Raw genomic sequence first — 255,002 nt, forward strand, 5'->3', positions numbered from 1 at the left:
GTGTTCCTCTTCGGGTCAGTTCCTGCCCAGGAGGTCCTGGGTGCTGTTTGCCAGCAGGACCAGCGGGTCGCTTCAGCGTCGGGGTCTATGCGGAATTTAGAGGATCGCTCTGAAGCGAGGTCAGAGCCGTTTGAAAGTCCGGTCTGTGAAGGCTCATCGGATGAAGGTGGGAGATCTGGGAGACTTTGTTTTTCTTCTTTATTCCCCAAGACCGTTCTCCCGGCTTGGAAGGCAGGCGGGGCTGGTGGGGTGGGAGGCGAGGGCCTGGGCCCGGGTCGCGGACTGGGCCTGGGGTCAGGGCCGTGGCTGGCGGTTCCCTGGGCTCAGTCCGCAGGGAGCCAGGGAAGTGGGGCTCCGTGCTCGCTGCGCCCCCCACCCCGGTGCCTGGGCCACGCTGAGCCGGAGCCCCGCCAGGCTTCCGAGGCCTCCCGACGCCCCTGCCTGCTTAAGAGACAGGCCCGGGGGAGCGACCGGTGCCACAGAGCAGGACGGGGACTTGGTTTTCGTTTTTTTTTTCTTTAATTTTATTTATTTATTCATGAGAGACACACAGAGAGAGGCAGAGACACAGGCAGAGGGAGAAGCAGGCTACCTGGGGGGAGCCCCATGCAGGACTGGATCCCATGACCCTGGGGTCACGACCTGGGCGGAAGGCAGGTGCTCAGCCCCTGAGCCCCCCAGGCGCCCCCAGGGCATGGATTTGGATCGTTTCTTCCCAGACCTGACCACCTCACCCTGCCCACCACAGGGCACGGGGCCTTGCACCTTGCTGGAGCCCTGGAGAGCAGCCCCTCTACTCTTGGCTTGTTGGGGTTCAGCTAAACCTTGGGAAAACCCACCCCTAATTATTGGCAGAAATCTAGAAGGGGTCCTTATGTCTCAAGTGTGAAGAACTAGCAAATTTTTCTCAAGAGCAGAAGCAGATGTATATTTACGTCTGCACTGGAATACAGGCAGGTCAGGTGATACAGGAATCGTTTTCAATAAAAAGGTCTCGTGATTAAGATTTGGCGCCCTGGGATCCCTGGGTGGCGCAGCGGTTTGGCGCCTGCCTTTGGCCCAGGGCGCGATCCTGGAGACCCGGGATCGAATCCCACATCAGGCTCCCGGTGCATGGAGCCTGCTTCTCCCTCTGCCTGTGTCTCTGCCTCTCTCTCTCTCTCTCTGTGACTATCATAAATAAATAAAAATTAAAAAAAAAAAAAAAAAAGATTTGGCGCCCGTGGATCTCAAAGGGCATTCTGTGTTACTTCGGTCCCTCGGCCTTATTTCCAATACTTAGCTCTTATGCCCGGCACTCGTCGGTGAGGCCGACTGGCTTCTCGAAAGGACCTTGAGAGACAGAGGGACGAAACGCTGGAATTCCCGGGGCGTCCTTAATTTATAAGGAAAACACTGTGACCCCAAATCCAACTGAGCTAGGAATGAAACAGGTGCTCTCAAGCTTTAAAGGCAAGATTTCTTTAGATACTGAGCTTCTCTATGCACAGCACACGTCCCGAAGTGTATTAGAAGGAAATAGTAAAAAATAGTAAGTTTGAATGGCAGGTTAGGTTGAGTCTTAGCCCAGTCATTTATTCTTTTTGAGATTTATTTATTATTTTATTTATTTATTTATTTATTTATTTATCCTCTCAAAGTTTCTGCAGAGAAACTTAAGCCAACCTCACACAGAGCACAGAGCCTGATGTGGGGCTTGATCTCATGACCCTGAGGTCACGACCTGAGCTGAAACTGAGAGTCGGCCCCTTAACCAACTGAGCCCCCCCATGCCCCCCTCAGTCACTTATTAACATGATAATATACACGATAATATCCAGGCAATCTTCGTGTCTTTAAGACACCAAAGGCAGTCGGGACAAATCAGAGATTCTTCAGCTCTGTTCACACTGATCACCCAGGGACATTCGGTTTGGTCAGTTTCCACATGTTTCCTGAAACTTAGTTTTGTCTTTTTTTGGCGGGGGGGAGGTCATTTCTATTCTTCATCTGAATGGATCAATCTTCGTTTCTCTAACTCAAACTTGAGGAAGGTCTTTCTGTTTTTGCCCAGAGACCCAACCCCTGGCACCCACTCAGACGGCTCTCCCTCTAGAGAGGCCAATCTAGTCTCCTTGTAAGGGAAGGTGGTCACTGGCCTTGAACAAGCCAGGTAACACTTTGGAAGCCATTGCTTCACCTCCAAAATGAAAGAAATTCTTCTACCTCCCTCAGTATTTTCTTCTAAGGATCCATAAACTTAGTAGATTAAACCTGTAATCGGAAGTTTGCTTAAGGAACCAGGAGTAAGCATTGGTACGACAGCGTCACCTCCTCCTTAGCAGAGAAGCATTGGCTGCAATTTTTAGTTGAGATGCTTCTAGGTCAGAATCCTCCATGCAATGAAAGCTGGTGTCTCAGCACTTTGCACCAGGAATAAATGCAGCAACTAGGCCTGACTCAACTCACAGAGGAATGTGAACTACCCATAACACTATTGACTTTCAAAGATATCAGCTAAGTTGCAGACTTCTTATATTAAATTTTCAATCTCTCCTCCCTGAAGTATCAATAATAATCTTTCCTTTGTTATGGCCAATGTGGAGTGGTGGGGCAGCGGGCGGGGGGGGGTGCGGGAAGGGGAAACACCAAAAAACAAAAAAACAAAAACAAAAAACCACCCAGTTGTTAACACGGTCAGTGCTGTTTCTTATGTATTCTTTTGACCTGATTCCTGTATATTCTTTACTTCTCTGCCTGAGTTTATGCTGGCATCACATTAATGAGACCTGGGTGGCACTGCCTTTTATTAGGGCAGTTAATCATACATTCAGAGGATTCTCAGTTATTTACATACAATTACTCAAAGCTCAATCTCTGTTAATAGAAGTTACTGTGTTCTCCAATTATACCCCAAAATAATCTTTAATTAGGTCTGCATACTCTGGAAATGTTGTCTTTGCAGTTCTCTCCACCCCTGAGATCTAAGTGTTTGCGATCTTTCTAGACGTCTTTGACATTTGTCTCAGAGTTTGCAGCGCTGCTGCTCTTAGTTGCTCATCTATTGAGGAGAAGAGTAATTTCCAGATTAAGCCTAAGTTGAAAATCATCTCTCTCTCTCTCTCTCTTTTTTAATTTAAAAGTGTAGCTCTTGCTACCGTGGTGCATTTTGTGTCGTTTCCTTTTGTGCCATATGATTCCCCTGGGACCTCAAGCTTTACTGATAATTATTTCACAGCTATTTTGGGGCAGCTTGGGAAACATACTCTGTAAATTGTAAAGGTCCATGCCAGTATAATTTATTTTCTGGACGTTTATCAGAAGACCGCATATATATATATGAGTACAAAGGGAAAGGAGTCCTGGACAAGGCAATTGTGAAACCTAGTAAAGGAAGACACTGTTTCTTTTCTCTACATTCATCACTTCTGACACCAAATGTGTAGGTTTTCCACACCAGGTAATTCCCCAGTTTTCTGCAGACTCCATCTGGGTGTCCTACGATTTAATTCAATCCTGACACTGATATCCAGCATTAGCACAGACCCTACAGAGTAAGGGCTCAGTCCCACAAAAAAGACATCAGTCAAAATCTGGGCCTCCCATACTTTGGACTGACTGGCTAAAAATCAGGGGTCCCCATGACCCTGTCCTTGGGTTCAATAATTAGCTAGGGTGGTTTGCAAAACTCAGGGAAACGCTGTATTTAGAAGTTTATCAGAAAGGAAAAAAAAAAAGAAGTTTATCATAAAGGATATGACTCAGGTATAGCCAGATGGAAAAGATGCACAGGGCAAGGTATGGGGGCCAGGAGACCTGCCGAGCTTCCACGTCCTCTCTGGGCACACGACCCTCAGTGTACACAGCCCAGCAGCTCTCCACAGCCTATCATTTGAAGTTTTTATGAGGTCCCCTTATACAGGCACATTGATTAGATCATTGGTCCTTGGTGACTGAACCTAACTTCTAGCCACCCTTCTCTCTCCTTGGAGTTTGGACCATGGGGCTGGAAGTTCCATTCCTCTAATCACATGGTTGGTTCCCCTGACAATCAGCCCCCATTTTCAGGGGCTTTCCAAAAGTCACCTTTACCCCTCCTGAGCTATTTCAAGCTGGAAACAAGATCCAAATATTATAACCAAGATGCTCCTTTCACTTTTATCACTTAGGAAATTCCAAGATTTTTGGACCTCTGGCCGGGAGCTGGGGGTAAAGACCAAAATATGTGTTTTGTGTTATATCATAGTACTACAGCTGGAAAAGAGTATTATCCAACATTTCTGGAAAGAAAAGTTAAACATTTATATTCTGCACATACCTAAGCCAGCATATGATAAAAGACATATGGATGATTGATTGATACACACGTAGCCAATTGTAGATTTTGATGTATAGACCCATAAATGTTGACATTTATTCACGATTCATATTTTTCTCCTTGCATTTGCATCATCTCACTTTTTTAAATAGTTATCAACTGAACTGAATGCCTTTCACTTGCCCTCTGTCTAGGCGATTTCCTGATTCCTACTGCAGGCTCTGAAAGTACAGGGTTCCCCAGCTATATATATATAACTTAAACCAGTAACGTTTTGGAAACAGAAATAACTTTAGTGACATTGGACCTTTTCGTTTTAATAACAACGAAACTGTAAAAATATAAGGAGGGTTTCATTATTAGACTTCATGTCTCCCAAATTGCTGTTAAGTCTCTAAAACTTGATTTTTAGAAAGCCTGCCTGTGGTGCCTGGGTGGCTCAGTGGTTGAGTGTCCGCCTTGGGCTCAGGTCATGATCCCGGGGTCCTGGGATTGAGCCCCACATTGGGCTCCCTGATCAGCGGAGAGTCTGCTGCTCCCCTCTCCCTCTGCTGCTGCTCCCCCTGCTTGTGTTCTCTTTCTTTCTCTACTCTCCTTTTCCTTTCAAATAAGTAACAACAACAACAAAGTCTGCCTGGGGCACCTGGGTGGGGTGGCTCAGTCAGTTAAGCATCTGACTCTTGGTTTCCACTCAGGTCATGGTCTCAGGGTCATGATCTCCAGGTTGTGAGACGGGGCCCCACGTTGGGCTCTATGAAGCTCTGAGTCTGCTTGAGATTCTCTCTCCCTCTCCCTCTGTCCCTCCTGCTTACGCGCGCTCTCTCTCTCTCTCTAAGATAAATAAGTAAACATTTTTTTAAAAAAAATTAAAAGCCTGCCTATTCTTATATGAAGCATGAAAAGAGTAAGAAATATCTTTATGCACAAAGTTCACAAAGAAAATGTTTACATTATTGTGATTGTGTTGAGTTAGTGTTACCATCCTTTAGACAATAATAAAAGATGGGTCTGAAATGGACTTTTTTCACTCTTATCCACAGTTCTAATGAAGTTCTTGTGAACAACATGTGGCTTGAAAACCAAAATACTTTTTTTCTAGTTTCTGTAAACAGAGGAAATTTACTTTACAGGGTCAGTATACCATGCAACTGCTATAAACAAAGCTGATCTTCAATGTACGCCGAAAATAGAATATCTGATCTGTCTGCTGGTCTTCCAACGCACAGACATGAGATAGAGCTAAAATTAGTTTTTATGCTATTGTGCATTATATTTCACTAATCCAAATTAGAAATAATTCTAAGGTTTCTGTAGGATCTTAAACAATTCAGGAAACGTTGGTACATCAAATTATTTTTCTTTCTATGTCTCACTACTGTCCTTACACTGTGGTATAGCCCCTTCACACTGTTTACATTCCTCCTATTTACTGATGATATTTTAGTCTCTGATGTTCTCTTATCTTTTATCTGGTCTGCAAAGAATAATCTCTATGTTCTTTCAGAGTGGTCTGGTTTTAAAAGAAGAAAAGAAAGGAAAGGAAGTTAGCTTAAACTCGATTTTTTGTTTCCTTTAGTCCCCCCAAAAAGCATTTAGCTACTTTCAACACCTCGCTATTACGTTATCAAATCCGAGCTGTATTATGTGTATTTTGTATTTAAATGTATTTTGTTCTGTTGCTTTGACGTTGTTTTCTGGTTTCAGGTTTGTGTGTGTTGTCTAATCAGGTTGCCAGCTATTCAAGAATACGAAGGTCTCTTTGATTTCTTTTGTGTCTACAAAGCGCTTGGATCATGTGTACGTAAATATTGTGTGATAAAACTTTACCCATGATTAAACAATTTCACACTGTTTATGCACCACATCTCTTTCCAAAAATGCCTAGGAATGCTGTTTTTCCAGATGAGGTCATCATATGAGAGGCTCTGGATGAGACACTGGTGTACAGCACTTTTGCATCAACTCGACCCTCTGAGAATATAGGCAAGTGACACCGTGAACTATCTGTTTGTCATGTGAACCTGTGAGATCCCTGCGTGGACCAGTTGTTAAATCATTCCAGTGCCCAAACCCAATCTCCCGGGTCAGATTACTTACGAGATAAAATGTTGTCACGTAATAACTATGTGCTCTGGGGGGGAAATGGCTTTATACGGGGTCCTCTATACATGGAAAAGAGGAGCAATTGTTTCGTTTTCTGAACTGAAGCATGAAATAGACTTGGTTTAAGAAGTTAGAAAGTAACAGTAGTTTCAGGAGTTTTGGAAGACTGTAAAAATAACATTTCTCAAAATTGCCCTTCTACTCCGGAAAATTGCCCCAAACACCCCAGCAAGAAGAAGAAGAAAAAACAAAAACAAAAACAAAAAACACTGTCTGTTGAATTTCTCTGTTATGTTCCATTGTGTATGGCATTTGGTACCTGCTGAAATAGTTATTTATAGTCTTAAAGAGTTATTTATTTGTCTGTTGATTTCCCAAACTAAAGGAAACATTTCCAGAGGGAAGGAGAAATAGGCTACGTTTGGGGTAGGTAAAAAAAAGAAAATTAGCTTGAGGCCAGGCATGGAAGGTATTCAACCCAGGTAAGAAACCCTAATTTAATTGGGTTAAGTTGGGGGAGAAGCATTAGGAGTCCCTGAGTGGGGAAATGACATATTCATAGTTGTGTTGTAGAAAAAAAAAAATCATGTGTTTACGTATGTCAATGCATTGAGCCACAAGACTAAAAATAGGGAATGATTATTATTTATTGCCTGACTGCCTATTGGGATGCACATCTAAGAAGGATAAGGACCCCAAATCTGTATACCATGTTACGCATAGCCTCTCTCAGCTATACATAATAGGTGCTCAATAAATATTTGTTGAATGAGTGAATAAAGAAATGTAAACAATTAGAGACCCCCCAAAAATGCCTGCTATTAACTTAGACAACCTTCCACATATAAGCCCTGTGCTCAGATTTCTATACATTGTTTATTTCTATAGATACGTTATTTCTACATAAATTATATTATTAATGATGATGATGGTAAGAAAAGAAGAATGAAGGAGTCAGGGTTACTATTTATCCTGTACTGATTATGTGCTAAGTAGTGTATTAAGGGCTTTACCCACACTCACTCATCTTCCCCATCCAAACAGAGGAAACTTAAGAGATTATAAGTCAGGTTGGAACAACATCAACAAACCACCCCAGGTTTGTTTTTGTTTGCTTGTTTTTTGTTTTTTCCCACCCAAGGTTTTGACGGACAGTTGTAACAGACACCTTGGACGACCTACCTTTCGGGGTGACCTGAGCTCCCTTGCTGCTGCGTGGAGTCTTGTGTCCTCCTCTGCCTGAGGACTCCTAGCATGCCTGGGAGTGTGCCTGCGTGCAAACTGTGGGGAGGTTCACCTCCTACCAGTAGAGCCTGAGTCCTTGGATAGATGCTCCAGCCTCTCAGTTTCCTATGAGGAATTCGAGAGCGTGTTCCACACAGCTTTGCAGCAGTTTTCGGAACCCTTAAGATTCAGAAGATGCCTTGTTTCATGATTCTTTAAAAGCAAATTTGTCAACTGGTATTTACATTCAAGTATCAGGAAATCTGAGCAAATAGTTTCTTTCAAGATAAAAGAATTTTGAACTTCCAGTTTGTTCTTGGGAACTTTTTTACTGTAAAAATAAAACAAAACAACAACAACAACAAAACCCTTGTATTGTCTTAGTTTGAATGCCCCAAGAGCAGATCTTGGGACAAGCACTTGAGTGTAGTCAAGTTATTGAGGAAAGGGGAGGAAGTGCCTCAGGAGGGTGGTTAAAGGTTAAAGGGGGAGAGATTATAAGCATTTGCTTTATGGATCACTAGTAGTCTTACTTATTGCATGCTTTAGTACTTTTTTAAAAATAAGAAATAGAAGCAAAAAAGAAAAAAACCAACAAACAGTACTCGCTAGACAGGTCTATGATTATTTACTCTCTCAGACTCATCTCTAAAACTCACTCAGCATTGTCCAAACCCACTCTCCCTTTCCTCTCCATTCCCACTCTTTCCCCCTGGTTGCCTTGAGTGTTGCTTTTCATGGTATCACCACTGTCTCACTCGCCTACCCTGAAAATACCCGTCATACCCTACTTCTCCGTGAATTGACAATTCATGTCAATTTTCTCCCCAATGTATTATACCAATTCTTTCATTTCCCCCGCCTTACACTCTACCTAAATTTAGGCCTCGAGACTGCCCTTCATGCCAACACCATTTGTTAGCAAACAACTGTCTCTTCTCCCCACCGGTGTATATGACATTCACATTCGACTATATTGTCTGCTTCTCTAAAGCGTATCATCTGCCTCCTTGAAAATTATAAGCTGCTTGAGAGTAGGACCTATCTTTATATTATGTCTTTGCATCTACAAAGGGACCTAACACATTGCTTTGCATGTAATAATGCATGAAAATAAACTCATAAACATTTAGATTTCTCTCCATGTATGACTTTAATAATGTAAAAGGTTCAAATCATGTAAGGGCCATTCAAAAAATACTTAGAGAGCACCTGCTCTGTGCCAGCCAGACTATCAGGTGCTGGAGATTTAGTGGTGAACAACTGCAACAAATCTATGCAAGTGTTCTGTGCTCAAATTGTAGAGAGAAAGAGAAAATGAAAAAGTAAATACATATATCATTATGAGTTAAAGAGCTCTGAAGAGGAAAAACATAGCTGTGAAAGAACAACGTGGTGACCTATTTTAAATGGGCGGGCAAGGAAATCCTCTGGGAGGAGACTTTTAAGTTAAGACTGAAGAAAGATATGAATCATGTGAAAAAGTCAGAGGTTGTGTATCCAGGCGAAGGGAGCATTATGGACAAAAGCCCCAAGGGTGAAGAGACTTCGATGCGCTCAAAGAAATTAAGGGAGGCCTATATGGCTAAAGCAACATGACCTGGGCCAAGTGGCCAACGGTAAATGTGCAAAGTAGTCAGATGCCAGGCAACACTGGGCCTTTGGAGGCCACATTAAATTTGTGCTAGAAGAACAATGGGAAATTATTTAAAGGATTTACACAAGGGAGTAGCAGGCATGATTTGATGTAGAATTTTAAAAGTTCACTTTAGCTTCTTTGTAGAAAATTGACACTGTGGGGAAGGATGAGTAGGGAAACCAGGTAGTGGATGATTGAAAAGCCCAGATGAGATTTCTGCACTTGGAAGAGGGTACCAGCAGGACAGAAGACGATCAACAGACAATCTTGAGGAAGGGTTTGAAGGCTGAATTAATTGAAATTGATAGACCTTGATGATTGGTGGATTAGATGTGGGGAATGGAGAGAAGAAGAAATCAAGGATTGCTTTCCAAATTTCTGGTCTGAGCAACTGGGTAGATGGAGTGCTATTTATGAGAAAGGAAGAGATTGGGTGGAGGAATAGTTTAGACTCGAGGCGGGAACAGAACTCAGTGTTAGATATGTTGTGGTCACAGTGCCCACTAGGTATTCAGATAGAGAGGTCAGGTAGGCAGTAAAACATATGCATCTGGAGCTCTCAAGAGACACAGGGAGACATGAACTGGGGACTCCTGGTGGCATCTAACAGTATTATATAGCTGGTATTTAAAGACACAGGAAATGGGTTACATCTCCTAACCAGGGAGGAGAGAGAAGGAAGGAGGGCTCAGAATGGAGCTCTGGGGCTCTCTAGCACTTGTGGAGAAAAAGGAGGCAGTGAAGAAGACTCACAGTGGCCAGATAGAAAGGGGGAAAAAGCTCAAAAAGGTAGTATTCCAAGAAGAGAGGCTTTCAAGAAAGAGAAATGCTCACTCTGAGAAGCTGGGCGAGCCTGTATTAGAGTCCTCTCTACTGGGGAGGACTTCTTACCAAGGACAGAGATCACTTGTATTTCATCTCTTACTCCTATTCGGGTCCTTTTATTTTTTTATTTTTTATTTTTTATTTTTATTTTTTTTTAATTTATTTTTATTATTCAGGTCCTTGATGCAGCTCCCGGCACACACTGGGCACCTGGAACGCTATTGGTCAAATGACACATACTAATTGGATGGCTGCATATTCAAGTTCAGTTGACGGTGAGGAATAGGCATAAGTCACGTTGAGAAGTCCTTCTCTTCTCCCCAAAGTCCTATCCTCCTCCCCCTGCACGCACTTGCTTACAAAAGCACAGATTAGGCAGATAGCAGTATCTCCAGCAACATTAAGCGCCCTTTATTCCCACCGACTTAAGAAAAGTGCACTGTTCTCTACGCCTCGGAGGAAAGAAACTCATGGCTAATGTAGGGTGTGAAGTGGTGATGGGTCACTGCTTCTAGAAAGGTGGTGAAATTATAACCACAATCACTTGCCGCCTCAAGATGCCCTACTGACCGCTCCTCCTCTTGATTATGCTATGGAAACAGTTATGTCGAGTGGATGCCATCGCATAAAGGCCTGGTGAAGGGAGGGGAAGGAAGAGGGAGGTGCTCAGGTCAGCGGCTGGGCCGGAGTCTGGAGGGTGTGGGAGTGCCTTTGACATATCTGCTTCCCCAGCCTCAACTGAAAATGCTGTGGCTGCAAGCGAGGGGACTGCTGAGCTCAGGGGCTGGTTGTAGAACTGGGCTGAAGTCAGTGCACAGATCTACTCAGAAAGAAATACACCCTGAGTGGAAAAACTGAGCAGGACCTTCCACCCTGGGCCCTGATAGCTACTTTTCTGGAAGCCACTTCATTTCATTTTTATGATAGATTGCTTACACACTGTTACTTGCCTCTTTGTCGCAGATAATGAGAGAGTTACTATTCCTCTTGTGTTGTCTGTTGGCAAAAGAGTAAAAATGATTGGGTTGGGTGTGGCTATAATATGTTAACATTCCACAAACATCTCACACTCCACCAGTCCTCTGGTGCATTTTTTTTTCTCTCTGAATTAGCACCATGTACCCAGATCCCGAACTCACACACTGACTCCGCCTCGCCTCCGCTCTACGTTCACTTTTACCACTACTAACACCAGATTTTATGGGTTCTATCTTGCAGAGATTTCCCGAATCTATTTTTTTCCCTTTACCTCTCCTTTCTAGTTCAGGTCACTACCATCTTGACATGTTTTGCTGCGGGGGCCTCCAAAATTAGATTTTCTGTGTTCGGTCTTTTTTTGTTACACATCTGAAGCCCAAGACAAATCTTTCAACTTGCATCCTGTCCACCTGAGCACAGAGTTGAAAATTCCTAACCTGGTTTAGGACGTTCATGATGTGTGCTGCTTCCCTAGTGAGCCTCCAGGAGTACCTGCCTGGGTGTGCGCAGCTAAGTGCTCCAGCCAAGACCTGCCTCACCCGGTTCCCCTGCCTGGCCCTGCCCGGGTCATCCCTCATGCCTCCCTTCAAGCTGCTCAGCCTAGGTCCCCCCTCTGGGTCCTTCAAACCTCTTTTGAAGGGTCTCTAAATCACTCAGAACTTGCTCCGGTTAGCAAAAGTGTGTCTATGGACCCCTTGGCTGAAAATTTTCCTGAAGGCTTGCGGGGCCTTGCTCACCGAGGTGTCCGGTGGGCTTAGCATCAGGATTGCTCAATAAGGATGCGGAAGAGATGAAAAACTCTGTTCACTGTGTGTCTGGTGTGTGTGCCATTACAACCTGAGATGTGCTATTTCAGTCTGGCTTTAATGAACCCTTTCCTTCCTTCCTTCCTTTTTTTTTTTTTTTAATTCACGTAGTAGTGATCAGTAACTGGACCTGCATCTCCTGCAGGCCTCAGCTACCCACCGACGGCCGTGTCTCTAGTCGCTCCAGAACCGGAGGCCCACCAGGACGGCATCAGGGTAGATAGACATCAGCCCCCAGGTCAGGTGCGCTGGGCCGTGGGGCTCCAGGGCATTCTCAGGGGCTCCGATGGTGTCTGCCTCTTGACCTCGGCCTGGGTCTACCCCACCCCCACCCCCCTTGGCAGGTGTATCCGGTGGCGGAGGCCTGGGAAGGAGGAGCATCACCGGGAAGCGGGGAGCGGGGGCCGGCGGGAGGGTGCGGAGCCCCCGCAGGAAGCAGCCCTAAGGTCCTCGTCGCCAAAAGCGGGGCCCGGGGGCTCTCAAGTTGGTTTTTAACTGAAGGCCCTTCGGTGGACGCGTCGCGTGGTTGCCCGCGCGCCCCCGTCGGCCACCTTCAGAGCGGACCCCACGCGCCCCCGAGGACGCAGACGGCTCCCCGCCGCGCCCCGGGGCCCGGGTGGGTGCAGCCGCGGAGGCCTGGGCTCGGGTGCGCGCGGGCCAGGCGCAGGGGTGCAGGCCCAGCTCTGCGCCCCAGGGTCACCCCGCGCTCCGCCGGCCCGGACGCGCGCCCCGCGCAGCCGAGGTCCCCCAGCGCCCCCTGCAGCCGCGCGCGGCGACACGCGCAGGGCCCCGCGCCTCCGCACCACGCCCGGGACCCCACCCAGGGCCGGGGCCGCCGAGCGCCCGCGGTCCCCGCCGCACAGCCCGGCCCCGCGGAGCCCACGCCGACCCCGCCCCGCCCGCGCCTCCGCGCGTCCCTCCCTCCCTCCCTCCCTCCCTCGGTCCCGCCCGCCGGCGCCCGACACGCCGCGCCGCTCTCGGGGCGCTCCCCGCCCCCCCCCCCGCCCGGGCCGACCGTCTCGTCCCGCGCAACTTGGCGACGGTGGCCGCTCGCCGTTGGATGTTCCCCTCCGGGAGCGCATGGCTGGGGAAGCGAGGCGCGGGCCCGGGCCCCGGGGGGGCGCCGTCCGCGAGCTGCTGCTGCTGCTGCTGTGCCTGCGGGTGCCGAGCGGGCGCCCCTACAACGTGGACACCGAGAGCGCGCTGCTCTACCGGGGCCCCCCCAACACCCTGTTCGGCTACTCGCTGGTGCTGCACGGCCACGGCGCCAACCGATGGTGAGCGGCCGGGACCGCGCCGGGGGCGTCGGCGAGGGCGGGGGCGCCCCGGGTGCCGAGCCCCGGCCAACTCCCCGCCCTCGGGAGGCGCCGGCGGGGAGCGCTGCGACGGCCAGCGGCTGGCCCGGCTCGGGGTGGGGCGCCTGGGGCGGGGGGGCGTCCTGGCGCGGGGCTCTGGAGCTGGGAGCTCGGGGGACCTGGCTCATGTCTGCGCGCACTTGCACGGTTGTCCCCTAGGCTCGTGGAGGGGGCGCCTGGGGTTGGGGGGGCGCCCAGGCGCGGGGCTCTGGAGCTGGGAGCTGGGAGCTGGGAGCTGGGAGCTGGAGGGGACCTGGCTCACGTCTGCGCGCACTTGCACGGTTGTCCCCTAGGCTCGTGGAGGGGGCGCCTGGGGTTGGGGGGGCGCCCAGGCGCGGGGCTCTGGAGCTGGGAGCTGGGAGCTGGGAGCTGGAGGGGACCTGGCTCACGTCTGAGAGCACTTGCACGGTTGTCCCCTAGGCTCGTGGAGGGGGCGCCTGGGGTTGGGGGGGGCGCCCAGGCGCGGGGCTCTGGAGCTGGGAGCTGGGAGCTGGGAGCTGGGAGCTGGAGGGGACCTGGCTCACGTCTGAGAGCACTTGCACGGTTGTCCCCTAGGCTCGTGGAGGGGGCGCCTGTGGTGGGGGGGCGCCCAGGCCCGGGGCTCTGGAGTTGGGAGCTGGGGGGGACCTGGCTCACGTCTGCGCGCACTTGCACGGTTGTCCCCTAGGCTCGTGGAGGGGGCGCCTGTGGTGGGGGGGGCGCCCAGGCCCGGGGCTCTGGAGTTGGGAGCTGGGGGGGACCTGGCTCACGTCTGAGAGCACTTGCACGGTTGTCCCCTAGGCTCGTGGAGGGGACGCCTGTGGTGGGGGGGGCGCCCAGGCCCGGGGCTCTGGAGCTGGGAGCTGGGAGCTGGGGGTACCCGGCTCACGTCTGCGCGCACTTGCACGGTTGTCCCCTGGGGTTGTGGTGGGGGCACCTGGAGGGGGGGCGTCCTGGCCCGGGGCTCTGGAGCTGGGAGCTGGGGGGGACCCGGCTCACGTCTGCGCGCACTTGCCTGGTTGTCACCCAGGCTCGTGGAGGGGGCGCCTGGGGCCGGGGGCGGGGGTGGGAGGTCATCCAGGCACCGGGCTCTGGAGCTGGGAGCTGGGGGCGGGGGACCTGGCTCCGGGGACCCGGCTCACGTCTTGCGCACTTGCACGGTTGTCCCCTAGGCTCGTGGTGGGGGCGCCCACGGCCCGCTGGCTGGCCAACGCCTCGGTGGTCAACCCCGGCGCGATTTACCGCTGCAGGATCGGCGGGAACCCAGGCCTGACCTGCGAACAGCTCCAGCTCGGTGAGTTGCGTCCGGGACCTGGGGGGTCGGGGGGCTGGGGGGGCCAGCAAGGGACCCTCGTGCAGCACGAGTCCTGGAACAGCGCGCTGGCCCTCGGCTAGTTTAAGAGGAATGGTTTTCGCTCTTGACTGCAAGCCACCAAACCTGGGTAATGCGAAGGTGACCCCGTCTGTCCGTCCCTCCGTGCACGCTTTCCCGCCCTTTGCCTCTGCCCATGACCAGGAAACCACGGAGCAGGAGAGGCCCCAGGGGTCCTCTTCGCCTCTCCGCTCCCCCTGCGCACCACCCATGTTCAGGCCCCCGCGCACAAGGACACAGGCCCCAGCCAAGCCATCACTGAAGCATTTGTGTCCAACTCTGACCTCTCAGGCTTGTCCAAGAACAGGCGAAGGGGCCCGAGGATCAGGAATAGCAGTTGGAATTGATCCCACACCCTGCCATCTAGCCTCAGGGCTGGCTGGGAAAAAAAAAAGAAAAAGAAAATGTTATGGTTTTATTTAGAATATGAAATGCAAAAGAAGAGCACCAGCAAAAACTGGCATCCCCCTTATTGATACAATTAACGGCGGCGACTAAGGGGTCGAGGTTAATTTTTCCCTCCCGCTACCTCTATTTGAAGTAATTTCTGTCTCTTCTTAGGCAGGTGGGGAGTTGAAAAAAAAATGTATTTTGATGGGGGAGGGGAGAAAGTTCATATTTCAAGGCCAAAAGCAAAGTTGTTTTGTACAGACACGTGGCGGGGAGGAAAGGGGAACTCATATTAATTTAGACCTATCTGGTTCCAAACAAGGCTAGACGCTGCTAAACACGGTGCTTTATCTCCCCCATCAAAGCTCCACTGGGTCATGGTTGGCGTTGTTCCTACTTTACACGAGGACTGTGTGACTCAGAGGGTTTGCAAGTACTTTTTCTAAAGTTACTCAGCTAATGAGGCAAAGATGGGGCAAGTCAGTCCAATCAGCTTGGTTCCAAAGTCCAAGCCCTTTCCTTTGTGCATCTTCAGCACAAATAAAAATTAAATGAAGAGTCCCATGTGTTGTCTGCTGAGCTGATACATCATCTGTAAGTGGTGAATAAAAGGTTACAATTGGCCCTTTTTTCATATTTATCTCAGCTATAAATAGGCCTTTGGGATAAGCCACTGCATCTTTAACCCCTTTTTCTTTTTATAGTTAGTTGTCTTTGCTTTATCTCCAACTGGGAAGCTGGTTTCCCTCATTTAGAATGAATTCAAATAGGGTATGCACATGACTCAGAGAGCATCCATAAAAGTCTGGCTGGTGTCTGTAGCATGTAGAATAAGCACTAGCCTCTCACTAAGTATCTTCCATCCCAAAAGGCCGACTTGGAAAACATAACTTCCGTAGACCGATCCATTTGGAATAATTCTGCAAAGCATAATTTTCATTGTATGACAGAGTTGTGGGATGAAGAATGAATGAATGGAGGAGACAAACTTGCTCTGCCAGAGGATCTTGACCAAATCTCATCAGGGAAAAGTTTTGTTTCTGTTGCCCTGTCACGGTTTCCTGATCCATGGCATTAGAGCTAGTGGTATTTAGCTCCTACTTCCTGTCTGGAAGGGCACTGAATCTATTTCTAGACGTCTGTGTTTAACTGGAAAGATCATGTCCTGATATTACATGCAATTTGAGATAACAATTCCTGTCAAAATTGAGGGAAAACCTAAATTTGGCGGGGGGGGGGGTGTACGTGGAGTTTAGGGATTGGCTATAGAAACATCCTTAGAGAAATATGCACATGGTTGATGTGCCACAAACAGGAATTAAGTGAAGATTTGTGGGATGGGTAACTGAATAAAGGCAAAGTGAAAGTTCGATTGTCATCAACCTGGTTGATGAACAAGAGAATTAATTAGAAATGATAAGCCAAATGACATTTTTAAGTTTCAAAGTTTTGGTCAATAAAAAAAGGTGTTGACTGAGATAAAAGGCAAAAAGGAAGACAAGTTTTCTGGTCCATCAGTTGGTTGAAACACATTAGCTGTGGTAATGGCTTGGAGTATTTGCAGAAGAATTGACTGAAGTTGTTTCTCATATGTCATTTTAAGACATCATATCTTCTCTTCCTTCAATAAGGAAATTGTGTGCTGCCATTCAGAACAAACTCAGAAGTAGCCTGATGCTTCTGGTTAATAGAGACTGGGGATGCAGTCTAGAAAGGAAACACTAAAAACAATAAATTGGTAATGAAAGACATTTAAGGACTATCATCAGGTTTGTGGACTATGGAATATTTTCTATGAAAAAGCTTCGAGAAAAAAGTATGTGACTAAGGACATTTACAATATTCCTATTCTGTGCAGTATGGGGATGGCTTCAGTTATCCTGTCTCACATGGGGGTCACTATCTCATGCACAGAAAATGCTTAGCTTGATACTTGATGTATAACAGACGTTTAAAAAGTGTTAGTTTATTTCTTTTTTATCTCTGTTTTCTACTTAAAACTATATCTGTATGTTACCTTTTATGGTCAGGTTGAGGTTAGGAAATAGGGACGATTAATAGACCAAACAAAAAGGTAAATGTATAAAGTATGAGGTAACCGTTGAGATGAAACACGATGAAATATAGTTGCTTGTTGACCCAACTGGAAAAATCTGATAGTAACTAAATATTGAGCTGTGACTGCCAGGTCAGTCGGGTGTTTTCTTTCCTTTGGAATGACTTAACTTGCTTTCAGGGAGATGACGTTGGAAGAGCTCTTACAAATGGTACCCATCTCCTAGTAACTTAAATACTGTCCCCGTGGACTGGTCTCTAGGTCCCAGTTAGAATTTCAGATCAAAGTTGGACTCAGATGGACTCCTCCCTTCAAAAGAGGACATGAGTCCCCTCCCATAGCATGCCACCATCGCTGGATAGCGTTGTCATACACTGTGGCAGATTCACTCTAGCCATAATCAGAAGTGAGCAGCAGATGCCCATTTATCTAGAGCTTTCAGGGTGTCAGGTGTTGAGAGTAAGATACCCCTTTTTTTTGTGAGAAGAATTGACTGGAGTAGAGGTGCTTTATATCCTGCATGCAAACAGGCTGCCTCCACCTCCCTCCTTGCCTGAGAAGTGTCTCTCCTCTCACTCCTTTGGTACCCCTCCCCCCCCTATGAATCAAAGGAAGGTGGTTTCCCCATCAGGAAGGTCTGAGCCCAGACATGTTCACCAACACGTTGGGTCTGAGGGGGACGTGGTGATTTCACATGTCCAGTTGCTTTTCCACTCAGGCCTTCTGTGTCCCTGCTGAGGCTCTTTTTTTTTTTTTTTTTTTTTTAAGGAAACGTGGATCACAGATGGTTGCTAAATTAAGGCATTACAAATAATGACTCCATTACTATATGTAATCATAGACCATCTATGGATTACCAATATTCCAAGAATTAGAACATACTAAAATACACAGGTGATCATACAATTATACTAAAAAGATTGTCTTTACTTGGCTATTCAAAAGACATTGCAGATCTTTCTTTACTTTGGAGTCACCACTAATAGCATTTTACACATGCTACATACACACACACACACACACACACACACACACACACACCTTCATACTTATCAGGGTAATGAAGTCTAAAGTTCCATTGCCCAGCATGGTAGCCAGTAGCCATATGTGGCTCTTGAGCACATGAAATATAGCTAGTTTGCATTGAGAGCTGCTGTAATGTAAATTAAATGCTGGATTTCAAAGACTTCGTGCAAAATGTATATATATATATATATATATATATATATATATATATATATCACTAATTGTTTAGATATTAATATGTGTCAAAATAAATGTTTTAAAATTAATGCTGATTACATATTTAGATGATAAATATCTGGGATGTGTTAGATTACATAAAGTATATTTTACATAAAGTATATTTTTAAAGCTGGTTTTCTTTCTTTTACTTTTTTTTTAATGTGACTACTATCAAATTAACCATTTCCCATGTGGCTTGTATTATAATTTCTATTGGACAGCACTGCTCTAGAGAAATCTAATTTCCCTGCATGAAAAAACACTAACTTGTTAACAGGTGCTTTCCCAGTGTTTGTGCATAAGCAAGTAGGTCTTTCACTTTTCTTTTCCAGGCCAGGTGCTGCATAGTTATTAGAACCTTTAAGGCTCTTGCCTGTGATTCTCTTTTCTTTACTGGAAAGAATAATGATTCATCACCAGTCGGTCATCATTATTCCCCTCCAGATTTCTTTCTAGAATTTTATCAGCCTAGCCAGCCTCTTGGGTTATATTACATAACCTATTTGGAAGAGGTTAATTAGCACTGCATCATTAAACTAATGATTACCTCATTCTCGCCTCTGCCCGACTTGCAGGAATTATTAGCTTAACATTAAAAGGCAAACCTCACACGGTCAAAACTTCCAATATGTTCTTGATAACTTTCCTTGTTCATTTGCAGTACTCTTTAAGTTGTTCCTTATGAAGCTGAGACTGATACAGATTGGTCATTTTGAAAAATTGCACCCCCCGCCCGAACATGGGTTCTAATTATGCAGAAAATCAAGACAGAGCGCTTCATTAAGAAACTATCATGTTAAGAGAATTAAGTTTCCTGATCTCCAGCAATTGCCCAAACTCTATCTCTAAAAGAATGGTTCCCACCTAATGTGAGAGCTGAGGTTCTTTAAATGCATTTCATTTTTGCCTTGAGTTTACTTGATCACTAATATTCCTAATGACTGAAATTATCTCCCCTTGGCAACAGTTCTAGAGCTAGATGTGGCAATCCACCCTACGTGTGGGTCATCTATTCATTCATTCATTTCCCAAGGGGTGCCAGAGGGCCAGAACTTGGATATAGCAAAGAAACATGGTCCCTGCGCCGAGGGGGGTTACAGTCTATAGGTTTAGGGTATGATAGGAAAGTGTGGTGAGAAGATCTAATCTAATTAGGAAAGTAAGAGGATGGCTACCTGAGGAATTGATGTTCAAGTGAAGACCTGAATAAACTTCAGAAGTTAGCTAAAGGAGGAGGTTTACGGGAAAGGGTGCCACGTAGGCAATAATGTGTGAAGACCCTGAGGTCCTTGCGAGCATGGCATCTTTGAGGTGAAAGAAAAATGCATAAAATTGGACTGTGGAGAGTGAAGGGGATGGTAGATTGGAGAGCTGGGCGGGGATTACTTTTGTCCAGCTGTGTGAGCTCTTGTTAAGGAGTATGAATTTCCCATAGGTAATTAAAGCTGGGGATGATGATCAGATTTCTGTTTTAGACGGATACTTGTGGCTGCGGGCTAGTGAATGCTCCGGAGTAAATGAGTCAAGGCTGAAGGTAGTGAGACAACGTAGTAAGATTTTGTTATAACTCAGCCTATATGTGATGATGAGTGCTTGTACTAAGACAGCGGCAGCAAGAACGGAGCAAGACGGATGCTCCACAGTTACTTGGAAGACAGACTCCCCAGGACTTGGTCATTATTAAATGAGAGAGAGAAAAGGGAAGGAAGGTTCCAGAGGTGTCACCCAAGGTGCTGACTGGGGCTGATGGATGGCTGGTGGTGCTGTCCACAGAAGACCTGGAAATAAGTTTCTGGTAATCAGTTGGGTGTATGGGTCTGGTGGGCCCGAGAGGTCCTCGGTGGCAATTTGTGGAGTTGACCGCAGTTGACAGAGATGGTAATCGGAGCCGTGGGAGTTCATGAGTTTAGCCTGGAAACTCTCTAGGCTGACCAGAGGGTCCAGGAGAGATCCCAGAGGATTCCGACAATTTGAGAAGTGGCTAGAAGAGTGTTGCTCAACTCTGGCCGCAACATAGATTCTCCTGTAGGGCTTTCAGAATCCTGGTGCTCGGGGCTGCTGGATGGTTCAGTTGGGTCAGCATCTGCCTTGGATCCAGGTCATGAACCCAGAGTCCTGGGATCAAGCCTGCATTGAACTTCCTGCTCAGAGGGGGAATATTTCTCCCTCCCTCTCTGTCCCCCCACCCACCATGCTCTCTCTCAAATAAATAACATCTTTAAAAAAAAAAAAAAAGAATAGCTGTGCTCATCCTAAATAAATCTCTCCAAGTGGATCTAGGCGGGTGTGACATTGTGATTTATAGTAAGAAATATAGTTTGGTCTTCTTCCCTATTTCTGGCACAGAGCTCCCAAAACTCTTGGCATTTTCTAAGTGAAGAGGGCTACAAAGATGTCTTTTGTTAGTGAGGTGGCTATTGGACCCCACGTAAGGATGAGGGGTGCTGGTTGCCAGTGGAGGCAAACATGGGATTAGAGGGTTGGGACTTTCCCTCCCACCCCCTAACCTCCAGGATGGAGAGAGGGGCTGGACGTGGAATTAATCACCAATCAATGATTTAATCAGTCATGTCTCTGTAAAGAAACCTGTATAAAAAGGACAGGGTTGTTGGGAGAGCTTCTGCATTGATGAACACATAGAGATTTGGGGAAGAGTGAAGTGCTCAGAGAAAGTGAGAGCTCCATACCCCATCTCCAGGCCTTGCCGTGTGCATCTCTCCCATCCGGTTGCTCCTGAGTTATATTCTTTTATAATAAATTAGTAATCTAGTAAGGAAAATGCCTCTCTGAATTCTGTGAGGTGCTCTAGCAAATTAATCAAACCCAGGGATGGGGTAGTTGGAATTTCTGAGAGCCAGTTGGTTACAAGCAGAGGTGACAACCTGGACTTTTGATTGGCATCTGAAGCATGTTTGTGTATGTGTGTGTGTATTGGGGATGGGTCAGTCTTGTAGGACTAAGTCGTTAACCTGTGAGATGTTACGCTTTTGCCAGATAGTGTCAGAGCTGAGTTGAATTGTAGGGCACCCAGTTAGGGTCAGAGAATTGCTTGGTGGTGGTGTGGAAACCACTGCACCCAACCAACACACACACAAGGGAATGAGGACAGAACCCTTAGTAGGGCGTTAGAGTTTCCAAAGGTCCCCAGATGATACCAATATTCATCCATGGTTGAGAACAACTGGAGAAGAAAAGGGGAGGCTGAAAAAAATTACTCAAGAGAAGCTAAAGAGGTAGCAAGGAAATCCAGTCAATGCGGCGTTGTGCAAGTCATAGGATGAGAGATCCGGGGAAGAGCTGAGTGGTTGGCAGTATCAAAAGTTGCCAAGAGGTCAAGCAAGGTTTTAACTTAAGTTTTTACTTAGGAGGTTTCAGTGGATGTAGAGAGAAATAGTTCATGAGTAACCCCAGCAAGACCAGTTTTAGTGGCAAAGCCAGACTGCAGAGGCTTGAGGAGAAGTGAGGAGTATGAAAATATTGGTAGCAAGTGTCAACAACTCTTTTATGTGGGTTCTTCCTTCATGAATTAAACACATTTTTATTGGTTGCTTGTGCTAGGTAGTCAGAAGAGAAAGTTGAGGGAGACCTGGCTAACGCCCTCAAATCACTCCCTCTAGGTGACAAAAGAGGTAAACGTTGGATCATTAATCATGAGAATATGTACTAAACATGACAATAGAGACCTGGTGGGGAGAAGAACTTGTTAAATGATGAGTGAGGTTTTCTGGAAAAGCAGACACCTGAGTAGTTGAGCCAGTTGTGGCGAGTTTTGATGAGCATATGGGGAAAGTTCAAGAAATGTGAAATGGATGGATGCATTCCTCAGATTCGGGGTGACTCCTCTGCTATACACCTCAGCATCACTTTGGGAGCCTGGATTCCCAACGATTTTGCCTGCTTTCATCAGGCAACCTAAACAATAATACCTACTCCTGAGATACGGAGCTTGGAACTGACCATCTTTAAGAGCAGGGATTTTTTTTTTTTTTAATTTTACAGCAGCTGGAAACATCACATTAGAACAGGGAAGCGGACTTACAAGTGTTCAATAGCGCAGTGTGCTTGTTCTGATGCCCCCGAGAAGCTTCAGACAAGGAATCTTTCTCGTAGAAATTATTTGGAATCCTGTGAAAATGTGTTCAGAAATAGTAAGCACGTAAGCTTAGTTGTCAGATCGCTTTTGTAGGAAAGATTTGTGTGAAATGGAACAGGCACGTCCTTTCAAAACTACTCCCTGCGTGGAAGAGTCCTTCAGTGTAGACCGTATGTTTGGGAAGTCTGCCTAGGTCTACCTCACCCCGTACCATTCTTGTTGTCTTGTGAAAGGGTGTTAGTATTCTTTGGAATATTATTATTTTGTCCACAAATCATCATCTGGCATCGCCTCCCTTCCTTTACACTTTGGACAGAGGCATGTCCTCTGGCACCGGTGGCTCCACCTCTCCCTGCAGTGGCCAATGCCATGCAGCTCCTGACTTCTGTTTCTCTCACATACTTCACACCTCAAATCCTCCTGACCTCCTCCATCCAGCCCTATAGATTCCCAAACCAACCACAGTTGCTTCAACACTGACCACCTACCGTTGCGTGAGAGGTTTCCCTAGACTTTTTGGGGTTTTTTTTTTTTCAGTTTACATTTTTTGTATTGTCCTTGTTTCAAAGACATGCAAAATGGTACCCATCTATAAGCGATGGTCTTTCAAATGAATCTAGAAGTCCGAGAGATTAACTGAAAACCGCAGAAGTAGTGAATTTTCTTTCCATATTTTCTAATGTTGGAAATCAGTGTTGTGAGAGTAGGTCGTTCTAGAAATAGAGTTTGCATAGGTTTATTAGTAATGCCAATATTCGGCTTCTCTCCCTGCTTCCCTGGGAAAAGTCATCATAGCGATCACTGTAAGGTAGCACAGGGCGGTGGCCGACAGTGTCTACCTGAATCCTTCCTTCCCCACTTATTAGAGCTGTAACTTGGGGCAAGATGCTTACCCTCCCTTGTTTCAGCTTCTCCATCTGTAAAATTTGGATTATGATAATAATATCTGCCCAGAGGGATGTCATGAAAATTAAATGAGTGAATTTTTATGCTTACATGGTATTAAAAGTGTGCTTGGGTACACAGGAAGCCTGTAACAAATATTAGCTACTGTTGTTAAGACAACAGCCCCTCTTTAAATTATGCTCACCCAGGGTATCAGTTGTGCTGCCCTTTTCCACTGCAGTTAGTAAAAAGACTTGTTTAGGTTTTCTGTAGGAATTTGAAGAAGTTTGGGCTTAAGGTCCCTGGAGGAGAACCTGAACCTAGAATTAAGCTCACAAGTGACCTGGTTTTCTAGAATTTTGAGGTCTAGTGATGACTCAGGATCAACCCAAATTTATAAAATTGCAGCCCTAAAACTTGGCTCTGCTGCTGGGGGGTATCTATGTCTGTGTTGAACTCTCCCCGAGTACAATAAAGTAAAATAGAGAAAATACCATTTTAAAGTAAAAAAGGGGGGTGTTAAATAAAATGAAACAGAGGACTGAAATAGCTGATTTTCTTCAGGCCTATGGTTCTACGGGCTCTTTCTCACCCAAATTGGGCTTGATTGTTAGCCATTATCAGAACTGGACTAGGAAGCCTGAGAATGTGACGTGTAACTGCATGTTTATACAGAAAGAAAATACTTTGAGACCGGTTTCTAATTTTGATGTTTATTTTGACATTTGACTCTTTTTTTTTTTTTTTTTTTTTTTTTTTGCTTATTTTGATATCTTGACTCCAGACAAGCTGGAGGAAATAGTCTCGGAAGTTCAGGACTCCCACATCCCGTGTCATCTCTAAATGGGACGTTTTGCTTGTCAGGACCTAAAATTCTTGCCATTGCTCTAGAAATCCCAGGCAGCACTGTTCTCTTTTAGAAGCATCGCCACCGTGTTTCATTAGGTATGTGGGGAAGTACATAGTTGACTACAGTGAATGCAGAGGATCCGATGGGCATTAGGGGCTGGCAGGAAAAGCTGCCAGAAGGGGCCACCTGTCCGCCGGAGCCCGAGGAGCCCGCAGTGGCCTGAGCCCCTGTGCTGGCGCGGCACCCCCGGCTGGGGCAGGGATGCTGGGGGAGCAGCGCCCTCCCCGTTTAATGAGCACCTACTAGGTGCCAGGCAGTCCTGGATGCGCAAGGGCAGGTTTCCTACGATCCTCACAACCCTGCAGTGGTGGATCCAGTAGTCTTCCTATCTGAGTCCAAGGTTCCCATTTGATCCCATAGGACTGATTTTCTGACGTTCTCACGTCGGGCTGAGGAAGGAATTGGCATGATTATTTTTGCTCACCGTTGTCGCTTCTACAAATAGAGATATCCCGCATAAATGGCTCTTTGTAGGACACAGGCTCGGACAGGGTTCATCCCGCTCTCAAGATTATTTAGGAAAAATTGAAATATATAGGACTCATCTTTCGATGGAAAAGAACTTCAGCTTATTAAAAGAAAGGTAACTGGTGGAGGAAGGGCTCTCTCACTGGTTTTCGGAAACTTAAAATTTTGTCATGTCTTTGAAAGATCAGGTGAGTGAATGTGTTGTTCCTGTTACTAGAAAGTTAGGCTCAGGGCCCCAGCCGGGTGTCTGACCTGACAGGGAAGCTGCAGCCCTGGGACGTGGGCGGAGAGACCAAACAGGTCATTGCGCCCCGAAGTCCCAGGCTCCCCTGTCCACAAAGGGTCTCATTCAAACTGTCAGCAAGTTTTGTGTCTGGTCTTTCCCCCTGGGCCTTCCTCAGTGGACATGCGAAAATAGGGGGCCCCCGAGGGGCTCAGGGGCTGAGCAGCTGCCTTAAGCTCAGGTCATGACCCCGGAGTCCAGGGATCGAGTCCCACGTCGGGCTCCTGCATGGGGCCTGCTTCTCCCTCTGCCTGCGGCTCTGCCTCTCTCTCTCTCTCTCTCTCTCTCTCTCTCGAATAAATAAATACAATCTTTAAAAAAAGAAAGAAGTGCCAAAATACTGAGAACCGATCTAAGTTGAGGAACCGGGCAGGGCAAGGTAAGAACAAAGCAAAGGGCATTTCTCTCCAGCTCCAGAACAGTCTGCGGGCGGATTGGTGACGATTGACACATTTTAAGGTGAAACAAAAGATTTAGAAAGTGAAATCGGCGTCAGTGAACAACTCGTGCCCCTGAAGTCGTCGTAGAGTTGTGTTGTACATGCGAGACAGCAGCGGGAAGGAACAGAGATCTTCGATTCTGACAAGCTTCTGATTTGCTCACTTTTTTTTTTTTCTTTTTTCCCCACGGATCAGCCCCCTGGATTCAAGGAAGACACTTTGCTTCCTTAAGATTCAATTTTCTCCTCTGTAAAATGGGATTGATAACAGGCCCCTGCTGTGGCTGCTGCAAAAATGAAAAGAGTTAAACATGAATGATGAGGCCTGGCAGGGACGCGCCGCAGATACTTTACGGAGGAGGATATGTGACGTGCCATATGTGCAGCTTAATCGTGCTTAGCTTAATCCTTAAAATAATAATAATGTCACCCTCGACGAAACGTTTGCCTGCTTCCTCTGCTAGGCCCTGCCCCCGTGGATCACATCCAGCCCTCCGCGTCCTCCAGGACCCCCCCCCCCCACCAGGCACCTCCAGGGGGCCCAGCCCATCCTCTGTCTTACATCCTCCCACTCCGATGAGATCTTCCAACCTGCAAATGTTGTTTCCCTTCAGACCATCTGTTACCCTCTAGAAACTGAAGGGAGTAATATTTTGGAGGAGTAGAGACAGACAATGGTGAAGGAGGGAGACCTCTCCAGAAGCTTTCATCCCTGAGAGTTTGGTGAGGGTTTCCTTGGCGAGGCGTGTCCTCCCTAGGGATGGTGGTAGTAAGTGTGTCTCAGAATCCCTCCCTCCACACGCAGGTGTTTCGTCTCTGCCTGCTGCATGTAAGGTCCGGCCAGTGCTGTGGGACAGCTGCGGCCCAACGGGATGGTCCAGCTGCCCTCGCGGCCGGAACATTCCAGAGCAGACATCTAGTCTTCCGTAGTCCCTGTCGTATTTTGGCCTTCGGAGTGATGACACTAAAACTGGTGATGTAACAGCAAAATGAGGGATGGAGAAGACTGAACCTAATGACCTTTGTGCCGACGGCCTTTCTATTCATCTGACAAAGCTAACCCCTCATGCCCGTTTACACATGTGTACTCACTGACACAAGGTCCATAGATGGAAATTTTTTTAAAAAAGCAAAGCACAATAAAAAGCATACATCTTGTACATTCCTTCCCAAATGGGGGAAAAAAAGGAAAATGAAAAATGGGCCTTACTTTTTTTTTTTTTTTTTTTAATGGGCCTTACTTTGAAAGAATATGGTCTTATGTGGCTCCGTATTTTTACTGTCTTCTATCAACTGTGCTCCGAGTAGTCGTTCTGGTTGTACAAACAGCTCGGGAAAGGATCACACGTTAATTTCTGCTGCCCTCTTTTATGTTAAACCACGTAAAGTACTTTTTCAATTATGACGCTGATTTGATTTGCTGAGAGTTTAGATTGGAAATGTATGAGCCGAATTAAAAACCAGATTGTAAATCATTCCAGCATGACACTGGGGTAAAATATAAAGATAATCCGAGTTTATTTATGATGTCCTGTCAGGGAAATTCATGAGAATTAACTTTCTCCTGACAGCTCTAATAATAGTCATTTCTGACCACGTTAGAAATACTCTATTTCCACACGAAGAAAGTCTGCTTAACATCTGTTATCCTATTCCAGTATCTAGCGGGAACCAAGGGGGACAAAAAGGTATCACGGTATTTTGAAGGTGGAGTATTTGCAAATACGGTGCAACACGGGAGAAGGCCCTTTACCCTGTAGAGCGACAAGCTCAGTGGCACATGACACCTGCCTGGGGGAAGCTTTTCAGAAAAGTCTCATCTTTGGGTCTGACTCCAGGCAGGTCAAATCTGGGCCGCCTGAAGTGGGGACCAGGTGTCGGGGCTGGTTTCAGACTCCCCCCCCCCCCAGGTGATCCCAATGTCCGGTCCCGGCTGAGAACCACGTTCTAGAAGCGTGACCTTGGGCAAAAGCAAGGTGAAGGGAAAGCTCTGCAGACAGCCCTGAGTACAGGCGGCTGCTGCTGAGGCCAAGGCTGACCTCTGACCTCTCCGCACAAATTCTGCAAGGGCCTCAGGAGGCAGAGAGCAAAACATTTCTCGAAATTAAGACCCAGAACAGGGATCCCTGGGTGGCGCAGCGGTTTGGCGCCTGCCTTTGGCCCAGGGCGCGATCCTGGAGACCCAGGATCGAATCCCACGTCGGGCTCCCGGTGCATGGAGCCTGCTTCTCCCTCTGCCTGTGTCTCTGCCTCTCTCTCTCTCTCTCTGTGACTATCATAAATAAATAAAATTAAAAAAAAAAAAAAAAAAAGACCCAGAACAGCAGTGCTGACTTCCAGGCTCTTCTGGGACCTTCTCCCGTGTTGAATTCACCGCTGAAAGTACCAAATACCCAGGTCTTTCTGTCGCCGTCGGGTGTTGCCTCTATGGCAAGAGCAGCGGCAGGAAGTGGGAAGGAGAAACCCGTGTAAAGGTGTGTGTGTGTGTGTGTGTGTGTGTGTTCACTTCTTAGAATTAGTGTTTGGTTCTCGTGTGGAAGAGTGATTGCCTCACGACCTTGTTTTGGTGAATTTTCGTGTTGCCTGTGCTTCTTGAGACGCAAAACACGAATAGAAGAGACTTTAGTCCAACCACGATGGACGTTTTGAACTGTTTTTTGTTTTTTGTTGTTTTTTTTTTTTGTTTTTTTTTTTTAACTGGCTGACCTCCCCTTTCAACACACTTGTCTGGGCTGTGTGCTGAGGGTGGGATAACGATGAGCAAGAAGGGACTACTGGCCGGGGACAGTTAGGTTCTTAGCGACTGGCCCTTGGAATGAGGATGGTTGGGAATGAATGAAGGTAGTTGTGTTAGGCTCCCCCCAGGGAAACAGAACCAGTAGGGTGGGTGGGTGAGTGCTGGGTAGATGGAGAGACAGAAAAGGAGATTTACTATAGGAATCGGTTCCTTCCCTTGGAAGGCGGAGTCCCATGATCTGCAAGCTGAAGAGCCAGGGAAGCGGCCATTCAGGTCCAAGGCCTGAGCAGCAGCTGGGAATGGGGGGGCGGGGAGGGTGATTGGTTTAAGTCCTTGAGGTCTGAGGGACTTGCAGACACAGACACGGAAAGGAAAATATTTGAGGGAAGTGACCTTGAGGAAGCAGGAACGGGAGTTGTGTGGCTCTGGTGGATGAGGCTGTGAGCGCTGAAGGCTCTGGGATGTCACCAGGGGAGCTGAGGTAGCGCAAAATCCCCAGTGGCCCCAGAAAACCACCTAACACCCCAGTTGCCCTGGTTTTCATTTTAAAATGTACAAACGAAAGAGCTCAGTTAAGAAACAGGCCATAAGAATCCCCATAAAAACTCTGTGGCCATTTTCCTCAAACAGCTTAGGTGGTATTTTGCGGCTCTGTGTTTATTTGATCTTGGGGCTGGCATCTCTGGAACAGTGGATTTGTTTCTAAATATTGGGTATAATCGATCACGTAATAGTGATGAAAGCATCCATTAAATATGCCACATTTGAATCACAAGGTGTTGTGACCCCCTTTCTCTCTCCTCCTTAATCATCTTCTTGCTCAGTTGCCTTAGTTAACTGAGTGACGACAGTTCTAGAGAGGCTTTGGTATCTTCCAAGAAGATATGTTGCTAGAGTGTCTATTGTGGTAAATAATGGGAATCTCACCTTCGGGTGGGCAGTCTACCATTTATCCATCTTGACAGCAGTAAAAATAAAAAAAAATAACTGGCAGTTTTGGTGAAAAGTCCAATGAAAATCGCATCAAGGTGAAAGTTAAAATTTTGAGTTCGTCACTCTTTCACTTTCCTTCAGTTATGTTGGCATCCTGTAACCACAGTGGTGGTTCTGTGTCAGACCTCACCGCCCCCCCCCCCCAGCACCCCCAGGCGTCCTCCTCCCTCTGCTCTCCTTCTCCCTTTCCTTTTTTCCTTTTCTTCGTTAATTTTGACAAAGAAGCCTCAGGTTTCTACCTGGACCATCTTATCAAGGTTTGGGCTGCAGCAAAGTCCCTTTTCATCCTAGGTTGACATTGCTCATCAACCCCAGGGTTCTTTTTTTTTTTTTTCAGGCCTCTACTAACTTGTTTTTAATTCAGGGCTCTGGGCAGCCACTACCCATGGGTTGAAGTTGTCCTTATTCTGTAAATCTGGCCAGAAGAACTTTATCCAGTTTCTGTTGTAACCGTGTCCCCAGCCATGAGAATAGCCTGGTGTGGTCTGGGCCTCACCGGCACCTACTGAGTCAGAATCTCCATAGAGGCCACTAGAAGCTTCATTCAGTTCCACTGTGTTGAAGGGTTTTGCTGTTTGTCCTTAACAACACCTTGGACAACAGATGTACTCACAAACATCTTTCTGTCCTCCTTAAAACAAAATTTCTCCTGCCCAGGGACATTTACTGCAAATAAATTTACTTTCGAAATGTTAGCCTTATTTAGGGAGGCATAAATTAGGAGTTTGCCCAAGAAGCTTTCTCTCGAGGTCAGGGTTCTGGGAGACAGGGTACCTCATGATTTAGGGAACGGTCACTACAAACGTGTGATAATGTGGTACCAGCGACTGGTGTTCAAAATTAAGAAACCCAAGTCCCACAGCCTTATCCAGGCTGATGCAAATCTAATCACTTTTGGAATTAAGCTCAGGTGGGATAGAACTGTCGCAGGGCAACTGAAGACAGTGGGCATAAGGTCAGCAAAAGGATTCTTAAGGTACTACACCTCCCTCTCCCCTGAATCACGTTAGTGGGACCCCAGCTAGAAAGCAAAGAAGTCACGCTAACAAAAGAAAAAAAATATTGTCATTGGGAGGATTACTTTTTCTCTAACAGTTTAGAGGTGCTCTATTGCCCAGCAGTAGTGCTCAGGTTTGGCTTTCTTGGCTCTTCATGCGTTTGCCAAAGTGCCTTTGGATGTGTTTTACTTACTACTGAAATAATAGGGTTTTTTGGTCTTTCTTATTTGTGGAAAACAGTCGGCGCAGACTAAATGTAAGTTTGTCTGAAGCGCTGGGTGTTATTCCTGTGCTACGTAGACACGGTGACCTTCTTGTGCTCAACCATCACCTTCCAGCTTCTATAAACTGTGACTTAACCCTGAGGACTATGTTTCTGTCACCCCCACCCCCAAAGTCTCCATGCAAGAAAAGTCTTAAGTGCTCTGGTGACCTTGCCTGTAATGCTAGGCAGATTAGCAGAGCAAAGGTGCAAAGTCTTTGCCACAAATGACAGCCTGTGGTGGCATCTGCACAGCCCATGTTGGTCTAAACGGGTCTCCTGCCAACCCCCCACCCCCAACCCCGCAACCCAGTCATGTGGTTTCCCATCGCCCATGATGTTACCAGCTGGAGGTCATTTCTACAAACACAAACCACCTGGTGGGAGAATGATGCTGTTGCACAGAGCAATTCACCGTTACCCCCACCCTGTGCACCAAGGATAAGGTGGGGACAGGGGGAAGCATGGGGGTCAAGGGCATTTTGTACATGGCCAAAGGAGGGGTTAAGCAGATTTATTTTCTCTGCTGTCCTAGCATAACATGGTTTCAAAATAACTGATGATAAAATTATTTTCCAATGCTATAGGTAGCCCCAATGGAGAACCCTGTGGAAAGACTTGCCTGGAAGAAAGAGACAACCAGTGGTTGGGAGTCACACTTTCCAGACAGCCAGGAGAAAACGGATCCATCGTGGTAGGTTGTTGGCATGAGTCCACTGATAACATCGTGGAATCAGATATTCTGGGTGTGATGTTCACATTATTTGATCTACTTCTATGTTTTATTTAGACTTGTGGGCATAGATGGAAAAATATATTTTATATAAAGAATGAAAATAAGCTCCCCATGGGGGTTTGCTATGGAATGCCCTCTGATTTACGAACAGAACTGAGTAAAAGAATAGCTCCGTGTTATCAAGGTAAGGAATCATTTTGATATTAATTGGATCAAGAGAGACAAGTGAATGCCTTTAATTTATTTTTTGATTTTCAATTTTGCATGTACAGAGGGAGGCGGGGAGATCTTTAAAATAGCTGTATTCTTTTGAACTGCTCAAAGTATTTCCTTTTTTTACTCAATTGCAGTAGTATTTGCAAAAAAAATGTGCTTTGTGTTTTTGGGAATAGAAATTTGTACAGTTACATCTGAATAATTCTAGAATATAATTGATAATTATCCACTTTTTTAAATTATCCACTTTTGCAATATATTTTAATTCTATATAAATGAATCTAATGCCCAGCATATACTGTACACTTAAAATCATGAAATTATGATTGAGTATTTGAAATTGAAAAGTCTGACAAGAAAGACGAAAACCATTTAGATCTTCTGCTTTATCTTTAGCTTTGAAGAATATTCAGAAAGAGCCAAATATAAATGTAAGCAAATCTTTCCCACTTCATCTTTTTTTTTTTTTAATTCACTACATTCCTTGACAACGCTGGTATCTTAAGTTTGAAAAGCTTTCCCATGAAAATTCTAGGCTATTAGGTAGCAGTAGTATCTGCAGAGCTAGTACATGAACAACTTAAGTGAACAAAATTAGGGGTGATTGTCAACAGAGCATTAAAAAATCCATAGCAGAACTACAATTCTAAAAATGTGTCTTTGGAAGACTCGGAATTAAATATACATGTATTCTGTTTTCCACTTTTTCCTAACCAAAATGATTACTACAATGTCCAAAGAACATTTCTATTACTTGACAAAATTTTTACCATGTATGCAAATTCAGTTATTCGATTAATATTGGGATTCTCTGTGTTATGTGATGTCTTGGAACATGAATGAAGAAGATAAAAGGTAATTTTAAATTCTTAATTGAGATACAATGCAGTGTAGTATCCTGTATGTTTATCATTCTCTTTTTCTTAATGCTTTATAGTTTACACTTTAAAACATTTTCACAGAAGTTATTTTGTCGGTGGTCAGATATACTCAGCCACATTCTCCAAAAAAATTCAAAATGGCAACTTATATCACCTAACACTATGGGGAAATTTATTAAAAAAAAAAAAAAAAAGAAAGAAGATATGTAGATAGGTCATGGCCAGGACTAGTAATTACAAATGTCTTAATTTATTTAACTTTTTTCTGGTTAGCAAAGCCAAAACAAAGATGGGGGTCCTGATTCTCATTTTTTATAGAGGTTTCCTTAGGTCAGTCCTTCAGGTGAAGCAAAGCTTCATCGTCCTAATAAGTTCCAAAGGCCTCCCATTCAGGGGGCTTTGTAGTAGGAGACCCTCCATCTCCATGCAGATCTTGACTCCCTGTTACTTTCCCAGGCACAACTTAGGACACCAATTTTAAATGCAAACTGAGACTGGAAGCCGTAAGCCCTGCATCTGCCTTAGATATCCACTTTACAGTTATTTTGGGTGTATGCTGCATGCTCCTCCCATGAAAAAGAGGCAGAGGACAATATTTGTATTATTTTGGAGGAATATTTTTGAGGATTAATATGAAAGAGATTGGTGATACTACATTTTATCAAAGTGACTATTTTAAGGTCTACATTTTATACTATCTCATTTTTAAAAGCTATGTTTGTAAGGATTTAAAAGACTAACAAAATAATGCAAATTCTGCCTATTTTTCAATGAAATCTGGAATTGTTTTTCTACTTCATGTTTAGATTACGTGAGAAAATTTGGAGAAAATTTTGCATCCTGTCAAGCCGGAATATCTAGTTTTTACACCGAGGTAATAGTCCAAAACATAGCTGCTTTAAATGTTTACACATAGGAATTTAGTTAAGATTTAGACTGTGGTATTATGCTTTTCAGTAAAAAATTGTATAATCTCTGAGTAATGTCTCTTAAATTTGAGCGTATTATGACTTAATTTTTACTACTCAATATTCCGCATATATTTTGATAAAAGGTTAATGTTTAAGAGGGCTGTGCCATGTAAGACCAACTAAAATTCTACACCAAAGCTTATCACTTGCATCAAGAATTTAATGGGAATTAGGGATCCCTGGGTGGCGCAGCGGTTTGGCGCCTGCCTTTGGCTCAGGGCGCGATCCTGGAGACCCGGGATCGAATCCCACGTCGGGCTCCCGGTGCATGGAGCCTGCTTCTCCCTCTGCCTGTGTCTCTGCCTCTCTCTCTCTCTCTCTCTCTCTCTCTCTCTCTCTCTCCTCTCTCTCTCTCTGTGTGACTATCATAAATAAATTTAAAAAATTTAAAAAAAAAAGAATTTAATGGGAATCAAAAGTAGCTGTTATTTGCTGTAACTTAGACATTTACAATATCTATCCAAATATGTTACTTTTAATTACTAGTTGAGGGAGAAAAGAAGCCTATAAATCCACATCTTTAAATGATGAGAATTGAGAGATTTAAAAATTTAATATCCTCTTAAATTAGACATCTCCCCAAAACTGTTTTTCTCTGACTCTCAAGGATATACAGTCTAAGGTTATAGGTGTACCTCCTAGTTTCCCTCCAAAACCCATTAGGAATTTATTAATGTTTTCTGAATCTATGCAGTTGGGCTTTATCCAGCCTTGGGTTGACAATTTCCATAAATATTACCTGCTGCGTTAAAAAAAAAAAAACACCTTTTATATTTCAATTGACCTTTTTTAAGAGTTTAGGAAATTTAGAAATATGTTCTAGGTTTGGTTGCTAAAAGTTTTCATATTCCCTAGACAGATATCTCTGTTCATTCTAACTTTACCTTTGTTTCCCTTTCCTGAATATTTGTCACCAAATATGCCCCAAATACCACTGTATTTATTTTTTTACTAAGCTAACATTGTTAAGAAAACTAGTGAGTTTATCTCTTTTGCAAACAGGAATAAATTAAGTCCACTTTTTATTCTTTGGCAACCTGTGATTATCCCCTTAATAAGCCCTAATAAATTACCCAGATACAACTTACTTTAACAGAAACCACAGTGCCTATCTCCTAGCAGCCTCGCCTCGTATTCTGTGATCCTTGCTTCAATTTTAAAGTCCACTGCTAGGTGTGAATGGAGAGTTTCTTTTCTGAAATTGTGCATACGGGTAAAAATTCATAAGCTAGCTTCTTTGGCTTTTTTCTCCTGATAGGTTTTTAAATTCATATAATGTTCAGATTTTAGAAATGTATTATAAAAAATGTATTCTCATCACTATTAAAATGTATGTCTGGAGGAGGTTTTGGGTGGATTAAGCTTTGAAAGGATGATAAATTCTTTTTTTCCTTACAGGATTTAATTGTGATGGGAGCCCCTGGATCTTCTTATTGGACTGGATCTCTTTTTGTCTACAATATAACTACGAATAAATACAAGGCTTTTTTAGACAGACAAAATCAAGTCAAATTTGGGAGTTATTTGGGTACGGTATACCTTGAGAAACTCCAGTCCTCTCCATCTTAGATACAGTTTCCCTTATTTATGTTTACTAGTCTCTCCAAAAGATCCAAACGGCCAGTAGCTATTGAAGGGTTCAGAAACTCACTTTATTTTATTATTATTTTTTTTAGAAACTCACTTTAAAAATATGATCTATGAAGCTTTAACTGAGCATTTTACGTGTGTAATCACAACCGTCAATATGTAGTTGTCAGAATAGAGCTCCTGCTTTAGCTTACTCCTAGAAGCTTGTATCTTTATGTAGTTAACCTGTTGTTGTGAAGGTTGCATCTGTTATGTGCTTACCACATCCAAGGAACATTTGAAAGCCCTCTACTGGGGTTCATGTCATCGTGTCTGAGTGAGTGGGTGTAGTTTCTTAAAAGGCCAAATGAAAGCCAGTGGGGCTGTCGATGGCATTCCAGACAATGGGCAACATTATGAAGCCTAGGGATCTAAAAACAGCCCGTTGACCTTTGCCTCCTAAGTTCTTAGAATATTTCCCAGAGTTTATTCTTATCTTTCTCCTTCCCCTTCTCTTCCTCCTCCCTCTCCATTTCCCCCTCCTCCTGTGCAATAGGACCCTTTATAGTCTGTATCTTTACAAAAACGCAAGATTTTCTTGGCATTAATTCCCCTGCTATAGTTAAAGGGATGCTTTTCCTATAGTTTCTTAGAAAAACACAGCTTTGTTTAAACCGTGTGCTTCAAATGTCAGCAGCCTATAACCCAGAAATAATTATAATAAGAAAAAGTATTATTTTTCCCCATTCATACTGTAAGAATTCATTTTTAAACAGAGGGAGTTCATTTATAATTCAGCATTTACTTATTTATGGTTGGAGAATAACTTGAAGTGTTACAGGAGATGTAACTTAGGGGGTACCTGGGTGGCTCAAATTGGTTAAGCATCCAACTCTTGGTTTTGGCTCAGGTCATGATCTCAAGGGTCCTGGGATCAAGGCCCACACTGTGCTCCGTGCTCAGCAGGGAGTCTGCAAGAGCATTGCTCTCCGTCTCCGCCCCCTGTCTCCTGTGCATGTTCTCTCTCTCAAATCTTAAAAATGTAACTTAGTATTATGCCTTTTGTCATGTAATAAAATATTTTACCTTTTGTGTCATCATAGAGTTCTATCACAATAGGAAGATTTCATGGTGAAAAAGCTGAAGTTTAGGAATTTCTTTTACTTGAAAATGTTGTATTTTAGATACCTAAAATGTTTTGGTTGTAATCCTAGAAGCTAGCATGTCCTGGTAGTTCCTAGAGACTAACCAAATGTAAAAGTGCTATCTTTAGTTTCTAGGATTTAGAAATGTCAGCCATGTGCCTAGTTTCATAACACGTACTCGTAATTAAAGCGTATAATAAGTGACCAGTTTTGAATATTGCCATGCTAAATATTCTTAAAACTGTTTAGTGTCATCCTTTGGAATTCAGTCTCATTTAATTCTAGGACTGGACTTATGGTGATATATTTTACCCATTGCAAATGATGATTCTCCTACTTTGTTTGAAGGGTACTCAGTTGGAGCTGGTCATTTTCGGAGTCCACATACTACTGAAATAGTTGGAGGAGCCCCTCAACATGAACAGATTGGTAAAGTAAGAAATACATTTTTACATTTTATTTCTTCACCAAGTTTCAAAAAGATTGCATGAGAGAATGAGATACTAAAGGAGGAATTGCAAAAAATTGTAAGAAATGATGGCTAGAAATGATGAGCGGTGGTGCACTGCATTTTGTGGTGAAAGTTACATGGCTTTTAGATAAAATTTATTAGAAAAGCTTTAAGGAAAAATTCTGTAAGTCAAATGAGGCTTTTCTTTCTTTGAGTAAGTTGTTTTTGAAATAAAATTGTCTCAAGATGTCCAGGGAATGTATTTACTGGTTAACAAGTTTACAGATGATGCGCTGTTGAGACAGCTGAATGTTTTGGGGTAAAACCAGAAAGAATAAGATGTTTCTGGTTTTTGTTACATTGCTGTGTGGACATTACTAAACTTTCCTGAGTCTGTCTTTGAAAAGTGAGACAAATGACGCTTTCTGTGCCTTACGGGATCCATACCAGCGTTTCTGAGGAGACAGTTTGGCAAGGAAGTCATGTTATTGTGAATGTGGTTCCCCTAAACCTTTTGAGTTACTCTGGGCAGGATTTTCAAAAATCCGTTTGAGCAGTTACAAGTCACAAAAATTGATGTTTTGATCCCCTGAAGATTTTTTCATGTGATAGCAGCCTGAGTTTGTCTACTTCCTTCCCTAATTGCAGGCATACATATTCAGCATCGAGGCAAAAGAACTAAGTATCTTACATGAAATGAAAGGAAAGAAGGTAACGTCTCCACCTGTGGTCTCACTGAGGGCTTTCGTGAATAGCCCTGCTTTTTTTCCTTGATGACTGGTTCTGGTTTTGTTTTGGGGCAGCTTGGCTCTTACTTTGGAGCTTCTGTTTGTGCTGTGGACCTCAATGCAGATGGCTTCTCAGACCTACTTGTGGGAGCTCCCATGCAGAGCACCATCAGGGAGGAAGGCAGAGTGTTCGTGTACATCAACTCTGGCTGGGTAAGTCTAATCACTGACCACCTGGAGGCTGTTTATGGGACTGTGATAGAAACTGAAGCTGTTCTTATTCCAGAGTTCTGAGACCATCGATTCTTTGGCCTATTATACTGATGAAAGTAAAAAACTCTGGTATTGAACTACTGCTCTAAAAATGGAACATGCTGATGGATGGGAAGCGGTCCCATATTGATATTCCAGAAGTAGGAGATCGATTGTTCTGGTTTCTTCTCTGCTCCCATCTTGTTCTTCAGGCAGTTGAAATTGTTGTTAGGATGCAAATCTAATTTGAAAAAATGATTTTTCTATACCCCTCAAAATGTGGTTTTATTATTGGTTCTGTTGTGAATGTCTTTAATTACAAATATTACCAGAGGTAGAAGATAAAGCATGAAATGTTTTTTAATGTATTGATTTGAAAACAGGAAACAAGATGTGTTTTGACAAAATGTTTATTGGCACAATTTTTGTAGATGGTGTTCCCGATAAGTGTATAAAATGCGCATAGTTTATTCCAAAGTGGACATAGTAGTTGTAGAAATAGGTAATTATTGGTCTGGTTGAGTTTCACATTATGGGGGATATTGTAGAGTAGAGACTGACTGACCACTTCACAATTCAGTTTAAAGAGTTCTGCTGGCCTTATCTTGCCAGTCTATCTTCTTGGCATTAAATCAAAACAATTGATAGGGCCTTAATGGGGTCTTCCTGGTCTGTTCCTTTGATTTAAGAGCAAGAAGAGATTTGTGAGAAAATTGGGTCATCTCTTAAGGTACAGCATTTTTAGTCAGGATTCAGCAATGTATAATCTGTTTCAAGAAGATATTTGTAATCTTAATGGTATTAAAGCATTTAATAAGTTCCTATATTAAGCATTGGCCTCAACACTGTATGATTCAAAAGAGAAAATACTATCTTATGAAGCTAAGGGATTTTTGAAGTTCCAAATATAGAGCAACAAAGTCACTTATAAACTGGGATTTCCAAAAAAAATAAAAAATAAAAAATAAAAAATAAATAAATAAACTGGGATTTCCATAGACTGTGTTTAAACTTTAATAATAAAGGCGTATCCTCTACAAAGTGATCATTCATATCTCCTTAATAGCAATATCAGGCATTACTTTTTTTCATAGGTATTTCACATTTCCCTATCCATAAATGGCCTTCTTGTACTAGTTACATCCTCATTCTGCCTACTTTTTCTTCTCTTTACAACTAAACTTTATGGAAACACTTTAAAAAGTATCATATACACCTAAAGTAGGGCAATATGTAATCCTTTTTTCCCTCATTGATATCCTAAGCAATCCTAATAGGAAAGATGGATAAAAGAATATTCCTTTCACTGAAGGGGCAAGGAAGGAGTCCTACCCATTGGGCTACCATATCGTGCTTCCCTCATGTCTCCCCTGAAGCACCACTGCTGACCATGGGATAATTTCATATTTGATTTCAGCTTTTAACACCTCTGACATAGGAAGTTAGAAGGGAACAAAGAATCACCTGTTTAACTCTCTAAAATGGCACTACTATGTCGCATTATATTTATAAATTGATTCAGTTCAGTATTGTCTCTTCTACTGGAGTATAGATACCGTGTAGAGAGGAATCCTCAGTCTCGTTTACTGCTGTCTCTTTAAGGTTTGAAAACGTACTGGAGAAATAGGTGCTTGGTAATTGTTTTTGAATGAACTCAAGAAAGGATGGTACTTGAATGGATCTTGTACTAAAACAACTCTCAGAAGTCCCCAAAGAACTCTTGGTCACCATTTTCTGACTGGAGAATACTTGAAGAGTGATCACCTCTTCTTGAAACTCTCTTCTTGGAACTCCAGTGCCATTCCATTGCTTTAGGTCTGCACCTTCTCATCTTTCCTGGAGCCCTTTCTCCTTATGTTAGGCATTTCCTTTGGAGCCAGGTTCTTTTATCCCTTATTTCTTGATGAAAATCATTTAATGGTTATGGTGCCAATGATTCTGTCTGTAGAAATTACTCATTTTAGGGATACCTGGGTGGCGCAGCGGTTTGGCGCCTGCCTTTGGCCCAGGGCGCGATCCTGGAGACCCGGGATCGAATCCCACATCAGGCTCCCGGCGCATGGAGCCTGCTTCTCCCTCTGCCTATGTCTCTGCCTCTCTCTCTCTCTCTCTGTATGACTATCATAAATAAATAAAATTAAAAAAAAAATTACTCATTTTAAAAAATAGACATTTAGTGAATATCTGAAATGGAATAAGAACTATGAAAATAGGCAAGAATCCTCTTAGACCTGACCCCTAGGACCTCAGGTCTAGAAAAGATACAACTATGAGAGTAAAGAATCGAATAAAACATGATAAATAGCACACTAGTAATATGTACAAAGCAAAAGAAACCGTTCACTTTGGTCAAGGATTCACAGAGGAAGTAGTATTTGAACAAGACAAGTTTAGGAGTTTTTTAGTTGGAAAATAACAGGTGAAGGGTGTTTCACAATCGCAAGGAAAAGAACTCGTGTGTGGTTACGGGAATGATGAATAGACTTGTTTAAGAAGAGTAAAGTCTCTATGATGAATAATGCATAGATTTTTTTTTTCTTACTACAAAGGAGTGACATGATCAGAGTTTGGAAAGAGGTCTACTAGTTCTTATAAGGACTCATTATTAGAACATTATTGAATGTCTTGTTGTTATAACTCCTCTTCCAACTTGAGAGATAGCAGTTGACAAATTCATGTTTCACTATTGCAGTTCCATTGCTAAGGTTCTGAAGGCCAGCTTCAGTTGTGCCAACTGCTCAACTCAGAAACCTTCAGTGACTTTCCATTCCCTAGATTGAGAGTAAATTTCCCTCCGTATTCAAAATCCCACACCATAACACCTCAGTCTGACTTTTCTTTGGTCTCCTTCATTATCTGTGCCATTTGTAGTAGTCAAATTCTTTGGAATTTGTTTTGCTGATAATACAGTTTATCAAAATCATGTCCACCATGCAATAGCCACTTTGAATATAATCTCTTATGAAATCTCCCCCTGCTTTCACAATTAGATGTGCTGTCCTTGCTTCTTGACAATACAAAGCAGTTTGTACTTCCGAGTGATTCACATGTATGTGCTAACCCTTCCCTGTAACTGGGCTTCTTCAGGTAGGGGAGCATGTCTTAGACACACACTGCCTTGTCCTCTTTTGCCTGTTCACTCTGCATAGTGCATTGCCTGGAGTAGGAACTCAATAAATATTTGCTAAATTGAATTATCAAAATGATTTATTGGATTTTCAAAGCTAGGGATCATGAGTTTGACAACTTTTATGTCCTCTGAGCTCTAATCATACTATTATATGTGTTGACATACTTGATAAATATTTATTGAATTGAACTGAGATGTGTGTACTAAAGCTCAGCCTGTAGTTTGTCCAACTTGTTGGAAGCATTAGAAAAAAATCCATATCCAATTACAACGGTAAATCATGCGTGACGGTGTCAGGGAGTGTTATGACGATGCCTTTTCTCCCCCTTTTTTTGTCTAGGGAGCAGTAATGAATGAAATGGAAACCGAGCTCGTTGGAAGTGACAAATACGCTGCAAGATTTGGGGAATCTATAGTTAATCTTGGTGACATTGATAATGATGGCTTTGAAGGTAATTAAAAATATCTAATTCAGTACTTAATTTCTGTTTTGAAAAAGATACACTGAAGAGAGCATGATTAGAGTTTTAGGTCATTTGCCTTTTTATAGCAAACGGAGCCAGAATGTTACACTAAGTTTATTTTCTTTTTATCATGTTACATCTGACTTCTCTCCGTTGTCCTTTATTGATTCTTAATTGATCAGACTCCTTCGACTGTATATTATTTGACTACATGTATAGTAAAGACACGGACGAGACCCAGCAGAGGCTGGCTGCAGGGCTGGAGAGGGTTCTGTAAGAAGCCCGTTGTGCGAGGCATTCATTGTTCAGCTGCTACGTTGTGGGGTGATTTTTGGGAATTGTGGGAGAGAGCCTACATAGTACCTGAGGGGGCAACTGGCAGACCCAACAATGGTGGCTACTTAACAATTGATAGGATAGCCTCTCCGTGACGGAATAGACAGCAGTGTCATTACTGTGCCTGTCGCGCAACGGCCCTACTGTTGAAATACCTGTGTGCACCAGCCTTCCCTCTTAAAATTTATTGTTTTTTAAATCTAATGCCGAGGGGTAACTACCTCTGGTAAAATTGTGCATAGAATGATGAATGGGTTTGAGAGGAGTGTGTGTAATTTCTAGAGTTCAGCAAGTAGGTATTTGATTCTTTCAGGGCTCAGAATTGTCTTTCCTCTTGGCATGATCCTTGGCAATTGGTATATGATAATATTGGGTCAAAACTTAAACTTGGATACTAGAAATAAGTGAAGGAGTAGTAGAAGTTTTCACTTGTTTGATTTCTTATGCCTAAAGGCGTCATTCTACTTTAAATGCATAAAAGGTCTTAGTCTCTGAGAAGGAAGTTAGTAGGTTATTAAATATATATTTTGAATATTTATAGAATATATATCACATTGAATTACAAACTCTCAAATGTAGGAGTGTAGTTTGGTGTACAGATATTACTGTTTCTAGAGTTTTCTATTTTGAAAATGAAAGAAGTGTATATATTTTTTATGGTTATTATGACACAACGTTTTACATTAAAACGTCAATATGGTTTTATTATGATGTTATACTTCCCAAGAGTCAGCAATTCTGTTATTCACTGGGCACTTACTTTGTGTCAGGTGTACCAGGCCAGGTACAGGGTATATGCCATAATACATGCAAACAAAGGAAATGATGGTACCGTGTTCTATAATTTTACAGTGAAATGGAATATAAAACTAAGACATGCAAGAGGAAAACCTCAAGTGGTGAATTTAAGGATCCTACCTCATATATGTGGATAAAGCCATGTTTATGCACCTTGACATTTCATGTATATTATGAGATGATGCAATTCTTTATTTTAGAAAGAAAATCATTTAGGGGCAACTGGGTGGTTCAGTTGGTGAGACTCTTGCTTTTGGATCAGGTCATGATCTCAGAGTCCTAAGATCGAGCCCTGGGTCAGGCTCCATTACTCAGCATGGAATCTGCTTGTCCCCCCACCCTCCTTCTCAAATAATCATTTAGTAAAATACTTTGTTAGGATTGCTTATATATCTTGTTTTAATTGACACATTTGAGGAAGATCAGTGTTTTGAATGTACTAAAATAATGCTTATATACATGCACATGAGAAGTGATTGTGTGTCAAGGGGGGGCGGCGTCAAAATGTCAATGACAACTCTGAATTAATTCTTAAAATCAGAGTGGTAAAAATGTCAGTTTTTCTGATCAGTCACTCCAGTAGCTGGGAGAGGCCCAGGCAGTTTCCCAGTGGTGTGTGAGAGAGTGTTTTGGGAGACTTGGGAGGAACGATGGGGGAGCCCCTAAGGGCACCAGGCAGGCTTTGTGGGCTGCAGTGAAGACCTAGGCTTCGGGCAGCATTTGCATCCTGGAGTCTTCAGCTCTCTACTCCTAAAGGTAGTGCCTTTGTGTCCGGAAGATGGTCATTCAACCCATTGTTTCTAATAATTCAGCATCTTCAACGTAATTAGCGTATTTTGTGCTGTTTATAATTTCATTTATAATTCACTACGTTTTTACATTTAGTGGCTACATGAATACTGGTTTACTTCAGTACATGCTTGCGTATCTTTTTCTAGGTCTCAGTTCTTTTTTTTTTCCACAAAAATACACATTTGCACATTTTTATGGTGCAAAATTATTTACCTCTGGGAGTCTAGTTAATATGTTCCCTCACATTGTTATAATTTTTTTTCTTGTGATAACTTAGGATGTACTCTTGACAGTTTTGACCTAAACAAGGCGATGTCTGTAACTGTAAATGTACAGTCCTCATGCTGTACATGGCTTCTCCAGAAGGTTGTCTTGGAACTGGAAATTTGTACCCTTTGAGCTTTTCACCGAATCCTCCTATCCTTTGCCTCTGGTAGCCAACCGATCTGAACTGTTTCTCTGAATTTAGATTTTTAAAATTTCTTTTTAAGATTTCATTTATTTATTTCTCTAACAGGGAGAGAAAGCACAAGCAGGGTGTGCACCAGAGGGAGAGGGAGAAGCAGGCTCCCCACTGAGCAGAGACCCCAACATGGGGCTCGATCCCAGGACCCTGGGATCATGACCTGAGCCGAAAACAGATGTGTAACCAACTGAGCCACCCAGCTGTCCCTAGAGTTTTTTTAGATTCCACCTATAACATACAGTGTTGGTCTTTTTCTGACTTCACAGAGTAAAATGCCCTCCAAGAAAATACATGTTGCCACAAATGGCAGGATATTTTCTTTTTTATGGCTGAATAGCATTTTTATTTGGCCAGTAGTAAAGATTTTGTACACTTAGATATTAACCAGGACCCTGCTGATTTGGGAGCAGGCTCAGTACTCCACTCAAGCCCTTCCTACCATGTCTGCCTGGGTGAGAAAGCCAGGCACCTGGGTTTAATTTTTCTTTGTGTTTCCCTAGTCCTTTATCCAACTTCCATATTTAATTTTCCTGGGGGGGGGGGGGGATGGATGAAGTTACTTTGTGTCCATGGAAGTCCTGTGTGGGATTGTATAGAAAAAGGATGAAAGGGGCACCTGGTTGACTCAGTGGTTGAGCATCTGCCTTTGGCTTGGGTCCTGATCCCGGATTCCTGGGATCAAGTCCCACATCGGGCTCCTTGCTCACCAGGGAACCTGCTTCTCCCTCTGCCTGTGTCTCTGTCTCTCTGTGTGTGTGTCTCATGAATAAATAAATAAAATCTTTGAAAAAAAATAAAATCTCACCTGTTCTTTTTCCTTCCACCTCCTGTCATAGATGCAAGTCAGATGGAATGTCCTCTTAACCATGCACACTTTTGTGGTGCTTTCCATAGCAGACTTAAGTTATTTTTGCATTCATCATATCCTGTCCTTTTTTTTTTTTTTAATTCAAAAAAAAAAATGAGTTGTTTCCTGTGTACTTAGAAAAGCAAAGCAAAGGCCTTTCCTAAGGAGATGACCAATTTGGTAAGAGTCTAGCATGAAAATCTCATCCAGAATATGAGGAAGTTAGAGAACGGGTGCATGAATAGACCTACATGGCTGGCGGGCAGCATTCTAGATTTCATCCATAAAATAGATTTGACAAAACCACTGACTTGGGGGTTAGGATTTTTCACCTCGAGCCATTTTTTTTTTTTTAAGATTTTATTTGAGAGAGCATGTGCTCTAGAGAGCCTGAGCTGGGGAGGGGCAGAGGGAGACGTGGACCCCTCATTGAGCAGGGAGTCTGACGCGGGGCTTGATCCCAGGACCAGGATCATGACCTGAGCAGAAGGCAGACGCCCAACCGACTGAGCCACCCAGGCGCCCTTTCTCCTTGACATTTTTACATGACTTTAAGACTGGATGTTTGAATTTTCTTTTTTTTTTTTTTTTTTTTGAGCAGAGCCATGACAAAGTGCTATAATTGTAAAATAGAAGCTGTATTATTATTTTATGTGCTCCTAAAATATATGTGGATATATTCTCAACTTGTTAATTGAGCAGTTCTTTGACACAGAGCAGGAAAAGTTTCCAGGAGAGGAAAACACTGGATATAGCCCGTAGTGTTAGCAGTTCTGTAAAGCCTGGTGATGGGTGAGCACAGCTTCTGCAGCCAGACTGCAGGCAGGGTTTATAGCTCAGCTTCTTCACATCCTAGCTGTGACCGTGAGCAGGTGACACTGTGTGCCTCAGTTTCCTCATTGAAGATAGGATCAACAAGTACTTATTTGAAGGAGTAAAGAGTTATGTGAGTTAGTATGTGTAAAGCCCCTCGCATGGTGGATGCGTTGTAACAAACGTCATGTGCTAGCTGATGTTAAAATATTGTGATTATACCAACGATGGCTGTGATTTACAATGAAATAAAATGTTCAGATGGAAAGTAGAAAAAAAATTGTCAAGTACGTCAGTGTGTGTTCAGTATGTTGTACCCCAAATTGACCTGCACAGGCATTAAAAAAAAACAACCAATAAGTATTTTCCTTATAATTATGATTGCTAAAATTTTAGGATATCATATGAGAGATCCAAATGGAATCCTAGCAAGTCGGAGTTGAGATCTGTATATAAGATAGGAGGAGACTATCACCTCCTCGTCTTCTGCTTGGAATGACATCTGGGCCTTTCTCTATTTCATTTGAAAAGGCCCCTTTGTATTATTTCAAAGAGATTTGCCCGGCATCACTACTGCTAGTACATGTTATCTCGAGAATTTCCACATATCAGCAACTTCCTAGCCCGGACATGTTTCCTTTACATCCTGTCAAGGATCAAGACACAGAATTTTAGTTACCAAGGGTGCAGCCTCAGTGGTTGAAGTATAAAGCAGCCCTGACAAATGGCATCCATGACTGGCCTTGTCTTCTGTGGACACAGGGTACTTCTCCCCCCACTCCTGCCCTTACCTCCCTCGTCCTCTTCCCTGCTCTCTCTCTCCCTTCCCACTCCTTCCTCTGATGTTCCTGTGAGTGTTTAGTTCTGCCCATATATGGCTCCAGGTGTTTCAAGCCAACTGCCACTGTTTACATGGGCCATGTTGCCCCTCTGTCCCCTGCCATTACGCAGGCTGTCCCCTCTGTCTACACTGCCTGCACCATCCTCTTCTGGCCGTGGCCTGTATATATTGAATCTCAGCCTGGGCTTCCCCTTCTAGGTGAAGTCTTCCCTAATTTCCACCACCGGCTCATATGTGGTGTTTTTATTCTGGTTTACCTCTCTTCTTCCTACTAGAGTTCCTCTTCATGGTACCACCCTGTATGACCAGCTCCTGGAAAATGCCCCAGAATACAGTAGATGTTCAGTAGTTGTCCACAGAATCAGTGAGTGGGTATGATTGTGTGAGAATTTTAAATAATTTGCACAAGTCAAAAGAGAGCAGCCTCACTATGTCTAAACAATGAACATAAGGTGTGCCTATCATTTACCTTTTGAGGACATTAGAAATTGTACAGAATTTAGAGGATTTGGCTCAGTTAGTAGGGCAGGTGACTCTTGATCTCAGGGTTGTGAGATTGAGCCCCAAATGGGACATGGAGCCTACTTTAAAAAAAAAAAAATTTCCAATTGCACGGCATTTGGCATAGAATTATATATCAAAGAGGTTTTTATTCTCCTTGAAATTGCAGTCAGAAATTAACCACTGTGGTTGTTTAAAAAGTTTTAGATCTGATAAACCACTGAATATTGACTATCATGAAAGCAAACTGTGTATTTAAGTTTCTACTGAAGTAATAAGAAAACATTACATGTAAATAAACCTATGAATGTGCCCAAAATATAGGAGTATACCCCAGATGCTCAAGTAACCCCTTGTGACCCTAACAAAAGGCTCTTGCAACCGTAGAATATTCTTTTTCGCCCGTGAGTTATATATTTATGGCCCTTGAGCCACCGTGTCTTTCATAGTTTGTTTTCTCTTGCTTACGGCAGTTGATCAACTCTTTATTTTTTTTCCTCCTGGCACCATAACTTGATGTGAATCCCAAGTCCTAAAAGTGACGCAGTCCTCACTTTTACAGACCAAAATCCCTTTCCGAAGCCCCGGGGGCGGGTGGGGCCGCGTGCGTGCCGGGCTCTCCTGGGCAGAGGCCGTCACTTTCCCTGGAGCAGGAATTTAGAACCCATTTTTGCAAATCAAGTTAAAACCCGGAGCTCAGCATGAGGTTTCTTATGCTCCTGACGTCCAGGGACGATGAGTTATGTGCTGGGGGGTGCTCGGGACCCTTGACCCAGCTGTGCCCTGGGCCGCGGCTGGGTTTGGCTCAGGATCGCACGGTGTAGACGGGGCCCGGGGAGGTTAAGAGATGAGTCAGGCCTCAGGCTGGGGCTAGGGCTGGGGCCCGAGCTGCCCCCAGGCCTGACCCTCTGCACCGTTCTGTACGCTGTTACGGTGATGAGTGCATTTTGTGAGACGGATAGATAGATAGATATCACCTATATATCACATATATATTCTACATTATATATTATCACATATATATTATACATTACATATATCACATATATTATACATTATACATTATCACATAATACACAATATGTGATATGTAATATATATGATACATAATATATATCACATATTATGTGTTGTATATCACATATATTATATATCACGTATATATTATATATCACACATATATTTTATACATTATATATCACATATACATTATATATCACATATATATTATATATCATATATATTATATATCACATATGACATATATATTATATATCACATATGTTATATATTACACATCACATATATATTATATATATATATATAATTTTTTTCCTGTGTAGTGAGTGAAGCATTTGTTTCTTGGTAAGGAGCTTTTTCTTCTGTGAAGTGAACAAAGTGGCATGAAACTTAGTTTTCAGAGTTGCCTTCCTTCTACAAAGCACTGATTTTCTGCCCTTGAAATCCTGGCGTAGATGTGGCGGTTGGAGCTCCACAAGAAGACGACTTGCGCGGTGCCGTTTATATTTACAACGGCCGAGCAGACGGGATCTCCACGGCATTCTCACAGGTAGAAGCTGTTCTGTCTGCAAAGGCAGCATATTGGTAATAAATGGTCCCCGAAACGTCCAGTTTGACGTCGACTTGTTTTTCTTAATTGGCTCCTTCAAGTACCTAATATATTCTTTTTCACCCTTTTCTTATAATAACAGTAGGTGGTCTTGTTTTAAAGATCATTAAGAATCTGAAATCCTTTTTTTTCTTTTTCTTTTTTTTTTTTTTTCTTTTGGCCCTGTAACTGAGTTTTCGTTGACGTCCATTCTCATTTGCTCATAACCTACTAAAGATTTTCTTTGCTTTCCACAAACTTATGTTCTGAGATGGTATCTGTACTTGCTGCAAATAAGCCCATGTGGCTTTGATTAACTGTGTCTTGCCTTGTGCCTTGAGCCCCGTGTTTTGGGGGGTTCGCCCGGGCCGGGGGGAGAGCAAGCCCACCATTCTCTGCTCCTTTCAGGGCAGGGCTGCAAGAAGGGAGCTTTTAATAAAGTTCCCTGATCTGACTCTGACTTGACTTGGGCCTTTTGACAAATCAGGGCCTTTCAGTGCCTGGAAAATACTCTACACACCTGCAGAGAAGAAAAGTCTTTCCAAAGATGACTTTTATGGAAATATTTGCTAATACTGTTATTTTTGATTGAGCAAAATAGGCGAATGGCTCTCCATATTTAACGGGAAAAATCTATACTTGTGTAGGAAAAACTTCTTTTCTTAGCATGGATGGCAGCCTGACGCATGTAAATCAGCATCTGGATGTGAAATCAGACCTGGGCAATAGGAAACACATGTCTGACTTCAGTTGTCACATGCTAGGAAGCAACGTGGCTCAAGAGGGTGCCTTTCTTCCTGAGCCTGAGTAGTAGGCTCCACTAAGTGACGACATGTGGCTCGTTTTCCAAATTCCTTGTCTGGTTATTCGTGTTCACCCAGGAAATAAATCCAGAGCCTGGGGAGAGGGGAGTCAGGACAGCTTAATATCTGTGCTATATAGTTTTGTCTTTGTGATTTTTTTTTTTCTAGTTACAAACTGAGGATTGTTTTTTTTTCTTTTTCTAGTCACTTGCCCAACTCAAGCTGGAAACTTTGGTTTCTCTTAGATGCAAGTATCTGGCTTAAGTGCTTTTTGTTGGGAAATGTGCCAGGCTGTTGTGAGGCTCATTATTTAACTAAACCATTGTTTCTCTGAGATATTCAGTGCTCAAAAACTGCTTCCCATTCAATGTACCTATTTTTCAGAGAATTGAAGGACTTCAAATCAGCAAATCACTAAGTATGTTTGGACAGTCTATATCTGGACAAATTGATGCAGATAATAATGGATATGTAGGTGAGTATAAAGTCCTATTTCATAAATTGAAGTGAATTCTATTGTGGATGTTACCTCATTGCAAAGTACATAAAACTGGTATGGAAAAGTTCTAATTTACTGATAACTTATTTCCTTCATTTTGAAGCTCTTTTGAATTCAAGGATGGGGTCAGAAGCGATCAAATAATTCCTCAGCTTTACAGTGTTAGTTACTTGACTTTTTATCCTTTGTTCTTGAAAAAATGAAAAGCACACATGAAAATAAATCCAACGTAAGATGCCGAAAAGAAAGACTTTTTTGAGAGGAGATTCCTGGGTGAATGTTTGTGGTTTAAAATTTTTTTCCTTAAGCTTATCTTTATGTCCTATTTTTATCATAAAGTTTGTTTATATTGTGAAAGGATGAATGTTATTCTAGATGAATAGACTCAGACAAATGTGGAATGACTCCTACGATGTAAGTATATCTTTTCCAATTAATTTTCTGTAAATAGTGTTTTGATATAGTCAAAAGGTGATACCTAGTTAAGTATTTATGGCTGAAAAGTAATTCGCTCTGACTAATGATGTTCATTAATCTGTTGTTTTTCATCCTCCAGATGTGGCAGTTGGCGCTTTTCGTTCCGATTCTGCTGTGTTGCTAAGGTGAGGTTGGTGCGTTTCACTGAGCGATGACAATCGGGCTTGGTTGTAAATGATAGGAGGTAATTTTTAAAATCCACAATGGTGGTGACCTCATAGTGTGCTTTTGTTGTTTGGTATTCTAAAATGTTATTGAACTTTAGGATACTCATTCCACCCTACATGGCTATTACAATTAAATCATCAGGCAAAGTCAGTATTTTTAGGGATTTAAATAAAAACGTCTCTTGATTCATGCACAGAAATGTAATTGAGAATGCACGTAGCGTCAGTCAAGCAAGTTCATGAAGTTACTTGGACAAGGGCAACTGACCAAACAAATGCAATTTTTTTTTTCTTAAGGTACAATAATCCTGCAACTAATACTGCTGATTTTGTTTCTTTCTCAGGACAAGACCTGTAGTGATTGTTGAAGCGTCTTTAAACCATCCTGAGTCAGTAAATAGAACAAATTTTGACTGTGTTGAAAATGGATTGCCTTCTGTGTGTATGGATCTAACGCTGTGTTTCTCATATAAGGGCAAAGAGGTCCCAGGCTATATTGGTAAGGGGCCCTTGCAGAATTGACCCTGATCGGCGTACCCCACTTGTTCTTCTCCCTCTGCTCGTTCTGGGCCCTCACTGTGTTTCACCTTAGAGGCAGATACACCCCACTGCCTCATCTCTCGGGTTCTCCTGCTATTCTAACCAGTGAGCGTGCCACCGTAAGAGGCCACAGGTATCTAGAACTTACTACATGAAGGAAAGCAAGAGTATCCCTTGCTGTGTTAGGGGGAGCTAAGCTGGGCTTACTATGTAAGAGAGAACATTACCCCACAGCTTCTCCTCTGTTGGACTGGACTCCTCGTGTAGCTGGATCTGGCTTACGTTGGAGGGCCTGAGAAAGGAAGAGTCTTTCCTTTCTATTCTGTCCTCTGAGTAATGGAAGATGCTTGTCTCAAATCAAGACCCTGATTCCAATTTCCACAAATAGCACACACCTCTTAAGGATTTTCTGTGACTGTCAGCTCCTGAGCGCCAGGTCCTTCTCCCTTTACGTAGGTAGCTCTCCGTTGTCTGCTCTGGAGGAAAGTAGCATTGAAATGGCTCATGCAAAACTGGGGTTCATCTCAAATCACATATATGTGACTCTGTGAATATTCCATTTTTTTTTGAGCAGGTTATGTTCCTAATTATGTTACACTTAAGCTAATATTAGGATAACTACTAAGGAAACTAGCCAGCGGTAGGAGAGAAGCATACCTGGGCTTTTTACTTGGACGTTAATAATCTATCAAGTTCATGAGCCACGCAAGACCCTACCAAGAGTTGATCGTATTCAGGACTCTGCAACCTCTCATCCGTCCTCTAAAGGTCGTGAAGGGTAGCAAATACACTGAACCAGGCCATGGATACTTAACAGAGGTCTCAGTCTGAATTGGCCTGTAATGAGAGGTACAGAGTGAGCCTGGTGTACCTACTTTAGATCAGACTCGTTTTTTATTTTATTTTTTTCAGACTCGTTTTTTAATAGTGCACTGCAGAAGTGCTGGCTAGAGCTGCAGTAGTAGGACAGGCGGGGGGGCGGGGGCAAACTGTAAGGTTGCAGATCGGAGAAGTGGGACTTCCTGAACACGACCCCAGTAACACAGAAATGCACTCACCCCGGTGGATGATCTGAAAAACACACGTTAAACAGATAAAAACTATTTCCCTTTACATAAAATCAGTGCTTGTTTTACTACCGATTCCATTGTGACCAGGTATTTTAAAAAATGGTGGAAAACCAGTATATGAAACCCATAAATAATCACAACAGTGTTACAAAAACGAGCTCTACGGTCGCATAAAATGAGTCCTTGGGAGAAATAATTCACATGGTAAGCATGTTTATAAAACCAAGATGTTTTGCCACTTACTGCGAGTGGATTTTTATTCACCCTTTTTTTTTTAATTTACTTTTTTGTGTGAACTCACAGTGATGAATGGTAGATAGCTATTTCAATTGCAGCTCCACCTCTGAGGCACTGAATCTCAGTGATTATAATTTTGAAGCCAACTGATTTGGACTTTGTAATTTATTTCCTAAATAAAAGAAAGGTTAAAAGATTTATTTGAAATTTGTAGAGGTAATATACATTTTATACTTAGGTTTCCTTGAAATAGGTAGATAAAATCCTTCCAGGAGAGACAGTCACTCCTAAAATATGAACGAACACTTCAGGAATTACATAAATTCTTTAAAATATCACTTATGAATTGTTGCTCCTATATAATGAGTGATATCTCCACAGACTATTAGAGATAGCTTGTTTTGCAAAGAAGCAATATATTTATTATTTTTTAAACATTTTATTTATTCATGAGAGACCCAGAGAGACAGGCAGAGACACAGGCAGAGGGAGAAGTAGGTTCCCCGCAAGGAGCCTGATGTGGGACTTGATCTCAGGACCCCGGGGTCACGACCTGAGCCAAAGGCAGACACTCAACCCCTGAGCCACCCAGGCGCCCCACAAAGAACCCTTTTAGATTTATATATTTTTAAAAAAGGCTCTCATTTTCTTAGTAATAATACCTGGCTTGGAATTTTTTTGATTACTTGTTAATTTTCCTTATATTTTTGCTTATTGAGGCTATTCTTCAGCAGATGATTTATGATTTGAAGTAAATCTTACCAGATGGCCAGAATATTGAGAGAATGTCTATATTTTCTGCAAAGTGACACTGGAAGGTCAAACTGGAAGCCAATAAAAAACAGGGGAGACTAATCATGGTCTAGTGCTAGAAAAGGAGACCTCTTTGCGTAAACTATTCACAAAGCTTTAACTTCTGAGTCCCTTGTTCACACCACATTTTTAAGAATAATAAACAGCAACCTCTCAAGTCAGAAACAAACAGAAAGACATGAACCTAACCGTATACAAAATTATTTACGTAACCACACAAGATAGAATTATCGCAAGTAACATGTGAGTGCCGTGTTCTAAGGACTCCAAAGGAATCTGGAACTTAAGATTTTTCATTAGTAGTAATAGTTTTTAGTATTGTAGTTTTGAAACCTTTATTTGCAGGAAGATTAAATAACTAAAGATGTTAATAGTTACGAGTAGAAACCTAGAGAAACACCTATGTTTTTTGTAACAATTTTTGCAATTTTAATTTTTAAACTGTTTCCTCTCCCACATTTTAGGTTAGTTTTTAAAAGCCATCTTCAAAAAGAGAATTTAAGATATTTCCAGTATTGGATATAATTTTGACTCTTTTGACTCAAGAAGTAGTAAAATAAATGAATAAATAAATAAATACATGCTTTTGAGTAATTATTTATATTAATTGCAATTCTCTCTACATTTTGCAGTTTTGCTTTATAACATGAGTCTGGACGTGAACCGGAAGATAGACTCGCCATCGAGATTTTACTTTTCTTCTAATGGGACATCTGATGTGATTACGGGCAGCATGAAAGTGTCGAGCAAAGTGCCTAACTGCAGAACCCATCAGGCGTTTATGCGGGTAATGTAAACTGGTTTTTATTAATGAGTATGTAAACTTCAGCGTTGCCACTATGGTCAAGTTCCTATTGCGTTCGTATCTTTTTGTAAAATGTGGTTAAAACCAAGTGTAATCCCCGCTTGAACTCGCTGACCTGTTGATTGTTCCAGAGCTAAAAGGTTCCACAGTCCTGTGAACCTGGACAAATCAGACTCCACTTTTTTCTGCATCTTCTTTATTTCACATTTATCACGTTTTACTGGGTCACTTTTTTTTTTTTTTTTTTAAGATTTGCCTTTTCCTTTCTACAACTGCTATTTTCTTATTCCTGTTTCTCCACTTCCCTGGAGATGTACATATCGAGTAGCTCCGCTGAGCCTCTGATTCCCCTGGTGTAGGGTTTTTGTAGGGTGGGAGAGCAAGCAGGGGAGCTGGATTGGTTTCTGATGCGACTCTAACGAAGCGGAGTCCAACAGGACCGCGTTTGGATTGGGCCTTTGTCCCCACGCCAGCATTGTCAGTGATGTCAGTGGGAACGCGCACAGTTGCAGCGTGGTGGGGATCATCTGTGGGCTGGGACAATGGCTCTCAGGATGTTCTGGGGTATGTCCTGCCAAAGCACAGCCGATATCCTGTTCCTTTTATTAAAACACGCGTTCCCAAACTGATCATCACGTTCCTCGCCTTGGTCACATTTTATCATGTGAAGCAGTGCCAGGTCTTTTTTCATTAGGGAATGGTGTACTTCATCAGAAAATCTATTGTCACAAAAAAAGCCAAACTATTCCCAGGAGCCCTTTCTGGGATTTCAAATGGTAGCCTCAGCTTAGAACTTAATTTTCCCTGAGATACTTATTCCAAGCGAATGCAAACAAGCATCAAGACTCGAACGCTATTAAATGCTAAGAGCAATAATCCCCTATGCTGTTTTCTCATTTCCCTTAACAGTTTTTATGGTTGTACTAGAATAAATCTATTAGATGGGCGAGAGCCAAAAGTATAGAATGATATTAATGTAGCCATCATTTATGTGGAAGGGATTAAAGAGAGTTTTTTTTTTTTTTAAATCCTATATAGTTGTGATTTTACTTTAGGTTAATCAATTTTGGAGACTGACATTGAGACCGTTTCAGGGGAGTAAACAGGCCAACACTAGACCTTCAACAAGAAGCATATTGTGTTGAATTTCTATAAATGACAGGAAATCCCCCGATGTGTGTAGTTGTAGGCTTCCTGGCATTGCCCTAACAGGCACGGGTGCATCAGAATTGTACATTCTCATCAGAATAAGTTGCAGTGGGAACGACAATCTAGCAGAGGCTCGTGTGTTGCCGACACACCCTGGTAGCGATCGTTACTGGTATCTCTGGGTGGCAGCAGGTGACAGCCGCCAGCTTTCGACCGTACTGTCAACGTCCCGCAAAAGCACTTACCCCCCGGGATTGGCACACGGTAGGGATATTTTTAAAAGTGATGGGAACCGTTATTAAAACTCGAAGCCGCTGTCGTCGTGATTTAGGAAGATGTGGGAAGGTGAGGGCACCCCCCACCCCCCCGGGTGGTAGCCGGAGGCCTTCGGGCACCTTAGGCCCGCTGTGCTTCTGCGGCCCAGGGGAAGGGGACAGGGACCGAAAGGCCTCTGCTTCTAGATGACTGTGGAAAAGACGAGCAGGGGGCTTGCCCTGTCCCTCTGTCATTCCTGAAACCTGCACATTTAACATCATGCTCCCCAGGCCCACCAGGGCGTTAACGGGCCTGCTCAGGGCTCCTGACAGCGGCCGGCGGTGCCTGTGAATTAGGGAGCCCGGCCACCGCCCCCGCCCCCACCCCGGGCCTGCTCGCGAGGGCACCGGCCTGTGCCCGTCCCGCAGAGGCTCCACGTCACCCTCTGCCCCGGTGAGTCGGTAGGTGCTGGGGCTCCGGGTGGTGCCAGGGCCGCGGGAGACGCCTGGGGCGCGCTGGACTGGTATGATTGTAAAGTTCATACTATTCGGGACGGTCGGGGGACTGCACAGGGCAGGAAGGCGGGGTACAGGGCACTGTGGCACCAGGGAAGGGATGAAGGGCACCTTCGATTCTTTCCATTGGGGAAGCGTAACTAACGGACGGTGTCAGGTTAGGTCTGGATGTCCAACATGATGCTGCAGCAGCCCTGGGCGGCAGCGCCCGTCCCAGCCCGTGTACCCTTTTTTTAAAATTCAGCTCCCGAGTAGTTAAGCTCCAGTGTCCTATTAGCTTCGGGGATACGAGATAGTGACTCATCAGCTCCATGAATTACTTGCTGGTCCTAAGTGCACTCTTAATCCCTTTGGCTGTTGCACGCGTGCCCCCGACTTCCCTCCCCCTGGTCTCTGTTTTTAAGAGCCTGGGTTTTTTTTTTCTTTTGTTATTTGTGTTTCTTAAATTCCATAAATGAGTGAAATTGTACTTGTCTTTCTCTGACTTATGGTATTTAACATTATACTTTCTGGGCCCATCCATGTTGCTGCAGAAGGCAAGATCTCATTCTTCTTTATGACCAAGTAATATTCGTGTGTGTGTGTGTGTGTGTGTGTGTGTGTGTGTGTACACACCACATCTTGATATATTTGCCTAAAAGTGGACAAAAGCTGCAATAAACATAGTGGTGCATATTTTTTTGAATTAGTGTTTTCATTTTCTTTGGGTAGAAATCCCAGTAATGGAATTCCTGGGTCACAGGGTAGCTCTATTTTTAATTTTTGGAGGAAGCTCCATACGGTTTGCTAGAGGGGCTGCACCACTTTGCATTCCCAGCCTACGGTCCACAAGGGTTCCTTTTTCCCCTACATCCTCACCGATACATGTTATTTATCTTTTTGATTCTAGCCATTCTCACAAGTGTACGATTCCGATTCTAGCCATATCTGTCGCTTGTGGGTTTTTTGTCTTTTTGGTTTTTTGGGGGTTTTTTTGGTTTTTTTGTTTGTTTGTTTTTTGTTTTTTTGGTTTTTAGATTTTGTTGATTTATTCGACAGAGAGCAAAAGAGAGAGAAAGAGGGAGTGACCACAAGCAGGGGGAGCAGCAGAGCAAGAGGGAGAAGCAGGCTCCCTGTTCAGCAGGGGAGCCCAACTCGGGGTTCAATCCAGGACCCCAGCATGGTGGCCTGAGCCTAAGGCAGACGCTTAACCAACCGAGTCACCCGGGCGCCCAGATCTTGTGGTTTTGATTTGCATTTCCCTGGTGATGCGTGCTGCTCAGCACCTTTTCCTGTGTCTGTTGGCCATCTGTATGTGGTCTCTGGAGAGGTGTCTGTTCAGGTCCTCTGCCCATTTTTGAATAGGATTTTTTTTTTTTTTTTGGTGGTAAGTTCTTTATATATTTTGGATAGTCACCCTTTTGGGGTATATCCTTTGCAAACATCTTCTCTCAGTAGGGTGTCTTTTTGTTTTGTCAGTGGTTCCCTTTGCCATGCAGAAGCTTCTTATTTTGGTGTAGTCCCCGTGCTTCAATTTTTGCTTTTGTTTCTGCTGCCACAGGAGACCTGTCTAGAAAAATGTTGCTACAGCTAGTATCAATCAAATTACTGCCTATGTTTTCTTCTAGTGTTATGGTTTCAGGTCTCACATGTAGGTGGTTAATCCATTTTGGGTTTATTTTTGTGCAATGTGCAAAAAAGTCCAGTTTCATTTTTTGGCATGTTGCTGTCCAGTTTTCCCAGTACCATCTGGTGAAGAGACTGTCATTTCCCTATTGGGTATTCTTTCCTGCTTTTTCGAAGATTAATTGACCATATAACTGTGGGTTTACTTCCAGGCTCTCTGTTTTTTGACCTATGTGTCTATTTTTGTGCCGATACCACACTGTTTTCATTACTGTAGCTTGATAATATACCTTGAAATCTGGGATTATGATACCCCCAGCTTTCTTTTTTCTCAAGATTACTTTGGCTCTTTGGTGTCTATTGTGGTTTCATACAAATTTTAGGATTATTTGTTTTAGTTCTGTGAAAAATGCTTTTGGGTATTTTGATAGGGATTGCATTGAATCTAGATTGCTTTGGGAAGTATGAACATTGTGACTGTATTGTTTCCTCCAATCCGTGAGCATGGAGTATCTTTCCATTTATTTGTGTCATCTTCAATTTCTTTCATCAGTGTTTTATAGTTTTCAGAGGACAGGTCATTCACTTCCTTGGCTCAGTTTATTCGTAGGTATTTTATTCCTTTTGTGCAACTGTAAATGGAACTGTTTTCTTAATTGCCCTTACTGCCACGTCACTATTAGTGTATAGAAATGCAACTGATTTCTGAATATTAATTTTGCATCCTGTGACCTCACTGAAAACATTTATCAGTTCTAGTAGTTTTTTGATAGAATCCTTAGAGCTTTCTATACACAGAATCACTTCATCTGCAAATAGTGAAAGTTTTACTTTTTCCTTACCAATGTGGATGCCTTTCATTTTTTTGTCTGACCGTTGTCTTGTTCCTGATCTCAGAGGAAAAGCTTTTATTTTCCACCATTGGGTCTAATGTTAGCTCTAGGTTTTTTTTTTTTTTTTTTTAAGATTTTATTTATTTATTTATTTATGATAGACATAGAGAGAGGCAGAGACACAGGCAGAGGGAGAAGCAGGCTCCATGCCAGGAGCCCTATGCAGGACTCGATCCTGGGACTCCAGGATCGCGCCCTGAGCCAAAGGCAGACGCTGAACCACCCAGGGATACCCCCTGGGTTTTTTAACATATGGCCTTTATAATGTTGAGGTATATTCCCTATAAATCTACATTGTTGGGAGTTTTTATCATGAATGAATGTTGTATTTTGTCAGATGGCTTTTCTCCATCTGTTGAGATGATCATACAGTTTTTAGCCTTTAGCTTATTGTTAGAGGTTTCACATTGATTAACTTGTGAATATTGAACCACCCTTATTATATCCATGGAATAAATCCCGTTAGATTGTGGTAAATGATTTTTTTAATGTATTATTGAAGTTGGTTTGCTAATATTTTGTTGAATATTTTTGCATCTATGTTGATCAGGGGAAATTGGCCTGTAATTTTCTTTTTTTGTGGTGCCTTTATTTGGTCTTGGTATCAGGTTAATGCTGGCCTCATAGAAGGAATTTGGAAGTTTTCCTTGCTCTTCTAGTTTTTTGGAATATTTTGAGAAGGATAGGTATTAATTTTTCTTTAAATGTTGGGTAGATTTTACCGTGAAGTCATCTTGTCCTGGACTTTTGTTTGTTGGCAGTACTTTGATTACTGATTCAGTTTCATTGCTAGTAATTGATCTGTTCAAATTTTCTATTTCTTTCTGATTCATTGTTGGAAAGTTACACGTTTCTAGGAATTTATCCATTTCTTCTAGATGGTCCAATTTCTTGGTATATAGTTTTTTCATAATATACTCTTAGAATCCTTTGTATTTTTGTGGTGTCAGTTGTTTCCCCTTTTTTCATTTCTGATACTGTTTATTTTGGTCTTCTCTCTTAGTTTTTTCTTGATGAGCCTGGCCTAAAGATTTATCAAATTTGTTGACCTTTTCAAAGAATCAGCTCTTGGTTTCCTTGGTCTTTTCTATTATTTTCTTTTTAGTCTCTATTGCATTTGTTTGTGCTCTGATCTTCACTATTTCCTTCCTCCTACCGGTTTCTGGTTTTGTTTGTTCTTGTTTTTCTAGTTCCTGTAGGTGTAAGGTTGAGTTGTTTGCTTGAGTTTTTTCTTGTTTCTTGAGATATGTCTGTATTGCTATAAAACTTGCCCCTTAGACCTATTTTAGCTGCATCCTGAAGGTTTTGGACAGTGGTGTTTTCATTTTCATTTGTTTCCATGTATCTTATTTTTCCTCTTTGACTTCTTGATTTGCCATTCATTATTTAGTACCATATTGTTTAGCCTCCATGTGTTCATGGTTTTTTTCCAGTTTTCTTATAACTGATTTCAAATTTTGTATCCTGTGGTCAGAAAAGATGCATGATATGATTTCAGTCTTATTAAATTTACTGAGACTTGTTTAGTGGCCTAACATGTGATCTCTCCTGGAGAATGTTCCATGTGCACTTGGAAAGAATTTGCGTTCTGCTGTTTTTGGATGGAATGTTCTGTATATATCTGTTAGGTCCATCTGGTCTAATGTGCCATTGAAAGCCATTGTTTCCTCGTTGATTTTCTGTTTGGATGATCTGTCCAGTGATATAAATGGGAATGTTAAAGTCCCCTATTATTATTGTATTCCCCTCAGTTTCTCCCTTTATATATGTTAATAACTGCTTTATGTATTTTGGTACTTCCATGTTGGGTACATAGATAAAATTATTACATGTTCTTACTGGCTTTTCCACTTTATTTAGTGTCCTCCTTTGTCTCTTGCTACAGTCTTTGTTTTAAAGTCTATTTTTCTGCTAGAAGTATTGCGGCTGTAGCTTCCCCTCTCCCCCACTTTTATGCATGTATATGTTTTTTATCCCTTCATCTTCAGTCTGTATGTATCTTTAGGTCTGAAGTGAGTCTCATAGACAGCATGTAGTTAGGTCACATTTTTAAAAAATCCATTAAGTCACCGTATGTCTTTTGATTGAAGCATTTAGCTCATTTACATTTAAAGTAATTATTGGTAGGTATGTATTTATTGCCATTTTATTGCTTGTTTTATAGTTGTCTTTATAGCTCTTCTCCGCTCCTTTCTTCTCTTGGTCTCTCCCCCTGTGGTTTGATGGCCTTCTTTAGTGTTATACTTGGATTTCATTCTCTTTATTTTTGTGTATCTATTATAGGTTTTTGATTTGCAGTTACTATAAGGATCATATATATACATCCTAAGTATATAGCAATCTGTATTAAGTTGAGGGTCACTTAAGTTTGATCCCATTCTAAAAAACACTACATTTTTACTCCCTCCTCCACATTGTATGTATATAATGTTATATTTCACATCCTTCTATTTTGTGAATTCCTGACCGATTTATGTAAATAAAATCGATTTTACACTTTTTGTGTTTTACACCTTTGTATGAAACCTCCATATTGGTTTAATTTGTGATTAATCTACTACCTTTATTGTGCGATTGCATCTACCTGTGAAATTATTCCTTCTCATAATTTTCTTCTAGTGGAAATGTTTAATTTTTTTATATCTTACAGTGTTTTATCTATTGAAATGCTCTTCTATTAGACATCACTTTTCCCTATGGATGTGTTCTCCTCCATATGTTTATATGACAGTGAATCTCTGTCTTTGCTGTATTTATATTTACAACTTTATTAGATCTTTGTGATTTCTAGTACAAGTTCTTAGAACAAGGGATATTTTTGAGGCTACTTTGATTTCGGGAAACTCAATTAACAATTGGCAGCAGTTTTTAGGAATGTTGGAGCAGCTACGGTGGAGTGAGACTTCCCTTAAGGCTTTTATAGATGATATTTCTTAGGTGATCTTGATGGAATGTCTGCATCAAAATATTCACTGATGTCTGAAAAGAGAAGGGTGGTAAAGTGGGATAACAAGTGGAGTAACACGATTCTCACCCTTCTAGCAACGTTTCCAATAAAAGCCAGAAATATGTCGCTTAATCATCAGACTGGGAATGCCTGTCCCCATCGATAGCTGGAGACCCAGTGATTTCAGTGGCCTTAGCATGTTGTATGATTATGAACTCAACCTGCCTGCATATATAGTAGATTAGTTTGCCCTCTCCCTTGATTTCTCAAATTTCTGTAATAAAGGAATTTTATTTATGTAAGTCTTTAGGTGACCTCCGTCTTTTTCAGTAACATCAAGGAAATGAATGTATGGTTTGATTAATAAATATATTTTATGTGTGTTTTATATATTTATACTAAGGTATACAAGGACATAGCTCAGTGAAGTGCCATTTGCTCCAAAGCAATTATATTTTAACCACAGCAGGCTATTGACTGATCCATACATGAATACATTTCTATTGAAAATCTAAGTACAAGCAAACTACACAACTATCCTGATGTTATGGTAGTCAAGAAGTGGATTGATGATTCCAGCATATGTTAATTCTTTGTTAGAGTGCAAAGTCTTTGACAGGATATTACCTTTTGCATGTTTTTATTCTTAGAGGTACTGCAACTCATTACATATGGCAGCAATCAATATTTTTAAAATTTATGGACAATGTGTTCTCAGTGCTATTCAAAGAATTCTATAAGGGAAAATCTGAGATTGTTCTATTGGTGTTGTGATTAGAGCACCTGTTTTGGGGGGTGCTGTCCTTTCCCAGGATGTTAGTAGTGCCAGGTACTGGCAATTCTCTACTTTCTGAACCAAGCTTACCAGCTAGAGTGGTAATCATTACTGTTGGTGGTGCTGGCTTCATTTGCAGTCTGTGCCTCTGTCTTACCTTCTCCGTCCTCAACCTATTTCCCACACTGGTAGCAGAGGGGTATTTCAAAAACATAAATCTGATCATATTCCTTGCTTAAAATTCTTCTGTGTAAGGCTTTCTCATCCTTTTTGGAGTGTAGATTAGGTGACCCTTCTCCTTCTATATTTGCGTATACATCCATTGGAATGCTCATCCCCCACACTGTGTGTGGATTTATGGGTCATGGACTGTGACATTGGTATTGACTTCCAGTTTTGTCTCCCCAGCATCATCTTCTACATAGCAGACCCATGAATGGATACATTGAAATGTCTATACCTCAGTATCCTTTTTCATCAAGTAAACTGTATAAATATTTCTGGCTCCACTATTTGTTTTTTTTTTTTTTTCTTCTTACACACAGTAGGAGGACGTGGGCCTACAGCTCAGTTTTCAAGTGGCCATAAATACAAATTTCTGTAAAAGTCGAAAGAAGGTGGACTTTGTGTAATTTCAGACACATGCTAATTTGCACGCTTGTGGGGTGCCTTATTTTACGTAATTGTCTATAAAAATGGGGTGTGGAATCTTCATTATTTCTAATACAGGTAGCACATGCCCATCCAAGTGAAAAATTTTAAGCAAATCTACTTTTTCTCTCCCAAATACTTAATTAGTCACTTCAAGACATTTTTGATATTCTAGCCTTTGTCTTTAGGTGGAGCTGTTAAAGTTAAATAAGTGTGAATATCTGTCAAATACAGTTCTTGCAAGAGTGCACGTACATTTTATATATTGTGAGAAAAGCATAATTAATAGCTAATTAGGATAATGAAAGTAATATACACCAGATGTAGAGAAGACCTTGTGGAAAATTAGTATGAATTAGATAATATGTGATTTGGTCAAAGCAAGCTTGTTGAGAAGAATTAAAACAGTGGACATGTGGAGGGACAATCAGTGGCTGTCTAGCTCCTACACCTAGGGAATAATTTAATCAAGTTTGCTATTGTAATACTCAGGGCTTCAAGCTGTTCCGTTTTCACAAGTTGATAACTTGGGATTTGGGCCTTGATTTGCAGCATTCCTATATGGTCAAAGTTTCATGTTGAGATGATCACTTATCAAGTAATTTAATAAAATCATCTCCATGTATAAGAATGGAAAAGTAATAAGAGATCTTGAGTACTCTGATTCATGCTCCAAATCTTCCAGGTACCACGTGATTAATACAAATTTAATACTTGGTGTCTAACTCATTTTCTACTTAATGTTCATTGACTGGCAATGTTCTGATTCCCTTTCTTTTTTCTTTTCCTTCCAATTGTTCACCTGAATTTATTATGAAAGACTGAAATTCACTGATTTCTTGACTGTTTTATATAGCTATATTTTGAAGCAACATATATGTAATAGGTCAATATCTAACATCTATTGAGATCTTAAGTTCCAGGCATTGTGCTAAGTATTTTGCAAACCTCATGCCACTGAATTCTCATAACAATTACTATAGGTATCACAAGAATTGCCATTATTTCCATTTGCAGATGAGGTAACTGAGCCATAGACATATGAAATAATTTGCCCAAGGTTATACAGATAGTATCGCAGCCGTCCATAGGTAAAAAAAAAAACCTGGTCCACTAACGGTACTTACTAGAAGCTCTATTAATGATACAGTCATAGATCTACTCAGGAACTGAATGAATATAAACCTCAATTATGGCTTAAGGTAATATGTCTAGCCCTGGTACAAACACTTGACTCTCTCTAATGGTCAAAAGGGATTTAGTTGAATTTACTTTTTTAAAATGAGAAGACCCAGGGCTCCTGGCTGGCTCAGTTGGTAAAGCATGCAAATCTTGATTTCAGGGTTATGAGTTCAAGCTCCATGGTGGGTATAGAGATTACTTAAAAATACAATCTTAAATAAATAAATAAAGTGAAAAAAACCTGTGGATTGGGTATTTGGAAGGTAGAATCAAACTGTGATGTAAAAGCTCACACATCAAAGTATAGCAACAATTCTGGTATCAAGAAAAGAAAAAAAGGAAAGCAAAAGCTGCATAATTCCATGTAGATAGACTATATCTACTGATTGTTAACTGCCTTCTCCAATCCCGAGATCATTTCTACATTTAATTTTTGTGGTGCTTTAGATAACTTGTTTTATAAATTTTCCATCAACATGTCTTATTTCTTGCACTTTGTCTTCTGAATTCTGATCTAAATCCTCATAGATTACATTATCAGTAAAATCTTCCTTGCCCACCTACTTACATAAGGAGAAAAAGAAGTCTGTTTTGTTCACTACGCTTTGAAAATCTCATTTCTGTCTAGAGAGGGCTGGGTTAAGTTCGAAGAGGTACCATGTTTTATGCATTACCTGACTTCCATTTTTTTTTTTTGTTTTGTTTTCATAGTCTTGAGATTTGAGAACAACTGCTTTCAAAGTTACCCTCCTGTCAGCTATTTTACTGTTTGTGCATTTATGTATGGTAAAAAATAATTTGGGTAGTATGCGGTACAGTCTTAACAAGGAGGCAAGTGAATAACCGAATGAAAAAATAATAATTTTTAAGTACATGAGAAAATATTTTTAAAAGAGAAAAATCATGCCTGCACGTAAAAATTCAGATTAAAATATGTGAATTGATATTCAGTGTAATGAACTCCAAAGCTGTTTTTCTGGAGACCGAATACAATGAATTTTAAAAGTCATTCAGAAAGGCTTTTTGGCCACGTGTAAATAAGATTAGGAATGAGAAATGCTGTGTAAAAATTAGTAAGCAATTAACTTTAAAAGAATATCATACAGAATGGATCTCAAATGGTACAATTCCTGTGGAGTTGATAAACAATCCAAGAACTTTCTTTGTGAAGTGTAAAACCACAATAAACTTAGGGGGGAAAAAAGTAACAACTAATAAAATTCAGTAAAATAACTCAGATAAAAGATTAAATATATAAAACAAATAACTTTCCCACATACGATTTATGACCTACTTAAAATATGATTGGAAAGCCTCCATGAAGAATGGAAAAAAGGATATTTTTCATGATAAAGATGAACTCAAATGAATCAAATTGAATTAAAATGTTACTGAGACATATAAAAAGAAAAAATAAATGGAGATTTCCTATTTATACAAGTTTACCACAGGGAAACATTAAATAGAATGAAATGTTGATTAGTACTTTGAAGCGATTTATAGCAAATTTATAATGGAAAACGCTTATGTTAGGTCAAGTGATAAAAAGTCTGCATAGAAAATACCATGAAAGAAAATATGTCCAATTATTAAACTATATAACTAATACAGGATGGATTCTTAAAAATATTTTCATATTCTTTGTGTTTTTTCTAATAAACATACTCGCTTTTATAATTTGAAAAAATAGACACAGTGTATTTTAACAATTGAGATGAAAAGGTAAATACTTGGTTTACCTTTTCCATGTTGTTTGACTTTAATGCAGAAAAGGAGGAACTTCCTACGTAGGTCTTTTTTTATTTACAGGCTTGTTTCTATTTCTAACTTACGGTTTTAAATTCCCTTAGAAAGATGTGCGGGACATCCTCACCCCAATTCAGATTGAAGCTGCCTACCGCCTGGGGCAGCACGTCATCAGTAAACGAAGTACAGAGGAATTCCCACCACTTCAGCCAATTCTCCAGCAGAAGAAAGAAAGAGACATAATTGAAAAAACAGTAAGAATATTTTCCCTTATTCAAAACATTGTGTGCCTGTAACTGAAGTAAATTTTTTAAAAACATTGCATAATGCTGGGGAAATGAACTATCTTGCTGAATTCTTTAAACATTTTTTATGAATTTTTTTTAATATAAAAAGATTTATGGTAGGTCTTGTTTTCCATTTTTCTTTATTTTTTATATTCCCTTTAGGATATTGAACTGAGTACTTTTTAAAATATGCATTTAGTCCCAGCAGTGGCTTCCCATATACATGAGATGTTAATTTTCTCTCCTTGATACCTTGCCCATAAGGAAAAAATCTATCGCTAGGGGAGTGCTTATAATGACAGTGAGTCACATTCATGAGGTTTATCTTCCTCTTTTTCATTTTTTGTCTCCTTCTCTCTCATTTGGTCTCCCTCTCATTCACTCTACCCAGATTCACTCGTGTCTTGGTAGGCACGTTCCCTTGCTGGCTTTTACTCATTTATAAACATAAGAATTCCTGTTACACAACAATTTCTCTTTCCAATTCAACTGTAGGCTTTTCAGCCATGTCCCAGGACCCATTGCATTTTGAAAAAGGGATCGTGCATTCTAACCAGTAGACAGCCTTTTCTAGTGTTTCCCCAGATATCTCCCGTTCCACTAGCAGTGTGCTCATTCCCACAAGTCCAGTTGTTTGCACCTTTACTGTCCAGCAGCACAGAGGTCCAGTCAACAGGATGTTTGGGGGCATGGTAAAAAAACGTTCATTAAGGCATTTGCTAATGCCACGCAGACTGTAAAAGGCAGAAGGCAGAGGACACTCAAAGGGCTGGTTCGTCCTACCTGGTCTAGACCGATTGCTCCTAAGTCACTTGAAGGCATTTGAGCTTAGGATCCGTACTCTCTAGGCTAGAATGCTGGGTCAGAGGAACATAATAACTTAAGGCAAGTTTTCTCGATACCCTTATGAATATATGTATGGAAATCAGTGTTTTTGCTCTTCTTTTGAACTTTAGTTGTCAATATCAACTCTTCTTAAATATGTTTAGGTATGAAAAACACAATATTTGTAAATTCATAAGCCAAAACCTTAGCAATTTGTAGTTATATTAAAATTCTACCTTTCGGTTTTTAGAGCAACATGCTCTATGAGTAAGAGGGATAGAAAAAAATCATAGTAACCTAATCGTTTAGGGAAAGATTTACCCCCCGCCTCCTGCTTCACCAGGTCGAGGCAGTCTGTGGTCTGACCCGCTATTTGACAACATGCTAGTCGCCGTCCATAAATGAGCCTACCTCCTCCTCTGACTTTCTAGATTTAGCATCTCTCCCTTTTCACCTATTCCTCTCAGCTTCCTTTTTATCTCCATTCTTTTGTCTATCTATGTCAGGTTTTCCCGTGTCCCTTTTAGTATCTCTGGGTCCTATTACAATGCTCCAAGTTAAATAAATTCTGGAACCCTTAGGGTCAACTATCACTTAATTTTGTTCAACGTGTCCTCAAAGTAAAATGTCTAAATTTCTACTTTTTGTTATTTTTTAAATTTTTATTTATTTTGAAAGAGAGGGTGAGCAAGCAAGCATGAGCCGAGGGGTGGGGCAGAGGGAGACGCAAACTCTCTATTGAGTAGGGAGCTCGATATGGGGCTTGATCTCAAGACCCTGAGATCATGAGCTGAGCCAGAGGCAGTTGCTTAACTCTCTGAGCCACCCGGGTGACCCCATTTTGTTGTTTCCAATTAATATAAGCTTATTGTCCTACCATCTGTGAAGAGTTAAGTGCCATGTTTATTTGTAGTGAGTGGGATCAAATTGTAGCACCAGAAAAAAACGAGAGGAATTCAGCAGAGAACATCCCGGAAGCACGGGTTTTAAATATTTATCCAGAGTTTGATTAAACTCATTTTTTTCATAACAATTTTAAAAGAAACAATACTTTTTTTCCCCATTTAAATATTTAGACTTTAAATTTATCCACTGGAAGAATTAGTTCCTTTAGCCTTCCAGTTATCCTCTGAACCTGTGACTCATCCTCAAACTGAACTCTTCCAAAAGGACAGGATAAGGCATGATCAATTTTATTTCATTTTTCTTATGTATCATAGATGTCTTATTCTTAAAAAAAAAAAAAAAAAGGAATACACCTACTTGTCGAACTAATGTAAAAAATTCTGTCCTATTTTATTTTTAGATAAACTTTGCAAGATTTTGTGCCCATGAAAATTGTTCTGCTGATTTACAGGTTTCTGCAAGAATTGGATTTTTGAAGTAAGTGTCGTTTAGGGTTACTTGCCAAGGTGGGCAATGGGTGTGTGCTTGGGAGTTTCAAAGAAAGAAAAAGTAAGAACTACCCCTGGGGGGATTAGCAGCGTTCAAAGAATTGAACAAGAACACGTCCTACTGAGAGAGGGGTAGGGATCTACGCATCCCTCACAGAACGTATATACTCAGAGGTGAGCACTTTTTGAAGAATGAGAATATGTGAGCACCAGGGTTTTGTAAAGTGTGTTTTCATCTTTTACTGACCACTCAGAAGGTATTTTGGGATTTGACTGCGCGTTGGGTTATCATTTTTGTAGTTATGTTTTAGACATTTGTAAATGCCTATTCATAGAGTTGTGGTGGCAAAATGAGCTCACGTTCACTAACATAATGCTTAGTGGTTGGTGTGGTTCTGTCATCCAAAAACTGATTACGTAAGTCAGACTGCTGTACGAAACAAAAGGAATCCCTAAACGTATAGGACACATTTGAAAGGGAATAGGGCACCTTGCTTGTCCTAGTTCATGGAGGGGAAGTCATAAGAGGAGACACGCGTATCAGGCCTACCCGGGCCACAGTGAGAATCAGACAAACGTTAGTTGTTGTTACTACTTTGTCACGGGAGATAAACCACTGCAATTTCGTGGACCCGAGAGCGAGAATCCGTCCTGAGGTTGAGGGCTGCTGTGTTCAGGAGGTCGAGGAAGTGCAAGAGGTCGAGGAGGCATCAGTGACAGGATGGTGCGAACTGATTTTGGGGAGGCGGGGACATAAAGGAGACAAGTTCAAACTGGGGCACGTTGAATTTGGTGGGATTTCTGTACTCAGCTTTCCACTTGGAAATCTTGTGACTTCAAGTGTGTAAACTACACTTACACAGTTTAAGTGTAAACTGTTTACGCTTTAGCGATTTGTGAGCATGGGGGGAAGGGGCTGGGAGTGGGGAACACATGGAAATGCGAACTTCAGGGAGAGGAGAGCTAAGGATCAAGTTAGGGAGGGGACAGTTTTATTTAAGGATTCTAACAAGGGATGCCTGGTGGGGGGAGGGCTCAGCGGTTGACCACCTGCCTTCAGCTCAGGTCGTGACCCCGGGGTCCCAGGATCAAGTCCCGCATCGGGCTCCCTGCGAGGAGCCTGCTTCTCCCTCTCTCTGTGTCTCTGCCTCTCTCTCTGTGTCTCTCATGAATAAATAAATAAAATCTTTAAAAAAAAAATAAAGATTCTAACAAGAATCTGGAGTCTCTGGGGGAAACTGAAAAAGGTATCCTCAGAGAAGTAAAGAAACCAGATCCATAGGGAAAGAGCTAGTGGAGAGGACAGAGAGGGGGACTGAACATTGTAAACTGTTGTAGAGAGAGACCAGACAGCGCAGTGCCTTGAGGAAAGGTCATGGGGATTGACGTTTAAACTGTGACTGCTGGGTGAGAAAAGGATGTCCCTGGCGAATTTTTAAGGTGGAGATTTCACTGCAGATGCAGCCAAGTAACAGTCAGTGTTTAAATGGAAGAAGAATATATGAGTTGGTTCAAACTTAAGAATTTTTATGTTTATTTTATGATGAAAGTTGTTATTTATTTAATCATAAGACATGAACAAGTGTGAGGGTCAAAGTCAGAGGGGGTAAAAAAAAAAAAAAAACCTAAATTGATGAGCAAAATGTCCTTGAGTCCAGGGGTCACGTTTCAGACTCTACCTGGACTCTCCTCCGAGGCACCTGCAGGCTACTCCCTTCACCTTTTGCTTTGAAGCTCCACGTTGCATCAGACTCTCTTCCCCTCCTACTTCCCTAGCTCTTCCTCAGTTGTCTTTTGAGGATCTTGATTTTTGGCTCCCTTGGCTTCCTAAACCCTTTCTCTCTCCCACTTTCTCACATGGTTCCCCACCCCCCACCCCCACCATTTTCCCTGGACAAGCCTCCCCACAGCTGTGACCTCACCTGGCCTGTCTACACTGCTGATGCTCAGTCAAGTGTCTCAGAGCTCCACACCCACACACCCGGCTGTCCATTAGACATGTCCTCCTGGGTGCCCAGCCACTGTCCACCAGGGACACAGCCCGTAGTCGCCGAAGCCAACAAGCTAGGGCTCAACCTGCATTCTTCTCTTCCTTACCCCGCACATACAGTAAACCCCCTACGGTCTGTGCTACTACCCCTGCAGGTGTACCTCATATCCATCATACTCCTCTCTCTGCCACAACAGCTCCCAACCAGGTGCTCAGTATCCTACCTGGATCACCAAGCCTGCCCACTTTCTCGGCTTCTGGCCTCTGATTTTGCGTTTATTCTAATCCCCCTACTGTGGTATTTTTCGAGGGTGAGCTTCCTAACGCTGATAACGTGCTCCATTGGCTCCTTAGAACTTACAACCTCAACCTAATGCTCTTTCTCGACCGTGCCCGGGGATTTTTTTTTTTTTCCATCAATGACAATACTTCTAGTCGTTTGGCCGTGCACACTTTCCTGAGCCTCTGTATCTTTTTGTTTCTCCTAATTACCTACCTGATTAACTCACATTTTTCTTATAAATCTCAGCTGTCTTTCTTTGTCTCCAGCTACACAAACCCAAGTCCTGCGACCCCGGTCCTACTGCACTTAGGCTCCCCATCCTTATTGTCTGTCTCCACGCTATGCCGTGAGCTGCAGCAAGACCGGTTTCTGTCTTTTCATCTGGGTGTTGACAGTGCCTGGAATGCTGTAGGTGACTAACGGTTGTTTGCTGGGAAGGGAACAAGGTCCTAAGGAAACGGCATACAATGGGGTCAGACCCAGCTGGAGGAGTCGCCTTAGAGAAGTTAAGTTCTCCTTACCTTGAGCTGAGAAACTATGAAAAGGTGCTTGGCATGGATTAAGAAAGCTCAATGTGGAAGGAGGGGAAAAACAGAGTTCGGGGATGGCCGGGATAAAAAGCAAGTGACTATATGGAAAGTGAGGGCTCTGAGGATGGATTTGGGAACTTGAAGGGAATGGGAAAAGGTTCAAAATAGCTGTTACAATAAACGGAATAGGAATGAGTAAAAAGGTTGACAAACAGTGTTGAGTACCCTGCTGGGGTGGGATCACATATGGCAGAGAATAAATTAATTCTTTTCACTTAGGCAATGCCAGTATAGCCTTGAGCATCCACAGTTGAGGGCCAAGAAGCCCTAACCTATTTGATTTATAATTGGACTTTATACTGAAATTATCCAGATTGGCTGCTCAGAGAGTCCAAAAACAATGACTACTAACTACTTTGTACCCCAGCATGTAATGCGGTGCCTTTGTTGAGTTATGAGATGAATAATTTACAACCTTCCCATTCATGTATTTATTTTCTTCCTCGAGTGCTTCATTTTCTTGGTGTTTTTGCTGTCGCGGGCCTTTGATAAGCTCTCACCCACATGGCTCCTCTTCTTATCTGAGCTACAAATAAGTAGTGTTTTCATGTCCTTAAATCAGGCACTCCCACTGTCCCTTTTGTCATCTTTCTCTGCAACTGCTCCGGCCTATGAAAAAAAAAAATGGGACATTGAAGTTTTATATGAAAATCTTACTAAGAATGTTTCTTTCCTGAAGAATGAAAATACATCCTTAAATTAAGATATGAAATCATGTAATGATTACTTTATCTTCAGTGCGTATTTTCTCACAATAAAATTACCTACATTACTTTTTTTTTTTTTTTTTTTTTTTTACTTTGAAGTGATGATATTTCTTGAAGTCTGTGAAATCCATTATGGTTTTAAATGGCAGGTTAGGTGGTGTCTCTGAAAGTGTCATCTTTGAGTCACCTTCATGAGAATCACCTGAAATGCTTAATTAGAAATGCAGTTTTCTAGGCCGCAAACCCCACCCCCCTCCCAAGTCAGAACCTATGGGCACCAGGCCAAAAAAGCTCAGTACTGATAGGGCTACGAGTTGTTTTTATCGAACTAAAATCTGGGAAGCAACGTGGTGGTGAAGAGTTTCAGAGCTGGAGTCAGGCTTTTGAGAGTAGCCTTTTGAACTCCACGAACCTCTTTCATTGATAAGAAGGTAAAATAGTACCTACTCTATGAGGTGGTTTTATTTATTTATTTATTTATTTATTTATTTATTTATTTATTTATTTTTAAAGATTTTATTTATTTATTCATGAGAGACCCAGAGAGAGAGAGAGGCAGAGACACAGGCAGAGGGAGAAGCAGGCTCCCTGCAGGGAGCCCGACACGGGACTCGATCCCAGTACCTTGAGCCAAGGGCAGATGCTCAACCACTGAGCCACCCAGGCGCCCTATGAGGTGGTTTTAAAGAAGAAGAAGAAAAAAAAAAAAAACCAGTCGTGCAAACTGGGTGCATAGCACAAAGCCTAAAATACATGAAGGTTTGTAAAAGTTATTTTTGAGAACATTGTTATTGGGATATGTGTAAACCATGATTTAAAAAAAATAAGTTTTACTTGGGCCTCGAGATGAAATACTGCCACTGAATCCTCTACATTTTCTGCATGTGAGCTGGTTATTTTTCTGGAGTTTATTGTCTCTTTATGTCCCAAGAAAGCCGCCGACGGCCTGAGCCATGGTTTGCCACTTTGTGAGGTTGGACGTGGCTCAAACGTCGGCATTAGGTGTAAGTCCCATGTCTTTGGCGTCACCTAGGAGAGCCATCGGCTGTCTCTGTTAGGTAAAAGACACCTTGTTTGAGGAATTTCCAAGTGAAAACTCTTCTAATTAACCTTCAGGCCTGCAGTGAGACGACAGTCGGCCTGGCCCACCCCTCGGGCACAGTAAGCGCCTGCGACCCTTTGCTTGGCGCGCTCCTGCCTGTAACCCCCTGGCACTAACGCATCTGTGGCCTCAGAGCTACAAACCTGTGTAGGCAAGAGCGTTGCTGGGACCTGCTGTGAGCGGCCGCCCAGGGCCCCCTGAGCCGCACGTGCGCACGCGGCCTCACGTTCTCCTGAGGTTGAGGCCTCTTCCCGCACGTCTGCAGCTCAGCACAACGAACCCTGGGCACGCGGGCTCGCGCTGCAAGACGAAGATGAGCAAAGACAAGCAGTTGATCGAGATTGCAAATACAATAGCAAGGGTTAGCCATCACGCAGGCGTGTCCAAAACCAAGCCTTCCCCATAGACGGCTGGGCTACATGCCTCTACTTCCCTTCCGGACCCCGGGCGTGTGTCTTGGGGTCAGTGGGGGAGGCTTTTCCTGAGCAAGCGCCTTCCTGTCAGTGCTTTTCCACCACCACCTGGTGAATCTGACTTAGACGACAAAGATAGGTGATTATTTTTGCGTAAAAAGCAGGAGGCGGCCGCAGGGTTCATGGGCAGCTTCCCAAACTGGACACGCGTGGTCACCTTTCCGGTTCTCTTGGCTTTTTCCCCCCTCGGGCTCCCCAAGGCTTGAGCAGCATCGAGGCTCCCAACAAAAGAGGGGCGAAGGCCAAAACCCGTGCCGCTGCGTGGCCGTCCAGCAAGGGGGGTGGACCTCCACTCTGCGGAACAGGGCCTGGTCACACGCTCACCCCGGCCCGTCACGGCTGCAGGGCAGTGGGGTCCTCATGACTGTCGCAGCTCGCTCAGAACTCGGGGGGCTTCTCTTCTGCTACATCGAGGGAGTCCTGCCTTCTGCCTAAACAATCTGGGGTTCTTCTAGCAGATTCGGGAGGTGCCCTTCAGGTAGACAGCGAGCAGTGCCCAGACGCTTCCACTCTCCTCTTTGGCTCCCCGCCGCCCCCCAAGAGCACGTCTATCAAAATTATGCATTTTTAAGACGGAGATGGTAGGACTCTAAGCCTCACGGACGTCAGAGTCTCGAAAGATGAATTAGACGCTTGACACAGTAAAGCCTGCGAATTGCTAAGTGTACGTCCCGGTCTCGGATCTTCGGCTCTCGTCCTCGGGACCCCAGGGAGTCCGCCTTTATTCAAGTGCCATCTCCCCAAATGTCCGTCCCCTGACATGTTCTCGTCGATGAGAATTTTCTAGTGTTTTCTTTCTCCCTGAAGTCAGTAGCACAAAGAGGACGCAGGCTCAGGGGCCTGGAGGCCGCTTGCCGCCGGCTCGTTTTCTGCCGGAGAGATGAAGCCTGCACCTTGACCTGCGTCATCAGGGACCCCTGGGGTTCTGTCGTTTGGCTTCAGTGCCCTGGTCACAGACCAGTAGCTGCGACGCACCGATGCGCCCCGACCGGGCGGGCCACTTCTCTGGCAGGACCCAGCAGTGCTGTGCGCCGGGGCCTGGGCCCGGTGCTGAGGCCCGTGGTTGGCGGGTCGCCCCCTCTTCTGCTTACTGAGCTGCCATCCCTGCGAACACCGCCCCCCCCCCCCGAGGTGTGGGAGTTGTGGGGACCCTAGGCCACTTGGCAGACTGCGAGCGAGCGCCCCGCACGTGTTCGAGAGACGCCAATCGGCCCCGGGGAGCCCCCGGCCTGTGGCCGCCGCCCGGGCCTTGGCCGCACCCTGTCCGGAGCTGGGGGCGCCCCTCCGACGGCCGCGGGCGGTGGGGTCCTGTAGGCCGAAAGGGCGGGCTCGGTGCTGGTCCCGCGGCGCTGTGGCTCCACGATGGAAACCAGGCGGGGAGTCTGGCGGCTCGAAGGTGACCCTGGTGTGTCTCCAGTGCCTGCTGCCGGGGCCCTAGCACCCCCGGGGCCCCCCGCTGACGGATGCTTGGTTCGGGGCGTCTCCTGGTGTCCGTTCTGGGCGGCTCTTCTGCGCTCTCGGTTACACCTTCCTGTCAGCCCGAGTTTAGTTTTCGGACCTCTTAGGTGCCTTTGGTTGAACGTGATTGTGCGGGGGGGGGCAGGGGGGGTCGCTGTGCTTAGGGCACGGGGTGGGGGGACGTGGGGCTGCTGTGTTTAGGGCACAAGGGGGGAATGTGGGGTCACTGTGTTTGGGGCACAAGGGGGGATACATGGGGCCACTGTGTTTGGGGCACAAGGGGGGGATGTGGGGCCACTGTGTTTGGGGCACAACGGGGGGGATGTGGGGCCACTGTGTTTAAGGCACAAGGGGGGGATGTGGGGTCACTGTGTTTGGGACACAAAGGGGGGGACGTGGGGCCACTGTGTTTGGGGCACAAGGGGGGATGTGGGGTCACTGTGTTTAGGCCACATGGAGGGGAGGACATGGGCCTGCTGTGTTTAGGGCACAAGGGGGGAATGTGGGGTCACTGTGTTTGGGGCACAAGGGGGGATACGTGGGGCCACTGTGTTTGGGGCACAAGGGGGGGATGTGGGGCCACTGTGTTTGGGGCACAACGGGGGGGATGTGGGGCCACTGTGTTTAAGGCACAAGGGAGGATGTGGGGTCGCTGTGTTTAAGGCACAAGGGGGGGATGTGGGGTCACTGTGTTTGGGACACAAAGGGGGGGACGTGGGGCCACTGTGTTTGGGGCACAAGGGGGGATGTGGGGTCACTGTGTTTAGGCCACATGGAGGGGAGGACATGGGCCTGCTGTGTTTAGGGCACAGGGGGGGACGTGGGGCTGCTGTGCTTAGGCCACAACGGGGGATACATGGGGCCGCGGTGTTTAGGGCACAAAGAAGGGGCAGACATGGGGCCGCGGTGTTTAGCCACAAGCAGGGGGGGACGTGGGGCCGCTGTGTTTGGGGCATGAGCAAGAGTGAGCCCAGGCGGGTTCCGCGCACGGTGGGGGGGAGCTGGGCACCACGGAGCCAACTCCTCCACCCTGAGGCCGTGGCCCCGCTTGAGGATCACGGTTCTGTCAGCCCTGACCCTCCTTCCAGAAAAGAGCCACCTTCCCACCGCAGGGCTCGGGGGCTGGAGCCGCCGTGTGCCCGCGTGTGCCCGTGTGTGCCCGCATGTGCCCTGCTCTTCCCTGCTCGGCGTCTCCAGAACCAGCCCAGGAATTCTGAGATTGGGGGAGGGGTGAATTTTCTCCGATGCCGCATCGGGGGCCCCCAGGACAAGGCCTCTGTCGTCGTCAGAGTCCTACAGGGGGTGAGCGTGGCAACAGGACGTGTGCTGGCCTTGGAGACCGAGTGTGCTCTCGGGCGGCTGCTCCGTGGCAGAGCCAGCTAACTTTTTCCTGGGGGTGGGGGGCAATGAATATTCTAGGCTCCGTGGGGCAGAGGTGCGGCCCGGGGAGCACGGGGTGGGCTCCAGCCAAGCTCCGTGAGCCCCGGGCAGGCCCGGTTGGCCTGGGGACGGCAGTTTGCGGGCCCTGTGCTTGCTTTTTACATGACTGCTCTGTACTACGTCTTGATTGGGGGTGGGGGGGCATACTTGGTTCCTCATAGTCCATTTTGTTACCTAAATATAATTTGTCGCTATGATGTAAGCTGGTTGCCAAAATAAGCCAGACTTAGAGATGTTCAGGAGTTGATCCTGGTTCACAAACTGTCAGGGGCTGGCTCCCAGACAGACGGACAGACCGACCCAACAGAAGTACGGCTGTGTGTTCACCAAAAGACTGTAACAGCTCCAAACTGGAAATGCCCAAGTTCCCAATGGTCAGTGCAGGGATAGAGAAAACGTGGTCCGCTCACACGCTGAAACGTACACGCCAGCGATAGTAGACAGTTTAGCACTCCATCGCAGAGAGGAGCATGTGGTTTGGGGTTTTTTTAAGATTTTATTTACTCATGAGACACCCAGGCCGAGGGAGAAGCAGGCTCCAGGCAGGGAGCCTGATGCAGGTCTCTATCCCAGGACCCCGGGGTCACACCCTGAGCCGAAGGCAGACGTTCAACCGTGGAGCCACTGTGCACCCCATTTTTTTCAAAGGAGATTAATGTTCTAAGCAAAATTTCAAGTAAAGCCTGATACTTATTCAGTGATTCCACTTGCTGGGAACATAAAACCAGGCAAAGCCAGTCTCCACTGAAACCAGGGAGATGACAGGGGGCAGGGGTTGGGGGGACAGTAACTGAAGGCAGGCGGCACAGGGCGTTTTTCTCATGCAGGTACCACGTTGTCTTGATCTGGGCGCTGCTTTCATTTAGTGTATTCAGTTTGTAAAAATTCACGGAGCTGTGAATCTGAGGACATGTGTGTTTTTCTGTATGTGCTATCTCGATAAGTATAAAATGGGGGAAAAAATCAGAAGAAGGGAAGAATTCTTAGGTATAAGTGAACTGTGCGGCTTCTTAGAGCTGTGCCATTAGAAGTAGAAGGATGGGGAGAGAAGGGTCTGTAACGTGTTTGCACATTCTGCAGTTCATATAGTTCTCAAAAACCGCTTCCAGGGGCGCCTGGGTGGCTCAGTCGGTTAAGCATCTGACTTCAGGTCAGGTGACGGTCTCAGGGTTCTGGGATCAAGCCCCGAGGGGAGCCTCCGTGCTCAGCGGGGAGCCTGCTTCTCTCTCTTTCTCTGTGTCTCTCTTGCTCCCTCCCCCCACACATGCACGTTTGCTCTCAAATCTTTTTTTTTTTTTTTAAAGAATTTATTTATTCATGAGAGACACACAGAGAGAGGCAGAGATAAGGCCGAGGGAGAAGCAGGCTTCCTGCAGGGAGCCCGATGCGGGACCCAATCTGGGGCCCCAGGATCATGCCCTGAACCAAAGGCAGACGCTCAGCCACTGAGCACCCCCGGTGCCCCTCTAATAAATATATTTTAAAAAACAAACCATAGTCTTCCCAGTGTTGATGTTGCCATTGATTTATTGGTCAATCCATTAGCTCAATTGCCTCGAAAGTGTTAGGTTGTGCGATGGGGTACAGATCACGCGAAGGTAGTAGCAGTGGACGTTTACTTGACGAGACATTTGGAATCCATATACCTTCATGGAACAGAAAAACCTAGTTATGATTTGGTAGAATTTATACTGATGTTGAAGAGGGGGAGCAGCTGGTGTCATCGGGGAGAGCAGTGCCGAGTGCTAGGGCTTGGCTATGAGTATCAACTGGAACTTCAGAGAACTTTTAGCACCTAACTGAGCCTTGTGCAAGCACAGATCAACCAGAAACCTGCGGAGGAGAGATGTCAAGGTCAGAGAGAGCGAGAGCTTGAGGAAGATACAGAACCAGGTGTTTGGACACCTGTTAGCAGGTGCGTGGCTGCAGCGAAGGACTGAGTTGTGCAGAGGAGGGTGAGGCCTCCCGTGCTGCGCTCGCACGTCAGCCCCCAGCCCCGATGGCACTGAAGGGGACATTCAGAGGGCACGTGACAGGGTCGAGTTTGCTTCCTGGAGAGAGAGCCTCTCTGGCAGCGTGAGAAGGGGACTGGAGAAGGGCGACTTGGGGAACCCATTAAGGGTGTAATCCACCTTAAGTCGTGTTCCGTCATGCGGTGTTCCTATCTTCATGTTTACAAATAATAATCCTAAAATTATTAATAATAATAATGTTTACAAATAATAATAATCCGAAATAATGAGCATGGTAGGAAAGCAAGAAGCAACATGCCTTTGCTACCTTCAGGCAAAGGTGGTTCCCCTGCCTTGGTGTCCCAGAGCCCCTCACTCACAGCTCTTTCCCCTGGGTTTATAATATTTGTTTACACATCTGTCCTGTACTCCAGGGTGCGGACCTTTTAAACTATTAAACTATTTCTGTATCCGGGAGTAACGAATGTGATGATTATAGAGGAGCTTTCAGTCCCAGGCGGTCGGTCGTTCATATGTCTTCAAGCAATGGTCCCAAGCATGCATTTTTTTTAAAAAAAAGATTTTATTTATTTATTCATGAGAATACAGAGATGAGAGAAAGAGGCAGAGACACAGGCAGAGGGAGAAGCAGGCTCCGTGCAGGGAGCCCAACGTGGGACTTGATCCTGGGTCTCTAGGATCAGGCCCCGGGCTGCAGACGGCGCTCAAACCGCTGAGCCACCAGGGCTGCCCCACCAAACATGCATTTTAAGACCTGTTCTTAAACTCTGTTCTCAAACACCCTTTGTTTCCAGTCAATTCACAAATGACTATTAAATGCTGACTCCGCGTTTAGCATTTCCATAAATAGCTTGTTCAGACACTAATCTTTGGTACAGATGTTGGTTAGAATGGTACAGTGTAGACTGGAGGAAACCCTCTCAAGTGCCAGGTGAGTATTTGCCTTTCTTCCTGCCAGGATTAGCCTCACCATGCTTTTTTGTCTTGGGTCACATCCATCAGCTGTTGAACCAATGTTTCTAAATTTTAAATTGCTCGCTATCTAAGAATGTCTGTCTTGAGGGAAAGCTTATATAGAATCGCTGTGTGAGTTTTCTTTGGGCTTTTCTCATCCTCTCACTGTAAGGAGGACGGGCGGTGCAGGCGGTTAGTTACCTGGAGGCCTTAGAACATTCCAGCTGTCGTGTTTCATACAGAAATGAATTGTGCAGAGGCATGTGCATGAGCCACGTCTTCAACGTAGTAATTCTTGCTCTCCTGGGTGGTGGCTGAGGCTTCAAAATGCTGAAGCACCTCCTCCCACCTTGCAGACCTGGGGCCAGAGGCAGAACTGAGCGCTCCCTCCTCTGCCGGCTCTGCAGCAGCCTTCTCTTCCCGGTTCATGGGGTGGGGAAGCGCGGCCGCAGTTCCATTTTTGAATTTGGTCTGGTTACTGCCCAGGTGCCCAGGCGGCCTTGGGCAGTGAGCTGCAGTGCAGCAGGTTGTGGTGGCCCCACTGCTGGGCATTGCAGTCCTTTCCCCGGGCTGCGCTCATTCCACCAGAACATGCTCACTTTTGGTGGGAAGTCGTCTCTCTCGTCGCCTTTTCCCAGTTCTCCCCATTTCCCCCTTTGGTTCAGGCAGCAGCTGGTTTAAGGTTTTTTTCAAGGGTAAAGAAAGAAAAACAAAGAATTCATGTGAAACAATGAGGAAAATAGGCTAAAATTATAGAAATGAAACAGGATTAACTTAATTATAACTAATTAAAAATAACAAGTTTCCTGGATCATAGCTGACTGAATTTATCTGAAACGTGAGAAATGGAGTTGTTTCTAAGATGAATTTGTATCCACTTGCATGGAGTCCTCGCCCCCTGGTATTTTTTCCAAATTGGTATTTTTTCCAAATTGGTATTTTATGTTGAGGATAAATGGGGAGATGAGATTTTTATTTCCCCAACAAGAACTAACTATTGCTTAATTTTTAGGCCACATGAAAATAAGACCTATGTTGCTGTTGGAAGCATGAAGACAGTGATGTTGAATGTGTCTTTGTTTAATGCTGGAGATGATGCATATGAAACGGCTCTGCACATCAGACTCCCCTCCGGCCTTTACTTCATTAAGATTTTAGATCTGGTAAGTATGGAAAACCAGAGTACTGTGATACTATATTTCTTTCTTTCTTTTCTTTTTTTTTTTTTTTTAATTGTAAATGGTATAGGGGCACCTGGTGGCTCAGTCTGTTAAACTTCTGCCTTTGGCTCAGGTCATGATCCCAGGATCCTGACGTTGAGCCCAGCAATGGGTTCCCTGCCTCTCTGCCCCTCCCCGCCCCCACACACTGGTGCCCACACATGCATGCACACACACTATCTCAATAAAAAAAAATCTGTAAAAAAAAAAATGTAAATGGTATAATCCATTTCATTGATGTGAGGCCTAAATATTTGAGGTACATGCGGACTTACCACTCGAGTTTCCATTGATTTTTTGAGACTTCCTTCATGCTCCTCATCAAAATGACAAGTTGCTTGGTCCCTGAGTTCCAAAGAGTCCGCGTCCTGCTTCTGAACGTTCCAGTGGGAGAGACCCAGTAGTCCCAGGCAAGGTGCTTGGGTGCTGCTGCTTTCCTCACTGATAACCTCGTCTGGTGCCACCGTGCTGCTCAGTCTTGGCTGCGGTCCCTGAGCAAGCAATACCGGTCCTCCCAGCGGGGCTCCCAGAGTTACCGTTCTGCATTTTAGGTTCACATGCCCAGTCTCGTTCCCAAAGAACTTCCAGCCGAGACCTCACGCACGTCAGTCTCCACAGATTCAGAAATCTTGGTGCCAACCGGGTCACAGGCAATTTGTCTTTCCCTACAAGAGTTTGAAGCACCTAGAGACCTTTTCTTACCACCTGGCCTCCGCCCTGAGCACTTGAATCTATCCGCAAGGCAGCTTAATAAGGTCGATTTCAAAGAGAAGAGCCTCAGTCACTTTCTCCTTTGATGCCTGTCTTCTCCCTTAGCAGTGTTCTCCTCTCTCATCCAGAGACTCGCCCTTCAAGCCAAGGGGCATTTAGAGATGCTCTGACCTCTCCGGGGTATGTAACCCTTTCCTCTAGAGCACTGGGAGCCTATTTGCAATAGTTTGAAGGACTGAGGCACCTGTGCATTTAATATATATTATCTAGATCGATCGTGTACGTGGTACATCTATGGTGTATGTGTTTGCCTCTGTAGCATTTGTATGTACACGGTATTTCTATCTATACACCTACAGTCTACAGATACAGCGTGACGTGTATTTCCCTGAATATTTGAGAATATATATATATATACACACACATCCCATATAGGTATATACATCCTATTGTGATGCCAGTTACTATAATTATATACCCTTATCACATTCTCACATCCCAGACAAAATGAAATCGGGACTTTGTGAGTTCCTGGCTTCATGATTTTTCCAGGACCTGGACCTTGAATTCAATAGGGAATACAAACGTGGATGAAAGCTTCAAGCCCAGGAATTATCCTGTGGAGGATTTGCAGGAGCGTTAAAAGCACTCTTAAGCCTTCGTTACAGACTTCTCCTTCCCTTCTTACCTAAAGCAGCTGTTCTCGTTTTTTCCTTTTAGGAGGAGAAACAAATAAACTGCGAAGTAACAGACAGCTCTGGCTCAGTCAAACTTGACTGCAGCATTGGTTATATATACATGGATCGTCTCTCAAGGGTAAGTAAGCATTTAGCCTGAACAGTTTTTGCTTACTAACGTGGGCATAAAATATTTTCTGGGCTTTTTTTCCCCCCGTTTATGCCACATGCAAATATATAATTTATTATGTATTTGCTTAGGGTAAGTAGCTAGGCGATGAATTAAAACTCCGACTGGGCTTGGGATCTTTGAGATTGTGTTTATATTCTTGGCAGTGTTCACTGTAAAAAAAAAAAAAGTGGGGGCACATGTTTGTGTCAAGATGGGCATGTGAACGTGTCGATCAGAATCCTACTCCCCTGTCTCACCCTCCCCAACACTCCCCCTACCCCTCTCCACCCCAGGTGGTCCTATCTGCCAGGCATGTTACCTCTGCTATACAAAAAGGTGTGACTGGCAAGAGTCCTCACTCAAGTTGTTAAAGCATCTCTAATTTTGTCAGTCTGGACCTGCCTGTCTTTACATCGAGAGGCGCCTTTGTCTCTGAGTGTCACTCACGGCAAAGGCTGGTGCTTTAAAATTGCCACAAACCCGACAGCTGCCCCCTTAGCTCGCTGCCTGAGTGAGGAGTAGTCTGTGCTTCTAGAACATAGTCTCAATATCTGCATTCCACAGAACACAAACAGTAAGGAAAACTTAAATTCAGGTGATTAAAAAAAAATTTTTTTAGATTTTTTTTTAAAGGGGCGTTTCCCTCTCTGTGCTTTACAGATGGATATCAGCTTTCTCCTGGATGTGAGCTCACTCAGCCGAGCCGAAGAGGATCTCAGCCTTACAGTGCATGCTACCTGGTAGATCTGATCGTGAAAAAAATAATGGGGCTAGAGGAGGTAGACCCCTGACTTTAGGGTGGGACGACTTAGGGGAACCATGGAGCTGTGTTTCCATTGTCTGCAGGAGAAAACCTCTCTTGTGTGAGCAAAGAAACAACAACAACAAAAACCTCCAACCATTTTTGGGGCAAATAACACAGTCCGTCACGGGAGCACGTTTCTACCAACCCTGTCATAAACATTTCTTCCTACCACATCCGCTTTGCCCCCACTCCCCAAGCCTTCAGTATACGGAACATGTGATTCGCTCTCTCTGAAGATGATTTTAAGATTTTATTTATTCATGAGACACACAGAGAGAGGCAGAGACACAGGCAGAGGGAGAAGCAGGTTCCCTGCAGGGAGCCCGATGCGGGACTCGATCCCGGGTCTCCAGGATCACCCCTGAGCCGAAGGCAGGTGCTCAACCGCTGAGCCACCCGGGCGTCCCTCTGAAGATGATTTTTGTGTTTGGGGGATTCTCACGGGGTGTGTGTTCTGTTTGCTTCTCTAGTGCAAATGAACGGGAAATGGACAACCTGAACAAAGTGACGTTAGCCATCCCTCTCAAGTATGAAGTCATGCTGACTGTTCACGGGTAAGCAAATACTGAGGCCTCCTGTAAAGCTGAGAACCGATGTCAAATTCTGTTGCTTATGTTAAATTGATCAAAAATATATTTAAAGAGTTGTAAGGAGCCCCCGGGCTGTTTCTGGCCCTTACCACAGACCTCGGTGTTGCATTCCCTTGCTTAGCTGTTCGTTATTTTAATGCCCTCTCTGGTCATTACTGAGACCTCCTCAAGCTAGTACCCAGGTGGGATTTCTCACTGGAAAAGCTCCATAAGCCTCCGGCAGCTCACGCCCAGCCTGTCAGCCTATTCTGTGCAGACCAGGGCCCCCGAGCAGGGGGGTGTGCAGTTGGCACGATCATGCTCCGTGGCTGCAGCAAGCGTCAAGTTCAAAGAAGCGAAGATTTTGCTTGGGCAAATCTCTCTCCAGAACCCGCATCTACCCATGAGACAAATCGATTGAGATATGAGGGAGCCAAGCTGCAAGATGTCCCTTGTCCCACAAGCTCTTAGTCCCCGTGCATCATGGAGCAGCTCACCCCTGGCCCCGGAGCCGGCATTCACTGGCTGCCCACAACGTTAGTGATTGTTTACGTGGACCTGCCTCAGATTCAAGAAGGAAACGTGGGGAGAAAGATTTCAGGAGTATTAAGAAACCGCTAGTGATTCACTGGAAGTGATTCAGGCTGGGAGTCTTTGTTCAAAACCGTATTTTTAAAGGAACAGAAGCTAGGAGATACCGAACCAGTAGACTGATGAGCTTTTCCTGTTGCTCCTAAATATAAACCACCCCCAATGATTTTTAACCACCCGCAGAGATGGCATAGAATTATGCAAAAATAAAATGGTGTCTGCAACTGGAAGGACTGAGGATCACGTTTGCGAGATGAAACAAGCAGGAGAGAGGGGGGGCGTTCAGGAGGGCAGAACCGAATGCATCAGGGGGGAGGAGAGCAAAGCTGATGCCAGCTTTCTGGGTTTTGAAGCCTCATTTCACCTCCTTTTCTTGACTTTTTAAAAAAGATTTTATTTAATTATTCATGAGAGACACACAGATGCAGAGACACAGGCAGAGGGAGGACCAGGCTCCCTGCAGGGAGCCCGATGCAGGACTCGATCCCAGGACCTCGGGATCACGCCCTGAGCCAAAGGCAGACTCTCAACCACTGAGCCACCCAGGAAGCCCTTTTCTTGACTTTCTTAGGATGAGTGTCCTCCACACGTAGCTTTGGGCGAGGAATGTTCTGCGGGTATGAAACTGCCTCAACGTACAGCATTCCAATGTTTTGGTGTAACCCTCTCTTACTTTGCATTACTTCACGTTAGCTGCAAAATATGAGCAACTTGGTGGAGCTGGGACTCCCAAGAATAATACTTCTTACAGTTCACTGCTGTCTAATTACAGAGGAAGGAGTGACAACCCTATATTCTTAACAACAACAACAACAACAAATTTTCCTATACTCACTGACATTTGAATGGTTCCCCAGCCTTGGGGCTCAGTACAAATAGCGAGTGGGAACTGGATTATAGAAAGATGTAATTCAAAAATAGATAACATAGATTGATCTATGGGAAGATATTGGAGCAGTAGGGAAAAGCTAAGAAATCATCTCCACTTTGCCAAGTTTATATGCATCATTTGAGGACTGAGGGAAGGAATGGCCAGTGGACTGAACCAGGTGGTGCTGGGAGGACAGACCAAGGATGTCAGTGGGAAGAGGGGCTGTCACTCAAGTCAGAGCACGTGCCTTTCTGGTTTCATTACATTTCACTCAAGTTTGTATCTTAGCAAGAAACCAAAAATCTCCAGTGGTGCTTGGAAGTCCTCTGTAGCCTGGAACATCGTCTTAAATAGCGTTACTTAAGGGCTATGCAATAACCGAGCCTAGAGAGAAAGACTGTTTATAATTCATCAAGGAAGACAAGTTAAACTTGAGTTTTCCTTCTTTCAGGTTTGTCAACCCAACCTCATTTATATATGGGCCAAAAGAAGAAAATGAGCCTGATACGTGCATGGCAGAGAAAATGAACTTCACTTTCCATGTAAGAAAAGTTGTTATGGTATTTGTGGGGAGCTGCAAGCTTGTCATTGCTGCATTGCTCCAGAGGATGTCAGAGGCTGTGCCGCCCTGCCGCCTAGGGACCCACCTGTGGCTGGTGGCAGTGCGCTTGTTATTCCATCCCCTCTCCTCCTGGGTTCTTGCTCCCCCCCCCCCCCCCCGCCCCTTGCCTGCACTCCTGTACTGTACTCCTGAAGCCCGCACCTCCTTATAAATCCAGCGGGAAGGAGCAGATGCAGGAACAGAGGCAAATCGCGAAACAGGCCGAGTTATGGGAGGAACTGAATCTGCTAGAGATGCACACAGAAATCAGGAGGGGCCAAGGGCAAGCATCTTTGGGTGCAAATCAGTGAAATCTCTTCCTGGTTCAAGCTGTGATACAGGCGCTAACATTACCCAGTAAAGGGAGCTCTTACCTGCTGTGCCCTGTTTAAGGTCTGCTGGGTCGGCCTTGTAGGCCAGAGGCACGTGACCAGTTATAGATGATGGGTCACTTATTGTTTAAACAAACAAAAGAGTATCATCCAAACATAGTAATATAAAGCTAAATTAAAAAATTTACTGTCAAACTGAAAGTTTTGGGAGCATTGGAGATGATGTCCACAAAAATATTCTTAGAACCCAAAGCACTGCTCCCAACATTTAGAGCTACGTGACAATCTACAGAAGGTGCGTGAGTCTGGATTTAGGTGCATTCAGGCATTTTGTAAGGCAGTTGCTTTCAAAAAGGTAGGTCAGTGGGGCACCTGGGTGGCTCAGTCGGTTAAGCCTCTGATTCTTGGTTTTAGCTCAGGTCTTGGTCTCGTGGTTGTGAGATCCAGCCGCGTCAGGCTCTGTGCTCAGCGTGGAGCCTGCTTAAGATGCTATCTTCCCCTCCCCTCCCCGCTCATGCTCCTTCTCTAAAATAAATAAATCTTTCCTTAAAAATTGAAAAAAGAAAAAAAAAGTAAAACATAGGTCAGACTCACTTGAAGTATCTATTCAAAATGTAAATTCCTGGGCATTCCTGCCCCACATCTATAGAAGAATGACCTTGGCATCCTGCTGACCCTACCTGCACCCAAGTTTTTGTTATGTTAATGTACAGTCCTGTTGAAAAACCATAGCCCTGTGCTTCTCTCAGAGCCCAGTGGGAGTTCTGTGCTCCAGTAAACTAAAACAGTAACTGAGCTAGACCCTAGAAGGCCTGTTTCTTTACTTAGAATTCATGGGAAGTGTTTTTCAGTCATTTAATTGGAAAGTCTTTTCCACGTAAGTTACGGTGGCGTGACTGGGCCTGGCCGTCCCCTCTGCAGCCTGGGGGAGTCTGCAAAATTGTGGAGGTTCTTAGAGGTCTCAGTGTTAACCCGGAAAACGAGGATGAAAGATATTTTAGGTTAGACTGATCATTTGCTGGCATGAGGACGACTCTGTCCAGAGGTCTGGGCAGCGCTGGGTGTTCATCCCTGAAACCAGCTTCTGCAGCTGCCCGGTGCCCCGTGGCCTAGCAATTTCCACCAGCCAGCGACACGTTCTCTTCCAGGTCCCGGGCGGCCTGAAGCTCATTGCAAATCGAGGAGGCTGCCTCCTTCATTCAGATATCGGGGCACATCTCTTTTCTGAGTTACTGTATCGGTTTCATAGCTAAGCTTGCAGGTAGCAGTTATTTTGGGCCAATTTCCTTCCTCAGCGGCAATCCCCAAACTTATTAATAATGAAAGAGCCCCTACTTATGCATGCATTATTATTAAAAGGTTGTTGTATTTTCTCGTCCCCTTTCTGATTTTTCTGAGTGCATCAGCATGATTATCCTTACCCCGAACTAAATAAAATATACTCTTATTCACTCACTGCCAAAGAGGATTATCCTCTCGGCGGGGTGATTTTGTGAAACGTGAGCATTGGAGGTAGGACACTGGAGCTTTAGTCCCAATTCTTGTCACTTTTTGGCCATCCTAGGTGCATCATGCATACCTCTGAGCCTTTTCCTGAGCTGGAGAATAAAATGTCAGCTCGTGTCACGGGATAGTAGTGAGGATCACTGGATCGTGGGTTGTTAGGTACATAAAGTGCCGCACAGATGCATGGTGTGGTCTTTTTCTTTAGACTGTTTCTGCAATAACTATCAGCCTGGACATTTTAGCCTAATCAATGTCAAAAGGAGAGGGCTAGGAATGATGAATAAATTATTCACAAACTTTGCACAAAGTTCTGACATATGGATATTCGGTCTCCCTTTGCAGCTGCCAACCACACACGGCCGCTGCTATCAATGTGGTGAAGCATCCGGGCTCACCCAAAAGCTTATTGATAACTATGCTTGCATTTATGAAAAATGTTGTTTAAATAAAAAAAATTTTTTTTTCTTCTTATCAGGTCATCAACACTGGCCATAGCATGGCTCCAAATGTTAGTGTGGAAATAATGGTACCAAATTCTTTTGCCCCCCAAACTGATAAGCTGTTCAACATTTTGGATGTCCAGGTAAGAATGTGTTCCTTCCTTCTAAATAATGTTGCTAAACAGACACATCTGTTAACTTGTGTGAGTCACACTCTCAGCTATGAATTCACGCATTTACTGAGGCCACTTTGAATATTATACGTTACATTAGGACTGTCGGATTACAGGGACCTCTGCATCTGATGTATATGGTCTGTAACAGAACCCTGCTCTTCACTGCATTTTCTTTGTGAAAGGGCCCTGTGGAAGTAATTCAATGGGTAATAAAAATATGAATTTTGAGGCCACTGTTGAAAAATCAGTATTTCAGCCTTTTTTTTTAAACAGAATCGATACCCTTATGTTATCAGAATTAAGATTTATTTTTAAAAAAATATTATTTATTCATGAGAGATAGAGGTGGAGACATGGGCGGAGAAGCAGACTCCCTGCGAGTAGCCTGATGTGGGACTTGATCCCAGGACCCTGGGCTTACGCCCTGAGCCAAAGGCAGATGCTCAACCGCTGAGCCACCCAGGCGGCCTGAGAATTGGTTTTCACCTTCTCATTTTCAAGGCAAGCAGTCAACCAATAAATCTATAACTGGATTTGAGATCTAATTTTAAAACGTCTTACCTGAATTCCAAACCTAGATGGTGGGAAATGTTATAACACGTCATCATTTTGTATCTAAATCCAAAGAAATGTTGAATTTCATGCTAATGTTCAAATGTCTGTTTTTCACCTTGCCTTATTTTCCGTAAGGTTTTAGGGCCCGGTGATCACTTTAGCACCTACATCCAACCTTGTTAAAATGTTGCTGGGTTCCTGAGTTTTTGCCCTGGAGACTTAATCTTTCCCAGATAAATCTGTCCAGAAGATATTTTCACAATTTTAGAAATGCTTGATAGATTTTAGAAAAGGCAAGCAACTGGAACTTTCAAGACCATGAAGCTTTTGCAGTTCTCTCCAGTATGGAGTAAGATTTTTCTCGCTTTCTATCTTTATAGACTGCTGGAGAATGCCATTTTAAGAAATATCCAAGAAAGTGTGCATTAGAGCAGGAGAAAGGTGCAATGAAGATCCTAAAAGACATTTTCACGTTCTTGTCAAAGACTGATAAGAAGCTACTGGTAAGCTTCCGTTTCTCGGGTTGTAGATTTTGCTTGCCAACATACAGACCTGAAGCACTTAAACCAAGAGCCAGTGGGTTTGAGCTGTCAACTGAGTGTAGGAAAGAAGCAAATTAACTTATTACTCTTGCACATGAGGGACAACACAAATGGAGAGATAGATTCAGGGATATATAGACACACACATACATATAATACAGTTTCATTATTTATCCAACCAGTGCCTATTTTGTGCCAGCCAGACATTGTTCTAGACCCTTGAGGCTGCCAAGATCAATTTAGCTGAGCAGACTGTGTGGCATGAGATTAATTTTCACTGCTTTCATTTTAGTGAATTTACAGAAAGAAGAAAAAAAAAAAAAAACGAAAACCCTGAGGAAGCGATCTTACCTTCAAATGATCCACCTTTTACAGGAACATAGAACATGTAACTTAACAATGCCCTGATTAGGAGTCTTTAATTCGGAGAACACTTGCTTCAGCTCAAATACCTTTTGTTGTGATTTATAAAACGTTCGTGTTTTGTGTTAAGCGAGAGAATTTTTTAAATCCATGAACGGGAGAGGTTTAATTCCATGTAAAATATTTTAGCCATTTATAAAAAAAGAAATGTTTTAATGTAGCTTTTTTTGTATTTGTTTTTCAAGTTCTGCATGAAAGCTGATCCATACTGTTTAACTATTTTGTGCCATTTGGGGAAAATGGAAAGTGGAAAAGAAGCCAGTGTTCACATTCAGTTGGAAGGCCGGCCCTACCTTTCAGAAATGGTAAGTAAAATAAAATGACAACTTTGAGTTTGTAGGTTGCGTACGAACTTATCTGAAGTCATTTTATTTAGATAGGATGTTATAGGAGGAGGCATTCAAGTAATTGAGGAGGTACGAATAGTAAAATTTGGAGCGGAACTCTACAACTATTTCCACGTATCGCTTCAGCTGAATAGATTGTCTAAGTGATATGGCTTCTGTAAATAAACAGGTAATTAAGACTAAAATACACTATGGAATAATTAAGAGATTTATTTTAGAAAGCATGTCCAACTGCTTAAAACTTTGATTACAGGGGATCCCTGGGTGGCGCAGCGGTTTAGCGCCTGCCTTTGGCCCAGGGCGCGATCCTGGAGACCCGGGATCAAGTCCCACGTCGGGCTCCCGGTGCATGGAGCCTGCTTCTCCCTCTGCCTGTGTCTCTGCCTCTCTCTCTCTCTCTGTGACTATCATAAATAAATAACAAAATTAAAATAAATAAATAAATAAATGTCTGACATTTAAAAAAAAACTTTGATTACATCACAGAAATTGGCTACCTATTTTATATAACCTTAGGGTTTTTTCTAAACTACCTTAAATTATGCTTAAGTATTTAAGAAGTAAAACTAAAGCTTTCATAAGATCCAGTAAAAAATCAAAATTTACCAACCAACAACAACACTTGAGAAAAACTTTGAAAGGATAAATAAATAGTACAACTTGGACTTCTTCCTAGCAATGAGTATGCCTGTTTAGGATCAGAAAATCGGGGCACTTGGGTGTCTGTCAGTTGAGCACCTGACTCTTGGGGTTGTCTCAGGTCTTGATCTCAGTGGGGGAAGTATACTTGCGGATTCTCCCCTGATCTCTCTCTCTCTCTCTCTCTCTCACACACACACACACACACACACACACACACACACACACACACACACTCTATAATGAAGCTTTAAAAAAAAATACAAGAGAGAAAATTGATTTTATCTGGAGGTTCTGTTCTTCAGTTTACCTGACAAATATGAATAATGTCTTTTGCAGGGATATTGCAGATTATATGAGATACTTTTTGTAAAGCCCTTAGTGCATGATATATAGTAAGGCAAAGAAAATGGTAGTTCTCTTTTGTTTAGAGAGGAATATTTGAAATTGCCACACAGTAGTGAATAGTAAAGGAGGGGAAAAAAATTCACCAGATATGGAAGTAAGTGATGTCTGCTGTAGTTCTGGTTGGGCTAAACCTAAATCATGAGACCATCAGGCTATTTAAAGTTTTGCAGTTTGCCTTCTATACCCTTGAGGTCCAGGTTTCTCAACAATGGGCACTTGGCATTTGGGACAAGATAATTCCTTGGTGTCAGATGCTGTCCTGTGCACTGTAGGATGCTTAGCAGCATTGCTGGCCTAGATGCTGGCACACCGCCTGCCAAGTCCCAACAGTCAAAAATGTCTCCAGAAACTGCTGACTGTCCTCTTAGGGAGTAAAAGAATCCCTGTTGGAAACCACTGCTTTGATAAAGTACGTACTTTATTTTCAGCCCTAAAATTCTATGTGTTTTTTTCCAAAACATTAAATAGCATTTATATTTTTAACTTTTGAGGGTCCCAGACTTCTTTAGGAATTTTGCTAAGGAATATATTCTCAAGTTTACATGCAATTTTAAAAGGTTCTTAGAGTCTGTGGAGCCCATCCTCAGATTCCTGAGCTCCATGGATTCTTGGTTATGAAGTCCCTCTGTTAGCTCTTGGAGTTCATCTATTGATTTTATATTTGAATGGTATAACTACTTGTGCCAGATTTTTCCATTTTGGCATTAGATAAACTACATGTGTATTATCAGAGCAGGAAAAAAAAAGCCTAGATAAAATAAGTTTGAAGAAAGTCTTATTTGGGGAAAAAAGATTCAATAGGAAAAAAACACAACTATCAAATATTTAAATACTTATATATTACAAATATCTAAATCAAGTTATCTGCAAACTAGCCATGTTTAATAAAAGGATTTCAACAAAATGATGCCAGGAAAATTAATACCACAGCGATGCCTTTTCTTCCAAAGAAAGCATTGCAATGCAATTAACTACAAGAGGTGAAATAAATTGGAGACGATCAATTGTAAAAGCCTCAAATAGTAGGTAAGGATCAAGAGAAATTATCAGTATGTTTTCACAAAATAAAACTAAGGCTACAGTGATCTTTCCTTTATTAAACAGGATGAGACTTCAGCCCTCAAGTTTGAAGTAAGAGTAACAGCTTTTCCAGAACCCAATCCAAAAGTTATTGAACTAAACAAGGATGAGAATGTTGCACATGTAAGATGACCATTTTACCTGAAATCTTAGGATTAGAGGGGAACATTATTGCTGGAGTGGTTCGTCAGGAAAGTGTATTCTGACTAGATAATGGAGGGTTCAAAATACGTTACCAGGATCTGGCATTTTCTACAACTGGTGGGAGGGAACAATGCAGATGGCTCTTTTTAGGAGGTGAACTTGGTAAGATGAACTAGATGAAGAAAACATGGAACGAGCCACTTCTGCTAAATGGTTACCACCAAGAAAAGGGGATAGGGTTGTTCAAAATATTGGGGAAATCATGGAGGTGGGCGGGGGGCGGGTGGTTCAAAGGGAGTAGAAGTTTTTTAACTGGTGGCTCTTTATTTTGGTTACATTATATAGGTTCTACTTGAAGGATTACATCATCAAAGACCCAAACGTCATTTCACAATAGCGATTATTTTGAGCAGCTTGCTACTTGGACTTATTTTACTTCTACTGATTTCATATGTTATGTGGAAGGTAAGCCTTTAACAATTACTCATGTTAAACCACTCAGAAATGCCATTCTTGATCTTCACAAAGCCTCCTTTGTGACTCCCACGTTATTAAATATTGCAGCACTTTAAATGAATTTTTAAATTCCTATTTCTCCAGTATCTCCCAGTACCAGTATCCCAACCCTGACACTAGTTTGGAAAGGTGTTCTTTTATGATGTCAGTTTTGGAGAGTGTGTGTCACTGTCTAACAAAAATTAGGCTCTTTAACAATATTTCCTATCCTAAATTTTATTGACTGCATGGGACAGTGACCTTTCAGGTTTCTGATGAGAGTATTGCATAATCACAAATATGTTACAATTTTCAGGCTGGATTCTTTAAAAGACAGTACAAATCTATCCTGCAAGAAGAAAACAGAAGAGACAGCTGGAGTTATGTTAACAGCAAAAGCAATGATGATGATTAAAGACTTCTTTCAAATTGAGAGAATAGACTCAGGTTAACCAAAGAAATTTAAGACATTGTTTACAAGAAACCCTGTACTTCTTTTACTCATGACCTTGTGACATATGAGGTCTCAATGCAAATGAAAAATCCAAGCAATTACTCTTCGGGAGGAAAATAATCTCTCAGCTCCTAAATGGGTAGAAAAACACTAAAGCATTCAACTTATTCACGGTAAGTAATCCCTGGAAGATACCTTGAAATGAAAGTGCCTCTGAATTAAATCATATTGAGGAAGTAAACAACTCATTTGAAGAAGTCCTGGAAATATCATTCCTTTAAAAGAAATTATTTACCACGTATGCTTGCTTCGGTAAAATAAACTCCACTGAAGAGGGGATCATTCATTTCTAAAAGATCGTTTTGAGACTTGTTGGAAAGATCCTGCTAAATATTTTTAAAGAAGAAAGAGCTGTTCCTCAATTTTCTAATGAATAAAAGAAGACCACTAATGTTTTAAAGTAGACTTATTTTAAAGACCTTTATCTGTAGTACCTTTATGAGGGGCTTTGATCAACCATTTATTCAGCAGTCGATGTAGGAGCATTATGGGCCTGATGAGCAAATTTCAGACTGAACTTATACACTGGTTTGAGCTTAATGACTTCTGGATAATTATTGTTTATACAGCTATGGACTTTTTCTTTCTGTATATATACACATAAGTTCTTAAAAGAATATGTTTATAGGTATGAATCCACTAGTCCTCCTAGCACACATTTTTAGCAAGGGTACCCAGGAGTAAATTTCTAAAATCCATTTTTAATGACCTTCTCTTGGTTATAAAAACAGTACTCAAGAATTCTAATTTATGAATGTTGCACTTTAGCTGTATTTCAAATTATTAATACACTGATACATAAAATATGAAAACTGTACCTCACTAATGACGCTTAAAAAGCAAAACTCTACGAAGACCGTGATTAGAGGCCAGTATTTCATATAAACTAGATACTGTGTAAAACAGTGACTGCCAAATTAAGCAAGTGCACCTACTTCTTTAGATTTTACTTTTTCTCTTCAAATGTATGTATTAAATGTGTTTTTACCAGATGTATAAGAGCATTCTCTTCCATATGGAACTAGAGAAACAAAATTGAGAAATTTAACTTATATTCAGTGAATATAAATGTGACATCAAAATTTCCATAACCTAGAGTTTAGGGATAACTTATTTAAAATCTGGAAACTTTTATAAAAACTTAATATTTCACTTATCTTGAATGCCTTTTCATTTGCAAATATAATCCTTTTTTTGTAATATTTATCCATGCATAGGAACTAGATGCTGCTAGCTGCAGAATATGATTTCACCTGAATTGTCCTGTATCTGTCTTTATTGTTGCAAGTGATCAAATAGTAAAAGGCTTACCTCTAATTTATCTATTATGGAAAATATTTGTTCATATGAAGCCCCTGCCAACAACTGTCTCTCGCTGACTGCCTAAATTCCTGTAAGTTATCTGTTCACAAGCCCAGAGTCTGTAATTGGCCCAAGAACAAGGAGGGCAGACCTTTGTAAAGGCATTCGAGGAGTGGAACCTCCTGAACGCAGTGTATCCCAGTAGAAATTAAACTTAAAAAGGTACGATATATGGGCAAAAGAGCTGTTTTTTCACTACATAAAAAGCAAAGTAATTCATACACGTGAATTTCTGGAATCCTAAAAAAATTTAGCTCTTTTCTATTCAGAAATGATAGCATTTTGGGTATTATGGAGTGCACTAAAACCAATGTGCTAGGATTGCTGGATAACAGGAGTCTCAGAAGCAAAAAGAAAACTGCTCCTCACCCATTAGCTAGTTGGTGTAATTTAAAATTTGTTACAAACTTTAAGGAAAATCAACCGTTTCTAACTATCAGGGATTAGTCACACAATTGGTACCCTAACAACTTAAAATGTTTATCTTTTTGGCAAACAAATGTGGGTACTGGAAGGATTTTGAAACCTGGATTAGACATCATTAGGGCATCCTTATATAGCCTCTGGAGTCCATCTGTCCTAGGCTATAGGAAATTTCACATAAGAAAAGTGAAAGCATCCAAGTTATTTCACTTGGGAATTACTGATATGTCATCATGATGTTTTAAGTATATGAGCATTTACTTTCAGTTCCAATAAATATTTTCTGAAACCCAGAATTTGTTATATTTCATGTCTTGCTTTAAGCTCTAGAAACTAATTTTTAGCAAAATAACAGCCATTTTAACTTCTTTAAACATATCCTGAGGGGGGGGGAATTCTTATTTTTTTTAAAGTATGACTATATTCCTTCACATTAAAATTCTAGTTTGTACTTTTTTTTTTATAAACAATTACATGTTCCTTGGGAATCATTCATTTCTTCCATGCTTCCTCCATAAAGATTGATAAGCCTTGGGTGTAATCTGTAAAAAAAAAAATATATATATATATATATATATAAATATATATATATATAATTATTTCATCAATCTATCTTTCCTTTTCACACATATACCTATTGAGTATGACACATCACACCAAATGCAAACCTAATGGCAGCTAACAATCATGGATTCGTGGCACAGCTGCAATCTTGTAGGAGATTGGAGGGCCTAACAAATCAGCCCCAGTAATTACTGTACAATCCAGGCACTGTGCCTGTAGAAAGCTCACATCGAATGGAATGCTCTTGCACACTTCTACCTCTTGGGTCATCATAATGCTTACCAACAAGGAGTTTGCATGGTCCTAAAGTTGTTTCTGCCAGTTGTTCTGTCAAATGGTATGTAAATCGTTCCCTTGGAAAGTAAGTTGAATGCTTTGGGAAGAGCTGATAGAAGCACACTGCCGAACTCAAAGCCGTAACGACTGGAGATCTAAATGTAACAATCTGCTACCCAGATGGCTTTCACAAGGTTAAGATCTTGATCCATTTTTTAAATTACAAAACCTAAGTCTTAGAAATTATCTGTATAGTTCAGGGAGAATGGTAATTTGAAATACCGAGAGAGAATCAAATTTGGTCATGAGTCTGTGAAAATGCTTTGGCTGTACATAACAAATTGGTAAATAAATGTAAAGTCACACGGTATTTATTAAAATTGTACATCTTTTTATGCTTCCCTGATTCATTAAAAAAGAAATCTAGTCCTGACAAGGCAGCTTCCATTACACTTAAGTTTTGTGTCTACTGGTGGACATTTAAGATAGTGAAATAATTACACTTACTTAACCTGAACCTCTGATTTGGCTTCCATTAAGTCACCATCTACATTCCAAGGGAAACTGTTTTCTGAAGCAGCGGCATGCAGTCCATCCTCCTCTAGGCTGTATCCGCTATTATTTCTTGGACGAACTTTTACTTCTCCAACAGTGTAAGTCTCAACAAATGGAAAATTGAACTAAATAAAACAAATGCAAATAATCACGGTGCTTGCTTTATCCCTAACTGCTAATGCAAATTAAAGTTTACTGTGCTCTATCCCATACGTAAATAGCAACATGCATGATGACGTTTTTATAGCTTTGAAACTCCGTACCAGGGATTCCCAGTTTCTTTGGCAAGCTTGTCTTATGACCAGTGTTGTGTACTTATGAGGTTGTAAATTGTATCCTACAATTTCGAATTAAAGATTTTTTTCAAGACCTGTCTGTTGACACAGATTTGTACTATCTACTAACTTGTTTAGGTGATGATAGAAAGCAAACTAAGTTTCATACTTAGAATTTAATTAGGAAGGATTAATTACAGGTATTTGCCAGCCTCATTCCCACTTAAAAGATGGACTCAGTTTGCAAGACTTTTGCTTATTGACCATTGTCAATGATGCAGGGTATCTTCAAGTTTCAACTTTTGTCTAAAGAAACTTTAGTGGGAAAAAAAAATTCTATTCTCATACATAAGACAACCAAATATCTTTTTAGGAGCAATGTATATTAACCACTCATTAATTTCACTTTTTTAGGTAAACGGCATGAGGTTTATTCCTATTACCTACATGCATTCTTTTCCCTTCCACATATGAACCTCAGTGTTGAGATACAGAATTTTAAAAGTTGACAGAAAACTAGTATTTTCCCCCATACCCTTATTTTACATGTGTAGAAACCAAGGTCCAGCAGATTTTAGTTTATACTGTATAGTGGACTGGGTTACTACAATGGATTATACTGGGTTTAGAGAGTGGCGTCAGCTGTTCTCCAGGGAAGCAGATGGGCTCTCTGTGAAACTACTGAGCAGTCATTGCATTAGACTTCCCATCTCAGGTCCAAAGCCTTCGTGATATCCTCCAATCTCTATGAACTTGTAAAAATAATGTGTTTTAAATGAGTCATTGCTAACCGCTACTATGGGTTAAATTGCGTCCCTGATAACGATCCCTAGAAGTCCTAATTCTTAGTACCTCTAAACGTCACCATATTTGGAAAGAGGGTCTTTGCAGATGTGATTGAGCTAAGATGAGGTCATTAGGTTGAGCCCTAATCCCATGTGACTGACAGCCTTATAAAAGGAGAATGCCACGTGATCAAAGAATCAGATTACAGCAAGAAGTGTAAGCCAAGAGATGCCAAGAAGTGATGGCCACCACCAGTAAGTCTATTATCCCAAACCCTCAGTTTTCATGTGTATGCCTCACAAAATGAAGCTGCGTACATCCCAGGAAATTCAGTACCTATGAAACCACATTGTTAGATGGGTCTTCAGGGAGCCAAGAACTTACTATCTTGTGTGAGCTTGTGTCTAAGATGTGAGGAAGAGAAGTAAACAGTTAAAAAACTGTGATACATACAAGTGCCATGATGGTGTAAGCACAAAATTAAATGAGAAATGAGGCAAACGGGCAGGATGTTGGGTGAGCTTCCTATTTGAAGGGAGTCTTAACACAAAGAGTTAGTCTGGAGGAGAAGGGAAGTTTCAAAGACAGGAAACGTTTGACCAAGTATGGAGACGGCATCATCAAGCGACTACAAGAAATTCATAATGTAGTACTATGATACTGGTGTTTAGGCACTTATGTTTTAAATTTTATCTTAATTTTTTTTAACATTTTATAATTTGACAGAGCGCAAGCAGGGGTAGCCAGAGGGAGAGGAAGAAGCAGGCTCCTCGCTGACCAGGGAGCCTGATATGGGGCTCCATCCCAGGACCCTGGGATCACGATCTGAGCCAAAGGCAGGTGCATCACTGACTGAGCCCCCCAGGCACCTTGGTGCTTAAAGAAGATATAAATATATTATTATTTTTTTAAAGACACAGATGGTGTCACCAGCTGAACTATGTCTCTCCCCAGTGTCATAAGTTGACATCACTACCCCCATACCTTAGAATGTAACCAGAGTAAGAAGGTCTTTAAAGATGCAGTTAAAATGAGGGTTTTGAGTAGGCTCTAATCCATGCTGGTGTCCTTAAAAGAGGAAACTGGAACACAGAAAGATCAGGCATGTGTGTGCACAAAGGAAGGGCGATGTGAAGACACAGCCAGAAGGCAGACATCTCTAAGCCAAGGAGAGAGGCCTTGGGAAAAGCCAGAGCTGCCAACACCATCTTAGACTTCTGATCTTCAAAATTACAGATTTCTGTTAAGCCTTCATAGAATCCATGGTATTTGTCATAGTGCATCCCTAACACACTAGTTAAATGGTCAAAACAGGAAACCTGGGGGAGGATGGCAAGAGGTGAGGCTGTGACACAAGCAAGGGCCAGAATGCTAAGGGCCATATATTCCTCACTGAGGAAATAAGATGCCATCTTGACAAGATGCCTTGACAAGGCATTGAAGAACTGAACATGAAACAGCCTAGTGTTTTGGAAAAAAAAAAAAAAAAAAACTCCCTCTTGAAATAAGTGTGGGAGGCCAGAGCAAAGGAAGATTGAAAGGAGGTTGCTGTAAGCAAGAAGGGATTAAGGTTCAAGTTAAGGTGGAGGAGGAATTTCAGTAACATTTAAGAGGGGAACCAGTAGATCGGTTGTGAAGAAGGAGGGAGGGAGAGGAATCCAGAGCAACTCCAGGATGTGTAGGGTGTCGTACCATTGCCACCCTGTGTAGGGGGACACGGGAGGAACACTGTTGGGGGAACATGCTGGACGCGCCAGGCTCAAGGACACAGGAAAGCACCATGGTCCTGTTGATCATAGAGAAAATAGCACACCAATTTGCAAACTTCCCTAACCGTGCAAAGCTCAGATAATGGTTCAAACGAGGGGCGAGGGGAGAGCAAGGAGAGGCCCCAGGACAAAGTATCATGGGAGGACTAGAGGGTGGTAAACGAGTCCTCAGGGAAGCACCAACTTGAGGGCCTTAAACTCCCTGCCAACAACGATGGTCAGAGTGTCTGTGGAAATGTGGGACAGAGGAAAAGGAGGCCAGCTAGGACAGAGCTGAAAGGAGGGGTAATGTTTTTCTATTCCACACAGAGAGGGGGAAGGTGAGATGATGGTGGTTTTCACTACGCTCTACAGTGGTTCATAGATAGGAAGATCCAGTGAGACTCGGCAAAGATGGTGCCAAGACCTAGACCGTGGCTCTCCCGAGGCCGAAGTGCTGTGTTTTCCAACCTGGTTACCACAACTACTACTAACTAGACAGTGGATCACATAACCTTACCTTTATGCAGGTCTTTATCATATCACATAATTTATATGAATTTACATTTTTGAAAATGTCACCACAAAGGGAAAAGACTATATATAAATGTGTGTATGTCTTTTTTTTAAACAAAAGTATCAAATTAACATTGCTTGAAAGCAATGACCTTGGGAATCCATCCACTTATTCGTATATACCATCATGTTGAAGACTTAAAATTTGTCAAAAAATTACAGAGCAATAAAGCTTGGATTCCAATTTTTGGAAAGAGCTAAGTCGATCAGAGTTAGGACTAATGATTGCCCCCACGCCCTCCCAAACACACATACACACAGAAGCAATAGTTTTTGCATCAAAAACAAGACGTGGCTGGCAAATGAGGAAAGCAAATATATCCTGCATAACATGATCTCATTTTTTTTTAAATCGTTTTCCTACAGATACAGAATTCTATTCACTCTTTTTATGGTATTTATTACTTTCAAAATCACAAAAAAGCTCTTTCCATGTTGCAAAAAGGATGTCTACAAAACATTGCCTTAGAAATTTGCCCCTTAGGCAATTTCTAAAGAGATTTTCCATAAATAATCTGTGCAATAGGTGCCTCCCTAAAATAAAAATAGAGCTTCTCAGGATGAGTGCCCTTCAAGTTAATACTCATTGAGGTTCTCACATATGTTTAATGGGGACATATTAAGAAGTTTATACCAAGGTAATGACACTGATTATCTCCTGGAATATAGAATTTTGAGTGCTTTCTACATGGCCTTGTTTCTACCTTCTAACTTAAGAGAAAAAAAAAATAATGAACCTGTCCTGCTTTTGGAGTAAGAAAAATAATGATATTGCAAACAAAATAAGTAACATCTGAAAAGGCAAACATCCCTTGGACAATCGATCCCCGTCAGTCCCCAAACACACGTGCCAAGTTATTACTTCAGCTCACAGCCTACGTTCCATCTGCTTTTGTCTACTTGAGCTTCGTATTTAAGGAATGTGGGACTATCATTTTTATGCTACAATTTCCTGAACACTTCATTCAGTTGGTTGCTCAATAAACACCAATCAAATAATGTAGGAAGCAGAAGAGAACTGAAACTTCATGATGACTGCCTTTAAAATTATAAAGGGGCAAAGTGTGAGCCTTGCAATGGCCACCCGTGTAAGCACCATGTCTCACTAGTGGTTGGCTGGATTTACTCCCCTCCCCCTGCTGTTTACTCTGCAGCTACATCCAGGTACAGTCCTATACCTGCAGGAAGTGAGACTACGGGGTTTTACAAGCATACTGATGTAGTTCAAGACTCATAATTTCAAAAAATCACTTATTTCTGGATCAGTTTCCTAAAAACTGGGTCAAAATCTCTGCCAAAAGAATGTGGCTTATAATAGTTATTGCTTCTCCTTAAAACAAATCCCTTAAGTGGAAATAAAAATTTCATCTGTCTCCAAAAACGCAACCACACATTCTAGCTCTGAACAGAATAATGACTGTATAAAAGCGGTGTGTTTTTAAATATAGGTATGCAAATCTATTTCAATTAGTGAAGGTAGGTTGACCTGTAAATAAATGGCAGGAGAATCAAGAGGCCATAACTTTAGAGAAAGCCTGTTGCCATAACATCAAGAAAGCTAAGAATCTCAGATTTCACTACTTTTTATTCTAAAGAAGAGCTGACTATATAATTTTATCTTTAATTTACTTCACATTTCAATATAACACTATATTTTCTATTTTCTCTTTTCACGCACATGCACTCACACACACATACACAAAATGTATGTGTCCACCAATCGATAGCTCAGAAAGGGCCAATCTATGTTAATAAAATAGAAATTTTCAAAATTTGGATGAACCACAAACCAAAAGAAAAAAGATTAATGTATTAAGAAAATAATGCCTTCTGAGGCAAGATTTGATGTCAACTCTCGCAGCCTCTTTCCATGACTAACAGTTTTGTGTATAAGTAACAAAAATAATTTACTATACCTGATTTTTAACACCGGCATATCTTTTCAGGTGTTTTATAAATTCTGGTCGAGAAGTGTTTCGTGCAATTATAAGAGCCATGCTTCCATTATTTAATCTGAAATTAAATATTTGTATTTGACATTGAGAAGTTTATTAAGTGATTGCAACAGAAATTACTCGGTATCATTCCTTCTAACAACCACATTTAGTAGAAGTTTTAGGCAAAACTGACTAATCAACATCACATTAAATTTATTTCCAATTCTTAAATCTAATCTTGCTGTGTTATTTTTAAATGGCACAGCCAGCCCTTCAAATTAGTTTTATTAAAAATTGACTTCCTTTTCTGTAAGTTCTTATTTAAAGGGCTTTTTTTTTTTTTAAATAAAAGAACTATCATGCTTCCTATTCACATATCATTTAAAATTCAATAGATTTACTTAGGGATTCAAAATGTGACATCATGTATGTTTTTAAAAGATTTAAAATAACAAATAAATACTAATGGTATAACAAATTGTTCAATACTTTCTAGAACCTACAGTGTGATATTTAAATATTTACATACAGGCAGGTCTCAGTGACATAAGAAAATAAATCCAAGTGGCCCCTTGTTGGATAAAAGGGACAAACGCTACCACACATGTTCAGTTAAATGACTGAGCATTTTAATCTTGCATAACTGTTCAGTTTAATATAAGAGACTACAAATTTAGAGATGGGATTTAGTGCCAAAAAAGCCACTTACAAATGCATCTAGCTTTAGAAGGCAGTTTGCAGAAATGTGTGCAAATGACTTCTAGCTTGATTTCAAGGCAAATATAAAGTTATTCCAAGAATAACAACAACATAAAAAAGAGCTCTTTGAATCTTATGGAAGCTCAGGTCAGAGCTTGTAAGGGATCTTAGAGATTATCCAGTCATTCACTCAGTTTATACAGAAGGAAGAAAAGACCCCAAGTTTAAGTGATTTGTTCAAAGGCACACAGAGAAAAACAAAATGATCACTGGCACCAGATCTCTTAATTCCGAGAGTCCAATGCTCATTTTATTCAACATGCCACTTCTTCCCAACTGGAAATAATCAGTGCCAAGACACATTCAGACTACCGTTTTGTGTTTACATTTTCAAAAATTGCCTAATTTTTCATTAACATGAAAAGTACTTCACATGTCTACTTTTCACCACTTTATAGTAATTGAAACACATCCTATGTGCTTTCATGGTTTTAAATGTTTTTTATATGTTACATATTTACTGTTAGAATACTGAAAAGAACACTAATTTCTATCAGCAATTTGCACTGAGGTATTCTGAATTAAATTATACTTTATTGTGGAAAAAAATGAAACTGGAGGTTCAATCTCTTGGGCAATGATTCTGAATCATCCAGAAGCTAAATCTCTGGCTACCTCTGGTCAGCCAAGGCATGGTATGAAGGCCTTTGCAAAATATATATATAAAAAAAAAAATCAGTGTTCAATTACAGTCCACAAAGGAAATCTCTAACTAGTTATCCACTGAAAAATTAATACTGGTTAAACCTAGAGAGAATAAGGAGTGGAAGTCCAGACAAGCTGGAAAATGTATGGAACAGCACTGAAAGAGGCAAGAATCAACTCCCAGAAGAGCAGACTACCTCTCCTGTAGGTCCTTGAGCAAGTTTGAGTCTCAGAGATGAAGTAGGATTAAGTATTGTCTTGAGTCAGCTAGTTGGTTTTCACGTTTAGTGAGGGAAACCCATTAGGGGGGCACACCGCTATCTAGGATTTCTGAAGGTACAGGCAGGAAACTATTGAGCTCAATTTCTATATCACAATAAGCTTCAAGATAACTCCTTTCAAGTTTCAGCACTAAAGATAATGAGGACCCTGACATCTAGATTATTAATATTAAAATTTATAGTTTTTCTTCTTCTCTAACTGCAGATATTTCTCATGTTGACTGCCAAGGAAAAAAAGTTTATATCAATCCCCTTTGCTAGCTGTTAATGATTCTGGTTAAGGATTTTGCAGGGAAGACAAAACTAATCATTAAAATTATGTCATAAGCTGCCCTGACACACAAGTCATTCTTTTATTCTACTTCCAGGGAAAAATCTAGATTTGACTATATTATACAACATTCATGATCCTTTCTTCTATGCTTTCTATGGGAGTGGGAAAGATTTTCAAATGAATAATGGACAGCTGCTTGAAAAGAATGTATGAGAGATGGTTTATATTTTTGTGGATAAAATGATATATAAAAGGTCTCAAGAAAATGTGGGCTGCAGACTCATATGTACCACTATTCACACTAAATATAAATAAGTGCAATTCAGCTTCCTTTGACTGAAGGTATCAAATATACCCACATATATACTATTCATGCTGAGGATATTTATGTCTGCTCTACAACTTGAAAGTAGAGTTGTCCACAAGAAATACCAGAAATATAATGTTTTCGATGACCAGTAAATAAACACAAGTAAAGTAAGTAGACATAAAGTGACACAGTGAAATCATGTTCATAAAACCCATGAAATATTTTAGCTTTAGTAATATTAAGAAACCAGTGATTGTCTACTATTTCGAGCTTAACAGTTGGTCTCCGCCTACTCAGATGCTAAGTCCCTGAGAATCTCTACTATTATTACAGTCCAAAATAATAATAATCCAGCCAGCCACAAGTTAGCAGGTATTCTAAAAGAAAAAAAAACTGGTTTATAGAAAAGTATTAGTGATTCAATAAAAATGCTTACTAACCTGGTATTAGGTGCCAAGCCTCTAGGTGCCACTGAACACAGGCAAGGGATTGCCATAATGCTGACATTCAAGAACTGACCCTGGATGGTTTGCCACTGATCATTACAGTCTAAAGGCAATGGAAGTGACTGGTTACTTTCCCTCACTAGAGCAAAATGTCACCAGAGCCTGCCTCAGTTCTCAAGGAGGTACGTTTAAACTTACCGGATTTGGGAGATCCTTCTGCCTCCCTAAAAATGAGAAAACAAAGAAAACCACATCACACCAAAAGTAACATCTATTAAGTTGAGAAACTTCAAGAACCCAGTATGTTAAATATTTTCTTAGATTAGATACAGTAAGTGAAAATGTGTGAGTATATTCCGTTACTGCATTACACTGTGTTGATTCATTGAACGGTGGTGTCATCCATAACAATGATTTTCCATTTCTTTTAAAGACGAGAACATTTTCTTTGTGTGGCTTTGAGTAATGTTTGTTACTCAGGGCAGAAACCATGGGTTTTGTTTGTTTTTTTTGGCTTATTGTTGTATCCAAAATGCTTGGGATATAGCATTCAATAAACAGGCTGTTGAATAAATCCATAAATGATTGGACGGATGGATAGAGTGAACAGTAGTTTCTGAAGACAGAAGTCAAACCACATGGCCTACTAGAATTTCACTACTCCATATTCTTCACTAGTATTTTAGAAAAACAACCAAAGATCACAAGTCTAATAAAGTGTGTATATCAAACTATTTCATGCTTTAAAGAAAGATACAGCTGTTTCCATTACTTTGAGCCCTTTACCTACCTTTCTTCTAAATCGTGAGAACTGATAAATGGTAAAAATGATATTTCACAGTCTTCAGGCCTAAAATACAATAAATTTTGCTGTTAACAATCATGTATTCTAAGACACAAAATTTTGGGTTTAAGAAAAAAAGACTTACTTAAGTTTCGCCAATGCCTTCATTACCGCAAAATCCCTTCGTTGGTTGGGTGACATCCATCGATGCTTTTCTGCCAAGGCCAAAGTTCTTCCACCAAAGCCAAACATGGCTGAGAACCCGAAGCGAAGAAGCTTTCCAGTGGTGCTAAAAGTGCAGACATCAACTGGTTGTACGTGCCCTTGAATATTATGTTGGATATCAGTCCATCAGTGAGAGAAGTAGGGCAAGTTGTCAAAATGGCAAACACAGAAGAGCCTATTTATTTACTTATAGAAGATCTCAAGCAACTTCACACCATAATAAATATCCTTGCTTTCTCTTCACCTCTCTTTACCTACAACTACTGCAATTGCCATTTTTAACTTTTTCAGGTACTAAGGTACACAAAGCAGTAAATATTGCAGTTTATTGTTATTTCACATAAAACATAGTTAAGGAAATAAAGTTCATGTGCAAAACAAACTTAGATTTAACAGTAGTTTTGCATTGCTTTTAAGTTTACAGACTTTCCATCAATGGGAATAATAAAAATTCTAGAGTGGATGTGCAATGTTTTTCCTTTTTATGTTCTTCTTTTAACAACAGAACCTCAGCCCTACAGTCTTGGTGTAGTCTAACAACACTATCTGATATACTTAAATAGTATGCATGGGCTGTTTTGATCCGATTGTAAAAGTGTGACCTTAAACATCATTATGATATTTTTCTTACAAGATTATAGTGAAATTTCATTTACTGCTCTTGGTGGTGCCTCTGCTCTGAAAAGAGAGGCAGTCCAAATAGTGAAGCTTTGCCTAATGGACTTCTGGTTTTTAGTAAAACATTTCTCTGATCCGAGACACACAGAACTTGTCCTTCCTTGGATAGGTCTGACAGAAATAAAATAGCCTTATATAAATATAAAAACTTCCTTATCAAAAAGAAACTTCCTTATAAAACATGAACTTGTTTGAAAGACTTCTTACCCATTATAATGTGCAAAGTTGCAGTTACCACATGAGGGATTCCATGAAGAGAATGTGCCAGTACGTTAGTAGAGCCTGCCAAATCAATTTTAAAACATGCAAAATCAATGTAGTGTATGTTTTAAGTTATCCACTTGCTCTTACTTTAGGAGATATCGCTATGTATTGTTCAAATGAAAAATCAATGAAAGTTTATACATAGCTTAGATTCACATTGAATGGTTGTCAAATTACTGTTTACCCTTTAAACAACTTAAAATTAGAAAATAGTTTAGAGTATTTACTTGCTCACAGATTTTTTTCCATCATTAATGTCTACTTTCTACCAAAATAAACTAGCGGTATCAAAGTCTACTCTATCTTCAATGAGTGGGCTGCTAACTTCTTTCACAAAATGAACATCAAGAGCATTAAGGGTGTCTCTGGAGAGCCAAGACAAACGCATAAATACAGAAATAAAAATCCAAATAGTAATGAAGAAAAAAATTTTAAATCCCTACAAAGTACAAAAGACATGTTTTAAATACCTTTAACGACTCTTAGAGATAAGCTTTCATCCAAGAGGGGATTTCCCTCTTATCTGACAAATGGTATCCTAGATGAAGAAACTATTTAATTCCATAGTATTTACCATGCTATAAAAGTCTGTTTTGAGATGTTATACATTTCTTATTTTCATAATCATTAGGATCATTTAAGATCCACATGAATTTTTGCCACCAGCCTATGAAAGAAAAGAGCTCTCCTCCAGTATGGCTTCTATGACATTTAGGGTCTCGGAGACCTTGAGGTAAAAGCCTTCTTTTGAAGAGGAAGATACCAACTAGCCCCTGCCATTTCCAGGAGGCTAAAAGACTTTAAAATTAAGAAGCTACAAGTTTCCTTGAATTACAGATTATAAGAAAGAAATCCAGTAACAGCTGAGAGCTGTAAAAGCATGGATGTGTGGTGTACTGCAGATATCAAGGCGAAGACTAGCCCCCTGGACTTGTTCTTTAGGAACATTCCTATGTGGTCATACATGATCTCTTCAATTTGTATCACTTGAACTGATGTGTGTCTAGGGTTGTTCGGCCGAAGAAGCTGAGGCTACTCAGACATTTTCAACCAAGGCTGTCATTAAATTAATCACCATAAGGGACTGATCTAATATTAATGTCTTCCAGGCCTCTGGTGATGCCAATTCAAAGAAAAGTCCACCTCAACCAATTAGTAAACCTGTTCCAACTGATTCATCAAAGGGTGAATTATGCTCTGAATTCTGTTATTCAGAATATGGTCTACGGTCCAGCAGTAATACCATGGTGCTTATTAATATGTAGACTCTTGGGTCCCACTCCAGACCTCCTGAATCAGAGTCTGCATTTTATAAGATCCCCAGGTTATGTGTGTGCACAGTAACTTGAAGAGTGCTTCTTCTAGAAGAGATGTATGGTCCAGGGATCAGCAGCATCAACATTACCTGGGAGCTTGTTAAAAAGGCAAATTTCGGGATGCCGGGGTGGCTCAGCGGTTTGAGCATCTGCCTTTGGCCCAGGGCGTGATCCTGGGGTCCTGGGATTGAGTCCCACATTGTGCTCCCTGCATGAAGCCTGCTTTTCCCTCTGCCTCTGTCTCTCTCTGTTTCTAATAAATAAAATCTTAAAAAAAAAAAAAAGCCAATTTCTGGGTCTTACTTCCAACCACTAGAATTGGAAGGTCTGGAAGTGAGACCCGGATGTCCATGCCTTAGCAGGTTCTCAAGGTGACTCGTATGCACTCTAAGGTTTAAGAACGAGGAGTCCAGAGACCTGTTGCTCAGTGGATCTTTACCCAGGAGTCAATTACCTAAGCCTTTCCAATTATCCTTTGACCATCTACGGCCTGCCCTTTGGTCATCTAACTGCTAATTAATCTGGAATGGGTGGGAGGGAAGAGAGGAAACAAATCAACCTATTTTGCTTCCCAATCAGATTTATGGTAAAGGTTTTGGAGGAGGCCACGCAATTAGAGATATTTAGGATTATCAATGGATTACAGTACTCTATGAAACACATTTCCTCCATTACCATGGTTAATTAGGAATAGACCATAAAAGCATTCCTCTAGAAAGGCTATTAAAGAACATAATGTAATGTTGTCATGTGCAATAGAGAATGACACATATCATGACTCAAGAAAATAAAGACCATTTATTCCCTGTGAGGTTGAAGTATGCTAAGCATGCCCAAATACAGATCCTTTCAGGCTACTAAGGATCACTTTCTTTCTTTCTTTTTACCTCTCAGGCTTTGCACCTTGACAACTTTTTCTTAACTCCATAGAATTTGCAGAGAGGCACGACCAGAAGCCAGAAAAGTGTTTCCGTCATCTTCTACGCTGATTAACCTGTTCCTTGGTCCTAAAGAACAGTTTTTTAACTCTCTGAATTTAAAAGGCAAGTTTGTGAGGAAAGTGGATATAAAATGGTAATACTATAGATTGCTCTGTATTTTTGTTTGGATGATCTAAAAGACAGAGTACAATTTCCAAAAACAAAATGTGATCCATCTGAAAAGATGTCTACATGCCAAAAGAACATGCTGCTCACATAAATAACGGCTATGTAATTTTAGCATCCTCACAAAAGCTATAAATGTTCTACCTCAAGGTAAACATTTTAATTAGCCTGAAAAGTTATTTTTCTTAACAGCTACCAGCAACTTTGCTCACCACCACCTCCCCAGACCTGCTAAAGGGTGCCAAATACACAGAGGCAAGGACGGAAGTAGCAGTTCACGTAAAGCATGAATGATGGAAATACCAGGCAGAAACTATGGAGGCAAAAAGAAAAAAAGGAAAAAAATTGTCCTTGGAAGTGCAAGCACTTCTGTAGAACAATTAACTTAATTAACCAGACCCCATGAATATTCATAAGGCCGTTAATGTCTCCCACATCCAAACAGATAAATGTGATGTAATGACTTCCTAGTCAAGCATATCTAAAATTCTCATGAAAACTGCACCTACACTTTGGTTCTTTGCCTGAAATATCATAGAAATTAATAGTCCCTTGGCAATATTTTACTCTCCTCAAATTAATTGGCAAGCATGAATTTATTTATGTGAACGCTATAGGAATATATGGTTTGCAGCCATCAGTATGTGGATTGTGCCTTGTTTTACAACAACTGGATTGCTTTTTTTTTTTTTCTTAATGTCCTCTCTGGCTTTTTCCTCTATCCTCCCCCCACCCCTTTAATCGGAATCTCTCAGTATAGTTCCTTAGCACCAGTTCCCATGGCAACAAACACCATTGCTAATGGCCAGCAGTTCTAATACAGGCTTCCCCACATCTGATCCATCTGAGTCTGACCATAATTCAGCGGCTTAGTCTGTTGGCTCAGTGGAGTCATTTACTAAACACTCTCCCTCTGGGTGTCTCTCTCCAGGAGGCAAATGGCTTCAAAGGCAGACTGTCTTCTGTGTGCAGTTGGAGACTTCCTGCCTAGCCCTTGTCCCCCCTTGTTCCCCATTCACTATCAGAGCCCCGATGGGGCCCTGAGTCCTCCCATCAGCCCAGCCCGCACACGACATCCCCCTCCTTATGGAGTCCAGAAGCTGGAACTCCCGGACAGAGGCCACAATTTTGGCAACAGGCTATATTTGCTAAGGAAAATGCATTCAAATGGCATGTTAAAAACATCAGCTTAAGCACTGGTTTTTCTAGCTAACAATTCACTTCATGTCAAATGCGTGTGTCTTCCCACTTCTGCTCCATAGCAGTTAATAAGTGACCTCAGCAGTGTACATACTAGTGAAGAGGAAATGACCGTGGCACATCCCCTTGGCACGCAAGGAAACGTTGAAAAGCTCCACCGTTATAGACAGAGCTCCTAAAATGACATGAAAAGGTAAAAGTGGCTGGCTCCACTTCGCCAGCATCTTTTTGTTGTTGTTGTTGTTTTCCTAGTTGACATGATTGTGTTCTCTTCTGCTTAAAGACCATCCAAGGTTTTTCTTAATTATTGGGATATATCCAAATATGTCTCTCCTTTTAAATTCTTGGAGTTTTTTGTGGGTTTTTTTTCCCCCTTGGAAAGACTTCACAGTCCTTAAAAGAGTATTTGTACATCGGTTCGTTGTCAATTAACAATACTAAATATACTGAAATCCATACTAAATGAATGTGGTCATCAAATGGATAGAATGAATTGTTCTTTGCTGTGTAATGATTTCCTATCTTCATAGGAAACAATAATTGTTTCTGTTATATTTACAGAGATAATAACGTGCGATGTTTTCAAAATGAAAACTAATCACTTTCCATCACTATTGTTTGTTTAAATAATTTGGGAGGAGTGACTGGCATAACGTAATCCACTTATGAAAGATGTTCTCGTCTTTTCTGGATACCAGGGCAGCTGGGCTCTGACCTCCCCCTTCACCCTCCCTCCCCCTCATCACAAATTCTCCTAGAACAGGCTCCCAGCAGGGCTGTTCCCTTGCTCTAAAACCTCCCATTGTTCCCTACTGCTTATCCAACACAATTCAGACCCCTCCCTGTGGCGTCCAGGAATCACCAAGGTTTGGGACTATTTTGATCCCATCCCCCACCCAACAATGGCCTGTGTTCTATTTCTCAATGCTCCTGGATTATTTGTGCAACGAAGAAAATAACTCCTCCTCATCTTCTCAGGCCAGAACCTACCCATTCTTTGGCCTAATTCAACTTGCTCTATAATGTTAGAGCATTATACTTGCTCTATAATGTTTTCTTTTTTTTTTTAATTTTTTATTATTATTTATTTATGATAGTCATAGAGAGAGAGAGAGGCAGAGACATAGGCAGAGGGAGAAGCAGGCTCCACGCACTGGGAGCCCGACATGGGATTCGATCCCGGGTCTCCAGGATCGCGCCCTGGGCCAAAGGCAGGCGCCAAACCGCTGCGCCACCCAGGGATCCCTCTATAATGTTTTCTATACATTCGTTCACTTAATAAACTTCGTTGAGCATTCACTGTGTCACATTCTGTCCCAGCCGCTGGCAATACAGCAGTTACGATGAATTTTTTTGGCATTCTCAACTCAAGGTTATCTATTTATACTCATATAAATAGATAATACATATCTATTTATACTCTGATACTCGAGGTTATCTATTTATTCTCTATTTGTACTCTGAGAGTTACCGCATGACATTGTGAGCAGCTTGTGAGTGGCCTTGTTTTGAAATTTCATACCTGGTACTGTGTGATCATTAGACCTTTATATTGGAAGACAGAATAATAATAATCCCATTTGTTGAATATTTAACTATGCATCAAGTCCTCCACAGATACCATCTAATACAACAAAAGCCTTATAATGAGATGACTATATGTGTATCTTTTTTTTTTTTTACAGATGAGAAAAATGAGGCTCAAAGAAATTAAATAACTTGTCCAAAGTCTCACATTTGCTTAGCAGAGATGCCAAACTTGGTTCTTTCAGATTCAAAGTCTGTGCATTTAACTCTGTGTTATACTGTCTAGGTTAGGAAATAGGAGAAAGACAGGAGGAGAGGTTCCAGTTAGCAAATCCACGGCCCCTTGCTTGCCTGCTGGTATTAACCCAAGCGGAAGCTGTGCTCGGACAGGGGTGAGGATGCTCTCTGTTTCGTTCCCAGCATTCTTCTGGGCTCTAAGAAGCAAAGCATGGGCAACTTCACTGGCAGATCCATCTCCACCAACACAGACGACACTAGAAAACAAGAAATTAAGAATGCAACTCTTTAAACTAATTGGTAATAATCCATGAAATCTCAACTTCGAAATAGTCATCTTATATATTCATGTGAATCGTACTTACATGCCCCTTGCAACACTTTAGCAAGTGTCAATGAGTAAGAAGGTTTCCGCACTGGTAAGGTTTACTTCATAAATACAATACCTACATGATACCCCGTGGACAAAATGGTTTTCAGTGGGTTAAGAAGCATTATAACATCTGAACATGTTATTTCACATCGGCCTGCGTTCTGCTCTGCTAATATCCAAAAGTATATTGTTCTCGATTTGTTTATATTAATAGTCATGTGCAATTCATTTAACCAACTGCTAATTTTCAACATAGCTCCGAAAAGACCGACAGCTGTAAAAGTCATGTAAACTATGAAACTTTAAAGCTATTTATCATTAGTATATAGAGTAATTGCAAACTTGAACTGTCTTTTGTCTTTTGGACATGACTGCCACATGGCACTATGAGAGTTATTGATACCACTCTTGACTCTAATTTTTTTTTAAATTTATGATAGGCACACAGTGAGAGAGAGAGAGAGAGAGAGGCAGAGACACAGGCAGAGGGAGAAGCAGGCTCCATGCACCAGGAGCCCGATGTGGGATTCGATCCTGGGTCTCCAGGATCGCGCCCTGGGCCAAAGGCAGGCGCTAAACCGCTGTGCCACCCAGGGATCCCCCCACTCTTGACTCTAGTCAGTACTGCTCACAATTTTTTTAAGACCTCGTAAGTGGACTGTAGTAGAGGTGGTGGTAGGACTTCATGAAAGTAACGTATAAGATTTCAGAAATTTGTTTCATAATGATTTGTATTTAAAAGATGTAAAATAATCTGAAGTAACAAAATCATATTAATTTATCCAAAAGGAGGAAGACTTTGTGTTATTGGAAGCAGGTGTCATAACTCAAGGCCTGTAAGGGCCCAGCAGAAACAGAAGAGCAATGCTGAGTCTAAAGGAGGAACAGATTCTCCGCTCAGCCCACTCACATCATCTGGGAGGCAGGCCTAGAGTTTTCTACAGATTTTTTTCATCCTCTGATTTCTCTAGAGGAGCCACAGATTCTGACTTTTGGGTGAGCCATTTTATCCACTCGCATTCAATATATTTAAAACCTCTCTATGCCAAACAAAGCCCATGGACCATGAGCAGCAGGTTTTATTTATATTAACTGGATATTTATTTGTACGCAGACCCCAGGGGACTGTCGCTCTGCTCCGCCCCACCCTCCCCGCGTGTAGTCGGCAGCGCGGAGGAGGTTGTCCTTTGGGCTTTTCCGTGGAAGGCCTGGCGCGCGCACCCCCGGCCCCAGCCCCAGCCCCGGCCCGGCCGAGCGGGACGAACCGGCGCACCTGCCCGCGGCGCCACCTGCCCGTGGTGCCACCTGCCCGCGGTGCCACCTGCCCGCGGCACCACCTGCTCGGCCTCCAGAGCCGCCGAGCGCAGTCAGGACTGGGGCGGGAGGGTGCTCCGCAATCTCTGTTACTAACCTTCCGGAAGGCTGCTGGCAGTTTTTCCTTTTTTTTTCCTTTTTTTTTTTTTTTTTTTGCCCCACCACCCTCCCTTTTTAATGATTGTATATAACCCGTAGTTTTGTTTTACTGGCTCATCTTCTAAGCCGGTGGGCCCTGTAGTTCCTTCCCGTTGTTAGACTCTTGCCCCTTACACGTGTACCCGACCTGCAATAAACCCTTCTTGAGAAAGAAAAAAAAAAAAAAAAAGGTTTATTTATTTATTTTAGAGAGAGAGCAGGAGGGAAGGGAGGAGGTAGAGGGAGAGAGAAACCCAAGCAGATGCCACACTCAGCAAGAGCCTGAGGCAGGGCTCGATCTCAAGACCCTGAGATCAGACCTGAGCCAAAACCAAGAGTCAGACGTTCAACTGACTGCACCCCTGGGCGCCCCGATCACCAGGTTTTAAATAGTTTCTGAAGTTTAGGAAGCTCTGGACATTGGTGAATACAGAGCCTGAGGGTCCATCAACCCCCCTCACCTTGCTCTCAGCCTCCCAACCCCTGCGCACATCTGAGGTTCAGCCCTACGGCTGCACACAGCCTGGCAGGCCCAGGTCCCCCCTAGGTATAAGGGACTCCAGGACATAGGATAGACCCAGGTCATTTGATGTCTGAAGTGGTTCTAGGGGTACCTAATGTGCCACTGACTCAGAAAGAAGTGACTGTACCTACTGAGGGTTGACTTTATGTCAGATAATACATTGGTTCTTTTCTATTACATCCTAAGAATTCTGCAAAGCAGGCATTAGCCTCATCTTTATAAGTGGAGAAACCAAGGTTTGATGTGAACCTTGTCTATAGGATTTCAAATATCACGGAGATTTGCAAACATTCAACGAACTTCATTGTAATGATCAAATTCATGCCCTTTCCTACCTGCTGGGGTGTGTGCGTGATCTAAAAGGAGCACATAAAGTCATCCAACAAAACGTCTAACTTGGCACAGAAGAACTTGGCTTTTCCACTTAGTATGGCAACATCTAAACCCTGGGATCCTGCATAGTGTCTCCTGGAATTGATAGAGATGGCTCCTCTGTGAACATACTCTGCTACAAAAGCCTTTGAGTTTTTGTCATAATACCTTCTATTTTACTTTCAAATTTTAACAAATCATAATTACAACCATCAAGTAACATTTAGTGAATAATCACTATGTACCAGGTACTGTTCTCGGCACTCTCCTGTATTAACTCATTTAATTTAGACAATAACTATATGCAATGGATACTTTTACCCTCAATTTCAAGCTAGGAAACTAAGGCAAAGAAAGATTAGATGAGTTGTCCAAGGTCATTACATAATAAGTGACAGAAGGACTGGAAACATCACAATTCCACCTTAGAGACTGCACTACCACTATTCCATGTGTTCTAATCCTTTCCTATATGTGAAACCTGATGAAAATCACCTTATGAGAGGTTTATTATTTTGAAAATCAGTTTACCAGTGGAATCACTGTGGGATGAAATGCGTTAAGAAAAAAAAAATATCCTCATGTTGATAACTATTGTATCATCAAGATCACCTCCAGGAATAGTTACTCAACCGAAGGGATGTACTTAATGCAAACATATCACAAGAGTCTGGATGTCACAAGAAAAGGCAAAGCAAACAAACACCCGCAACATTATGTGTTAATAACCACACTTGAGAGTTACCCTAAAACATGAACCTTAGAGTAACTATTCCTTGGCATATGGTACATCTTATATTTTCAGAAAAAGTAAACTCCTTCTTGCCATGACTCCAAATACAATGATTCCGTCTCGAAAAGTACAACTAGAGGCCAAAACGTTACTTCTCTTCATAAAATTTCTCTTTCTATAATTTTTAAATTGGTGTTTCTTTGTCTACAAGCCAATATCATCTTTGAAATGTTTAATATGTCACTAGGATTTGATTTAAACTTTTTCTTTTTTGAAAAGAGGTGTTTTTATTTTAAATGCCTTATTTAGTAATACAGAAAATGTGGTCAATGTGATCAGATGTCAATGGTAGTCAGATAACATCTGAGTCAGTGTGAGTCTAGGTAATGGCGCAATTTTTAAAAAGAAAGGAAAAATTGTAATTCAACAAATCCAAAAAAAGAAAAAGAAAACACCTTGAAACAAAACCGAGAAAATATTAGTATGTTTATAACTTCATAAGAGCATAGATTAACTTAACCATGTCCACACTTGTAAATTCAACTGTTACCACTTCGAGTCTCTATACCTGATAATAGTCTTTTCTTTGGCTTTACAAAACTTTCTAACGGTGCATAGTAAAAATCAGGGGCAAACGAAAAGTGACACTCCTACAATTTTTAGCAATGGGTCTCTGAGTGTTCACTAGAACACAGTGGATTTGCACAACTGCCATCTTGAGTAATGATAGATGTGTTCCTGTTTGCTTTTTGGTCACAATATGTCTTCACAGAAACAAACATATGTAACTCGTTAAAAATTCCTAAATCTTAGCAAGTAACATTTAGGTTACGTGCTAAGTAACAGTAACTAAACCACTTTGCTTTATTAAATAGTATACACAAAATAATTCTTGGATCTTAAACTCTCTAGTCTGTGTCTAAAAACCTTTCAATCCCACCCTATCAATAGCTCCACTTGAGTCAGGCAGAAATGCTTCAGGCCCAAATTCTTGAAGGAATCCCCTCTCTCATCAAAAGACCATAGAATCTGGGGGGTAGTTCATCCCAACCTTGAATCATTTGTACCTATTCCTCAAAAAGTGCTCCAAGAACCACTCTTTGAACAAGCTGGGAAACCAGGAAATATGCTATATATTATCGACTATAATGGTCATGCTGTACATTATGTTCCTATGACTTATTTATAACTGGAGGTCTTGTACCTCTTGATTTCCTTCTCTCATTTCACCCACCCAAACCTCCTCTCCAGCAACCACCAACCTGTTCTATCTTGCCATTTGCAACACGCAAGGACCTAGAGAGTATTATACTAAGTTAGAGAAAGACAAATACAATATGATTTCACACATATGTGGAATCTAAAAAACAAAATTTGTACAAATCACTGTTCTTCTAAAGTGTCTAAAGAAACTATGTTTCCATTGTTCTCCCCATATACTTATTTACGTAATTCCAAGTGGAGTGATTTAAAATAACCATTTTACTAAGTTTTCCCAGTTTCCAGTAGAAAAACTGGGCCCATGAAAATTAATGAGATATTTAAGGAATCTTAGAAAATAGATTTTCCATAGAAATTTTTTAAATTATTATAAGTCCTAAATAAATTAGCAGGCTGTGGAATTCAGAAACAGCTAAATCACAGTGGTGGAAAGGGGAAGAGGAAGAGGGAGAAGCAGACGCTCTGCTGAGCAGGGAGCCTGATGCAGGCATTGATCCCGGGACTCCAAGATCATGACCTGAGCTGAAGGCAGCTGCTTAACCAACTGAGCCACCCAAGCGCCCCTCTGCAAAATTTTTCTTGATCCTTACACAGTATAATTACCAATGGAACTTATTTATACATACCACATTTGGTGGAACACTTCAAAATGTTGATGGGCAAGGCCAGGTCTCATATATATGATATCTGTTATCCTCACTATTTATATAATCACGTTTTGAAGAAAGGACTTATTTGCAATATTGCCACACTTACATACTCACAAGCTGTGTTTCAGGACTATGCAGCATATTAATGCAGTAGCTGGTGGACATGATTCCCCCAAATGCTTTTCTTAAATCGTATACTTACAAGATAGTTTGCCAAATGTAGCCTGTTAATCAATCTGTCTAGCTTTAAATATAAAGCTTTTAAGTAATCTCCTACCTCATATTCTTCATCCTCAATATTTATATAACGTTGCCATCTAGATTTGCTCCTCTCAGATTCCTTTTTGAAAAGTTCGGTTTTACTTATCAAACTCTCTTCTTAACTCACTAATATTGTTTTTTTAATCAAAAAATATTAAGCATTTCTGGGAAAATTACCCTGTTAGCGCTCCATTTTGATTGCATCACTATCCTTCCTAAAATATTCTAATAGTTCTTTGGGAAGAACAAAGTCTTTCGCTCTACAGTTCAAAGACACAACTGTCCTTCCTGATATTATGTTTTGTTTTCAGCCCATCACCGTGTGACACAAATAACTCACATGTTTGCCACTTTTTAAAACCCTGAAATATCAACCCTTGGAAAAACCTTCCCTAAGATAATGTTTTTGTCTTACACATCAATCCATCACTTTAGCAAACTGATTTGCCTACTTTTTAAAAATGGTTATTACAGTACATCACTTGCCTCCAATGCTTGCATTGACAGTGAACAATTTCTACATAATAATGTATTGCAAGCAACAGTTTCCAATGTCTAGTGTGGATAACACACTTAACCAGTAGCCACTAAATTATAAAAGAATTAAAACTAGCATCTTTTTTTATACTGGAAATAATATTTACATATTTTTAAAAGATTTTATTTATTCATTTGAGAGAGAGCATGAACACAAGCGGGGAGTAGGGGGTAAGGAGCAGAGGCAAAGGAGAAGCAGACTCTCCCCTGAGCAGGGAGCACGGGGCTCCATCCCAGGACCCTGAGATCATGACCTGAGCCAAAGACCGATGCTTAACCAACTGAGCCACTCAGACACCCCAATATATTTGTTTTTATAAAATATTTACCCTCAATCACAGCCAAATTAGCCAGTAGGCAGCTATGAGCACTATCAATAAATTTGCAAAAGAGCATCACAATAGTTATATCACGTGACCTTCCATCATTTCTTTTCTAGATACTCACATGGTTAGAGCCAAGAATGAAGGACTAAAGATGCACATTAGGTCAGCGGAACGTGATACTCTTTGATTTCCCAGTACTTACAGGTTTCTCCTTTTGTCTTCCTATGCCCAATCCTGAGAAGTAGATGACCATGCCATATTTATCATTAACTGCTATTACATAGATGTGAATGGAACAGTCTAATCATATACACCACAAATGCTGAAATATTTTTAAGTCCCAAATATGTGGCTAACAACTAATGAAAACATTTCATAACATAAGCTATATGACATAGACAGATTGATAATATAACCTACCCATCAAACTCCTGGAGTTCACATTCCTTAAGCAGTGCCAGAGCATGCCCTTCATATTCTGTGACTATTAAAAAACAAAAACCAAAAAAAAAAAAAAAAAGTGAAAGTTTTAAACAACGATCTACACTTTTTAACTAGTTTGGCAAACTAATATGATAAACATATGGTTAGGTCATAAAACAACATTTATTCTTGAATATTTATATTTTAATCATGGGAAAGAGGATTAAGTGTTACTGGCCTGACGTGTTTTATAGCTTTATGGAAAAGAGGGTCATATATTTGTTCCAACTACATAAGTCATTTGGGGATATCCCACACGTAGCAGTAGGATCATTTATCTCGGTGCCTGTCTGTTCAGTGTTCCCTTCCTGATATTATAAATAAGATAGATTTCCTTTAAATCAGAAGCCTAAGAGCAGCCGTATTTTGGAAATAAGGCATATTAGCTGGCATCAAGCAGTCAATGTTAAATCGCTTTGGCAACCTTACATGAATAAATTAGTTGAAAGGTTAGTGTAAGATTTACATACTAGAAGAATGTGTATCTGGAACTGCTAGACTCAAAAGAGGTGGAGCTGGATGTGAAAATAATGAAGCCAAGCCAACACCAATGATGACAGACCCAAAGCCGAGGAGGAAGGTGGCACAGACCCACCAGAGCCGGATCCTCCGAGGAAATGAATCTGTCACTCCCTATCGCTGTCTCTACAATCACGATGCCCTATGCAGTATTGTAAATGCCAGTGGAGACAGGATAAACTGGCACACTGCAGATGGCACCAAGCATCCCAACCACATTTAGCATTTTCTAGGGCAGTGTTGCCAGAAGAGACAGCCCAGCTGTATCCACCCATCAAAGATTTCTGCTGACTGACATGACACTGCAGATGGATTTTTTGTGTAAGAATGTGCATCATTATATGCAAGATTACATTAATCTTTCATGCCTGTCTGTCCCTGGTGCCAGCATGGTTCAAGCTTTTCCTACAATGTTTTTAGATATTGTTAAGAATTATTAGTCTTGGTGTCTAAAAGAATCATTCTGTATCCAGCAGCATTACATTGTAATTCTCCCAAAGCTTATTCAAATGCTGTTAACATTCACATGAATAAAACTTCTCTATATTAAATTCTAATCAGAAGAAAGCTATGAGAAAACTAAGTATGAAATATTAATATTAATAAACTCGGGAGGTTAAGTTATCATAAATGATTGTGTTGACCATTTATAAACCTCAGCAAGTAGCTGCAACCTTAAAAATACAAAATAAAATGTTAGATACATACGCACACTGAAAACACTTCATGACATTATGAAGAGATATTTATGCTGAGAATCAGTTTTAACAAATCTAGCTCTTATGCTAAAGCTTCCCTTGGTCGAGCTTTCCAAATCCAATACAAAATTAGCTTTAAAATTAGGCTATGACTAAAAGCTACTTTTATTTAGGACAAATTTTAAATAATATTCCATTTCTTTGATCTTGCAGGTGGAACTTGATGATATATTGATGCACATTATCAAAGAAAGGTGATTTTTAAAATGACATTGGAAAAGGAAAAAAAAAAAAAAGATAGTGACCGGGAACAAAGAGAAAAGATGAGAGAAACTTGATCACACATGTGAGGAAAATGAACAAAAGGAATGCAATCCTTGGCTTCAGGGAGCTCACACTCTGGAGGCAGACACTAGACACTAATTTTAAAACCTGAATACACAATACGAAATAGTGATAAGTGATTATAAAGAAAAATAACATAGGGAAAAAGGATAGAGAACAATCTGGACTACTACTCAGATACAGTAGAAGAAACTGAAGTATGTCTTTAGACAGAATATTATGGGCCCTGGAGTCAGAAAGAGCTAGATTCACGTCATCCCACTCCAAATAAACATAAAGAGTAGACTGCTAGGCAAAGGCAGTTTCAAAAGGTTACTCACCCTTTTTTTTTTCTTTTTTTTTTTTTTCACTTGCTTTCCTTTTCTGAGGAGAATGACACCCTATGCCCTTTCTATTCAGGAAATTTGGAGATTCCATTCTTTACAAGGCTCTGAACTCAGCTCGCAGTGCTGGGCTTCCCCCACCCATCCCCTAACCTTCCAGTTTAAATCTTACTTCCTCAGGAAGACAAGACTGGAGGAAAGTACGGTCTTGAGGTTGACGCTGAATGTTGATGAGGAAACAGGCAGAGGCAAAAATCAGCTGAGATCTGGACTGAAAGATACATTTCTTGGTCTGGGGACAAAATTCGATAATGGGATAAGATGGCATTTTCTCTCCTATCCTATAGGTACTTCCGCCTTAGCAAGCTCCAAATGGAATCTGTCATTTCCACCTTCTTATTGCCTCTCAAACTTATTCTTTGTGTTCTATCATCTATTCCTTGCTACCCAAGACAAGAAAATTCCTTCCTAGCCTCTCCCCCTCCTCACTCTCCACAACCACTCCAAGATCAAGACCAGTTGTTTTGGCCTTTATTGCTAACGCATCCTGTCTCAAGCCAATACCCATGATTCAGCCACTACTATTTTTTAAAGTGGGCAGCATTATAGTCTCTTCTCTCCCTTTAACCTTTATCCTGCTCTCCCTAGAATGACTTTCTCAGGCATTCAATCCTATTCTTTTCCTACATAACTTCCACTGAGGGCTCTTCACTGTTCTCAAAGACAATGCTCTAACTCTGACATCTGAGCATTAGAAACAGGATCGGCCATATACATCCACAATTATCTAAGGGATAACAAAAAGAAACTTTCATCCAGAAGTCTCTCCATAGCTGGATAGGATGTGTGAACAGGTATTATCCAGATTTTTACTAACATGCAGGTAAAATCGGAAAGAAATAATGTCTTGGCCTACTAGCATCTCTTGTGACTCAATTTTATCAAATTGCCTAGCATTGTACTGGACAAGATCAAGAATAACAAGAGGCATTTCCAAGGGGAGAAGGCTTTAAGTGGAGACAGAGCCAAAGAGAAAAAATTCCAAGAGGAGATTTGGCAAAAGTGTCAAAAGTTAAATTCATGATCCTATCAGAAGAGGGAAACAAAAGGCTGGCAACAAACTTCACTTTCTTGACAATTCCATCAGGGCCAAAGGGGAAGTAAAAATTATCTGGTGACGAGGCAGTCCCATGGGCCCCAAGTTGGCAGAGATGGAGGCTAAATTCAGAGAAGTGTCTTTGACCGCGATGATGATGGTGAGCATGATAAGGTCTAGCAGCTTTGTTAACACCAAAATTGACTGAAGGAGATGGAACTGCCTATCATGAGCAGGGGAGATTAGAGGGCAGACACAGTATCTGTTTCAAACTTTTCGGTGAGCCTTACCCACAAGACGGGACACATTTACTTTGCGTTACTACAAAGGAGAGCATCGACTCTAAAAATTACGAGGCAAACGTCAGCTCACCGGTTCTCCCTGCGGTTTATGCCTTGTGCAGAGGCATGTGGCCAAAGGGGCAGATACATTTGCAATCTAGCTAAAATACCCAACTCAACAAGTTGGCGGCCTTGGGCAGAATCAGCCCAAAAAGGACACCCTTACATAAGTTAGCACAAGCAAGGTGGCTTTTCTAATATGCACAAGGCACAGTGACCCTGACCTCAATGACCAGAGGTCCTCTCCAGTCACGGGAGGCACTGCCACAGGGTACCCACGCAGAGGCTGAGAGTCGAACCACACCTACACTCCGCCACGGGGGCGAAATTAAGCTAGACAACCTCTACGGCTATTTCCAGTTTGATCTCTCTGTTGCCTTTTTTCACTTTACTGTTCTACAAATTATCCCAGGAATCTATGATCTCTCAGAAACTCGCTCACACCTTGTGAACAATGTAAATCCTAGAGCCCGCTCCGTTTGAGGAGCAAGATAAAGAAATGGTATCATATGCCAGTTTGGGCTTACCACGCCTGTTCTCCTTCGATTCATGGGCCAATACGTTATTCGAAAAAAAATAACTTCCATTCTAAGTTCTTCCAGAAGTGTTTCTGATACACTAGAGAAGATCCCACCCTGGTGATGGTAGCGGAGGGGGGATGCAACTTCAGCTCATGTATTTCAAAAGATGCACGATCTATATTCAGAAGTAGTTAGTGTTTCAGCGGTAACCAAAATGAAAAGTATGTTTTTATTGAGGTGGTGATTATTTTTTTTTTTAAACTGGAAGTTTATACCTTCTGACACCCTTCACTCATTTCTCCCACTCCCCACCTCTGGCAACCATACAGAGAACAGAACCATGTGTTCAGTGGTGGGTTTGCTTTCTGTTTTCATTTTTTATTTTTTTAAGCTTCCACATATAAGTGAGATCAGACGGTAATTTATCTTTCTCTGACTTATTTCACTTACCATAATGCCCTCAAGGTCCATCCATGTTGTTAAAATGTCAGGATTTCCTTCTTTTTATGACCAAATAATATTCCATCATGTATGTATATGTGTGTATGTACGTGGGTGTGTATATCACACACATACAGACACACACCACATCTTCTTTATCCATTCATCCACTCATGGACACTTGGGCCGCTTGGCTGTGGTAAATAGTGCTGCAAGGAACATGGGAGTGCAGCTATCTCTTTGATTTAGTGGGTTTTTTTTTTCTCCTTTGCATAAATACCCAGAAGTGGCATTGCTGTTATCATAAGGTAGTTTTATTTTTAAATTTTTGAGGACCCTCCATACTGTTTTCCACAGTGGCTGCACCTATTTACATTCCGGCCAACAGTCCATGAGGGCTCCCTTCTCTCCACATTCTCACCAACACTTGTTGTCTTTTTTGGTAATAGCCATCCTAACAGATGTGAAGTGATCTATTTCACTGCGGTTTTGATCGGCATTTCCTTGATGATTAGTGATGTTGAGCACCTTTTCATGTACCTGTTGGCCATCTGTATGTCTTCTTTGGGAAAACAGCTATTCAGATCCTCTACCTGTTTTTAATGCAACTATTAATTTTGCTACTCATTCTTAAAATAAATTTATAGAAAAAACCCTTTAAAGTGTACATGTCTAGCTAAATTTTTAAAAATCCTGCCTCGTTTATATAAGCACTTTCTCCTAGTGAATTTATCATGTAGAATTTATTATATAATTTATATTCCATTAGACTCAGCTGTGCACACAAGATATGTTAAAATAATGGTCACACTGGGCATGCAGAAAATACGGACCTTTCTGTTTTACTCTTTCACATATCTTTTTCTTTCAAGGTGTGAATTGAATCTATTACATCTCTTATGAAACAGACATGCACAGCATTATGACCATCCTTCTAGGGCACTTTAGAATATACAAATATATTACCTGACTCAAACGACAGAACCACACTGTGAGGCAGGCAGAAAGATTCAAAAGCTTTTCAACTCTCCATGGGTTTATTCAGTCCTTGGCACAAAATAGCAAACTTTTAAAATATAAATACTTAGCTAACATACATAACTAACATGGTTTTATATGCAAAAGATGCAATTTTATAATTTTGCCTGTAGGAGGAGTGTTAGGCAGCTAATAATTAGCCATTCTGCACAAATATATAAGAAATTTCTAAATTTGCTTAATGTGATGTGCTAATTTTACTTTATGTTTAACTAAATATAATATTTGGTAATAGTTACAAATTTAGGGGAAAAAGAGCCCTAGGACATACAACATTTCTCTCCAATACAAAAGAAAGCAAGCACATTCTTATCATTTCCTCTGCCTCCCATCAGGTTTCCTCACGTACCCGTCTCCTTTCTTCTAGGCTCTGTGTCTTCCTTCCTCATCTCTATGCTGTTGGCAGAATCATTTCTGCTAAACCAGATGGCAAGGCTATGATAAAAATTTACACCAACCTCAGATCAATATATGATCAGTAAACTACTGAGTGTAGCATAAACATCGATCCATAACTGGATTTCCACTTCCTCTAGTGCACATAGCTGGGAGCCTTCCCAAGAGCCACTGTGACCTGGTTTTGTTTTTCCCTCTCCCTAACAGAACCCAAATTCAGTTTAGGTATTTTTCAGCCTTCAGGAAAAGGGGGTCCTACTTCCAGCCCATGCGAACGGTCTTAAAAGAGTGATTGCTCCACATTGGGCCCACACAATACAGCAAACTGACAGGAAGAAATTTTAATCCTTCTTCAGTAGTAAAGCATGTTGGATCTCTCACACACACACACACCTCTCTCCATCCTACTTGGTCCGAATGAAGGAGGAGCTAATCTGCTGACAACAATCTTATGATGGTGGAAAGGATCAAGTTTAAGATGAAGTCCAAACTGAGGAAGCCAAAGCAAATTGATGAAAGAATTCCAAAGGTATTATGGGTAACACACACACACACCCCACTTGTACATGCTTGCTAGCTTGCCTTCCCTTACTTTTCTTCTTCTGCTTATGCACAGAAAACCATGTTTGCCTCTGACTTTTCAAAAACGGTCTAGTTCAAATACTTTGGAAACTTCTTATCAAAATATCACCCTCTGAAATACCAGAATTCAATTATAGTTATTTGAATATATATATTTTTATTTAATTATATGTTTGAATATGTATATTTATTTGAATCCCAAAAAAAACTAAAAGCCCCACAAGAGCGGGTAGGATGACGTATTCATCTTGCATTCTGCAGAGTGTTTAACACGAAGCATTCTACAAGACTTTCCTGAACTGAAAGATCTATAGCAGTATCTACATAAAACTGTTCTGAAAAAAATAAAAAAAAACTGTTCTGAATATTAAATCAATTAAACAAAATAATGTTTGCCAATATGTTTGTTCCGCTTTTAACGGACTCATCCTAATACGAACTTCAAACTTTTTTTTTTTCCCACCAATCTTTCAGAATCTTCAGTGGGAAGGAATGATAGATCTGAATTGCTCCTTTTCCTTTTAAATTACCTCTAAGTCAGCCAAAAGCCCCAAAGGTAAAATATTAACTTCTCACTACAATTTTATCTTAATCAGAAATTCCTCCTGAATTTTTCATGGTCGTTTCTCTTGAACCTCCACTGTAATAGATGCCTTTTGGGGTGATTGACCTTTACAAAAAATTAAGGAACTTCCTTCTACCTCAATCCTTCAAGTCATGAGGTAAGGGCATCAAATCTTATATTGTGAGACCTATCTCCCTTGGTTTCAGCTGAGTAAGACCAGGTCACTCTGAATCCCTTCCTCAGGAATTTATATATGAGACTAGAGAATCCAACCAAGTACACTCTGGCTTTGTCTCCTGACCAGGTTTACTATGCAATACTCTTCATCAATTTAAATTTACTATAGATTTGCCCTGTGTGTTCGTGAAGCTTCATTGAAATAAAATCAGACACACTGGGGTTGTGATTTTCGATAGCATCAACCCTCCTTGTCAGTCCACCCCCGTGGGAAAAATAAGAGTCTCAAAGGAAACAAAGGAATTTGGTCACCAAATTCAAAAAATTGAAAAGGATTTTACTAATCTTCTTTCTATTAACTTTAGCATCGGCAAATTTCTATTTTCCTCCCACAAACCTAAGCACCTTATCTAGACAATGAATTTAAGCTACTGGCTTCTCTAAATTCATCTAAACCAGCAGTTACGTGCTTAGTTTTGACCTAACCAGCAGGGGTCAGAGTCAGAACAAAAACCACCTAATGAAGGATTCCATGGAAAGACATCAAACATTTAAAGTGAGCAAAAATCAATTGCTTGCCAAACTGCAGAAATAATGTGTAAATAGCCAACATCTCGATGAAGATATCAAAAAGTGTTCAGCTCCCTTGGAAATGGCTCCTAATAATTTTTAAAGTCTGAAAAAAGGACTAAAGAAAATACTGACATTCGAATAAAAATAACACAATAAAGAAAACAAAATAAACGATAATACTGGAGTTAGCTGTAGTAGGTTATGGAAGCACATAAAAAAAGCTTTAGATATTACAGGTGGTTTCCTTGATTTGGCTTAAGAACACATACAGGTCGTTTTGCTTCCTTAAGTAGAATTTTTTTTTTCATGGCAAAATCATATTGTGAGCATGACTTACTTGTAACATCAGTCTTTATTCCTGCAACCCTCAACAGTGGCTCAACCTTCTCGTGATAGATCTGGGTAGCTTCTTTTTTGTGGCTTTGGGGGTTAAGAATTACTTTTAATGACTTTGGTCTATTTGAAAAACCTAAGAGGAAAACATAAAGACAAAGTTATACAATCTTCATCAGCGTTTTTTTTTTTCCTTTAAAACCATACAACTAAGTCCGGTTAGAATGTCATACATCTATTTAAATAGTATTTGCTGTTTTTATTTGAAATTCTTTTACGGGTTTTCCCCAAACATGGCATTATTTTGAAGCATTTACATTTTCCTAGCAGTTGAGCAGGTCCATTCCTCTTAAATCATGAGTTATAACGAAGCATTTCATTTACGCAGAAAAGTGTGGATGAAAGCAACTTTGTGAATGTTGTTAGGCAATGTTCGCGTCTGTTTACCAAATCACGCACGGAATGTCAAATGGTCCATTAGCATTTATTTCTGGAGGGAAAAAGCAATAAGCTGCACGGGACAGAAAGGTCTCCTTCCTCTCCTAAGATGAACATGCTCCTTATTCGAATTGGGCTCCCCGGTGACCTCGGGCTCCCTCGTGACCTCGGGGCTCCCCGGGCCTTGCCCTGCAGCTGAGCCGGGGGGAGCAGAGGACGCAGGGCTGGGTCAAGGCCAGCGCCCAGAGCGAGGCACGCGGGGAGCCCAAATGAGGGGTAGGTTGAAGTCCAAGCTTGGAAAGGGGAGGGGGGCAGGGAGAAAGGACCCTTCCCCCGGGAACCGGGGCAGCAAGCCTCGGCCTCCCAGTTGGGGCTGAGATTTGATCCCGCGGCTTTCTGGGCTGCAAGGTGCTGCTCCCCTAGAGCCCGGGCAGAGCAGGTGCAAAGCATATTTTCTGTTGGGAAGGTGCGGGAGGCACAGGGGGCCCAAGAGCCAAGGACCCTTCCTTGGAGGCCAGCTGCGGCCTCAGGGGCCGTGCTTCAGGGCTAAGAAAGCAGTGACCAGCATCTGCTTTTTTTTTTAATTGGAATATTCATGTATTTATAGCTCGTTGAAGTGCGCTCTGCCCACAGAGCGTGACACCCAGTGCTCGCTGGCAAGGGCTTTTAGCAAAAGCGCTCCCGCCACACCTGGCACGATGCCCCATCGGCAGGGACCCCCCTGCCTGCACCCCCCAGGCAGGCCCGCGCCCCCCCAGCATGCCCTCGGCCACCAGCTCCACCCCGTGCTTGGGGCTTTGAGGGAGGGAGGCCCGTGGGACACACAGACAGCCCAGGGCTAAAGGGCCCTGTTAAGGGGCAGGCAGGGCCCCTGGTGCAGGGGGGCCCCGAGGAGCAACACCCTCCAGGGACCAGGGCAAGGCCTTCCCGAGAAGGGGCCCTGGGCTCCAGCGCCTGCACGACTCAGGATTCCCTCCTTCCTCACACTGCACCCCCCGCCCCCCAACAGCAGCAGCAGGAGCCGGGCAGGGAAGGCAACCCTCAGCGAGACCAGCTGAGGCCCAGAAGTGCAGATGACTTTCTGTTCCCTGTGGGCTTCCCCATGACGCTCTGGAACCCCTGGGTTACCTGCCAGGTGCCAGGCGTGCCTGGCTTTCCCTCGCTTAGTTTCTTCCATCCACTCCACCTCTTACCACCATTTCTGAAAATCCTGCCACTTTTTTTTTTTCTGTCCAGCAGGCCCCATGCCCAACATGGGGCTTGAACTCACAACCCTGAGATCCAGAGACAGCATGCTCCCTGCACGGAACCCGTCGGGCACCCCAAGGTCTGCCCCACTTTTGAAGCTTATTTCAGGACCACTTTTTCCCCAACAACTTCCACCAACAGAACTCAGCCCTCTGGCCTCAGGCCCACTCTCCTCGGTGTGCCTCTATTAACTATTTTCTGTATCACTTACATAGAAAGAACTGATGAAAGACCCAATACCTTGGAACCTTTACTGCCAAACCTGGGACCATCTGAAATGGAGTAAAGACTATATTACACTAAGGGGGAGAAGGAAAACCTGTCTTACAGTAGAATGACAACTAATAAATATGGAGGAAATTACAGAGTTAGAAAAATCACTATTTTCACCCGTTATGCTAATAATGGGGTCAGGCAAGAATCAGCAATGGATGGTAACACCCTCAGTGACAGGGAACAAAATATTTACTTATTTTTATTTACTTATTTTTAACTCTGTCCCCCTTAATTATTCTCATTTCAAAGGGCAAAAAGGGACATTTCCAATGGAGAAATCTAGCAGACACTGCCTTAGTCAGGTGATCAGAGTTAACCACACCCTTAATGTTCGAATGGACACACAGGCCTTGTGATACTTTGTGGTACGTGACATGTAGCACCGAGGACACAGCACTTCCACGGCTCCGCGGCCCAAAGGGCATGTGACTCAAAGGACAATCACACAGACAAACCCTAGCTGAGGGGGCATTCTCAAAATAACTCCCTAAAGTTCTTTTTAAAAACTGTCAATACTGTGAAAGAAAGCTGAGGGCCTATTCTCCATCAAGGGAGGCTGAGGAGAGGACAATCAGTGCCATGTTTGAGTCTGGATCAGGAAAAAACTGCCATAAAGGACAGGACGACTGCCCTGTAACCAGGAAGGATGAAGCAGATCAATCTAGGGCCCACTGTCATGAAAACACAAGGACAAGACACTTGTTCTACACTTTCGAGGCCCAGACTCCAATTGAATATCCAAATTATAAAAAATAAATTCGAAATTTTTTAAGAATTAAAAACAAACAAACAAACAAAAATATCCCAATTATGTTGATCTTCCCCGGCGTATTTCTGGAAAGACCCTGCTTCATTGCTTGGGCAGAGGCGGTCCCAGCATGGCCAGTGTCCAGGAGCCAAATGGTAGTCCTCAAAGGTTATCATGAAAACCGGCTTTTACTTCCCCTTCCTCCTACCTCATGACGGTCAGGTGATGTAAGTTTTGGGAAATAAGGAACAGTCATTTGGGGCCTGTGGGGACAAGCACGCTGTAGCTGAAGGCTCATAGCCCATAAACAAACACGTGTGAAAGGGTACGCACTGTGTCCCATTCAGCCTTTGGGCCACAATCCCCTTAGGAAGAAGCTAAAACTACTCAAGATCTCCTAAAAGGATTTTAGCAAATTCACTTTATTCTTAGGCCTCCGTTATAACCACAGCAACAGAAATTCAATAAATTCATCCCAATGTTCTATCCCTTACACATCCCAATAAATTGAGGCCTTTTAAAACATAAACCAACAAAGCCGATATATATATATATCTTTTTTAACCAGAGTACGTATTCATTTTCTCATTTATCTTTTTCCTTTTGGGTGCTCTTAATACGATGATTATGAAGCTAGACTCTAAGTATATGAAAATTAGGTAGCAACTTGATAGCTATTTAGAGATCAGAAGGGGGATTTCTATCGACTAAAGCAAGATTTTTTTTTTAAGGATGTTCATCATCAGGTGGAAAAAGGAGATAAAATTAAAAAGTCTTGGGGATCACTAGGTGGCTCAGTGGTTCAGCACCTGCCCTTGGCCCAGGGCATGATCCTGGAGTCCTGGGATCGAATCCTACATTGGGCTCCCGGTATGAAGCCTGCTTCTCCCTCTGCCTGTGTCTCTCCTCTCTCTCTCTATCATGAATAAATAAAATCTTTAAAAAAATAACAAAATAAAAAAAATAAAAAAATAGTCTCCAACCTGTCTTCCCTCAGGCTCCCTCCTCAAGCCTCTCTCTACCTTATTCAGCCCCTTGAATGTGCCACACTCCCTCTACCACAGGGCCATTGCACCGGCTTAGCCCTGTCGGCCCACCTATTCTTGTTACCATTTGTCCAATTAACCTTTACTCTTTGCTTTGATCTCACCTTAGTCATCACTTCCTTGGGAAAGATTTTTATGGCCTCCTTGGTTTTGTGACTTTAGCAAGGCCTTTGCTCCCTTATCATTTGTTCTTACAGGTCCATACATTTTCCAATCTTGATTCTTATACTATTATCATTTTATACCTATTTATTATTTATACTCATATATGAAACTTCAAACTCTGAGGGTTTCCTCCACATTCTATCTCCTTAGAGCAGGGCATATAATAGATGATCCCATATTTGATGAATGAGTAAAAAGGGTAGTGTTCGCCTTCAGCCATATAGATAGTAATGGCCTCCATTTATTCACAGGTGACTGCCTGCCTCTATTTGTCAGACAGGGTTCTAGAAGCTGAGGCTCTGTCAGTGAACAAGCAAACTTCTACCTTCATGAAGCTTCCATTTCAATGGCAAGGGCCAGAAATAATAAGGGAATTCAGAGTACCTCATGTGGTGGTTAAGTCCTAAGGATAAAATGAAACCTCAGAGTGGGAGAGAGGGAGGACAAAGATAGAAGTGACTTCCTGGACAGGGAAGATCACATCACTCACAGGGATTTACAAGGACTCTGCTTTTGTCCTGAGTGAGAGGAGAAACATGATGATTTCTGAGCAGTACAGCAACATAAGCCTGGATGCTAAATGGATCACTCAAGCTGCCGTGCGGAAGGCAGATGCTGGAAGTACAAGGACAGACGAAGTAAGAACAGCTGCGATATTCCAGGTGGGATTGAGTAAGGTGGAGAGTAGAAGAAAAGCTAGATTCCAGGTATATTTTGAAGGGAGAGCTCACAAGGTTTGTTTACTCTTTAGATGTGTCATGTGAAAGAGAATAAGTCAAAGAGATCAAATTGTGGCTGGATAAGGGGTAAGTGAAAACACAAGAAGGGTTAAGAACTAATGAAAAAGTGGTACATGTAATCGATTAATTGTGATCTGGAGGGGGTGAAAATTTTTAGGTTTTGAGAGAGTAGATCAAATAAGTTAGATAGACGGAAGCCAATAGTCAAGAGCCCCAGGAAGGGCAGGATGCTTGAAAGGGAGATTGTGTTATTGGTAATAAGGATAATAAAAAACCTGACGAGGTGGCTACCTGGGTGGCTCAGCAGTTGAGTGTCTGCCTTTGGCTCCGGTCGTGATCCTGGGATGCTGGGATCGAGCCCCGCATCAGGCTCCCTGCAGGGAGCCTGCTTCTCCCTCTGTGTCTCTCATGAATAAATAATCTTTAAAATAATAAAAATAAAACCTGATGAACTGCATATGCATCAGAATCATCTGAAGGGCTTCTTGAAACACAGGTTTCTGCATCCCAGTCCCAGGAATCTGGGGGGCTGAAAATGCATTTACAACAAATTTCCAGGTGATGCTGCTGCTGTTGGTCCAGAGATCACACTTTGAGAACCACTGCTCTAGAAGTATGACTATGGGAGGGGAATGAAGTGCAGGATCAAGATTTTTACAGGAGAAGAAGCTAAAAACTAAAAGAACATCTACAGAAACACATAGAATTATGGCAGCAGTAGTGTTGTAGAGAATGACAGTGAGACAGATACTAACATCTTCGCGGAGCATGAAGAATGAACCATAGTCTGCACAGAACCACAATGAGCAGCACTAAGCCAGTGGTGTCTAGGGACTGAGCTTTAAAAATGAGGATTTTTTTTTAAGAGAGGAGAGAAAATGGTCTCAAAAGAGCAGTGAGATGAAAGAAAGATATCGAGACAGTGACCCCACCTCCAGGACCAATGGTCTGAAATGGATGACAGAGAAAAGACCCACCACTTGGGAGCTTTGGGGGAAGCTCAAAACTTCTTGGAGAGCTGGGTCTCTCCATTGAAGCAAGGAGGTCAAGAAAATCTCCGGGAAAGTAGTTGAAACTACAGACTTTGCTAATGGCGGACCATTGATTCCACAGGAAAGGATAAAATCGTCTGGAGTTAAGGACAGGGGGATGGTGTCGAGCTAGAGGGCGACCAGAGAGAGCCTTAGAGGAATGGCAGCCCTAGGGCCAATGAAGGGCCCTAGGCAGTAACATGGGCCAAAAGAAGCACTGCTCACAGCAGGTGGGGTTGGAAAGGGGGGCCTATGAGTGGGGCCTGCCCAAGCAGACTGACACATTGTCGTGGGTCAAAATTCAAAATCTCTGTCTTCGGCTCATTCCTTGATATCCAGTTTCCCTCCTAGGGGACAACCACTGGCATCACTTTAAGAATTCTTCCAGAAATGTTCTATGCATATATAAAAATGCATGTATATGTTCTGTAGCTTTTTACATGGAAGGCAGTTTCCCTACCCATTATTCTGCATCTTGCTTTTTTTTTTTTTTTTCCTTTTACTGTTTTTGGAGAAGATTTCATATCACTTAAGTAGAGTGTGATTATTACTTTATTCAAAGTGGACTAGTATTTTGCACGGATGAACTTCGATGTAAGTAACCAGTCCCCTGCAAATGTCTATTTAGGTTGTTTCCAGTCTTAACTGCAATGAATGTCATTTTGCATCTACTTGCATATCACTGCAGGACAAACTTCTAGAATTATTGAATCAAGGGGTATGTACTCTTGAGAGTTTATCCTATTCCCCCATTACTTGATTTTGAAACAGTTTAGTGTTGTGACCCCTAAAAAGTGGATGCTGGAGTCAAAGTAATTGATCTTAAGTCTTGGCACTTTCACTTACCAGCTGTGTGACTTTGGGTTATTTGTCCAATTTCTCTGTTTTTCAATTTCCTCATCTGGTAATCTGAGGATAATAAGAGTACTTCCTACAAAAGGTAATTGTGATGATTAAGCCAGCAAATGCAAGTGCTTGGAAAGTGCCACAGCACACAGTCAGCATTCAATTTGTTTATTATTACTGCTACCTATTTACGTTCCACCAGAAACAAAATACCTGTTTTCTTATACCCTTAAAAACACAAATGTTTTCAGACTTTCTGATCTTTGACAATGTGAGAAAAGAAATATTGTATCTCATGCTAATTTCAATTTACATTTCTCCTTTTATGAGAAAGGCTAAGACACTGAAATGTTTATGAGACTTTTATTTTTCTATGAACTGTCAGCTTGTAGAATTAATTCTTTCCTTATAAAACTATAATTTATTTTTTTTGTACTTCCCCTTGTATAACTGGTTTTTAATGGAAAGTGTTACACAATTGAGGGTGTTATTTTTAGGACCAAGATTATTCTTAATAAAAATCGCCACACTTTTGGAAAGAGAAAAAAAAAAAAAGAAAAAATCGACCTTTTAAATAAGGCTAAGCCTTATTCAAATAGCCTATTAAAAACCTTATTAGTAACCTATTGAAATATGAAAGTTAATCTTTTTATTGTAATTATATATTATAAATTACAATAATATATATTATTATAACTACATAACTATGAATTACAAATACTTTTCTGTGTCATCTGCTTTTAATTTTAATTTATGTCATTTTCTCTAAGATCTTTTTGATTTTTTTCTAAGAGTTTTAATTTTATGCACCTATATATTTACCTTTTTTTTTTTTAAGGTTTCTGGATTTTATTTTTAATAGTTTCCTTTTGTGACCAAAAAAACCACTATATTTTTCTAATAGCTTTATGGTCTCTATTTCATATTTCTATTTAAGCATACCTAAAATTTCTTTTAATAGAGGTATAAAATTGGAATTTGACTTCACTCTTTTGATGACTGTCCATCTGTCCCAACATCGTTCACTGGGTAATCTTTCTCATATAGATTTCAAATATCACCTTTAGATACATTAAATTTCTGAATGTGTTTGGATTTCTTCTAAACCATTTAGCCTGAGGTCTACTGATCAATTCATATGTCGGTGCCATATTTAGAATTTAATGAGAATACCTCAAATTTCTCCATGTAGGCTTTAAAATGAGATAATATTTTTATAATGTTGACATCATGTCCATCTTTTTTTTATTATTAAGAGTTGCTTAGTATTCATACACAAGTAGACCCATCTATAATTTTCCTTTTTTGGATTTGCTTCATCAGATGTTGATACCAATTTCACACAAGCTCTATAAATATAATCTGAGAGTTTTCCTTTTTTTCCTATGTTCTCCAATGGCTTAAAGAGTATCAAAGTTTCCTGCTCCTTAAAGGTATGGTAGAGATTTCTGTGAAAATATCAGAATCAATGTTTTTGTTTTTTATTTTTTAGGAGTACCAAAAAAGTTGTTGCCTTGGTGGTAGTTTGTTTAGACTTTCTATGTCTTCTAGAGTCAGTTTGGCCATTTTTATTTTCCTAGACAATGGACTCATTTGCTTCATTCTTCTCCTAGGAGGCAGTCCAGGTTCCCTGCTGCATTTAGACAACGTCCTCTTATGAGGAGTAGTAGCAACTGATAATTAGAACTAATCACCTTTGCCAGCAGAGCAACTTCATTTTTTTTTTCCCATTTGTTGGTTCAGTCGTATGGTTCAATAACGTAGCCAGGTAATTCTCAATGTCCAATTCAACTGAACCACTGTCATATTCCCATGTGAAAGTATCCTTCTCTCATATAATATTTCTAAATCAGCTGAGTTCAGAATTATAGGGGCAGGAAACAAAAATTTTATGAGTGGGTCATTGGAGGTGATGCTAAGAGATAATTATATCTTCACTACTTGGTTCATAGACCCATGTATTCTGTTTATAGAACTAAAAACTACTTGAATTTCATAAAATTTTGTCTCCTGGGTGGAATACAATGTAATACAATAGGAAACACGGTAAGACTAGCAAACCTCATTACCTGTCAGCCAACTGCTTCACTTCTTTTGATATAAATGAGTCCCTTGATCAAAAGCAGTACAGAATGTCAATTCACTGAACAAGGTATTTAGGAAGGTTACAGATGGTAGTGCTGTCAGAAACATGGTGGACAGGAAATTCAAATCCATATCTAACGCAAACATTCAGAGCAATGAGGCCTAACTACTAACTTTCCACAATAGATGGACTCCAATGTGATCAACCTGCCACCAAGTGGTTGACCAGTCACTCTAAGATACAGAGCCATACCCAGGCTCAAGGCCTGTTTGCAGGCAGAGTATTCAGCAATAATACGAGTCACATCAGTCTCGGGGAGCAGAAGTTCTTATTGTTAAAACCATGTATTTGGGCAGCCCTGGTGGCCCAGTGGTTTAGCGCCGCCTTCAGCCCAGGGCCTGATCCTGGAGACGCAGGATCGAGTCCCGCATCAGGCTCCCTGCATGGACCCTGCTTCTCCCTCTGCCTGTGTCTCTGCCTCTCCCTCTGTCTCTGTGTCTCTCATGAATGGATAAATAAAATCTTTAATAAATAAATAAATAAATAAGTAAATAAATCCATGTATTTCCCCCATTTCTGCATGAAGGCCACTTTGTGCTCATTGTGCAAGCCCTAGGGTTGCTTTTATTATTTTTTTAAAGGATTTTATTTATTTGAGAGAGAGAAAGCATGAGCATGAGCAGAGGGAGAGGAGGAAGCAGACTCCCCACTGAGCAGGGAGCCTGATGCAGGGCTTGATCCCTCCCCGGACCCTGAGATCATGACCTGAGTTGAAGGCAGACACGTAACCAACTAAGCCTGCCGCCCCCCTCCCCCCAGGGTTGCTTTTTAAAGATGCTGACTGACACCTGTAGAATAAAGTACCTCACCTACCAAATTAGATCTTCTTGAAATAAATGCTCTTTGGTGAGCATTTATAAAAAACACAAATTTCATATTCTGTTCTTATTCTATGAAGACCAACTATATCCTTATATATCTCATCTGTCCTTGTCATCAACCTTCTAATTTTTTTTTCCAAGTTCCTATTTGACAGGCTCTTACCAGGCTCTTAACCACGGTCCAGGCTTAATATGCACCTATCTCTCTAGACTTCACTCCTTAATCATTAGTATCAATTGTCTGAAATTCTGTCCACCACAATGATTTTCCTTACTTATCTTTCAGTAACACTTGAATGGGTCTGTAATGTGTCAGTAGCTCATTTCCATCGTAACATGAAGAATACATTTACTTCCCTTAGTTTACTGGCCATAGAAATTGTCTCATAATGCTACATATGAAGGGGTAGGGAGGGAGGGAAGGAAGGAGGGAAGGAAAGAGAGAGGGAGGGAGGGAGGGAGGGAAGGAGGGAAAGAAGGAGAGAGGGAGGGAGGGAGGGAAGGAAGGAGGGAAGGAAGGAAGGAAAGAAGGAAGGAAGGAAAGAAGGAAAGGAGGGAAGGAGGGAGGGAGGGAACACAGCCACAGTTGTAGGCCACCAGTATATCTGATTTAATAGACCCTTCTCCTCTAGTCCTTTCATCATATTACCTGCACATTACAGCCTTTTATTTAAAATAGAGTATGTTATGTTTTATACAGCTGAACTCTAATTAATACAGATGTCTAATAGACATCTCAAAGTTAACATCTTCAAATTTGAAATTGAATTCCCCTACCAAATGGGGTCTATCTACCCATAGTCTTTCCTATTTCACTAAATAAGAACTTCCTCTTTTCCATCTGCTCCAGTTAGAAAATTTTCAGAGTAAATTGGTAATTAAAAATAACTAATTAGGGCAGCCCGGGTGGCTCAGTGGTTTAGCACTGCTTTCCACCCAGGGCCTGATCCTGGAGATCCAGGATCGAGTCCCACATCAGGCTCCCTGCATGGAGCCTGCTTCTCCCTCTGCCTGTGTCTCTGCCTCTCTCTGTGTGTCTCTCATGAATAAATAAAATCTTTAAAGAAAAAAATATTTAAAAAAAACTAATTATACATTTGTCCTGCCTCTTTAATAAGTACTATGTTTATGGGTAATGAATAGTACCAAGAGAAAAAAAAATCCTTTTTTATAAAATAATAGCACTAATTTAGAGAGAATGATTAAATACAAAAATCTCCATGATCTCCCTTACTTAGATAATAGATGTTAAAGCCATTAAGTATTTATTGAGAATTAAATGCTCTCCCTGGCCCCTGAATACCAGTCAACAATTATATACTAGTTTCAAATAGAAATATTACAATGGAGGGGCACTTGGGTGATTCAGTTAAGTGTCCAACTCTTGGATTCAGCTCAGGTCATGATCTCAGGGTCGTGACACTGAACTCTGCATCAGGCTCTGCACCGAACATGGGGCCTGCTTACAATTCTCTCTCTCTCCCTCTGCCTCTAACCCTCCATTCCCTGCTCTCATGCTCTCCCCTTGCTCTCTTTTGCTCTCTCTTAAAAAAAAAAAAAAAAAGTTACAATGAAGATATCAAGCTGTCACCTCTTTGACTTAGAGATCAATCTTAGCCTTGGGGAATCTATCTTATCCACCCTAATCATGGGATAGCCAGACATTACATGCCACCTGAGATAATGCAATATGAAGTACTCAGTACTACTTATGAAGTATTCTTACTCAATATGAACCTAATTAAGCCTTTAGATTAGAAATGTAGTTTATGGGTAATAAAGGGAATAGAAGAACAAGTTAAACGATACCACCAAGAAGCAATCAGACAGCGGTGCAACAGTACTGCTCAAAGTGGTCTTCAGAACGACAACCTAGCAGCACTCAGAACTTCAGTAGAAAGGCCCACACCAGACCCACTGAATCAGAATTTCTGGGAATGGGGACCAGGAATCTATATTTAAATAGGCTTTCTCAGTGTTCCTTATGCACACTAAAATATCTACAGGATAACCTCATCTCTTCCATAAATCAATGTCAGAACTTTTTAAATGAGGAGTGTTCTAGTGTTCAGTGTTCTAGTTTAAATATACTTAATCTGGCGAGTGATCCTTGATTGGACACTAGTTGGTACAAATCAGCTATAAAAGTCACTTTAGAAAACATGGGGAAGGGGATCCCTGGGTGGCTCAGCAGTTTAGCACTTGCCTTTGGCCCAGGGCGTAATCCTGGAGTCCCTGGATCGAGTCCCACATCGGGCTGCCTGCATGCAGCCTGCTTCTCCCTCTGCCTGTGTCTCTGCCTCTCTCTCTGTGTGTCTATCATGAATAAATAAATAAATAAATCTAAAAAGAGAGAAGAAAGAAAGAAAGAAAGAAAGAAAGAAAGCAAACAAAAATGGGGAAGGGCAGCCCAGGTGTCTCAGTGGTTTAGCACAGCCTTAAGCCCAGGACGTGATCCTGGAATCCCGGGATCGAGTCCCACATTGGGCTCCCTGCAGGGAGCCTGCTTCTCCCTCTGCCTCTCTCTCTCTCTCTGTCTGTCTCTCATGAATAAATAAAATATTTAAAAAAGAAAGAAATAAAAGTTCAGTATGGACCAGGTATTCAATGATAATAAACAACTATGCTCACTCATTTGATAGGATAATGATACTTGGTTATTTGTAAAATATCTTTTTGTAGAGTCGTGTACTGAAGCTTTCTAGGAGAAAAGTCATGATGTATACAGTTTAAAACAGACAGAATAAAATGTTAAAACATATGGAAAAAATGTTAAGAACTATAGAATCTACGTGATGGTAAAATAGGCGTCCATTATGTTTTTATATGTTCTACATTATTTGACATTTTCTCTAATAGGAAATTTTCTCTAATAGGATAAGAAAATCTTGCTGGAATCATTGACTTTTTCTCTCTTAATACCTCCCATATCCACTAAGTCAATAAATCCAGACAGCTCTATCTCCAAAAACAAATCCAAAGTCTAATCGCTGCCCACTACATGTCCTGCTCCCTATTTAAGTCACTACCTTTTGCCTGGATTATACCAATTTCCACTTAACTGGTTTGCTGTCTCTGTCCTTTCCCCCACTCTGAATGTGCTATCTACTTAAGAGCCAGAATATTCACTTTAAAAGTTTATCACTGGGGATCCCTGGGTGGTGCAGCGGTTAGGCGCCTGCCATTGGCCCAGGGCGCGATCCTGGAGACCCGGGATCAAATCCCACTTTGGGCTCCCGGTGCATGGAGCCTGCTTCTCCCTCTGCCTATGTCTCTGCCTCAATCTGTGTGTGTGTGAGTGTGTGTGACTATCATAAATAAATTTTTAAAATTTTTAAAAATAAAAGTAAAAGTTTATAATCAAAAAAAGTTTATCATGTCACTCCTTTGCTTAAAACTCCCAAATGGCCCCCCATTTTTTCCAAAGCAAAAAACCATGCAATACTTGCAAGAACCCAGCTGCCTCTGTGACCTCATTTCCCACCACTTCACTCCCTGCCAACTCTCTGCACCTGACTTTATTGCTCAACCCTTTACACATACTGTTCTGTTTGGACCCTTTTCCCCTCATATATCCATACGGCTCCCTTTCCCATTACTTTCAACTGTTTTCTAAAACTAGACGTGGCACTAGTTAGTTTTGAAAAGCAGCCTCAACTGTCTTATCCGAGGCTTGGACTCAGAGTGCCATTCTTGCCATCAGGGTACTCGTGCTTCATCATCTCACAAGAGAAAGAAAAATGCAGAGAAGTAACTGGTCAAAGGGATGGCACCAGTGAGTGATGATGAAGCCAAGACAAAATTCACCAGTTCAGATTGAGAAATGATAAAAGTCTCTTCCATAAAAACAACCATAACAATCATAAAAAGCATTTGAAGACTTTGAAAACTATGTTAGGAAGGTACAAAACGGGAAGAAGTTCTTCAAAGTTGAAGAAATTTAATTATCTTATTGAAAAAACAGTTAAATTAAAAGGAGAGTTTAATTTTTTTCCATGACAAAATAAGACATGTGCATTCTAGCCCTCTTGATAAAACAAGAATCTGTAGTACACTGTAAAGATTTACATAAAATCACTAGCTACAAAGAACTCTGGAAAACATTTTAAGAATGCAACACAAAGCATCAGGCAGTTATGACCTTACTCTTCTCTCAATTATGACAAACTGTTTAATATGAAAGCTATATTCAAATACATAAACCCTCTGAACTCCTTGGGGAAAAAAAATCTCATTGTGATAAGTCATTTATTCATAATTTCACAATAGAATAAGCATCCCCCAAATAAATAACCCAAGATTAAAATATAGGTGTGATTTAATATTAATATGCAACTGACTTGGTTTGCGATCCTCCTGTAACCTCTCAATTCATACTCTAGAGTATAGACCTTTTTAGCGCCAGTTTGCAATGAAGCAGCAATGTAAAACAGAATGGCCAACTGTTCCTCTGTTAGTAACAAATGTGCTAATATGTACTAGTTTAAACTTGATCTATCAGTGAGTCAATGAACCATGAAGGGTGGGGGTTAATCAGGGTGTTCTCCAAACAAAGGCTCATGAGAGCAGCGGGGACGCCACTCCCAGACTCACATCTGTGCTGTTTTGAGTGCAGCATGATGGAAATGGCATGGTGTTCATCAAAGTTAAGAGCCCAGAACCTTGTTATAGTATTGGGTATACTCACAACCATTTCATACAAAAAAAAGCAACCAAATTGTTGCAAAAATAAAACCCAAACACAGGAAATAAAGGCCTCAATTAACCACAATTCTCAGGAGCTATTAATATTAAACTGTGCCCAGTTAATATGTAACAGTGACGGTAAAGCCTTTCACACACAAGATAGGACAACTTCCTAGCAGAGTGCGGAAATAGATATTTTATATTAGGAGATTTCTATTAAAATTCATTAGTTTCACCTCACTATTAGCACAAGTTTATTGATGCGCATCTTTACACACACACATGAAAATAATTCCAATGCTATTGTCTACTTATAGAAACCCACTAACTTCTCAACTCACACGCAGGCTGCCAATGTGAGTATCTCTATTTCCAACAGCTGAGACAAGCTCAGCTGCAATTAGTAGGAACAATCACCTACGGGCAGAAATAGGCACCTCAATACTTCAGTATTTTAATAACGAAGTAGTCAAGACTAGAGACAGAGCAAGAGTGAACAGAAAAAGCAAAGAAAGAGGAAAAGAAATTTCAACCAATCATATCACCCATTTATTTTTACCAGATCGTTATTATCCTCATAAAACGAGCTATTATTCATTTTGAAAGATGCTGTAGAGTAGACCTATTTCACTATGTCACTTTCCCCAGTTAAAAATCAAAATAAAAAAAAAAAATCCAGAGGTCTAGTCCGAGATGGAGATGGAGAACACCCCGAACTCACTGCCTCCATAGACACCCCAAATCTTCACCTGTTTGTAGATCAATTCCTCCCCTGAAGAAGAACGAAGGGCTATCCGAACAGCTTCTGCACAACAGGAGAATGATAGGAGAGACGATGAAACAGTAACGAAAATAACTCCCACCCTGACATGATCTATAGGGGGAAGGAATAGGACTGAGAGCAGATTCCTCTTCTCTGGAGCACAGAAAGGAAGAAAAAGAAAAAAAAAAAGCTACGGCTTTAAAAAAAAAAAAAAAAAAAAAAAAAACTGGCATATAAAAGATTCAGCCAAATGGCAAGAGAGCTGTGGGAACTCACTCTGGGTTGGAGGGGCTGGTGAGCACCGTGGCTTACACTCCGCCGCCGCCTTGATAGCACCAACAGGAGCAGGGTCCTGACACCCTAGCTGGTGAGCTGCCTCAGCAGGCCCTGGGCCCCTAGCCCACACCACCCCCAGGTGCCCTGGGGCACAGACAAAAAAAAAAAAAAAGCCACTGTTCAAAAGAGCAACTTGAATATAAAGAAACTATCCCTAGAACCGTGCCATATGATGAAGAGTCCTGGAACTTTCTGGGCTGAAGGAGCCAGTGAGCACCATGCGTTACCTTGGCAATGTGGATGGGAACAGGGTCTGAGCACTCTAGCCAGCTTACCACCTAAGCGAGCCCTGGGCTCCTAGCCCCTGCCAGCCCCAGCCATCCCACCAAGGCAGCTCCAGGGTGCTACACACTGGGACACCCCTAGTCAGTGCTCACTCTAGCTCCAACCAACACACAGAGGTGACATAGATACAAAGCACCCGGAACACTCCAGGCCCATACCACTCTGGCTTCAGACAGCCTGCTGGGGTATCTCCTGGCACAGGGTGCTCCAAGACGTCCTAGCTGACACCAGCTTCAATTCTAGCAGCCCAGCCAGAGTGTCCCTGCACAGAGCACCTTGGGAAACTCCAGCTTGTGCCCACCTCATTCCAGTTGCCCTGCCAGGGCACCTCCTGTGCAGACACCCCCAGGTCACCCTAGCTTTCACCCACTTTAGTTTCAGCTGTCCTGCCAGAGCACCCTTGCTGTGGAAAGCCCCATAATCACACAAGTCCATGTCCTCTTTAGCTACCACTGTCCTGCCAGAGTGCCCCTTGAGTGCTGGGGACCCCCTGTCCCATGCCTCAAACCTTGGCTCCAGTCACCCCACCAGGGTGCACTATGCATAACAGCCTCTCAGAACACCCTTATACCTACTTCAGCTTCAGCTGTCTAGGCAAGGTACCTTCTGCACATAGAGCCCTGGGACCCCCAGCTGGTACCCACTTCCACTTCAGCCATCTTTCCAGGGCACCCCGTGTGTGGAGAGACCAGTGACCACACCAGCTTCTGCCCACTACGGCTTCAGCTGACCTGGTAGGGTGCCCTCTGTGTAGAGCCCTGGGACCCTTCCCCATGGCATGCGTACACCTCAGCTTTAGTTGTCCTGCCAGACTGCCAACTGCAAGAGTCTTGGGATACACCCCCACCCAGCTTCCACACACTTCACCTTTAGCTGTCTTGCCAAGGTGACCTATAGACAGAGAGCCTCAGGACCACCTCAGCCTATATCCACTTCAGCTCTGGCCATCCCACCAGGTAGTCCCAGCACAGAATGTCCCATAACCCTTAGCCCACACCAGCTACAGCTACCACCAGCCAGCAAAAGTCACCAGGCACACACTGCCTACATAGCGGATGACCATACAGACTCCATCCCTTCAAGTTTAGAAGTTTCTAATTCATAGAAAGAAACAAAGTCAAGCAGAAGGGGGAGATGGAAGAATATGCTCCAAATGAAAGAATAAGACAAAACCTCAGAGAAAGAACTAAATGAAACAGATAAGCAATGTGCCTGATGAAGAGTTTGAAGTAATGATCATAAATATAGATGCTCATTGGACTAGAGAGAAGAATGGAAGAATTCAATGAGAATTTCAACAAAGAAAAAAATTAAAAATGATCAGACCAGAAGAGTAACTGAAATAAAAAATCACTAGAGGGAATCAACAGTAGATTAGTAGATGCAGAAGAATGGATCAGCAATCTGGAAGATAGGGTAATGAAAGCACCCAAGTTGAACAGCAAAAATAAAAAAGAATTTTAAAAAATGAGGATAAGTGTGGGGATCTCTTGGACAACATCAAGCAAACACTTGCATTATAGAAACCCCAGAAAAGGAAGAGAGAAAAAGGAGCTGAAAACGTATTTGAATAAATGGTAGCTGAAAAACTTCCCTAACCTTGGGAAGGATACAGACGTCCAGGTTCAGGAAGCAAAGAAAATTCCAAATAAGATGAACCCAACGAGATGCATACCACAGCACATAATAATTAAAATGTCAAAGGTTAAAAATAAGAAGGAGTAAATTATGGCCAAAAAGTGGAGAAAAGGGAACTCTCATGCACTGTTGGTGGGAATGCAAACTGGTGCAGCCACTATGGAAAAATAAAGAATCTTTAAAATAGCAAAAGACAAGCAAAAAGTTACAAGGAAAATCCCATATGGCTTTCAGCTGATTTTTACAGGAAAAACTTTCAAGTGGTACAATTTATTCAAAGTGCTAAAAGGAAAAAACCCTACAACCAACAATACTTTACCCAGCAAAATTATTATTCAAAATTGAAGGAGGGATAAAGAGCTTCCCAAACAAAAAAAAAAAAGTGAAGGCCATCACTAAACTGGACTTGCAAGAAACGTTAAAGGGACTTAAGTAGGAAAGAAGAGGCCATAATTAGACTGAAAAAATTATGAATAAAAAATGTAAAATATGACAACATATATGTAAAATGTAGGGGGGAGTAAAAATGAAGTTTTTTTGGAATGTGCTCAAAATACACTGTCCTTTAAAAATCAAGACTGTAAAAAGAGACAAGGGAATAGGGAATTACAAAATGATGAAGGGATCAATTTAACAAGAGGATATAACAATTGTAACTATTTAATCAGTCAACATTGAGAACACCTAAATACATAAAGTAGGGGCGCCTGGGTAGCTCAGTCAGTTAAGCACCTGCCTTCAGCTCAGGTCAAGATCCCAGGGTCCAGGGACTGAGTCCCACATCAGGCTCCCTGCTCAGTAGGGAAGCCTGCTTCTCCCTCTCCCTCTGCTCATGTACTCTTACTCTCTCGCTCGCTCGCTCGCTTGCTCACTTACTCAGTCTCTCAAATAAATAAATAAAATATTTTTTTAAAATACATAAAGCAAATATTAACAAAGGGAGAAGTTGATGGGAATACAATAACACTAGGGGACTTTAATATCCCATTTACATCATTGGATGGATCTTCCATACAGAAAATCAGTAAAGAAACAGTGGCTTTGAATGACACATTAGACCTGGTGGACCTAACAGATATATGTGTAGAATATTCCATCCAAAAACAGCCAAATACACTTTCAAGTGCACATGGCACATTTTCAGGATATATCACATGTTGGATCATAAAACAATTCTCAATAAATTTAAGAAGGCTGAAATCCTATAATGCATATTTGCAGCCACAAGATTATGAAACTAAAAATCAATCACAAGAAAAAAAACCCACACACAAATGCATGAAGGCTAAATGACATTTGACTAAACCAATGGGTCAAAAAAAGGAATAAAAAAAATACATGGAGACAAATGAAAATGATAACAGTGGTCCAAAATCTTTGGGATACAGAGAAAGCAGTTCTAAGTGGAAAATATATAGTGATACAGACATGCCTCAAGAAACAAGGAAAATATCAAATAAATAGCTTTATACTTAAAGAAACTAGAGAAAGAACAAAGTCCAAGGTTAGTAGAAGGGAGGAAATAAAGATCAGAGCAGAAATAGACCAAAGAAAAGGGGAAAAAAAGGGGGGGAGGGAATCAAGGTCCTGGATCAACCAAGGTGAAAATCTGAACAGATCAATTACTAGAAATAAAATTGAATTGGTAATAAAAAAAACTACTGACAAATCAAAGTCCAGGACAACATGAATCCACAGATGAATTCTACCAAACGTTTAAAAAATTATACCTATCCTCAAACTATCCCAAAAAAGAAGAAAAAGAGGGGGAAATGAAAGCTTCCAAATACTTTCTATGAGGTCAGCATTACCCTGATACCAAAACCAGGTAGACATGACAAAAAAAAAAAAAAAAGAAAAACTACACGCTAACATCCCTGATGAACATAGATGAAAAATCCGCAACAAAATATCAGAAAACTCCATTTAACAATAGATTAAAAAAGGATCGTTCACCATGAGCAAGTTGGGATTTATTCCAGGGATGCAAGGATAGTATAGTATTTGTAAATCAATCAACATGATACACCATATTAACAAAACAAAGGATAAAAGTCAAATGGTTAGGGATGCCTGGGTGGCTCAGAGGTTGAGTGCCTGCCTTTGGCCCAGGGCATGATCCTGGAGTCCGGGGATCGAGTTCCATGTCGGGTTCCCTGCATGGAGCCTGCTTCTCCCTCTGCCTGTGTCTCTGCCCCTCTCTCTCCCTGTGACTCTCATGAATAAATAAATAAAATCTTTAAAAAATCAAATGGTTATTTTAATAGATGCAGAAAATGCATCTGACAAAATTCAACATCTGTTCAAAAAAAAAGAAAGAAAACCTGCCAACACAGTGAGTCTATACAGAATATATCTCAACATAAAAGGCTGTGAGTGAAAAACCCATAACTAATATCATATCTAGTGGTAAAAATAGAGCATCTCCTCTAAGATCAGGAACAAGACAAGGATGTCTGCTCTTGCCACTTTTATTCAACATGGTACTCAAATCCTAGCCACAGCAATTAGACAAGAAATTTAAAAAACCATATTAATAAGAAGTTAAATTGTCACTATTTTTACATGACAAGATACTATTCCAAGATAATTCCAAAGACTTCTGAAAAGTATTAGAATAAATGAATTCAGTAAAGTTGCAAGATACAAAATTAATACCCAGCAATCAACTGCATTTCTATACACTATAACAAAGTAGCAGAAAGAGAAATTAAGAAAACAATTCCATTTATAATTGTACCAAAAAGATTAAGATTAAGAAATAAACTTAACCAAGGAAGTAAAAGACCTGTATTCTGAAAATAATAGAACAGTGTTGAAACAAACTGAAGATAACACAAACTGAAGATAACACATGCTCATAAATTTGAAGAATATTGTTAACCTGTCCATACTACCCAAAGCCATCTACAGATTCAATGCAATCCCTATCAAAATACCAACAGCATTTTTCACAGAACTAAAATACTATAATTTATATGGAACCACAGTAAGTCCCAAATTGCCAAAGCAATCTTGAAATAGAACAAAGCCAGACATAATATAACACCAAATTTCAAGATACACTACAAAGCTGTAGTAATCAAAACAGTATGGCACTGGCACAAAATAGACATAAATCAATAGAACAGAGTAGAGAGTCCAGAAATAAACCCATGATTGTATGGTCAATCAGTCTATGACAAAAATGGCAAGAATATACAATGGAAAAAAAGACCACATCTTCAATAAACAATTCTGGGAAACTGAACAGTTACATGCTGAAGAATGAAACTGAACTACTTTTTTCACAACATACACAAAAATAAACTCAAAATGAATTAAAGACCTGAAACCATAAAACTTCTAGAAGAAAAGAGAGGCAATAATTTCTTTGACATAGGCTGCACCAACATTTTTCTAGATATGTCCCCTGAGGCAAGAAAAACAGAAGCAAAAATAAACTATTAGAACTATATCAAAATGGAGGTTTCTTCACAGTGAAGGAAACCATGAACAAAATAAAAAGTCTACTAAAGGGAAGAAAATACTTGCAAATGCTGTATCTGATAAGGTGTTAATATCCAAAATATATAAATATATAAAGAGCTTATACAGCTCAATAAAAAAACTAAACAAATCAAAAAATAAAGCCCAACAATCCAGTTAAAAAATGGGCAGAGGACTTGAATAGACATTTTTTCAAAGAAGACATACAGATGACCAACAGACACATGAAAAGATGCTCAACATTACTAATCAACAGGTACATTAAATAAAAACCACAAGAGAAAGAGATCACTTTACACATATCAGAATGGCCAGAAAGACAAGAATGAGGATATGGAGTAAAAGGAGCCCTCATGCACTATTGGTAAGAATGCAAATTGGCACAGTCATTGTGGAAAACAGTATGGAGATTCCTCTAAAAGGTAAAAACAGAAATACAATATCCAGTAACTCCACTACTGGGTATTGACCCAAGGAAAACACAGAGGCACCTTTATGTTTGCTGCACCATTATTTACAATAGCCAAGATATGAAAGCAATTCAAGCTTCTTTCAATGGACGGATAAAGAAGATGATACACACACATATACGCACATACAATTCTTACTTATTCACAGAAAAGGGATGTCCTAGAGGAGAACACAGGCAACACCCTTTTTGAACTTGGCCACAGTAACTTCTTGCAAGATACATCCACGAAGGCAAAAGAAACAAAAGCAAAAATGAACTATTGGGACTTCATCAAGATAAGAAGCTTTTGCACAGCAAAGGATACAGTCAACAAAACTAAAAGGCAACCTACAGATGGGAGAAGATATTTGCAAATGACGTATCAGATAAAGGGCTAGTTTCCCAGATCTATAAAGAACTTATTAAACTCAACACCAAAGAAACAAACAATCCAATCATGAAATGGGCAAAAGACATGAAGAGAAATCTCACAGAGGAAGACATGGACATGGCCAACATGCACATGAGAAAATGCTCTGCATCACTTGCCATCAGGGAAATACAAATCAAAACCACAATGAGATACCACCTCACACCAGTGAGAATGGGGAAAATTAACAAGGCAGGAAACAACAAATGTTGGAGAGGATGCGGAGAAAAGGGAACCCTCTTACACTGTTGGTGGGAATGTGAACTGGTGCAGCCACTCTGGAAAACAGTGCGGAGGTTCCTCAAAGAGTTAAAAATAGACCTGCCCTATGACCCAGCAATTGCACTGTTGGGGATTTACCCCAAAGATTCAGATGCAATGAAACGCCGGGACACCTGCACCCGATGTTTCTAGCAGCAATGTCCACAATAGCCACACTGTGGAAGGAGCCTCGGTGTCCATCGAAAGATGATGGATAAAGAAGATGTGGTCTATGGATATAATGGAATATTCCTCAGCCATTAGAAACAACAAATACCCACCATTTGCTTTGACGTGGATGGAACTGGAGGGTATTATGCTGAGTGCAGTAAGTCAATTGGAGAAGGACAAACAGTGTATGTTCTCATTCATTTGGGGAATATAAATAATAGTGAAAGGGAATATAAGGGAAGGGAGAAGAAATGTGTGGGAAATATCAGGAAGGGAGACAGAACATAAAGACTCCTAACTCTGGGAAACGAACTAGGGGGGGTGGAAGGGGAGGAGGGTGGAGGGTGGGGGGGAAATGGGTGACGGGCACTGAGGGGGACACTTGACGGGATGAGCACTGGGTGTTTTTCTGTATGTTGGTAAATTGAACACCAATAAAAATTAATTTATCTAAAAAAATAAATAAAATAAAATAAAATAAAATAAAATAAAATAAAATAAAATAAAATAGAGAAAAGGGATGAGATCCTGTCATCTGTAGCAACATGGATGGACCCAGAGGGTATTATGCTACGTGAAATAAAACAGAAAAAGACAAATACCATATGATTTCATTTACATGTGGAATCTAAAAACCAACAAATGAATAAATAAAAAAAAAAAAAACAGAAAACAGACTCATAAAAACAGAGAACAAATGGATGGTTTCCTCTAGCAAGTGGGCAAAACAGGTGAAGGAGAGTGGGAGATACAGGCTTCTAGTCATGGCATGAATAAACAATAGGAATAAAAGATACAATACAGGGAATACAGTCAACAGTATCTTACAGGGGGTGGTCCCAGTTAAACAGACTAAAGTGACTTAGGAGGGTTCTTGCTGAAAATGTATTTTTACAAAGAAGTGTACAGACACACCTAGGAAAATTTTAGGAGCCTGATACATGCATAAAATTAGCTCTGTATTATACAAGATAATAATATGTGTTCCTAAAAGCTTAATAATTCAATATAAAAAGAGGGGGGAAAAATCTAAGGGATACTGTCCATCAAAATGATACTGATTTAGGACTTTCATTCTGGGAGATTATGGCAGCTGCCTGAAGCAAATTTTGCCTGCAAACTCTCGTCCAAGATGTCAATTTGTCCTAAGTTTATTTATAAATGTAATGTGTTCTCAATAAAAATACCCAGTTTTATTTTCCAGATCTAGACAAGCTCATACTAAAGCATTTATCTAAAAATTAACCTGCAAAAATAGGGAGAAACACTGGGGGTGGTGGAGTGGGAAGGTCTACGAGGAAAACTAGTCCCACCAAATAATGAAACATACTGCAAAATCTCTTTAAAATAAGCACTGGCACATGAATAGATAGACCCAGTGAGACAGAAAAAAAAAAAAGAAAGAAAGAAAAGCCCATAAATTGACCCACATACATTCACAAATTTGATATATGATAAAAGTGGTATCTCAAAGCCCTGAAACACAGACATTTTAGAAAATGGTGTTAGGACAACTGGATGATTATTTGGGAGAAAAAGTAAGGTCCATCCCTTACACTAAATATAAAATAAGCCCCAAATAAATTAGAGATCTACAATTAAACTTTACAAGTACTAGAAGAAAACATGAATTATTTTCTGTGATCTGGTGTAAAGAAAGGCTTTCTGCCAGGACTCAAATATCAGATGTCAAAAAGAAAAACAGTAACAAATTTGACAACATAAAAATTTTAAAAGAAAAACTTTGAATCAGAAGTCACTATGAGGGCCGCTCGGGTGGCTCAGCGGTTTAGCCCTGCCTTCGGTTCCCCCTGGGGACCCAGGATCAAGTCCCACATCAGGCTCCCTGCATGCAGCCTGCTTCTCCCTCTGCCTGTGTGTGTGTGTCTCTCTCTGTGTCTCTCATGAATAAATAAATAAAATCTTAAAAAAAAAAGAAGTCACTATGAGTAAAGTCAAAGAACAAATACATATCAGGAGAAAAATACCTGCAACATACATTGCAGGAAAAGGCTAATAAAGAGAACTTTCTAAAATTAAAGAAAAAAAACCAAAAGTATTACAGAAAAATAGGCAAGTAATATGAATACAATTGAGAAGATATTTAAAATGGCCCTTTGAATGAATGAATGAATGAATGAATGAATGAATGAATATAAAATGGCCCTTAGGCATATGAAAATATTTTTGACTTCATTCCTAACTTTTAAAAAATGCAAATTCAAAATTTATTAACACACTATTTCTTACCAATAACACTGCAAAATTTCTAAAGCATGAGAGCACAGTCTGTTGGTGAGCAGTCACTTGTATTCACTGCTGATAAACACAAAAAATGGTACAAATTCCATGGTAGAGAACTTGCCAATATCTAGTAAAACTACACATGCATTTACTCTTTAACGCAGAAGTCTATTTCTATAAATTTACCTTCCAGATACAATATGTACAAAATTATTTCTTGCAGATTTTGTTACTGTAGATATTAGAAACAATCAAAATGCCCAAACAGGAGAAAGTAATGAATAAAATATGGAAGAGACCATACAATGTTTTTTTATACAGCTATTTAAAAAAAACAACAAAAGAATAAAACGATGAGCTTTCTATGAAGTGATTTTCAGTATATGTAGTCAGTGACAAAAGCAAAATACAGAAAATCTAACCATGTGTGTGACTTTTTATATAAGAAAGGAATTTTAAAAATCGGTACTTCTGGTAATTTTGCCAAAACAAATGTAAGATAAACCAGAAACTAATGGAACTGGTACCTTAAAGAAGGATTAAATGAAAAGGATACTGAAGGAGTTTTTTTCTTTTGGAAACATGTGTATGTTCTACACATTCAAAAAATATAATTAAATCAATGAATATGGAGGAGGGAAAAAACCCTAAAACTGAAAACAGAGTCAAATGAATAACATAAATATTAGAAGAGAAAAAAGCTAATCCATATTAACCTTTGAGCATGGTAATTAAAATGTACTTTAAGTTGAAATTGAAAATATATTGAAATTTCAAAATTCCTTGTATGTAAAAAGTCACATACAACATAAAGTCCTCTGAACATTGCTTTTTTTCACCTAACTATGTAGAATAAAAATCACTCCATATCACTTCATGGAGAACTCACTGTTTTCGGTCTTAGGGGCCACGAAAAGCAAGCAAAAACAAAACAAAAAACCCAGAACTCTGCCAATACATCTTGAGCTCATTTTGGTAGGATTATTTTTCATAGTGGTGTGGTTGCAGCTATTCTGGAACTATCTTGTAACTATGAGGTGATTGAACAAGTGGACAAATGCGCTGCTGCTGGGACTCAGAGCTCTTCCTGCGGAAGAAAGGAGATACAAATATGGAAAGATGGAAAGGAGATAAACAAGGAAGAAGACAATAGGATTGGATTAGAACTACAGTTCTCTCTACCAAGGCTGACTTCTATTCAGTATCTCCTAGCTCTGCCTGCTGCAAGACCCTAGAAGTTACGACATCCTAAGAGCAACGTGCATACCCAGCAGCCTGTCCAGTTTCCCAAAACCATCCTATCCCCCACCCCTCCCACAAAAGGAATCCCAACCCCTTATGGAAATGGCTAATTCCAGGGCTGGGGCAGCCAAGGTATGAGATAAGTCCAGAATATCCTGTTGTGCCAGAAAGTGAAGACATGCTCCCAAATTGATGGAAACAAGTTGAAGGTACATAGGAGTCAGCTTTAAAGGGTTCCCCAAAATGTCTTCATTTCTATCCTTGCATCTACCACGGCAAGAAATCAAGAGTCCTCTTTCTCGCTCTTGAACCAGATGATTTCAGGACAAAGACATTTGAATTTTCTTCTTTCAGGTCTGACACCTAACACTGCCAGGTTTCAGCCATCACTATTTATGGATACGCTAGTTAACCATAAGAAAATCTTAGTAGTTGCATAACACTAATATGAGCAGAGCTCATTGTTTTAACTAAAAGTCAAATACCGAATGACATTTTAGAACCAAGCAGCAAACATATAGAGCCCATATCACATACGCACTAACTGTAGGCATCTACTTTGTCACCATCCATCACTCTGAGATTTTATATATGCGATGTCCAATTAGACATGTGGCCAGGGTAGGAATTATAAGGATAGTAGGATTTGACCAATATATCAAAAATATAACAAGAGTTCAGTAGGTTGAGATTACATTTTCTTTGAAGCAATATTATGGACTATGGAATATGCCTTCTAACCTTTACAGTGTAGGGATGGTAGGGCGGGCTGGGGAGCCAAACCACCCAGGTTTTGAATCCCAGTTCGACAGTTTCACAGTTACGTGACTTTGTGCGAACTCTCTACCCTTCTGTCTCCTGTTCTCCATCTCAAAAATGCGAATGATAACAGCACCTGTCTCAAGGATATGTGGAAATTAACATCAGTTGGTATATGTGAAATAGGATGATGGCAAGAATAATGATGGATTCTGTTAGTATTTTAGTATATATTCTATAGGAACTGACAATCTCTCTCATCCTCCTCTCTGAGAAGATGATGTTTAAACTTAGTTTTGAAGGGCTAAAAAGTTTGGGAATGTAAATTCTAAGGAAGCTCAACAAAAACTTGGAGACCTATGTGACAAGAACAGCTATCCTTACCGAGTACCCACCATTTGACACACGTTACACGCTTAGATATTATAATAACCCAGCTAGGCTGGCATTATCAACTTTATGTTACAGCTAGGAAGCCAAAGGCTCAGGGAAGTTATGAAGTAAAATACATAAGCAAGTGGCAAAGCTAGGAACCAAACCTCAATTAGCCAAATAAAAATCCCATCGGTCGCAATGACTCACTCATAAACCTGGCAATGATAGACTTTCCATCCATTTAAGTAAAAGGAGGACAAAAAGAGGAACCAGCCATGCTGTCATCTTAGAGTGATCATCCTTTCCACCCATCTGTTCTGTTAGGACTAAGTCACCCTATTTCTGACAGATTGATTAGTATCCATGGTGAGCAGTCTAAGTTTCGAAACAACTTGTGGAGTTTGAACTTGAAAGTCTTTATGCACAGAAAAATGGAAATATTTTTGATATGATAGGCACTTCTGAATGAAGAGTAACACTTTTGGGAAGAAAATCACTAGTAAAGGCTGGGCATGCTATCCTGTCAGACTGTCTTCAACCTTCCAGTCTTGCTGCTCCAAGCGTGGGCACGTGGGCAACAGGAAACCTTTTCCCCTTAGGCTGCACAGGGTCCTCTCTTCGGCAAGATCAAAGTTTTACTATTTTTTTAAAGATTTTATTTATTTATTCATGAGAGACACAGAGAGAGAGAGAGGCAGAGACACAGGCAGAGGGAGAAGCAGGCTCCCTGCAGGGACCCCGATGTGGGACTCGATCCCGGGACCCCGGGATCACGTCCTGAGCTGAAGGCAGACACTCAACCACTGAGCCACCCAGGCATCCCTCAAAGTTTTAGTATTATCTACCTTTCCCAGCTGACCGATTTCATCAGATTCTCATCTTCCAGAAGATCTTCAATCTACATGGCCCATTGATGTCATCCCTTCCAGTTTTGCCAAGACTTTTAAAATATATGTATTTGACAATGTATAGTTAGTTCCAAATACATGGCACCGTACATTCCACTCTGCCTTTTAAGAAACCAAGACCACTCTTTTAAAAAACAATGCATTAAAGTTTTAAATCTTTCTTTGGGGAGTCAGTGTAGCATAGTGAAAAACAGGTGGATTTTAGAGTCACGAAAGCCTGGGTTTGAATCTTATTTCACCCCTTTATAATCATGTGACCCAGTGCAAGTCAATCAATCCCTGATAATTGCTTCTTTAGCTATCTGTAGGTATTAAAAAAAAAAAATCCCGGCCATGATCAACGTGTTGTGTAAAGATTAAATGAGCTGCCTTATGTTAAAAGGAGCTGGGACGATGCCTAACACACACCAGAGAAGCAATATATTCAGTTCACTTTACCAACATTTACAGAGTTAGGCAAACATTTATAACATAACAAACATTTATGGAGTACTTACAATATGTGAAACCCAATTCCACATGCTTACAAAATCTGTGCTCAGAAGAGCTTACAGTCTAATAAGGTATCACCTACATATGCCAACAATTAGAATGTAAGCAACCACACGTCCTATTAGAGGTATGGGAAAGGCCACCAAACATAGAAGACAGGTGTCTGATTTTGCTGTGTGGCTCAGCTTTGCGGAGGATTGGCTGGTGACACCACCTGAACTGCAAACTGGACTTCACTGGGCAAACAGAAGATCATAGAAACAGATAAGGAAACTTGGCCCCTTACTTAACAAGTGGGAAGGCACTGAGGTGCAGGAGAATGTGGCCTGACACTAGCTGCTGCACAGAGCACAGGAACCCAACCTCACAAGTAACCCTCACTTGTGTCCACCTCTTCTCTTTTCATTAGAAAAGCAATGACCGCATATGACTAGTAGAAACAGAAGAGACGGGTTTTTTCAAACTTCACAAATTTCCATTTAAGGTAATTTTTCAAAGAAAAAATTAAAAATAGGTGTTTTCTCTTTCATGATGATAAGGACAAATAAATGGTTGATTTGAAAATCCTGTCACCGTGTTCAGCATGTAGCCGTCGCAAATATCCACCTACCTGCCTCCAACGCCAACAAATATACGAGATTATAACTCCTGGAGTTACACATAATATCTGTATAAATAACATGCAATTCCATTAGCATTAATGGTAGTCTAATGAATGCCAGGGGGCTTAATAATAATTTGTCACTTAATATGAAATATTATGTATTTCCTACTTATGCATACTGTGAGGATGCTGCTTTATTACTCTTTTACTTCATTTCTTTCCAGTGAAAAAGTTGTTAAATGACAATCCATTATACTCTCATCTAAGGACTGATGCCACTTGTAATCTCTCCTGTAGGCTTACAGCATCTGTGATTTGCTTAGGAAACTCTGCTAAACATAAAGCCTAGAAATCAGTCACAAACCATTATTTTTAGATGTTTTAAAATCCCTTTAAGCTAATAAAAAAGAATTGGTATAATATTTTTCATAAGTGCATGCCAAATCATTGAAAGTGACCTGAGAAACCTCAATAATGGTGATAGTCATGATGAGGAATTCTTTTTTAGGATGAAGAAATGCATTATAATGTCACTGCTCACCCTAAATGTTGGGGGTCAGCATTAGAACTCAAGAAGTTAGAGTTCTGAATCATAATCTGGAGGGGGAAAAAAAAAAACCTAGGAAGCAATAATCTTCAAACAAGACAATACAGCTGTTTCCTTATAAGAATGGGGTTGAGGGATCCCTGGGTGGCGTAGCGGTTTGGCGCCTGCCTTTGGCCCGGGGCGCGATCCTGCGAATCCCACGTCGGGCTCCCGGTGCATGGAGCCTGCTTCTCCCTCTGCCTGTATCTCTGCCTCTCTCTCTCTCTCTCTCTCTGTGACTATCATAAATAAATAAAAATTTAAAAAAAAGAATGGGGTTGAAAGTCTATCTTCTTCAGGAGACAGTGTAAGTTGTACAGTAAATAAAATATATTTAAGAATTATAGAATATACCACTGACCTGGTAGGTGACAGTACATTAGCTAAGGGTTCATGCTACAGATTCAGATGGATCTGGATTTGTTCCCAGCTCCTCAGCCACATATTAGCTCTTTAACCTCAGATTAGCAAAATTTTAGACTATTTTAAGCCTTAGTGTTCTCATGTATAAACTAAGAGATAATGAGTATAATAAAAATTTAATTATCCTATTTGCTGTCATGCATTATTTTAATTCCTCGAACCTCAAAACAAAATTCCTAAGTAATATTCCCCTTTCTACATGAGAACACATTTGTAGTTTTTGATACTATGAGGATTTAATGAGATAATTAATAAAAATTACTTATAAAAGTGGCACATAGTAAATGCTTAATAAATGTCAGCTATTATCATTAAGATTTAAAATTTTACAATAATGACCTCTCTATAATTGAATAAAGGAAGAAACGTTAACTAATTTATTTAACAGCATGAAAACTTAATGTAACGTATTACTGGAAATATTTAAAGAAATTCTTATTTAGCCTTTGAATATAATCACATGGTAAAATGTGACAAAGCATATCTAAATATCTTCCCCAGAGAGGGAATTTAGTTATACGAAAGGCAGAGTCCAAAGGACTTTCATTGAGCATGAGAATTTGAAATATCTCAGAAATGACTTGAGACTATACCTCTTAACTCCTATTCTCAAGATACTCCATCAATGACTGAAGCAGGGACATAATTTTCTTCTATAAGGTACCAATTAGTTGTTTTAAAATATAATTATAGTCAATTACATGCAAAAACATAGTCCTCCCTTAGGATGAAAGTGCTACAGAGGGCAATAAGAAGCTCTTGGGAAGATGGTCCTGTGTCACTCATCCCAAGTACAAACAACATTTTGCATTTCTTTAGAACTAATTTTAACTTGCCTTTCAGCTGAGGGAGTAATGGCTATGATTTAGTGCAGATGCTAGTAAGAAAGAAATTTCAAGGAGCAAGAGAAACCCTTGGCATTGGCATGCCTCTGACACCCTTCACCAGGCTCCTGGGAACCAGTCCCAAGGTAATAGCCTTGGAAAATCAGTGATAACCTTTCAGGACTCAGGAATAGGTATTGGCTAACCTTTAAGAATATTTAACCTGGCAAGGATAAGAACATACCTGTGATAAATCCCTGCAAAGATACCTTTTTAACTGTGGAGTATGGAGTTTTATATATGTTCATTAAACCAAACTTCTGTTCAAATCTTTGACATCTGTGGTTTTTGGCCCTGACAACACATGAGAACATCAAGGACCAGAAGGCCACTAATGCTTGATCCACTGCATTTAACCTTTGAATTCTCAGGATCAGGAATAGCAAAGTCCTAAGGAGAATGAATCTTTAAAAAGATGAAATTCACACATATATGCCATAGCAAAAATGTGATCCTTTTTCAATTGTATCCTATTCTTTTATGTTTTTAATTTTTTTTTAGAGGGAGGAGGGACAAAGGGAGAGGGGAATGAGAGAGAATCTTAGGGAGGCTCTGCACTGGGTGTCCAATCTTACAACCCTGAGAACACAACCTGAGCCAAAATCAAGAGTCAGCTGCCTAACTGACGCAGCCACCCAGATGCCCTTAGTATTTTAAAATCACTTTTAATATACTTATTTCATATTCTCTGCTTGTTCTAGCATGTGAAGTTCTTGGTGGGGGCTCTACTGCTCAAGTTTGTTATGTCTCGGGACTTGTGTTCACAGTGATTTTTTTACACTACTAATTGCTGGAAATGAAACAATGGCTCAACATGTCAAACTGGTTCAACATAAGAAGTATTTTTTCCTGTACATTATTAAGCAAGATTTTCGTGAGCACAATTTATATTTTCAGTTAGAAATCTGATGAAATGCTTGGTTCAAAAAGATTTTGGTTTTAATATGTTAATATTCTTTGAGGAGCTAAGTAGTGTATTAATCATTAAGAATTCAATAGAAACTAGGTTAATTTCACTGCTTTTCTATGAAGGTCCAGCTAGAAAGCAATACAAAGTTCAAGAAAGGAAAAAAGAATCCAAACCTTTGAAGTAACCTTTTTAAACTCAATTTCAGTCTTTAATTTGATAAAATATATTTCCTGTGTGTGCAAATTAATTTGTAAGCAATATTATATAAGGCTATGGATAAGAAAAATACATTAAAATATATATTTAATAAGTAACTTTTATTGGAAAGAATAAAATTTCATGGAGAGTCTCTGCTGGCTCCAAATCTATAGTTGCCATAGCGAATGTATATTTTGGTAGCTCAAAGACATCAAGTCTCTGTGTGCCCAGCCATCAGCCAAAAGACATGGATGACAGGTTAAAAATGCAACAAGGTTATCATCCCCAGGGATGACTAGATCAGAGTTTTCCCAATGCTTTAGTTTGGGAAGCTTTCTTCAAACAAAGCCTTACTCAGTCCTACTAAATATAAAACATATAAATTAGGAGCTACACTTGCCCAAGGGTGAGTGACAGGTACAGGTGGACTCCCACCCAGGAGGCTCATCGTAGGGAATGGGGTGGTGACACTCCAGAGCTCAGTTTGAAACCATAAAGGCAGCAGACATCACAGGACTTTTGTTGGACAGAGTACTTCCGGTGGGACTGGACTTTGATATTTACACATAAATAGATATATAATCAGTGTCTACATAATTTTAATATATACTGATGGTAAAAACATATCCAAAAATGATATACATAATTTTGATGTTCTACTCAACTGGTCCTAAATTACTTTTTTAGTGCTTCAAAAGAGAAACTACCCATATTTCATACATAATGTCTTTGCAGAAAACAACTTGTCCCTGAGGAGACAAGTGTTGCCAATTTCAAGTAGCACACAATGAAATGTCTGAAGCTATCATACATTTGACATATAACAACTGCTTATTTTTAACTAATCATTATAATGTTGATCTTCAGTTTATTTTTCCTTATAAGTACATCATTTGGCAGCATATTCAAGTAAAACTTCCTATCAGTCTGTTCCCCTGTTAAGAAAAATTCTGCTGGATTCATGATAATATAATTGATATAGCCTGGATTTAAAAAAAAAAAAAAAACTCAAAACATATTTTACTATAATTTTCTGACACAAGACAATATTATACAAAAATCAAATTTTAAGAAGCCCAGGCTTTTACTATCAAAGAAAGCATCATTTAAAGACCAATATTATTATCCCATGGAAAAAGTTTTGACATTTGGGGAAATGAGGGAAAAAATTACTCTTCTTAGGAATAAAAAAAACAAGTATTTAAGTAATTTTTCCATTTTTTCTATTTTTCATAGCTGAACACTGAGGCTTTGAACAAGAGAGACTACATTACAAGGGCAAAATGTACTCAAATATGGCTTATTTATATTAGCCTAGTTCATGAAATTAGCACTTAATGAAACAAAAATATTTCAGAAGTAACTAGATATGTGTTAAAAATGCTTCTTTTAATTGTCTCTGGGTAACTATTAAACATTATAAATAAATTAGCAAAACCTAAATATAACAACAAAATTCAATGGTCCTATTTTAGAACAGGTTTGTTCTTGTTTTTGAGAGCACACCTTCTATTTTTTTGTTGGTCTCGCTTTTGTCTTCTCTGACCTTCCCTCCCCACCCCCTTTTTTTCTTTTGAGAGAGAGAGCATGCAGAAATGGAGGGGGATGGGGTGGGGGTAGAGGGAGAGAGAGAATCTTAAGCAGACTCTACCCCCAGCTCAGAATCCAAATGGGGCTCAATCTCAAGACCCTGAGATCATGATCTGAGCCAACGTCAGGAGTCAGATGCTGAACCAAATGAGCCACCCAGGTGCCCTTTCTCTATTTTAATATATATCACCCAAGATTCTGTATTTAGGCCCTTTTCTTTTTTTTAATAACTCCATACTACTTCCTTATAAGCTTTCATCATGCCCAGCCTACTAAACATCTCCAACAGGATATTGTAATATATCCTAAATGTGTCTAGAAACATTTGAACATTTCCTTCAAACCAACCAGTGTTCTGATTTCATTTTGTCTGTTTAGGACATTACCATTCTCTAAGTTATTTGGGGATGAGACTTTAGAATTTTTTTTTAAATCTTTTTCCTTGCTTCCTCAACCTTCTTAGGCCTCCACTAGAGATCAACCAGTTCATTCGTGCAAAGTCGTTCAGTTCTAAGTGGCCCTGGACATCACCCGGGGGGTACTTTGTTTTATCCTTCTCTGTAGGGTACCTGTCAAAACACCTACAAAAATGGGGGCACCTGGGTGGCTCAGTCAGTTAAGTGGCCGACTTTTGATTTCAGCTCAGGTCATGATCTCAAGAATCACAGGATTCAGCCCAACACTGGGTTCTGTGCTGGGTGTGGAATCTACTTAAAATTCTCTCCCTCTGCCCCTCCTCTCTTTCTCTTTCCCTCACTCTCTCTCTGTCCCTCTCCTGCCCTCCCTCTCTCCCTCTCAGAAAAAGAAAAAAAAAAGCCTATGAATATGCTTTAAAGTAGGTTATAGTTTCTAAAGAAAAGGTTGGCTCTGGGTCCAGAGAAGCTTGCAATTCACCATTTCCAGGAAACCCAAATATGCAGAGACTGGATCACACCCTAATCGAATAAAAAATTAACATATCTAGTGTACACAATGCTATATTTAAAGGTTGTGCTTATTTATCTTTGTATTACAGGTATTGAAAAAAGCAAAAAAGAACTGTATTAAATTACTTTCACCACAGTAACTATATATTATGCTTATCAGTGACTATATACTAAATTGCATTTCTTAAAGATTTTAATTTCTGAATCAATGGTCAATGGTTATGCTCTCTATCGCTGTCATATCTTCATTGTGGCCCGTAACACATTTATAATATATATTTTCTTTTCTGTCTCCCAGATCAAAAATGTCCTATACAGGCATATACCGTATCCATTTTTGTATTCCCAACAATGCCTAATATAAAATGTGTTACATGAATTAAGCTAATATAGCCTATTGGTCAATAAAGTCATGGTGATACGCAATTTTTAAAAGCATGTCCTAAATGCTAACTTAGCTCTTTTCTATTATTAAGAATAAAAAAAAGATGCTTGTTCAACTGTGTTTAAAAAGAACTGAAATGTAAGACGATTTAGTTTCAAATAAGAATTGAAATAGTGTTAAGACTCCCTTTTTATAAATATATAAACTGTAATCTGGTTACTTTTCATCTAGGTCTTAAAACTTCAAATATTTGAGAACTGTCTTTTTCCTCCTCCTAGTGCTGCCAATTTGTTCTTTTCTCAGGAATTTATCACATCTTATTCATTGCTCCAGTTCAAAAGAAAAGTATGTATATTTAAAAATAATTCTTAATATCCAAACATGCTATAATTGTTAGATGAATTAGACTAAAGGAGAAACTAGGTGAGGCTTTTGATGTTTTCTTCATTTTTATCTTAACAGAAAAAAAGGGGAGGGATGTAGAAGATTGCCAGAAAAAAAAAATTCACTTCCTGATTAAAGACATCATTCAAAATACACCCATACAAAAATGTATTTTTTTTAAATCTGATTTTGCCACAGGACCAGTTAAAAGCAAGGTTTGGGGACTTAAAATAGTGATATCTGATTCAAACATAAGTTATTTATATTTTTATGATGTACATTTCTACATATTGTTCCCTCCTCCCCCCTCCCCCCAAACTTAAGTCAAGTCTGGTGTAAATACAAATTTGTTGGGAAGGGATTTTAAAAAATTGGAAATCAGCAATCTGCCAAACCTGGTTTAGTGTAGCACGGAATAGGGACAGTGAATGTGAGATGGAAGGAAATAGACCCAACTCCGCAAATGAGAGCAGGAGAGAACCAGGAAGAGCAATCACCCTCAGCCTCTCAAGAAAGACACAGGCCGCCCCCCCCCCCACTTCTGGAATGAGACTTGAGCCAACTGTGCTTGTCTCTCAGATGATAGGCACTTTGGTGAACACATGCATTACACAGATTTGCAAGTTAAAAAAAAAATTCAGGAAAATGTTCTAAAATTGTAACCTTAAATAGGAATGTTGTTATTATATGAAGTTTGGTAGAGAGATTCAGAGCTATAATCATATGACGAAACTGACACAGGGGTATCTCTATGGGGCTTGGAGATAAAGAGGAGTTGGCTCCTCCTACAGGACCTGGTAAGTCCACTTGAGAGCAAAGTCATTCATTCCGACCATCTTGGTTAGGTTCCTTTATTTTATTAGAGAATTTCAACCGTCTGTTGTTTGCTTGCGTTGGTTGACTTCAAATGTCAATGTATTTGCTTTAATCATTGTCCTGTAGGAACCGTGCCAGAGTATATGACCTCATATATTTTACTATCTCCAACTCTTACCCAAATCATTTTTTTCTTTTTGTTTTTTCTTTTTTTTTTACTTTTTTTCCAACTCTTATCAAAATCAAAGTTACAAAAAAGTAACATTCCCTGCAGATTATATCCTAAAATATATATAAATGTATTCATCTCTATAATTTTCCTAGACTTTAATCCTAGGAACCAAAAAAACCAATGGTTTTGGACCAAACCAAAAAAAAAATCATTCATAAAGCTGGAAAAATATTTGGACAATGTTTTTGTGTTTTGTATGAGGCATGTGTGGTCTGTTTTATTTCAATAAGCCCCTCTACTCCTATAAAATTGCTTTTACTAAATTGAGCTTTGTTGTGATGTCCTCTACTTATTATTGGTTTTATAGGTGAGATACATAGAGCAAGTTGCCCCTTAGGTCACTCTGTTAGCCTTTCATAAGCCCCATGGGAGAAAATTTCCTCAGATCTTCAGTGAAAGAAGGAGTTTTGCCCCTCCTTATCAAATCACATTCTTATTTTATAGAACATGAAAGTCTCACGAGTACCTGCCCAAAGAAATTTAATTGCGCTTACTAATTTATTTTATTTAAGCTTTTGAAAATCTCTTCCTACATGAATGTAAAATAAAACACTGTAAAAGACCCACCGTTAAAGTGGATGCTTTTCGTTAAAAATATATATTCACTATGTTTCCATAGACGTGAACTATACTATGGCCTCTATAGTTTTTCACCTTCTTGAAAGAATCAGCTCTCCTGGAAGGTGCCAGAGGAGCTAACAAGGAAGCATGGGTCCACTTAGTAACAGGGTCTCCTAGTTTTAGCGTCACTTCAGCTCATTGTCTATAGGCCTAATGTTATCAGGTGGTTGCCTTTGGCCAACTTGGGTCCTCGGTCTTGATCAACGACACCTAGCCTGCAACTTTCTAACATCATCACATGCCTGTGCTTTGTCTGGCACCCCTCTCTGCCCTGTGTCATCTTACACCAAACTGCACCATCAACTACACCAGCTGTCTCTGCCCTGATCCATCTGGCAAACAGAAAGAAATGGGCTAAAAAGGAAACAAGACTTACAAATGTATGAGGAAAAAAAACTAATCCTGAAATTCAGTTTGATTATATCTTAACTAGATATGTTCTAGAAATCTAAATTGCATATTTGTATTCATGAATTTTATTTAGCATGTAAAATATAAATGCCATTTAGAAATTTCAGATATGCTAAATTCATTCAGAGATAATATTTTAGTACATATATTCTCCCCCTTCTGGATATTAACCTCTAGAAAAATCTACCCTTAAAGAGATAAACTGTTATCCTCAAGCCACCCAGTACATACACACACTTGCCGTCAGTACATACATGGAAAAAAAATAATTCTAATATAAAATCAAGAGACATGAATCGAAAAATAAATATGCTTTAAAAAATAATTCAATAATTCAACTGAACTAAATTACTTAAGAACTGTGTTATTTCAAATTATTAAAGTTTCTTTGTGGAAGTGGTCATTCAAAAGTGTTAGTGCCCAATTCATTCTAGGAGACTAGCATTACCCTGACACCAAAAGCCAGATAAAAGATACAAGGAAAAAAAGAGAGAGACAAAATTACACACCAATATCTCTTATGAATATTGATATAAAAACTCTCAACAGAATACTAGCAAACCAAGTTCAATAACATATTAAAAAGATTATATATCATGATCAAGCGGGTTTATTTCTGGAATGCAAGGATGGCTCAACATACCAAAATCAACGTAATACACCACATCAACAGAATGAAGAAAAAAATACGATTATCGCAATTGATGTGGAAAAAGCACATAACAAAAATCAAAACTTAACTTGCATGATAAAAACACTCACCAAACTGGGAATAAAAACAGTCTTCACATACTCAAGGATTGCTGTACTCATAAATACAGCATCATGTTCAGATTAATAACCTACAGCAAGTAAAGCAGACTCATTAAAAAGTCCCATGAGGAGAAGTACTTACCTGCCAAAATTTTCTTGAACTGCTTAAACCATACATCACAGTGGTCTTCACTTAAATTAATAAGATCAAGCGTAGAATCTTTTAATTTATTTTGTTCCTTTTTCAAACAAATGAAGAGTGTGATACCCAATAAAGTACCATTTCCCTGTTGCTTAGCAGAATAACGTCGTTTCAGTTTGACAGAGAATATGTCCTTGACTTCAATAAATTCTTCTTTACATTGAACATCACATTTGGAGTCACCTGAAAAAAAATTAAATTTTCTGATCAAAACCACTGTGTCCAGATCTTCTATGCATGAATTACAAAAAGTGAAACCCCACAAAATCTTTATCATGTTTCATTTCATTGATTGTGCTTTATATCACTCCCTGTGTGAGTTGGGGAAGGAAGAAAAATTGGGTCTATTTTCCCAAGAATGAAAAGAGAGAAAGAGGTGCCTGGGTGGCTCAGATGGTTAAGCATCTGCCTTTGGCTCAGGTCATGATCTCAGGGTCCTGGGATCACGCCCTGTGTCAGGCTCCCTGTTCAATGGGGAGTCTGCTTCTGTCTCTCGTTCTGCCATTCTCTCTCTCTCTCTCTCTCTCAAAATAAAATAAAATAAAGAAAAGAGAGGAAAAATGGCATTGAGTCCCTGTCACACAAGGCCTAGGACATTCAAAAACTGAAGATACTCAATAGGAGAATTTCAAGAACTTAAAGCAACATTTCAATAACAGTAAATTAGCATTATGCAAGAGGCTCCTCGGCCCTAATCAGGACAGAATAAAATAATAGGAAGAATAGAATTCATTAACAGAAGTGAGTTTATAACAAGTATTAAAGGTGAGGCGTACGGAAAAAAGAGTACATACATTCCAGGTAAAGCAAAACGTGTACAAAGGAAGCGGGGTGAGATCACTGTGCGAATCCCTGCCCATCTAGAAAGAACTGTCCACCTGACTCTTACCACAGGCAGACTTTATTTCACAGTGGCATGAAAGTGTACTGGCTATGTCAACCACAGGTCAGAAAATAGGTTTTGTGGTAAAAAACCATTTCAACTGACTCTCAAAGTAGCAGTGTTTAAACTTTTAAAAAGTACTTCTAAAATTCCCACCTGGGCCAACACAGAATCACAGGGACTGGTTTACCTTTGCCTGAAATAACTAGAAAGGTACGTGAGATACACAAAACATCCGTTTTCAGGGGGCCCTGGGTGGCTCAGTGGGTTTAGCTCTGCATTCGGCTCAGGTCATGATCCCAGGCTCCTGGGATCGAGCCCCATGTTGGGCTCCCAGCTCAGTGGGGAGCCTGCTTCTCCCTCTCTCTCGGCCCCTCCTGCTCCACTCATGCTCTCTCTCTCTCTCAAATAAATAAAAAAAAGAAATAAAAGAAAAGAAAAGAAAGAACATCAGTTTTCAGACACTGGGCCATCAGGTAGCCCAGGACAGTGGTCCTGAAAGAGGGGAAACAAAGGAAGCACAGGAGCGCCCCAGGCTACTGCCTGGAGAGGGTTTCCAGGCCACAGTGTAAGTAGGGAGCCCCCAGGGAGCCCGGTTGTCTCCGTGGGTGAAGCAGGAATGAAGAGCACCTGAAAGCCCCAAGGACACTGTTCACCCGGCAAATGGCTGGGGAGGGGAAAGCTGCGGGCGGGTGAGCTTTCTGCAGAGGCCCCGCGAACCTTCAGCTGAGTATAAAAGGCATATGTGCGAGACCAGGGGAAGAGAACTACCCAAAGGGTTAGAGAAAACGATGCTCAGAGATCACACAGGCGCTGCCACCAGCCAAGGTGGAAAAACAGTGCAATTTGGGAGACACTGAGGATGGTCCTTGGAAGAGAACGGTCTCCTTCGTGAGCTAACTAAAGGTCGCTCGGATTCGAATCACCTAACAAAACTTAAAAGCAAACCTCAAAAGGATTAAACTGTTTCCGAGTAACAACTACAACATACGATAAAGCTCAAGACTATAGGGATACAAAAATAGTCACCAACCTTACACAGCAAAACTCACAATCTCTCTCATTTAATCAGAAATCACAATGTGGGGCTCCTGGGTGGCTCAGCCCATTACGTGTCCGCCTTTGGCTCAGATCATGATCGCGGGGTCCTGGGATCCAGCCCCACATTGGGCTCCCCGCTCAGGGGGGAGCCTGCTTCTCCCTCTGCCTTGGGCCCGGCCTCCCCTCCGCCACCACCCCACCCACTCATGTGTGCACGTGCACACTGCCTCTAATAAATAAATTCTTTAAAAATAAAGAATGCACCAGGTGCATGGGGCACCTGGGGGGCTTAGCCTGTTGAGCATCCAGCTATTTCGGCTCAGGTCATGATCTCATGGGTCAGGGTCTGTGCTCAGCAGGGAGTCTGCTTGCCCATTCTCTCTCCCTCTGCCCCTCCTCCCACCGCACTCACACCCTCTCTCACATAAATCTCTCTTTAAAAATCACAATGCATATTTAAAAGGCAGGGAAAAACATGACCCATGATAAGAGGAAAAAAGTCAATAGAAACAGATGCAGAGATAACAGCAGCGCACAGCAGCCGCACAGGCCCTCTCTCGGCTCCCTTGGCCCTTCCACAGGCGTGGCATTCCCCAGTCGAGCAAGGGCTCTCAGGTGCATTAGGAAGCTGCTTCCCTGCATTCTCAGTGAGTGGGCCTCTCCCAACCATTCTGCAAACTACGCCCGATTGTTCATAAAGCACATACCACGGAAAAACAAGCCTTTTTCTCAGTGGTTATGGTGGTGGGATAAGGTGAACCCGAAGGCGATTTGTTGGGCCTGTCACCTCCTCAGAAAGCTCAGGTTTCAAGTCTGGGTACAGCACATTTCTTCTGTCCCCCACTGACAGCCGGCCAGGGTCTCTAGAACACTTGGGAGGGACAGGAGAGGTTACATCCTTCCTCTACCTTCAAGGATGAAAGGAAGCAGGCTTGTCAACGGTGCTTCTTCCAGGCCAATCTTACAATATTGATTATGACTTTGCCTCTCACACAAATTTCATATTTTCATGTAGTATAACATACAGTAGTAAGTAAGAGTTCCATGGAAGGATGAATGGAAACCAAGAACCATTGGGGGAAAGAAAAAAATGGAAGGGCTGAAATAAAGTCCTCTTTTCAGTCCATGGAAGACCTATATTATAATCTGAATTATATACTGTGTGTGCACTTTACCTTGGCAATAATTCAATGACTTCTAATTTAAAACCTCTTGTAGGGACACCTCAGTGGCTCAGTGGTTGAGTGTCTGCCTTCAGCTCAGGGCGTGATCTCGGGGTCTGGGATCAAGTCCCACATCGGGCTCCCTGTAGGGAACCTGCTTCTCCCTCTGCCTGTGTCTCTGCCTCTCTCTCTGTCTGAGTCTCTCATGAATAAATAAAGTCTTAAAAAAAAAAACCTTGTAAATTGAAAATTTAAAGATAATACAGCAACATCCAAGATCAAACTTAGTAGTAAAAACCAGAAGAATTTCTGGAAACAGTACAGGAATACCTATGATCACTCTTACTATTCCCAATTACTCTGGACATTCTGGCCAATACAATATGAAAGAAAAATGAAATAAAAGGCAATTGGTCATGGGAAGGGCAGAAGCGGGACTAGAATCATGACTTTCTACAGATATCACAATATGTTTGCAAAATCCACAAGAATCTATTTAAGATCATTAGAACTAATAAGAATACCCAGTAAGGAAGCTGGTTACAAATACATCAATACCCAGGAAGAAAGCAGAATGGGGATAAGGAGATTTTATGCCAATGAATATATCACACCTAAGAATAAATTTAGCAAAATGATCCTGGACTTGTATGGGGCAGTGGAAGTTGGGGGTGGGAGGTGCTATTCCAAACATACTGAGAAACAAAAGAACTAAATAAATGGAGACCTATTAAGTTTTAAGATTACATTTTTTTCTATGACAGTATTCTCATTATTAACTGACTACTTAAAATGCTATTCCAATCAAAATCTCAATGGTATTTTCTTTGATGTAAGGGGCAAGGAAACTAATCAAATGATTTGCAAATCTTCTCGGAATAAGTGTATTGTATTAATGAAGAAAATGTTTTAAAAGTACAGTAATGAGGGGGGAGTATAGGCCTGATCAGATATGACTATTTTGTAAAGCTGTAATAATTAAAACATCTAGGAATAGATAAAAGAAGGGTTCAAAGAAACTTGTATACATTTAAAAAGTCACTAATGTGATAATGGCGGCATCTGAGCTCAGTAGGAAATTTTCAATAAAAGGCGATTCAGAACGGGTTAATCTCTTGAAAAAGAAAAAAAAATGAGCCCAATTTCACAACATATATCAGTATTTCTAGATTAGAAAGAACTTTATATACTCATAAATTAGTAAAGCCTAAGAGTGACAGTAAAAGCAGACATACAGAGACTGAGATACTTAACATAAAAATTATTCAATGCCCACCTGAAACTACTATAAAATGGCATGCTAATTACACTTCAAAAAAGAAGGAAAAAAATTATTCAATCGCCTATAAAGACCTAAAGAACCATAAATAGATGGCATAAGCAGAAGCCAACCAGGCAGAAATATCTGCAACACATGACAGTTAAATAATCTATTTAATCAAGAAACGAAACACTTTAGTGGCAAAGTACATAAAAGACCCAAGCAGGCATTTCACAAAAGAAGAAATGCAAATTGACCAATAGACATATGAGAAAGTTCAATCTAATTAGTAATCAAAGAAATGCAAATTAAAACAACAAGATACCAGTTTTTGCCTTTTAGATTGGCACAAGATCAAAAATCATGCTCGACGATGGTGCGGCTGAAAGGAACCAATCCCAGCACTGGTGGGAATGCAAAAATGCTAACTGCTGGAGAACAAGTTGGGAATATGTATCAAAAGACTTCAAAATGTTAACTGCAGCAGTATTTATCATAGCAGAAATATTTAAAGCAATGTTCATGTTCTTCAAGAGGAGAATGGTTGAATCCGTTTTCTGCAGCTCTTAAATGAGCAAGTTAGGACTCCAGGGACATTCATGGTGAGAGGTATGAAAAAGTGGAATAAAGGCAAGGTACAAAGTAATCTGAGGGATTTCGTCTCACTTTCATTAAAAAGAAAAAAACAAGACGCTCAAGTAGAGAACCCACAACAAACTCAATACTGGTTACCTACTAAAGAGAAATATGAGGGAGTAGGGGATTAATTTTTTTCCCACAAACCTCCATAACGTCCCTCTCCCTAATCAGCATTACATTTATAATTTTTAAAAATGCAGGAAAGGAAAAATGCTTTAAAATACGCATAGGTTTGATCCAGCAGTTTACTTTCAGGAATGTACCCTAAGGGAATAAATAATATGCACAATTTAGCTAAAAGAATGCTTGCCCAAGCATTCTTTGAGTGAAACTTAGAAACAAACTGTGTGTGGTTCTGTAAAATATATTCATATAATAAAATGCTATTCAATTACAATGTAGAAATTGGACTAGAAGAGTGTCTAAAATAGCACTTTTCCATTTATTGAATTCACCACGTGTGTAACACACTTTCATATGCACACGTATGTGAATATGCATATGAAAACTCGGAATCGATTGTGATCTAGGTCGCGTATATGAATTTCTAACGTTTCTACGATGGGAGTATTTCTGTGATCAATTGGAAAAGATGGTTTCCTTTGCTCATCCTATAATAGTTCCTGATCATGTCACTTGTAATGTTAAAATTCCCTTCCCTAAAAAGTGTAGCTAATACCCCTGAGCACGAGCTACATGCGAGGCGCGGCCCTAAGCCCACAGGTATGAGCTCCGTGAGCCCCCACAGCAGCCCGATGAAGAGGATGCTGTTTCCTCAACGAAAGGAAACACAGGGGAGTTCAGGGAACTTGTCCACAGTCGTACCCCTGGTGGCTGGTCTTGACCACAGCTCCTCAGGGACACTGGGCCCACATACACTCCTTCTTCAAGCGAGCACATTCTCATCTGACCCCCTGGATCCATTTTTAAATTGAGCCAAACCTAGACCACCAGGCAAATCCTTGTTGGGTTGGTAACAGCAAAACAACAACCGTGTCCCTTAACAGTGCTACTTCCTCAGGGACTGAAGTGACTTCAGGAAAATGGGAAGTGAGGTTGAGGGGACAGGAGCTCACAGGCTGAGCATTCTGAAAATCCCCATAACTCGGCCCCACATGCCCTGCTCTCCTGCTCAGGCTTCTCCTGTCTTCCCCGCATTGGCCCACAGATTGCAATGTGGGGCGCTGACGTGAGGGCCCCCTTGCTGAGGGGATGAGAGGAGACCAAGGGGAAGACCAAACCTTTCCCTTTTATTTGAAAGGAAAATAAGGGTCATTGATCTGTGACTAAAACATTTCACAGATTCCTAACAAGAGACGAGTGCTCTTCGCCCCTGTTTGTGGCCACAGCTCTACTGATCTCTCAGGTGCCCGCGTCCTACCCAGACCTTCTGATCTAGTCTTCCTGCAGCGTTAATCATTCACCCACGTCAATCTGCCCAGTTTTCTAAAATGGAATTCATTTAATTTTGAATATAACTGTTTCCTAACACGTGAAGATGTGGAGAGTTGTATAACTTTGACACAAAACTGGTTTTTTTTGGTTTTTTGGTTTTTTGGTTTTTTTTTTTTTTTTTTTTTTTGGTTCTGAATAATGGTCTTCAGGAATAAAACGTGTCAGAATTCTGTGAACTTGAATTTAAGATGTTTTTATATAAAGGCTGGGAACCGTCCATTGTTTACCAGACTAACCAGATACCAGATTAGGTGGTGCTTTTCTAGGTCTTTGTTTTTGAAGTTCTTAAGAAGGGAGCAGCGGGCCAGCTGGCTCCGTGGGGCAGCAGGACACTGGTTTCCCAGACTTGAAAGAGAGCGAAGGCCAAAGGTTCCTCAGGTTTCTAGGTGGAAAGCCCTGAGGCTAACCCCACAGTGAAGGCTGAAGGTTCTGGAGATCATCTGATAGGATAAACTGAAAAGTCCCAAGGTCATTGTGTCTCCTCAATCCCCACTCCAAAACACTTACTCTTTGGGACACACTTAGAATACAGAAATATTTATGAGAAACAAGATTAAAGAGGAAAAAATAAAGCACTCTGAGAGAGAAGACTATGACTCTGGGTCTATAAAATTGACCACTTATCTATACCCTTTTCTGGGAGTATCTTAAAAATGATTTGGGCTCACTTTGTTCTCCATGTTAACCAGAAAAATACTGCTTTTCATATATAAACTATAAATTCATAAATGCTGAAAAGAATGGTGGTCCTATATCTCTGCCTAAATTTTTAGCCACATGATAGCTGCTTGGATCCGTGTTTAGCCACCTCTGTGGTAGCCCAATCAATTTCCACCACAAATAAAAGCAAATGTTTTCATAACTGTATGCAAAAGCCACATTTCCATGTTCAACTTGTGTTTGGTTACAGATAGCACGTTACAACAGGAGTTAAAAAAAATACTTTGGGGTATGTATTTTAAATTCAACTTTAATTTTCCCTTCATGTTTAAGAGAGATCGCTATTGGTGAAAAATGTGGAGTAAAATGTCATCCAAAAAATGATATTTAATGATATTTGATAACAGTAGATAAAAATACGGGAATCGTCTGCATACTTTTTCAGGTTACGAAAATGTAAACCTTAGAGAGGACATATAATTTTTCTTGGTGGCATGTGGTTTATTATTTGAAATCTATTGGTTCATTAGTATCATATTGGTTATAGCTAGTTGTTTCAGAACATTAACTGTCCTCTCACATTACTTACAGAGATACTGGGGACCATCTGTTCTTGCAAGGGATTTAAGTATATGTCTATTGGATATCATGCTATTTATTTAATTCAGCACCCACTTCCTATTGTTGTATTTTCTTGGGGGGGAAAAGTCAATTTAATTACAGGGAATAAAGATAACCTCTCCTAGCAGGTTACCCTGTCACCATGAGAGCAAAGCAGGACCTGCTTAAAGTAGGTTATAGTGGTTAACAAGAAGAGTATAACCAGAAACACTTAAGAATATTTAACAAAGGTTTAACAAAAATAGAACAGTGAATGGCACTTTTAAAAATATTACTGTAAGCCTAGGGCTTGTCTAAATCAATCTTGGCACATCTGTCTGACGCAGACCGTAAACAGGATTAGAGCTGGATTTATCTGCTTGGCGCTAATTGTGCTCACAGTTTCTGCACATGTCCACTCTTTAAAAATACTGCCTGAAAAACAGGCCTGCCTGATAGATGGCTCCCACAACATAGTGTAGACACACACTTATGCTATATTAGATGGTTAAGCAATGTGATGTCTAACAATTTTTTTGGCTCTTCAGAATTACTTATCTAATCCCCTAATTAAAAATACAAAATTCTGTTTGAATACACCACATACTGAGATAAATCTGTGAAGCAGGGGACCAATAAATTTGAATACACTTTAATTGTAAGAAGAAAACACAATTTAATTGTTAATAATCAGGTTAAACCAGAGTTTAAACAAATAGGGGTGCTCCTGTAGTTTACTGAAAAACCTTCACAATGCATTACTATCCTCAAGAATTATGACATAACATGTTAGCAGAGAAAACTTCTAGATATGTACACATATCAAGAGTGACAAGAAATAGCATTCTTATCTAGCAAAAAGAAATTTCTATGTATAGAGAGACAGAAAATTTTAAACTTATCCTTTACAGGGAGAGATAGAGTGCCAGTCCGATATCCAAAAGTCATATTTTTATCACACCAAATAAAAAATTAATGCTCAATTTATATCTGCATTTTTTTCTACTTAGTCATTTTTATCGTGTAAACAGCTTACATACTTTTAAGAATTTAAGCACTTGGAGATATTTAGGTATTTTTGAAAGAAGTCCAAAATGAACTAGTCCTTCAAAAAAAAAAATGTAGAAGTATTAGTCTTTGGTTTACAGATTTGAAACGGAGACAACATGTAATTCCTTATTCAAAACAACATTTAATGCCTATGATACAAAGTGATGTTAGCAATTTTAAATTACTTGGTCTGTTTAATCAATCATGGATACCACATAAAACTGATTTAAAAAAAAAAAAGTATAATTGAAAAGGTAGGTTAACTTCCAATCACAGACGATCTTCTGTTTTAAAGCTTTTTCTTGATATGTAACTTATTCATGGTCTAAAGATCTTGTGGAGCTCGTAGAAACCAGTTTTCCCCTAAATCGTAACCATTACTAAAAGGTATGTCTATACTTTCACTGGTATTTTATACATACAAATAATCAGGGGAAACTCGCAAATTAGGTCAATCATTTAAATACTTAAACCAAAACACCCATCAGCAGTTCTCAGTGGAGAGTCTCAGAGGTTCTAGAGGGTCAAAGTGATTTTTACAATAATACTAAACACGCTCTGTGCCTTTTTCACCATGTTGGCATCTGCACTGAGGGTGCAAGTGCAAAAGTGGTAAAAACCCCCGGTGTCAGCATGAATCAAAGCAGTAACACTAACTTGTACCACTAATTCTTGCATTCTTCACCAACCTCGAACTCCCAGTTTAAAAATAAAAAGGTCCACTTCACTTAACGGTCCTTGATGAAGTAGAAACACTAATTTTTTTTGTTTTAAAATCTCTACTCTGGGATGGCGGGGGGGCACCTAGGTGGCTCCGTCGGTTGGGCCTCCAACTCTTGATTTCAGCTCATGTCATGATCTCTGGGTCATGAGTTGGAGCCCAGCATCCCAACCAGGCTCAGCAGGGGAGTGGGCTTGAGATTCTTTCCCTTTCCCTTTGCTCCTCCCACAGCTCACATGTGTGCACGTGCATGCGCGAGCTCTTGAGTGTTCTCTCTCTCCTAATAAATCTTTAAAAAAATAAAAGTAAAAAATTAAAATCTCTACCCTGGACTACATTTCTTTTTAATATCATGTGAGATGACATGGGAAATATGCATAATGAATTTCTGCTATAAATCAAAATGAGGATTCTCTCCAGGAAAAGCACTTACACCATTTGAGCTGCAATTGAACTAGCTGGTTTTGTGGAAGCCTATTTTTACTTGAAAGATCGACTGACAGACTATGATATTCAGACTTGAGTATTTGGCAAACATTTTCTGGGAAATGAACAATGTGAGCCAGTCACCAAAGAAAAACAGCTAAAAATGTTTGTCGTCGATGACAAAATTCAAGCTTTAGAGCAAAAATGAGAATTTTACAAAACGTGTATCACAATGAGCTTGACAGCTTCCCAATACTTCAGGAATTTTCTCATGAGACTGGTGGTCATGTTAATATTTCTAATATTTTTTAAAATACTGGGTAATACTGGTCAACATCTGGAAGCTCTATTTAACTTAGTACACACCAAATTTTCCACAGAGCCACTGCAAGATGTTATAAAATTATGCATGAGTAAAATATTCAATCAAAGTGCAAGACAGACCAATAAATTTTCAAATAGCCTACAAGGGTTCATTAGTATGTTTTCAGATTCAACATTGTAACTAATCTTAATAAGTTGGCACGGAAGTTTTATTTTAGTATCAAAGAAGGATAGTCACAATTACCTGAAAACAGTTTTAAAATGCTTTTTCTCTTCCCAATACACATCTATGTGAAAATGGATTTTCCTTATAAACTTTAAACAACACATCCACAACAGACTGAATGCAGGCACAATCTTGAAAATCCACCCGTGTTATATTAAGCACCTTATTAAAGGCAGCTAAGTTTTCTATTGAAGACATTTAAAAAAAAAAAAAAGTAAGATAATGAAGTGGCATTGTTTTTTGTTGTTTTTTTTTCATTTAGAAAACATGTTTAATAAGAATATTTTATGTTAAAAGGCAATGGATTTATTACTGTTATATTTAATGAACAAATAACTTCATATCTCTAATTCCTAATAAAGTACTGTAACTATAACTTACATAAACAAAAGCTCTTCGTGGTTTTCAATAACTTCAAGCTGTCAAGTGGTCCCAAGACTGAAAAGCTTAAGAACCCCTGGTCTATAGTGTTGTGAGCATAGATCTAACCTTAAGAAAATATATCCTAAACATGGCATGATTCTCGCATTTCATCTTTAATCATTTGAATCAAATATCTAAAATACTAAATTATTTTCAGACTCTGCCACAAGTCCCTATTACATCTGAAACCTAGTAAAATAAAAGTACATTTCAAAATTTCATGTTCTATAGTTTATATTCACCAATCACATTCTACAGCAGGCCTTGTCATGCAATGTGATTGGGTTTTGTCATTTTCACTTCCGCAAGAGCATTAATGTGCTACTTCCATTGGGACTATTTATTCCTTGACTTTATGATCTACTTAGATATTTGCCTCTGTTCTATATTTTCTATGTCCCTTCCTTCTTGATTCCTTAGGAAAAACAAATGTTTTAAATGGTACCAATATAAAATAGGGCCTTGATTCGTCTTAACCTTGTACTCTATAGTCATTTGGGGGGCATTATCAGTTCAGGTATGTATATCAGTTCATGAGATATACAGTTTATATACATCACACCAGATGGCTGTTGTGCAGATGCCCCTTGAACCTCAGAAGTATGGTAATTGGTCTTCCTTTTTCTGTTCTCAGCGAATCACTTCAACAGTATCTTAATCGTTCTCCTTATCTCTAATCTCTGTATCCTAGCACCTAACTCTATGCTTCAAACAGGCTTGGCTTCCGATAGAAGTTTGTCATTGACTGTCTTTACCATCAGTCAGATAATATCTCAATCATACTGTATGCACTTCAACCTCTGAACCTTTGCTCCTTCATTTTCCAGCAAATGGAAAGTCTTCTTGACTCCAGTCTTTTCAAACATTAACCATCTGTCAAAGCACATTAACAAACATCCTTCATTTCCCAGTCCCTCTGAGATTCTATGGCCCAGTACACAGTTGAGATTCAGTCGCATATCAGAAGTTCCTAACTTACCAGAGGACAAAAGCATAAAGGTCTTTCAAGAATGTAAGTTACATATTTTTTTTTCCATATTAACTAAATGGTGGTTCAAAAATGGTAATGGAGGAGGGGTTAAAGAGGATACTATAATAGTTTAGAATAAGACCAAAAGTTTACTGTTTCAACATATTTGAACACCTGCTATATTCCAGGCACTTTTAAGTATATATTAAAGCTGCTCTGAAAAAAAGTATGAAAATACTATGAACTTTCCACGTAAAGTTTAAAAGTTAAAAAGAGATCTACCCTACCACCCAGCAATCATATACTAGGTATTTATCCAAAGGATGCATAGTGATTTGGAGGGGCACATGCACCCCATGTTTACAGCAGCAAGGTCCACAATAGCCCAAATATGGAAAGACCCCGGTTGTCCATCAACAGATGAATGGATAAAGAAGATGAGGTCTAAATACACAATGGACTATCACTCGGCCATCAAAAAGAATGAAATCTTGCCATTTGCAATGCTGTGGATGAACTAGAGGATATCAGGCTAAGAGAAATTGAAATAAGTCGGAGAAAGACAAATGCCATATGATTTCACTAATACATGGAATTTAAGAAACAAAACAGATGAACAAAGGGGGAAGGGAAGGAAAAATAAAATAAGGTGAAAACAGAGGGAGGCAAATCATAAAGACTCTTTACTAGAGGAAATAAACTGAGGGTTGCTGGAAGTAGGTGGAAGGATGGGGTAACTGGGTGATGGGCATTTGAAATAATGAGCACTGGGTACTATATGCAACTGATGAATAACTAAATTCTACCTCTGAAACTAATAATATAGTATATGTTAAGTAAATTGAATTCAAATAAAAAAATATTTAAATGCTAATATGAATTTACCTATCTCCATGGGCAACTTTTCTAGGAGAACAAAGAAAGGTTTTTCATCTTTCATGGCCTGGAACTTGCTGGGCTGTGGGAATAGAACTATATATATATCTAAGCCAGAGTGATGGTCTCTATTGCCAGTGTCTAAAAAAGCCTGGGTCTGGGCCTTCTGCTTGGTTAAGGCCCTTATATTTCAACTCATGGACACTTTTTTCTTCAGAGGACCTCAAAGATTGTCACACCAACTTTTCTTTCACTTTACTGCCATCACTATCAATCAACACCCCTATTACCTCATGGTCAGATCCCCCATTACCCCATGGTAGCCATAGTGAAGCTATCACACAGCCCTCCAGATAATTCAATGGGTTTACTACTGAGAGACACTAAAAGGCTCATTTTCATTACCACTCCCATTCAGATTTATGCTCAAGATCATCATTATTTGCTCCCAAGATAAGAAAATATTCCGAATAACCACTCAAAGTCCAGGGTAACTAAACTTAGCACATGTGGCTCTGTGTTGTTGGAAAGGAAGAGAGCCACTACATGAGAGACTAAGTAGTAATTTTTACTTGATGAAGAAACCAGTCCCAGTACCAGAAAGGAAAAAAGGTCATTCGAGGAACCAAGACAGCTCAGGAATAGAATGCCACAATCCTGACCATCCAGAAACAGACTGGAAGAGATGTACCTGATCGGCCTCCAGGACATCTGAATTTACAATCAGCCTACCTTCCTGATACCAGAAATAGCACTCCTGCAGTCAAGGAATCACTGTGCATGTGGGAGGAAGGGAGGATAAAAAGAAATTGTCAGAAGCTACATAAACTAACCGTACAAAAGCAAACTTAAAACAAATGCACATATTTACAATAGCCAAGATAGGGAAACAACCTAAATGTCCAAAGAGGGATGAATATAAAGAAAATGTGATACACAAACACTGAATATTGTTCAGCCATAAAAATAAGAAATCCTGGCTTTTGTGACAACATAGATGGACCTTGAGGCCATTGTACTTAAGAAGGGAAACATCAAAGATAGACAAATACCCATAGACATGATCCCTCTTGTATGTAGAATTTAAACAACAAAAACAAAAAACTGAGCTCATAGGTACATGGAACAGATTGATGATTACCAGATAGCACGGTGATGATAGTAATACCGAGCTGTATATTTGAAAGTTGCCGAGAGTTGACCTTGAAAGTTGTCATAACAGAAAAAAATCTGTAACTATCCATGGGGATTGACGTTAACTAAACTTGCTGTGTTGATCATTTCAGAATATATCCAAATATCCAATCATTATGTCCCATCCCTGAAATTTTTTTTTCCATCCCTGAAATTTATATGCTCTAGGTCAATGATATGACAATCAAAAAGCAAATAATTTGAGATTTTCTAAAAGTATTTGTAAATCTTTAATCATTTGATGAGGATTTGTATTCCTAGACTTAGTGGAGACAAAGGAAAAGTGATACACAATTTTAATATAGCTTATCATGGTTTTATTAAAGCATCCAATTAACTTACAAGACAAAGTTCATGTTTATTTTTAATATGCTAGGCACATGGGGGATATGGCCTTTATTTCATTTCCACCATTAAAAGCAAATAGTTGACAAACATGTTAGGTTTCTGTTTTGTTTTTGGCATGCAAAAACTTGATTTACTAAGAAAAAAATCACAATGAAATTATCTATAAAATGTAGTCAGATTTCTTCATTTATTTTCAGTTGGACATAAGCAAAATGTGAAGAACAAATTTAATCGTTAGTAACAAACACGATAAATTATGCTCATCAGTTGATACCCTCTGGGCTCCTATTCACACAAAATATGATTCTCTACCCAATACCTTAAATAAAAAAAATTTTTTTAACTATTTTGGAGTAGAAATTAGAAGTTAATTTTTTTTTCTGAAAAATCTTGATTCAGAGTCCAATACGCAAATAAGCTCAATGTTTGACCTCCGTGTTCTACACATATAGTATTGAATGCAAGTGTGTTCCCAAAGAAGAGTTTTAAAACAGTTCTCCTCCATGCCTTTCACACTATATTTTCTACCATATAGTAAGTACTACAATAAAAAGGCAAAATTAAGGGTAAAAGAAATTATTACCTGATAGTGCAAAAATTTTAGAGAAAACCTAAACATTCTAGATCAAGCATATCATATATTTAGCTACACTATATAACATGTAATCAAAGCAAAATAGCTTATGGGATTACAGCAAGCCATCTCCACTGTGCTGCAATACTACTGTCAGGGTTTTTTTTTTTTAGAAAGATAAATTTGATATCAATACGATGTGACACAACTGCATCAAACCTTAATTTCACTCACAGTAAGAAGTCACAGGATTAAATAACACTGTGCAGTCTTTTAGAAAAGTTTATTGCTTCCAGATGGATTCAAGTTTCCTTTCAGCCCTGATTACATCTAATATGCACAGGGTGCCAACATTATAAAGGACAGAGTCAAAAATATCATTTATATAGATGGCAAGGGGGCGGGTGCAGGAACTCTGGCTCCCAAATAGGTTGTGCTGGTCAGGGCCCGACTGTTTGAAGAAATAACAAACATTTAATAAAAACAAAAAAATAAAACAAAAAACACCACACCCTGTAAATGACTTGAATAATGGCTATCCCATAGAAAACACACAAATCTACAACAAAGTATCCATAAAATGACTCCTAGCTCAAGCTGCATGCTCTCTGCCCCCATGTTGGGTTGTGCCATGTGTCACACCGCATGAGGCTTGCTACCAAGATGTCCACCTGTGCCTCTGTGGCAGAAAAGACATCCATGTTTATTTCATTTAATAGCACTGTTGAATATAAGCCATTGTGATCAGATAAAGACCTTCAAAAACACTGAAGACCTAAAGGCATGTTTGCTAAGTTCAAGGCTGCAAGTAAATTACCGCTTGTAGTCAAAACAGCATTTTCTTATGCAACTTAAGTATCACCACCATAATAAATAAAATCCTCTCCATAAAAAACCCAAAGAAAGCTCTCCCCATAATGTGAAATAAAAAAATAAGATAAAATAAAATAAAATCACATCTGCTCTATCTAGTCTAGGAGAGAAAAGTAATAAAAAATTCATAATTGAAGAATGATTTCAGTCTGTAGATCAGAGGCCAACTTTTTAAAATACAGTAAAACTCTGATCATTTCCATTTTCTCAAGTTCAGTTTTTTCCCAATGCTCTGAAAAAGTCATTGAAATTACAAATTTGATTGAATATAAATGTTACACAATTTATTATGTATCCTTCAAAAACAGATTAGTTATTTAAATAAAATTATGGTCTCAAAGCACAAAATAAGAGAAAGAAGATTCTTTCTCAAAGTGTATAAAATCTTTCCTGCTGGAGTACCACTCAGAAAAGTGTACTCCAATAATTCCACTCAGACCTAACTTTCTCCTGTGGAAATCTAACCAAAACTAAGACAAATATCACAATGGCACTTTATTACATTTATTTTAGAGAGACATAAGTTTCATTATGTAAGGCATATAATGGATATTAAAATTTCAGGCGGCTTTAATAAAAATTATTCACTTATTTTCAAATGTATATGTGATACTTAAAATAGAAATATTAAAATTTTTAAATTTAATTAGCAATTTCCTTAATAAGCTGCTGAAATGCTCAAAGACACACAGGGTGATCAGAAAAGGATCGAGTTATACTAAAGAGGGATTTAAAGTTACATTCCCAATCAATAATAGATCAATGAAACAAGTTCCAACCGATTAGGCTACCTAGCACTACAGTACATAATGGGTTTTGTCAGCAGATGACTCATCCATTGAGAATTTCTGATATTCTGAATACTAATATGTGTTTAAATTACCACTAATCAAATAGTATTTGATTATTTAAAAAAATATATATTTATTCATTCATGAGAGACACAGAGAAAGGCAGAGACATAAGCAGAGGGAGAAGCAGGTTCCCTGTGGAGAGCCCAATGTGGGACTCGATCCCAGGACCCCAGGATCACACCCTGAGCCAAAGGCAGATGCGCAACCACTGAGCCACCCAGGCGCCTCATACTTTATTATTCATAAACTGGTCACACACTCTTCTAAATAGCATATATTGAAGTAAAAAGGGGTTTCAGCTTCATTCCTGTCAGTAATTATTAATTGGACACTTCCCACATGCCAGACTCGTTCTACAAAGAGAAGCCTCTTAGAGATCTTCCCTGACTGCTCAATAAATAATCAGTGAATAAAGATTAGAAAAAAATATAAGGGGACAAGCCATGTAGATATAGGTTCAGAATCTCTCATTTGCAATTGCAAAATCCCCAAAGCTCTGAAAATTGTACATTTTTTCTTAAACCATTTGGGAGCAAAGCCTGAGTTGACCTTATTTTGTAGCAAATTGGACCCAAATTAACAATGAGATTCTAAGTCTTTATCCCACTTAGCATGGATATTCTTCATATTCCCTTCAGAAATAGTAATATTCAATCACAGGATGTTACCTGAGGCTCACTGTGGGTGTTACATACACATATATGCCCCACATTATCTTTCTAAAATTAGTAAACATCTGAATTTTAACACATAGCTGGTTCCATATGTTTCTGGGCAAAAAGAACAGCAAGTAACACAATACTCCACGTGAGAAATGAGGTCTCATATGGTGGCAGTGATACTACTCAATTTTGAATATATTTCAGGAAAGGCCACTGGATTTATTGATAGACTAGATGCAGAGAGAGAAAGAGAATGGAGCACACTTTCCAAGTGTTTTGGGCTTGGGCAACTAGAAGGATGATGTCTTCTTATACTAAGACAGGAAGACCCATAGGAAGTACATAGTTTAGGTTGTAGGAAGAAATTAAAGTTTATTTTAGAATATGCTAAGTTTGAGAAATCTATTAGACCTCCAGGTTGACATCCAAATAGGTAGTAAGACTTATAAACCTGGAATTGAGATGTCTGGACTAAAGATACAAATTTGAAGATCATCAGCATTTAGATGGTATTAGAAGCCACCAATTAGAAGATGTTTGAGCCAGAGAGAGAATGAAAGACAAGAGGTCAGAGAACATACAAGGGAAAAAGAGGTCAACAAGAAAGGAAACTGAAAAGGAGCAAGCCAGTAGGATAAGAGAGAACCAAAAGAGTGACATCACACAAGTGGAGAAAGCTGTACTGAAGAGCACAGTGTGATATTTTAAGACTGTCCATAGGTCAAGACAGATGAGTACTGACTTTGACAAATGAGCTGTAGAGTGATGAGAGTCAAAAGCCTAATCATAGAAGATTCAAGAAAGAATGAGAAACAAAGTGGAGACTGTAATGTATAATTAGCTAGACTAATGAATCAGGGCCAAAGAAATGGGACCAAGTGCTCTATGTGGATTATCTTAATTAATCCTCATAATAGTTCTGAAAGGTGGAAATTATCTCACTTTATAGATGAAGATGTGCAAATTAAGAGAAGTAGTGTGCCAATGATTAAATGAAAATGCTAGATTTTGATTCTCAGCACATCTGAATAATCAAAGCTCATCCTCATACTACTGTAGTGCTTTCTATAAATTTACCATACAAAACAAATAGAAAATGGCATAGTCTTCCCAGAAAAGATACTGGTGTGGGAGTCAGGAGACCTTAATTTTAGCTCTAGCTTGGTCACCTATCTTGAGGCTAATCCCTTAACCTTTTGAGCTTGATAGCTCATTCCTAAAATAAGGAGATGGGAACAGATTCACTTATTCATTCAACAAATATTTATTCAGTCCTTATTTGCTGGATAACACTATTCTGGGTGTTAAATAGCGGTCAAAGAAAAAAAAAAAGGCAGGTACTTATCCTTTAGTCAGGAAGATGACACATAATCTCATGTTTCGTTCAGCTCTAAAATGCTTTAAAAAGTTATTTAACAAATATTAATGACAAATTTCACTGCAGGCTAGTGCCAAGAGGTTTATATTTACTATATTGCTGAAACCTCACAGCACTGTAAGCTAGGTACTGTTACCATGTCCCATCTTACAGAAAGGGGAGTGGGAGGGAGATAAGCCGAGAGCTTAAATAGTGTGCACCACAGTCTCACACACACAGGAAGTGACAAAACTTAAATTCCAACAGTACAACTCCAGAAACCCATCCTTCAGGGACTCTCAATGACATGCTAAGTTACTATTATGATATTTCATTTTATTGGTGCTTAACTCTCCTTTCCTATTATTTTACTTTTCTTGATGGGTCTCTAAATGTTCCAAATGGAAAACAGTGAGGAGTGAGAAAAACAGCGAATCTGCAGAAGTAGAAGTGAATAGTGATATAAAGTCAAAAATTTAAAAAAGGAAAAAATCAAGGAAACCAAAGAAGTACATGAACAAAAAAGAGGACTGGAGGTCACACAGGGAAAGAGAACAAGAGCCCCTCAGATGGAGGCCCACCCAATACCATATGCCCAATCCTAACCGTACAGGACCACAGACAGGCCTAGTCAACCATGGCTCCAGGGGTTGCTCTAACAGAAGAGTCTGGCTTCTCCTATCCTCCTCCCACGTCACTCACACACACTGTCCATTTATCAACCCTACTGAGAATCAGCACTTCTAATAAACCTAACAAAGTAAAGACATCCCCTAAAATATTTCAGAAAGGATCCCTAGATACTTTCTTATACTTTTTGTTCCAACCATGTTACAAAGACGTTCTTGAGGGTTAAGAGCTGAAATCCTTATAGGAAACAGAAGGAGAAAGGCAGAGAGGAGTTGCTAGTCTTATTACCCCTGAGGCCACAGTCTGATTTTCAGCAAAGGGCCTGATCTCAGGATCTTGGGCTTCAGCCCCACATTGAGCTCGATGCTGGGAGTGAAGCCTAGTTTAAAAAAAAAAAACAATGGTACCAAAGAGAAGCAGCAGAGATAACCTCTTCAGAAAGGGGCTAGAATCCAGGATCTGCCTATTACTACTGCATGACCTTAGAAAAATTCCTTCAAGTCTTCCTCTTCTATTTTCTTATCTAGAAATGCAAGTGATAATAGCCCCTACCTTCTGAGGATTGTTTTGAGGATTCAGTGAGTTAGTAAGATGCTGACAGTTCCTGGCACATACAATGTCCTATAATAATAGCAAGTGTTAGCTATTATTACCTGAAATAATTCAACAAACCATTTGCAGTCACCACACCAATACCTGAATTAGATAAATCAGAAAAAAAGTGCTTGTGTGACAAATGATAATAGGCAGGAACGATTTGAGGAGGCCTCTACCTTACACATAGAATACAAAACTGCTGTGGCCTTATTTTGAGTTTACAAAGGTAGCTCCTATTAGTAGGGAGCATCCTGAGTACCTTCTCTAAAGTAGATTAGGAAACCTCCTTTGGTCAAAGGGTCTCCTAAGGCATTTATGGAATAGGTTAGAAGGAGAAATGTAGGAATTGAGAGTACAGAAAATAATGGGCAGATGTATTTGAGTTAACAGTAAGAAATGAAAATCACTGGAAGTCGACCCACATGCCACCACTGCTCCCACTTCTCCTAGTCAGGTACAAGTATTTTCCCAAATACTTTGGGAAATGTACCAGGTTCAGTATGTATCCATCCTAAAAGGCCTATGCGCCCCACTCACCACACAAAGTTCCTCCTTAAACGCCACCCTGGGATGTGAAGACAGAGTTTCTGAGAAACACTAATGATTATGTGTCATGGAACAGAAATGTGATCACAATTACCTGCCTTTGTCATCTTGTAGTCTTTCTTTGGATCCTGGATTTTGTTACAGAAACACACAGACTGTGCTGAGGAAGAAAACCTTTACACACTCTATGACTGGAAAGAAACGCGAGACATGAAAGCACACCAGCCCTGGAGTGTGCGCTCTTCCTTATGCACCATTTCAACTTCTCAACAGATGTGAAAACTATGCCATTGCGCCAGTTTACAGGTGAAGGAGTTGCTAAAAAATTTGAGATTCGGTGATGGCATATCTAAATGATCATCAATAACAACAAAATGCATGCCCATCATCTAAGGCAAACAAGATCCATAATTATTTCAGAATATTCTCAAAGTACATCTTGTCCTAAAGGTTTCATTTGTGTTCAAAATCTTTCTATGGGGGTGAAAAAAGTAAGCGACACTGTATTTAGGTGATCTTGGTACTAACTGGCTATTCAGACTCCAGCTCTTGACCACCTCTTCTTTTAAAACGCTTTAGACTAAAAACTAACACCATCAAATTCTGAAGTTTTTGTAAGGACCTCAACAATTTTTTATGTGCCTATTTAAGAAAAATTTGACACCAAGGTTCTCCAACTGACCTTCACATAATTTTACCTTCCATGACACGGACCTAAGTAGCTCTGCTTTGCTTTATCTCTTGAGGAAGCGGAGAGCGGGTGCTTTAAGATGCCCTTGGAATGAAGAGACCAAAATCACAGAAACCACTGCTTCAGTATGGTTGTTGGTTCAAATAACTACGGATCTTACAGTGGCCAATTTGTTTCAGAGAGTTACTTGGATGCTTGAAGATTAGGGAATATTTTATTTATTTAAAATGATCTATTTTCAGTAGGCATTAAAAACAAAAAGGCAGTAACCTTACAGAGACATGGTCAAAAACCAGTATTATCAAGATTTAGAATACTGGGAATCTTTCTTAGAGAGCTGTAAGAATTTTCCAAAGGAAAAGGGGGGAAAAAAAAAAAGAAAGAAATTAAGGGCTTTTCTGCTCTTTAAAGGGATAGATGAGTTAAAGTTTACACAAGTTCATTTTCCTTTTAATGTATTTTAGAATTGCATTTTTTTTTCCAATGCATGGATGCTGTTACCACCTCCACAAGATTATTATAATCTATCCCAGGTAATTACTGCTGAGATCAGCAATTTAATGCCCTTTGTTTGCCAAATTTTTGTTTTCCCAAGAACCAATTCCACTCTATAAAGATGTGTTTCCAGGATACATATAATTATGCTGGGTATAACATCTGTCGCTTTGCATGTTCAGAGCCTTTACCAACCAAAATAAGGGACACGCTTGTATGCCAACCTCAGGGAGAATGATTCAAGTATTAAAAGCTTAAACATGCAGAAGAATTTTTTAACATTCTTATTTATCAAAAGTCAAAGCTAAATTCTTATTGAAATATTCCCAAATAGAATTAACTTATTTCAGGCCTTAGATTTTAATAGGGCTGTAGCATTTTTTTAACATCATTATTCAACAATCCTGAGTTATCTTTACTAGGATTTCATATAGAAATCTTAGTGAATTTTCATTTCAGTTACCTTTCAGAAGCAGATCATCTAACAATAACAACAAAAGCAACCTGTAATCAAGGACAGGAGAAAAAATAATAACTGGTGACCTCTTTTCTGTATTTCACCCTTTAATAGCACAGCGGATTTAGATAACAGAACAGTGTTTTACTTTCAAAATGTAGGTCAGTATTTTGATTGCACCACAGAAGTGAATTGTTCAGACTTGAAGAAAGCAGAGCAATATTGACCCAAATCACTTCTCTGCATGGCCTTTTAGGGTTGAGCAATAATCTGATAATCCTGAGAACTTTTCCTTAGCAAGATAATTGTTTATTGGCAAGATTTTCCAGAAAGATATAAAGATGATGAACACTGATTTCAGGACCAAACCTGAAATGAACCCTTAACAAGAGGAAAACAAATCAGACACAGTCATCTCTCATCAAACATTTGCAATCACAGACAAAAAAAAAAAAAATGAAGTTATGAATTCATCACACTTTCAGAAAAATTCAGTAGGTCAAGCAAACTCATGACTGTGTTAGTGGTACTCAAATATATTTCACTATCTTTTGAAAGCTGCTATAATATAACTAAAACATTACTGTTGGCTGCATTTAGGCTGATTAGATTGCCCCAGTTCATAGAGATTTAGAGCGGAGGAAACCTACTTACAAATAAAAGAAATAACCCATCTTTTCAAACCATTTTCATATGGTCGACACTCTTAACATTATTATCTCTTCGTATTATATATAATTTGAAAGTAACTATACATTAACCATTTTTCTAAAAAATCAAAAACAATAATAGAAAAATACATCACACTGTTAACAGCAATTTGGAGGAGAGAGGATAAAAAAATCAACTTTCAGGGTTGCAAAAGATTTAGCTAAATGAGTAAACCCACTTGTTAGGCACTGAATTGTGTCCCTCCCCTCTCCAAAATACATATGATGAAGCCCTAATCTCCCAGAGTGACTATATTTGGAGACAGGGCCTTTAATGAGTACTCAAGGTTAAATTAGGTCATAAGGGTGGTATCCTAACCTGATAGAACCGGTATCCTTATGAGAAGAGGAAGAAACAGAGCTCTTTCTTTCTCCATGTGTGCACAGAAGGCAGGCCACAGGAGGGCACAGGGAAAAAAAGAAAAAAAAGAAAAAGAAAAACTTGAGGAAGGATGGTGTATTGGACTGCTAGGGCTGCCATAACAAAATACCACATGCCGGGTGACCTTTTTTCTCAACACCTTATCAAGTAAAATATGGCAAAGAAACTGATCATATATCTTTGTCTCCTTGTATATTCCAACATTTCTAGGGGGGAACACTGAAGAATATTTAATGCCAAAAGGAGAAAAGGCTTTAATTGCCTAGCTTGTCATTAGTTATCATGCTAGACTTATATACTGAGAAGACACTAAATTATTTTAGATGAGCATTAATTAAAATAGCAAGTGCTACAACTTGGCCCAGAGGGGACAGGTGAAGTTAACTGAAAAACGGGTAGATTTGAAAGTACCATGTACAATTATTTCTCATGTTGTCTTCCTGCAGCATCAAAGAGAAAATCTTGCACAAGTCCTTGATATTTTTGCTCCCACTAGAACGAGAACCAGTGCCTCCTTGAGCTTCCAAACCCAGGAGGACTGGGGCACAGCAAGTCTGCAAAGTTAGGGTCAAGACTGACCCAGAAGGAGGTAGAGAAACAGGTCAGTTCGAAAATGTTTATCAAAGCCCAGACCTCACCTACCACCATAGGTCACTCCTGCTGGGCCCTATTCCTGCGGCCCCTAAGACAGCCTCCTCCCTGGGAGCTCAGATTCTGATTTCAGGGGCTAAAGGGAAGGCTTTACGAAGGTCCCAGATGAGGAATACGTTGCCTCAAGGCAAATACTCCCCCTTCTTACCACTTACTCTAATGTTTGTCCTCTCCCAGGCTCACACATGATTTAAGAGTCTTAGAAAAGGACTCTGGAGCATGGAGACAAAAAAAGAAAAAAAAAAGAAAGAAAGAAAAAGAAAAGAGAGAGGGGAACAAAGCTTATTCTGTGAATTTTTCTAAAGTAACAACTGCTGGCCATTTGCATTTTGCTCTTCGCTGACATCACTTAAACCTTAACCATTTTTAAGCCAAACCATCCTCAGACATTAAAATACCAGAAAAGCATTTATCTGAAAGAAAAAGCATATAATACTAATTTTCATATTTTAAGGGCAGGGTTAAAGAAAATTATGCAAATAATAAGCCTATTTATATTTGAACAATGTATTGCGAAGATCAATAAGTTTTCAAAAGTGTTTTCACAGCTTCTGTTTTTTGTTTTTTGTTTTTTGTTTTTTTTGCTTCTGTTGTTTTCAACCAATTTCTGAGTTTCTGTGTCTGTGCCCTTCCCAAATCTAAAATAAGTTCCCGACCTTACATTACTTTCTATATCATGTGAGAACTTTGGGAGGTGTTAATAAAGTTCGGTGGTTGGAACTATTTAATCTGTAAATATGTATTATCCTAAGACACCACTAGATTTATTCTCATATATGGGGATCAGGGAAACAAATGAAAGAAATCCAATTATTTAAGACAGTAATCCCTTAACTCTAGGATTTTGTTTTAATTATAAAGAGTGTGTCTCATTAAAAACAAAACAAAGCTTTGTCCTTTAAGGGAGAAACCCCCGATTTCTCTTGTGAACATGCATGCGAGATTTCTTTAAAGAATGCAATCAACAAATTAATTTTGCTAGTCTTCCATTCCCAGTGATATAATTGACTTCTTAAAAAGAGCATCAAGGAAACAATCACGGGCCCACCTGTTCGTGACGTCACACCAGGCACCACATAACATGAATGCAAAGATGTGTAATTCGGTGTCCCCTCCTCCACCCCACCAGGATCCTACAGACCAAATTCCCTGCACTAAAAACTAACAACAACAAACGGTGGAGGCAGAAATAAGTATCTAAAGGAAAATCCCTCCAGAGTCTCTCTACTTCAAATAGGTTTCCAGATACACCCAGCACCTAAAAACTCTTCGTGAAGATCCCCTGTCCCTAAGGATCTTGCCCAGGGAAGGGGGTCAGAGGCCTGGAAGCCAGAACTGAAAGTCAAAGGTCTGCTCTACCGGAGGCGAGCAAAGATATGGGGGGACCTCCCTTCGTTCGTCTTACACCCACCAGACCCAGAGGTAAACGAAACCACTATTTGGGAGAATTATACTCCCCTTTGGGTCCAGGCCACTAACCCACTTAAATGGTTGAGTGTTGGGCCCAGGGGGTGGAGGGAAATCTGTCTTTCTCAAGGGACCTTGAGGCCCCTGCCTCTCCTATTTCAGGCCTAAAAGAAAGCTGCTTAGGCCCTCAACACAGCCTCGCTTGGCCCTACCACTGACACTGAAGCTTTCAGGAATGCTGTCTCCCCTCACAGAACCACGTTCTGGCGTGGAAGGCGCGCAGACGTCACAGAGGCCAAAGCGGAGCCACAGCAGGTCCAGCACCTCAGGTAACTGGCAAGGGCCTCCACTCAGTTTCAGCCAAGGGATGGCAAGTAGGGGACAGAAGGCTGTCCTAATGACATAAGTCACCCAAGGGACAGAGAGACCCTAAGAGCAGCAAGAGTTACTGCATGAGCCCAGAGATGTAAATGAGAAGATGCTTAAAATCTGAAGGAGTCCAGCAGCTGATGCATGGAAAAGAGAAGAAAAGTAAGCTGGTCTAGTTCTTACCTGAACGACACCGATATATACTGCGAGGAGGACTTATGCACATTTGCTTTGTTGGGTTTAGATTTAGTATAAGACATGTAGGAAAGACGATTTTAGAGACAATGTATTAGGGGTTGGAAAAAAATCTAATAAACGGGTTGGAAAAAAATCTGTTTATACATTTCCCTCTGGAAAACATGGACCCCTATTGCTATTCAGAGACCGTTCTTTCATTTTGATGTTTTAAATACCATAAATATATAATCATACTGCTTTCTTTGAATCAACAGCTAGGTCTTAAAGAAAAGAAAAAAAAAAGAACAAAGAGGAATGCAGAAAAGAAAATGCCAGACAATGGAAATGTGTGGTCGTTGTTTTATCAGAGTCACATCAAAGCGAGTAAAAGAAGACATTCCACCTAGAACATAATCAATGGTTTATGCTCTCCAGAAGTTTTTCCAGTACCCTCAAGCAAAAATATCATGACTTCATAGAAACTTCGCTTCCCTTTCCTTTGCCTGTCCTTCCAAACTCATCAAAGATACTAAGAAAGATTAGCAATCAGCCCAGGACACGAACGGCCCAATGATACCCCACAACTACAATACACTTTTTGTAAAACTCAAAGAGGGCTCTTTTGCATTTTAAAGTATCAACAGCAAAAAAGTTAAAAGAGCGATCACGAAAAGATATTTTAAAATAATGTGCACAGGCAGCTTCAGTTTCCTTCTGAGTTATGCCATAGATGTTATTAATTAATATCAACAGCATTAAAAAAAAAAAACAGTGAGCCTACTCTAATGAAATACTGTAGATTCACATTAAAAAGTGACTGACAGGTCAAATCCTAAAAAAGAAACAGTAGATACCACCACAAAACTAGCAGATGTTTCTTGAGGTCATTTGTACAAAAACATAAGCATATGTTAAAGAAATCTGACACTATCATGGAATCAGTTGGTGTCTAAAATAATAGCAGCTCCTTATGGCAATATGGTAATATCCGTATCAAATGCACAACACATTATGTTGCAACAGTATGTGCAGACAAAAGAGCATCAGTGGCAGCAATAATGACCAGTACTTTCATTACAGTGAAAAAATAAAATTAGAGGGTTATAGCCAGGGCATAGTATTGTTTAATGGTAAACTGAAGATGATGGACCGTGTGTTGAATTTTCAGAGTTTGCATTTAACTGATTTTCTTGAGACTCTTATAAAGGCAGAATGTTAGCCAAATAAGAACACTAAAGTTTTTATAGGCGCCTCTGACTCTGATTTCTTCAGGCTACTCAAGAATAATGGTGAAAATAGCTGTTGTTTTCCAAGCTAATGGTAATATTTGATGAGTTTAGGATATGAACATGTGTTCTTCAGTTCAAAATCCATGGTTCAACTTGGTGCCCTATACTCAGTATTTAAGCAATTGGTAACTGCTAGGTCATTATTGTAATGGAAAGCTGCAAATAATGTAGTATTATCAGCTTTGACCCCCAAAATATACAGTGTACATAATGGACGCTAATTGTTATTGACTAAAGCCAAAGCCAAAAGGTATGCCATAACTTTGTATACGAATTGTTGGGATTCACGTCATACTGTAGGAAAGTTAAATTTGAAAAAGCTCTTAGAATTTCAATGCACGTACTTTGCATCCAGTGCTTCTGCATGGAAGCAGCAATCTGGCATTCACCTAGTAAAGTGTTCAAGTATCAAGAAGATTTGGTAAAATTCAGTTCACCCATAAGATAATTCCATAACATGAAGCCCAGTAATAGAGTAAGTTTGGCCCCAGTGTAAACATTCAAACAACCCGGGAAAAGGATAAATTTGTCTTTAATTCAGAAGCTATAATACAATTTTCCCCCCAAATATAAAAAATGCTAATTCTAAGAAATGGAAATATTTTTAGAAAAAAAAATTCTACTTTTGAAATAAGATATTATAAATCAAATCCCATGACAAAAATATCTAGATGTCTTAGTTTACCCTAAGTATTTAAATAAAGTATCTAAAATAAGTGGGTTATGAACGGGACTTTAAAAATGCATTACAATCCAAGATTTTAACTGTAATAAGTGTCTATCTATATGATGAAAACAACAAAACATACACTATCTTCCCTTTACAGTTTCAATACATGAAAACATGCCACAAATAAGGAACCGTTATATGCCAACAGTTGCTTAATTTTATTGATTTTATTCTTTCTGCACAGATGGACATAGAAAGTACTTTGGATTATGTGTAACATTCAGTATACTTAAAAGTTTAATTTGGAGTATCTGTATCAGACAAAAATCCTCTGATTTTATGAAATGGATTTTTTTCCAGGTTTAAAATGATATATGAAAATTTATTTTCTATGGGATCCCTGGGTGGCGCAGCGGTTTGGCGCCTGCCTTTGGCCCAGGGCGCAATCCTGGAGACCTAGGATCGAATCCCACGTCAGGCTCCCGGTGCATGGAGCCTGCTTCTCCCTCTGCCTATGTCTCTGCCCCTCTCTCTCTCTCTCTCGCTCTGTGTGTGTGTGTGACTATTGTAAATAAATTTAAAAAAATTTTTTTTAATTTATTTTCTACATGCAAAAGTTGATGTGTTTAAAATAATTTCATTGGTTTTTAAAAATGTTAATAATACCAAAATATTATGGCTATACACTATACAAAGATCATAGCTTTATCTCCAATATTTAATGAGTAATGTTTCCTGAAAATAGCTTTGTTTTTTAAAGTAGCCTCAACCTAATAACAAACAGGACACAAGAGACAGCCCAAGGCTCACAAAAAAACAGAGACCTGAAACTTTGCAGGGTTCAGCTTACAGTCCTCCAGGAGCCATTTCTCCAGCTTATGCATTTTTCAAGCTTTCAATTTCCCTTCTGTTTGGACATTTTGCTAGTCACTGCAATATTGGATGCATAGTACGATGCATTTCAAGTAAGATACTTTCTCATTTTGCTAATCTGAGAATTTTAGCAGTGTCCACTATCCATTCCATCACACACGTTAAAAATCTCATTGTTTTTTCCCCTTCCCTCAAGCCCCATATCCTCTAAATTCTATCTCTGACAATATCCCTTCATCTAGCCTCACCTCCCCAATCTCCCCGCCAACATACACTGTCTCCTGGAGCTCCTGGTATACCAGCCACTGAAATGGGCTATTCAGTGTGGAGCCCATTTATAATCCATCCTGGTTCCATGAATGCCTTCTCAAAACCCAAAGTCACTTGCTTTAAAAAACAAATGCCTCCAGTTATAACTGACTTCCATGTGTGTTTATAATGCCCTGTAATATCTCAACTGCACATAAGACAGACCACTAGTAATTTTGCCAGTAAGTCTCCCTACAGATTGTGAATACTTGGAAGCCAAAATTGTGTCAGATTATAGCATCTCTGTAGCCTATCAGAAAACCCAGCATGCTCGGTTAGGTGCTCCCTAATATTGGGAGAAATAAGCTAAAAGCATGAAAGATTTAATGAGAAAAACAGAAATTAAAACTATGGGGAAATATAATTTCTCATCTATCAGGTAGGTTTTTCAAAACTTTGGCAATATGCTCTTTGGAAGAAACTTCACAGAAACAGGTGTCCTCATACAATGATAAAAAGGCCAAATATTACAATGTTCACAAGGTGACTTGGAAATATTGAGCAAAACTATACAGGCAGGCAGGGAGTACATGGGTAATCTTTGCACCTTCTGCTTAATTTTCCTATGAACCTAGAACTGCTCTAAAACCTAAAATCTATTTAAAAATTAAATAGGTATTTATTGAGTCAACAATCCCACTTCTAGGAATCTACTCCAAAAATATACTGGAAAAAAAATACAAAAGGACATGTAAGGTTTTCCATTACAATACTATTTCCAGTAGCAAAAATGACTAGAAATAACCCAAATCCTTCAATGGAGAGTTGGTTCAATAAACTACAGTACAGAATAGATTACTGTGTAGATAGAAAAGCAAATGTGGACTTTCACTACAGCATGTTATGTCAAGTATATTATTAAAAAAAATAAATGTGGGAAAAATATGGCACGCTACCATGAATTTAAGAAGGTAGGTAGGGGCTGGGTAAGGAGAATATATATACACATAAGCAAACATGTACACACACATGTTCGCTTATATTTACAAATGAATAAATGAAAGACAATCTTACCTATGATGGGAAGGGAAAAAATGTGTAGAAAGGATACAGACAGAAAGTTACGCTTTTCAGAATATAGTTTAGCAGGTCTGACTCTGGAACCTTATAAATATTCTTACATAATTATCAAATAAAATTGGATTTTTAAAAATTCCCAAAATCAAAAACAAAATGAAACAGATAATTCTGTGTATTGAGTTGAGGATATGACATCAGAGATAGGAATGATTTTAAGCGTCTTTAAAACACAGTAATTTGACTGACTACACAGGGCATATACCCTGGGTGGTGTGCACTCTAATGGCAACAACAAAAAGTTACAGAATGATCTTAAGGGGCTTTCAGAAGTTACACCACTGACGGCAGCACTGGTGTTGTTATTCTGTGATTTACAGGTGTTATAAGATAAAGTCACTGAGCAATGATATTGTTGCGGTTAAAAAAAAAAAAATCAGGATTTTAAGAAGAGCAGAAAAGAGGTAAAGTAAAAACCTTTTAGTCCTAATAAACTGGAAGTATCAGCATAATTCCATGACGCATTTTCTTTTTAGAAGAAAAAATACACACTTCCCAGCTCGGTTTAAAAAACAAACTGTAAAACGGAAGGAAATACCGGGGCTCAATTTGTGGCCTCTAAACACCACTACCCAACAAAAGGAACGATCTTCCTTGATGGCAGCTGGATGCAATGCCTGAGGCGTGACATGTTCAAGATGAGCCTGGAATATCTTGCAATTCCAGAAAGCAAGGAAACTATGGGAGACAGCTGAGGGAATGTCGAAAGGACTTGGAAGTCAACTTGGAGGGGTTCCCAATCATGAACATTGCCAGAGTAGGAGAGTTTGAGAATTAGTAAGAAATCTTCATTGCTGTAAATTGAAACCCATTTCATATGAAGTTAGTTGTTGGTCCCTTCAGGATCTACCTCAATGTCATCAGTGAGGTCACATCATTCCCATGACTAAACACAGTTGAGGTTTGGCCATTGCTGCCCAAGGCGGACTCCTAATGGGCAATCTTTTCCCCCCATACACCCCCAAATCTCACCCTAGGTAAGCAAAGACTTGACCAGATATGCATCATGGGCTGAGCCCCACCCCCGTCCCCACCTGCCTTATTCCCCCCTTTACAGGTGTCGGATTGGCCTCACAGTCACTAGGGTATCCCTCCTTATCTGTCTCCCTCTACTTTTACCTTTCACAGACACCTGCACACCCCTCCCCCCCCCCCCCCCCCCCGGAAACTTCTCATATTCCTATGGGAAACTACAGGGCGGACAACTCAGTTTGTTCAGGAAAAACAACCAACCTGCCAGGAAAAAGAACGAGGAATCTGTGGATTAAAAGATATTAAAGACCCAGCAACCAACTGCAAAACCCACCTCATTACCGTTGATTCCTATTTAGAGAGAAACACTCAGGAGACTATGAACACTGCCTGGATATTTGAGGATATAGGGTGTCGTTTTAACTAGGAAGCCTGGTTTTGTGATCATATTGTGCCTATTTTTTAAATCCTTACCTCCTAGAGATACATGCTGAAATGTTTATAGATGCAATTTATGAGGTCTAGGAATTGCTTCCAACTATTCCAGAGAAATAAGGGAAAGAGCCAGAGCATAAATGAAACAAGGCCGAGTTTAAACAATTTCAAGGCCAACGTGTTACAGAGAGCCTCACCCTTCCCTGGGTTGTATATGGAGGCTTCTATTAGGCTTCGTACATTTGGCTATGTTGCAAGTTTTCCATACTAAAAATAGTTTTTTTAAAAAAAAAAAAAAACTTCAAAAATTCCTTTGTCTCTCTTTTAGCCTGGACTGAGAAATGGAAGTACCCAGAGAAGAATAATGTGATCTCCATGGTAGAGGGGTCTTAAAGGCCTGGAAAAGTCCAATGAAACTATTCTATTAGAGGTTTTGGTTTGACCCATTATGCTCGCTTGCTCACTCGCTCACGAGAGAGACTCTTAGGGGAAATTCCTTCTTGCTGGATCCAAGAAGCACCAGAACCTCATGGGCACAGTATGGGCTCGCCGGTCGGAATGCTTGGCTTTGAACTCCACGGTTAGTATGACCTTGGACGAGTTACTTAACATCTCTGAGCCCGAGGGATAAAAATCCTACCTAGACTACATAATCTCACTGGGAAGATTAAACAAGATAAGATACTTGGCACAGGTCTTGGCAGAGCAAACATCCATCAACGTTCTCTGTTTCCAAACACTGGACGCTGTTGTGTGGCAGTAGTTTCTAGAACACTGTTTCTGATTAAAATCCTGGAATATACATAGGAATTCCCTGATGCCAGCTGGTATATTATTGTAGACTTATCTTTAGGCTTACCATAAGTGCATAGCAGTATGCCAGTTTTTTATTAATTTATTAATTTATTAATTTATTTATTTTTGTTATGCATACCTGCCTGCCTCTCTGCCTCTTGATTCAGCCATTGATCAGAACCTGAAATCAGCTCCTGGTTCACGTGCCAAAAGTTAGCATAAGATTTAATTCCCTTCAAACTCCATCTATCTCTCTTTTCTTTAGCCTCTTTCATCACATACTGCTTTTGGAAAACTTCAGAGCCTGGGAAGAGCCACGGCCACTAAGAATTCCCTCCTTTCCCTCATACTACACACACAACCAGATAGCACTCGTCCAGCAGGTACTACCAGTTGTTCCAAAACGTGGGCAGGATACAGTCACATGGGAGACTTCTAGAAGCCCACGTTGAGGACCGATGTTTGTAGGTTTGTCAATATTTTAAACGTAATTGAATGACCTAGTCAAGAAACAGACTCTGCAGGATAGGCCCTGAGGTTCAGGACGAGTGCAGCAGTACCGAGATCCCAGTGCAGTAGGTCCATCACATCCCCACTCCTTTAAACAAGGATGGCCCATTTTTTCCCAAATTACAGAGGACACAAAAATGTCCAGCCCAGGCAAGGACATCCTCCCGTGCATCCAGCCTACCCGTCAATCCCATTATCTACTACGTGGCCCTGCGATCCTTTAGCTTCATGTTTAGACTTCTGCATTTCGCTTCAGGTCCTCCTGCTTCCAGCTGGATCAACCCCTCTGCTTTCCTGACCTTGATCCAAACGCTGAACTCTCAGTTTTTTAAGTCCCTTGGCTTCAGCGTAAGCACCGTTCCCCACTTCTAGAAAGATATTTATGTGCCCGTTCTAGGTCCAAAGATCCCCCTGTGGGGGAGAGGGCAAAAGAATGGGGGGGACATAAAAGTAGATCAAGTTTTTAAGAGTACTTGCCCTCAGATGGTGCCACATGTTTGAGGAACAACAGTAATATGCAGACTCTTAGGGAGCTGGGGTACACAGGCTAGACCACTTGGCCCATATACACTATGTCTATAGTAAGAAACCGATTAAGTCCGCTAAATCTCAATTCAAGTACATCACAACAACCATGAGCAACAATACAGTAATTTTTACAAAAAAGACTTCAACTGAACTATTTATCAGCCACTTAGTTTGTAATAACAAGAGCTTTTGGGGGGGGGGGAGATTCACAAAATATGTTAAAGGACTTTGCCATCTCTACACTCGGTGCTCGGTGGCTTTGTCTTTAAATTGGTAGCGCAGGTTGTAGGACCGTATCACTTAAAATTACATTGCGATTTGAAAACTGTACCTTCCTATAGAAATAAATATTAAAAACGACACCCAGGAACACAGGAAATTAACAACTGCAACTCTGGATGCATTAGAGAGTCTTAGCCGCTGTGATCACCACTAGCCATGTGCGGCTACTCAATTCAATTAAAATTAAAAATTCAGTTACTCAGCCACACTAGCCACATTTCAGGTGGAACAACAGTACTGGGCGGTTCAGATACCGAACATCCCGTCACCCCAGAAAGGACAAGCCAAGAGTCATCTCTAGAGATTCACTTTACATTTGTTCTTCTGTGCGGACCGATTTACTTTATTTAACAAGAAGCTTTCATACAACAGGACTATTTAAGATCTACATACTAGGTTAACAGATCTTTCCAAGCCTTTTTAAAACTTCATAAACAGCACACGCAGTTCCTTGGCGACCTTGATTTTTTCATACCCATCTTTTTAAAAAAAATTCCTTCAAATTTTACATCTTAGGAACAGCCTGACAATTTTTTTAAAAGAAGCATTTTCTTAACATGTAGACTGATAAATCAAAGCAGGTTTTACTGAGTAATTAATCCTTCAATAATTCACGTAACAGGTCATTTTGGGGTTTAACCCCTGCTTCCATTATTTCTGACCACAAGGTCCACCGACAGATGTCTCACTTTGGATGTACACAGCAGAAGACTGGGATCTGTTTCACGTACATCTGTTCCCCAACAGCTTAGGCAGATTAATACTCAGAATGCACCCAGCTCTGCTAAGTCCCAAACGACCATTAGCTCTTGTTGTTTTGAAATTATTTTTTTTCTCATGTTCACATTTTTCCACATTACCTCTCACACTGGTAAGTCTCGAGCAAATGTTTATATGTGTAAAGTGGATCATTTTAACACTCATAAAAGAAACACTTCCCAGACTTTATGGTGAAGCCCAGCGCTCTAACGCTTTCTGGTAACTGCTCTAATTCAACTCAGCTCCGAGTTGGGGGTAGGAACAACCCCTTTGGTAAAACAAATCATGAAATTATGTAACCTGAAGTAGTTAAGTCCATGAAAAATAAGGAATTTTAAGTTGTAACATATGAAACTCATTTTTCTTAGTATTTAAAACATAATATTCAGGTACTACTCAGACACATTATAAAATCCTTGCCCTGAAATTTGCTTAAAAGTTATAGTAAATGAAATCAAGGATAAGCTCGTCCTTTTGTCCATCATAAAAATGGGATGACTAGACTTGACCAACAATATTCCATCAGAAAATGGTTTCTTCTTCTCCAAAGACAAGCCTGGTGCTGAGAGGACTGTCCACTATGTCCTGAAGCTGGTGAAGGGCAGGAAAGGGCCTGTATCTCCCATGTGTTTCTTATTAGAAATCCGTTAGGGCTGAGCAGCTCCTGCTATGAAATACAACTGCTCCACACACACACACACACACACACACCAGTCGGTTGACCCCACCGATCATTCAAACCTGAGACTTATTTATGATGCCCTAATACCCAAAGTCTATGAAAATAGGTATGTTCTTGAAAAAAGCAACTTCGGAGTTGGTGGTTTTTGACAATTACATACAGTTGACCCTTGAACAATGCAGGGTTTGGGGGGTGCTGACCCACGTGCACTCAAAAATCCACATATAATTCTTGACTCACCTAAAACTTAATAGCCTACTGTTGACCAGAAGTCTTATCAATAACATGAGTAGCCAATTAACTACTTAATTACTCTCGTGGACTAGGGAACCTATGATAAGGTCCCATCCTGTTTTTCATACCTCAAGGTGCTATTCATTAGTAAATGGTGATGCTTCCGGTGTGCAATGGCAGAGAGAGATTTGGGGGCATTTGGTATTCCTGTCATAGAAATTCCAAAATTGATCATTCTTAACTGTATTAGAATTTGAGCTTAATACAGCCTAATCCTACCCATTACTAACTCTCCACACCAGTAGCTTTTCCTTTATGGTAAAACATTATCCAGCCAGTCACGAGGTACAGTAAGCAGATCCTGCCTTGGGAATACACAAAAATGCTTCTATCTTCTGCTTTCACTGAACATCTCAAGTAGAAGCTTACTACATGCTAAGCAAGCACGCCGGGGAGTCTGTCCTTGGCGGAGATCAACGCAGAGAGGCAATCGGTGATGCTTTCAAAAACACTGAATCTGAGTCAGTAACAGCACAAGTGAAGGGCTAAGACATCTGCCCATGCCCCCTTCCCTGTGCACCCTTCATTTCCGACACCCTCCACCCTAGTTCCAGGCACTGTGTTGTGGGCTACCCACACTGGGGCACTACGCTCAGTTGGCTTTGCCTAGACAGGGTCCCCTGACCCAGACTTGTCTGGCCTCAAAGAACTCACCTGATCCCACTCCCCCTTTCTTCGGGATTTTGCTCCTTTCTAGATCACAGCTAACTGGGTAATTACTTTATAGTCACATGAGTAAACTAAGGATTCCACAAGTAAAATGGCCAGATTTTAAAATTCCAATAGAAAGATCACTAGGTGACATCACAGACAATAAACAACATGTTCTGAACAGATGACGCCCTTTCGTACATGTATTTTACATCATAATGGCAGCATCCTGGTCACTCCATGCCCAGGTCAGTGCTTACCACCCTGCGGCTGAGCAAGATGGAACCTCTGGTCAAGACACCCAACGTGGAGAAGTAGGCCAACGTTAGCGTAAGAATTTTTTTTTTTTTTTTTTATAGAAGAGTTCCAATACTTTTCACAAAAAATGGAGGGGATACTCCTGCAGGTGATGAAACCTCACTATTAAGTAGCAGTATACTAAAGAGTACAATGCAATAAGCAAAACTAAAGTTCGTGAGACCAGTTAACAAATTCACTCAACAACTATGTGTCAGGCACTCCTCAGGATACTGACAGTAAACAAGACAGATGCTCTGAACACCCTTTTCCCCCCATCTAGATCTAGTCTGAGTTACACATCAGCTTCCCTGCTTCTCAGGCCTCCAGATTTGGTCTCAATAATACCACGGGCCTTCTTTGTTCTCTAGCTTGCAGATGACATCCAGTGGCACAGCTCAGCCTCCATAATCCCACAGATCTCCTCAAATATATAGCCAAAGTTCTGTTTCTCTGGAAAACTCAAAATACACATTATTATAAATTTGTCAAAACCCATAGAATGTACAACATCATCAAGAGTGAAATCTAAACTCTGGACTCTGGGTGATGACGTGTCCATGCAGGTTCATGAACTGTAACAAACATACCACTCCGGTGAGGAATGTTGGTAACAGGGGAGGCTGTGCCTGTATAGGGGGCAGGGGACATCGGGAAGTCTCTATACCTTTTGCTCAATTTTGCAGTGAACCTCAAATCGCTCTAAAAAAATAAAACCTACTTTTAAAAGCTACTAAGGAAGGCACTCTGGGGTTTAAAAACTGAGCGGTCTTGGATGACTGGGTGGCTCAGGATGTGGTCCCAGGGTCACGGGATCTAGGCCTGCATTGAGCTCCCTCCAGGGAACCTGCTTCTCCCTCCACCTAGGTCTCTGCCTCTCTCATGAATAAATAAAATCTTAAAAAGAAAACTGAGTAGTCTTGCAAACATTCCTGTGTGTGATCTAATAATGCCCAGTGACCTCACCCCACCCCACCCCACCCTTTCCTGAAAGAGCCAGGCCCTGGCCAGGGAGCAATGGACACGGTCTCCCCCACCACCTCCTTCCACAGCACCTCTCCCCACAGATGGTAACTGATAGAGCTCTTCCTCTACTATCGGGACCGATTTCCTGGCTCTTTCAGCATTCACAGCTAAACTAACTCCACACCAGAGATTATTTCCCACTGTTACACTTGTCTCCTAACACCTTTCCTTCACTCAGTTTACTAAGCAAAGTATCTGTTTCTTCTATAAACAGAAGTTTTTAGGAAGCAGCGAGGACTCTGTACTTCAATTTTAAGGGCCTGAAGCTGTTTGCACACTAGTGTTAAGAAAAAAGTAACAACAACAACAAAAAAAGCAACACACCTAGATGAAAGAAAAACAACTGGCTTTGGAGCAAAATTAAAAAAAAAAAAACTTTCAGCTTTTATAGTCTTTAAATTCTACTTCCAGGAACACAGGTAAGCCTACCTTTCCTCTATCACCACTCCATTTAAGACATTTTCCTTTCTGATGTCATGATTTACCTTTTCGTGCACTGGCCCTGCAACACCACCTTGTATGACCTCTCACTGAGCAAGATCTCACTTCAATTCCGTAGAATTTCGCCTTCATTGTCAGGTTAAGTGGACTCTTAGGCTAAGCCGAGCTCTGGGGAACTTACACACCTCGACATCCTCCCAAACTCAAACGGACTTAAAACCAGAATTCTACGTCCATATCCCTCGCTCTTGATAGGGATTGCATTAAACGTGTAAATTGCCCTGGGTAACACTGACATTTTCACAATATTAATTCTGCCAATCCACGAGCATGGAATATTTTTCCATCTCTTTGTGCCTTCCTCAATTTCTTTCAGGAGTGTTCTATAGTTTTTAGGGTATAGATCCTTTACCTCTTTGGTCAGCTTTATTCCTAGGTATCTTATGGTTTGGGGTGCAATTGTAAATAGGATTGACTCCTTCATTTCTCTTTCTTCAGTCTCATTGTTACTGTATAGAAATGCCACTGACTTCTGGGCATTGATTTTGTATCCTGCCACGCTGCCAAATTGCTGTATGAGTTCTAGCAATCTTGGGGTGGAGGCTTTTGGGTTTTCTATGTAGAGTATCATGTCATCGGCCAAGAGGGAGAGCTTGACTTCTTCTTTGCCAATTCGAATGCCTTTAATGCAGAGAAAGCGTTTGACAAAATACAGCATCCATTCCTGATCAAAACTCTTGAGAGTGTAGGGATAGAGGGAACATTCCTCAGCATCTTAAAAGCCACCTACGAAAAGCCCACAGCAAATGTCATTCTCAATGGGGGAGCACTGGGAGCCTTTCCCCTAAGATCAGGAAGGAGACCGGGATGTCCACCCCCACCGCTGCCATTCAACCTACCTCAGCAGTCAGATACTGTCACTCTTAACGTAGGGCTTCAATAAAACAGCCCACCTGGGTCTTCAGAACACCCGAAAACATTTTATTTTTTATTTTTTTTTAATTTTTATTTATTTATGATAGTCACAGAGAGAGAGAGAGAGAGAGAGGCAGAGACACAGGCAGAGGGAGAAGCAGGCCCCATGCACCGGGAGCCCGACGTGGGATTCGATCCCGGGTCTCCAGGATCGCGCCCTGGGCCAAAGGCAGGCCCCAAACCGCTGCGCCACCCAGGGATCCCCCGAAAACATTTTAAATTAAGCTGCGTGTGAGCAAGGACCGTGGGCCCGGCCCAGAACCCACCAGGCGGGGCGCGGGGGGGGGGGGGGGGTCGGCTGCGCTTTGCAAAGAAACTTTAAGGCAGAAACAGGTTTCCGCGGTGCGGGGAGCGCGGGGGGCCTGGGGCCCAGCCCGGGGAGGCCCCTGTTTGTTTTGATCTTCTTAAGTGGGTTTTCAGCCGGGACAAGCGGCGCCCCCGCCCCGAGGGTTTTCCCGGAAACCGTCTCTAAGACTCGAAATAGTCGTGTCGTGAAGGCGGTGCCGCGACCTCCCCAAGCGCGCCCGGCCCTGGGCTCGGGGTAACCGGACCGATGGGCAGCGCCGGGACCGCGCGGGGACCGCGCCGGGGAGGGGAGGGGAGGGGAGGGGAGGGGAGGGGAGGGGAGGGGAAGGGGGGAGGGGAGGGGAGGGCCGGGGGGGGCGGGGGCTGGGTCCGACCCGGGCGCGCCCTCGGCGGGGGGGGGGGGGGGCGGCCCTCCCGGAGGCCAGGCCCGAAGTGCCCGAGTTTGGAAGAGCCCCCCCCGCCCCCCCCGGGCCCAGGTCTTTATTTTCTGGGTCGCAACACCGCAGCTGAGTGAGACTTCGCCGCAGGGAACGGCCGGGGGAGGGGGGGGGGGGGCAGGGGGTACGGCGCTCTGGGCCCGAGCCGGAGGGGGTGCTGCGGGGGGAGCGCGGGGTGGGTGCGGGGAGGAGCCTGGGGGGCCGGCGCAGGGTGCGGGGGGGAGTGCAGGGGGCGGGGGGGGGAGCCGGGGCGCAGGGGGCGGGGAGGTGCCCGGGGAGCGCAAGGTGCAGGAGGGAGCGCGGGGGCGCGGGGAGCCGGGGTGCAGGGGGCGGGGAGGAGTGTGGGGAGGAGCCCGGGGAGCGCGGGGTGCAGGAGGGAGCGCGGCTGGGGGGAGGCGGGAGGTGCCCGGGGAGCGCAAGGTGCGGGAGGGAGCGCGGGGTGGGGCGGGAGGGAGCCGGGGCGCAGGGGCGGGGGGGGCGGGGGGAGCCGGGAGCACTGACCCGCGGGGCGCTCGGGGACGATGGGCCGCCACCTCAGGGCGCGCTCGCTCAGCACCACGTCGCAGCTGCTCCGCCGGATCTCGAAGATGCCCCGAAGCAGGGTCTGCGCGGCCGCCGCGGGGGGCTGTGGCTGGGACGCCCCCGCCGCCGGCGCCGGGGCCGCTGCTTCCTCCGGGCCGCCCTCCAGGGCGCTCACCCGGCCGCCGCGCCTCCCCCGGGGCATGGCCGACGCGCAGGCGGGGCGGGAGCCGGGGGTCTGCGGAGGCCTCGCGGCGGAGGTGGAGGCCGCGCTCCCGCGGCCCGGGCGGCGTCGGCGCTGCCACGGCAACGGCGCGGGGCGGGCCCGGGGGAGGAGGCGGGGCGCGCACCTGGGCCCGCGGGCGGCCTCGCCCCGCCCCCTGGACCCCGCGCCCCGCCCCCTGGACCCCGCGCCCCGCCCCCCAGGGCCCCCGCCCCCTGGACCCCGCGCCCCGCCCCCTGGACCCCGCCCCCCCAGGGCCCCCCCAAGCCCGCCCCCCAGGCTTCTCCTTGCCCCCCGCGGGGCGCCCGGGCCTGGCGGGCCGTGTCTCCCCTTTGCCGAGCTGCCGCCCCGGGGGAGCGCGTCCTTGGAGCCCCGGGGGCGGGGTTAAGTGTGGTTTACGTGGGTCGGGCCTCACCTGGCCTCACCTGAGCGCGGGACTAAAAGGCGGCCCTTTACCATGAGCCCCAGCGGATGGGGCTGTTGACTCCCCACGTTGCACACCTGAAGCTAATGCACCAGGTATGTTGACGATACTGGAACGGGGAAAAATAGAACAACAACCACAAAGGTGCCCTTGACGTTCAGTGCCCCCCAGGATCCCTCCTCGGCAGCCTTGCCTTTCCCTGGACGGTGACAGCAGGCAGCCGGGCCTGGCCCCTGAAGGCTGCGGCCCTAACGTGGTGTTACCTGGCGATGGAGAGGGCCCCGGGGCTCGTCCTTCCCTCTCCTGATCTCCGAGCTCGGGAAGGAGCTGACTGTTCACTTGAAGCCACCGAGTCTGGAGGCCAGCGGTTCTCCATCCTGCCTGCACGTGAGCGTTACCCCGGGAGTCAAAAAAAAAAAAAAAAAGTCCAGATGCCCAGACCACTTGAGGGCCATGAAGTTGGAATCTCCGGGGATGGGACCCAGGCTTCAGGGGTTTGTGAAGCTCCCCAGATACTCCAGTGTTCAGCCAGGCCGGAGAACCGCTGCTCTGAGCCGTGGCCTGACAGGTTGCTGACAAATTGGGACAATGAAACAGGGAGAAACTGAGTTCCCTGGAAGAGGAGCTTGGGGTGGGGGTGGGGGTGGGAGGGTAATAGCAGCAGCCTTTATATAAGGTCAGAATCATGGTATTGGGGGAAAGTTAGGGGGAAGGGAGTGAACGAGCAAATTCCGTTTGTGGAGCTGTGAACGTCGCTGCAGGGTGCCCGGGCTAACCAGTGACTGCAGACCCGCAGGCCCTCCCCCTGTCCCGGCCTGGCCACGCTGCAAAGCCGGGAGGAGAGCTGGGGGTAGCAGGAGTGTCTCAAGGCTCTGCTCAAACTTGGATTTCAAACAACCAGGGAGGGAGACCGGCGGCCTAGCCAAATCCCTCCCAGACGTAAGGCGCCTGTGTGCAGGCTAAGCTGGGACTCTTACTGTGGAATGCTCCGGAAACAAATAGCCAAGCTTCCAAGCTAAAGCAGGGCAGAGCCCCCATTTGATCTGGTGGCGGGAGCTGTTTCTGGGAGCAGGGGTGCAGCTAAGCCCCTTGCAGGCTCAGACTCAGGCCCAGCTCCCAGGGAGGGAGGCGGTGCCCTCCCAGAACGAGGGGTGCCTCTGGGGTCAGCGTCCTGTGTTCACAGCTGTGGGACCCTCCACACCCAGCTCCCTGAGAGCTGGGCCAATGGGCCAAGGCAGTGGCCACTTCCTAGGACCTTTGCAAGCACCGAGTTGCCATTTGTGAAGCTTCAACAGGCCCGTCAACAGCATGGCCTGTGGTGTTGCCTGAGGTGGCAGGTGGTGGCTGCACTCCACGCTTTGCTCCTGATGGGCTGTCCCTTCCCAGGGCCCTTAAGGCTGCGCGGCCCAGGGGCTCTGTCTACACAAGCATCCGCACAGCGGCCTGGCTGCTGTACTGTTGTCACCAGGCCCAACCACTCCCCGAACTTCAGGCTCTACGTCCAGCTGCCCACCTGACGTGACCGCTTGGCTGTCCAGTAACCATCTGACACGTAGTATATCTGAAACCAAACTCAGGATTTCCCGTCATAAACCTATTCCTCCCAGAATGTTCCAAACCTCAGCAGAGAGTGTCCTCAAAATCCTTGATGTCGTTTTCATTTCTTCCTATCGTCTCGGGACTCCCCTCCAATCCACTGGCAAGTCCTGTCGGTGGCATCTGCCAAGGGGTTTCAGCCTCGTGTCTTCCCAGCCTGTGCCTCTGCACCTCTCACCGGACCACTTCTGTAGCCTCCCAGCCCATCTCTGCTTTCCCCTCCGCCCGTACCGCCTCCTCCGGCCCAGCGTCAGCTTCCACCTGGCAATCACGCTGCTCCTTTCAAAAGGTACAAGATCACATCACTCCCCGCTCACATCTTCCCTGGAATCTCCCGTCATTTCTTGGAACAAACTCAACGTGCTTGGCAAGTGCACAAGGCCCGATGTAATCTGGGCTCTGGCTAAGAGAACGTTGCTGCCCATCCTCTGTCACTCACCTTCCTGTAACCATGGGTATTGGGGTTTGGGGGTGTTTTTTCTAAATTGCTACTACAACCAACTGCCATAAACTTGGTGGCTTAAAACAGCACAGATGTGTGATCTGGCATTCCTGGAGGTCCGAAAGCCAAACTCGGTTTCACTGTACTAGTATCAAGTCATCAATGGGCCTGTGTTCATCCTGGAGGCTCCAGGGAAGAATTCATCTCCTTGCCTTTTCCAGCTTCTAAGGTTGTTGGCTTACGCCCCCTTCTTGCATCTTCAAAGCCAACAGCAAATCATCTTCTCTCTGCTTCCATCCTTCCATCTTACGTCTCTGACTTTGCCCTCCTTCCCTCCCTGTTATAAGGACCCTTGTGATTACATCAGATGCATCTGGATAATCATTAACTGTGTCTGCAAAGTCCCTTTTGCTATGTAAGGGAAAACAGATTCATGAGTTCTGGGGATTAAGACACAGGCATCTTCAGGCCACCGCTAGTCATCTCTCTACCATCCACTGCTTTATTTTTCTTCACACCCCTTATTATTACATCTTACTCTATGTTTACTTCTATGTTTATTGTCAAGATTCCCCACTAAATGAGTTCAAGCACTTAGTAACAGTGCTGGAATGTAAGAAACAATAAAGGTTAAGTGTTGTTATTAGAATAAAAAAGCTCCTTGATGTCAAAGAATTGGTCTTGTTCTCCATTCAAGTCTCAGTAACTGGCAGGTGCCTAGCACATAGTATGTGCTCAAGAAACATGGGTAACAATAACACTAAGGCACCTCAATAGTTTTCCCCCCACTTCCTGAGGCTCGGTTGTCCCTTAAGCGATGCATAGATATGATGCACTAATGCATGAAAATTGCTCTCTGAAAATTTTTGGGTAGCTTCCTGAACATTGCTTTCCCTGCTGTGGCTGAAGCTTGGGCATTTGTTTACAGAGCACTGAGTAGTAAGAGTCCTAACTTAACAGGCACGTAGTTGCTTTATGTTTGAAAGGCATTTGGCTAGGTCTGGATACAGACTTCATCCCTGCTATTTATTTATTTGTTTATTTATTTATTCATTCATTCATTCATTCATTTAAGAAATTCACGTCTGAGCAGAAGACTTGGAAAAACTCTCTGCTAATAACGTTGTTTTCAGGAGGTCATTAAGTATCTAGGCAAATCTGAGAGAGGTAGGCCTAATGGGACAGTGTCCTGAAGTCAGGGACCCCTTCTCAGTTCCACAGATGAAGGCAGGTGAAATCACAGTCAACTGAGACACCCGGACCAACTGCATCAAGGGCAGGGGACAAAGAATTCCAATGCCTGAGCCAGTGGACAATCCTAGATCAAGCCCCTTGATCTCCCACAGGCTCTGCTGCCTTCAAAGTTTGGAGTTTGTGTGAATAAATGAGTGCCTGTATTATCAAATTACCATCAATATAGCCTTTTTCAGACTCCAGTTTACTTTAAAGAATATGTTCAGTGCAAGTAGAGTAAAATCCAAGCTCCTACCATGATCTACGAGAGGCTTTGTGACCTGGCTCCTGCCCCCCACACTCAAACCCCATCTCCTGTCATTTTTCTTCCCTGCTTTCTGTGCCTATGTCTGACCGCACTGGCCTTTCCATTTTTCAAATAAACCATGGTTATTCCTCATGCAGGGCCTCTTCTGTTGTTATTTGCTCTGTGTGGAGCAATACTATATCCAGCTTTGCAGAGTGCCCGGATCAGCTTCATGTTACCAGCTCAAAGGTTCTTCTCTGGCCAATCAAAAGTTCACCCCTTATTAAATTCAACAGCAAAGAAACAATCCAATCATGAAATGGGCAAAAGACATGAAGAGAAATCTCACAGAGGAAGACATGGACATGGCCAACGAGCACATGAGAACATGCTCCGCATCACTGGCCATCAGGGAAATACAAATCAAAACCACAATGAGATCCCACCTCACACCAGTGAGAATGGGGAAAATTAACAAGGCAGGAAACAGCAAATGTTGGAGAGGATGCGGAAAAAGGGGGACCCTCCTGCACTGGTGGTGGGAATGGGAACTGGTGCAGCCACTCTGGAAAACTGTGTGGAGGCTCCTCAAAGAGTTAAAAATAGACCTGCCCTACGACCCAGCAATTGCACTGTTGGGGATTTACCCCAAAGATACAGATGCAGTGAAACGCCGGGACACCTGCACCCCGATGTTTCTAGCAGCAATGTCCACAACAGCCAAACTGTGGAAGGAGCCTCGGTGTCCATCGACAGATGATGGATAATGGAATACCCACCATTTCCTTCGACGTGGATGGAACTGGAGGGTATGATGCTGAGTGAAATAAGTCAATCAGAGAAGGACAAACATTATATGGTCTCATTCACTTGGGGAATATTTTAAAAAAGTGAAAGGGAATAAAGGGGAAAGGAGGAAAAATGAGTGGGAAATATCAGAAAGGGAGACAGAACATGAGAGACTCCTAACTCTGGAAGACAAACTAGGGGTGGTGGAAGGGGAGGTGGGTATGGGGGGGTGACTGGGTGACGGGCACTGAGGGGGCCACTTGATGGGATGAGCACTGGGTGTTATTCTATATGTTGGCAAATTGAACACCAATAAAAAATAAATTTACAAAAAAATAAAAATAAAAATAAAAACAAAACAAAAAACAAAAGTTCACCCCTACTCAACGATTCCTCATTGCATTCCCACCATCCAAATGTATGTCACCGGTTTATTTGTCTCCTTCTTTCTTGTCTGTCTCCCCTTTCCCATCAGATGGGGACCTCAATGACAACTGTGACCTGGTCTGCTTGCTTATGGCTCTATGTCTTATACCTGAAACAGTGCCTTTAGAAGCACAGATGCTCAGTAAATGTTTGTTGAATCCAAAAAGGAATAAATTAATTTTTAAATTGAATTCCTGTATTCATTTTTGATATCGCTGAATATACCATATCTCATGGGTGAGGAAAAAAGAAAAAGGTGTGACATATGTACTTTCTCCATGTCAACATATATTTCAGGTGAATTGAGCAGTCATTTCTTTCTTCTTCTTCTTTTTTTTTTTTTTTGAGCAATCATTTCTGATACAAAATGAGCATCTTACCATGAGGGGCTGCCTCCCTCTCATCCTGAGTGAAGACCTTGTCAGAGTGTTCCCACTACTCTGGCTCCTGCTGCCTCGAAGGTAGAGACCAGTAACGTCCCTACAAAAATTACAGGATCAGATTCAAAGTCCAGGACCTCATAGATGAGGTTTTTTTGGGATTTGCTCCTCTTATTCTGGGAAACTGTGAACTAAAAATACAGGTTACCTGCCCCCACACATCAGTATGCGATGGTGAGACAAGCAGAGAGAATAACCGCAGAAAATGCTGCCATTGGAACACCGAGCGGGTGGGGACAGAAAGCACATGGCAGTCACTGGTTCAGAGCAATTCTGAGATCCAAAGGGGCATGTGTCACTAGCTCCCGAGACCCTGAGAAAGAGATGCTCCTTATCTCACATCCAGTTCTGCTCCCTAGAGCAGTTCCCTAATTCACTGTTCTCAGCACCTCTCGGCTCCAGCCTCTGGGACTTGGGTTCTGTCCTTTATACCATTCTTCGTTTCAACAGGAAATTGCCCATGATGACAGCAGAGTAGTTTTTCAGCCTTTTTTCTATCCACAAAAAGTTGGAGGCCAAGAGGCTTCTTTTAATTTTGAACTTTCAGGTCAGAGAGGTATAACTCTTTAGAAACTTTGTGAGCTTTCTTTATGTAGTTCACATATGTGTATATCATATGTGATGTGTGACATTTGCATATATATCCATATATAGGGACATATACACATATAAATAAAATTGTGTTACATTATACAAAAGCCATTCCCACAAATCTCTTCAAGACTGGCCTCTCTGTACTTTGGACTCCAAGTCAGGGTATTGGGGCATAACATTCCTAATGTTTTTAGAAGTACTTTCATCTAGGTAAATTGTGTTTTCCAACCATACTTTTGATTGGGGCTTGATCTGAAGGCTTGTTTAACTTAGACAACCTACATTTCATCTTGGATATGAGGCCACTTCTTGCTTTTAGAAAAAATATATGTATTAGCCAAGATGTCTGTCCGGGCCTTCTATAGTTCCTTTAAATTGTGCTTGTTCGCCATTAAAAGACCCTAAAACAAGCCAAATAACACTTTTCATATTCTGCTAAATACAAAAATAAAAGAAAAAATGTAAAAACAAGGTAGTGTCCCAGATCTACAAAAACTAAAACTTCTGAAGATATAATCAGTAAGTTGTATTTTGAGCAATCAAAAGAGTCAAATAATGAGATGTACAGCCCTATTGAACTCAATTTGGAGCTTTGTCCTTGGGTTTTAAGCTCACAAGGTGAGTACTGGCTGAAGGCCCTAAATAAGCGGGGAGAGGTAGATAGCATATTAGAGGCCATGGCACTTAAATTCATTTGGACCACATCATTAAAAAAAAAAAATGTAATTTTACATGTCGTAGAAATGTATGTTAAATGGGTGTTTGTGAAACAGGGAGAATGCTGTATTTCTTTTTTCAGAGGTCTATTAGTATTATGCTGCCCCCACATAAAGAGGAACTATGGCATTTTTGACATGAAGAATACATGACAGTTTACAGTTCATGCTTTTTATAAATTCTAGGATAAGAATTTTAAACAACATTAGATTATTAGGTAGGCCCACTCACACTTCTCTAAATCTAGATGTCAGTTTAATAATTCACCGGAATAAAAACCAGTAAAACTTTAGCATAATTCATATGCTTATGAAACAGCTATTATTTGTCAGCTTGTTCAAATATCAAACTGGAGGGCAGCCCTGGGTTGTTCAGCGGTTAGCGCCGCCTTCAGCCCAGGGCGTGATCCTGGAGTCCCGGGATCGAGTCCCACGTCGGGCTCCCTGCATGGAGCCTGCTTCTCCCTCTGCCTGTGTCTCTGCCTCTCTCTCTCTCTTTGTCTCTCTCATGAATAAATAAATAAAATATTTTTTTAAAATATATCAAACTGGATATTAACTGAAATAAGCTGGTCATTATATACTGGGGTCACTAAAACGTATATATTGAAAATATTGGAATATTGCAAAATATATTGGTAATATTTTCACAAGAATTCAAATGAACCCTCCTGTATTTATGCATATTTAACATACCACTTTATTGAAGATTTTAGCAGGAATATCAGCTTCCTAGGACTGCCATACCAAATTAGCACAAACAGTGTGGCTTTAAAACAACAGAAATGTATTGCTCCTAGCTGTAGAGACCAGAAGTCTAAAATTAAATCATATGCAGAGTTGGTTCCTTCTTGGGGACTCAGAAGAAAGATGTTTTGTGCCACTTGCCTGGCTTCTGGTGATGGCAGTTCTTGCAGATAGTGACGCATGGACATATCAGTCCAATCTCTGTCTCTGTCTCCATTCTCCCTGCTGCTCTGTCTGCATCTCTGTCCTCTTCTTTAACGACCACTCTAATCCAGAATAGCCCCATCTTCATTTACATCTTACATACTAGGATGTGTTATTTGGATATCATTTCCAAATAAGATCATACTCTGAGGTTCTGGCTGAAAATGAATTTTCAGGAGTTGGGGGAGGGCACTCTTCAATTCAGGACTATATATATATATGTGTGTGTGTGTGTGTTTCCTTGACAATGTATTTTAAGTAAGATAAATGCATTTTTAGTTAGGAAAAAATGTGAACCGTAGGAAGCAAAAGATCCTGTTACTTAATATTTTTAATATGCTAGTTAGAGTCAAGGAGACATGAAAATACAGTTCCTATAACCAATGCTCCCATGTTGGAATTTAAAGGAATCCAAATAAGCAGCCTTGCTTCCATTAACTAAAAAATTCTTTTAGTAAAGGAACATTTTGATAAAGATCACTATTTAGATTCCAGTTAGAACTTGCATACATTTGTTATTCTTTTTTTTAAGATTTTATTTATTTATTCATGAGAGATAGAGAGGCAGAGACACAGGCAGAGGGAGAAGCAGGCTCCATGCAGGGAGTCGTATGTGGGACTCGATCCTGGGACTCCAGGATCACGCCCTGGGCCAAAGGAAGACGCTCAACCGCTGAGCCACCTGGGCGTCCCTGTTATTCTTGTTTACTGTGTGTTTAATCACCCACTGGAATAAAGATTATTCAGCATGAAACAACGATAGGTGAAGTTAGCCCAACTCTCCTTTCTAGAATGCTACGTTATCCTCTGTAGTCTTGGATGTGAATGTTTTTTGGTCACATACCTACAACCTACCACAGATTATAAATTTAGAATGTCCTGCTAGGAGTAGACAAACACTATAGTTGTTGGTGACACCAGTGGTAAGGAATTAACAGTCTCACAAGCATTGTAATACCACTTCATTGACGTCACCAGAAGTGGGGACGATCCTCCAACTGACATCATTCAGAGAGAACACTAGAGAAATATTATTGATGTGCTAAGTTTGCACAGTGAACCTTTCGAAGTAGAAATGGTAAGTTAGGTAATTAAATAAAATCTTAAAAAAAAAGAAACTATAAGTTAGGCAATTCATCAGCGTTTATCTCAACCAATAGCACATACAGGGTATGAATATCATGATTATTAAGAATATTCGTTATCCTTTGGTCTCCAGTGATTTTAATTTTTTAAGATTTTATTTATTTATTCATAAGAGACCACAGAGAGAAGCAGAGACACAGGCAGAGGGAGAAGCAGGCTTCCTGCGACAAGCCTGATGTGGGACTTGATCCCAGGACCCCGGGATGACAACCTGAGCCAAACAAAGGCAGATGCTCAACCACTGAGCCACCCAGGCACAGTGCTTTTGAGTGATTTTTAATTAAATCACTTTCCAAGAACACTGATCCTTTGATGTTTCTGGTCCCTAAGCACTTCTCCTAAGAACTTAGTGCTAAAATGCATACCCAGGGTTACTGAAGACAATCACTTTATGTCTTCTTTCATTGTGTTGTATTGGCAAAGAAGACCACATCCCTCACAAACTTAACCACTTTTCTATTCTAACTGATACTTTGAAGGAAAATGAATTGAACTAGCAAGTATTGTGACAATACAGTACTTTCTTTTATATTGTGGATTTCTACATCTGAGCTATCATCGACCTAAGGGCGACTTCTTTTACTATTTAATTTGTTTAATGCTACTCAAATTCTCCAACTCATTGCTGGACTACATACATAGTCCTTATGGGTTACATTCTGGTCTGCTGTAATCTAAATTCTTCAATGTGGGACAAATTTATATAACACTAACAATAGAACAAAAACAAAGAATGATGAACAGGAAGGAAAAAAGTAGCATGCATTCAAGTTCTTAAGGAATGTAAAAAGAGAGAGACAGAGAGAGAAAAGTAGGGTCTGGAAAGAGCCTGTAATATTTTAGTTCCATTTTTATTGCAGTTCCAAATCATATTTAACAAATTGATATTAAACAAAAAGAAAGAACCTATAGCTCATGATTTTTATCCTCAAAAGGAGTGGAGGAGAGATGTTTGGCACCATGTTATAAGAAACTAGTGTCAAAAAAAAAAAAAAGAAAGAAACTAGTGTCAATTGTTCTCTTTTTCTAGAATTAGTGCTTATAACTTTCACTGAGCTGAGAATCATTTATGGTCCTCTCCCATTCTCAACCAACTCGATTTATAACAGCTTCAGCATTAGATTAGTGTGGTTTGATTTTCTTGGAATGTTATTATTTTTGAGCATCTTCTAGATCTTCTGAGTAACAGAGAAACAAGAAACAAGGCTTCTGTTCTTGTGAAGCACTAGGGAAACAACAAATATTTTTCTTAAAAGGTCCTGTTCTTATGACAGATAATTTAAAAATAAGTGAAACAAATAAGTAAGCAAGTAATGCTCTGGAAAAGTGAATGGGCAATCATAATTTTGATTTTGGTGAGGTTGCTATTTCATATCGGGATTTGAGGATGTGGCGTTTGAACTAGAACTTGAATGAAGAAAGGAAACCAGTCATACGAGGATCTAGGTATCCCAACTTTCTGCAGTGCCTTCATCTGTAAAATAAGGCACAGGGCTGCTTTAGTTCTGAAATTCATAAATGAGCAGAGAACACTTAGCCCTGACCTAGTAAGCACGTGAGGCCATCTTTCTGGAGGTGTGTCCTTAAGACATCAAAGCTTAAAGCAGGGGTAGCTTTTAATCTTGTTAAGAGCAAAGTAAGTTACCAAGATTCCCCATAAATGTGAGATTAAATCTATTCTTTCATCTCTAGATGTTATTTCACAAGGGGATATATCCTTTTGGATTGCTCTATACCTGGGGATCTATAAAAATTATTATTGTCCCTATCCACTTCCCTATTAGCTAGACAACTAGCACAATAATGTTTAGATGGCCAAATCCACATCTAATGTATCTGAAGATTTCATCCAGCATTTCCATAAGACTCTGCATTTTAAGACATCTTAAAATTCACAATTTGAACCGAAGTCCCGGGAGACTGAGGCCTTGTCTTGTCAATGCCACTAGTTTGGTTATCCAGCTAATTCCATCAGAGTCATTGAACCAAGTGTTAGTGAGTGTGAAGAGTCTATGAGTCAATTGCCAGCACAAAATTCTTCCTGACATGGGAAGGCAGATGATCTCAACTTTTGAGTGCATACAGTGCAGATTTCTAGTTGAATGGTTCTTGACAATAGTGTCCTCTGAAACATAATGCCTGGCCAGGAGCCAATGATTATGCCACCATACAAATCACTATGTATCTGACGCCAGAATGCCTCTGTGCAATGGTAGCAACAAGAATTCTCAGTCCTGGTGTTCCACAAGATGTTGCATTGGCTCTTTTATTCTTTATCAGACCCTGGGATTAAAGATTTTATTTAGGTAGTTTTTAGGAAATAAATCATGGCGAAGGGAGAGGAAAAGGGAAGAGTGGAGGTTTCAGTTTAGTTTAAGCATGGCTTTCCTGTTTTACAATTCCCATTAGGACAAAAATCAGTCTACATTTGAAGCCTAGTTTTATTAATTGTTTAATAGATATTTTCACTTTAAATCTCTTGTTTAATTATAGAACTAAAACAGCTTGCTTCAAACTGCTAGCTAATGATCCATATATCATTTTAGTAATTGCTAGCTTCCTTCAGAAATGCATTAATTTTGTAAGAATTATAGACTTTCAAATGTAAAAACATAGGGACTTTTTTAAGATTAATACATTAGAACACTTCTAATTTGTTGCAAATGTTATTATACTGTACCGTATTATAAACCTAAAATTATCAGAACGTTCTTAAGATATTATAATTCTTCATTTTAATTTGCATTTAATTGTATTTTTTTAGGATTAAAAGTAGATCATACTGTATGAATGCAGTTGGTGATGTAAATGAAATCTAAGTTATGCAGTGTTCTATTCAAAGGGAATTATGCACTGGTTAAAATATTTAGCCAAATTTCATCTCCCACCATGAAACTGACTGTTGATTTTTAAATACCAGGTTTTTTTTTTCTTTCCTGGAAATAACTCTTTAGAGCATTTTCACATTAGAGAAGTAGATCTAAGCTTCCTACTTAATAGGAATAGTAATTGTCCAAGATAAAGGAGCCCTAAATGTTACTCAGAACAAGCAATATACAACAACACTTAAAGATTTTTTTTTCCCAATGATGCTAAAGTTGCCAGTGTTTCTTTTGGTTGGTTTTTCACTTAGTAAAACATTTTATTTTCTTATTAGCTAGATATAGGCATTAGCCAATTATAAAAACCGATTCTCTTTTAAATATTAGTGGCAATTGAAAAAGAAAAGAAAAAGATAATTGAAAAGGTTTCTTGTGGTTTGAAAATGCCTTCCAAATATTCATTAAACATTTAAGTGAGTAAATTTGTAGAATATGTTTCTGACATTGGCACTGGTTCTGTGGTATTTCTCTGATCAGATGGAAGTGCTGTGTGTTATGCAGAGTGCATTCAGTTCATTCATGCATAAACAATATCATTTTCATAAATTAAAACCTCCCCTGCAGAAGGAACATCTGTGCCTGCCTTTGAATAAAAGATGGTGGCATGTGAGTTACTCCTTGACTGACTGAAAGAATCCTTATGTTTTAGAATGAAGTTATATAGGCAAAATGAAAGAAAAAGAAACTGACTTATAGTCTGTATTTCTACCTTACCAAAAAGAAAAAGAAAAGGAAAAAAAATCCACAGTATAGATATCTCCTTGCTTGATGTTTTAAAAGCTGGTGTCCTTAACATGCATTCTCTTCTTATTTCTCCTGTTTACTAGAGCAACAGTTTTTAGTCTGCATGAAGATGTATACTTTTGATTATAGGTGAAATTGAGCTGCTGAATAGATCTCATCAGATCTGAATGTTCACTTCATGGTCCCCTAGGCTGGAAGGCTGGCAATGTTCATATATCTTATCAGTATTACGTCTCTTAAAGTAAGAACAGTGAGAGCAATCCTAGAAGCAACAGCTTGATTTCAAAATAACAACTCTGATTCACTTGGAATGAGATGATTGAATTTTGGATAAAGTTGAGACTAACTTAAAAGTATTTCTGTCATCTGATGAAGGCTGATGGAAAACATGTTAAAATGATGTATTTTAAATTGAACTCAACATTTTTTAATGTTGAAGTATTCCTTACTGCTACTGTCACAGCTTGACATAGCCCCATTGGCAATGTTATTAGTATGGCTAATTGTTCTTGTCCATTAGATTACTCACATTTTTCTGGAGCAGTTTGCTAAATGAGGTCAGCTTTCTGGAACCCCTAAATCACCAATGAGAAGGAGATTAAAGGAACAAGCTTGGGAAGAGAGGTAGTCATCCAATGTGGCATCGGAATCAGAGGAGGAACAATGGAGTTACTAATGACAGTAATCAGAGCACCGTGGTACAGCCAGGGCACAAGTGCCAAAATGTTATTCCCTAGGAAGCATTCCTGTCAGTCAATACATCCAGAGGAAGAAAAATGCCAAACTTTTTTTTTTTTTTTTTTTTGGTGGACTTAACAATGGACAGAGTCATCTGTAAGTTTTTTCCACTGAGTTCTATTTAGCATTCCAAAAAGGGAAGGGACACAATTGTATCATCCTAAAATATATTATACTACAAATAGCATGTTCTTGAGTACAAATAACTCGTTACCATTTTCTCCTGGAAAAAAAAAATTACTGAAATCATCACAAGATGTTCATAAAATAATTACAAAATGCCACTTCTTGGATTCTTTAGATTAATTCAATCGTTCCCCCCTGACATTTTCTGGAGGTGCGTAACTTTTCTCTGGGGATAGTGCTGGTCTGCAAAGTGCCAACGGTACTTTGTGATAGTCCTGATTTGCAGTTCAGTGCAGGGAAATGTACAGATAACAAAGCACTAAGAAAACGGTAAAGTTTTCTTCTATACATTTTAAATGTATAGGCAAACTAAGCTAGGGCACTTGCTCGTGTCTGCTTGTGAATAATGAACTAAATGCCCCTTTAAAAAAAATAGGGGGAAAATATACCATAATCGTTTAAAAGAATAGAAACCAAGAAGCTAAAAGTGAAGGCACTTAAAACAAAGAAAAGCAAAAACACAACCGTTTGTCTCTCCACCCCACCCCCCAGCCTCATATTCCACTTAATGAAATATGAGTTAGGTTCTTTCATTATCTTTACAGAGAGCTGGTGACTCCCTAACCGAGACAAACAGACTAGAGAGTATACTAAAGTAAACTTTTGTCCTTTATTTTATTCTACAAACAGCATTTCGTATTTTTTTTTAATTCAGCAAATAAAGCAATTATCCTGCTTAGGAATTATTTATGCTTAAAAAAATCACTTTCAGAAGAAACGCAACAATTGGCCAGATTTTCAATACTATTTTATTGCAACTGGATGAGTGTTTTCTAAATTGTGCATTACACCATAATATACAGGATTACAAACAAGATTACAGTACAGATCGATTCCAGTGGTACCAGTATCACATCTCAAACAGCACTTATTCTGGACTGCATTTTACATGCAATAGCTATTGTTCTAATTATGAATTAAATGGTTTGAATTTATTTAAGCTACTGTACTAATTGACTACAATAGGTATAAATCCCAACATTAACAACCTGATTAGATTTAGGCTCAGATTTATTACATGAATATAATGACAAACCACCATTTGTGTGACTATGTATAAAATCATGCATTTATATTTTCTGGAAACATCAATAGCTTCAGATTCTCTGTAAAATCATGGAATGCAAAGGAGTAAAAGACTAAAAAGAAACAGTGCAAATTGTATGTGATAGTCAAGCAGCTTTTGATTTAAAGAAGGGTATGTTGGCATTTGTTTATAATATGTATATACAAGCTTGTGCAAGTAATGAATTGATATGTTTTGATAGGGACTACATCTCTCTCCTTTTTTTTTTTATCCTCTTAAGAGTTATGGATCTGGTTTTCATTTTAAGGAGAAGGAAAGACTTTAAAGTGAAATGAATTGCTCAAATTGTGCAATTGTGGGTTGTTTTTTTTTTTTTTTTTTACAATTAGAGAGGAAAGAAGTGCTAAGGCAACACAATAACTTTCTAAGCACTTTTCTGCTGGTTTAAATTAGTTAAATTATTTTGTATAAATTAGATATAATTCTACTTTTCTGATATGTATAAAAATTGATGAAGCTGCATGGTTTTAAAATAGGAAATCCACATTATAAAAAGTCATTAAAAATTCTGTACAAAATCACAACAAAATAATTCAGCATGGGAAAGGTAACAAGTAGTAAAATGCTGGTTGAAAAATATATATTTATATATATTTTAATTGGCCCATTACTAGTTTAAAAATTGCATAGATCCTAATTATTGCTTGTGATTTTGTTATCCCGATCAGATAATTCATATGATCTGAATACAGCTACACCAAATTTGTGGTGCTTCTTTTTTTTTTTTTTTACTGTATTACTTTTTATTATTATTATTATTATTTTAAAATAGAAGAGCTATAGAAAATAATACATAAGGTGAACAGGAACTTTGATCCCCTGTTTCTCCCAAAGGCAGTAACGACAATAAATACATCTATCACTCGGAGCTTGGAGTATTTGCACTTTGCAGCAATAGTGCCCAGAGGGCTGCCTTTTGTAAACACCAGGGTCGCCGCGAGCACAGTGGGCACGTGGGCGCCCCTCCCGGGGGGGGGGCGGGGAGGGGAGGGGGATGCTGAAGCCGACGCGCCCCCCTAGTCGTGGAAGATGGCATTGAGCTGGGCGCTCATGGCTCGCTCGTGCTGCGGGTGGCTCTCGAAGGGCACGAGGCTGTCTATGGGGATCTCGCAGCGCGGGCCGGCGGCGCCCGGGAAGATCGAGGCGTGGCTCTGCGGCCCTGCCAAGGTCGCCGCGGGGTAGTGCATGGAGAAGGCGTAGCTCTTCTCGAACTCGGCGGACGGTTCGTGCTTGAAGGAGAAGTTGCCGTTGATGCTGAGCGGCGGGCTGAGCGGCCCGTCGAAGGCGGGGCTGGCGCAGTCGGTCAGGGGGCTCTCGAAGAAGGGCTCCAGCGCCGCGCTGTAGGCGTGCGGCGGCGGCTTCAGGTGGAAGACGTGGGAGCTGTCCATGGTGCCGTAGGGCGGGCTGGGCAGCCCCGGGGACTGGTAGGGGAACGGGTGCCCCGGGAACGCCGCGCTGGCCGCCGGCAGGTGCGGGGGCACGTCCTGGCTCTGCTCGGGCAGGAAGGTCCGAGGGTTGAGCTGCAGGCAGCCGGCGACCAGGTTGGTGGTGGGCTGCGACAGGCCCTTGCACAGAGTCTGGACGAAGGAGACCAGGTCGGGGCTCTTGCCCGAGCGCAGGATCTCCGACAGCGCCCAGATGTAGTTCTTGGCCAGGCGCAGCGTCTCGATCTTGGACAGCTTCTGCGTCTTGGAGTAGCAGGGCACCACCTTGCGCAGGTTGTCCAGGGCCGCGTTGAGCCCGTGCATGCGGTTGCGCTCCCGGGCGTTGGCCTTCATGCGCCGCAGCTTGAAGCGCTCCAGGCGCGCCTTGGTCATCTTCTTCTTTTTGGGGCCGCGCCTCTTGGGCTTCTGGTCGTCGTCCTCCTCCTCCTCTTCCTCCTCCTCCTCCAGGTCCTCGTCCTCGTCCTCCTCCTCGCCGCCGTTCCTCAGCGAGTCCTCCTCGGCGTTCATGGCTTCCAGGTCGTCCTCCTTCTTGTCTGCCTCGTGCTCCTCGTCCTGAGAACTGAGACATTCGTCCGTCCAGCTGGGAGGACCCTGGGGCTGAGGCTCGCCCATCAGCCCGCTCTCGCTGTACGATTTGGTCATGATGCGGTTTCCTACATTCAACAGGGGGCGTGGGCAGGGGGGAGGAGGGGGGAGAGGAACAGAGAGAAAAGGAGAAAAGCGCTAGGCTCGCCAAGGACCGCGCCTTCCCCGCGCCCCCGCTCCCTAACCGGGCAGAGATGCACGCGCGCGGGAGTGACCGCTGCTGACCAGACAGATGCTCCTAAGAAAAACTTAGCTGGCCTGATTGACAACAGGCCCCCGGGACAGAGGGCAGCGCCGCAGGTGGGGGACAGAGCGAGCAGGTGTGTTTCCTAGCAATGGGTGAAAGTGTGTTTATGGTGCTCAGGCGGCAGAGAGATGCATGCGTGAAAATGAGCATGCATTTCCACTACTTCATGTTTGTTTGCTTTCCCCCCCCCCCCAGACTACTCCACCTTTATCTGCGTGAGTTCAAAATCACTCACAACTACACACATACACACACATAAAATGATGAGTTTGGAGAAAAAAAAAATCCCAATTCTGGGCGTCCCCTTCTCTGCCCTGGCGATTACAGCTGCAAAGGGCCATTACGTAATTTGTTCACTAACGGTGGCAGTGATTTTTAAGAAGATTACACACTACCCCGAGACTGAAGAGCAAATGCGTGCCGGAGAAAAAGTAGCTCCCGTCCAATTAATTCGCCATCAACGAAACGTGTGGCAACAGCCGTGGGCAGGGGGCTCCCGTGCCAGCCTCGCCTTCCTCCCCCCTCGCCCCCCATCACTGTCCCTCCGCTGGATTTCCACCTTGTACAAACGCGCAGGCTCCGGGGCGAGGCCGGGGCACCGCGCACAGCGCCCTGCCCGGCGCCTGGGATCAGGTGCGGGAGGCTCCTCTCTAATAAACAGCCCATTGAAAGGGCCGCCCGCTCTTTATTGGGGGCTTTTCAAAGTTCGCCTCAAACCTCTCTTTAAAAAGATTGAGTAATTATGATGGTCAGCGATTGGCAAGAGCGAAGTTGCCGCTTTTAATAAAGAAAATTAAAAAAAAAAAAAAAAAAGAGCCTTTAGTGAAATAACTGAATTTCTGGCTCCTGCGCTGGCTGCTGGGGACTCGGCCGCCTCGGAAGCAGTAACAGGTAGCAGGAGTCGGTTCCTCTCCGGGTCTCCACATCCCCCCTCCCTCCCAACTCAACTACCTGTCAAGTGGGTTATTTGGGGATGGGGTGTGGGGGGTGGGGTGGGGGAATATACTCCGGGTCTCAAATGTCCCTTTTAGTCACTGAAACGATAACTCGGCACTTCCAATCGCGTATAACACACATGCACACAAAATGCATCTTGGTGACAGGGCTTTCCTTTTTCTTTTTCTTTTTTTCTAATTCTTTTTCTTTTTCTCTTTTTTTCCCTTACTAGAAGGAGTGAGAAAGTCAAGTAGTCATTTGCTTCCAGGACTTTGAAATCACCACCAGCAAGCCAATCATCAGAGTTGGGGTGCATTATTTACAAAACCCCAAAGAGGCCCCCCCCAAAACCAAAACGCTAAAACATTTTTTTTTTTAAATTGGAGAGCCAGCGCTGGGTGATGGACGCGAGCCGAGCTGCGAGCGGGTTTGCCCGCGGCGTGGCGTGGGGAGGGAGGGATGCCCGTGGATGCACGCGCGCGTCCGGGGCCCCGGGATCCGTGCGGGGACGCCCGGGGCTTCCGCGACCGCCTGGATCCATCCCCGGCAGCGAGGCGAGGGCCGTGCTTACCTGCGGCGGTTAGTGGGTCCTGAGCAGTGGCGGGCTCATAACCCCGGGCCCCGGACGCCGCGCCTCGTGCGTGGGGCGAGCTCCTCGCGCGCCGGCCGCGGGCGCCCGGGTTATATAGCCGCCGGCCGGGGCCGCGCGCAGGCGGGGCGGGGAGCCGAGCGCCCGCAGGTCCGTGCGCCCCGCGCCTGCGCACGCGTCCGGGCCGCGCGCTCCCCCGCCCTCCCCACCCCGCCCCCCGGCCCGCTCCCCCAGCCCTGCCCCCGCCCCAGCTCCTGCCTCCCCGGCATGCGCCATATGGTCCTCCCGGTCCAGCCAGGAGCCGGCGGCCACGTGACCCGCCCATTTGTATGCCGCGGAGCGCTCCATTCCGGCCCCTTTGTGGCCAGAAGAAAGTGGCCCATCTGTCGCCAGTTAGAGACTCCGCGGACCTGTTTTTACCCGCAGGAGAGATTAACCCTTTCAGGCGGCAGAAGGGAGAGGGGGCGCGGGGGAGGGGGCTGCAGGGGGGGGCTCCGATGGGAGAGGGCGGCCGGCGTCGGGGCGCGCACGGGAGCCCCGGGAGCGAGGCGCGCGGGGGAGCGGCCTGGCCTGGCCCGGTGGCCGCCGGGGCGCGCCCCAGACTTGCTGCCCTCCCGGGCTCGCCCGCCTCGGGGTCTCCCCCGCCATCCCCTCATCCCCGCCCAACCCCGAAGGAAACCTACCGGCCTGGCGCACAGGTTTGGTCTGCAAGTGCGGCCTCCGTCCCCGGCTCACCCAGGCCCAGCCTCGACGGTAGAAATGTCGTGCCTGTCACTGCCCCCAGCACACGTGCAGCCTGGGGCGCCTCGCCTTCAGCGGCCTCTGTCCCCGAGGCCCCCCCGTACATCACCTGTGGGCCCGGGCGCAGGCTGGGCGCGCTCAGGCCTTGGCTCTTGCGGTCCCAGAACTCTCTGTGCGAAAGCTTCGGGGGCTCCTCTAATGCTTGGATTCTAATGCCTTTTCCGCCAAGGCCATTGGATCCTCGCAGAGGATGCCCCCCTCCCCCGCCGACGCCCCCTGTTCCCGCCCCAGGCTGCCCCTGCACCGCCGACCTGCAAAAGGCGCCTGGTTCCGACGAGCCCTCTCAAAGGGAGCAAGCAGGGCCTACACCGAGTGGGTCTTTTCTTCGCTTCTCTTTCGGGAAAGGCCTTTGGCAGGGCTCTGGAGGGGGTTAATGGCCAGGACTCCTCCAGACCTCACAGACTCTCACTTGACTCAACTAACCTCCACCTGTCAAGCAAAGGTCATGGAGATTCCCTAAGAGTATTTGTGTTTGGCGATTTGAATGATCATTCACTCCTCCCTGGGCAGGTTGTAGTCATAGACAGCCTACCTTTGCCATTCCTCCTCCAGCAGCTCCGTCTCTAATCCTCCATTGACTAACATCCTGTCCCTCCCAGACCCGGTGCCCCTTCCAAGGAATGCGTCGAACTTGGATTGTTTATTTAAAGGCAATCGCCCTAAAAGCCCCCTCGAGTTTGCAAACAGTGTCAGGGTTGAGCGGCTGAAGCCAGGTGCCTCTGGGAACCGGAGGGGCAAGAGTGGAGAGGCGAAGAGGGTCCTAAGGAGATCACTGGTGGCTGGAAGGCGCAAATCTGAAAGGGGAATAAAGGGCTGTGCGCCCTGACCCGGTGCCCAAAGCGTAACCTGAATTGTGCTGAGTTTCCCAGAGCGGAGCTGTAGGGAGTTTCCGCTGGTCAGTGTAGGAAGAGCTCAGGGGAAGTTAGAAGGATTCACCCGGGAGCCTGTCTCGTTTCCCTCCCCTGCACCGTCTGAGTCGTCAGTGATGGGTTAAAACCCAGAGGGCATCGAAGTTAAGGAGGGACCACAACAGGCAGGTGTGAGGACACTTGCTGCAGGGTGGGCCCAAGTGTCCCCACTGTCCTGGCCAGCCCCCAGCGGCTGGGGGTGCAGAACCCGCGGCCCGGCCCTCCCTCTGGGTTTTAGAGGAGCTTTGTGTGTGTGTGGGGGGGGGGGGGGTAAATGTTAAGGGGAGGATGGAAGAGATGGCTCCAGCTACCCAAAGATGGGGGGATGACCTAGGAGATCCCTCCTCCCCCGGGGAAGCCAAGCTCCCTCAGTCTGCGACATCAGGAGGGTCTCCCTGGAGCCAGGTGTTCCAGGGCAGGAAAGGCCCCGGGCGTTCGCCAGCCACAAGTCCAGCTTGCAAGGTGCACGAAGTATTAGCCCCGTTGCTTCCCTCTCCTTCTACTAAATTCACCCCTAATCCCCGTGCCCGTCCGTCGTTCGCCCACGCCTGGGCATTTGTACAAAGGCAAGGCCGCTCCGGGGTGTTCCAGAGACCTGGCGGGGTCCGGGGTCATGGTGGCTGGTCCTGGGCTGGGGTGCGAACCCTCCTCTGCGCGGGGAATGTCAATGAGGGGGGGGGTCTTGGCGCCCGGAGAGCGCAGGAGGCAGGCCCAGGGGGGGGGGGAGGGCGGGGGTGCAGGCCCGAGGTACTGGGGGGCCTTCTGTGCGGAGGAGATGGGGCCTAGAAGCAGCCCCCGCGCCCGCCTCCCCCGCCTCGGACTCGGGGTCCACACCCGCAGGCCCCCCTCCCGCTCCGCGGGGCCGCAGTGGTCGCCCCGTCCCTGCGCTCGCGCTGCCGGTGGGCGGCGGGCTCCGGGCCGCGCTCCCTCCCCACCCGGCGCCGCAGGCTGCTGAGCGGCACGCGAACCGCACGCGCGGGGAACAAAAGCCGCTTTCATGACTCACTGCCCTCGAGCAATGCCCCAAATCTGTCGCCCCCCGGGTCCCCGCTAGGAGCGCGCGGCGCGGGCCGGGCGGTCCCGGCCGTTAAAGCGGCAGCAGGAGCGCGGGCGGGAAGGGGGCGGGAGGGGGCGCGCGGCCCGGGCGCGGCGGGGCGGGGTGGGGTGGGGGCGGGGTGGGTGCTCGACGCCTCCGCGGGGCCTCCAGGACGAGCAGGGGCAGGGCCTGCGTCCCCGGCGGTGACCTGGTTCTCGCCGAGACAGATGCTCGCTCTGGCAGAGGGAGGCTTGCGCGCAACGAAAGCATCGAGCGTGGCCCGGGTGGTCCCCACCGACCTCGAGCGGCGCCCGCGTCCTCTCCCGGCCCCTCTCCCGGGAGCGGGTGTCCTGGCCTCAGCCCCCTCCAGAAGAGGTGGGGTGGGGGGCACCTGGGGGCGGGCGAGACCCAGGGCGCAGGGGCCAAGGACGCATGGGGCCTAGAGCTAGAGCAGGCCTTTCACAGGAGGCCTTTGTAAGCCGGAGGGGGATGCAGCGGGGAGCACCCCCGCCCCCACCCCCGCCCCCGCCCAGACCGCCGGCGCCGCGCCAGGTTTGCGCCCACGCCTCCGGGGAGGCCTCCGGGCGCCCGGGTCCTGGCCAGAGGCTGGAGCTGCCCGGACTCGACAGCCCGGCGGCGGGAGGAAAGCCGGGAGCGGGAGAGAAGCTATTAAAATGCCTCGCCGTCGCCCCGAGCGCAAAACCCGTCCTCCCCAAACCTCCTGGGCTTGCGGCATAATCTTAATTAAGATAATTGATTCATATTGCACCTGCGAGAACGGGGGGGGGGGGATTGATTCCAACCCCCAGCCCCACAAATCGCTTAGAGCTATTGGATGGAGCACAAGGCGGCTGTGATTTGGGAAGTGATTTAGCACCGGGCCTCCCCGGCTCGGCCTGCCTGTGCTCTTTTATTTATTATTTAGGTCCTCCTCGTCCCCCGGGGCGGGGGGGGGGGGCAGGGAGGGGGCAGCGGCTCCCCTTAGGGCGCCTGGTTGTCGGTCACAAGTGAGGGGCTTTCCGCCAGCCGTCCACCCCGCGTGCCCCCGTGGACGTCGGCGCAGGTCCCCACAGGAGCGCCCCGGCCTCGTGCGCCAGCGGCGCTGTGTGTGTGCGCGCGTGTGCCCGGGTGCCCCAGTGCGTGTGAACCTGCCCGTGAGCGCACACGAGCGCGAGACTGCGAATGGGAGCGTGTGGGTGTGGGTGCACTCATGTGTGTGCACGAGTGTGTGCTGGTGGGCGCACCTGCTCTCAGGTGGGGGGCCTAAAGGGACGGCGCGTGGGGAACAGCTTGAGGTCTCGCCGGCAGGTGCCGGAGCAGGGACGCCCCCGGGCCCCCCCCCCCCGGGCATGCCCTGCACAAAGGCCGCTGCGGGTCCCCCCCTCCCGCCGGCGGTCCCGGGTCGCGCCCCGCCAGGCCCGGGGAGCCAGGTGTCCAGCCCCGGCGGCTGCGGGAAGCCGCTTCCTCCAGGTATCAGCACCCTGGACAACTCCCGCCGCGCGGGCCTCGAGCTGCGCCCTGCAAGGTTCACAAAACCCCTTCCAGCAGCAGCCTTTGGCTCTTTCCTCTCTGGCTTCTTTCGCAAAACCATCGACCACCCCATGCGAACTTTTAATGAGAGAGCCCTGGAAATCTGCATTTAATTAGCCACCTTCTTTTCAGAGCAAGTTCCCTGGAAAACTAGATATCCAGGTTTAGGGGTGAGGGAAGGGCTGTAAAATATCACGGGAGCTTGGCAAGCCTGAAACAAAGAAACGATTTGTTAAACGACTTTCGGAAAGATAGTTGCACTTATTTGCCACACGGCATCGAAATCAAAATGAATTCTTATTTGCTGTGCACAGAAATAATAAAACATCTTTAAAAAGGGTTTTTTTTTTCCTTTTTTTTAGTTTTGCTTTTTTGATATGGAGTGTACCTTTTATTGATGATATATTTTTTCATCGCCACCACCCTTTCAACGCTCAGGTTATTCACACAATAAGCAATTTCTCTGAAATCAATGTGGAAATAAACCAACTCAAGTTAAGTGGCATTCTTTGCTCAGATTTGGCGAGCCACGCTATCTAAATACTGGATTTAGAATATTGCATCTTCATACACGTGACCTCCAAAATACACTGGGAAAAAAGTCTAGTAGAGATGTGACTCAGGAGAACAAGCACCTTTGCTGATTTCTTCATAGAAGCATATGCCACACACACCCCCCCCCCAGTAATGATGTAATTTTTAAATGTCATTATTTTTAGCAATCGGAATCCTTATTAAATATTATTCAGACTCTACTGAATGGAAAACATAATTATTTTTGATTCAGGAATTTACACCTAGAGGCTTCCTTTCCTTAAACAAAATGTTTTCTTTTTTTCTTTAACAAATACATTTCACATGAATTAAATATTGATAATTTGACCTTTTATGTCTTTAACTAATCAAAGGGGGGGAAATTCCAAATGTAGATCTTGGAGTTTGGCCCTGGTGGGTCTTTCTGCTTGAGTAGGCACTGAGATTAAAGGAGTCAAACTTCCTCTTTCACTGCTCTCTCCTTGCACTAATTGCTTATGCAAAAAATGCAGATTTGTATTAATTAGTAACTCCACTGATTAGTTCTGTGGTATTTTCACATAATAAATCATGCTGCAGACATGAATTTTGGCACATCACCCAGTAGTGGCTCAGGCTGCAATACAGATTTCATATTAAAATAAAATCTCTGACTAAATCTACCTTTTTGATGCAGGTACTGTGAGCAGCCACCTGCTGGGAGCACCTGCCATGGGAAATTACTTTTATCCAGTGACAAGCCACTTTTGGGGCCCAAACAGGATGATCTGATTATGAAGCTGAGCTGTAATAATAAATAAACAGATAAATACTTAAACACATATATACATACCTAAGTGACAAATGTGCCTAAGCTCTAGGCGTTTTACAAACAATGATGTTATAACAGGATCTACTTGCGACGGGACTGGATTTTAAAAAGGACTTCCCGGGTTATGGATAAACACCCCAGTCTCTTTTCCTCCTGTGGGATCTTTGTTCCTTTGTGAGATGGTCTGATGATCTGAGACTTTTATCGCTCATACTCATTGACTTATTCTTTCACTAAGCAGGCAAAGCTGGTTCTGCAAGAAAAAAGAGGGACCAGGAAGGCACCAGGGAGAGGAGTGTGAATGCCTAGAGTTACCTCAAAGGGAATTGGCCACCCCTATGATCCCAGTATATGGTGAGAAGCTGTGAGGTGAGGCGTCCACAGTTGCCTGATGTAAGACAAAGTCTCCTCTACCCGTTGGTAACTACATGAGCTTCTCCAAAACTCTTTTTCTTTTCCTTGACAACTGTTTAATTTGATGAGGCAGATACAGCCGGTATTGCCAAGAGTGTAAATTAGACCCTGGCGTCTGCTGTGCCCTCCACCAACCCTTTACATGTTCCTGTTTTCTCGCCACTGGTGACACCTTTCCAAGTCCCCTCAGGTGCTCTAAGCACCTCTAGCGTCTTTCTGGTCCATGCTTACTGTTGAGAGGAGCCTGTAAGTTCATGCATCCTAAGAGGTTAAAAGAGACAGATGTCACTTGATCTGAGGCCTCTACCGAGAGCACTTGCACAGTAACGAGGCACAGAGGGAAAGAATGAGCTCCTGATCCTGACATTCCGAGGTGAACAAAGCCTAAGGGAGTTATATCTTGGAGGGAGGCCGGAGCACCACGCTCTGCGGCAGGTACATTACGCGGGCAACAGTCTCTCTGGCTGCCTTGGAGATTGGTCCTGAGGTGGTGGCAGATGTGGCTCGGGACTGAGGACGACCCAGACTCTAGGGAGCCTCGCTCTCTTGCCATTATTTTTTTAATAAATTTATTTTTTATTGGTGTTCAATTTGCCAACATATAGAACAACACCCAGTGCTCATCCCGTCAAGTGCCTACCTCAGTGCCCGTCACCCAGTCACCCCCACCCCCACCCACCTCCCCTTCCACCACCCCTAGTTCGTTTCCCAGAGTTAGGAGTCTTGCCATTATTTACTGAGACTTTCAGGTGCTTTGATGGCGCAAGGAGAAAGTTATGCATCTTATAGATGCGGAGAACTTTTTTCAAGGTACTAAAAAAATAAGCCGAGAGAGGGAGATATAATTTAAAGCAGCCCTCTACTGAATCAAATGTGGGTTGTTTTTGTTTTTGTTTGTTTGTTTGTTTGTTTTGTTTTGTTTTGTTTTGTTTTTTTCTTCTTCCTTGCATTTACTCCTGGATCCCACCTCATGGAAAAGACTGATGGGGAAAAAAGAAAAGTTCTATCTTTTCACATTGGTTCATAGTGCTGGGTTACAGAAGCTATATAGAGACAGAGCTGGACATAAGGCTCTAAAGTAGATTTAGTTTATTTTTGGAGAGCTGGTCTCTTCATTACCCTCCTTTCAGAAATTGCCTGTGTCGATGAGTAATAAATGTGTTCTGCAAATCTCTATTGAGTGCCACTGTGTGCTAAGCACTGTGCTGCGAGGTGCTAGGCACACGTGGAGACATTAGTCTGCTTTCTCAAAGCTTTCTGTCTAATGAAAGAGATAGACTTTAATAAGATTCACTCACAAGCGAGTGTACACACATCTGACTGGAGATAAGCGCAGGGAAGGAAAACAAAACCCACCAGTCCATAAACCTTGAGGACAAAGGAACCTGGTAAAGACTAATGTGGGAGGGCTCCCCAGATTAGCAGAGCAGAGGCAATGGGAGGGGTGTTACTCACTGAAGGGGGCTGGTCTGGGGGAAGAGTCTTCCAGGCAGTGGAGAGAATATATGTAAAGGGCCTGAAGCAAGAGCAGGGTGAGAAATTTAAAAACCTAAAAACATTCAGTGTAGCACTATTAGAAGAGGAGGGATAATGGCAAGAGGAGATGTAGCAAAAAGGAAGACGGGTCCCAGAGCCTGCTTTCCATTGAAGAACTTTGAGCTGTTGGGAGCCGTGTGAATGAGCCTGGATAAGATTTACATTTTTAGAAGATCATTTTAACCACAGTATAGAAACCTGATTACACAGAGGGTGAGTTGGGTAAAAGGAGGCTATTGCAGCTTCTAGCAAGAGATGGTGCTACTTGAACGAGGCTGGTTGCAGAAGAAACGAGAGAACATATTTCAATAGACTTAGACAGACTACCCTGAAACCACAGCCTGCTTTCACATAGATGACCCAACAGCCACCAAAGACCATGATTCTCTACAACCTTGTGCAAATATTGTTGGCTTCTTCAGAAGGAACATGCTGACTTTAATTCAATAAGAATTTATGAACCCATTAAAAATTATAATCGAACAGTACTGCCTACTTTGCAAAGCAGGCGATAAAACAACAACGCATATTTATTCAGCACTTAAGACATTCCAGGTGCACTGAGTTAACAGCTATGATATTCTCATCTGACAATTGAGAAAAATTTGGCTTATGTAGGTTAGGTAACATGCTCAATGCCAGGTCTACTTGACTCCAAAACCTGTACCTTTTAGCTACTGCATTGTACCAATTAAAGGATATGACCAAGATTTATTTTTAAGTGATGTTTTGTAAAAAAACAAAAACAAAAACAAAAAACAAAAAAACACCCCCCCACACACACACACACAAACTTTAATTTTGCTTCAATAGGTTTAAGTTTGGGACACCCTTGTGGCTCAGTGGTTGAGTGAGCATCTGCTTTCGGCTCAGGGCATGATCCTGGGGTCCTAGGATCAAGTCCCGCATTGGGCTCCTTGCAGGGAACCTGCTCCTCCCTCTGCCTGGGTCTTCGCCTCTCTCTCTCTCTCTCTCTCTCTGACTCTCATGAATGGATAAAATCTTTAAAAAGAAAAAAAAATAGTTTTAAGTTTGATGTTAATCATTCCATTAATCTAAAAATAACATTAATCTATATAACCGTACTATAAATTGCTGAGTCTTTCTAGAAATAAAAATGGGGAATGATAACCAGTACTTCAGTCAGTTACATCCATCCAAGTTTTGTAGTGAACTCATTGATGAGAGTTGATCAAGTTGGAGGAAATCATACAGATTAAGTTGTTCTATATCATAGGAATATCCATTCTCACTGAAAACTCATTATTCAAGAATTATACTAAGATTTGTTTTTCTAGAAGGGCTTGCTCAAATTGTTTTGGCTCTGTACATAGGGAGTTCAAAATAAGTAATCCTTGTTTTATTATTTTTTTTAAGATTTTGTTTATTTATTCATGAGAAACACAGAGCGAGAGAGACAGAGGGAGAAGCAGGCTCCACAAAGGGAGCCTGACATGAGACTCGATCCCAGGTCTCCAGGACCACAACCTGGGCCGAAAGCAGCGCTAAACCACTGAACTACCTGGGCTGCGCATGAGTAATCCTTGTTTAATACACTCCTACTTTAGCCTTTAATAAAGAATTGGGGGCTCCTGGGTGGCTCAGTCGGTTAAGTGTCTGCCTTCAGCTCAGGTAAGGGTCCCAGGATTGAACCCCAAGTTTCATCAAGGAGTCTGCTTCTCCCCCTCCCATCCTCCCTGCTGGTGCTCTCTCTTGCTATTTCTCATAAATAAATAAATAAATAAATAAATAAATAAATAAATAAAATCTTAAAAAAAAAAGATTTGAAGATGTTTGTTTTCATTTGGGAAAAACTGTCTTGTTTAATTGCGCCTGGTCCCTGTTAGCAAACTCATTGTCTAAAGGAGCAAAGGAGCGCGCTTTCACACGGAGATGGGGAGAGGGCAAAGGGACAGGCTGCAATTCACATCTTTTATTACCGCAATTAATCTATTGATGATCTTACTAGCTTCTGAACATGAAGATACTCCAAAGTCAATAATACATGTGTTTTTTTAAAAGATTTTTTATTTCTTTATTCATGAGAGACACAGAGAGAGAGACAGAGACAGAGACACAGGCATAAGGAGAAGCAGGCTTCTTGCAGGGAGCCCGATGTGGGAACTTGATCCTGGACCCCAGGATCATGCCCCCAGCCAAAGGCAGACGCTCAATCACTGGGCCACCCAGGTGCCCCAATACATGTGTTTAAATTTGGGTAGCTGACAAGCAGACACATCAAATGCATGGCTTAAAAGCATAATAATAATAATAATAATAATAATAATAATAATAATAAACTTCCATTTTTTTCTTCTCTGAAGAAAGTCACTGTCAGTTTTATGGAAACCATGTTGTAAACGTTGTCTATTTCAGAAAACGCAGTGTATGTGGTCTTTGGTGTTATTTAAACATTAAATGTTAGCATTTCTTAGTTTTACATACACACATATACTCACTAACATCCTCTGTCTGCTTCCTTCTTCACAAACATATGCGTATATGTCATCCTGGAATCTTTCTCATTTGGGCCCTGATCTGGTCAGTAAAACCTCGCCTTCCCTCGATTCACGCATAACTTTTCTGGTTATTCTTGAGTGTCTGAATAAAACATCAGTTTAGGGGAAATTTTGCCTAATTATACTACATAGTCTATGGGAATTTTTTGGTTTTTTTTAATATTTATAATTGAACTGGCATATTCCTTAGGTTTTCAATGCAGTTGAGTTCTTCCATTGACAATAGCCAAATATGTTATTTTTCAGTTTGAAGATCATAAACCAGTGTTTATAAATACTTCAATATTCATTTTAGCAATTGGATTTTGACAGTTACGGCTGCTTTAATTTCTTATTTTTTATTATATGAATATTTACAAGCCACTGCGTATAATCAAACATCAACATTGGTAAAAGGAAGAGAGTCCTGTAAACTATTAATTTTCAAGCAATGTAATCTGAGGAGTACCAGGGTCCACAGGAACAGAAAGGAGGACTACTTAAGAATCCTGACAGATACAGCCCAGGTCAATAAAAGCATTCTGCTGACCCACAGATACATGAGACATAATGTATAAATACATTTTCTCAGGGTAAATAAAGTTTGTTTCTTTAATTTACCAAGTTTTGGGGTAGTTAAATGGTACACTACTATGAAAATACTCAATTTCTTCCAGATTGCTCAAGGATTTGGATGTTTAGATTGATCAAAAATGTCTGCTCAGGTGACACTTTCCATCAATATCCCACACTTATAAGTATTTCAAGAATTCTGAAACTGTATCTACACCCAATGATGAATATTAAACGACTAGGTACACTTTAGAGATTGTGCTAAATGATATAGAAAAGTTATGTCATTTAATCCGCAACAGCTCTATGAATACATGTTCTTATTTTCATCATTATTGACACTCCTTAGATGAGGAAACACAGAAGTTAAGTAACTTGTTCAAAGGTACGTATCTAGAAAGGGCTGAAGCTCTTTTACTTTTTTGCTTTTGATTTTATTCAGATTACTTGACCACCAATTTAATTCAGTATGAAGAATAACAGCTATTTGGGGAACTTCATGGCCCACCACGTTCTGGTTCCACTTTCCCTTCAGCATTACGATCCTCTCGATTCCTATTCTCTTTTAGCCAGCCGTGCACAATCATGCAAAATACATGCGGCACCTTCTACCTGTAGAAGATACTATGGATTGGTTCATCAGCACCTAATCTCGTTCCCCTTTTGCATGCTTTTCTAGAGCAGGAAGGCTGGAGAGCCACCAAAAAGGAATAAATAAAATGTTTGTTTCCTACACTCCCTAGATGTGGTATGTGTTTTGCTAATCATATGCACTAGGCTTTAATTTACAACAAAGTTACATGGGGGAGTCAGAGGACAGGGGATTTATTCGGTTGACACAAATTCTGATGCAATGTACTGAAGCCAGCACATGTGGTGGTGGCTTTTTGATCTGTCAGCTTTCTGACTTTAGAAAGGCAGTATTTTTCTTATTTTGGATCTCACACCTGGAATCTCAGGGTAGAGTTTTTCATCAGGCCTCATAACATTTCTGTGAATTTTCTATGACCATTATGAAATCCATTTGTACAGATCCCAGGTAGAGTTGACTGTATTACCTGAAATTAAAAACACTTTCCTGGGATCCCTGGGTGGCGCAGCGGTTTGGCGCCTGCCTTTGGCCCAGGGCGCGATCCTGGAGACCTGGGATCGAATCCCACATCGGGCTCCCAGTGCATGAAGCCTGCTTCTCCCTCTGCCTGTGTCTCTGCCTCTCTCTCTCTCTGTGACTATCATAAGTAAATAAAAATTAAAAAAAAAAATAAAAACACTTTCCTGTTTAGCAATTGGTACCAGAAGGGTTTATGGACAATAGGTATTAAAAAGTTGGGACTATGTGATTAGGAAATGAAAATATATATATATTTGATTGGGTTAAAGCTTTTAAAGAGATGACAGTAATTCTTGGCACCCAGCAATAAATTAGGTATCACCTGTGGACCAGAAAGAAATGCCACACTGAGTGGCTACTGCAATTAGCCATTATGGGAGCATCGGCATACGAGGGATATGGAGGTAGATCGTCTGCCATTAACTATACTGAGTTGCTTCAAGAAGGAACATAGACTTACTCAAGAAACAGCCAAAAATCTAGGAATTTCTGATTTCTCTCAAAGAAACTCCAATCATTTGTAGCTACAGAACTGAAATAGCCAGATATCAAACAGGTTGCTGAATCACCAGGTCGTGCAGTAGCGCTCAAAATGTGGTCCCTGGATCAGTAGCATAAGTGACAACCTGGAGCTCCTTAGAAAGGAATTTCTTGGGCTTCGTTCTAGAACTACTGAAACAGAAACTCTGGGGGTGGGGTCCAGGCATCTATGTTTTAAGAAATCTTCAATATGATTTTGATTCATGGTAATGTTTGAGAACCACTAAAGATTCTCAGTATTTCACTACAACCACCTGTAGATTTCTTTTATAAAGGAGCAAAACCTGAGAATTGTAATGTCAACATTTGGGAGAAATGAGATGGCTTCTACTACTCTGAATCCTCCAATTAAACTAACAGTCTCCCCCATGTCCAACTTATAGCACCTCCTCCTGCCATATCCAGAGAGGCCGGCCCAGGTTTGCGTAAGAGCTTGCCTGAAGTACTCAACTTGCAAGAGAACAGAAATGCTGTGCTTGTCCCCCTCATCCCACTTGTCATGCCTCTCACTGATGAGTGTGTCACCAACAGGGTTCAGGTGAGACGAGCAATGGCACACGTGGGAGGCCAGCAAACAATTGCAAGATTCTGTTTGTTATTTTCCTAAATGGAAAATGTGTGGAAACAGATTCTGAACATACTAGCCTGGGGAGGATAGCACACTACCTCGGATCGGACTGAACTTAGGGATACTGGTATAATTATTAATCATTCTGGATTCAAAGTACTGGTGAAGCCACTGGAAATAGTCCTTGTTGTTTGTTCAGAGGTTGACTAAAATGTACACCCAAAAGTGACCTACATGGCACGAAGCTGAAAGACAAAAAATTCTTGAAATTATATGGAAAAAGCAATCCAAAATTTTAAGCAGAAAAGGCCGGAGTGAATTCATTATCTGCACCCTTCTTGATGACCACCTCAGTGTGCACAACCATGACCAGCAGCACTGTATGTATGGCTTTGGGGCCAGCAATAGCTTTTTAAAATCCCGTCTTCAGGCTGAGAAAGAAGGAGGGTGATGTCACTGTTGAACTGAGATCCTTGATAGCAATTGTGATGATGGGTTTCTAGGGTGAAGACCAGGGAGAAAAAAAAAAAAGACCAGGGAGCATCATATCAAAATCAGAGGGAGAGTGGAATTTTTACCATAATGTGCAGCAGAGCTGGAGTGGTGGTTGGGGTGATTTAAAAGAGAATTCTTAGCGGTATCTTAACCTTTCATGGGATTCCAAGGAATGAATTAGGTCAGATTGATAATTACAGTAATAATAAATGAATGATTAGACCTAGTAGAGGCTTATCGCAGTCACCAAGGGATCCCCACACCTGCTCTCTCAATTTCCAAACTGAATCTATCCCCAAACCCACAGCTCTTTGAACATAGAGGAAACCAGCCAACCTTGAAGGAAGACCTTGTAACATTCTCTCAAGTATGTCCGATAAATCGTTCAGCCTTCTCCAAAAGGATCTTTGACTATTTACTAAGGTAACTGGGTAGCTGGAAAAGGGAACTAGCCAGACATTTCGTGGATTATTGTCCCCTTACTCTGAAGTAACACTGCCCAGGATGGCATTACGATCTACCTAGCGGAATGGGGACATATGTAGTTGGGTAACAATTGGATTTTTGGCACCAAATTCTGCTTCAGTGGTGCCTGTGGGTCTGCAAACCCATACTGTGGTTGTTTCCACCTTCCCTGCATCTAAAGATGACTAAATATCCAGGTTGGCTCCCTGACCCCCCAAAATGAGGGTTATTATGCAACAGAGGGCCACACAAACATATTGACTCCCTGACCTTGCCCAAAGCAAAACTGCACACTGAGCGAATTGCAGAGATTCGTCTAGCATCACTGGTTTGAAAGGTATAAGGTGATATAGCAGCGGCTACTAGTTGTCCCCCAAAGGCTGTGCTCCCCTTTCCTCACATAGAGGTAATGTCTCTAATTGTTAGCTGGAAAAATAGCCCCTCAGGAAAGAAGTCTCTATTTTCCTGCCATACTGCAGCTATGTATGGCAATGTGACTAAGTTTGGTCAATGGGACATGAGTGGGAGTGATGAGAGCAATTTCTGGATCTTGTCACTGTAATGAAGTGATTTGTCTTCCCCTCTTCCTTTTCCCCTTGTGCCAGCTGGAAGGCAGACCAAGGCACCTCCTTAGAGGCTGTGTGAGAATAAGACAAAAGAAACTGAGTCACTGATCTTACTACCACACCAGCAAGGGCTTTTATTTAATAAGAAATAAATTTTCATCTTGTTAATGCCTGTATCACCCTGGATCTCTCTCCAGTAAATGAATCCATATGCTAATAGACGTAGATAGTGATTCCTATTATATCCCATACAAAAACAAATAACAAAAATATTTTTCTTTTTTCTTTCTTTTTTTTTTTTTAGTTTGTGCAGATGATAGATGGGTCTTGGAGAATGTCAGTGAGTTACTAGAAATTTAAACAAATGCTGATCTTAAATGTAGGTGCTATTTCACACGATCTCTTTAGTCTAGTAAGTCAATACAGCTCTGATACCTGGTAGCCAGTTACTGTTCTGACAATTTTTTTTTCTTTATCCCAATAAGCAAAGAACACACCAGAAACAACATGCCTTGACACCTTCTATTTCAGGTATAGGCAGTAATTTAGCCTCTGAGGACTTTGGTCATCTCACTGCCCTGTAGAACGTCATGCTGGTCTACTACTTCAATGGCATTTATGTTGATAGCTGTGGAACGTAGGAAGTGACCAATACTCCAGACACATTAAGGAATTGCACGCATGCCAGAGAATGGGAAGTAAATCCAAGGAAAATTTAGGAGACTGATAATGGGTGAAGATTCTGAGAGTCCAATGGTGAGGGACACACTGAAATATTTCTTTTGAAGTAAAAGGCAACTTTCTTCACTTTGCATCACCTACCACTAAGATTATTATGGAGGTTTTTAATCCAAAATTATTAAATTGGATTAAATAAATTTAATCAAAGAGGAAAAGAAGGTAAATAAAGTCAGGGTTCCTACCTATATTTAACCAAATTTGGAAACATTTTTGGTGGTTATTACCAGCTTGCACAAGTGACCTGAGAGAGACCTTGTGCTCTGCATAGTTTAAATAAATTATATACAGTAGGGGATAAGGAAGCCATAAATAATTTGCAGTATGAAGAAAATTGATTATTTGCATAGATAGAAATGACTAACAAATGTTGTCTACAGAAGTCAAAGATGGAAGGAGGAAATATGCTTGGTGAAATAGAAATTAGACAAGTAGAATAAAATAAGAGGAAATACTCACTATAGGATTTTTTTTTTAAAAAAGTGAAGGAACCCTCATACTTTGCTTATGGGAATATAAGGTGGTACAGCCACTGTAGAAACAGTCTGGTGGTTTCTCAAAAAGTTTGAGCTACCATATGTCCCAGCAATTCTACTTCTAGGTACATCCCCAAGAAAATTGAGAATGGGTGTTGGCACAAAAACTTTACACAAACATTCATTGCAACATTTGTAAAAAATAGAAATAACCCAAATGCCCATAATCCAATAAATGGGGGAAAATGTGGTATATCCACACATTAAAGTATTATGCAGCCATAAAAAGTTAAGTAAGTATAGATAGATGCTACAACATGGATAAACCTTGACGACATTATACTGAGTGAAAGATGTCATATGCAAAAGGATATATGTTATATAATTCTATTCATATAAAATGTCACAAATAGGCAAATCTATAGAGAAAGCAAGCTGATTAGTAGTTTCCAGGGTTTGGGAAAAGGGAAAACTAGGAGGTGACTGCAAATGGGTACAAGGTCTCCTTTGGGAAGGATGAAGATACTCTGGAGTTAGATAAGGATGATGGTTGCACAACTTTGTGAATATACTAAAACCTGCCGGATCTGGTAAAAACATGTACACATTAAAATGGTGAATTTAAGGGCACCTGGGTGGCTCAGTTGATTAAGTTTCTGACTCTTGATTTTGGCTCAGGTCATGATCTCAGGGTCCTGGGATGGAGCCCTGCATCAGGCTTCACACTTCGCAAGGAGTCTGCTAGAGATTCTCCATCTTTCTCTCTCTCTCACCCTGTCCCTTTGCCCCACCACCCAATCTCTCTTTCTAGTACAAGTAAATCAATCTTAAAAATAAAATGGTGAATTTTATGGAATGAGAGTTATATTTCAATTTAAAGAAGTAGAAGATGCAGTTGCGATATCTTATTTCTTACTTTGTGTGATACTACGAGCTTCTCACTCTCCTTCTACCTCTTTCTAAGTCATTATGCATGTTTCTCTTCTTCTGCTACTCCTTAACTCTTGGAGTTCTCTTCCAGGATTTCAGTTCTCAGAGTTCTCTTCCAGGATTTCTTCTGTTTTCTTCTTACATAATCTCTGCGCTGGTTTTAAGAGAGTCATTGTTGTGAACAGTTCTAATGTGTACAAATTTTATTTACCATGGTTTAGTTCAATAATGCCAGTACCCGAATAACATGGCTCAAATTTCAGTTACCCTGTATATTAACTGTAGGTGCATAAAATATAAACCTCACAGCCAGCTCCACAGGCCCCTACATAAATAACAGACACACCTCAGTGACCAACCACACCCCCTCTTTCAAAGTCTGTTGATGGTTGGCCATTACATACCAGTCATTCAGTTCATGCACAGACAGCAAAGCCTGGAGCTGGGTTGCCTTCTTGTCTCTCAGTGACAAACCCACGTGATATTTTACAAAAACAAATAATAGAAAAGATGGAAAGTGCAGCAGAGAAATTATAAAGTGATAATGCTAGAAGTAAAATTGGATGTGATTAGGAGATTTGAGAGGGGACAGCAGAGTGAAGATAGGAAGAAACCTGGGCTGCATGAAGCCACGAAGTGAGTGACATCGGAAAAAGTTCGATGACTGAAGAAAAACATGGTAAAGTGGCTTCAACACTGTTTAAGTTGCTCTCAGAACAGAAATCCACTAAATGATGGACACGGGGTGTTTACTTTGGATTGAAGACTGGAATGAAAACACTCATTGAATCAGTTTGAGTGGCATTTAGGCCAAACACTGAAGTTCAGTGCTACATTGAAAGGAAACAGTAATCGTAAGATCACTTCCAGTAAAGGCTGATTTCATTGTTTTAGAAATTGGCATGATTTTGCAGAATTCAAAGAGAGAGTAAAATGGGGTTATAAAAGACATAGCTCACTGGGGGAGTGTTGACACTGTTGCTGTCCAGGAGACTCTAGACATGCAGCTGCAAGAACTTCATGAAGGAAAATGTACCAACATAAATGAGGAGAGGGGTTGGGACAATGAGGATGATGTCCCGGAGGAGGCGACACTGGCAAAAGTCCTCAAAGGAAAGGAAATCACAGAGAATTTCATGGTACTGAAAGTACAAAAGATAAAATGTTAGAAGCTGATCCAAACTTAGGAATATGAGAGCTCACCAGGGCCTAGAAAAGACACTCACTCTGTACCATCTTACATCATGAGAAGAAGGCAGAAACTACTCAAACTCTTTTTGATAAGTTTTGTACAAAGAAATAAAACACTTTAATTCTCAATGGTTCTAATGTTTAAATTCTCTGTGTACCAAATAAATATTAATTTTATAATTATTTTTATTTCCCAACAATAAAAAGAGTTTTCAGTGTTTGGACAAGAACATTTCTCTAAAGATTTATTTATTTTGGAGAGGGAGTACACATGCGCATAAGTAGGGGGTGGGCAGAGGGAGAGAGAATTTCAAGCAGAGTCCCCACTGAGTATGGAGCCCAAGTTGCCAAGGCCTCACTATTGAGACCCTGAGATCATGACCTGAGCCAAAATCCAGAGCCGGCGGCTTAACCGTCTGAGCCACCCATGCACCCCAACAAGAATATTTTAAAGGTCACAAACTGTTGTAGTTTTTCTTACTGATTTTTAAGATCACTGCATCGTTTCTGCTGGAAAGAGCATTTTTATGGTCCTGTACTACCAGGCAAAGTGAGGACTGCCTATACATGTTTTAATGCAGATATAAAAAATTCAAATTGGCTTAATTAGAAAAAGGCTTTTTTTCTCTCTCACATAATTTAAATGTCCAGAGTTAGGTCTTCCTTCAGGCATGGCTGGATTTAGCGCTGACGTGACATAAAAAGAAAGCTTTTTTTTTTTCTCCATCTCGAATCTGTGTGTTTGCTTCCTTTTCAGGCCCTAAGTGATTCTCACTCTCACTGTGGCGAGATGGATGCAGGGGCCCCTAGTTTCATTTTTTTCTAGGTTCTAGACCAAAGGGATAGAGCAGAGAAGGCCTTTTTTTTTTTTTTTAATCAGTAATTCCAGTACTTTAATTCCCACTTAAATAACTACCTTAGGCTACTTCCTCTACCCAAATCAAGCTGTATGTGACCTTCTACTTGACCTCGGCCTGGGTCTCATAGTCTATCCTTGGGGCCAGAGAGGAATCTCCCACCCAAATCACGCACTGCTGATGAGAATGTGCAAAACACTCAAAGGGACACCAAGGTAAGGTGCTGGCAGACAAACCATAAATGTCCGTGACATGCTCATTGTTAATCATCAACTCTTACAGCTTTAATTACCCTCTGTATGAAAGTGGCTCCAGGATCTGTCTCCAGAAATTATAACTTCTATTTCCAACTCCTTGCTAGACAATTTCCCTTGGATTTGCTGCAAGCACTTCAAAATCAGTGTGTCTAAAGGTGAACCCTTACTTTCCCAGGCAAACCTATGTCTCTTCTTTGTCGCCCACCTCAAAGAATGTCAACACTGCTCCAGTTTATCACACTAGAAATCTGGGGCATAGGTTGACTTCTGACTCTCATACTCGACTAAATCAGTCACCAACAAATTCTTGTCATCTTTACTCCTATATCCTTGAAATCAACCCATTTCTTTCCATCCCTATTTGCCTTACCCCATTTCAGCCCTCATCTTTACCTCTTGATTGCATCACAGCGATAGCCTCTTCTAAATTGATACCTACACATTTTTTTATTGTGCTTAAAAACAGATAATATACTATTTGCCTTCCGAACCATTTTTAAATGCACAGTCCTTTGGCATCAGTACATTCACACTGTTTGCCACCATCATCACCATCCATCTCCAGAACTCTTTTCATCTTACAAAACCGCAACTCTATACCCATTAAACAAAACTCCTCATTCTCCACCCATCCCAAGCCCCTGACAGCCATCATTCTACTTTCTGTCTTAATGATCCCAGTTACCCTGGTCACCTCATGTCAGTGGAATCAAAGAGAATCTGTCTTTCCGTGGCTGACCTGTTTCACTTAGCACAATGTCCTTGAGCTTCATCTATATTGTAGCAAATGTCATTTTTTTCCTTTTTTAAGTCAGAATAATATCCCATTGTTTATACACCACATATTGCTTATTCACTCATCTGTCAATGGACACTTGGGTCGTTCCCACATTTTAGCTCTTGGGAATGGTGCTGCTATGAACAGGAGTACATAAATACCTCCTCGAGATGTTGCTTTCAATCCTTTTGGATATATACCCAGGAGTGGAGTTGCTGGATCATGTGGTACTTCTAATTTAATTTTTTGACACTCTTTTCCATAGTGGCTGCATCATTTTCCATTCCCATCAACAGAGCATACGGGTTCTGATTTTTCCACATTCTTGTCAACAGTCACTGTTTTCTGGTTTTTTGATAGTATGCATTCGAATGGGCATGAGGTGCCAGCCATCAGTTTTTATCACCTAAATGTTTTTCATACAGTAGTGAAAATGACCTTTAATAAACACAAGATGATCATGTCACTGCACTCTGTTCAAATTCTTTAGTGGCTCCTCATTGCCTTCAGGCTAGTTTGGCCTCCATGTGCCTCAGGAAACCTGGCATGTCTTCTTCCCTTGTTTTCTTTCCCAGTCTCCTCTGTCAACTGTTCCCTTTCCACCTCTTCCTTTCTAACCTGCTCTCCACTTGTTACTCACACGTACACTCTGAGATGGCCACTCTGAAATACGTTCAGGTCTGTGAAAATGCATTTTCCCTCATTTCTTATGACCATTTCTTCTGTTAGGCACCTTTTCTTCCGTGTCAGGTGTCTGGCTCTTGCTCGAGGTCTCAGGATAGACAGCACTTTCTCCAGGAAAATTTATTTGATAAATTCCCTCCGCCGAAGCTATGTCACACCCCTAGTACATGCTCTCAGAGCACTCCATCCTCACCCTAACATAGCACTTCACCACAGTCTATAATTTCCGTGCTTATGTATAATATTTTTCTCTAGTCCTGCACTATCCAGTATGTGGATCTTGCACACTAAAATGTGACTTAGTGTGATTGAGAAAATGAATTCCTAACATTATTTAGCTTTAGTAAGTTTCAGTTTTAAAAATGATATTCAACTCAGTTACTGTAAAATTAAGTCTATTTGGAACTACTTGGATATGTGATTCTACTTTTTCAACTGTAAGTTTATTAAATCTAAATATAGGTCTGAATATAGATGAAAATTAAGCATCTTGAAGTGTTTAATAATTTTGGAAATTCTGTGGAAGGGAATAGGGATATAGGGAAACTGCTTATGTTACTTTTTCAATTATTCCAACTTTTTCTAATTAATAAAGTCTATTAATTAAAAAAGAAAGAAAATTAAGCATCTTAATTGAGATGTGCTATTAGTCTAATATTTTCTCTGTATTTCAAAGACAGTGCAAAATAAAGAATGCAAAATGACTTTTTATATTGATTACACGTTAAAATGGTTATATTTTGATATATTGGTTTGAGTAGTTAATTTTACTTGTAATCCAATTACTTTTAATGTAGCTACTAGGAAATTTTAAACTCTATCTGTGGCTTACCTTATATTTCCACTGGACAGCACTGAGCTCTACTATGAGTTCCATGAGGACAGGAATCATGACTCTTAGTCACTTATTTAAAAAAAAATCTTCTGTAATTTCACCATGTATCAGGTATTATTCTATGAATTACTTACAATCGCAAGCATTGACTTTTAAAATCCTTATAACAACCTTTTAAGTATTATCATTATCCACATTTTACAAATGAGGAAATTCATACAAAGAGATTAGCTTGGCTAACTGAAGGTCACAGAGCTGATCTCGTGGAGCTAGTCTGTAGGGATCCAGAATCCTTACTCAATAACTTTGCTCTGCTGCCTCCTGTTCCTTCTTTTATTATTATAGCTGTATAGAGAAATAATTACTACCCAACTTTTTCAATTAACAACATTATGCAAATACTCCTTAATTAATCAATCTGTTTAATCAAGAAGCATTAATTGCGGGGCACGTGGGTGGTGCAGTCCGTTAAGCGGACAACTCTTGGTTTAGGCTCAGGTCATGATCTCAATGTCATGGGATCAAGGCCCCGAGTCAGGCTCCATGCTCTGCTTGTCCCTCTCCCTCCGCTCCTTTCCCTGCTTTCTCTCTCTCAAATAAATAAATAAAATATATTTTCTTTTAAAGCATTAATTGAACTCTATATGCCAGATACTTCTGGTTGGTGGGGACTGGATGTCAATGAAACATGTCTTACTCTTTTTTTTAATTAAAAAAAAAGATTTTATTTATTTATTCATGAGAGACACAGAGCACGAGAGAGAGAGCCAGAGACACAGGCAGAGGGAGAAGCAGGCTCCATGCATGGGACTCGATCCCGGGTCTCCAGGAAAACGCCCTGAGCTGAAGGCAGGCGCTCAACCCCTGAGGCACCCAGGCATCCCATAAATGCCTTACTCTTAAAGAAAGCCTGTCTAATGGTGATGATAACAATATGAGACAATGATAACACAATATTGTGTTATCTAGAACAACAATACAATTCCAATATACTATTGGAGAACCTATAAAAGTACACCTACCTCAGCTGGGAGATGAGGGATGTGATGGGAAGAACTAGCTAAATTAAGGAAGCAGAAGTGGTTGGTGAAGCAAGTACCACGCTCTCCATGAGAGATCACTCTGGATAAAGTTGGAGAAGAGGTCAGGAGGAAGGAACTGTGACTTGAAGCACAGGAACAATTACCAAGAGTCCGTTGCTGTTGTCCTGAGCAGGATGACAGTAGTTTACCCTCAAGTGGAGGCTGTGGAGGAGCAGACACATTTCAGAGATATTTAAGCAATTGAATAGACCCAGCCTGGTGCTTGATTGGAAGAAGGATGGAGTTTGTTGCAGATGCTGCGAATCACTTAATTAATATCTATTGGATCCTTCTTCCTGGTTCTCTGAAGTGCCAGTGTGCCCATCTTGAGGCAACGGGCCTTAACTGGGCTAATCCAATCGTAGCAATCCTGTTGTCGACTTTCTCGGTCTCCCTTGGAGCTGGGGTAGTCAGCTGGCCTGTTCCGCCCAATAAGCCATAAAGAGAAATCTGCTGGGAGGTTCTTCAGGGAAAGCTTTGTTTCCTGGTGGAAGGGACTCGTGCCTGCTGCTGTGTCTTTCTATTTCTGTTTTCCTTGAGAAAGAAATAGTACAGCTCTGTCTCAATCCCATTGGGGAACACCAAATGAACTGCAGAAGTAATGCTGGGTGTGTTAAAGCTCCTAAATCAATACCACAGCCACCTACCTTGAACCCACTTGTTATGTGAGAACAATAAAGCGGTATCTTTTAAGCTGCTGTTAATAAAGGATGTATAAATCGTCTACTGCATGTAGCTGAACATGTGCCTCTTTGATGTTGGGTTAAGTGAGCGTTGTCAAGGCTTTTTTCCTGGTTTCTGACTTAAGCAACAGTGTGAGTGGTGCAGGGAAGCCTGGAGGCAAAACAGAAGTTTGTTGGGCTGAAGGCGGCCTATGCTCAGTGTGATGGGCGTGGGTAGATCCAAGGGACCCATAGGCCATCAATATGCATATTGAAAAAACAAGACAGAGAGCTCTAGCTGGCCTGGAGACCCCGATTTCTGAATCATTAGCATATTGACATAATAGATCAATGCATTTAGGCAGATAAAGATATAATCGAAGAAAACCATATTGCACATGAAATCAAACTTTTCAAATACAAACATGTCATCTAAGCCTCAGCCCTGCCCCGTGACGTGTGGGGTTCCGGTGCTAGGATGTTATCAGGCTGCCTGACGTGGACGTGGAGTGGGGCATGGCTTGAATAGAGATGGAAAGCACACGGGGAGGCAGGAGACCAGGGGCAGCGGCCTGCTGAAGGCTCCCTGGAGGCGGGCCCTGACACAAGACCCCGGTGGTTACTCAGGAGGCTGTCCTAGGAACCATAGGGAGGGGAATGGAGATGTGACACAAAAAAATAAAGTTAATCCAGAGTGCATTATCAGGCGACCCCTACTGCGGGAAACTGAGGCTTATTCCCCGTGGAGAGCACGTGCTCAGTTCTTCCACGGGGGCTTGAAGGAGCTCGGGCAGGGCTGCACCCATTTCACACCCACCCAACCCCCAGCTTTACTGAGGGCTGGATGACAAAATCCTAAGACATCTGGTGTCTCTCGGGCCCTGGTGAGGGCGGCTGCCGTGCCCGGGGCAGAGATGCAGGTGCCCGCAGGCCCAAGGAGGGCCTGGGCACTGGGGGCAGGGGATGCGGGCACCCAGGGCCCTGGGGGGCCTACCGGTGCAGACGCCAAGGGGGGCACCAGGAAGACTCAGGAAGGGTTGGCACAGGGAGGAGACAGGCCCAGGGGAACTTTCTGAACCAGGTGCGGACAGGGACGAGGAGCATCCTAGCAACCTCGTGCACCAGCAAGGAGCAGCCTGCTCTAAACAGAGGGGCCACTCCGCCGTAGAAATGCGACACTGGTGGCATTTGGAGAGCCACGCCCGCTTTCACTACTAACCCTTCCTTGTGAGTCCGACTGAAATTGCATTTTCCTCCCTAAAAAAAAAAATAATAATAATAATACTTGAGAGAAAGTGAAACAGAATGACCCAAAACAAAACCAACCCCACCCCTGCCCCCTGCTAAAATATTTTGCTCCTTCTCTTTGAGTGGAAGCAAGATCTTCAATATTCTCTTGAGACTTTGGAAAGTAAAATGAAAATTCATCCCTTTGGGTGTTAGTTGGTCGGCGGGTGACTGGTCGATGGTCCTGAGGGTTTAAATGATCCTCCCACGACCTGACACGCTGCTAAATCCCTGGAAGGACGACGCCTACCCCGCGATGTGAATTCGAAGGAACCAAGAGGGTGCCCCGTCTGTAATCAGAAATGAAGACCCCCTGCAGGTGCGCTCACCCTCCAGTTTGCTGTGAATTTTTTTTTTTTTCTTTTTCTGAGAACCAGGGGGTCCGCATGCTCTAGTATTTCTTTGTCACTGTGTCTGGACTTGCGGCACCTGTAGGAATCCAGGGGAGGATGATGCTAACGTAGGGGCCCAGGGCCCGGTGACTTAGGATTCCTGAGGCCACAGGACCCAGCGCTTTGTGCAGCGCCCAGCGCCAGCACCAGCTTGTCCGCAGACCCCGCAGAGGCCCTCGACTCCCGAAGATGACCCTGAGTGGGACACCAGGTCTGAGAGTTGGTCGATCCAGGAATACTTTCTTCCAGAGAGAATACATTGCTAGGTCCGGTCATAACACACTAAGAAATTAGCTGTTTGGGGACATTTTTTGCATTTCTTGTGATGGCCCGTGCAGCCTGGCGGTGTCTGCAGGCGGGCCTGGCGCTTGGCCTTCGCTCCGGCATAAAACCTGGTATGTGTAGGGCACGTTGTAGGCACCGCACGGAAAGACTTCTTTTCTATGGAAAAATCTCAGTTCTTTGCCCTAAGTGCTGAGTACACCACTTTTTTTTTTTTTTTTTTTTTTTTGTAAAGAGCAAAGACAAAAACTCTTAATCTATTCTCTCTGAATAACTTTCCCCCAAACGGTGGTGAGAACATAGCAAAATCATGTACAAGTTAAGGAACTGTGATCCACAGCTTCTAGAAAGTTGTGAGTCAAGTAAGAGCACTAGAATATGCATTATTTTCAAGCAGAAATGGTCATAATTGAAAGGATTGTTGAGCCATATCTACTGTAAACCTCCCAGTTTCCTGCTTAAGATAATACCCCATAAAACAAACAGAGCCAAGGCATCGATAAATGCCAGACCACCGACAAGGCTGGCGTTGGGCAGAGTCAGGAGACATAAGCCCAGGCCCTTGCTTGTCCTCTTTGGACCCCTCCATAAATGTCCTCAAGGAAATGAATTTGTTTCGAAAATACTTGCCAGATATTGTCAGTTCCTCCCCCGCTCCCTAAAATGATGCCGACTCAAGCCTCCTTTTAAAGACCCAATATTCAGATTTTTACCTACGTGGCGAGGCTGACAAATTTATATCCTAGTTCAAAAGGAAGAAAAGGGGAGATTTTACAAAAGGGAGAAGTGAAGGGCAAGATACGCATCTTTACGATCCATTTTAAACATAAATCCTGGCCCCCCAAACCGTATTTGGAGAGAAGATAGAAGGAAAAAGGAAAGCCCATCGCCCCCATGCTTCTGTGTTGCCTCCTCTGCCCGGAGATTCAGGCCCAGGACGTCTGGGCCTCCCCGCCCGGCTCCACGTTCCTGGGGCCCAGCTCTGCCTCCAAACCCCCTCTACCTTAAGGGACTAATCTGTGCGAAAGCACAAATAAATATACATTAAAGCATAAATAGATTCATATCTCGATTCACACCTCCAGGTAACGTGTTTGCATTTTAATAGGAGCCTTCTGGAAGGAACGGATTTTACCCAAGGAATAATTCAAATGGTGGGAATGGCGAGGCGCAGCGGGAAGGCAGGTCTTTCTGCAGCTGAGGAGTTGCCCCTGAGCTTGGGGACTGGGCCTCTTCCCAGCAGGGCTGTTCCTGTCCCAGAGGGACTCCCCCGCCCCCCAGGAGGCCTGCAAAGCTGCTCCCCGCAGCTCCCCCCCAGACTCCGCCTAGGCCAGGGATGATCAGGGCCTTGCATGTTGGCGGGACCGGCAAGAAAGCGGGGACACCCTCGGGCACCCGCGGGGACTGCCTCTCCCAAGTCTAACAAGCACCTGCTTGGCCTGGAGTCACCCAGAAATTCCCCACACGCTTCACCAAACGGCAGCACAGGGGGGAACGCGTTTGGAGAAAGCGGATTTCTCTTGGCTCCTGCTTTTGGAGCCCCGGGGGTGTGAGTGGGGCTGTGCTCCATCCAGCCCTGTCCTGGGTTTTGATTTCTCTCTTTTTAACCTAAGAGACCAAGCAGGTGGTTCCTCCTCCAGGGCCTACTACTTCCTTCCCCTCAGTTGGCCTTGGAGCCAAATCTAAGACTTACATATTCTTGTTTTTCTGGTCAGGATGTAGGGGGATCGCTTCCAAAACCCAATGGGGACGGCGATGAAGGGGTGCTTTTCTTTTTCCCAATGGTCTACTCTGTCCTGCCCGGTTTTTACCTCTTGGTTAATCTGAAGAATCTTTAAAAGATAGGGTCCCATAAGCAAATTCCCAAGAGGAGTCCTTTTGGAACAAAGGAGATAATTCCACCAAGTTTCTTGCAGGTCTCCGCCACCGTTTCGGCGTCTCTGCAGTCCCCACGCTCCGCTGTTGCCCCCCAGCCCCTCCAGTTACGGGGTTCTCCCAGAAGCCATCCTTCCTGGGTCTTCGTCGCTCTCCTTTCTTTCCAACTCCCGGGCCTGGAGACCAATTTTGATTAAATTACCTTGGGGGCTTTCATTTTCTTCATTTGCTCTCCTGTTGAGCTTCAGTGCAAGAACACACAGTTGATGACTGCTGTTTTCTTCTCCTCAAGCTGCATCTTGGCCGTTCGCAGCCTGAGTGTTCCCCAAATCCTCAGCATCGGTAGAAAGTCCAACTGCAGAGCAGCCTCTTCGTCTCCCTGACCTCACTGTGCCCACATGATGCCCTCGGCGTTGGCCAACCCTACGTTGCTCTGGGATGATGACATGGCATGAGCCACGCTCTCCGACCTTGTGGATGGACTCCCGGTCAGATACGGCCTTCAGTTCTCTGCTTTCCTTTGGCTTTAATGAACCAGGATCTTTACCTTCAGTCAAAAATTCAAAGGTGTATTTACTTCCACTTCTATGTCGCGTCATAAATGAGCATCCTCCACTTTCTCTGTAACAATTTTTCACATTTTCATATAAGAACTGTGCTTGTTTGTAGCTGCAGTACGATATTCCCCTGAAATTACGGGCTGGTGAGCATCTGTCTGCTCATCTTCTAACTCTGAAGATGGAAGTGGGGTCGAACATCTGTGATAAATCATTAGCCACGAATCAGGCTTCCACATTGTGAGACTGAACGCTGTTTTCCCCTGGAGTTGTTGATCACTGCAAGGTGTCGGCATTCTACAAAATGACGCTGTGCCCATATTGTAGTCATTTAATCGGAGTCTTCTTTGCCATTTCCTGCTCAGGAAATTGGGCTCCATCTCACTGCACAGCTGGTTTGGCTTTAGAAACCTCACATTTCTACCCAAATGGTCAGGCTGACTGTACAGCCAGGCAGCTCCAAGGGCTTCCACATAAAAAGGGCATCAGTGACTTGAGAGAACCAGTTCTTTCTCTGAATGTCCCCTCCTTTAGCAGAAAAGTAAGGAATGGCTGTCCTAGGAGCTGTCCAGGAGGATTTATTTATTTATTTATTTATTTATTTATTTATTTATTTTTATTGGAGTTCAATTTGCCAACATATAGTATAACACCCAGTGCTCATCCTATCAAGTGCCTGCCTCAGTCCCCATCACCCGGTCACCCCCACCCCCTGCCCACCTCCCTTTCTACCACCCCTTGTTCGTTTCCCAGAGTTAAGAGTCCAGGAGGAGACATTTTTAATGCGACTTGTAGCTCTGGTCTCACACCAAATGTTCTCCAAGTTGTCAGGATACTTACTGTTCAGAAGCAACTGAAACGGAAAGGACCTCAGTAAATTTCTGCATTCCTATTTCCATGGGAAGACTGATTTTTGGTTCTGATTTCTTCATCCCCTCCCAAGACATCCTTGTTCTGGAAAGAAGATGCTAAAATAAATCAGGAAGAGGAAAGACTTTCCAGGGGCAGAGGAATTCTCTCCACCTATAAACTAGGATAATTCAATACCTAAAAAGGTGAACGAGTTAGTTCAAAAAATCACTTAGGGTAGGACCAGCACGAACAGCTCAACGGACACCTTGGTGCCACACATGGCTCCCGGTGCCGAGAAGACAGCAACGGTTGAACCAAAGAGCCAAAAGTCCTGGCCCTCGTGGGGCCTACGTCCCAGGGTAGGGACGCGGACACCGCACCATGGCAGTCTGTCAGACGGCCGTAAAACCTAGGACGGTTGGGGGGGGCGGTGGTCGACTGGAGGGTCAGGGAAGACTCCACTGAGAATGTGGCCTTCGCATCTGAAGCAGGTGCGAGAGAGAGAGAGAGAGAGAGAGAGAGAAGAGAGCCACACAGGAAACGGGAGGACACACAGTCTAGCCCCGGGGGCAGGCAGCTGTGCGGAGGCCTCGAGGCAGGACGGCACCTGGACAGGTAGAGAAGCAGCACAGAGGCCAAGCGGGAGAAAGCAGGTGGGAGGAACAGGCAAGGAGGTGGCAGCAAAGCAGTGAGGGAGAAGTGAGGCAATGAGAGCCGAAGAGGCCGACTGGGGAGGCCCTGGAGGCCGCTGTGGGCGAGTTCCATCAGGAAGGACACGGCCTCCGCTTTATGGGGCGTGATCTAGCGAGGGGCAAACGATGACATGACAAATGATGACAAAAGCAGGTAACCACTAAAAATAGAAAAGCATAGGGTGTCACGGGGCGCTGGGTCCTAACGTGCTGCTCGGGGTCTCCCCCACGAAGACACGGGGTGTATACTGAGGCCTTCTGGAAGGAGGGAGGTGGGGCGGCTCAGGGTGGGGGAGCCCGAGTGCCCTTGTCCCTGGGGCCACAAGCAGAGGCGGTGAGAAGAAATGGCCTGAGGTCAATATACCAGCAATGGACCCGGAGTCCTGGCATGACTTTTGTGTTTCCTCTGATTCGTTTTCCGAACTGAAAATTTAGAGAGGGTTTAATCCGATTCTTCCTTGGGGGACTTAGGTCGCCCTTTATACTCCAATACAGGGATATCGTGCCAAGGTGGCCTTTCCCACAGATCTTTCTGGAAGTCTGTGCGGCCCAGCCGGTTGGGTTTGGTTGGGCAGGAACTCTCGGCAGGCTGCAGGTCGCAGCATAGCTGAGCACGCGGCGCCACCTTCAGGACAGCTCGTTGAAGGGGGACAGCGGCCCGAGGCAAGCCTGAGGTTAGAGCCCTTTGCTCTGCGTGGGGCCGAGGCTGGGTCAAAATAAGCAGCGGCCACCTGCAGCGGCCACCTGTGATGCGTGTGCGGGAGCCCTGGCGACCCGGGAGCGACCCGGGAGAGCCCCCTGCACGTAGGAGAGACACTGGCCTCGCCACGCATCCCAGCTTGAGGCTCTGTGACCTGCACAGTGAGCTGCGCTCCGGGAAAGGCCCGGGGCGGAGATCAGGGCCTGGCACTTGACTTACCCGCACGCTGGGGTCCCGATTGGCCCCGGGGGCCCTTCCCGAGTTTCGGAGCTGCTTCCCGAAGTGTGTAGCCACGCGGACGTCAGCTCTCACGTGCGTTTGTAACAGTGACAGTTGGTGTGAATATAGCAATTTTAAAAAACGGTTTGTCGGGGATGCCTGGGTGGCTCAGCGGTTTGGCACCTACCTTTGGCCCAGGGTGCAACCCTGGAGTCCTGGGATCGAGTCCCGCGTCGGGCTCCCTGCGTGGAGCCTGCTTCTCCCTCTGCCTGTGTCTCTGCCTCTCTCTCTCTCTATCATAAATAAAAATAAATAAATTAATTAATTTAAAACAAATTTTTTAAATGATTTGTCAGATTTTGTTACCCACGCTTTCGGTTCAGGGAACAAAGTCTCGTAGATCTAGGCGATCTCCAAACATAAAGGCCATGAAGAAGAGATCAGTATTAGACCCACTAGCGGAGGGGAGGGGAAGGCTCCCAGGACGACTCGCATTTCGACAGGCCTCCCGCGCTTCCACCGCTCCCTCCGAAGAGGCTCCGCCGCTCCCTCCTTGCAGGGCTTGGATGTGACAACAGGCGCATCTATGTGTTTACCACAATGTGCCCGCCACCTTCGTGCACGGGGCTCACTGTTTAACCGACACTGATCATTTAGCGCAGGCTTGTGAATAACTGGGAGGGAAACAGCTTGGCTTTTATGTGGAGGCAAATGGTTCCCCCGTCTCGTGGCACCCTGCGCGCAAATGGGCTTTCTTCCTAGACTGCTCTCATTAAAAATGCATGTCTTTCGGTTGAAGGATTGTAAGTCCCAGAGTTCCTGTTCATTTCCGAGAGAGCTAACACGTTCATCTGAACTCCATTTCTAGATAAATGGGGGCCCAGGCCACCCCATCGGTGATAGGTCTGGGTTTCAGGGGGTCCAAATAGGCTCGGAGGGAGTGAGGGGGAGGGTGGGACACACACGTGTGGCCAACGATAGGATCTGACAGTAAGTGTGGGGTCGCTGTGTGGTGAGAGCTTTACGTGGATTATCTCATTTAATCCTCGGAACCTTGGGGCACCTTCTTTCCAATAGGGACACTTGCACCGTCAGGAAACCGAGAATCTGAAATCATTTGCCCAAGGCTCACACCCACTGTCTGCAAAGCCACGGAAATCCATCCTAACCCAGGCATTTTCACTCCAGAGCCACGCAGCTTGAGCAAAACCCCACAGGACCCCTGAAAGGACAAACATATCCCCCAAAGGACAACAGCACTAATCAAGGACCAGGCTAACAGCCAGAGCGAACGAGTCAGGGAGCAGAAGGTTCAGAATCGCGGGAAGGGGCAAAACCTGGAGGGACCCTTGGGATGCACGAGTCGCCCTGGCTCCCTGGAGCTGCAGGCTTGGCACGGCCTGCGCGGGGAAGACTCGGCAGCCCGGAGTCCCGAGGTCTCGGGGGTCAGAGGTGGGGGTGCCCCCGCGATCACTGCCGGCTTCCTTCCCGCCTCGTTCCAGGGTCAAGTCTGGAGACAGGAGCCGCGGTCCATGGAAACAGAAGCCACTGTAAGGGCTCAGCAGCACGTGGACACGGGAGCAGAAGCAACACGCTTCACCCCAATCGGGGGTCGGGGTCGGGGCGGGGTGCACTGTGGGCACAGCTGAGTCCCTAAGGAGCCCAGCCCACGAGCCCCCGGGGCGCCCGCACGCGAGCAGCACCTGCTACGGGACAAGCCTAGGCTGGGCGCCCCAAGCCGGGATCCAGGCCCAGCTCTGTGACTCTACTGTGTGGCCCTGGCTGGTGCGTGTGATGAGCTGATCTTTAACTGACTCAGCTGAAACCACGGTGCTAACAGCTCCCAGTGGAACTGGTGGAGTCTTGGAGAGACAACTCTGGGTGCGGCCGGCACTGTGACCCCGCGAGCTGCTCCTGCGGGCTGGGGACCGGGGGCAGAAAATTCAGATGTGACCCCTGCTCCCCAGGCCTTCACCCTCCAAAGTGTCACGAGCGCTGAGTCCTTAGGGAGGCGAAGCCCCTTTTCCTTCCGACACCCCTCTCCCCCCTCCATCTGGATGCGGCCTTACTTTGGGTTTCCCCAGAAGCAGAGCCTGGGGCAAGGGTTTGAGCGCAGGGGGCTTCTTTGGAGAAGCGAGGAGACACGGGGCGTGGCGTGGCCCGGGTTAGGAGAAGCGGGGCGGCGGCAGGGGGCCCCGGGACAGCCGCCACTGCAGGCCACCCGGAGAGGGCTGCAAAACGCACAGCTCGGCCCTTCCCACCGGAGGGACCGGGGAGCTGGAGTAGTCTGACACCGACTTCCATCCATCACTGGTTGGAGGTCTCTCTTCCTGGGGGTTAACTCCCTGGCGCTTCGGCCTGCCAAGGGTGCAGGCGGAGAGCCTCGGGCAGCTTCAGGAGAAGGCCTGGGGTGAAGATGGAAGGGCCTGGCAGGCGGGGGATGGTTGGGGCACTCTGAGGTCCGAAGCACCTTGGTGGCAAAGATGTGAAGATCCTGGCAGGCGGGGGATGGCTGGGGCACTCTGAGGTCCGAAGCACCTTGGGGGGCAAAGATGTGAAGATCCTAGCAGGTGGGGGATGGCTGGGGCACACTGAGGTCCTAAGCTCCTTGAGGGGTGAAGATGGAAGATCCTGGCAGGCCGGGATAGCTGGGGCACACTGAGGTCCTAAGCACTTTGGAGGGCAAAGTTCTGAAGATGCTGGCAGGTGGGGGATGGCTGGGCACACTGAGGTCCGAAGCACCTTGGAGGGCAAAGTTGGGAAGATCCTGGCAGGTGGGGGATGGCTGGGGCCCCCTGAGGTCTGAAGCGCCAGATGTCCTGGCCGGGCAGTGACAGACCCAGTAGGAGGTGGCCCTCTGTGTCCAAGGGCCTGGTGGGCTCACTCCTTCGCAGCATCCAAGGCATCCAAGGAGGAACCTTTGCACACTTGCAACTGTAGAGGACGGGGCTCGGGGGACAGGTGTGCTAACACTTCCCAGGGGCAGCATCGACCCACGAACTAGCGCGCGCTGTCGGAAATTTGGCCGAAGCTGTTAGGTCACTGGAACTATCGCCTCACCGTCGACGTTTCTGTGATGATGGCAA

At 42.1% G+C, this 255,002-nt stretch overlaps 3 protein-coding genes and 1 long non-coding RNA gene across 5 annotated transcripts; 1 reads left to right on the forward strand and 3 right to left on the reverse strand.

Moving 5' to 3' along the window:
* Positions 1 to 12,867: 12,867 nt before the first annotated feature.
* ITGA4 (integrin subunit alpha 4) lies at positions 12,868 to 94,384 on the forward strand. Its single transcript, XM_026018386.2, has 28 exons — positions 12,868 to 13,149; positions 14,379 to 14,500; positions 30,925 to 31,031; positions 31,128 to 31,257; positions 32,977 to 33,044; positions 34,540 to 34,669; positions 36,204 to 36,289; positions 36,955 to 37,017; positions 37,110 to 37,247; positions 40,757 to 40,868; positions 47,750 to 47,844; positions 49,071 to 49,161; positions 49,742 to 49,787; positions 50,174 to 50,328; positions 53,122 to 53,276; positions 65,117 to 65,266; positions 67,431 to 67,507; positions 79,501 to 79,651; positions 81,140 to 81,235; positions 81,929 to 82,008; positions 82,544 to 82,627; positions 84,556 to 84,646; positions 87,019 to 87,126; positions 88,095 to 88,217; positions 88,865 to 88,984; positions 91,178 to 91,276; positions 91,643 to 91,762; positions 92,109 to 94,384. Exons 1-28 carry the CDS (start codon positions 12,953 to 12,955, stop codon positions 92,205 to 92,207), a joined length of 3,093 nt encoding a protein of 1,030 aa, XP_025874171.1. The 5' UTR covers positions 12,868 to 12,952; the 3' UTR covers positions 92,208 to 94,384.
* On the reverse strand, positions 78,077 to 81,145 carry LOC140598191 (uncharacterized). The gene is made up of 2 exons (XR_012000344.1): positions 79,984 to 81,145; positions 78,077 to 79,160 (listed from the first exon to the last, which is right to left on the reverse strand). It is a non-coding gene; the product is annotated as an uncharacterized lncRNA (long non-coding RNA).
* Positions 90,471 to 203,796, reverse strand: CERKL (CERK like autophagy regulator). 2 transcript variants are annotated; one of them, XM_072752095.1, is made up of 13 exons: positions 203,501 to 203,796; positions 163,640 to 163,882; positions 125,744 to 125,875; positions 117,729 to 117,792; positions 110,975 to 111,117; positions 105,418 to 105,492; positions 104,453 to 104,630; positions 104,314 to 104,373; positions 103,722 to 103,747; positions 103,518 to 103,626; positions 100,788 to 100,884; positions 95,439 to 95,611; positions 90,471 to 94,633 (listed from the first exon to the last, which is right to left on the reverse strand). In XM_072752095.1, exons 1-13 carry the CDS (start codon positions 203,721 to 203,723, stop codon positions 94,552 to 94,554), a joined length of 1,605 nt encoding a protein of 534 aa, XP_072608196.1. In that variant the 5' UTR covers positions 203,724 to 203,796; the 3' UTR covers positions 90,471 to 94,551. The 2 variants fall into 2 exon arrangements, with proteins under 2 accessions (XP_072608196.1, XP_072608197.1); XM_072752096.1 differs by lacking the exon at positions 125,744 to 125,875 and having other exon boundaries at positions 90,934 to 94,633.
* Positions 203,797 to 218,026: 14,230 nt separating this feature from the next.
* NEUROD1 (neuronal differentiation 1) lies at positions 218,027 to 222,308 on the reverse strand. Its single transcript, XM_026018399.2, has 2 exons — positions 222,167 to 222,308; positions 218,027 to 220,480 (listed from the first exon to the last, which is right to left on the reverse strand). Exon 2 carries the CDS (start codon positions 220,467 to 220,469, stop codon positions 219,399 to 219,401), a length of 1,071 nt encoding a protein of 356 aa, XP_025874184.1. The 5' UTR covers positions 220,470 to 220,480; positions 222,167 to 222,308; the 3' UTR covers positions 218,027 to 219,398.
* Between the last annotated feature and the right edge of the window lie 32,694 nt (positions 222,309 to 255,002).

The sequence above is a fragment of the Vulpes vulpes genome, chromosome 3, assembly GCF_048418805.1.
Source record: "Vulpes vulpes isolate BD-2025 chromosome 3, VulVul3, whole genome shotgun sequence".
NCBI classification, from domain to species: domain Eukaryota; kingdom Metazoa; phylum Chordata; class Mammalia; order Carnivora; family Canidae; genus Vulpes; species Vulpes vulpes.

Excerpts from the sequence above, each read along its gene's own strand:
- ITGA4 (XM_026018386.2), top strand. The coding sequence starts at position 12,953 with ATGGCTGGGGAAGCGAGGCGCGGGCCCGGGCCCCGGGGGGGCGCCGTC. Across the intron at positions 33,045-34,539 it reads TATCTAGTTTTTACACCGAG|GATTTAATTGTGATGGGAGC; the intron begins GTAATAGTCCAA and ends TTTTCCTTACAG. Across the intron at positions 36,290-36,954 it reads AACATGAACAGATTGGTAAA|GCATACATATTCAGCATCGA; the intron begins GTAAGAAATACA and ends CCCTAATTGCAG.
- CERKL (XM_072752095.1), bottom strand. The coding sequence starts at position 203,723 with ATGCCCCGGGGGAGGCGCGGCGGCCGGGTGAGCGCCCTGGAGGGCGGC. Across the intron at positions 163,883-203,500 it reads CGTCCCCGAGCGCCCCGCGG|GTGACTCCAAATGTGATGTT; the intron begins GTCAGTGCTCCC and ends ATTTTTTTTCAG. Across the intron at positions 105,493-110,974 it reads GCTTGGGTTAATACCAGCAG|GCTCTACTAACGTACTGGCA; the intron begins GCAAGCAAGGGG and ends TTGATTTGGCAG.
- NEUROD1 (XM_026018399.2), bottom strand. The coding sequence starts at position 220,469 with ATGACCAAATCGTACAGCGAGAGCGGGCTGATGGGCGAGCCTCAGCCC.